The sequence below is a fragment of the Equus caballus genome, chromosome 27, assembly GCF_041296265.1.
Source record: "Equus caballus isolate H_3958 breed thoroughbred chromosome 27, TB-T2T, whole genome shotgun sequence".
Taxonomy (NCBI): Eukaryota; Metazoa; Chordata; class Mammalia; order Perissodactyla; family Equidae; genus Equus; species Equus caballus.
The window spans coordinates 51,852,771-52,141,128 of NC_091710.1; the positions used below are offsets into that span (position 1 = coordinate 51,852,771).

At 41.0% G+C, this 288,358-nt stretch overlaps 2 protein-coding genes across 18 annotated transcripts; one reads left to right on the plus strand and one right to left on the minus strand.

The window, feature by feature from the left end:
- Nucleotides 1-6,936: 6,936 nt before the first annotated feature.
- On the minus strand, nucleotides 6,937-240,963 carry MCPH1 (microcephalin 1). Of its 16 annotated transcripts, none has more exons than XM_070253454.1 (14): nucleotides 240,367-240,906; nucleotides 237,945-238,036; nucleotides 234,428-234,546; nucleotides 211,937-212,024; nucleotides 208,564-208,678; nucleotides 204,942-205,085; nucleotides 201,303-201,392; nucleotides 197,953-199,050; nucleotides 188,302-188,411; nucleotides 155,966-156,003; nucleotides 153,051-153,213; nucleotides 132,420-132,497; nucleotides 13,678-13,915; nucleotides 6,937-7,320 (listed from the first exon to the last, which is right to left on the minus strand). In XM_070253454.1, exons 2-14 carry the CDS (start codon nucleotides 237,954-237,956, stop codon nucleotides 7,265-7,267), a joined length of 2,349 nt encoding a protein of 782 aa, XP_070109555.1. In that variant the 5' UTR covers nucleotides 237,957-238,036; nucleotides 240,367-240,906; the 3' UTR covers nucleotides 6,937-7,264. The 16 variants fall into 16 exon arrangements, with proteins under 16 accessions (XP_070109555.1, XP_070109550.1, XP_023486253.2 ...); XM_070253449.1 differs by having other exon boundaries at nucleotides 197,854-199,050; XM_023630485.2 differs by having other exon boundaries at nucleotides 153,039-153,213; nucleotides 197,854-199,050.
- On the plus strand, nucleotides 75,855-130,327 carry ANGPT2 (angiopoietin 2). Of its 2 annotated transcripts, none has more exons than XM_001494120.7 (9): nucleotides 75,855-76,781; nucleotides 105,047-105,202; nucleotides 108,956-109,077; nucleotides 113,361-113,593; nucleotides 115,444-115,571; nucleotides 121,258-121,359; nucleotides 121,937-122,103; nucleotides 126,343-126,473; nucleotides 129,323-130,327. In XM_001494120.7, exons 1-9 carry the CDS (start codon nucleotides 76,494-76,496, stop codon nucleotides 129,481-129,483), a joined length of 1,488 nt encoding a protein of 495 aa, XP_001494170.2. In that variant the 5' UTR covers nucleotides 75,855-76,493; the 3' UTR covers nucleotides 129,484-130,327. The 2 variants fall into 2 exon arrangements, with proteins under 2 accessions (XP_001494170.2, XP_005606481.1); XM_005606424.4 differs by having other exon boundaries at nucleotides 75,875-76,781; nucleotides 115,441-115,571.
- Nucleotides 240,964-288,358: the final 47,395 nt, after the last annotated feature.

Genomic DNA, 288,358 nt, shown 5'->3' on the forward strand with positions numbered 1-288,358 from the left:
ACTCCATGACTTCTCTCTGGTCTGATAAACTCTGTGCCTAATGGCTTCACCCACGTTAGAGCTTGGATCCCAGTGTTCATCCTGCTCCAGGAAGCTTCCTAGGGGGAGGGGGAATGACAGACTGGGCTCTGCTCTCCCCACCCGCCCCGTCAACTCCTGATCTACTCTGCCATGCTGCTTAGACTCCTAAAGTATCCATCACAATACATCACCACACATCTTTCCTTCAAAGACCCAAAGGGCTTATTTAGTTGTCAATTCCCTTGGATTCACATACAGATTCAGCATTTAAATATCTACTTTATGCTACACACTTAAGGTTCTCCGGAGAAACAGAATCAATAGGGTATATTTACTATACGGAATTGGCTTATGTGATTATGGAGGCTGAGAAGTCTCAAGATCTACAGTTGGCAAGCTGTAGACCCAGGAGAGCTGATGATGTGAGTTCCAGTCTGAAAGCTGGTAGGCTCAAAACCCAAGAAGAGATAATGTTTCAGTTCAAGTCCAAAGGCAGGAAAAGACAGATGTTACAGGTCAAGGCCATCGGGCATGAGGAGGTCCCCCTTATTCCAGGAGGTTCTGCCCTTTTGTTCTGTTCAGGTCTTCAACTGATTGGATAAGGCCCACCCACATTGGGAAAGGCTATCTGTTTTACTCACTCTACCAAATCAAATATTAATCTCATCCAGAAATGCTCATAGGCACACCAAGAATAATGTTTGATCAAATATCTGGGCACCACATGACGCAGTCAAGTTGTCACACAAACATCACACTGGGCTAGGGCATTTCACATTTATCTTCACCCTATTCAAGGGGTTAGTGGTTAAACTGTGGCACATCCACACCATGGAATACTGCTCAACAATAAAAAGGAACCAGCCATCGATACATACAACATGGATGAGTTATCAGAGAATTATGATGAGTGACAAAAGCCAATGCCAAAAGGTTACATACTGTACTATTCCATTTACGTAACGTTCTTGAAATGACAAGGTTATAGAGACGGAAAACAGATTAATGGTTGCCAGGAGTTAAGGAAGGGAGGAAGCTGGTAGGGAAGCAGGTGTGGTTATAAAGGGCAACATGGGGGATCATTGCGATGGAAATGTTCTCTACCTTCACGGTGGTGATGCATACATGGACCTTACATGTGATCAAATTGCCTGGAACTAAATAGACAAACACATGCCCCTTCCCTGCCCCAATATATGGATGCCCAGACAAGTTACATCAGAATCCTGGGGTATTGTCTGGTGTTTGTATATTTTTAAACTCTCCAGGTGATTCTGACGTTCAGCAGGAGTTGAGAGTCATTGCCCTATGCACTTTTGAAGAAACACCTTGATAAGAATTCGACAACATATTTGCAACACGCTGCTAGAACATCAATTTCGTTTAACAAGACATTAAAATCCCCTACTCATTAATTCCTGTTTAGAATAAATGGTATGTAAACGTATAACATCCCTCTGAGTGTTCCAAATCCTTGCTACTCCAACAGCTTCCATGAGATCATCTGGGAGCTTGTTAGAAATGCAGCATTTCTGGCCCCACCCCAGATCCACTAAATCAGAATCGACCTTTTAATAATATCCCCAGATGATTCAAATTCACATTAAAGTTTGAGAAGCAGTCATATAAATCATTCCTGAAATGTGTATGCTCAGAATTTTCTCATACACTTTTCAAACACAATTCTAAGGGGGCATGATTGTAAATAACTATCTGGAAATTAAATCTTTTAAGCCCCTAAATGGCATTTCTAAAAACATGAGACAATAGCATGTAATAGGACACACGGTGGAAAATTTTCTATCCAAAACTGTGGCAATGTGTGCACAAAATAATGGGAGCGGCTTACGGAACACAAAGAAGCTTTAATTGCCTACGTCAAACGAAATCTCATTTGTGGTTCGTCTTTTCAGCGTGTTATGTGCGACTTTCAAAGCAGTTTTCTGAGTTTGAGCAACGTTATCCCGTGTGCGTAGACAATTTCGGCTGGTGCCATCTTGGGTGCCAAAAAGTGAAAGCATCGTGGGGAAGGAGTTCTGATACTTAGATTCTTTTCATAGAGTTACTGCTCGTTCATCGAATGACTTTGCAGGTGTCAGCTTCTTTGTCAGTCAAGCGAAGGATCGGACTAGCTGGGTGGTTGCGAGACCATCTCCTAAGTATCTACAGAGGCATTGTGGGAGTTATCCTTATCGGGAGAAGGAAGGGGTCCTTGGCGAAGATCTAGAACCCTCTCCTTTCCCCTCCCCAATTTTGGATCAGGGCAGTTCTCACGGGATCTGTTTTACCTATTTCAACTTTCATGCAACCTCATTGGAGCAAAGAGGTTTGCTGTTTAAAGGAGGCTGAAAAGAACTGTTAAGGTTTTGTGGAAATACTTTGATTCTAAGCTTGAGGACCATGTCGTTATATGAGGTCCACTGGACACAAACATACACAGTGCTTGGGATAGTGACCTGCACGTGGCGGGTATGCAGGAAACATTTGAAAATTACTACCAGTCCATCAGACATTCTCAGAGGTGCGTTGTTAAGCCTGAGCGAGCTTCCAGGGCTGTGAAGGGACTGGCTATGTCCAAACACCATTTCTGCCATCGACTGGTTTATGTGACTCTGTGCAAGTTACGTAATTTTCAAAAAGCAGAACATCTGTAGATAACAATATGAGTCCACAGTCGCTCATCTACAATTCCAAAATCCAGAAGCTTTGAAAAATAGGTTTTCGTAAGTGAATTTGGAGGCAAAATCTGACCTGAATATAGATGAGACTATTAATAGTTTTATGTATCCTACTTAATGTGCTATGTGTCACTGAAGACATATTAGGTTACAAGCTGCTGCCCCAGATTCCACCAGGGAATTCTCTGCATCACAGGACTTTCCGTCGCGTTGGTCGTCCGGGTAGCTGACGCTGATTGGAGTTAAGAGAGCAAGAGGTTTATTGGGGATAACTCCTGTGAGACATAAAAGTGGGAGGGAGCAGGATCCCATAAGGAAGGCCTTCAGGACCTCTTGCAGAGCTGACAGCTGCAAAAGGACAGGAGGAGGAAGCAGGAGTGGGCAGAGAGAGCCTTAGACCACACTGCAGAGCGGAATGGGGAGTTCCGGAGCCAAGATGCCTGTTAGAGGGGGCTCGTGTTAGCAGAATCAGCCTGTCCATGCACCCTGCTGGGCCCAGTCCTTGGCTGGGGACTGACTGCCCAGGAAGAGCGTGGCCTTGGCTTGAAAGCTGAAGTGGAGGCTGGAGGCTGTCAGCTAACTAGAGCTGAACAGAAGTTTCTTTCTTCAACTGAGATCTGAGCGGTACAGCTCCACAATGACCACATAGTTTTTTTTTTAAACAGCTTTATTAATATATAATTTATGCACCATAAAATTTACTCAAGTGTACAGTTCAATGATTTTACTAAATGTATACAGTTGTACAACCAAAATCACAACCCAGTTTTAGACTATTTCCACCCACCACCCCAAAAGTTTGCTGACAATACCCACTCCTATCCCCAGTGGCAGGAAACCATTGATCTGTTTTCTGCCCCTATGCTTTCTTGTCTAGAAACTTTATCTTTATCTAAATGGAATCATACACTATGCAGTCCTTTGAGTCTGGCTTCTTCCATTTATCATGATTTGGGGATGATCCAAGTTGTTGCATATATCAGTATTTTGTTCTTTTTTGTGACTGAGTAGCAATCCACAGTATGGATGTACCACATTTTGTTTATCCATTTATCAGTTGATGGATTGCATCTAGTTTTTGGCTGTTGTGAATAACGTTGCTATGAACATTTGTCTACAAGTCCTTGTGTAGACACATGTTTTCATTTCTCTTGGGTACATACCTAGGAGTGAAGTTGCTGGGTCATATAGTAAGTGTATGCTTAATTTTTAAAGGAAATTGCCCAATGGGTTTCAGGGTGGCTGCATCACTTTGCAGTCACCAGCAACGTGTGAGGGTTCTAGTTTCTCCACATGCTGGTCAACTCTTGGTATTGCCAAAAGTGTTGGTTATGGCCATTCCAGAGGGTGTGTAGTGGTATCTCCTTGTGCTTTTAATTTGCATGTCTCTAATGACCAACCCTGAACATCTTGTCACGTGCTTATTAATCTGCATGTTCTTGTGTGAAGTATCTTCTGCTCATTCTTTATCTTATTAATGAATAGAAGTTCTTTACATAGACTAGATACAATTCCTTTATCAGATACATGGTTTGCTAATATTTTCTCCTAGTCTGTGGCTTGTCTTTTCATTTTCTTAATGGTTTCTTTTGAAGAGCAAAAATTTAACTTGAATAAATTGAGGTACAATTTTTTTTTTTATTAATTGTGCTTTCAGTGTCATATCTAAGAAATCTTTGTCTAACCTAAGGTCAGAAAGATTTCCTGCTATGTTTTCTTCTAGAATTTTTATAATTTTAGTTCTCACGTTAGGTCTCAGCTGGGAACAGTTTTACTCTCCAGGGGACTTTGGGAATAGCTGGAGACACTGTGGATTGTCACAAGTGGGTGGGGTACGCTACTGGCGTCTAATAAATAGGTAAAGGCCAGTGATGGTGCTAATAAACATACTACAACGCACAGAGCAGCCCCCCACAGCAAGGATTACCCATCCAAAATGTCAACAGTGCTGAGGCTGAGAAACCCTGAGGTAGCTTTCTGGTCCATTTCGAGTTAACTTCCTATATGATGTGAGGTAAAGATCTATATGCATTTTCTTGTCTTTTTGCATGTGAGGTAAGGATATAAGTGCACTTTTGTCTTATTTTTTTCTTTTTCCAGGACCATTTGTTTTAAAGACTATCCTACTGCACTGAATTGCCTTGGCACCTTTGTTGAAAATCAACTGACCATAAATATGAGGATTCATATCCAGATGCTCTATTCCGTTCCCTCGACCTATATTCGATCTTTACGCCAACACCGCACTTTTTTTTTTTTTTAAAGATTTTATTTTTTTCCTTTTTCTCTTCAAAGCCCCCCAGTACATAGTTGTATATTTTTCGTTGTGGGTCCTCTAGTTGTGGCATGTGGGACGCTGCCTCAGCGTGGCTTGATGAGCAGTGCCATGTCCGCGCCCAGGATTCGAACCAACGAAACACTGGGCCGCCTGCAGCGGAGTGCGCGAACTTAACCACTCAGCCACGGGGCCAGCCCCAACACCGCACTTCTTGATCACTGTAGTTTTACAGCCAGTTTTGCAATCAGGTAAATCCTCCAAGTTTGTTCTTTTCCTAAAAAATTGTTTTGTCTACTAGGGTTTCTTTGTATTTTCATCTGAATTTGAGCATCAGTTTTTCAAATTCTATAAAAAAGCACCCTGGGATTTTGATTATTACATTGAATCCAAGGATCAATTTGAGGAGAAATGCCATCTTATCAGTACTGAGTCTTCTAATCCACGAACTTGGTTTATTTCTCCATTTACTTAATTTCTCTCAGCAACATTTTCTAAGTTTTGGTATTCAGGTCCTATACTTCTTTTGTTAAATTTATTCCTATTAAGTTTATTTTTAGATGCCATTGTAAGTGGAATTGTGTCTTTAATTTTCTTTTTTCATTATTTATCGATAGTACAGAGAAATACAAGTCAGTTAGTTTTGCATATTGATTTTGTATCCTGTAATCTTACTAAACTTGCTTGTTCTATTTTTCCTTTGACACCTTATAATTTTCTACATATAGTGTCAGGTGATCTGAGAATAGTGTTATGTCTTTATTCCCCATCTGTATGCCTTTAATTCCTTTTTCTTGCCTTCTCTGGGTAGAATCTTCAATACAATGCTCAATAGAAATGGTGACAGCCACAATACGTTTCAAACCTTTTTAAAATACCAGAATTCTGAGGCACTTTTAGCCCTCCCTGTTTTGGGTAGGGGATGGCAGGCCTGCAGTAACTGACTTTTACGATGGTAGGGAGGATTAAATGAGGCAACACATACAAAATGCTTAGTGGAATGCCTGGCACAAATCAGTGTCTTCATCGAGTGCTGGCTTTTAGAAGGAGAATCCCGACTGGCCGCTGGCAGGCCAGCATCAGGAGACAGAACTCGGCACTGAGGACGCAGGCCTGGGTGGACAGACGGCCCGGGTGGACAGACGGCCTGGGTGGCACTCTACGGCTGATGCGGTGGTGGTGGTGGGAAGTCCTTTGTGGCTTGTCCCCAGCAGGAGTCGCCGGTTTCTCTCGGCCTCCTCAGGAGTTTTTGGTTGTGGGAGCTCTGCCAAGTCCCTGAACTTGAAAGTAGCCAAGCCTGGGGCACTTGTGGATATAGCACAATGGGGTTTCTAACGAGAAGAAAGGGACTCGGGCCTGCCGAGCTGCTCTGAGACTCAACTGCTGTCGGGGCAGGAGTATTAAACTCTATTAAACTAAGAGAAAACCCTTCATTGTTTCCACGTGCATTGCCACCTCCTTTCTCTAAGGTTTGTTCTAGCAGTTGGCTCATGATATTTGTTGAGTAGGAGTAACAGCTGAGATAAGTAACAGAGGAACAAGGCGGAGAGGGGACAGTGTCATGAGGAGGCCTTCATGGCACCTTCAACCTTGATGGGATTTAGCGTTTCTCTCCTTCAGAATGTGACCGGTTGGCAGGTGTATGGTTCAGCCCCACTGCCAGTTTCCTCTTGGGGACAGCATCAGGGCGCCCGATGGAGGCTGTGGCCTGTTGCTGGCGATGCTCTCCTCACCATAAACTGAGCTTTGAGAAGCAGAGCTACTCTGATGGCACTAATTATCAGTGACTGTGACTCCCACCCCTTCCTCATTAATTACCTTCAGAAGAGTCTCAGATACATAAAAAGTAACCCCAATAACTGATCTATGTCCTTCACGTCTAGTATGACATGTTAATAAAGATCTTAGGTTCTAACCAAGATACTTAGGCGGGTTCTTCAATTGTTCTCAGTAATAAAACAATTTAAATTAATACCCACTCTTTATTTAACAGTATGGTGCTTCAATGACAAAGGTTCTGTGACCTTTGAATTATGATCGTTACCAAGATACAAAGACGGCCCCAATAGGGCTGGTCAGCACTTCTCTGTAACACATTCAGACATCAGAAAGTCACACAAAGGAGCTTCTTTATGTAAAAACCACAACACACACAGGACAAACATGTGATGACATAAAAAGGCACCCTTTCTATGTCAGTTCCTCCTCTTCACAGTTTTGTTTCTCACTTGAATGTCTACAGACGACTTCGCGAGCTGTCTGCCGCAGCCACGTGTTGAGCGGCGCCCCATCATTGCAGTAATAGGTAGTTTTCAGAGGCACAGACCTTGTGCTGAGTGATCGAATCTAGAGAGAGAGAGAAGCAATTTAGTGTTTATGATGGCCAGCCCCACAGGAAAGCAAGAACCTTTAATATATACACAAAACCATATTTAAAAATTCTAAATGGTCTAGAATGCCTTGTCCAGATGTCCATATGTCCATATAGCACATGTGGCTATTTAAAATAAAACAAAATAATATAAAATGAAATAAAACAAAGAATTCAGTTCCTCAGTCACACAAGCCACATTTCAAGTGCTCAATAGCCACATGTCCTATTAGATAGAGCACACATAGGCCATTCCCACTATGGCAGAACGTTCTAGTAGACAGGGTGAATAAAGTTTGCTTTGTACCAAAGGGTATTCGCTGTAGCTAACTGACACAGGTCTCCCACGTCATGGACTGGCAGAGTATAAGTAAATACGTAAGAAAGTTTTAGTTATGACACCAACAATACATCCTAGGCTGTGTCACCCAATCTGCTGAGCGGAGAATTCTCTATGGAGTACAAAGTTAGTAAGCATACTTTCTAAAACTCAGGTCTTCATATTTTGGTAGAATAAGTTGGACTAGTCAGCTCTGAAGGCCTGTCAGTTTGAAACTCTATTATTTTATGAAATCACAAGAAGTCACCTGATCCAGGACAACCCTGGGTGCAGGTGAACAGGCCAGCACAGGTGCACACTGCAGCCAGCTTGAAGCAGCCCCTTAAACTCTTTCCTTCACGCTGGAAAGTTCACGGCTCCCAACCCTTCTTCTACTGTTAGGATGAAAGAGGAATGTAATGGGCTGTCTGCAATGACTGAACTACAAATTAAGTTTAATTTAACTTATTTACCATTATTATCCAGAGGCATGGATAAATTACAATTGAAGGACCTATGAAGTCATGATGATGAGCAATACAAGATGGAAAACTATGAAGGCTGTGAGGTACAAAGCAGAAATAATGGGTTTATTCCATGACTATAGGAAAAAAAAAAAAGAAAGAAAAAGAAAGAAAAACTGGCTCATCTTAGTAGTATCTCAAGATAGTTCCCAGAATGTAAGGGTAGCCCTCCCAACACAAATGTGCTCCACAGGGGGTCTGGGCTGGACCCTTTCTCTTCTTTTCTTTTTCAATATTGCTAGGATTTTGACTGCAAGGTTTTTTCCCCCAAAGAACTCTTTTTTCTCTCAACTTTTTTTTCTTTGCTTCAATTTTGTTAATATTTGGCATTATCTTTATTCTTTCTTTCCTCCTACATTCTTCTGTACAATTTGGTGCTTGAAGATGAATGAATATATAGTAACAAAGTTTAAGAAAAATTGGTTAAAAAAATAATTTAACCCAAAAAGTTTTTTCTCTTCCCGCAAATTGAGAAAAAGTTTCTTTTATTTTACTTGATTCCCCACACTGACGATGACATTTCTAGTGATGGGTATAAAATGTTGCCTCTTTATAATATTTCTCATTCTGAGTTGGATCTGAGCTGACCTTTTTGTTTTCAGTGAGGCTTGAGGACCACGCGTGGCTGACTGGGGACAGAGAAGAGTCTTTTATTTTCCAGTTTGCGCGCTTGCCTGTCACATGCTTTCTAACCCTCACATCACCGACAGTGCTCACATCCGTGACTGGAGTCCGGCTGGTGTAAATTGAACAAAGGGGCGCCCAGGGAGGCCGGTTAGGAAATTTCAAAGATAACCATCTGGGACCACTAGTGGACCGCGGAACACAACTAAAGGGAGAGCTTAGAAACGCACTTTCTGGGCTCACTCTTTCCACATCTTTTCAAGGCTCTAGCAGGCTAGCAGTTAATTGAAAAAAAAAAACCACTAGCGATATACCTTTTAAAAAGCCTAAACACACGAGATGTTGAAAGTATAAAATTCCACGAGTCAGTTTTAGTTCTCATTCCTTTCTATTCTGGTAGATTTCATCCGCTTTGAGAACAACTCAAAAACAAAAAATTCATCTTATTGTCTGAAATGGCATCTTAAAGTTCCGCAGTGGCTGTCTGAATGGTTGCCGAGCTCCTGGGCAGGCGGCCTCAGGGAGGATGAGAGTGGGTGGTGTCCTCAGGAGGGAAGCAGGCCCGCCTCCTGTTCTCCTTTCTCCCTGTCTTTCCATCCTCAGCAACGGGCCTCACCTCTTGGTGAGGGGTTCCTCATCTACGCAATGAAAATCTGGCCTGAGACGATCTTGAGGAACCCTGACAGTGTCTATTTAATCAAGAAAGCCTAAGGTCCGAGGCCTCCAGAGTGGCCTTGCTTTAACCAAACGCTGCCTCCAAGAGCATGCGTTTTTCTGGGCGGAGTTCCTTGTCCACCATCAGGGGAAACAACATTAGCATGCACAGGGCCCACATGTTATCAGAGATCTTTTTCCTGCAAACAGCGACATGGGGAGACATTCAAATCAAATGCTTTTTATAAGCTATAAGGAAATCATGCCGAGGCTAAACTTTTTTTTTTTGGCAACGTTGTTGAGAATATTACATTATGTTCCCACAATAGCATAAAATGTATGTCTTATCACTTCAACATAACCCAGACAATAAAAAGGCGCCTGAGACTGGAAATACGTCTTATGAGAAAGGCCAAACTAACCTTAAATGATAACACCAATGGGGGATGAAAAGAGTGAAGAGAAACGATTAGGGCACCGAAAGTGGTGGACTGGCGATGAATGGGACACGGGTGCAGAGCCCCCAGCCCCTGGCAGCTTTCACTTCTGGCGCCAAGCCACGTCAGAGCCCAGGGTCTTAGTTTCCTGATATGTAAAATGGGAATTCTATTCTATGGGCCTGCGGGGGGAAATGAAATTCCTGGAAAATGCTTTCAAATAGAGTATGCATTACCAATACCAGGTAAAGCTACATTCTGCTTCCTAGTGCCGGGAACTTGATTTCTGTTTTCCTGTTTATTTTCATAAAATTCAAGCGCCCGCAAGTGTTTTCTCTCTCAAAAGTCCCCATTTCTCCTTCTGGTTGAATGACTCATCAAGAATCTTGGCCTAAGGATCCTGCTGTTTCAGGGAAAATGGGCTCTGGGGAACGGATCGGGAACATAATCACGACGGTTCAAACAGCCTCGTTATAAGGCAGCCCGGCATAGATGAGATGCTCCGTGGAGCAAATGAGTAAGACAGGGCTTAAGTTTCACGTGGGGAGTCCCGTTGAGAGGTTTCGTAAGTTCACACCATTCTATGCCAGCGACATGAGGCGTCAGCCAAGGGAGCAGGCTGGTTGAATGCTAAATGGACTCCCCAGAGCTGTGTCTCTCCCAGAGAAAGAGCCAGAGGCTGGAAGAAATTCTTAGAACTAGAATAAGCACTTAGGCAGTTCTTTTAATATTCATAAACGTTGGGTCACTCTTTTCAAGATACACATGGTGAAGGAGAAAAGGCTTATGCGATGGATTATGGTGCCAGGATGTCAGAGGTCCTGGGGACAGAGACCTCTTCTTTTGGTGGTGTCCACTTTTCCCTGTGCCAAAAAAAAAAGAAAAAGAAAAAGAAAAAGGAACTTCTCAGATGTTTCTAATGGCTAAAAAGAAAAAATCTCTTGCTTGTCCGTCCCTTGTGATTTTACTATGTCTGCAAAAACAAAGACCCGATAAAATATAGGACTAAATAGGAAAGTACTAAAAAACCCTGGAATCTTTACTTTGGAAGGTAAATTGCAAATCTGAAAGTGATACGAGCTACTTTTAAGACTGTCCCTATAAATGAAATATGTTCCAACTGGAAGATCAGCCGCTGTGTGAGGTAGAGTCCCTGAGACTTAAGAGTACATTAGGTCCAGAGAAAATAGATGATTTGCCTCTAGTCAGAGAATAGCTAGTGGCAGAGGCTCGATGGGGCGGAGAACGCAATGCTCTGGACTGTATGTTTTGCAGGTCCGTGCACGTGTACAGAGACATAAAAATGAAATCTTTATTTGTACAAAGCTGGAGCTAGGGTATTGTAACTCAATTCAGAAAGAGAAGAATATAAACTAACAAATGTTTGAAAAACACATGTTCTAACACCTGAGTGACCAGGCTGAGAGGACGCAGTGCAGACAGGGGCAGTGGCCAGAGTCAGGAGGCTCGTCTTTCTGGTGAGGATTTCACCACGCGGAGAGCCAGAGATTCCAGAACACACAATACCCGGATGCTGCCAAGGGCACTCACAGATGGTGTAATCAATGACAAATCAGAAACAGGACATGAATTATGGGAGAGGAAAGAAACAGAAACTTGGGTCCACGGCTCCAGCTCTGAAACTCAAAGAATTCCAAAGGGCCTTGTGAAAATTAATCCCTGGGGGCAAGCAGGTAGATAGACACTTGCCTCCTAGAAAACCACCAAGCAGGAGAGCTGAGTGGCAAAACAATTGGAGGAATCGGGCAGGGGGCAGGACTGTGCACGATCTGTGCACAGAAATGCACGAGCGACAGGAAGGGGCCGGCAGAGTTCCCCAACCTGGAAATAATAAGAGCGCAGATCCAGACTTTGGCCCTCTGCACAGTACACGACTGGCAAACTTTGAAAAGAGCGGTTGTTGATATGCGCTGTTGATATCAATCAGGTGCACAGTTCCGTTAGCTGAATGAGATGTTTTTTTTAAAAGCACAATTCTGGTCTCCAGTCGGTGTCATTTTGATACATGCGCTTTTTAAAAAACAAAACAAGAACCTCTGTTTCAGAACATAGGATGTTTTGAAGGTTATATTCTTGGCATTTAGAAAAGAGTAAACAGCCTCTTGGCTTTTGGACTGTAGCTAAAATCGCAGGGGTTTTTTTTTTGAAATTAGTTTCCAGGGAAAAGATAAATTACTCTGCACCAGATGGTAAAAAAAATTACTTTTGTTTGCCATACTTTTAAAATATATCAGAGGATGACCATCGTTCATTTAAACGACACTCATAAAATGTCTGTAGTTATGTATGAATGCAACTTGGACAAACACGGCATCTACTTATCTGTTGAAGGATAATGTCTAGGAAGCGGTGAGGAAAGCCAGAAGTTTGGGATTTAGAGACAAGGGGTGGCAAATAGGAGGAAGACTGAAAAAGAAACCTGGGGCGGAAAGAGGGAGAGAAAGAATGCACTTCTCCAGGCCCAAGAAGCCAGGTAAGGCTCGTGGCCAAAGGTGCTGAAACTGGAGTAATTCACTTTTATGGGTTGAATTATGCCCCCCATAATGCATATGTTGAAGCCCCACCCCCCAGGACCACCGACTATGACTGTCTTTGGAAATTGGGACTTTAAAAGGTAATTAAAATGAGGTCATTAGGGAAGGCCCCAGTCCACTATGACTGTTGTCCTTATAAGAAGAGGAGGTTAGGACACAGACACACACAGATGGATGGCCATCTACACGCCCGCTTGTCACCACAGCGTCAGCCTCCAGCCTCCTGGAGATCAGGGCTTATCTCTGCCACCGCTTGCCCTGCAGAATCCAGAGGAGCATTTGACACAATGTCCACTGAATTGATGCCCGATGTGTACATTACATTCACATTATGCTTACTTTTCTTTTCTTTTTTTTTCTGAGGAAGATTAGCCCTGAGCTAACATCTGCCGCCAATCCTCCTGTTTTTGCTGAGGAAGACTGGCCCTGAGCTAACATCCGTGCCTATCTTTGTCTACTTTATATGTGGGACACCTGCCACAGCATGGCTTGACAAGTGGTGTGTAGGTCCGCACTCAGGATCCAAACTGGCGAACCCCGGGCTGCCAAAACAGAACATGCAAACTTTACCACTGCGCCACTGGGCCGACCCCACAGTACGCTTACTTTTTGAAATAAAAGCTGGAGCTCCTAATGTACTAAAGGCAACCACTCTGAGCATGTGGACAAATGAGTTATCAGGAGAGCTGCATGTGAGGAAGGAGTGAGGGAGCCTGGGTGGCGGGTCTTGGCAGCTGGGCGCTCGCTGCCACCCCTGGAAGCAGAGTGAGGCAGGCCCTTGGGGAGAGACAGTGTACGAGCTGCAGATGGATGGCCTGTGCCGTGGCTTTAAGATTTGGGGCCCCTTTGGGTAGACTGGGTCTTTCACACACGCTAGTGGGGTAAAGTCTTATAGGAGCTCGTTTGTCGTCATTAACTACACTCCCACTGACAGTAAAAAGCAGGAATGTCTAGGTTGGCCTGTGACATGTAATAATTACAGGACTCTGGTAAAGCAGAGGTGTGGACACTCAGAGCTTGATCCAAAGGCCCCAGGCTGCATGGAAGGAGCGGTGGGCATGATGCTTCTCCCTGGGGAAACCTGTCCATGTGACTGGGACCCCAGAACAGTGGCTCTAAAGGGACCTTCAAGGGCTACTGCAATCAGAAGGCGCCTTCTCCATCCACCTCCACGTGTCCCCTGCAGGACCCACGGTTGTTCCTGGGCGGAGATTCCTACCTAAGATCCACGCTTCCGACAGATACTTGATTGTTGCCTTCCTCTTTCGTCGGGAGGGTCCGATGAAGATGCTGGCTTGGTGAGGGACACGCGTGATCCGGCCCCCACACAGGAGGACCAGTTCCCACAGCTTGGCTCTGGGGGGGTTGCTGGCCGGGGTGATGAACATCATCGGCTGATCGGCAAACAAGGTTCCCTGGTAGTGTCCTGCGGACAAGTGGCGCTCCAGGCGGCACAGCTGTCGGGCAAAGACAGCGGGAGGGTTAGCAGCAGTGCTGAACCGTTTATTTTATTCAGAAAAGGTTGACAGTGAAGCTCACTCCCTTTTGGGAAAAAGAGCAGAACCTAAGGTTGCCTAGTCTTGGATGAATTTTGAATTCTGAGGATCCAGGGGAGATAATGACATTTAACAATAATGACAGATAATGAGCAGCTAAAATGGACATTTCCTGAAGCAGCCTACAAGTGAAACTCCAAGCAAACAAATGTATCAGCAAAAATGTTTAGGCCTTTGAATTATTACAAATTCTAACCCCAAAATATTGAGAATTCATCAGCTGTTCCATGGAGCGCGGAGAGCCGCATCTGCGCTCTGCGAACCCTGTGGAGGTGACGCAGGAGCGCAAAGACGCCAGCCGACTGTGCTTGAGTAGGTGCTGTCGTGAATGGTGGTTCTATCCGTGGTGCTCCAGGGCTCCCGGCAGCAAACGACTTTCACAGGACCTCAGCAATGCTCCAAACCCAGCTGCACAGTTTCCCCAGGCAAAGAGAGGATGGGGCAGAACAAAGCAGAATTCCTACAGCTGTTCCCCAGGACAGCAGGTAGGGGCAGGGGGCGTCCAGAGGTCACTTCAGTGAGTCACTGTGGAAATGGTGATGGGGAGAATCTAGACAGTGGGAAACGCTGCAGAAACAGGGATGTTAAACTGCGCTTTTTTTCTGATACAGTTGTGGTCGTCTGGCTCACCCAAGGGACAGTGGGGAGGCCTGGTTATTCTAAACACACATTTCACTAATTATAAGGACTTCTTTTCAAGTTAAACACCCGCTGGGAGATGTTGAAGGTTAACTGCCATCCACATTTTGAGTATTTTAATCCGCTTATTTCCCTGAGGATTGAGTTGAGCGTTTGAGATCAGTGGCTCAGAGAAATTAGGGATTTTGAGGAAGTATGTGGGAAAAGAGATCAAGGTGCTTCTCAGAGGAGGGTGCCCTGGGGGAGGGGGTCGTGGAGGGAACCGCTCATCAGCAGAGGGTGGCAGACTGCCCGTCACGCAGAAGGGCTGACCGAGGAGATGGGAAGCAGGAAAGAATACATTCTTCAGTCCACATCTCTGGCGAAATCAGAGAAAGAATGAATTGTTCTTCTACTGGGTTTTCATACTACTTTTGTTTTTAAGAAAAGAAGATCCTACTACGAAAAAAATAGCTCCAACATTAATGGAATTAACCCAATAAACTTAAATATGGCCATGGAGTTAATTCTCTTTCCTCATTGCTGGTTTTGAATTTTGCAACGTAAGGCATCGCAGGTGAACGCTTTCACCTGATTGGGTGGGTGGCAGCGGGATCCTGAAGATGCACTAATGATTCTCCTCGCGTGGTGACTTTATTACTGTTTTTAGTTACTTCCGCTACCCGCCTGAGATAGGAGTGGAAAGGCTTTCACTTAATTTTGCAAATGAAGACAGTGAGGCAGAAGCCTGCCAAAAGATCTGCTTTGGCTAAATGATGAGTCAAGCTGGAAGGAAAAAACCCACAATCTACAAACTCAGTGAATTGCCAGACCATGTTGCAGTGAAACTGGAGATCAAGAAAGACTCTTACTAAGGTTGGATATAATCATATATTTAAAAAACGAGTTATAAAAGTGGTTGATAATTGAAACAATATAGAAGGACATAAAGTAAAAGGTGAATTTTCCTATGTTGGACACTGCTGTCTGTTACTCAAACCTGCTCTTGTCTTTCCCTCCTTGATGGCATGGCCTGTCTTTTTCTGTGGGCTAACCTCTGCAGGGCCACGTGTTCAAGGCAGGAGCCCCTTCCCAGCCCAAGGGGAAGACTCAGGATTGGTCCAAGCTAATCACAGGGATCTCATTTCCCTTGCAAAGGACTGGGGCAGACATGAGCTGCACCCGACCCTGGCCAATGGGACCTGAGACTAAGTCTGCTGGGGGGCGGCTCTTTCTCACTAATATAAACTAATGCAGAAGCAAAAACATGTCTCTGATTTGCTGGACTCTGTCATGCCAACACAGGATACACGGAGCCACCTGAGGCCCCAGGACACACTTAAAATGGCCAAGTGGGGCAATGGGAAGGCCCGGATACTAGATAACGTTTCTAAGTCACAGGAGTGATGGAACAAGGAATTGTCCTTCCTTTGTCCTTTTAATGTCAGAGGGGAAAAAAAAAAGTTAATTCTTTAAGCTACTTTTTTGTCGAGATTTTTGTTTCCAGAAGCCCAAAGCATCCAGATGCCTCAGTTCTCACGTCCCCCGCCACTTACCAGAGGTAACCCCTATGAAGAGTTTGTGTGTATTTTTCTAAACTCTGTGCAGTGGCCACACACACATATTTAGGATACAGTTTTTCTTAACAAGGAAAAGTGGGATCAAGGATATTTATTGGTATATGGATAAGCAGTAAATCAAATCTGTTTTTAATCCAGTAGAAAAGGACAAATGTAAACATTTCAAATGTTTCAAAAGTGACTTCAGTAGCTAATTTCTTTGATTCTTCATTTTTCTTCCTCCCACATTAATTGAATGCTTACTGTCTGCCAGGCACGTGCAAGGTGCTGGGGAAGCAAAGATGATTAAGAAACAGTCCCTGACCTCAGTTTAAAGCACGCAATACAAAAGTCAACAAATGAAAATGCTTCCTTTTATTTATTTATTCAGCTTGAAATCAGAGGAGGCAAAGAATTACAAAGATCTGATTCTTCACTTAAAATAATTGAGACTATGTGCATGTTGACTTTCCAGTCCTAAGTAAAATAATTTCTGGGAAAGCGTAACCAAGATTTAGGTTACTTAAAATTAAAAGCTAATTTGGGAATTTATCCTACAAATACACTCTATATAAGGGCATGCATGGATAGGAATGCGTTGTCATAGAAACAAAGACGATTGGCAGGTTTTATTCATATTATACATATAATAAGACACATGATTCTGCTTATTACTGAGCTTTAGTTAAACTCGTTCTAGTAAGCGGAAGGTCTTAAGGATACTCTCCCAATACTCCCCGAGGACAGCCCGTACTTATTGTTCATCTCAGGCCCCCCAGCACGTCCACGTCTCAGGGCCTTGTGCTGTTGATATCATCTGTAAACACAAGTACCAATGCAGCCTTACCCTTGGAGACCATACTCTGCCTCTGAAGGCACCGACTGCCCGACGTGCCTTAAGAATTCCGACCGTGGCTAGTCAACTTTCCTCTCTAGCAGAGCACCATTTTGTCCCCACTGGTACATTTTTAAAAATAAATTGAAATTATAAGGCTGCAAGCAGCACAAAAAGTTAGCAGAGTGTCTGAGAATGCTGAGCGTGCTGGATGGTGCCCTCTGACTGTACCACCAGCAGGCCTTATCTCAAAGGGATGCATTTTACTTCGAGATCGAGGAGAAAAACTTCAGAAGCATAACTTTTAAGGTCAACTTGCTGTTGATTATTTTCATTGTCTTCTCAATCCTTATTGTAACAGCAATTCTCAGCAATTTGCTCTAAATCCTAATTTCATTTCAAACTTTTCAAACACACGTACACACTGGTGCCAATTGCCAGAGAAAGGCACCTGGGTGGAGCACGTGGGCCTTATGACGGGGCGGTGGAGGGCCCAGGAGTAGACTGCAGGGGTGACGGTGGTGTGTTATTTCTCTTCTTTACTCAAAGACGACCTCAGAGATAACCAGCTTTACCCGTACCGACCTAGAAGTTTCTAGCTAAAAATAGCTAAAAGGTAATTTTAAAAAATCATAACTCTCAAAAAGGTATGAAATGAACACTTAAGATGTGTTCATTGTTTTTAACTCTGACAGATGCTGTAACAGGTTCAAAGGAGAATCAAAGAACACATTTATAGATAGGAATATTGAAATGAACTTGAAATGGACCAAACAAACATTGGCTTTTCTGTCGGGGAGGAGGCTATTCCCTCCACCAGACAGAATTCATTTCATGTCCACAGAGAAGAATCGTTTGCGTTGCCAGCAAGTCTTTACAACTCTCCGAGTTGTGAACTAGCTCAAAGGCAACGAAAGCTGGGATCAGATAGCCTGGGAGGGTGTGTGCGGTCTAAGAAATGGGAGTTTTCCAATGACGAACAACTTTTCCCTACAGAGCCCAGGAAGTCTGCTGTTTAAAAGAAAGCCTGGAAGAAAAGAGGATTAAGTGGAGTTTACTGACTGCTGGGCTTAATTCGCCTCCAGATTAAACAGGGCAGTCAGTAGTCAGGGTGAATGTTGGGTGGAGTCCAGAAGAGTTCCCGCTTTTCTCTGTGAATGGCGACAGAACGTGATCATTATATATATACACACACGTATGGATGGATGTGTAAGTATGCACATTTATGTACTTATATAAGACAAGGAGGCCACTGATGGAAGGCAGAAATCTTTCCCTGCCCTGAGTTCTTCATTTGAACCCTTGGTCGTAAAGGATTGGGACATTACTGAAGGGTCGAAGTTAGTTAAGGCCAAAGAGACATTAACTTTGCTTTATAAGGTGTTGCCTTTGCATTTGTGTCCTCATCAAGAAATCTACACTGATTTAACAGGTTGTAGCTCAGATCGTTCCAGTCTACTTACAAAGCCGTCAGTCAAGGGGGACCATGCTGTTCACAAAGCTGGGCAGAGCAGCATTCCCCGGAGTGCTTCTAGTCTCAGTGACTCCCAGTTATTTATCCCTGACCAGGAGCAAGCCCACAGGGGAGGGTGTGGACGGTTCACTTACCCCACCGCGGGTGTTAGATTTCAATGAGCGAACCTGCTTTTCCCTCCAGGAAGAGCTCACCTTGACTGTTCCTCTTTGGCTCACTGACAGTTTCCAGAGGTACTTATGAGCCGTACACCTCACTAGGAATTCTCAGAGCCAACTAGTCCACAATTGACAAGCCTGGAGCTCAGGGCGCCTGCTTCCTTTCAGTTCACCTGAGATCACACACCAGTAAACAGTAGTGTCAGATTCTGAATGGAGGGGAGTGCGCCCCCAAGTCCTGCCCTTTGCATAACTCACACGGTCTCTGCTCCTCACAGGCAACAGAGGGAGAGCAACACCCCTCCCCACATCGTACCCACCAAATGAGGTAATGCGGTGCCTTTTCAGTTCTAAGACGCCCTTCTCACATTCTAGCGATGATAATATAAGGATGGGTCTCAGTGCATGGCTGGTTGTAGTTTAATTGGCCAAAGAGACCACATACTTCCTTAATTTGTGCCTTGGTTTTTTTCAATTCCCCCTGTTTAGGAGGGAATTTTTTCAATTCCTCCCCAAGACGACACCTGACTGGAGTGATGGTCCATTTTATGTGTCAACTAGACGAGGCTAAGGGATGCCTAAGAGAGCCGGTAAAACATAATTTCTGGGTGTGTCAGTGAGGGGCTCTCGGGAACATCTAATCCTCTGAGGGCCCGAAGAGAACAGAAAGGTGAAGGAAGGTCAAATCCCCTCTGTCTGCTCAAGCTGGGACATCCATCTTCTCCCGCCCTCAGACATCAGAGCTCCTGCTTCTCTGGGCTTTGGATCAGCCCTGAACGGCACCACCGGTTTTCCTGGGTCTCCAGCTGACAGTCCACAGATCGTGGGGCTTCTCACCTCTAGAATCGCGTGAGTGGATTCCTATAATAAGTCTCCTCTTGTATATCTATGTACCCTATCAGTTCTGCTTCTCTGGAGAGCCCTGACTAGTACAACTGCGTCACGAGGGAGGAGTGGAGTGAGCCAGGCAGAAAAGGGACGGACAGCAGGTGACATAGTGGCATTCCTGCCAGACAAGACAATGAGTTCAGGTGGGGAGGGTGGTTCTATGATCCTTTTTAAAAAAATAAGTAGATGAAAGGTAAATATATAGCTAAAATAGCTGAAAATTCCTACCATGAGAAGAGGTGGTTCCTTCGCTCCCACCTGCCACCCACACTGTGAGGTCCCTTCTCAGGGTCCTCTGCAGGGGGCCGAGTCAGTTAAAGTGCTCCAGCAGGTGTGGGCAGCCAGGCAGGGAAGGGAACCGTACCCCTGTGTTCCCTTTGGCCTCGCACTCTGCTGCTGACCCCAGAGATGCAGCACAAGAGAGGACAGGAGGCGAGAAAGGGGCTTTAGTTCAACTATAACTTCCGGCTAATGGGGATTCTGTGGAAGACGGCACAGAACGTCGGACGGGGGAGGATCTTGGAGAGCATCTCAACCACGGCTCAAATTTTACAGACAAAACTGAGGCTCAGGAAGACGAAGTTCCTTATCTGGCATTACCTGGCACCACAGAGATCCTGGAAAAGCTTTCCTGTGCTTCCTAAGATGTGAAATCCTCTTACCATTGCCTGCCACCCTGCAGCTCAGGGCTGAGCTACAGAATCAGTGTTCTCGGTGCCCACAGCTCCCCTGGCAGGAGGAATACCTGTTCATTCTTTTGTCAGTTCATTATTTAATTCACTCACTCATTCGTCTGGGTATCAGGCTAAGCTCCGAAAAGACAAAAATGGGAGGACACAGAGATTGCTTTTCCAGGACTTTCTAGAAATTCCAGGATAACAAGACATGTCATTTCACGGGATGGGAAATGAGAGCCTGAGTAGACTTTGCAGCAGGGGCATCTGACTTGGAGAGTGAGGAGAAGGTTTGCTCAGTGAAAAGCACTGGAGGGCACCACAGGTAAAAGGTGTGCGTGCAATCACACACGCTTGCTCAAACAGTTCAGGATCACTGGGGGGTGACGTGTGAGGGAGGCAGGGCTTGGCAGGTGGTCCCAATAACAAGAGCTACTTTTTAAAAGCATTTTAAGTAGGTCCCAAGGTGATGAGGCTGACCAAGCAGGCCCCAGAGTAATCATGATCACATGGTATGTAGTTAACGAGGAGCCACCAAAACCTCGAACAGGAGATGAGGTCACGAAACCCACGCGTTAGGAAGAGCACGCTGCAGACAACAAGGAGGGGTTGAGATCAGAAACAGGAAGACCCGAAGGAATGGACTGCAATAAATTCAACAGGAAGTGAAGAAGGGCAGGGCACGGCGAGGGGAGAGGAAGTGGATCAGGATGGAACGAGAGGGCAAATTCACCAGGATCCCGGCGTGTGTAACGGGGGAGGTTAGCGCCGTTAACAGAGCCATGCACCGCCTTTATAGGAAAGCTCAGCCACTGAGGTTTTAGTTTCCAATAAATAATACCTCTCTTTTCTCTCAGATTCAACACTAACTGGGAGATAGATACAGGTATCAAAATCACTATTGTCATTCATCAAGCTGACCGGAGATGTGGGCCCTAGACCTATGGTCATGTGAGTTTGCTGACACCCCCATGATGATTTAGGAGGAGGAACCACAAAGTCACAGCAGGCACTGGACCAAGTGCCCCCTCCATGGCAGGGGCAAGCCCAGAGCAGATGAGCTGGAACACTTTCCTCAGGAAGGCGGGCAGATCTGAAACAGACGCAGAGGGGCTGAGTCAGGATGCCCAGCTCCTTCTGGCAAACTCTCCAGTTTACGAGCGGGTTTTCCTCTCTCGGGAGGTGTGAGTGAGGGGAGGACGCCCAAGACCAGGGGAACAGGAGGCGCCTCTCTAATGTCAACTTGAGAATGCAAGTACCTGAAGCACAGTGACTGGAAGTGGATCCTATCATAAGTCACTTGAGGGGCTCAGACTGGGGTGAAATCCTTAGCACTTGGGGCAACATCTCAGAAAACAGATCCTGGTGTGAACCCCTTCAACAGAGAAGACGGCAGACCTAGAGCAACTGTTTGGAAACACAAGATAGAACTAGAAGTTTCACCTTCGGAAAATGTCATTGCCTACCCTTGGCCACGTGGGATGGATTGAGTCTATCAAAGGTAGAATGAATTGGCTGTCATCAGAACTGAAGAGAAACATGAATGATGTCTAAGGTCCTGGGAAGTTAAAAAAAAAAGGAAATAGAAATAGAATACACTTTTAACTATTTTGACATTCACCTTATGCCCATAAAAATAAAAAAGACAAAGACTTCAAATGAGGGATACATAAAGACCCCCAAAACCCCTCAGTCTTACTGTCCTTCCTCTCATCTCCTGACCATTTTATTTCCGGGCTCACTGTCACTCTCCATCACCTCTCCTGTCCTCATGCTTGGAAATTTAAAAAGACACATAGGTGATCCTCCAAACACCTGTCCTCTCCATTCCTCAGACCCCTCTTTCCTGACGAGCTTGTTCTCTACCCGCCTAATGCTCAGCCCCCAGGGGTCGCAGAATTTCATACGTCCCAGGCCCACATCACCACCCCCCATCTTTCTAGCCCATTTTCTAGAAGTCTGCGGGAGCCTCTGTAAGTTGATACTACCACCTTCTCACTTCCACCCCCAGGGAGCCCTCTCTCCCCTCCAAAACCACTCCCAAGTCCATGGTCAATCTCTTGATGGCTGTTGACAGCTCTCTGGTCTCCAGCATTTCATTCCTCCTCACACCCAGCCAATGACGCCGTTTCACTTGACTGATTCCCCGCAGCAGAGCAGCTGTCACTGTAGATGGACCACCCCTGCTACAGTCGAACCCCCACTGTACACCAAGGGGCCCTCTCCCCTACTGAGGACTGGTTCCACCAATTCTCCCTCTCTCCTGATTGTTAAGCTGTGCTTACTGTATTCACACTGGCATACAAAACACCATTATTTCTCCTGTCGTTCCCCTGTTCTCCACTTCCCCTGGCAGGCACAGCCCCACATCTTTGTGTCCCTCTGTAGCATAACTCCTTGAAAGAGTGGTCCATGCTCCTGCCTCTCATCCTTCTCGCTTACATCCACTGTGATGGGCTTTTGCTCCCATCACGCCCATGGAACCGCCCCTGTCATGTCACTGAGGACCTCACACCGCTGATGCCAATGGGTGATTCTCAGACCTCACCTCATGGGAACCATCAAGACCTGGGACACAGATGACCCCTCCCCGTTCCTCAGTTGCTCAGCTCCTAGGACCCCACCCTCCCCTAATTTCTTCCACCTCCCTACCTGCTGCTGTTTTGGGTCTTTCTCTCCTTCCTGACTCTTGATGCCCAAGTGCCACAGGACTCAGTCTGTGGTCCTTCTCTTTCTACACTCACTCCTTGGTGACCTCATCCAGCATCAGGACCCCAAAGAGCCACTGTGCGCCGATGACTCCCACATTTTATCTCTAGTTCAGACCTCTTTCCAGAATCCCAGGTCCAGCTGCCTTCTTGACAGTCCCCTCAGATATCGATAGGCCTCTCAGACCCAATCCTGGCTTTCCTCCTCCTCTCTCAACTTGCACCACCCGCAGCCTTCTCCACCTCCAATTTTGGCCATTCCATCCTTCCAGGTGGCCAGCCCCCAAAAACGAGGTCAGTCTGATTTCCCACTTCCTCTCATTCCTCCCATCTCGCCTAGAAGGAAATCTGGTCAGCTCACCTTCAAAATACGTGGACGAGGACCACTCTCAGCGCTGGGCACCCCAGTCCAAGCCAAGCCAGCATTACCCCACACTCAACTGGACTCCCTACTTCTAAATTTGAACTGCTCACAGACTCTTCTCAACAGGGTGAGAATTTTAAAAACGTCAGTCGGATCATGTCACCTGTCTGTTCAAGACACTGGCAATCTCATTTCATTCAGAAAAAAAGCTGAAGCCCTTGCCATGGACAACATGGCAATGCCTCTCACTCCCCTCTTAGCATGTTCCTCCTTGCTCACTCCATTCCCCCTGGCCTCCCTGCTCTTCCTGACCACATGCCTCAGGGCCTTTGCACTAACTTTCCTCTCTGCCTGGGATGTCCTTTCTTCAGATGTCCATGCAGCTAGTTCTCTCACCTCCTTTATGTATTAACTCAGCTCTCACCATTTCAAGGAGGCCTGCCCTAACCAGCCTACTCAGAATCCCAATGCCCTCCTGACCATCAGCAACCTTGACACCCTTAACCTACTCTACTTCTTCTCTTACCACACATTTTACCACCTTCTATCATAGAATTTACTTCCTCACGGTTTATTTTCTGTTCCTCCTGCGAATCCAAGGGCAGGAATCCTTGTTTTGTTCAAGGCTATATCTCTGCACCTAGAACAGTGCCTGGCACACAGCAGGTGCTCAGTTATGTGTGTTGATCGATGAATTTATTGAGTGATGTGGAGTGTTGAGCTCAGGAGACTGAAGAGATTACATAGTCTGGTTTGAGGAAAGCTTCTACTCTAGTAAGAAGAGAAACTTACCCCCCGGGGGAATCAGGGCAGCAGTGACAAGACAAGAAGGATTTCAAAAACAGGGGGCAGAGATCAGGGTAGGTGGGAGCCTGGGAGAAAGCGCCACGGGGTGGCAGTGGCTTCAGCCACCTGAAGGAGGAGTGGGACGTGGAAAGGCACAGCGAGGTGATCTAGTGGATGGTGAGGCCATCAGGCCAAATGGAAGAAAGCACCCCCACTGGGAGCAATAGGGGAAAGAGAGGACCAGGCAGAGGCCAGGCCAGCCGAGGAAGGGCAGGGGGTGCTGGAGCAGGTCCTCAGCTGGGGTGAGGGTGGAGGGGGAGGGTCAGGGTTTCGGGAGACTAGAGCAGACACTGCAGAGGATGCATCAAATAGGGCAGGTTCTGATGCTGGAAGAGCCAAGAGTGGGTAAGGATCTAGACTGGCGGGGTCACAGAGGGGATGGAGAAAGGGTAGTAAGTCTAAGGCAGATCTTAAAAGACAAGATATGGATGACTGACGGCCAGCATGTAGAGGAGGAAGAGAAGGGAAACTTCAGAGTAATGCTCTCACCAAGGACATCAGAGGAGAGGTGATTTGCTGGGAGCACTGGGCTGGCTGAGGGGGAGCTGGTGTGGCAGGTGGGAGGATGCAGGCTCCATTCTGGAAATGAATCGGATGGAGACCCATGTCACCAAATCAAGCAGTGTGAGGTACCGTCCTAAAAGATGAATCCGGAAGTCACTTGAACAGAGGTGAAAACTAAAGCCAGGAGAAGATGGATTCCTTTCTCACTCAACATGCAGTTCAAAAGTTCCCAAGTTTGGGGGCCAGCCCGGTGGCATAGTGGTTAAGTTCGTGTGCTCTGCTTTGGTGGCCCAGGCTTTGCAGGTTTGGATCCTGGGGGCAGACATGTTCACTGCTCATCAAGCCATGCTGAGGTGGTGTCCCACATACAAAACAGAGGAAGACAGGCATAGATGTGAGCTCAGCGACAATCTTCCTCACCAAAAAAAAGTTCCAAGTTTGGATGTTGTATTTTGAAGCACTGTTAGTAAAACACTCTTTGAAAGAGCTCAAGAGGAGTTTTTGTAAGAAAAATCAACATCTCATCTTCTTAGATTTGAGGAAGTGGGCTAAAAGACACATCACCTTAGGAATGTATGAAATGGTTTTGTTTCATCAACTCCTGGCCTTGGAGACCCACGGGCTATGGGAAAGTTGAGTGATAACAAACTTCTAAATCCTTCCTTCTGTCGGCAGCGAGTTTAGAGGCCTGCACTTTCTAAGCAGAATGATATTATGGGTTTTCATCATGAGGAAAGGAAAAGTCTTTAACAAGGGAGCTGAAAAGAAAGAAGACGGATGCTTTCCTTTCTCTGGGCAATTTTGTCATCACTGAGAGAAAACAGATTTGAGAAGATGATGACTTTGACCAAATGCTGCACCGGAAAGTTTGCAAAGACCAGCTAACTGCCCCAAACTCTGGGATGGCTGGAGCACAGAGGGAAGACTTAGGGTAAGTTACGAAAGGGTATTCGAACCAGCAACCAAGACCACGGCTGGAAAAGGTCAAGAAAAAGTTAAAAATCATGAATAAAGACACCGAATTACAACACGGACTTTCTTTGTTTAAACAACCATAGCTGGTGTTCCCAAACTTTCTGACTCTCAGGGACTCTGAGGGCAGAGCCCACAGCAGCCCCTGTCAGAGCGAATTTCCTGTCAGTTCTCGCTTTGCCCTTCTGCTCTGTAATAGATCTGCGTGTTTTACTATTAACATGTTTTAAATTACTTATCAATAAGTAAACACATCACACAAGAAAGATCAGGGCACTCACAGCTCAGTTTAAGGAGTACAGTTGGAGTAACATCTAAAAATAGTACATTTTTAAAAGCTGCTTGCATTTAGAATGAAATACTCTCGCAATAAAAGGGATTATTTGGGTCCAACTTTTTCATTCTACTGATAAGCAAACCAAGCCAGAGAGAAGTTAGGTGCAGGAGGCCACACAGAGAGTAAAACAAAATGGGGCTGTATCAGAGGAAGCCAGGATCTCTGTTAAGAGTTTTGACTTCAAATTCCCACATACCTACTAGGGGCTGGGTGCTAGGGAGGAAGACGATGAGGATAAAACATGGAAGCCCCCTGTGGAGAAAAGAGAACCCTCGTGCACGGCTGGTGGGAATGTAAACTGGTGCAGCCATGATGCAAAACAGGATGGAGGTGCCTCAAAAAATTAAAAATAGAACTACCATATGATCCAGCTTGGCTACTTCTGGGTTATTTATCTGAAGGAAACAAAAACACTAACTTGAAAAGATATACGCACCTCCGCGTTCACTGCAGCATTATTTACAAGCCAAGATATGGAAATAAGCTAAGTGTCCGTCGACGAATGACTGGCTAACAAAGATGTGGTACATACACACAATGGAATATTACTCAGCTGTGAGAATGGAGGATATCCTGCCATTTACAACAGCATGGATGGACCTTGAAAGCACTGCTAAGTGAGCTCAGTCACACAAAGAGAGACAAATACCATATGATCTCACTTACATGTGGAACCTAAAAAAGTCAAACTTGTAAAAACAAAACTAGATAAAATGGCAGTTACCAGGGGCTGGGGGTGGAGGTATGGACAGACGTGGTTTTAGGGAACAAACTTACAGCAAGTAGTAAGTAAGCCCTAGAGATATAATGCATAGTACAGGGAGTACAGACAGCAAGACTGCAGTAGAATCGTCAAACTTACTAAGAGACTAGAACTTAATTATTCCAACTACTAAAAAGAAAAGATAATTATGGAAAATGATAGAGGTGCTAATTATTGTTACAATGGCAATCATATTACAATATATAAATGTATCAAATTAACATGTTGTTCACCTTAAATTTATACAATGCTATGTGTCAGATACACTTCAATTGAAAAAATAACAAAACCACAAACCATGGATGCTCCCTCCAGTCAACTCCCACGGCTGCCACCTACCGTGCCGCCCCGAGCTTCCGCTGGTTGGTGTGCAGCGTGGGTCAGTGCCAATGCTGTCCCGGTGTGGGGACAGGAGCACACGGCCATGGGGTTACGGGAGTGGGAACAGCGTCTGGAAGAAGACGCCTTCACCTGGACTGAATTCTCAGCAGCTTTTGACACTGTTGCTGACGTCACCTCCCCCCGTGAAATATCTTGTCCCCTTGGCCCTGGGACCTACCACCCCTGGTTTTCTCCCTCAGCCTCTCCCCTCTGCCTGGGCTCATCTTCCCACTGGGCCATGAGATGCCGAGACGCCTCACAGCCCTCTCCTCTTCACAGCGCAAGCTCACTCCCCAGGCAGTTAGGGTCCTCCCGCCAACAGACGACCCACGTGTGTCACTGCCGTCGTTAGTGCAGAGCAATCCTCTGAGCTCTGGGCCCATGACCAATGGCCAGCCTGACTCTTTGCTTTTTTTGAGGAAGATTGGCCCTGAGCTAACATCTGCCACCAATCCTCTTTTTGTTGAGGAAGATTGGCCCTGAGCTAACATCTGTGCCCGTCTTCCTCTGCTTTCTATGTGGGACGCCTGCCACAGCATGGCTTGACAAGTGGTGCATACGTCTGCACCCAGGATCCGAACCGGCGAACCCTGGGCCGCTGAAGCGGAACGTGCGAACTTAACCACTGCACCACCAGGCCAGGCCCCTGACTCTCTTTTTGGATGACTCACAGGCAGTCCACACTTAACACATCTAAAACTTACCTCATGCTCTTCATTCCCAAACCTGGTCCTGTTATATAACAGCTAACAGTTAGTAAGAGCCTACTGTGTACAGGCACTTCTAAGCACTTTATCTGAATGAGCTCGTTTAATCCTTGAAATAACTAATCAAAGAGCTACTGTCGCTGTTTCCAGTTCACAGATGAAAATACGGCGCAGAGGGTTAACTTGCACAACGTCACATAATTAGGAAGTGAAGGAACCCTGGATTCTAACCCAGGCTAGCTACGTTCTTAATAAATACATAATATTGCTGTCAGAATCTCAGTGAACAGAACCATCTACCCAGGAATCTTCTTTGACTTCTTTTTTTCCCTCACCTTCTTTATCCAATTCATCACCAAGTCCTGTGGGTTTTATCTCCTGAATATCATTCCAGGTCCATCTATCTTCAACCCTACCATCACCATTCTAGCCAAGCTTCAATAATTTCTTTTCTGTATTAATGAGGTAGCTTACAAACTGGGTCCCGGCATACACTCCTGTGTCGTCGCTCACATGTTTTTCTTTTTTTAAAAGAGGTATTAAATGCATACCTAGCCCTGGTGGTCTAGTGGTTAAGATAAGGCGCTCTCCTCCCCACAGCCCGGGTTCGTTTCCGGTCAGGGAACCACATCCCTGGTCTGTACTGTGGCGGTTGCGTGTTGCTGTGATGTTGAAAGCTATGCCACCAGTATTGCAAACACCAGAAGGGTCACCCATGGTGGACAGGTGTCAGCGGAGCTCCCAGACACAGACAGATTAGGAAGAAGGAGCTGGCCACCTACGTCTGAAAAAACTGGCTATGAAAATCCTAAGAACAGCAGTGGAGCATTGTCTGATACAGCACCAGAAGGTGAGAGGATGGTGCAAAAAGACTGCTCTCCTGTGCACAGGGTCATTAGGAGTTGGAATCGACTTGATGGCACCACCAAGAAATTACCTGCATACAGTAAAGCGCATAACGTGCACTGGTCTTAAGTTTACAGCCTATGTATACACTCGGGTAATCACGACCACCACTAAGATATGGAACATTCCCAGCACGGCAGAGGGCTGTCCTTGCCCCTCCACAGAGAATTCCCCCCTCAGCCCGGCAAAGATAACCATTATTCTGAGCTCTATCATCATGGATGAGTTCTGTCTATTACTGAACTTTATAAAAATGGAGGCATATGGTGTGTACCTTTTGCATCTGGCTTCTTTTACTCAACACATGCACAAATATATTCTTAAAGCCCTCCAATAGCTCCCCATTACTCAGAGCAAAAAACAAAACTTCTCAAATGGTCTACAGGACCTTCCACAAGCTGGCCCCTACTTTTACCTGTGGCCTAATCTAGCATCCTCCTCTCCCTCCCTCTGTCCTGCCATGCCAGTCTCCTTCGAGCCTCTGCTCCTTTCTGGCCACAGGGCCTTTACACATGCTGCCCCCTCTGCTTGGATGATGAGTCAGTCTCTTCTTACTCAGGTAACCGCCACTCATCATCTGGATTTGGGCTCAACTGTCATCTCTTCAGGGAAGCCCTTGCTATTCCCCAGCTAGATCATCTTTTCATCCTCTTATTTAATAAACACTAAGCACTTATTGGTGCTAGCCACTGTTCTAAACGTTTTATACATATTCGCTTATTTAATCCTCATAAAAATTCTGTGAGGCAGGTACTGTTACTATCTCCATTTTCCATATGAGCAACTGAAGACTCGGAGAGGAAGTAACTTGCCTAGGGTCACAGAGCTAAGGTGTGAGGAGCGGGGTCTGGAGCAGTCTGCTGGCTCTGGCGACCTGCCTGTCCCTTGGGGTTATACCATTCCTCCGTCTGCTCCCACAGAATGCTCCTCCTCCTCCAGTTACACCAGGCGCAGTTCCTGGCCCACAGGAGGCTCTTGATAAATAGTTGAACTAATGAATGGGTGTCAGCTATGAGTTTTAGATGATATATCTCAGGTACATTATAGCTAACCGGTGGCAATCTATGCGTATATGGATGTATCTGTACATGTATATATACGTGTATGGTAATGCTGCAGGGGCAATCTTTGATTTTTTGTGAGATAGTCACTTGGAAGCTGAATCTATAAAATCTATCAATCTACCTATCTATCTAGCAACACCTTTGTTACTCAGTTCTGTGTAACACATCCCTAACTTCTGCTGGGCACATCCAAGGATGTCTAACTTAGTGAACTACAACATAAATCATCTTCCTTCTTAACCTGGTTCCTGGTTCCTGTTTCTCTTATCGTCTCAATCACCCAGGCCTGAAACTTCAGGAACGTCTTTGATTTCTCCTCCTTGCCACTCTGTAGCCCCATTAGGCAAATTCTCCGCAGTTCCTGTCCTAGAGGCCGAGTGACACAGTGGAGCCAGCGCAGGCCTGGGCGCCAGGAAAAAGCTGGCTTTAAACCTCAGCTCTGATACTTGGTATCTGAGGGACCTTGCGTAAGTCCTCAGATCTCTTAAGTCAGCTTCTGCAGGTGTAAATGGTCATAACATCCACCTAGCAGAAGTGCTGGAAGGAGGAGTAGAAACATATGCCAAGCATGACACCTGACTCCTAGGGAGATGCTCAGTAAATGCCAGCTGTCACACTATCACCCTGGTTCAGGCACTTCCTCCTCCCACTGTGCCAACTCTATGTCTAGAGTCCAGAGAGCCAGACTCCTAGGGTTTTGGTATGCACAACTTGATAGCTAGTGGTTGCATTCATTAAGATTAGGAAGGCAGTAGCTGTTAAAATTAATAATTAATTAAGATATTAAATAATAATTGTTACTGAGCATTTGCACACAGCACTTTTGCTAAAATATTCCACGTATGTTCCATGAAATGTCTAATTTTAATTGCTACAAAAATCCTGGGAGGTAGAGACCATTATTACCCACGTTTTACAGGTGATAAAACTGAGGTTCGGGGTAATTTGGCTGAGGTAGCGTATTGGCACATGGAGGGACAGGCATTCAAATCAGACCTGTCTTATGTCTATAGAGACTATGCCCTTTACTGCACAACATACTGCCTTAAAATTCACAACCTGCAGAAGCCAGGAATGACTAACAACGCTAGTTTTACATTTCTCAGTTCCTATGAAAGTAACTATCTGGGGACATTCAGGTCTTCTATTCTAGAACCATCTTTGTCTTTCAGACAGGTCTGAATTCATTAAATTCCCCTAGTCCAACTTCAAGCTTGATTTCCTTGCTAATGTGGGATTTGAATTTACGAAGATCGCACATGGGGTCCTAGCTCCTCCATTCCGTAGCTATGTGACCTTGTGCTGTGTAAGCCTCGTTACATCTCAGTTCCCTTGGGGGCAAAATGTGGACGACAACCTCCCAGCATTGCTGTGGATGATGTCCTTCACCTTGCTCTTCTTGCCATCAAACACACACCTAACACTGGTGAATTCATGAGAGCGCACTGTAGCTGATGATCCCCAGACAATGTGACGGCTGAGCCAGGAACTGGGCAAGCGTGGTCAGGAAGGCAAGGACAATCAAGGCAGGGAGCCTGCACTAAAGGAGGATTGCACTGTCCCTGGAGAGTTACAGAAGACATACGTATCCTTAAAGAATCTTACATAATGCTCAATCCGATAAGCTGATAAAGGAGAACACAGGGGCTGGCCACATGGCACAGTGGTTAAGTGTGGCATGTTCCACTTCAGCAGCCCAGTTTGTGGGTTCAGATCCCAGGCATGCACCTATGCTACTTGTCAGCCACACTGTGGCAGTGACCCACAAATAAAGTAGAGGAAGATTGGCATAGATGTTAGCTGAGGGCTTATCTTCCTCAAGAAAAAAATAAAAGAATGGAGAATGTAGTCTAGATGGTAGACAACTGCCACCCCATGTCTATGCGATTGCCGAAGTCTGAGCTCTGAGGACAGAACAGAGAGGACCCCCCCCCCCCCCAGCTCCTACAGATGGGATGAGAGACTCAATGGCAACTCACCCCCACACATCTGCATCGATTTAGCAGAAGTGGAAGCATGCAACACTTAATAGTCAGACAAGGAGGAGACTCTAAAGACCAATAAAAATGGTGCAGATGATTTCAATAATCCTTATGGTTCCTGGCAGAAAAAGCCTCAGGCCAACACATGTGTTGTCGGGCATAGGAGTGCAGTTTCTATAATCAGCATTGGTCTTTAAATTTTTAAAAATCAATTTTTTTTCAGTCTTATTGAGATGTAATTGACATAATTAGCATTGGTTTTAACACGACAATGTTTCAGAAATAAAAGTTGAAATTCGAAAGAGTTTATGCAAAAAAAAAAAAAGAAGGGTGGATAAGGTAAGCCTCTGACTGGCTGCCATCGATATTGGTGCACCTGGCCAAACATGGGTGACATTTCTTCAGTAACGAAACTCCCAGGAAAGGAAAATCCATGATGTTGTCAAAAGGACGGGTGGAACGGCCTGTCCCATGTGAAGGGGTTCACTCTCCTAAGACATCTTCCTCAAATTCTCATTTTGTGCAAAAAGTGAAATAAAGTGCACAAGGAGAGTCACTCCCAGCTTAGCTTTCCCAAAAGTTACATACAAATGAGCCTGTCTTTCTGTTCTCCCTAATCAACTATAGTCTAAGCAAAGGGAGAATGCATTTTTCCCTTACTTTTGCTGAACGCTATTAGGACAACTGACGTTGAGCTCCATGTGTGCCAAACTTGGATTTTTTCAAAGCGTCATGTGAGTTTTAAAGGCTACACAAGTGATGGGAACATAATCGTCTTGGGAATCCACAAATAACTTTTTAAAAAGTCATAAATCTGGACTTCATGCCTCATAGTTTTCAACAACTGCAAGAAATAGGTCAAAGCTCGAACACGGTAGGTTCTTTTTCTCTTTAGCGGTCTCGGGGCTGGCTGCTCTGGGCCTTTTCCATTCGCTTTAGTGATAACTACGAAAGTGATCCAGCCACACTTGGTTCCGAATTGCTTTTAATGCTCGTTTTTCAAAAATCATAATAAAGTACATATGAAAATAACTTCTATAGAACTTTTTATTTGATTCTTTAAGAATTGTCTGGCAGGTGGTTAAGAAATTTTCAAGCCTATAAAAATACTAGAGCAAATCCATAGCATACTTGAAAGTTGGGAGTCTAAGCAAAATTTCGGAAAGAGCTGCAAACCAATGACCCGGGAGTGTTCTGCGCGTCTTCAGCCTTCAGAGCAGTACTTCTGACTGTGGCTGTACATCAGAATCCACTGGGAAGCTTTTAAAATAGTGTTGCAAGGGCCCAGCCCCACGGCAATTAAGTCAGAACGCCTTGGGGGCATGCTGGGCATTAGGATCCTTAAAGCTCCCTGGATGAATCTAGGGAACTCAGGCTGAGAAAGGATTACAACAGTGGTTCTCAAACCTGCATACTGCAGACACCTGGGGAGTTTTAAAGAATAGCGGTGCTGGGGTCCCAGTTCCAGACATTTTGATTTAATTAAAGGGGTGAGGGACTGTGGCCCAGGCGGGAGGAATTTAACAATGTTCCTAGGTGAGTCTAATGAGTGAGAACCACCAAATCACCAAATTAAAACCAAAGAGGCCTCCAACAGTAAGCAGTTTCACGTGGACAGGCCTGTTGACAGTTCTAAGGGCCATAAGCTTAGACGTCTGTAATGAGTATTTAACAAGTGGGTACTAGTTGCCTTGCATTGATCTGTCTAGCGAAGAAGGACAAAATATAGTGCCTGTCTTAAAAAGCTTGAATCGTGAAAGTAAATCAGTTTAGCTAATTCAATTTCAGTTCCAAGACAAATTAAGCCCCCACTAAAAGATGAGCTTTCTTTTTCGTAGCCAGAGTTCTCCAGATGTCTCTGGATTGTCTTTAGGCTGCCACCTGCCTTTCCTCTCCTAGGGGTCTGTAGGCTCTGCCTTTCCTCTCCTAGGGGTCTGTGGGCCCTGGTGCCTCCAACTCCGCTCAGGCCCTCTGCCACCAGGAGATATGCTCTGGGGCTGGTGATTCAGGGGCCTGTCCCACCCTGGCATTCAGGCCTGCGGTCTTGTCCTCCTGGCCTGCCCTCCAGTCCTGCTGATACTTGAGTCCCGCTTGGGCTCCAGCTTACCTTGCTGTGGGTGGGCGCTCTCCGCGGCCTCCTGGGTGCCGATCAGGACCAGTATTCCACCTGCTGGCCTTCCTCACCCAAAGCCCTGCCTTCCAGCCTCCACCAGCTTCGCGCGGGTGTACTGGTTGCTCTCCTGCCAAGCGCATCCTGGATGGGACCCAGCTTGACAACATGGGCCTCCTGGTTTCCCACGGTTGCCAATCTTTTGTTTTGTTTTGATCTGGTCTCCACATTTTCTCATGTGATCTTCCTCCCTCTGAGATATCTCCATTCCATGCTATTGCTCAGTGTGGAGGAGGGGAGAGGAGGAGGCATTTCCTCCTGTCCCCTCCCTTGGGTTGACAATCCCTGGCTGTTTGGCTGGGGGGAAGGCCCTCTAACGAGGGCATGGATCTTTAACAGCAAATGACTACGACACCTCACATAGGTTAAGTTTTTTAATGAAGCTTTTATTCAAAGCCACATTTGGGGTCAAGATGTACACAATGACCTATTGTGAATTTTATTTTTAGGTCACTTGAAAGTCCAACATTGTGAATTTTCAAATTTGAGTAGAGATGAATTATGTTTGATTTCTCAAAGGTTTTTTCCCTCCTTCTTTGAGGGTTGCGAGATGTTTCAGATATTTTATTCTATATACAAGTAAATGAAACAACTTTATCATTCCAGGGTTTCAAGGATTTGTTTTTCTGTATACTTACAATCAGGTATATCTTCAGAGTACGATGGAAAAGAAGCATTCTCTAGGATCTTGCGATACTCCTGGACTTCGCAATTTGTGGGCTACCTACAGGACCCACTGCACTTACCAAATGTTTAAAAACTTCTTTATGAATTTGTTCTATTAAAACAAAACCTACTGATCTGGATTTTTTTTTCTTATTTACATTTTTACTATTTACATTTTCTTATTTACATTCTTATTTACATTTTCTTATTTACAAAAAGAAATTTCAATTATTTTTTTGATTTAATTCCCAGTGCTTAAAAATGAAACAATTTCTCTACATCCTTTGAATGAAGCCACAGGCCATTGGCTGCTGACCCTGGTGCCTTCCCACAGACTCAACCTGGAGGGCAATGCTCCCTTCAGAGTCCAGCGTGTGCAGTCTGGCCACTCAAACATAACGATTATTTTAGAAGATACTGGCGCTTTGCAGTGTCGCATCTTGGTTTAAGGACATATCATTGTTCACATCTATGATTTATATTCTGCTGAGTCTTTAGTCAGAAATGCAACCCTGGCCACAACGTTTTCCCAATGACTGGCCTTATAGTGTGGTTTCCGGAAACAAATCGCAGCGAAAGGCCAGGGACTCCCTGCTTTTAAGTTTCAAAATCCTTACCCCAGGGTGAAATAAGTTCTTTTTCAATGAATCTGAAGTCCCAAGGGAGGAGGGGCACAGAAAGGAGGAGAAAAAGAGCAACTGCCAAACTCGTAGAAAGGAAAGAGCACATTTGGATGTCAACGCTTGGAAAAAGGGATAAAAATGTCCCAAACATGAGTGACGGTTCTGGAGTTCAGGAGCCCAGGAAGAACAGGGGCTGGGCGCCAGGAGGCCCAGTTCCTTTGTTTCTCCACTCACAGCTGGCTGTGGGGTCACCAGCGGGGAGACTTCACCCCTCAAAGCCTCACAGGGGAGACATAAGGATGAGAAGGAGTAATCAATTCTCCGTGAAATAACAGAAGGCATCGTTGTTGGTGTAACGACTTTTCTAGGCCTCAGTTCTCAGCCAATAGTACTGGATATCCAATATCCAATGGTACTGGATAATGTCCTCATTTTCTTTCTGTGTGGACATTTTTGATTCGATGGTTCCTTCTGGTCAACTTCTTTGCTCTTATTCCTTTGTACTTAGCAACTCAATTTCCCCCAGGTAATTTCAAAAGCTTCTATGGTACTTAACTTTACAATTCTAAGAAATTTTGTCCATATTACCAAAATATACCGGGGAATTCCAACATTCACTGGAACATTCCATTGTATTCCAATCTACCTAAACAAATAGTCCTGGAGGTTTATTGGGGAATTTGTTTAAGAAATTCGTCTTTCAGGTACTGGAGTCCAACACAATCCAGATTTGAATGGCCCAGGGCCTACTTCTCTTTCAAAGTCTTTTCCATTGGCTAAAACACTGTAGGCCAGTGGGTGAACAGATCCGCTGGCCTTGTGGAAGGGCTTCCCTGGGAAAGCAGAGCACAGGAGCCATGTGATGCTTGGAAAGACATTTGACTTGGTGCTCAAGCAGCAAGCAGTGAGGACCGCTGAGATGAGGGGGTCCAAGGACCAGGCTCTCCCAGTTCTTCTCGTCAGTGAGACAAGTGAAGTGCACATCAAGCATATAAAAAGCTCATTTATTTTCATGGAGATTGAATACTTTGTAATGTAGTGTAGAATCACCACATACAGAAGAGTATTGACTTACTAGAAGTTCAGAGAATGAGAGTGACTAGTGACGGTTTCCGAGTTAGTTACTGACTCAGCCTCAGTCTGGATTCTTCTTAGAAACTTACACAGCCTACCTTCCACTTATTTGTTTGAAACCAAGTTTAGCCTTATCAATAAGTAGTGCCCATGTAACTTACTGAAGATGGGAACAGTGCTTCCACACCCAAACTCCTATCCCAGACCCCCTGCTGATGCCTGTAACATCAGCTATATCTTAAAACATAAACGTCCCTGGGGGAGGAAACCCACTGGCTTAAATTCACATAAATGCATAAACAACTGATAGTCTCATTTTCTAGCAATGTGCATGTGCTTATTTTTTGTGTTCAACTTTTAAAATTGACTTTATTGAGGTATAATTTACAAATAATAAAATGTGCCCATTTTAAATGTACAAAGTTTGATGATTTTGAAAAAAAAATATATACATATAATCATACCTCAATCAAGAGTAGAATATCTCCATCATCCCAGAAAGTTCACTCCAGTCCCTTTCCATTCAATTACCTCTCCCACCCAGGGACAGCCACTGATCTGCTTTCTGTGACTTTCCGTAGATTGGTTTAGCCTGTCCTTGAAGTTCACGTAAAGGGAATGACACAGCAAGCACTCTTCCAGGCCTGGCCTCTTGTGCTCAGCACGATGTGTGTGAGATTTAGCTATGTTTATGTGTGTATGAATAGCCTGTTCCTTTTTACTGTTGTGTATATTGTTGTATTATTGCATGAATATACCACAATTTTCATCATTCGCCTGTTGATGGACATTCGGGTTTTTCCATGTATTAGATATCATGAATAAGGCTGCTGTGAACCGTGGTATTTCAGTGTTCTCTTGGGTGAATACCTAGAAGTGGAATTGTTGGGTTATTTAGTAAGTATATGTTAAGCCTCCAAAGAAATTTCCAAATAGTGATCTAAAGTGTTTGTGCCATTTTATACTCCCGCCAGCAGAGCAGGAGTTCTAGTTGCTCATGCACTGGTCACGATGTGGTGTTTTAACTTTGGCCTTAATTTGGCCATAGTGGGCACGTAGCTGTATTTACTGTGGTTTTAATTTGCATTTCTCTGATGACTAATGATGTTCAGCATCTTTTTATGTGCTTCTCTGCCATTCACATAACTTCTTTTGTGGAGTTCTATTCTTAACATCTTGCTTGTTTTTTAAAGAACTTGGACTGCATTGTAAGACTTCTTTGTGTATTCTGAATACAAGTTCCTTTTCGAATATACAGAATATGCCTATTTTCTCCCCGTCCGGGGCTTGCCTTTTCATTTTCTTAAAGGTGTCTTTCAAAAAACATCGCTGTTCATTTTCATGAAGTCCAACTTGTCAATTTTCTTTTATGGTCAGAGCTTATACCTGGATTTGTGTCCTAAGAAATGTTTGCCCATCCCAAGGTCATGAAGATTTTCTCCTATGTTTTCTTCTAGAAGTGTTATCAACTAGTATGTTGTGACAAAGGGTAAGGTGAGAGCAGCTCACTAGAGAACAGGTGGGAAGAGGAGGGCAACATGCAAAAGAAAAAGAAAGAGAAAATAGAAGACAAAATGGAGCTGGCCTCTTTGATAACTACACATATGAATGGGACCATGAAAATGAGTACATCCCCCTAACCCCAAGACCTCACACAGATGGACGAGGACTTAGGGAGAATCAGGCAGTAGGTGTTGGTCACTTTCTGATTTTGCATCCCTTTTTAAAAAACATTTAGAATGGATTCATTTCTGGGGAAACTGGGAGAATCCAGGCTGCAGACTAATGCATGGGGCGCAGAACACCAAGTGAAAGCAGTGGTATCAGGGGACTGATGCCTCAGGTTCATAACACACTTACTCCACACACACACACACACACACACACACACTATTATACATGTGTGTAAATATATCTAATTTATTTTTTCTACTTCAAGACCATACTTGCCAGGCCATATTTAGTTGATTGCATCTCTTAAAATAATCAAAATGGAATAAAATCCAAAGACACAAAACAAATATCCTTCAGAGAGTGGCCAGAGGTCAGACCCAGGAGCAGAGTTTAAAAGAATAAAATATGCAGAGTGGGGCCAAGAGGTGACTAAGGGGGAAGGAGATAAGATCTGTCCACAAATACCTGGAGGCTGTAAACAACAAGGAAAGGACAAACCAGCAGCCCACAACAAAGGCTGACCAGGAATGTGCTACGTATTTAGGAGAGGAAGCCGACAGGCAAGGAAGCCTCCCCACTGGCAGCTCGCTGTGAGTGGAAGAGCACAGCTCAGGCCTCCTCCTCCTGCAGCCTCCCCCTAGGCTAGCCCTCGGGCCCTTGGTTCTCCCACTGTTTCAGTCTGGTTCTTCCTCTCATTTCCACAACCATGATTCTCGTTCAGGGTTTCCCGTCCACACATGCGGCTGCCCAGTGACCTCCCATCAGGACTCCCAGATCTCACTTCACCTGCCTTCACTTCATTGCCTGGAAATCATCATGCAGCTCAGAGACCATGCCCCTCTCTGGCTCCAAACCCTGCCGGATAAGGGATAATGACCTCAGTTTGGTGTTAAGGCCTCTACAATCTGGTCCCTAATGACCTTCCACCCTTCCCAACGAGTACCCTTCTCGAATCTTTCTGCTCAAGGAATTCAGCTTTCCTAACGTTTATCCGTACAGCATTTAGAATCTTGTTAGCTCCTTCCAATCAGATTCAGTTTTAACTCAAGATAGTTATTGAGTGTCTTCAATGGGTGATGCAGGGGATTAAAAAAAAATGAGGACAAAAATGTGGACCTTGCCTTCAAGCAGCTCATAATCTAGCAGAAGAGACATACATAAACAACTAACTAAACTATACGATATTATTTCTCCTTTTTGTACTATAGTATTTATACTGGTGATATAAAAACAATACTGTAAAACCATAAAAAAGGGTGCAATTAATTTTTCCTGGAAGGTCTAGGGAATGCTTCTCAGAAAAGCTTGTCCTTAGGATGATTAGGAAAAGGATGTGTGTGTGTGTGTGTGTGTGTGTGTGTGTGTGTGTGTGTCTTGGGTGTGATGGGCAGGCAGGGTGAATCAGTGATCCTGACAGTGAGGCTGGCAGAGGAGAGACTGACATAAACAGCTTGGTTGCAGGTACAAAAGGTAGTCCTGTGCAGCCAGCTGGCATTTGGAGGCAGGGAAGCAACGGGGCTGGCAGGAAGGTGGGTTGAGAATAAGCTTTGTGAAAGGTATTGAATGCCTTGCTGAAAAGTTTGAAGTTGATCTTGCAGGCAAAAGGAAATCACTAGAAATTTAAACATGATGAGATCCATGTTTTCCAAAGATGCATTTACAAAGATAACTGAAAGCAGTGACAGTGGAAGTGGAGGGAAGGAACATCTGGAAACGCAGCTGACATGCATTGCAATCCACAACAGTGAGGGTCAGAGACGACACTCGGGGTTCCAGTTTGTGTGGCTGCAAGGCCAGTGATGCCATTTCAAGGAGCCTGTGTTGGAAGTACAGAATGAAGACAAAGTTTAACTCTCTCCTTCCTGGGGGCTCAAGTCCGTATTTCTTCCTTTTTACCTCTTGATGGCCGTTTTATCTGCCTCCATGTGCGCGCATTGAGCAATTACGACCTGACTCCTTGCTTTTTTCCTCACCTCGAACTGTGTTAATAGGAACCGTGTTATGTTTTTTCCAGTAGATATGTCTGTTCAGTAGCGTTAGCTAATGTGGATTAGCACTCATCAATAATGTGGAAGTATCTGTAGCCATAAAGGGACCAAAAGACATCTGGAGGCCTTCCAGACCTTCTATGTGTTGCCTTGAAGTATTTTTGGAATTACCTGCTGGATCTCTTGCATTGTTTATCTATCGAAACAATGTTAAAAAAACCCCCTGTATTTATACAAACTTACGGAGGTTTAATTTTTTCATTTCAGAGTAACGTTGTTTTGTTCAGTCTTAGTCAGTCAATGAAAAAGAAAACCTAGCTAAAATAAATCTTTTGCTACACAGCCACAAAGTTTTTGCCTTGTCACATTTACAGTCTCAGGTCAGTCTAAAAATTGGAGACTGATCCTGCAAGCCTAGGCCTTCCTTCTGGATGAGGCATGCTCGAGGTCCAGCTCAGCATGGGAGCTGAAGGCAAGTGCTGACGGAACCCCTGGGGAGACAGCGCTGCACGGCAGACGGCTGTGACTGTCAAGCTGACGTCCACAGTGATGGGCAAGCATTAACGTGCCTAAAGTGTCAGGCTTCTAAACTTCAAAACAAGGTACTGCTCCGATTACAAAATGGGCCAAAGACATAACCAACCCCTCAACAAAGAAGACTGACAGATGGCAAATAAGCACATGAAAAGATGCTCCACATCATATATCATCAGGGAAATGCAACTTGAAACAACGAGATACCCCTACACCTATTAGCATGGCCGCAATCCAGAACACTGACAACGCCAAATGCTGATGAGGATGAGGAGCAACAGAAACTCTCCTTCACTGCTGGTGGGAACGCGAAACGGTGCAGCCACTTTGGAAGGCAGTTTGGTAGTTTCTTACAAAACTAAACATACTCTCACCATACAACTGAGTAATTGCCCTACTTGGTATTTGTCCAAAAGACTTGAAAACTAGTGTCCACACAAAATTCTGCAAACAGATGTTTACAGCATCTCTATTCATAATTACCAAAGCTTAGAGGCAATCAAGGTGTCCTTCATTACGTGAATGGATAAACTGTGGAACATCTGGACAATGAAATATTATTCAGCACTAAAAAGAAATGAGCTATCAAGCCAAGAAAAGACATGGAGGAAGGTTAAATGCATATTATTAAATGAAAGAAGCCAATCTAAAAGGCCACATACTGTATGCTTCCAACTATATGACATTCTGGAAGAGGTAAAACTATGGAGACGGTAAAAAGATCAGTGGTTGCCAGGGGTAGGGTGGGGAAAGTTGAATAGGTGGAGCACAGCTGATTTTTAGGGCAGTGAAATTACTCTGTATGATACTATAAAGATGGATACACGTCATTATGCATTTTTCCCAACCCATAGAATGCACAACACCCAGAGTGAGCCCTAATTAAACTATGGACTCTGGGTGATCATGAAATGTCCACATCGGTTCATTGATTACAAGAAAGGGACCATCTGGTGGGGGATACTGATAATGCGGGAGGCTCTGCACGTGTAGGGGCAGGAGGTACATAGGAACTCTCTGTACCTTCTGCTCAATTTTGCTCTGAACCTAAAACTGCTCTAAAAAAAAGTCAAGAAAAAAAAGAGGTACAATTGCCCTGGTGAGAATACCAGTTATCCCGTGCACTTGGCTAGCACTCGCTCCGTCTGCAAAGCCTTCCTTCATGTGGCATTGGGGCATCTTCCTGACATGTCTTTGAATGGACAGGGCAGGGTAACCATCCTGATTGAGCAGACGGGTGAGACTGCCAGGCCAGGTCACAGAAGCTAGAGAAGGACTGAGGACCACTGCAGGCACCCTCATCCTCACGCACTCTCCCTGGGCCCCGCTCTGGGCTCCTGACTAAGTTCCATTAGGAGCAGCACCTCACTTGTCAGTGCACTAGTGAGCTTTCCAAAGACTGAACTCTTGCCAGGGTGGCTGTGGTTTTTGCATATTCTGAGGCAGCATCCTAGCCCAACCTCTCAGAAAAGGATGGGAAATTCAAATCTAAGATTTCTGTGTCTGTACCCACTCAGCTCAAGCCATTACTGTAAATTTGTAACACTATGAATCAAACTGTTACCTAGCTTCTGCTGTTAAATGTTTACTTTATTAACTGCTTAATAGCAAATAGAACATAAAGAAATCAATCCACAGTGCTTTTCATCTTTATTAATCTCAAATTCATTCCCCTGACTCATGGTTACTTGTGCAATAGCATTGAGGTAAACGATTATTTCACTATGATTTCACTTATTTTATACAAACGTTATTACAAAAATGCCTGTCTGTATGTATAAGGGGAAACTTCTCCCTGCTTTATTTATTTAATCTTGATAGGTGATATTTTTTAGTGTACACAATCTCCAGTTGAATCTCTATGTAATTTCCTACCCCCCATCCACTGCCACTACTTTAGAAAAAAACCCCAAAAATGAAGATAAAAAGTAAATCCAGGGGAAAACTACCAGGAGACTATTTCCAACAACAGATGACTCAACTAGCACCTGAGAATTTGTTGTACTTGTGTGTGCCGAGGCTCTGAACTTCCTGTTTCAATAAAATACCAAACAAGTTGTGTTTCCTTTACAAATAGGCTATTACATCAAGCCCTGTTCCTATCATTTCAGGTTTTTGTCTCCATTCCAACATTTTCTTTGGCAAATGTAGAAACATTCTAATTAAAGTGGAGAGGAAAACAAGCATCATTCATCACGATAAGAATAACGCACAAAAGAACATCCTCGGGTTTTCATTCTCTCGCTAAGTTACGCTCCACTTTAAACAGTTTGGGGACTGGCGTCACACTGTCCCTGACGAATTCCCAGGTAATGGCTTAAAGCGCGCCTGAGTCACTTGAGAAAAAAATTCCAAAGGTATCAATAATTCCTGTCACAAGTTTAACATTCTCTTAAAAATATCCTTCCGGGCCGGAGAGGAAGGCATTCCTTTGGGCAATCACGTAACAACATCAAGGTTTCTTTTTAAGATTCTGAGATTACAGGAGTCCTTCCTATTTATGACCATGCAAGCCCGAGATGAAAGGAATAGTCTTACTTCCCAGGAGCTCTTTAAATGGTCACTTCTATCAAAACTTTTAACAGCCATATATTTGCTCCGAGAAGTGCCATCGGAATAGGTTTAATGCTTTTTGTTGTACATGGTTTAATCAGAAGGGATCAGGTCTTCTTGCTGCTTTCTCTCTCCTCCCAGTTAAGTCGGGGGTGTGTATACATCTGTGTCTATATGCAAGGCGTGCATGCACATATTTTAGCACGGTGTTCATGCCCAAGCCAAAGCTCCTTTTGTTTGGATTTTAAAAGCACTGTATTTTGGAAAGTCAAAATCTGAAATGCATCCAGTGGGGAAGCTGCAGTTCTAGCAAGGCTGCAGCAAGAAATGATCATTTCTGGTCTGAGACTTCTCCAGTCCTGTCTGTGTCAGCTCTTTTCAGGGTCCGGCTAGCTTTCAGCTACAGCAGGCAGGAGAAAGCCCACCACAGGAGCACAGGCTGCGCACGCGCCTTCTCTTAGGGAAGCATCGCAGCAGCAAAATATAAGAGCATGTCCCTCTAACTTCTGTTCTGAAGCCACCTGCAGACCCACCGCTTAAACATGGGTGCAGATCTGTGTGCTTCAGCTGAGAACGGTAAACAGCACCATTTACCTTTTCAAAAGGCTTCCTGTTGAGGATAAAGCCCTGCTTTAAACCAGTGAGAGAACCGACCTCTGAAGGCAGTCTTTACCCTCCAGCCCACTGCTTTCTGTGCTTGCAGACCCTCTCGATGAGCTTGGTCCACAGTGCTCACTGCTGAGCCACGGGCATCTCGAGGTGAGGAACCGGGCCTGCTTTCCTCTCTCTTTGGTATTTGAGGCTGGGATCTGAGCTTTGTCTCTGGTTTCAGGGGCATCTGCTTGGCCTCCCACTTTCTGACCCCTCCATTCCCTGCTGGAGCTCTGGGTCTGCCTGGGATTCCAAAAGGCTCACTCCTGTGCCGGTCCTAGACTTGAGTAGCCACGTTCTCCTAACCCTGACCCCCATCCAGTATGGGAACCGACCATCTTTCAGAGGCGCAGGCCGCATCTCCAAGGAGGCGCTCTGATCCCTGCGTTTGTGTCCCCTCCTTCCTGCCCCACTGCAAATTCTGTGCACTGGGGACATTCTCATTTCATTGTGGGGGATGCAGTTGCAATTATACACTTGCACACGTGCTAAGCTAATGTTGTCTGGAAAACGGCAGACTCACCTGGGAATGTGACCGTTCATTCAGCCTGCACTCACCAGCATCTACTCCGTGTAAGGCTCTCTGCAAGGTGCCAGAGCAAGAAAGACCAAAAGCATATGGCTTTGCCTTGAGGAGCTCACATTTCTTCCAAAGAGACAGAAGAGGGCAGGGTGAGCCCTCAGAGTGGTGGTTATGTGGGCTCACTAAGGGGAGATACAGCATATGCAGGGAAGCAGTGAGTTCAGAACAGGAGAGTTGGAGGCTGAGAAAAGCAGGACCGTCTTGAAGGATATGTTGCCAGAAACAGACAAGTTAGGAAAGAGAAAGGGACTCCTCCTTGGCTCCCTCCCCGTTGCAGGCACCAGCTCTCGGCCTGCGGGGCTCTCCTGTCTGCAGCAACAGCTCCCAGACAGCGGGGGCAGGATCCTGGCTGGGCGAGTGAACCTTCGGGCTGAGAGTGAGCTCTGGGCCCAGGGCTGCTTGTTATTTATCTCTGCACTGTCTCTGGTGTCTGCAGCGCCAAGTGGCAGTGGCACAGGCACATAAAGTCCAGCTTCCACGTCAGATTTGTCACCTGTGAACCAAGTAACCAGTCCTTGCTCTAGAGTCTGTATCCCAGCCTTGACTTAAGGAATCCCTTCTTGACATCTAAAGTCCACCTGAAGCACAGGAAGACAACCATAGGAGATGCTGTGTCCTGCCTCTGCTCCCTTTCTTCCATATTTTCTCCCTATTGACAGGGATGATGGTAAAGATAACCTTTACGGAACCTTTATGAGCACCGGGCACGCTGCCTGGGATTAGTGCTAACACAGCTGCCCACTTAATTCTTACAGCACTGCCATCACTGCCCTCATTGAGACGCTGGGCAGGGACAGAAAGTGCCCAGAGTCACACCCGGGAACTAAGAGGACAGTGTCTGGTGTTGCCCGACTCAACTCTGTGCTTGGACTCAACCCCATGCTCTTGACTGCTGTGCACCATCGCTCCTTTCCTACCCTCCAGAGTGGCCTAGAGAATCAGTTTAGATTCTTTACTGATTTAATTTACCAGTCCCAACTGGTTGCTAAAATCTTACCATATTATCTATACCGAGGTCCTCACATTCATTCTTTATTTTTGTTCCCCCAGGAATAAATGACCAATAAAAACTGTATATATTTAGGTTATACAATGTGATGTCTTGATATACTACACACTGTGAGATGATCCCCACAATCAAGCTAATCAACATACCCATCACCTCTCAGTTACCTTTCTTTGGTGGTAAGAACACTTAAGATCTACCTTTCACTCTTTGCTTTTTTGTTCTTCTCCATTGTCTCATTTGGGCCTTGGCCATTTAATGTTGATAATTAATAAACTCCACTGTAATGTATTACCCTTTTAGAAGACTATGGATTCCAGCACAAAAGGGAATTATTTTGGCCTTGATCTGGTTGGGTCATTTCAGTCCTAGTTTGTTGGCATCTACCGTGGCCCAGGCTCTGTGCTGGTTGCTGGGGATATGACGTGAAATGCCACAATCCTGTTTCCTGGGAATCCTTCTGTTCGCCCCTATCCATAGCCAGATGCTCGTGTGCTCCTCCTACCCTCCACACTGCCTCCAAAGTTCGGGCTTCCTTACTGCCCATCCCAAGTCACCAGGTCATCTACTGTTCTAGTGTCTAGACTTTCTTGGCTGTCATGTGTGCAGGTACATAAAATACCTAAATTAGAAGTGATGGAGCCATCATCCTGAATGAAGGAGTTACTTTCCTCAACAGATACCTTCGGTTCCTCTATTGCTGATAACCTGTGACGATGCAGTAAGATGGCCACCTGTGAAAGCATTCTGAAGCTGGTTGAGCTACAAGAACATTTGAGCTCATTTATTTCGTCCTCTGCCCTACAGGTGAGTAAAAGCTACCCACAGTGGTGGAGGCCTTGGTAAAAGGCACAGTTCCAGGTAGACGCAAAGCCAAGATCTGAGCCCAATATGATTATCAAAATATCGTCCAATATCCTTTAAATTTAGATGAAAAGCGTGTCGCTCATGGCTTATGCTCTTCAGCATGACTAACACATGGAGAAGCAGCACTCCATGAATGTATGCTAAATGCGTGTGAAAAACTGTGTCTCAGAGGACATAGAAATGTATTTTTTTGTACAAAGGGGAAAAAAAAGAAAAAAGGAAGAAGAAACTTACACATGTGATCATTATTATTTATTGCTTATAGTGTTCATCTGACTTTCAAAGGCTCCTTTTCGGGGATTGATCTTTTTCCCTTTTGTGAAATGAAGATAAATACTCAATCACGCCTACCTCTTTTCTGGTGCCTTGTCATCTGTACAGTGCCCTTACCTACACGACTGTCTCTGACTCTCCTGACAACTCTGTTACGATCACTGTCATCCACTGTCACCCTGTGAGAGTCTCCTCCCTACACAGCAGCCAGAATGGTTCTTTTAAGACCTGAGCCAGATCATGCCACTCCTGATGCACACTTGCAGCGTCCCCACATCTCACGCAGAGTAAGAGCCCGATTAACCTGCCTCACCTCACTGCCTACTCCAGCTCCCTCCAGGTCAGGCCCCTGATCACACCAGGCGGGCATCCTCTCTAGCACGTTGGCTCCACCTGGAACACTCTTCCCCTGCTGTCTACTTGGCAACTTCCTCACCTCTTTCAGCTCCTTCTCCTTCTCGGTGAGATGGTGTAATGCTGCACACCCTGATAACCTCTCCTTTCTCCTTTGGGGTTTCCTCCCTTGTTCTCTTCCATGGCACTTATATTACTTGCTTATTCTGTTCATTCGTGGTGTCTGTCTCCTCCGTTAGAAGGAAATCTCCATGAAGGCAGTGCTGTGGTCTGATTATGTGTCCCCCCAAATTCATACGTCGAAACCTAGTCCCCAAGGTGACAGTGTTAGGAGGTGGGGCCTTTGTGAGGTGGAGCCCCCATGAATGGAATCAGTGCCCTTAGGAAAGACACCCCAGAGAGCGCCCTGGCCCCTCCTTCCACATGAGGACACAGTGAGAAGACGGCTATCTGAGAACCAAGAAGTGGGTGCTCACCAGACACACAATCTGCTGGCCTTGACCTTGGACTCCAGAACTGTGAGGGAGAAGTGTTTGGTGTTTATGAGGCACCCAGCCTGTGGTGTTTTGCTATAGGAGCCTGAGCAGACTGGGATGGGTGGGGTTCCATGCCCCTTTTGTTCTCTGCAGCATCCCCAAGTACTCAGAGCAGTGCTCAACAAAGGCTGCGAATCAGTTAGTCATCGGTATTTACTGAGGGACTAAGGACCCGAAAGGTAAAGCGATTTGTCTGAAGTCACTAAGTCAGTTAGCAATAAACTCGATCTCAACTCATCTATTCTTGACAGTTATACTGTCTAAGATTTACAAAAGGTTATTAGTTAATATACCAGTCAAAAATAGTTTAAAAAACTTTGAAAATAAAGAAAAGTCTAAAACCATCACAGAGCCACTGAGAAGAGGGAGCTAAAATGGTCTTTCTTCTGCCCCTTAAATCAGGCCCTTCTCCAGGTTCATTCCATCACCCAGAGAAGAAGGTTACAATTAGACCTCTGATGTATTTATGCCTTTCCTTCTCTCTCTATACAATCTTAGAAATGAGCGACGGCAGCTGGAGGCCACTGCCATCTTCCCCTGCAGTCCTCTGCCAGGGGACATTGAGCTGTTCAGTCTTACTCCTTTCTTCTACAGAAAAATGCTTCATCACGTGCTCCCATCATGTGCCCCCGACAGCCTCCTCCAGGGAACCAGCCTGACAGCAGCAGGCTCCTCAGCCATGTGGGTGGATGAGATCCTACACTCACTTACTGTTTCACAATCAACTGGACAGGATCAATGGCCCATATTTCTTGGTAATGCCCTAGTTGTTCCATGGAGGGCCCATGAGTGACTCTTTTGGAAGGATTTTCATGATGCACAAGAGTGGTGTCCTATCTCTGGGCTGGACCACAATGAAAAGAGGCCACATCCCATAACGGTGACTCCCATCATAAGGACGTGTTCTGTGCACATCCCTCGCCCACGTGCCATCACCTGGCTCACAGCACTCCGCTGATTTGCTTCAGTGAATTTCGTAAAAATAAACAATCCTTTACGATAAACCCTCTCCAGGATCCTGCATGAGGATCCACCTGACAGGTCTGCCTAGAACACACGGGAGAGAGGCCGCGGGGGCAGGCGCGGCACTGTGGCCCCTCCCTGCGTGGCCGCCACCCTCCCACTCTCCTTGCATCTCCTGCTGGAGCACCGCAGCCACCCCTGCCTGAATAGCCACCTGTCGCAGCGCTGCCTACAAGCAAACGTGGATCTGCGAGAGAGGTGGCAGTGAGACCGTCTGTGGGACATCACCTCTTTTCTCTCCAAAGCTTCTATTTGCTTGAGGATTGACTGCGGTGCCAGCTAGGATGCTTCCCACCAGGGACAGCCACATTCGCAGAGGAAGAAAGCAACAAACAGACTCTGCTCCGATAGAACGATTTCAATCTCAGCAGGAGAAACACCTTCACAGCGAAAGGGCATCTTCTCTGCTTGAGAAGTCTTATGCCATGATGTCAGGGCATTACCCAGGCTCCACGAAAATATACTGATGGTGCCCCAAATCATAGATTTATAAAGGGGCCTGAGACCTCTTCTCAATCCAAGCAAAGTGAGAAATCCCTCAGTAAAACCTGGAATCTTAACAAAGCCTTGAGGCAGCAATTCAAGACAAAAATAAAGCTCTCTATTTGAAAAAAAAAAAATAGAGAAAAACAAGGGCCTAGATCACTTTAAAAATAAATAAGTACAGCCTAAACATTAGAGTGACTTTGATTTAAAAAGAGCAAAGAGAGAAACTGACGACTGAAGGAAGACCATTGTGTGTTTGGACTAAAACCAAATGGGATGGCAACAAGTCTTTACACCCCACGTCTGGAGCCCACTGCACACTAGAAGCAGAAGTGACTAGAAGGGTCTTCTCAGCAGATGTCTTCTTACATGACTGGGGGCGGGGGAGGGGAGTGGCACCGTCTTGAGGTTCAGAGCCCTGAAAAGGAGTCACTGCCCCATCCCAGTGGTCCACCAACCAAGGTCTGAGAGAGACGGAGCCCCTTAACCTCTCCTGGGACTCAGTTTCCTGAACTGCAAACCGAGAGGCCAACATCCCCGAGGCACTCTGAGGTTCTCACGGCTCAAGGCCTGTGACGGAGATGGGTCTCTTGAGATTTGTATGTGCCAGGACTCACATTGCCATGCTATTCCTTTTGAAATGACTTTGATTATCTAGGCTCTGACTGTCACCTCTTAGCAGGTGCTCATGGCCCACATGCTTTTGAATGCCTCATTTAACCCTCACACCAACCCTGTTAGGCAGGTTATTATTCCCATTTAAGACGGAGAAACGGAGGCTCAGAAGGACCTTACCAATTTTCTAGAAAGCTCCAACATCTGCATTTCTTTCTTTTTTTTTTTTTTTTTTTTAAGATTTTTATTTTTTCCTTTTTCTCCCCAAAGCCCCCCGGTACATAGTTGTGTATTCTTCGTTGTGGGTTCTTCTAGTTGTGGCATGTAGGACGCTGCCTCAGCGTGGTCTGATGAGCAGTGCCATGTCCGCGCCCAGGATTCGAACCAACGAAACACTGGGCCGCCTGCAGCGGAGCGCGCGAAGCCAACCACTCGGCCACGGGGCCAGCCCCCCAACATCTGCATTTCTACCCAGCTATATTTGACTCCAAAACCAATGCCCTTCGCCCTTCTGCTTGAACCTCCCCATTTGAAAAACCACATAAAAATTATGCGATAATAGGCAAATGTCAGGATCACTGTTACCTCTGGAGAAGGAGGAAGGAGAAGGGAATCAGGTAGGGAGGGATACAAAGGGAGCTGTAACCTTGTAAAATTTGCGCTATTTTATTTATGAAAAGCAAACAAAAAGTGGAAGCCACAGTAATAAAATATGAAGATGTGATTGGCGCTGAGTGGCGGGCCCATTAGTATGACGCTATTTTCTGTTCTCTATACGCTTGAGATGCTTTATCAAATATCTGTATAAAGGAAAGGGACTGATTAACAATGACACTCCAGCAGAGCTTTCCACAGCTTTCTTGTCCCAGTTTGCCTCACAGAATTCTTCCCCACTTCTGCCCCATAGGTTTCCCTGGCATTTTATGTAAACACAGAGCAAAGTTGAAAGAATTCTACAGCGAACACAATATACTGACTGCTACCTAGAGACACACATAAAATCATGTCCCTCTCTTTCTTTGGCCTTTCAATAAATGTAGAGTTTGCCGTGGATCAAAATGAAGAATTCTATGGGTTGTAGACTGCGCGTCCCCAGCAGTATTTGAATGCTCTTCTATTCAACACAATGCAGAAACTATGAGTCTCCTGGTGCTGCTTCTAAAAAATTCAGCCCTCAAACTTCACCAATAAAGCTGAAGCAAGAGGTACCCAAATTATCTGTTCTCTAAGGGCCAAACGTCCTGGAAGATGGTGGGTACCTAGAGTTTATCATCCAATGGACAGAGCGTGCTGGAGGGAAGCCTGCAAAGATATTTCTAGAGGGCTCTTAAAATGCTGTTGCATTTAAGGAAATTCAGGTTTTTTAAAACCTAGTGGACAGAAGAGAAAAATTCCTGTTAATCTAACCACGCATTCCACACATGGGTGATTTCAATAGGGGAAATTTCCATTATTTATGCATATACTGACTTCGTGGGCCAGCAATGTAGAATCATTTTTGCCAGGGTTTATCACTCAACACTTGATAATCTATAAACACCATGTGAGATCAAGACCTTAATAAAAAGCAGCCCCAGAGTTCAACTCTGATGTAGCCTCCAAAACAGTAAGCACAGAGAGCATAAAAAGTAGGCATGTAGCTAAGGAGAATGATTTTAATCAATCATTGTGCCTAGTGAGGTGGCCTTGGGTCAGAGGGCCCTAAGCCAGTCTTCACTGGCCCATGAGGAGGTCAAAGTCACCTCACTCAGCCTTAGTGTCCTCCTCTGCCAAGCAGAGATCATCCTAATACCGCCTCGCAGAATTACTGTAGGCGCCGAGTCAGGTAACCTATGGGAACGAACTTCGGAAACTCTAAGCTGCTCTTCAATGTTTACAATTTTAAAATTATAAATTTTTAAATCTTTTTTTCTTCAAAAGTTATTTACTTATCGGAAGAAGAACAGGCTGCCTTTTGCAGAAGATACATTAATGCGACCTTTTCTGTTGGTAACTTTAAGAGATTATGAACTACTAGCAGGAGCACCACAATTCTTAGACATCAAATCCTCTCCTTCTGCTCCTGGAGTTCGCTTTGTCATGTTCCCATGATAAGTTATTGCTTGTGACAAGGTCTTGGGACAGATTGGCATCCAATATGCCACACAAGAAAAAATGGTTTTAGAGCCACATTCCAGATCAAGCCGCTTGTCAGTGTGAACCCAGAAACCAAAAGATTGTCCGGTGGCTGAGAGCCAGTTTGACTTGAGTTTGAGAAAGTGCCAACGTCTTCTGCTTACCACCCAGGATGTCTTGCTTTTTGTGTTTGTTGCTTAGTCTTAGGTGAAATTACCTTATGACACACTTTAGAAAACATAAACCAAATGTTTTTTGCTCTCCATGCGTGAAATGATTACAGGCTGATATTTAAGACACAGTGTTCTTCCACTCCCCTCCTTCCTCTACTTCATTCTAGCTTCATTTCTCATCGTTATTTCTATGTATAATTATTACGCATTTGGAACCTTATTTTTCTCACTTAATGATATCACACTCAGATGTTATTGAAAACTCTCTGTGAAAACAATTTTTCAACTCTACATAATTTACTCAATCGTTCTTCTGGTACTGAATGTTTATTCCTTACTTCCCTACTTTTTGCTATTATTAAGAACTTTCTAATGCAAAAAGTTTTAAAATGAGGATAGCATTTGAAATGCAACAGAAAAAGATAATATGGGGACAATACATGTCTCCTTTATGCGTGTCTTTCAGGTATTTTAAAGTTAACATAATTATTTATGAATCGAGACTTCTCTTTTGAATTATTTTCATTTCAATAAGCATAGATATATAGAATTATCCAATATATTTCTGCTGCATCTTCACATCTCAGTTTTACAATAAATAAGATAGAAAAGCATTCAAATGCTGTACACTGACTTAAAAATTAATAAGACCCTGAGACTCTATACATAATTCATTTAGTTGCAACAAATACCACAGCAACACTTGAAGAACACTGTAAGTTGTGACTGACAGGGCTTTTACTTGCTCTTCTGGTACAGCTGAGGAAAGCACGACAATGACACGAGAGGTGGAAGTGCCTGGCACACAGTAGGTGTTCACTGAAGCCTCATTTCCTTTCCCGTCCCCTCTAGCTTGTCTTCCTGAAAACAAAACCTTGTTGTTCAGGATTTCATCATTTCCAGATGCCTGCTCTTCAAATGACATCCAGAGCAGTACACACTGATGTCACAAAGCCTGGAATTTCTGGTGGGAAATCGGCAGTGGATGAACTCATTGGACACGAAGATCCTGTTTTCATGTCAATATCCTTAGTAATAAAATATGAGGAAAGAGGAAGTATGGCATATAAATAAGTGTTCCTCACTCACTATTGGAGCCTCAATTTATACCGAAAAAGGTCCCCATAAATTGAGGTATCAGTTGTTTGTTCTTCAAGAAGAAAAAAAAAACACAAATCCTTAATAGGTGAAAAAACATATTGCTAAAGTGTGAGTTCTGTAAAATGATTTTATTCCTGTCACTAAATTTCTCTAACATCTATCACTACAGGAAGGAGATCTCCTGGGAAAATTCTTGTTATGGATTTACCATCTAGGTATTCTGCTGAGTTTTGTACTCCAATTTTCATATATTGATTATTTAAGAAAAATCTATTTGTAAAAGCAAAAGTATATTTTCAATGATTACTATCTCATCCTCTCCATGTTGTCATTTCTGCCCCTCTACCCTTTTGATCATTTTTTCTGATGCTCTATAAGTAACAACTAGAGTAAAAACTATTCAAAGTCCGCATTCGAGTCTTTTCCCTTAGAAGTGGGATTCCAACCCATCTATCATGGTGCTAGCGGACGCTGCAGTGCACAAGCCCCCTGGACTGAAGGCAGTTGAGGCGAGATGGGCAGTTATGGTAAAGAAGAGCTTGCCCGGGACTTAGAAGTGTCCCGGATAGGCCAATGACATCGGAACATTTGAAACGGAGTGGACTACTGATTTTGTTCAACATCTATTTGAAGGAGAGTAAGAGCTGCAGGGTTCTGTTTCTATTGTCCTAAGCAATTCAGGGCTGGCCCAGACTGCCATACCCCACTCTGTAGACCCACGAGACCGCCCTCCTTAGGAAGGGGTTTGCTCCTTCCTTCTAATTCTAGCATACCTCTCTGGTGCTGGGGCGGGGGTCCTCATCCTTCCCAAATTGCTTATCAAACTATTTCTTCCAACCACAAAGTTCGTTTTCCAAGGGACGTTTCTCATGAACACAATTTTCTTTCTGGAGCTTTCTTGTTTTATACTATTCCCCCCCACCTTTTTTTCTTTTAAATTAACATTTTAAGTGAATTTCTAGTTCTTTCTCCAGTAAAGGTTAGCACTCTTCAGAGACTGACAGCTGCCTGATTGGCCCAAAACTTCTCCTGGCTCTGAAATACAAAGTTGACCTGAGAGCGGCAGCCACAGCCTCCTCCTCATGGACGACGACCGGGGTGGAGGTGAAGGCGGGGTACCCATGTGCCAACCTTGATAGCGGTCGGTCTGCCTCAGGACCCAGCCCTGTCGCTGTTGTTAGCAGCCCCTGCATCTCCACCATAAACGAGTCCTCACCCTCAGACCCCTCTACATCCTCTGCTGGCAAAGTGAAAATTCCTTCACCTCTGTTTTCCCCAAATGACCAGACTTTGGAGAGCTTAAGACAAAATGGTTCAGAGATATCTCAAAATTGAAGGAAGCTTGAATGCTATGGAACTCGGTCCCTGGGAGAGATTTTCAAGTGGGCTGTCCCCTAACACATCAGTCAGAGGACACTGACACACAGCACAAAGTACATCATCAGTTTAGGTGAGAAAGAGTAGTGTCCCCTGCCATGTGCTTCCGGGGATTACGCTTCACGGCCCTTTGACTTTGTCTGGGCTCTCTGGACAGGGTCTCCACAAGCCTTTGCTTTTTCTCCCATTTACCAAAGCTCCTTTGCATTCTTATAAAGGAGCACTGGCTGAAACCTTATTATCGCAAACCTTTCAAGACCACAGTAAACCTTCCAGGCCCCAAGTCTGCTATTCTCCTGAAGAATCACCAAGTGACATGTGACTATACACGAATGTCTGCCAAAAATCATAATCAGATCCGTAACAATCAAAAACTGGAAACAACTCAAATGTCCACCAGTCACCAAACGAGAAACACATAGTGTTCTGTGTTTTGAGTGTAGTGGTCATCACACGCCGCAGGGTTGCCAAAAGTCGCCCAACTATACGCTGAAAGTGGTGAATTTTATTGTACGGAAATTATACCTCAATAAAGCTGGAAGAAAAAAAAATCATGAGCCGAAACAAACAACTAACAAAATCTAAACCAGAAGTAGATGTTGTGATAGCAAAGTCTGAGGACATCCAGTTGGAACCCAACGTGGCCGAGTTAGAAGTCAGTTCGGAGGGCTCTATATCTGCCAGACTTCAGTGAGTCATTTTTCCTGTCAAATTATTTTCATAAAAGAAAGAGGCACTGTACAGACTCCTGGTCTATATAATCCAGACCACCACCAGAGACGTTCGAGCCTGCTCACACCAAATCAATACACAGCACTGACAACAAAAATAAGGGACTTTTACCAACACTGAGAATCTGAAACAGATGTCCTTCGCTCTGGGTTGAACAAACAGTGCTGAGAGTGCAAGACGAGGGCATCGCTGGTCCCAGGGCTCCTCACTAAGACAGCCCAACTTCCAGAGTCCTCATTTTCTTAATGGGAGTATTTCTGTCACACAGGAATCATCTTAAGTGGTTTCAGGTCAGGATGCCCGCATTATGGGAGGTTGTGTGACACCTCCCATAATGACACCACAACAGGTACGCTACTGTAGGCCAAAGCCAGTTATGGGATTCAGAAGGCCTGTTTCTAAATCTCTTAGCCCTTCAGCACATCCTAAACAGCACTGCCAGATTAATCTCACTCAAACTTGTTCATGAGTTTTCGACGGCCCCTCCTCCCACAGACATGAACGGCCCTAAGGCTAGGCATTCAATCTTCCTCTTCCAGCTTTTTCTCTGTCCCTCCAGCCAGACCGAGGCTCATGGTTTCTTACGGATACCCTGAACTTTTCTTCCTGTTTGCGTTTATTTTGTGTTCTCTTTGTCAGAACTCAATAAATTATATGTGTACTCCTAAACCCCACGAAGGGCATATGCCAGATGCTCACTAACTGTTCAGAGAATGGTGTCACAGAAACTCTTTTTTTGAAAAATTTGCCTTACAGTCCTATGGTATAATTGGTCATAAAGAACAAAATATAGAGGCTGGCCCAGTGGCACAGTGGTTAAGTTCGTGTGCTCTTCTTTGGCAGCCTGGGGTTCGCCAGTTTGGATCCCGGGTGTGGACCTACGTACGTGCTGCTTGTCAGACCATGCTGTGGCAGGTGTCTCACATATAAAGTAGAGGAAGATGGGCACAGATGTTAGCTCAGGGTCAATCTTCCTCGGCAAAAAGAGGAGCATTGGTGGTGGATGTTAGCTCAGGCCTAATCTTCCTCAAAAGAAAAAAAAAAAACAATAAAATATAGACGAAGGTGTTCAGCCACCAGGCATTATTTTGAGAAAACAGCAGTTAAATGTAATTTCTCTCTCTTTTTATGGACAATACAGAAGGAGGGATATTTAAGTGTGCATGAAAATCCAGTCAAAATGAGTGAAATGAAAGTGATGCCTAATGTTGCAAATAAATTTCCATGAAAGAAAAGAATACGTACAGTATTCTCTTGTTTTGTGACATTTAGAAAGGCAAACCTGGGAAAACCTAAAGTTCCAGAACTTTGGGATTAAGACATCCTAATCACGTGTCTGATTTGCTAAAAGAAAGACTGAGGTGGAAAACATGGGGGACAGAGGCTGCAGGTGCCACGTCGCACTTCTGGTGAGCCGGTGTCCATGGGAAGGGCTCGCAGACAGCTGTGGCTGTGCCAGGTCATACTTCCAGCTGTGGTGACCACGGTCAGATTCGACTTCCCTGTAGCGTTCACCCAAACTGTCTCCTTTAAACAGGAAGCTCACGGGACAATTGCAGGACACACTGCTGAGGGTGGACAGAGCCCTCTCTCCACATGTCACTCACATTGTATCTTACACTGGACGTGTGCTGGCTAAACCCACACTCCTTCCCTATGGGGTCCCAGCCAGGGAGAAGGCCTTTCTTTAACTTGCTAAGTCACTTATTTGCCACAGGAAAATTCAGAACACAGAGATATGGTGTACTAGCCTGAAAATATTAGAAAAATACACTTTTACACCCAATACTCAAAACTGAACTGCTGGAGGGTAGTTTATACTTATAAAATATTACTCCTATAGTGCTGCCAAGAATGCTGGAAGGGGGGTGGGGTGAGGAGGGGTTATCTACTGATCCATATGGCCCTGTTAATAAAATCTGCCAATTAGACTCCACAGGAAGTGTCCTATATTTTATTTGGGCACTTCTGAGATTATCTCCGCTTTGCTATCAGTTAATCAAATGTGGGACAGTTGTATAACTGGGGGACATGGTGTGACCCAACCTCTTCAGCAGAAGAGGTGTGTCTGCAAGCAAGGGCTTCCCAAAATAGCTGCATCTTGTCAGAATATGACTGTACTTGGAAAACACGAGCTGGACAGGCCCCTTTCACTGTAAAGTCACTTTAATAAGTCACTATAAACTGCTTTGTGTACCGCCAAATTTTGGAAAAGATTAAGTGAAGCTGTAGCCAACACTGAGAAATACTTTATAAGATAACCTTTTAAAAAAATTTCCTCCTGCAGTTAAAATGGTCTGAAACAGTTCAGGCTGGAATAGACTGTGTTCTGGTAACAAGTTTATTGCAGATTTGGAGTGTATCAGCACATGGGAGCAAAAAAGGCTTGGGATAAGCAGAGATTAAAATAAAAGAGAATCAGTCTAGTAAGAGTTCTTTTAACAATAGTCTCCATTTGCTGTGCTCCCTCTAAATCAGTTGACTTATTTTTGTGGGTGACTTTTGTTTGCATTAACTTCTAACTTTTCATGGTTCACTAAACCCTAGATGATATGAACACAAACATTTAGGAAAAGGAGGAATTCACATTTCGGATGAACTTAAAGTTCTTTCCTCCCTGAGGTTCCAATTCTGTAGTATTATTTTTAAAGTGTGTACTGATTCTGAATTCAACTTGTAATTTTTGATTATAAATTCAGCTCACAAACCTGAGGGTTTCCATTACAGACAAGCCTGGGAATTGGCAAGAGTTTGGCTGGAACTTCAGAAGCGTTTGAGGTTGATCAGCGATGGTGTAGACAGCAAGTCTTGCTGAATAACCAATGCGTTCATCGGACTGGAGAGAATTTCAAAGTACGTATAATCAAGTTTACATAACGAACCTCGAGAGAGAGCCACCAAAACAGAGTCCAGCCACCCGAAGTAGTAAAAACTCATAATTTAGGAAGAAAGTGCCAAAGAAGATAATACTAAAAACCAACCAACCAACCAACCAACCACAATAACAACCTAGAGAAAAAAGGACTCTAAGACAATGATGTTGCACACAACCGCCTCTTTGGGGTCAAGTTAGCTTATGGGCCTTTTCCACAGAATAACCTGCCCAAGATAACTCTAAGACTACTCATAAAATGTAGGAATGATCACTGCACCCAAGGCCCTTGTTTCTTACCGTCTCACTCATTCCTAGCTTTCCGCCAGCCAGCGTCCTGCTCCTCCCACAGGACTTACAGGTCCTTTTCTGAGAACTCCCCACGTGCCTACTACCCTCCTGTCCTTCATTCAGGTGTCTCACCTGAGAGACTTGTGGTGATCTCACTATAGAAACCAGCTCCTACCGCCATCATTCTCTACTCCTTTAGCCAGCTTCACTCTGTTGTAAGGACTTATCATTCCCGACATTACGCACACATATATGTCTATCTCCTCCACTGCAGCAACGTAACATACATGCCTGTGACAGCAGGGATTTTGTAAGTTTTACTCACCACTATGGAACCAGTGCCTTGTGGGCACATGCAACGTGTTCGATAAATATCTGTGCGTGTTCGTGTATATTCATAACATCTGAGGAATCTTTCACAGGGACTCAGTCAGCTATTATTTGTCTCAATCCTTTCTCCTTGAATTGTGCTCAACAAATTTCTGGGCACCTAATATCCAGCGAGGTGCCATGCTAGGCAAGGCGGGGCATGCCGAGATGTAAAGTAACATTTTTCACCCAAGGGGTTTTAGTTACTGCAGAACATGACCACGCAGGCCCAGAGCTCAATTTCAATTTGACAGATACGAATGCCCACCGCTACTTGCCAAGAGAGGAAGAGCAGAGCTTCGGAAGAGAGAGATTGCTCTCCAAGGGTCGTGGCCCTTGGAGGAGACTCCATGGAAAAAAAGTAGAACTTAAGGGGTGGGGAAGACTTTGGAAGAAGAGAACCCCACCTGGGCAAAAGACTCTAAGAAAGACCAGTAGGAGCGAATGCCACAGAGATGGGAAGCCCCCATATCTTCTTGGAGACACAATGTTTGATAAGGAAGGAACAGAGAAGAAAAAGGCTGGAGAGAACCACACTGTAGGAGGCCTGAATGACAAGGATCCTGACAGTGGTGTCCTTGGAATGGGGAAGGCACGGCTGTGGGCACACAGAACACAGGAATAGAGACGACACCAGGGCTCTGGGTCCGCTGTTAAGTTCATAGGACTTATCACGTTATTAAAAACAAACACACACACTAGTCCTCCCTTAGCCAATGCCAACCAGTTCAGAAAATTCCAATATAGTTAAAAATTTCCCCAGAACTATGGCAAGTCACTAAACATTTAACCACATGTAGTTTGGGATGTTTTTTTCACATAACTTCCTAATTTTCCTGTAAGGATATCTAGTAAGAACTGTCAGAATATATTGTTCTGTTTACACATGAGATCCTGATGTTTAAGTTACACGCTAATGATCAAAAAGAAAACCAAGAGGACAGGGAGTGACTGTTTCATCCCTAATCTTGTGCTCTTCTTGGTTATACTCATGTGTACAGTTCAACCGCTTTTCTTCATTCCACAGCTACAAGTAACACAGGGGCAATGGATTCCAGGAGGGCAAGTCTACACAAGTAGCAAATCCATCCCCTATTTAAAAAGCAGTATAGTTACTGACTGTGAGGCAGTAACACTCCAAGTACAAAAGTATTACATGCACAGTTATCTATAGGAACAGGCATCAGAATTCTGTGTTCACGGGACGCACTGAAGAGCATCACAACCCCTGGAGAAGTGACCTTGTCTTCTTGCATCTTTGTGGGCTCACCTGTAAAGGAGGGCTCTTTCCGAGTTTCTCTCCAACTCTGAGATTTTTTCAGTTTAATGTGATAAAGGGCTACAAGTTGAATCAAGAAAGCGCTCACACTCGACTTAAAAACCTGTTAATGTTTGAATGATAGTGCAACTTATGAAGTATTGGAGACGTCACATAACTTCAGTAGGATAGGGGAGACCTTGTTCTGTGGTTGGCTGGCATCTGAGTGCCACTGTACGCTGGGACAATCGCCACCTCATGGGTCTTGGTCAGATGCAGAACTGCCTTCCCACCCTGGAGTCTGAAAATGTACGATTCTCACCTCCCCAGCTCCCTTGGCTGCTAGGGCACAGGTAGCTACCTAGACTTCACCAATTAGACCCACCCACCAAGAGGCTGGAATCTGATGCTAGGGACCATGAGAAGCAGGAATGGGCCAATGCCCCTTAGCAGGGGCAGAAACATGCCAGTGTTGGCAGCAGTTTCCCAGCTCAGTGCTGGTGGTGCTGGCTGCAAATCTGTGGCTCCTGCTTGCTTAGGGGGAAGTAACACCTCAATAGGCCAGTTCTCTGTGGGCAGTGTGGCTGTGGCTTCTGCGATATAGCCTCATTATTATGCTTATTATGTTCTGAACCACCCAATATCTTTTCAATAAATTCCATTTCTACATAAACTAGAAAGCATCAGTTTCCCTTGCTTTCAACTAAGAACCCTTTCTGTGATGGCTGGTGACATCTGCTTTGGGGACACGGAGAGAAGTGTGGTGTCCTTTGCTTATTCATGTTATTTTTCTAAAATCATCTCATTGTCTTATTTCTCAGTCAGGATAATATGCAAACCACTTGGCGTACCCATTAGCATTGAATTAATGGGTTAATTTCATGCCCACCATAACAAAAAGAAGTATGAACAAAATGCCCCAAACTCTACTCGTCAATTATATGCATAGCAAGCACTTTGTATAAACAAGCCCAAGAACACTTTACTTACTGATGGACATGTCAATCAGCGGGTGACAGACAGTTCAGCTCTGCCAATGTTAGGGCAGATGGTTTTTAACATCTAAAGTTAGACCCAGTGGAGAGCTGACTGCCATCACTTCTCAAGGGAATGGATCTACAATGTCTCGCTCATTAAGGCGATCTTTCTAAGATAACTAGTCAAATGGAGAATGGGATCGAGGAAGGGCATTAACCTGTGCACCAGACACTGTGCCTAGTACTTTGCCAACATCACTGAATTCTCCAGATAACCCTTAATTATTCTCCTGTAACAGATGGAGAGGGTAGAGGCTGCAGGTAGGTGAGGCTGAGGTGGAAGAGGCAGATGTCCAGTGGGTTTTGAAGGAAACAGAAGAGCTTCTCCGACCCCTGGAGGCAGCTCCATTCGGGCCTAGTCTTTGAGGCATCCTCGGTCTAGAGCTTGGTATTGCGTCTCGGTTTGAAACATCCCAGACCTGACTACCCAGCTCCCAGGTTTGCTCTGGGAGGGCGGGTCTGCTGCTAGGATTTCTGGGCTACTTCTGCACAAAACCCATGGACTCTGTGAAGCAGCTCTAGGAATAATCGAGTCCCTGGGCCAGAGAAGCCGAGCTGCACTCCCAACGTCCAACGGATCTCAAATGAGTTAGCAGGGGCTCTGTTGAGACCAGCGTCTGAGGTGGAGTCACAAAAGGGCCATCCAACTTTCACAGTGATGTGCCCCACTTCCCCTGAGAAGCGGTATAACTGCTCAGGCCCTGAACGAGCTTGTGTGTCATCAAGAAGCTATCAGCCGGGTCTGCTTACCCTGTGGACGACAGAGCATTTGAAACTGGCAGACAACATCGCTGGGTTACAGATGTCCAAAGTACACAGCTTGCAAAGTATACATACTTGCTAACTTACATTTGATTCTATTCTTTCTATTTTCTCCAAACTACTGGCATTTTGGTAGTAATGAATTAGTCTATTCTGAAAAAGAAACGGAAAAAATCCAATTACATAGTGAGATTTAGAAAACGATCAGGAAATATTTTTCTCTTTTAATCGCTAAAACATCTAAAATGTATCCTAAAAAAAAAAAAAGGCCTAGAAAAGTCGGATATTAGCACTCATGTTCTGAAAACAGGCATATTTTTAAGTCCTAAATAAGCACATTATGGATAGGGGTTTCCCAAAGTTTTAGGCTTCGAGCCTTATTGTCTTCTCACTTTTCTTTTGCCAACTAAAATGTTGTTTAGAAATGATATTGGATACCGAACAGCTGCAGGTTCTGGCTGAGTGTTTTCCTAGAAATACCAGTTTGAGAAAGAATTTCCACCCCTTCCCCTCTCCCATGAGCCTTCATCGTGGCTCAAACTTACTCTTCTCAAAGATTATGGTCCAAATGTTTTCCAGGACAGTTGGGTGTCTGGGAAACCATGCCAGGGTGGTATTTTTAGCTGCTGGTGAAAGGAAAGCCCACTTCTGACCTCCCCAGTGGTGAGTGAGGCTCTCCCAGACATGGCAGGAAAAGCCCCCATTCCCAATTTGCTGAATATAGGGGATTTTCTGCTGTCTCGTGGGAGTGCACACACGTGAAGGAGAGCTTGCTCTCCACGACACCCAGGCTTGGACTTTTTTAGAGCGACTTTGGAGGCAGGTGGAAGACACAGATTCTGGATTCATTAGGCTCTGGATCACTTAGATCCTGTGGGGGAAATTAACGAGAATCATCTAGAGCTCTTTCTAGACCATAGGATTATTGGGAATTTCATAATTTGCATTTCTTTTATAACTAGCGCAATGTCACATCTGTTGGATTGAATAAAAGGAAACCACACTGAAAACTGACGGGATTGTTTAGTCATCTTTTAGACGCAACACAGCACTGCAGTTGGGGCGCATTAAAAATTATTCTGCCCTTAAAGAGTGAAAATGTAGCATCATGAAGGATATTCAAATGCAGGCCCTTTGGCTTAGAGCCATCATGCAAAAGAAGTTCTAAAAATGTGTGGAATAGGGGCAGCAGAGTGTCTATAGTCTCAAAAAAGTATCTTGGAAGACAACAGTTTCTTTTAGATGTAAGTCCTAGTACGTTTATTAGACACAGCGCGCTTTGTGCATTCAGAATCTGTGAGTGTTTATCTGAGGACAATCTATTCTGTTCCAGGCGCTGCACATTTGATAATTCAATTTGGAGCTATTTACCTATATTAGTGGCTTTATTCAAATGCAACAGGCTCCAGAGCAAATGAGGCGATAAGAAGATAGAGGCCCAAGGAGAACTCTATCAGTACCCTGGTTTGAAGAACAGAAGCCCCTAAATAAGATGACTATGGTACAAGCACTCCAGACAGTCTCAGGAAAAGGCATCCAACTGCTTAGAAAAGATGTAATTAGCCCAAGGGCTTGCAACCACCTCACAGAATCTGTCACCTCCACTACAACAGGAAACCAAGATGGCTGGATGGAAAGGGGTATCTTGCAACTCATCAAGAGCGTGATCCAATGGCAGGACTCTCAGCTCAATGCGGAAGGGAGCCTTGTCACAGCAGGCAGCTGAGATAAATGGCTCTGCAGAATGGGAGCCCTGTGCTGGCATTTCTCAGATTTATCTCATTTTTATAAGCCATTGTATTTGTCTGAGCTGGTGCTGCTGAGATGAATGCATAGATGTCATTTTAAAACAGACAGTAGCAGCAATCTGGTAAAGCACGGATTCAGGTTTAAGTGAGTTCACAGTTGAGTGGAGATAATGAGCCATTATGGAAGAACCTCACAGCCACACCCTCATGGAGGTATGGACAGATGCAGGGCCTTCCTTGAGGGTGGCATGCTCCGTTCTTCCTGCAGAGACACACGGAGGCTTCCTAGAGGAAGTGACATTTGAGCTGGGCCTTCATGAAGAAGGACAGTCTTACACAAGCACGGCTGCAATTCAAGAGCCTTACGATTTCTAAGAAATGATTTTAGTGTTGCAAAGGAAGTTTTGCATGGTTATCATTAAAATACCTGAGCTGCCTGGATTCTTTTCCCCGTTAGGTAAAATAGGAAGCACAACAACCAGATGGTTACAGTGGTTGGTGGAGGCTGCAAAGCACCAGCACCTTCATTCCCTTTCTACTACTACTTTTTGGAGGCTGTATTAGTTTGCTAGGGCTGCTGTAACAAAGAACCACAAACTGAGTGGCTTGAACAACTGAAACTGTTTCTGCCACAGTTCTGGAGGCCAGAGGCCCAAGATCAAGGTGTCAGCAGGGTTGCCTCCTTCTGAGGCTGTAAGGAAGAATCTGTTCCAGGGCTCTCTCCTGGCTTCTGGTGGTTTCTGGCAATCTTCGGCATCCCTGGGCTTATAGATGCATCACCTTGATCTCTGCCGTCCTGTTCACATGGCGTTCTCTCTGTGCATGTGTCTGTGTCCAAATTTCCCTTTTTTATAAGGACACCAGTCAGATTACATTGGGGGCTCACCCTACTCAGTATGACCTCATCCTCACTAACTATATCGGCAATGACTCTCTTTCCAAATAAGGCCAGATTCTGAGTTACTGGGAGTTCGGACATCAATGTATGGATTTTTAGGGGACACAATTCAGCCATAACAAAGGCTCTCAAAGAAATGACAAATTTATAAAAAGTTACCACGCTAATAATATCTTGCAGATTTTGTTTCCAATCACTTGCAACATCTCATAGATACTAAGAAGTACCTTTTTACTGACCAGATTGGATCCTCTTTACTTACTATTATTATCTATCTCTTTTAGAGCAGAAGTCTGGAGAATAGGACAACACGTCAGAATCCACAGAGGCTGCACCAGTGAAACTGTGGTCAAGGGTCAGAGTGGATGGAGGCACTCTGTGATTTAACTTTATCTAGAAAACCTAGATTGTTAAGATTTATGCAACTTACGTAGCTGTTCATTTTCATCATTTTCATCTACTATTTAATATTAGTTAAGATTATTTAACAAAGCTGGCACTGATATTGATCATGAAAATAGGTCTTGGTACTTCCAGCCCAGATCACTCTCTTGAGCTTCTGACCCACATGTTCGATAGGAAAACTCTATCTGGATGTTTCATAACCAGTTAAAACTGAACTTGTACAAAAGTGCATCCATTTCCTGCCTGCCTGGCTTTCCTCTCCTCCTGAGCTCTCCTGAGTCACCATCCAGCCAGCTGCCAGGCCAGGAGCTGGAGGATCATTCATTCTTGACTCTCCCGCTTACCCATTTATCCAGTCTTCTTATTATCCTGTTGGTCATTCATTGGGCTTTTTGAATCTGTAGCTTGGTGTCTTTCATCATTTTGGTGAACTCTTCAGCCATTATCTCTCTAAATGCCATCTGTCCTGTTCACTCTCTCTCCTCCTTCTGGAATTCCATTTAGACCGTCATCCTCCATCCATAGGTGTCTTACCTTCTTTCCTGGTCTCCATCTCCTTGTCTATCCTTTTAACTTATCCTTCAGCTCAGTGACTCTCTCTTCAGATCTTCAGATGTGTCTAAGCTTTACTGAAACACAATCTTTAAATTATAAATTTCAATGATTGCATTTTTTATTTCTGTAAGTTTTCTTTTCAAATCCACAAGGCTTTTTTCTTCTGTAGTTTTCTGTCCTCTTTAGGTGTTTTCTAAATTTTATTTTATATCCTTAAGCATGGTAAGTGTTATGGGTTGAATTGTGCCCTCCAAAAAGATGTAAGTCGTAACCTCCAGTACCCCAGAATGTGACCTTATCTGGAAATAGGGCTGTTGCAGATGTAACTAGTTAAGATGAGGTCACAATGGAGTAGGGTGGGCCCCTAACCCAATATGACTAGTGTCCTTATAGGAAGAGGGACATGTAAAGACACAGGGACACACACAGGAGAATGCCACGTGATGAAAAAGGCAGAGAATGGAGTGATGCAGCTGCAAGCTAAAGAATACCGAAGATTGCCAGCAAACCACCAGAAGCTAGGAAGGGGCAAGAAAGGATTCCCCTACAGGTTTCAGGGGAGCGTGGCCCTGCCAACACCTTCATTTTGGGCTTTTAGCTTCCTGTACTGTGAGACAAGAAATTTCCGTGGTTTCAGGTTGCCCAGTTTGTGGTACTTTGTTACGGCAGCCCAAGAAAACTAATACAGTAAGGACGGCTATTTTATAAAATGTGGCTGACAGCTCCCACATATAAAGTTCTTGCCAGTCTGTTTTTGCCATTTTTCCTTTCTGCTGACTTTTGCTAACGGTACTATGTATTCTTAAATGCTCATCTATTTTTGTCTGTGATTTGTTCATTTTCCCTGGGAAATTATCTGTAAGAATTTTTTGAGCTCTATGATGAAGGTGCATTTCTTTGGAAAGGTTTCACATTTGCCACAAAACTGGGGTGTGCGGAGGGGTGAAGAGCACCAGCCTAGAACCGCTTTAAAAATTCACCATGGCTTGAGGTTTTTTCCAACCAGCTAATTTGCACTGTAAAACTGAAAAGGGTGAGCTTGTGGTTACAATCCTCAGGCACGGGTTCCCCCTTTCTGATGTGCTTAACATCAGGCACATTTTCTTCGTCCTTCTGAAGAGGCTGGGGATGGAACAGCTTTACTTCTGCCTCACCTGGACACACTGGGCGGAATCCTCTGGGGCTCACGTTCCTGGAAGGCGGCGTCTCAGACTCTCCACCATGTAGGTGGGGCCTCGTCTCCTCTCTGCACCCTCTCGGGCCCCAAAAAGGTTCAGGTTTTCCAGATTTGCCAAATGCCTTGTTGGCAAGGCTGTTTAATATTCCACTTGATTCACTTGGTTCCTGCCTCCACTTAAATTTGGGCCTGCCATTTTCCTATCGTCATTTTGTGGATGATTTTAAAACAATTTTTAAATTATTTTACCCAGCATTTTAGTTGTTTTAAGTAGAATAGTCAATCCCAATACCAAACCCATCCCATTACGGGAATCCTCATACCCAGTGGACATACTCTGGAGCCCTGTGTTGATATTCTAGCTCAGGCCGCCCTAACACCTGATGTGTTTGTCCTCAGGTCTCTGTCTAATCTGACTTTCTTCCAACCTCTCCCTGACACAGCCCTCCAGGGGCCTTTCACGATCAGATCAGGCCACTCCCTGTGGAAAGCACTCCATGGCTTCAAAATCCCTCAGGTCAAGTCCAAATGCCTAAACGGGACTCTCGAGGAGCAGATTCCCCTTGGGGTCTTCAGGTTTACCGCCTGCCCTGCACTCTGCTCAATTACACAGTGAATTTCCCTTCAGTTCCACGGTCTCGTGTTTATTGCACTTTTTCTCTGCCTGGAATGTATCTTCCTTCACTTCCGGTCTCTATTTTGAGGAAGCGATCAGAAGGTTCTTCTTAATAAGTGGAAGATTTGGATCTCGTCAATCGTTGGAAAGTATTCCTGCTGTTCACTCAGATCTACCTCCATCCAGGAGCTGTCCCTGTACAGAGCTCCTGCTCGGTAGCAGCCAGGATCACCAGGGAGGTCGTCACAGCACTGTCCCTGCGTGTTGGAACATGGATCTGCCTCTCTAGACCGTAGTGAACTTGCTGTAGCAGTAAGTTTGTAAGCAGGATCAGGTGTCTAAACTCACCCCTTATGGAGACAGACAGCACAGGCGTCTAATTTTTCTACTATAGCCATAGTAAAGCTTAACTCATCAGGTAGTAACCTGATCACCAGAGGACAGGTGGCTTTGTGTGTACTAAACAAATGCTTAAATGTGTATATATATATATATATATATATATATATATATATATATATATATTTTTTTTTTTTTTTTTGGTGAGAAAGATTAGCTCTGAGCTAACACCTGTGCCAACCTTCCTCTGCTTTGTATGTGGGATGCCTCCAGTGCATGGCTGATGAGTGGAGTAGGTCCACCCCTAGGATCCGAACCCGTGAACCCAGCCCACAGAAGCAGAGAGTGTGGAAATTTACTGACTCAGCCACCGGGCCAGCCCTCTGCTTAAAAATATTTTTTATTCTGTGTGTGTGTGCGTGCACGTGCACACCTAAGTAGGCGTTTAACTTCTGCATATGGTGTGGTGTTCTTTTGCATTTAAACTATAATGGAAACATTCCAAGTTGTATATTAGTTGCTATTGATTTATGTCCTCAATCGCATATCATTTCTACTACTGATTAATAAAAACGGATAGTTTTGCCTGTTACCTGGTATGAAACCAGTAGAGGGAGCAGGTGAGTATTACAAGTGGATGTGATATTTGCATTCTCAGAGAGGTACCAGCTCTAGCAGTTTTTTGTTTTGTTTTGTTTTAATTTATACTGTAACGAGGCGAGACTTTTGGACTTGCAAATAAAAAAGGTCACCAAAATATGCATCAGGGTTTTGGGGAAAAGTAAATAATATGTTTTTCCTCTAAATATTCTACCAGAATAGTTTTAGGACTTTCAAAAACCACTGTCAAAATTTTTTTCTTAAGGGAAACAGATGCCAGGAACTAGGTACCTTAATACCACTATAAATGTCCTCTCTTTACAGGCTTTGTACAATTTACTTCCTTTCATTTTTTCTTTTGTATTAGTCTTTGAATTTAGACCCTTTCCTTAAAATGGAACATTTTGGGCAAGCACAGTTTATTATTAACGGAGTGACAAAGAAATTGCCTGAGATACAGTCTAGGAGAATAGTGGAACATTGACACATTAGATTACTAGGAAAGGTTTGAATCAGCAGACAAACATACTTAGACTCATGAAGGAGCAAGAATGGCAGTGAGTATTTTTATACACTTGAATGCAAACATCACTTCTTTTCATGCATAACTATTTATTATACTTCTAATATAATTCTTCAAAAACTATGTATCATTCTTCAGGAATGACTTTTTATACATGTAACTCCATAATCAAGTCTAATTTCCCACAGGAAGATTTTTTTATATCAAGTCAGTTGATGGATGGGAACACCAAAAGAGGGCCATGTGCTTTTACTTTTTTACTTCTTTGACCTAAGCAATTTTATTTATGTTAACCTATAAGCAAGAGAGATAATATATCTTAATGTAAATAGCACACATGACATTTTTATCTTATTTTAAAAGGTTCTCAATAATTAAGATAAAAATTTTATAAATTTAGATTAAACAAAGATTAATCTAGATGGCATTAAGCCACTTTCAAAATAAAATTCATTTGTAGAGAAATTCAGATAAATGATTATGACGAGACTAGACATTTTTCAGAAGCAATAGAATTTGAATTCTTTACAATCTTGTTGAAATGAATTTAGGAACATCTAATTAAAACTATAACTCATCAGCCCACCTCAAAATCTCTAATGAAATATTGTCTTAGCCAAAGGAAAGATTTTATTGACTTTACATTGGTTGTGCGTAAAACAGTAAACATTGACATCAATCCACTGAAAGAAAATGTTTAGCATTTTTTCTACAGGGGAAAAAACAGGACACAGAATTACTGGCAAAAATATTATCAGGCTAATGCACTCATCTATTGTTTTAGAATTTCATCCTCTGCCTTTTTAAAGTTATGACTTGTATCTCGACCTTTTAGGCATTTTTTTGATGGGAAGATAAACTATTCCATAAAAAATTAGAGAACAAAAATATTTAAAAATCAAACAGCATTTGAGATAACTTTTTGTAACAGGAGAATTGTATAAACTAAAATATTCCTAAAAATTCAGGGAATTCATGACGAAATATTAAAAAAAATAGTCACTTGGATATTTCCCAAGTTTCTAGTAAACAAAAAGTCTTTTCTTCTCAAAGTCTTTAAGGTTACATATTATATACAGTGTGGCTTTGAAAAACAAACATTCTTTAGCAGATGCTGTGCCGGTTTGTGGGAGTGCCAACTGTAAAGAAGTCGTCTCTAACTGTCCTCGGACATCACTTCACAGGAAATACTCAGATAAGTTAGAATGACGAGGATTTGGTACTTTTTTAATTGAAGTAACCTAAATAAGAATGGCGACCATCTGAGAAGCCACATGAATATTATCAACTCTGATTCTTCCATCAGTACTAACTCTAACACACAGTTCCTATGGTTTGCTGTCAGACAGAAGTTACACAGCTGCAAGAAGAAAGATAATTGTCACAGATAAGGCTGATGCTATCGGGGCCTCTGTCCTTTAATGCGCTGCACTTACTCTGTCTGCTCCACGAATGAAAACACCGCTGGTAATGCAGGGGAAATGGCTGTTTCCCAGGAAAGGAAATTGACTGAAAACACATCTGGCAAAGGGCTTTTTCTCCTCCTTTGGCAGGCAGATACTGATTTTAACAAAATATACATTTCCTCACCTTCTACAAAGGTGAATTCTATGGGGCCAATGGCCCACGCTAAGCGGACTGCCTCAAATTTGTACTCTAAAGATAATGGGCCAGCTATTTTATGTCAAATGCTGGATACATTTAATTGCAACTAGGGCAGGAAATGTGCTAAACTAGGCATCATACTTCATTTCAGAAACTGTTTCTAATTTAAAAGGTACATCATACTCTTCTAGCTATCCACATAGATGAAATTAAAGAGGCAAAGAGAGCAGGGAAAAATATGTTAAAGCCGGAAAATTGACAATGTAACTAGAATGTATACACAAAGCTTAACTGACGCAAACAGACCACACGGTGGATTCCTAGAGAATCATCCTAACCCAGTAGGTAATTTTAAGTCTTCATTGCTGAATGAATTTGTGCACTTCTGATGGGACCTTCTCCATGCACAGATGCCATAGGTCTAGAATACTGAAGCAGGAACGTGGTAGCCACGTTTGTGACCCGGCTGCTCTAGCTTAGGGGGACCAGAGGCCACACAAAGTCTTTGGCAGCAAAATGGATTCTGTTGCTGGGTTTGTGCTGCAAAGATGTGATAGCCAGTACGAAACCGTGGTTCTTGATCCTCTCCAAAGAAGGTTGTGTTTTGCCATGTTAAAATTGGGGTAAAAAATTATGGATTTAAATTCTCCTTAAATTCATCACCCTTAAGGTTAAAAAAAAAAAAAAAACAGCACAGACATGGAACAGGCTGACAGAATTCTTGTCATCTCACCTCACTGAGCTTTGATTTCCTTATCCATTATAGGGGTGAAACCTACCTTCCACGATTATGTGTATGTGTGTCTTTATATTTATACTGATTTTCTTCTGTCTTTATGTAAACTTGAAAGGGCTTTTCCCTTTGGTACTTTTTTCAAAGCCCAGGGCTGAGAATTATCTTTCACGGCATTACAGATTCAGGGTTTGATATTACTTTCACATGATTAGTAACTCCAGAGAGAGGTAACACCAAAGTTTTTACAAAAGGACTCCATTTGTGTTTCTTCAGGTTCAGTTCAGCATATAGTAAAACGAAGTGGAAAGAGAGAAATGGAGCTCTTCCCTGAAGCTTATAAAGGAGTCACCAGGGAGGGAGCCTGCTTAGGAAAGCTGAAATTATTATTATTATTATTATTAGTTGCCAGTTGCAGCTTCTTCTTTAGCTCTCATTAACTACTGCACACAATTTGGAAGAAAAGTAGTAAAATAACTTTCTTGAACAACAATTTTACATCCAGTGAACTTTGTAATGGTTTTTCCTGTACACAGAACATTAAGTTGGACATAAACATGTGGACTGATTTTACTTGGCCAATTTTAAAAAGGCTGGGGATAGGGAGGGAGGAGAGATGGACAAGATGTCTCCAGAGCCCCTTCTGTCTCCAGCATGCCAGGCGCCCAAGAGTCCTGAGTGTGCCCGTCTGTCTGCAAACGGCCAAAAGTCTAAACAGAGTGTCCCCAGCTTCATTTCTTGGGGTATTTCAGTACTGAGAGTTCCTCTTACACCAACACAGAGCTTTCCAAAAATTAAGGCCACGCTGGCCAAATAAGCCTGCCCCAGTCACTGTCTCCAAGGCCTGCAAGCAGCAGTGACATGATGAGAGTGGACCGCGCTGGGTGATGGTGACTAGGGCAGGCATGAGACGGACTCCAAAGGACCCGCCCAGAAATGATGGAAAACAACTCTGGCACAAGGCATGCAACGGATGCAGGCGGTCAGTGTGCCTCTAAGCATGTCTCAGTCCTTCCTATGTGTTTTCCAATTAGATATGGGTTTTCAAAGCATCTATTTGTGATGTACACTTATTGGGATTTTAACAGTTCGTAAAGCAATATCCCCCTTCCCCCTGGGCCAGGTGGTCCAACTTCTATCCCATGATTTCTCCAACAATAGAACTCTCCAGTTAAATACTGAATATTGAACTGGCTCACTGGACAACAACAGAGGTCATCTGGGCCTACTTAAAAATTTTATTTGGCAATCCACGGCTCGGGGGCTGCCCTGCTTTGCACTGACTTAAAGTTGGCATCCTCCTTTGGTTTCTGGCTTCCCAGGACACCATTCAAACAGAGTCAAGTGTCTCTTGGGAGCCTCACAGATTGCTCTGGATGACCTGGGGCCTCTAGAAGCTTGTGGTCACTCGGATTCCACGATCCAGACAGAAGCAGATCTATGTCCACACGACCTACATTTCTAGAGAGGCCAGGGAGGCCACAACCAACGGGAGGTCCTCTGGCTTTTCCCACGCCTTAGGGCTTTGGTTCCACAGGGCAAACTGAAGGCAAAGTTCTTTGTCATGCTGGCCTCTTTCAGGGAATAGGTGGTCTTTTCGGTACCATCAAACAGGATTTACCTCTTTATGGCAAGGTACAAGGAGAACCTGAGACAGCTCTACAGAGAATAAACGGGAGCCTCCGAAATGTCAACTGATGACATACAGTACGAGGGAGAAAACAAACATTATTAATAAAATAAACAGTACCATGCACAGCTGTTCGGCAGAACTGTTAGAAAAAAAAAATTGGTTGGGCAGGCAGGCAACTTTGGGGAAGGCTGTCATAATATTTCTCATTTTATGGCTTCATCTGCCTTTAGCTATCCTGTCAGCAAGTCATTGAAGAAAACTCAAGATTCTCTTGGAAAATGAACAGCTCTGAGAACCCCAGTGAAGCCCCGTTCAGGAGCCAAGGATCTGGGCTGCGTTTGGCCTCGAAGCCCAGGCTGGGGTGGAGGTTGTCACTCAGCAGCCAGTGGCGTGGTGCAAACTAGATGACTACAGCAGGCCTGTCGGTAAGCGAGGGCAGGAGGGTTGACTGTTGGCCCTTTCAGTCAGCTGGCCACAGGCGCAATCCTAGCCTGTCCTCCTTCATGGGACTCCTCGCCGAGATCTGCCTCTTTCTAGGGTCTCCTACAGGCTCTTCCTCGCTGGCTGCAGTGGACCTGCAGAACTTCGCTGCATTTCCTCAGGGACGGGTCACTGCAGCAGCGTGTGCTGCTCCCATTACAGCAAACGCGCTGCCTTCTGCAGCTGCCGGTGTGCTGCCTGAGGCCGGCCCAGTGCACAGCGACGTCGCTCTACACTGGGGTCAGCTCTCCTGGTGCATCTCCTTGTCTTGCATTTTAGATCCAGCTTCAAAGTGGCACTTTCTCTGTGGGTACACGTTCCTGCCCCTTTCCTAAGTCCCTTTTCCCCAGCCTGTCTCATGCTTCTCAATTCTTTAAGAAGCCGTGCTGTGATCCGAGGCATGGAAGAGTTCCCTGTTTACATTGGCCATGCGTTGAGAGTGGCCTCACTGACCATGTCACATCCCTCCTTGGCCGACTCTCCTAGTTCTAACTCAGGGGTCAGCAGACTACACTCCATGATGTGTTTTGAACGGCTAAGAATGGTTTTTACATTTCTAAATGGCTGGAAAAAACCCAGAGACCAATATTTCCTGATGTGTGAAAATTACAAGAAATTCAAATTTCAGTGCCCATGAATAAAGCTTTGTTGGAACATAGCCATACTCCTTGCTTGTAGATTGTCTATGGCTGCTTTTCTGCCACAACAGCAGAGTTGGGTAGCTGCGACAGAGACAGTATGGACTGCAAAGCTGGTAATATGTACTATCCGACCCTTGAAAGAAGAAGTTTGCCTACCCCTGGTCTACCCAGAGCTTCCCCAGACTCTCTGGTAATAACATCTATTTAGGAACCTACGAAGAGTTGCTTGCTGTATGTTCCGACCTTGAGTGGACGGATGGATAAGGAAGCATCCATGCCAACTGTCTATAGGACCAGTGCCCTGGAAGCAACATTGTCTTCCTTCTGTATGCTCTCACAATTCCTCCTCTTACCACATCCTATCGGTTGGTGGGTCTCTCTCCCTCACTCCATTAGCTTCCTTAAGTCTGAAGTCCCCTTGTGTTACTCTCTGTTCTCAGTGCCCCGCAGAGTGCCTGAGACAACAGTAGCAGACAAGTACTTGTGGTACATCCGCTTCCTGCGGCTTCTTCTTAAACCACCCTACTTCCCTGGAAGGCAGATGAATGATTTTTAAAACCACAAATGCAATGTTAATACCTTATAATATGCCTTTTCAAATGGGGAGTAACTTAGAAGAAAAAATTTGCACCCTATGCTACTGCTTCACATTCAATCAGAGAATAACTCAGTTGTAATATCTGATAGTGGAAGAACTCATTTCCACTTAAAGGAAAGTGCTGAAAAAGGAAGGAATCTAATATTCCTAAGTAACATTTACTATTCTGTATCATTTTAATCCTAAAGGCACTACAAAGAAAGAATCATCTCATTGCACAAGTAGGGAAACTGAGGCTTGGAGAAGTTAAGCATTTGCTTCGGGTCTCACTGAAGCAGGGTCCTAACACAGGTCTGATCATCAAGCCTATATGCTTTCCTCTACAGCTCCTAGTCTCAATGGCTATATTTTCTTTAATTTGTTCCTTTAGCAGAAACCACACACCAGAATCACAGTGGAATCAAAGACCCTCTTCTACGTGACCCTTCTGAAGCAGGAGTTCTAGCTTCTTTGTGCGACAGAACCCTTAGTAGTCTAGTAAAGTCTATGAACCCCTTCTCAGAAAACGACATGTGCTATTTTATTCTGATATTAAATCACAGGATCTAGAGATGGATCTGACAACATTGTAGTGCTGAGTGCAAGTGATAGCCTGAGCTATCATAACAAAACATCTATGATTTCCATTGATGAGAAAGCCACAGATATTGACCACTGTTGTTCGCGACCTAGCCAAAGTTAAAGAAAAAGCTATGTTTCACTGAGAGCTTGGTGAAAAATAAAGACATATATTTTCCCATCCAAGTTCATGGACCCCATGAATTCTGTCTGTGGACCTCTGGTTAAGAATCCTGGCTTTAGAGGTAACCTGGGAGACAGCCCAAGTTAGGAGAGACGTTTTTAAAGGTCTAATCAGGTCTCTTGAAAACACATTCCAGGAAAACAGAATTCACTATACGAGTTCCACATCCACCCGGGAATTAAAATTACAATTCTGTAATCCTCTGAAAGCTGATCTTACATGACAGAGACTGACACTGGGTTTCATGGGTAGATGTGGTCCAACGTGCCAGAAATGCTACCACTGACTGGGAAGAACAAATCCTGGGCAGGAGATATAAACAGACCACGGCGGACTCCCAAGTGTTTTCCTTGTGTACGCTATGGCTGATGAGTTAGCATCTTGTTAGTCTCTGAAGTGTTAAGTTTTAGTTTTATTAAAGGAAGTAACTTGGAGCATATACAGAGCCATAGAACTGAAGGAGAAAAATCTTGGGAATTAATGCAATCCCTAAATTTTACAGATGAGGACACAAGAGCTTAATTAAAAAGAAGTGATTTGCCTGAGTCCAACACCCGGTGGGACAGATTTAATTGATGCTGGATAATATGTTGCAAAATGATGGGATTTGAGCAAATTCTGATCCAATAAAGGAGAATTTACGAGTTCCTCTCTCAACATCTTCTTATTTAAGTTTTAATTCTCTATTTATTGCAATTTAACAGACCATTATTCAGTCTAGTCTATTTTAAGCTTATTTTGAATACTGCCGTGGCTATTTTGTTTAAAATATTAGAGCTCAGAAATGGACCTCCTAAACTGATTTAATCAAGGAAGATCTAACTGCTTTAAAATGAAAATTTTGTATACTTAGCTAATAGTTCAAAAACCAAGTAATACTGATGAAACTATTTTCCCTATGAAAAAGCAAAGAGTTTACAAGAGCAAGACGACTTCTCCTTTGTTTGTAATAACAAAAATAAACCAAAGTCCTGACATATTTGTAGTATTTTTATTCCTAAAGGGAAAAAACAGGAACTTTCATTGTACTTTAAAGTTAAAGTTATTACCCCAGATATTTCACCAGCTTAGCACTGTGAAATCAGTTTCAGACACAAGAGACCCACTGCTCTCTCTAGGAAATGCTCAATTAGGGTGGTGCCTCTGAAATACCCAGGGGTCCTGTAACTGATCGGATTTTCCCAGAGGGTTTCTGCAGCATATAGTCCTGGTTGGACAGCAGCATCATGCTCAGATTTTTCCTGTTGCCTGGCTAGTGACCCCCCTACAGGAAGATAACGGACAAGCCAGGAGGGCGGAGCAGCTCACTACACATGTCTGGCTGCTCTTATCAACTTATCATATAAGGAAAGGAAAGTGATTGATTCGGATCCTAACACCACAGAATCTGGAGGAAGAGAAACAAAGAAGCATTAACGCTGATCTGTACAGCGAATACGGCCCTCTCAAGTAAGCAGGCTTACTCGTCCTGCTGCAATCTGACAGCTCACTGCAGGACCGGAGAGAAGACAGCATCAAAAACCACGTTTGCTGCTAGAAAAGGAGGAAAGAGAAGATTTTCATTGATGGACCTTAAGCCATGGCAGCAGAGCACTGCATCTGAGAGGACAGCTTAGGACTCGGGAGTCTTATGTGCCCTGAAGTTTGCTAAGCTGGTGGTTTATTACCAAAAGAAAAGAAAGAATGTGGCAGATTGTTTTCTTTACTTTGAGCTGTGATCTTGTCTTAGCCGCAGCCTATAACAACTTTCGGAAAAGCATGGACAGCATAGGGAAGAGACAGTATCAGGTTCAGCACGGCTCTTGCAGCTACACTTTCCTCCTGCCCGAGACAGACAACTGCCGCTCTTCTTCCAGCTCCTACGTCCCGAATGCCGTGCAGAGGGATGCGCCGCCAGACTATGACGACTCTGTGCAGAGACTGCAAGTGCTGGAGAACATCATGGAGAACAACACGCAGTGGCTAATGAAGGTAGGAAAAGGAATCAGTTCTACCTGGTGAACAGTTGAAGCTATTAAGATAGGCTCTGTTGTAACAACCAAAATAAAGGGGCTGGGGGATTAGAGCAAGAAAGAGATGCTTGCTGATGCCTTTGAATGAATTATCACTTCTTTTATTCTATCCCAGGGTGTAAAGTAGTCGTGGGTGAAAAGTGCAAAGGGTCATTTGAAAAGAATGCCAGAATCAATACAGGAAAATCTCTAAGGTTAGGAATCTTTGTGAATAAAACAGAGGAAGCGCATTTCTCTGCAAAGCGTGTAGCTGTTTTGTTTGTTTAAATAGTTTACACTCAGTAACACCCATTACCAGGGATGTTATAAACTGGTCGCAGGCATGTGAGGGAAGCTGTAAGCAACAGCAGCCCCCGGAGCCAGGAAAAACGTGACAATCATGTTAATTACTGATACATAACGGATGGAGTAAAGTGCTTTACCAATTTCCTGAATTTATTTACTAAAATAGATTGTGACTCTGGGTAAATGAGAGGAAATTAAATAAAGCGGACCTTATGCTTCTCAGATTCCGAGGGCTTCACCCCGGAGGGTTTGTCATTTGTAAATGGGGGCAGGTTTTCCAAGTGTGAGAGGGCGCTGGGCACTGCAGCCCCCATCGGGGCCAGCAGCCGGCTGTGGAGGTCACCCCACGTGGGATGAGTGTGCACGGCCAGTTTTGCTGCAGTTATGTCGTGACCAGACGGTCATGTTCTCGGGGCTACGATGATTCCCCTGCTTCACAAACTTTCTATAGAAAGTTTAACCAAAATAGGATATTGAAAGCTCAGTTTTTCTTTCACATGTAACCTGGGAGCTGTTTATGCAAAACCCAAAATCACCCTGGAATTTTTCTTGATACGGGCTACATATATTCTAAGGGAGTTTTAAACAAATTGTGTAAATAGTAGACTAATTATTAAATATTATAAGGATATTACATCACAATGCTGGTATGGTAGAGAATGTGGCTATTTAAAGTCATATAGGAACTTTAGCAAGCTGGTTTGCCTCATTCAAGACTCTGTCCCAGAAAAGCATAATTATGTCCTCAGTCTTTCATTTCACCCTAAACTTTCCGTTAGGACATTTTATCGTAATCTCAGAATAGATCTTGGCTCCTAATCTGTGTTTCTCATTAGCTCTCCTACCTTTAGAGAGGAAACAGCTAACTCTAGTTATTACTTGAGTCCTGAGCTTAAATGAATGAATGCTCTCAGCCTGCATTCAATGCCACAAGAGGGGTTGCTTCAAATCAAAGAACAGAAAACAACAAAAATGTATCAGAAAGACCTGCTGCATAATATAAAACTTATTAGCAGTATTTTTAAAGGCACTACCCCTTCTGGGCAAATTCTCCAGTAACTGTCCTTTTTCCTAAGAAAGTCCATGGGGTATCGTCTTTTTAAATCTTCCAAAATTCATAGATGTGAAAATAATAACGTTAAACTTAAAAAGTAGGCAGCAACACACATTCAAATATTTGGAAGACAAACTGTGTCTCAAGTATCTGCTTGCTCCGACTTCCCAGCTCTTTCTAAATCATCATGCTCATGTTGAATACCCTCCCGACATCTCACTGTGGTGTGCTTAATGCCAGGGCTACAGCCACGGAGAGAGAGGAAAGACACACTGTGCGTAGTAAACATTCTAATCTGCCCGCCTGGTAAATCACCTCTTAAAATAAACAGGCAAGAAATATAAAAGAATGTTTTGACAAATGCAAGATTGCCAAACTGTATTTCCTTATTGAAGTACACATTGGGGATACCTGAAACTCCATAAGCAAAGCTCACATTTCTTTCTTAGATTAACAATCCCCTTCTCTTCGATCTTTGAGACGCTGTTTAAAGAATGAAAAGAACAAGGAATTCTACATGAGGTGGCCAACATTTTTTCCCTTCCAGGTTCAATTAGTAAATATTTGAACAGTAGCACAATGGTATTTCTGAACTCTTTCTTTAGCTCTCTGGCTAAATATCGCCAACAACCATCTAATGTTTATCTTCACATGGGCTCAGCACCTGTTCTCCTGGCCCATCTCGGCCACGTGCATGAGAGAGTCAGTCTGTCCTCTCCCTCCCTCGGTTTACAGGCTTCGCGCTTGGGAATGAACGCAAAAAAAAAAAAAGCAAACATGCAACCCGCTTAAAGTGATTAAATGTAACCTCTCTGCTTGTTTTTTACTTCTGTGTTTTGCCACCTGTGATAATAAACACTGCTTTTCTCATAAGGGAGAAAATAATATATAATGGGGTGATAGATAAGCCACAGGATTAAAGGATCACCATCACAACCTAACACCTACTGAAAGATTATCACAGAAAGAAAAAGCACAATTCTGTGCTTTTCATTGTTTTACATATTTCCTTTTCTTTAGTACTGTTTATTTTTTTGTTTCCATATTTCCTTTCTCTCCCTGATCAACACTAAAAATAAGAGAGAGAGAGAGAGAGAGAAAAAAAAAAAGTTTATGCTTTTAAGAGAACTTGTCAAGAAGGAAAAGAAAACCAGGTTTCTGGTTAATTCCAGGGCAGATGAACAGCATTTCAACTTCTGAGTGGTTAGCATCGTCCAAGGAACGTGGACTGAGGGGCTATTTTGCACATCATCAAAAGATACCACACTGCCCCTTTAATCTTCCAGGCAAAGGAAGTGTCAGACTTCTGAATGAGTGCAGAGGAACATGAATGGAACAATACCGGGAAGGCTCACTTTCTGCTCAGCGGTTAAACAAGGATAAGATAAATCCATGATAGTTAGCGCACCAAACACACCCCATGACCTACAAAAGCACCGTATGTCACACTGCCTCGCTAATCCTGCATCTGGTCTAAACTTCTGCCCCGGTGACAGTAAACACACTTCATAAAAACTGACAAATAACTTAGCAAAATGGATTGTGTCTTGCTAGGAGACTGAGTGTATTTTTTTTTCCAATAAGAGGAAATGGGGAAAGGAAATAATTATTTCACACTGATGAATACCTTAAATTTATAAACAACTGCAGAGTCTATTGTGCTTTAAAACAGAGTGTTTTGAAAAATAAAGCTAATGCCTATTAAACTGATGTAAACATTTCCTCTGTCATCTTTCTTTTTTTTTGAATGACAGAAATACAGGCTGGGAACTGTGAATCTGAACTGAGATCCTTTTCTTCCTTTAAAACTATGAATAATATATCCTTTTAACAAGATAGAACTACTATTCATCAGTTGATGTACAGGGAACAATGCAGTTTTGCTCCTAAAACAAAATCGCTGTCAACAGGAAAAACTGATGTTGAGGCTCAGATGAACTCAGCCCACCAGCCCCTCCCCCATCCCCGTCAGAGATCATGTCTGGTTGCAAAACACTCCTTAGCTGTATGTCCTAATGAACAAAGCAACCAACCAGAGCTTGGTTCCTTAAAAGAAAGAAAAAAAAAAATCCCACCATACCCATAGCCAACGGTCTACCACAACACTGGAGCAGAACCACCATTCCTCTACTGAAACTGTTGTATCTTGAATCATGAAACATGATTTTCTTCAGTATCAGATGTAAATTTTGTGCACTCAGATAAGGTGATTAAAACCTCTATTTAAGAATGCAGGAAAATGATTGCCCTTATTATTTAATTATATATTAATATCATAGTGGGATGAAGAGATGATTAAAGTTTCACCACAGTAGGGGAAGAACAATGTGTTTAAGTTTGGAAAATGCAAGCATAATATGTTTACTAAACATATTACACAAGACACGTAGTACAATATGTGCTTACTATATATATTATATAAAATACGATAAATGTTTACTATGTATACTATATATAGTATATATTATAGTATACATATAATATTTGCTTTCCGTGGTCGAGTGTCCTCTGCTTATTAAGCAGGGCTGTCTGACACACTGGATTAGCTATGTAGTATCATACTGTGGGGAGATGATCATTTGCCTGCAGAGGCTAGAACTAGGAAATGGACTTGTGCATGTAACTTCTATAACATCTTACTTCCCGTTTAGACACTAGATAATCCATATACCCTTCATACTGAAGTTTGAAAATTGGTTGACTTTAATCAACATGGCTCTTCATGGCTTAAAAATAGGTTGTAATCCAAAAGTTTGTCTGTAAGCCAGTTACTGTATATGAAACTTGAAAAGGATAATGACCTTATAAATGGTGATCAGATGCTCAGGCTGGCCCACAGTGCTTATTTTAACCCATAAAGTAATGGAGATTTTGTATATTTGTAATTGAAAAACAACTGTTCCAATCAAACTACCACCACATGGATAACTTAAAAAAATATATTATGAAAGTATTAAATGGGCAATGGATAAAAAAAGTCAAACCATTAAAGCAGTAGAAAATAGGAATAAATTCTCCTTCCTTCTAATCTTCAGTCCCTTTCTTTGAGATGAGCACTTAGAGATTTATACTAGCCCTTTATTGTGACAAATTTAATATCAAAATGAATGAATTTCCTTCTCTTAAAATATGTAGAGTGGCGTTACACCGTGATCAGAATCTTGTTTTGGCTCACAAACAATATGAAAAGAGGTTAGAACAAAGATATTTTATTTAGAGAAGAAGAGCATAATTTGGAAGACTGAGGTAAAGGAGCACATGGATTGAAGAGGTGAGAGAGAGAGAGAGAGAAGAGGAGAGACACAGGGAGAGGAAGGAAGGGAGCAGGGAGCGGAGAGAGCGAGCGGAGACCACCTGTGACGGAATCAAGATAAGGAGAAGGAGCAGCACGTGGCATGACTATTTTGACAGAAAGGAGGTGGTCTATATTATTCCACATTCTGGCCGCCAAACGACACCAGGGCCTGGACAGCTTTGTGGATTTCCGGAGTTGAGATCAAGATGGTACATGCAATGAATCAGGAACAGGTACAGACTGTTTCCAAATCAGATGCTCATAATTTGCAGAATGTCTATTACTTAATGATAATGACAACTTAGCAAGCCAGTCTCTCTCTCACAATAAATATTTAAGTATTTATACCTATAAAATATAATTTATATTTCTTATTAAAAATAAAAAGAGAGTCATATATACATATATGTTATTTTCTCACTACATCCTTCTTTGACTTGAAGGAAGCTAACAATAAGATTTTCCTCCTAGATTATTCTAGAATTCTGATACAAAGAGAGCCACTCAACTTTCCAGTCACATGTTCAGCACTGAGCACTCATAGTAATATAACGGGGGACAGGAGTCCAGCAGCACTGAGCAACTTTAGAGCACTTTCCACACCTTAGCTCATTTGTCCTCAAAATATCTCTAGAACACAGGCATGGCAGATACAATCCCATCTATTTTTTAATCACATAAACATGGTCAGGATAAAAATATCAATGTGCTTTTCAGTTTAGAAGTCTTGTCTGGATTACATAGAGAAGAAAACAAACATGGAAATGCACGCATATCCCCTCCTCTGAAAAAAAGCAGAATTTTCCACGGGGCTGGAAAGACTGCAGAAAATTGTTGGGAGAAGTGAGGATGAACACGAATACAGTGTTATTTCTTAGTGTGTTAACGTAAATGAGTGACTACCACTCTACCCCTCCCACCCCTTTTGGGGATTTTCCGGTTCAGGGCAGGCGTCATTCAAGTTCATTTATTTGTTCAACAAATATTTATGGAAGGTCCACGTGGGTCCAGGCAGTGCTCTAGGTGCCTGGGGTAAGTCAGCGAGGCGAGGACAGTGACTAAGGGTCTAGCCCTGGTGGGGACACACTACATTATACCACCACATTCTCATCAGACATGTGTCAGGAGGCGGTGAGTGCTGCACAAAACAATGAGTGAACAAGGGGAGAAAGAAAAACCAGGAAAGGAGCTCAGGATGTAGGTCAGCGGGGGCGGAGGGAGCCACGCTAAACTGTTAAGCCTCTTTTATAAAAGGAAAATCAAGTGAAACTACCCCTGAACGGTCATTTTTCTTGATTACCAAAATAACACGTGGTTATTGTAGGAAATAGGGCATATAAAGAATGCACAAAAAATAAATATTATATATAATGCTATCATTCGGAAATAACCATCCTTAGAATTTAGTGCATATATATGCCTATATATGTGTGACTATTTTTAAAGCACGTATATGCTGTAATATTATATACTCTATACCTATCTGATAACTTGTATTTTTTATTAAAAATTAAAAAGGAGGTGGGTCTGAGAGGTTAAGTAACTTGGTTGACATCCCAAGTCAGTAACGGAAACAATTCCCACCACCTGTGAGTCCTGTTTTAAGAAAAGTACAGGACGTTCCAGGGCATTCCTGGGCACTGCAATAGCAGAACACCTCAGCAGCGCTGCGCACGATGGCTATTGCGTGGTCAACTTTGTCATCAAATTCTTACAGGGAAGATATGCAGCCCTTTCTAGGTGGGGATGGTGCGAAGCTGCTAAGAAAAAACGTGCAGCTTTTGGGGGGAACTATCTTGTGTGCAAAGTAATTACATGAAATTCCACTTTGTAGCTCAGCAGAGTAAAAAATTATATGCTAACTAAGAGAAAGCACATATGCAGCTTCTAACAAACCGTATATATAGTAACCCTTTTCTGGAAGTTGACTGAGGGTGACATCCTGAGTTTCACAGTTCCACCCGAAAGTCCAGGCAAATAAAATTCAGTCCCGGGAAAGTATTGTGTGACCTGCCCTGTCCTCTGTGCGATTTTTAAAAGGACTAGAGTGTGTCTCCCATCCAGTATCCTACACATGGGGATAACCAAAACTGCCTTGATGTCAGCATGACATGAATGTTTAACGTGAGAAAAACATGTAAAATTCAATCATTTGACGTAATCAAAAGCAGTAAAAGAATTTGTCATAATGTTTTTGAACAAAAGTTTCAACAATAAATTGGAATTAAAATAACTGTTTTACATAAAGTTTGAACATGAAGGGATGACCTCTCCTCCACCACCTGAACTGTGAGTCAGCTGTGCCAGCTGTCTGTCTGTAAATTAACATTTGATTAGATATTCTTCCATGAAATTGCCTTTCTTTCTTATCCTAAGCTTGGCATGCACCAGCTAACTAAAGATGTGAAACCTATTAAAACTCTCCCATGAAGTGGGCCTAATCCTTTTACCATCAGCACTGCTTCAACCAGCTAAAACCATTACCGTTGCAATTCAACTAGAACCTAATTAAACTGGCTGTGGGACCTGCCCCTGGGGGCGCCGGGGCCAGTCATTACTCCAAAATCAGCCTCAGTCCTCCCCTGGTGCAACCTTTCACAGGGCTGTGAATTGCTTTCGGAACACTTACGCTAACCTGACAACTTAACACTACAAAGTATCCAATATTTAATATCTAAAAAACCAACAATCAACCAAACTAAGTATATATGTTAAGAATAGAACCTGTCATTTTTTAGTAAGTAATTTTATATTTTTCATGGACAATGATGATCTTTAAGGGAAGAAATATTGAGATACAGAGGTCTTGGGAAATACATTATTTCATTGTGTCAGCACAGTTTCCTAGAGAATTCATTGTTTTATACGTGCTGAATATTCATAAATTATTAATCTTTTAGGTAGAGAATATTAATAAAAGTCTTAAAAGGAGGCAAGCATTCAACCTCTCCATTTCTCAATTGGGTCACCTTCCGTCTAGACCACACCAACACTCGCTCACGTATTAGCAGTCTTCTTGGTATGAGGGGGCCTATTCCACCAGGGTGACTTAATCTGGTGATCAGCCTGGGACAAAACCTACGACCTAAATGTCCTTGTCTTAACATAAGGACTCAGTATTCTAGGATGTACTTTAGCACCTTCCTTGACGTTCCAGCAAATTCCAGGGATCAGAGTTAAACCTGGACTGTAGGTTACCTCTGCATGTCGCTAACCAACATTTAGTGCTGGGCTGAACGTGCTCCCCACTGGAGATTTCTACTTTGGTTACCAAAAGTACATCTTGGTAGTTAGGCTCAACAGCAAAAGGGAAAAAACGTGTTATGAGATTTTGTCTAATTTCCTGAATCCACAGCAAGGAGGCCATACTTTTTGGTATAACCTGTTGAATCATGTGGGACTTTACAAGGAGAGTTGGTCTGACAGTCTTTCTGTTCCAAGGTGGGGTGAGAGAGAACTGGGAGCTGCCCATTTCCCTCTGTCGAGCAGCCTTTAAGGCCCTCAAGACTTACATCCTGAAGGAAAAAGGAAGAGGTGAAAAAAAACTGAGACAAATTCAGGGATTTCATTTCTGGCCCAAGCCAGCCCCAGAAATTTAGCCAAACTAGAGCAAAGAGAACGATGTGTTCACATTCTCTTGAATTTGGAATAAAGTCATTCTATACCAAAAGAAGTATCTTGGACACAACTGATGAGATTCAAAGAAATATAAATATAAAATAGACCGTATTTGCACATGAAGTCCATGCTAATATCATTAGACAAGAGTGCCTTTGAAGTTATTTTCCGGGGTTTCAGTGTCTGCTTGTTTAACTATATAACCAGTGAGAGCTAGCTAGGTTAACTGGTGCAATCTGAGACTACAGAATAAAAGTTTTTTTGTTATTTCATTCATTCCTCCTTATATGTAGTAAATGACTTTTTTTTTAAAAAAGGTAATTTTTTTAGAGCAGTTTTATGTTCACAGTAAAATCGAGTGAAAGGTAGAGAGATTTCCAATATACCTCCCCACCCCACCCCATGCACAGCCTCCCCCATTATCAATGACCCCCCCAGATTGGTACTTTTGTTACAACTGATGAACCCACACTGACACATCATGATCACCCAGAGTCCTTAGTTTACAGTAGGGTTCACTCTGGGTGTTGTACGCTCTATGGGTTTGTTTGGACAAATGTACGACATATCCACCACTACAGCATCACGCAGAGTAGTTTCACTGGCTGAAAATCCACTGTGCTCTGCCTATTCACCCCTCCCTTTACTGTGTCCATAGTTTTATCTTTTCCGGAATGTCATATAGTTGGAATCATACCGTATGTAGACTTTTCAAACTGCCTTCTTTCACCTAGTGACTTTTTTTTTTAGCATGGTTGACTGTACATTTGTTTAGTGATCCTTGCCTTATTCAACTAAGTTAACGGCTAAAACCCCCACTGTGTACCTTCAGAAACTTAAGGTTTTCTTACCTACCTTTCTTACCTGCGGTGGGGACCTCAGGGGAGTATTATGTGTTTCAAATAGGATGATGAATGCAAAAGTGCGTCGGAAACTGTAAGACGTTATATCATTGCAGGGACTAACATTATAATTAATCTTAGTAACAGTACCAGAAACACACTTAGCAAGATCTGTACTATATCTCACATTAAAGATTATAATTCCACTTACTCTTATCAGGTTAAGTGATCTGACGTTAGACCTCTGAGTTATATACCCTAAAGCACATCTTTGTAAGATAATGAACCTCCTTTCAACATGGAAAAGGACAATTGTAAGTGCATATATAAAATGTCTTCATTTATAGCACATGGCTGAGTGCCTCGTTGCAGAAACACCTGCTCTAAAATTGGCCACAGCATCTTCTCCTAAACTACCCTACCTGTGCTCCATCATGCACACAGTTGATGCTGTGAGCCAATTAAGAGTCAGACTTTACTGTTAAATGTACTTTTTATCACTTCAGCTTTCAGTAAGTTATAAGCAATGCTACGCTTCTGTATGTTCTGTTTTTATAGAAGGCAGGAACTAAATGAATATTAAAGGAAAGCCCCAAAACTACCTTCTGAGCAGGCATTCTGGGGTTAACTAGTCAACCCGTACATCTCGGTAGAAAAGATTCAAAATTCCTAAGAGGTATCATTTCCTCCGGGCGCCTGAAAGCATTTTCTCTGCCATTAGATTTGTCGAACCAACAGATATTATCAACTCTTGGTTATTTGCGGATAATTGTAAACACTAGTCTGAAGATAACTGAAGTATTCCTTTGAGTTTTATTAAACACTATCTAGTCTTTGGAATCTTAAAAAATTATTACATACAGATGTAGCTTAAAACTTTCCTAAGAAAGCTGTTCTTAATGGGAAATTTTGTTGTGAAAATGCTGCTAGAGAGAAGACATTTTGCTGAATAATATAAAATCATCAAATTCTGACCACAAGCTAATTATCTATGCTTAATATTTGGTGTATGTGTATGGAATTCCTTATTATTTTTAGCTACTAATGAACAGATTCTTAAATTTCCTAAAAAAATAAATTTATCCTGTTTTAACTTTTCAGTGTTAATAACAGGAATTCCTGACCATAATTGGTTTTTACTTAACTGTAACAGTGAAATACTCTTAAAAGCAGTGATGGTTGGGATAATTATGTTACAAGTTAAAGAACTGAGATGAATCAGAACACCATCTCCTCAAATAACAATTGGTCATTTTTGTGATGTGTAATTAATTGCCCATATTTTCAAGTATGGTTCCCTTCTGGATTATAACAAACACAATAAATCCACATGTGCTTTCTTCCTCTAGTTGGACAATGTTTAATACATATAATTTATTTCTTACATGATTAGCCTGCCCCATGCCATGAAGCCTTTACGGCTGCGATATATAGAATGAATTGATAGTGTGCCCCTTTCCTTTCCCCTTTGTCACCCCAAAATACTACTACTATTAAAATAAATGGTCTCTGGGCTGGCCCGGTGGCACAGTGGTTAAGTTTGCATGTTCTGTTTTGGTGGCCCAGGGTTCACGGGTTCGGATCCCAGGTGCAGACCTAATATGCACTGCTCATCAAGTCATGCTGTGGAGGCATCCCACATACAAAACAGAGGAAGACGGGCACAGATGTTAGCTCAGGGCCAATCTTCCTCACTAAATAAATAAATAAATAAATAAATAAATAAATAGTCTCTGGATGAGAAAGAAAAAAAAGGATGAAAATATTTGATGAATGAATAACTCTCTCTTCTAAATGGGGACCCTTTCTCTATCCACTTCAGTTTTAAATGATCCAGAATCCTAAGTCAGCAACACAGGTCAGCCACAGCAGCCATGGAGATAACCAGCAGCCTCACTCACCTCTTCAAAAACAAAGGCGCTTTCAGTTCATTCCTAGGATGCCAGCATCCTTCACTTGTTTGTTTAAAAAGTCTGCAGAGTTCTTGCAAAAAGGATACTGTTCATATGACAGCAGTCCCTAGAGGTCAAAACAGAGAAAGCCACTTTCTCCTCTTTGACGCTATGTAGTTGTTACTGTAAAATGACAGAGGTGACAATGCTGCTGATCATCATCATGATAGCAGCTGGCATTTACCAGGTGCACATGACGTGGTGACATCGTCACATTTAAATTCATGGCAGCCCATTTAAGGCAGATACTCTCTTCTTCCCTTACAGATGAAGAAACTCAAGCTCACAGTGGTATCAGATGGTACAGAGTTGGCAAAACTATGATCAAGTTTCTTTATTTCAGAGCTTCTTACATTAACACAGACTTTCAAAAGAGTTAAATAAAAATCCACAGGTCTTTTTGTGTGGGTCAGGAGAGCTAACAGGCTTGACTGCAGTCCCCCAACACCTGCCATTCTGACACTACACACAATGGTCACACCCAAAGCACGCCCACCACCATGAGTAAGAACAAATAGGGAAATACGGAACCAGTGGGATGACCAGTTTGGGTAGATGCTACTGTTCCCATTTTACCGCTGGGGGAATGTTGACAAGCAGTGCGATAGTAAGTGACTTGCTGGGTTCCAGAGCATCAGGCTGCAGAGCAGACATTTAAACCTAAGGACGTCTTATTTCAAAGCCCTGGCAGTGTTCCACCTCCTCCCAAGCTTTGCTTTTTCCCTCTCAGACTGGAACCTAGACAGAGCAGCAGAACACTAAAACCCAAATGATTTGAACCTCCATACGATGTCAACATTGGTTAAGAGTAAAGGGCAGCTGCCGTCCTTTGGTATCACGAGACACACGTGCACCATCACAGCTATACGGCAGCCCATGATGCTTGGAGAAAATGGCACATACGTGGCTATGTTTTCAGAGGTAGGGAAGGTGGTACAAAAGAAATGCAACTCTTCCAAATATGGCACTGTAGGAATAAGCGATGGGCAAAAGAAGCCTTGAAGAGCAGGAACTTCTTCCATTCACACATACACCTCAGCTCCCCAAATATCGGCTGGACCAGGTCAGCCCTGGTCTGTTCATTTCTTCAGACCACTGCCTTAGACACGTCTCAGACTCTGTGCTGCACTGTCTCTGTTTCACGAAATCTAGCGCTTTTTTTTTTTTTGAGGTATAATTCAGAGTAAAATTAACAAATCTTCAGTGTATAACTTGAATTTTTATACACGTATACATCTGTGTAATGACCACCCAGCTCACGATTGAGATTTCCAGCACAGCAGGTGGCTCACTCGTGCCCCCTCTCACTCAGCACCCCCTCGTCTCAAGACCAGCCTCTATTCCACCATAGGTTAACTCTAACAAGTTTTGTATTTCGTATAATTGCAACAATACAGTACATATTCTTGTTGGGTCTGTTTTATTATTTCTGTGATTCATCCACATTGTCGTGTGTGCTAAAATGTGTCCTTTTCTATTACTCTGTAGTATCTTATTGTATGAGTATGACATGATTTATGTCCCCATGGTACCACTGTAGAAGGATATTTGTGTTCTTTTATGGAAGTCAATGCTTCTTAATTGGACAAATACATGTACTGTTTTTCTTGTACTGTTATCTTTGGAATCTATACAGTTGGATTGACTTAAAGCTGCCCTGAGTGATTTCCAAGACTAAATCTGCCTTCTAATGAAATCCAATCTTCAGAAAATATGTCGAAAAGTGGTCTTAGTGCTTATTCCTGAGGTGCCCAGAAAGAACTTTTGAGGAATGCTTTAAGTCCTGGTCAAATATAATATAATCCCACTAAGGTAACAACCAAAGTTCACAAGGAGGTACTGAAAAAAGTACAACAGACGCCTAAGGAAAGAAGGAGCAGTATACACATTCAATGGAAAAGAAAGGGTGGGGATGAAACACAGGCCTGACCCATTCACAAGTTGTACCCATGCACCACTCCCTCTGGCCTTTCCAATCTTCACCTCTCCCCAGACAACACCTTCATTTTTCCAGCATAATCAAGAGACGGTTACTATGGGCAACAATTCTCCAGATTAGAGCCTGCTTCTGGGAGCACCAGGAGTTTTCCTTTTTCAAATCTTCCTACTATGCTTCAACTTGTATGACTTAGGGTCACCATTATGAAAATGCTTTAGGTGTACTCCCTGTACCATGGCTCGTATCAGCTCCTCTCTCACTGGGGGCTGGCCTGATCTTGCTTCTGGAGCAGGTACTGGGACCACTGAGATGCACAGCAGACGGACCATGAAAAACCAAGAGCTGCTTCTCTGAGGTCGGCCAGAGGAAAGCTCATGGCCACTGGGGATAAGGCTTAAGATGAGGATTCACTTCTCATTTCTGAGTTTATCACTGTAATTTTCAGGAAATTTCCTAGGCTAGCATAGACTTCCCGCCCAAAGACATCAACACTTTGGGAGACTAATGGTTCAGGGGTTCAGGAACAGTTAGCACTGTCAGGTCTACACACACCACCTGAAAAATGCTGGGACGCAGGACCGCCGTTTTGGACAAAACCTTTGCTTATGTCCTAATTTTGGCCTCCTTAAGCCAAAGTACTCCTAAAGGCACCCAGAAGAGGGCCAAGATTCCAGTGGAACCAACCACTCATAATTTGAATCCCAAAGAGCAGCCAAAACTCCAACGTAGGTCTTTGCACTGAGAGGATTCGACAAAGACGCTAAGCCACAAAGTTTAAGCTGGCATTCAGATCACTTTAATTTGAAACCAGATTTCCATAACTGAGGGAAGCTTTCAAGAATTCACTACCACTGATAAAATTAAACTGGCTTGTAGGAGTCAAGACCAAATCACAGCACCGACCACAGTGATTTTTGGTTAAAAAATGGGGGTAAGATGACTCATGTTTTGATTGAAACAAACAAACAAATCCTAACAATAGGAAAACCTCTGCTACTGCTCCCTTCTTCCTGTATGTGCCCTCATTCCCACTTCCTGTGCATACCCTCACTCCTCATTCCCACTTCCTGTGCATACCCTCACTCCTCATGCCCACTTCCTGTGCATACCCTCACCTCTCATGCCCACTTCCTGTGCATACCCTCACCTCTCATGCCCACTTCCTGTGGGCACCCTCACCCCTCATGCCCACTTCCTGTGGGCACCCTCACCCCTCATGCCCACTTCCTGTGGGCACCCTCACCCCTCATGCCCACTTCCTGTGTTTGCCTTCACCCCTCATTCTCACTTCCTACATGCACCTTCACCCCTCACTCCTACTTCCTGTGCACACCCTCACCCCTCATTCCCACTTCCTGTTTTCACCCTCACCCCATTTCCTGCATGCACCTTCACCCCTCATCCCACTTTCTGTATGTACCCTCATCCCACATCCCACTTCCTGCATGCACCTTCACCCCTCATCACACTTCCTGTGTGCACCTTCACCCCTCATCCCACTTCCTGTGTGCACCTTCACCCCTCATCTCACTTCCTGTGTGCACCCTCACCCTTCATTCCCACTTCCTGTTTGCGTCCTCACCCCTCATTCCCACTTCCTATGTGCACGCTCACCTCTCATTCTCACTTGCATGTGAGCTTTAGTCCCTACTGAATGAATCAGTTAAGATGTGAAGCTTAAGCGACTTCCGTGAATGAGGGTCACTGTGGTTCTGAAAAAGAGGTGGTAGTATGCTGCAATGTCACATGCTATCACTCAAAAAGCACTCGTTGATATAAATGTTTGACCCCCTAAAGATGAAGCAAACTCAGCTAATCCATAGTGGCCCATGGTGATGGATACTATGGCCCCTCACCCCAGTGATAGAGAAATATCTTTTGAAATAATTTTTTTCCCCTTCAAGTTATGAGTAAAAATTCAAGCATGCAGAAGAAAAAATCAGTTCTGAATGACATGCTTTTTATAACTCATGGCACTGAAGTGAAAGCGGATAGGAATTTTCCACTAGCTTCCATTGGAATAGACATGCATGCAAGGCAGTAGGGTTAGGGAGGGGAGGCAGACCTCCAGAACTGCAACTAATTATGGGAAAATGATTCAAGTCCCTTGTACTTTTACCACAAGCATTTGGAGAATCACACTGAAAATTTACTTCCCAAATTGCTTTGGTGTTCAAGTAAATTTGGCTTTTCTGTATGTTATAAAATGAGTTCAGCTTAGTACAGGTGAGGATGGCAAGCATGCAAACTATAAATTCCACGCAGAAATGGACCACATTATTTTGGTACAAATGGGCACACATTCTGTACTGCCAGTACACCACCCAAACCATATTGGCCTGAGGCGGCCATGCCATTCCACAGAACACAGGCACGTTGCTCTGAGGACATTTCTCCTGAAGCACACTACACTTATAAAAGGTGTTAGCCTGCAAGGAGACCCAGAAAACTACCTTGCAAAAAACATGGTTGTTTTTCTTAACAGTTTCAGAAGTTAGGAAAGTATTCAAGAATACATCTCAATGAAGGTCTTGCACAATTTACTAGTTCATTTTGATTTACTGGTTTTCCAATAAAGGCATCAAATCATCGAGATTGCAATTAAAGACAGTATGTGGATTGGGGGAACGGAAGGAGGAGAGTGGATTGAGTTTATATCCTACTAACAGCAAGGTTCTATGCAAAACCTGCTGAAACCTCTCAGCTCATGGCACCTTTAGTGTCTCAGCAATTATTTCTTTATGGCATCCCCAGGCCAAAAGGAGCACCTAACAGTTACATTTACTAAGTGGTTATGTTCAACAACGTAAATATTTACGTCCTGACAATTTAGCAGCCAGTTGAAAATACAAATACACATAAATTGAAAGTAAAAATTGATACTTTAATTTTAAGCAATTCCAATTATTTACGAGTGGAATATACTTGCCAGTTAGGTACTGCTCAGCTTCTCAAACTTTGGCATCAGATCGGACACCATGACCCTCATTTCAAGTTCTATTCTGACTTTCATGCAGTACTTGGCATTTTGCAACAGCAGCCACCAAAAACCCAGTTTTGCACAGTAGCACTATCTAACAGCATTGAAACCATGAGAGCTACTTTGAGTCGCTAATTCTTGCAGTGGCTGACAGACGCTAAGTACTGTCAGGTCTCCCTTGAACATTTAAACTATCTCCCAGTGCTCCTGAGTTTGCCGCAGGGACCCAGGGTGCCTCGGCATACAGTTTGGGAACTCTGCTATTCTATTCCATTTAATTTTCACCTAACATAGCAGAGGAGACATTTATATACCCATTTTACCAATGAGAAATATGAGGTTAAAAAAAATTGACCTGGTAGCTAGTATGTATCTGAGCTAGGATTCATACCCAGGGGTGTTTGAGTCCCCAGACCTGTGCTGTAAAGATGACTCTATAACAGCTTCCAAAATCACAAACAGAACTCCTTCCCCACCTTCGTCTGACAGACATAAAGCTTCTTTATTCAGGCTTTTATAATGTTGCTCAAAAGTAGGAAATATTTAAATTGGAGTAACTCAAAATATGATTAAATTCAGTAGACTAATTCACTTATTTCACTTTTCTCAGAGTAATTCTGTAGTCATTCCAGTGGGCAAATGGGTAGCACAACTATTCAGAGAATAAATCATTTTCTTCCTACACTCGAAGCCACTGAACTCCAACAAAATGCAACCCATGACTCAGACATTTATTTATTTATTACTTATTTTTAGACTAATGGGAACTGCTTGAATTCTTTCTTGGTCTTCCAAGAGCAAATGCCTTTTATGCTTGATCCGGAAAGAATTGAGTTTCGGAATGTTAAATTACTAGTTTACCTAACTGAATACTTTTAACCCCTTTGGGAAGCTGGAATGGTTTAATCTATAGCTCTTTGCAGACAGTCACTTTAAAAATCACTTTTCCAAAATTCATTTCTTTAGGCAGTATGCAGGTACAACCAGATGAAAACTGCAGACAGAGACAAATAAAACCTCCCATAGCAACTAGGATCATAGTGTCACAGCAAAATTTGTCAAACACTTCATTTTTAACATCTTTTCCTTTTAAAAATCTTTTTATTGTGGTCTAAAACACAGAAAGTATATAAAGTGTACTAACCTTAAATTGACAGCTTCGTGAACTTTTAAAATATTAATTTACTCAAGTAGCTAGAACCGAGATCAAGATATAAAACATCTCCAGCGCCCCAGAAGGTTCCCTCATGCCCTTCCCAGTTAATAATCTTCCTTGCACCCCTCTAAACACCTCCCGCCCAGAAATCATTATTCTGACTTCTGTCTTATCAGTAAGTTTGCTCTGTTCTTGAACTTGATATACATGGGATCAAACGGTAAGCATTCTTTTGGGTGTGGCTTCTTTTGCTCAAAATGATGCCTGTGACAGCATTTAATTTTAATAGCAATCTGTTATGTTATTTTTAAAAATTGAGTTGCAGTACATTAATATATCAAATAGTCCCCATGGAGTAATATTTGCAAATCCAAATAACAATTCTATTGTGAGTAGGAAGCTAGCAAAAAGTCCTCACCAAAGAAGGTTATTTAGCAGTTTCAATTTGGTATCATACAATTGGATGCAAAACATATTTCAGGTCCTCATGATTTGGACAGTTCAACAGATTTTATATATAGCAAGTTAGTATGTAAGAAAGGTTCTTTTATGTCAAAGTGTAACTCTATACGCTATATCTGTCTTTATTTAAATGAACTCCTTCTTAGAGTGAAATGTTATGTAAAAATTACTTTAGGATAAGTAACTAATCCTATAGAAATAAAATGATGTGTGTTTAAACTCCATTTAGAGCAATGACACCTTCATTTTCTGACCAAATTTTCATAAGTATTCCTACTCAATCACTGGAGAGAAAGTGACTCCCTTAGTATATGAATGACACACCCCTGAAATAAAAGATCAAAATAAGCTCCCTCTAAAAACGAGTCAGAAACAACATCATCTCTAGAACTGGTATTTTGTAAAGAGAAGTTTGACACAACATATATTTTGTAGCAAGATACTCTCTTATTTCGGGTCAGGAGGCCTTGGAAGACATAATTAGAAGCTCACTGATTTGTCCAAAGTCATAATCATTGTTTGCAGTTCCCAGTTGGGGCTCTCTTCTCGTGGAGTCAAACTGCAGCCATTCACAGAGCATGGTGCGTGTGGTTTTCAGTGCGGTGTCGCTGGACTGTGACCCACAGACAGAAGTGGGACGTGGTTAAGGCTCTTCTATGGCCTTCCAGCGTGAACAGCAGTCCCAGCTTGCCTATCGACATCTCAACAGTGAGCACTAAATACTGTGATATACATTAAATACACTTCTTATCAAATTTAAGATCAAGAAATAAAGATTAAAAAGAAGTCATAATTAGCAAAAAAAAACCCACCAAAATCTATACTATTCTGTGTTGCCACATAATTTGAGTGTTGAATATTGCTTTGCTGCACTGTTTGATTAGAAAAAAATTCTGCTGTGGATCAGGTTTAAAATGAGTTGTCAACATGCTTAAAAATGCACCACAGCTTTAAAAATTAACATGCAAAACATAGCCTAATCAAACAAATAGTTTGTATTTCTAACATGCATTAAAAAAGGATCGATCACTTTTAGATAGCTTTGCTTCTGCAAAGCACAGGCAAGTATACAATTCCTTAAGGTATGTGTACCCAGGCCACTGAATTATGTAAATAAATACCAAAATAAGAACATTTTGTGGCTTAAAACACTTGCGAGGACGAGGACTGTTTGAACTAGAAGTCAAATTAGAGATAGTCTAATACAGTAGAAGAGAGAGACTTTCCCTCCCAAACGGTTCAGCAAAGCGTGAACTTCAAGTGTTATAAAATCATAAAACTAAAAAAAGCTGCAGCATTAGCTTATGAACGTGAAAATCAAAATGAAAAGACCACACTTGCCTAGATGTTTCCCAGCCTTATTACGGCATCAACTGTCGTTTGTGGTTTGGGCGGCTGTACCCATCGACCCAGAGCGTGATGCTCAGTGAAGCTCACAGCTCTCCCCCACCACACACGGGCACTGTCACACAGGGCTCCCAGAAATGTCAAATCGGTGGAGAGAGTAGACAAACATGTGTTGTATCCATTTATTTTAACCCACGGTAAAGCAGACAGAAGGGTGTTCAGGCAAGAGAATATGAACAGTTCAGAAGAGAGCCATCAGCTATTCTGAGAAAATACCACAAAAACACATTTCGCTGATGGTGCGTCAGCAGTACATCACCATATACAAAAGACGGAACACTTGATCGCTAAGTTTCCATGCAAACTAATCCGATGTACTCTGAGCATCTTCCAACATTATCCCTCCAATTCTCCCGGTTGGAATTCTTTCCACCTTTCGGTCTTGCACAGGGCTTGGCTGGAGGTCTGTCCTGATGTGCAGTGGTCAGCAGGGCACGCAAGGCCCACTGCTGAGACTTCTCCAGCATTCCCATCTGCATTCCCAAGTCCCCCTCCCTCCCTTTCTTTGAAAGAAACAACACAAGCTTCCTGCCTTCCTTATAAAGGAACGGGTTTGTCTTGAAAGTATCTTCAAGACAAAAACCACTTAAGTTTCTTTAGTCTTTTCCCTTTCCTGGTCATCTAGTACAGTAATGGTGACAGTGTAAATTTATTTCATGCAACGGAGGAAAAAAAGGGCTGCTCCAAAGACAATCCTAGAAATCTATGTGGATTTTAGCAAACCCACATAATACAGACAGTGATAGCAGAAACAGGAAGGATAAAAGACATAAATAACCTTTGGGATCTGAACACTTCATCTTAGAAGTGAAAAAGTAAAACTGTTAACCTTGGAGGCACATTTTTTTAGCTACGAGCAGCTATATCAGTGTGGTGGAGAGAGGGTTTGACCAGGAGCTGTGTGACCAGGATTTTAATTTTCCTCTGCTATGGGCTAGCACTGTGACCCAGGTCCTAGTGATCTCATTCATAAAATGAGAGTTCAACAATATTTTTTACTTCTAAAGCCTTTTCCCCCCAAGCTTTTGCAGGACTATCATCTCACAGGGAAGTGAAAATGGATGGATCTCTCTCCATCTATACATATCTCCACACAGGAAGACATATGTCTATGAATATAGACATACATTTCAAAGATTCTGTCTGCCATAGAAAGACACTGAAATATTTACTCACATTATTTTTTTCTCTTAGTACACCTTAATTTCAGAGAGGCAAGAACAACTTTAGTTCCATTAGAAAAGAAATCCCCAGTAAATTGTAGCCTAAATTCTTCAGTCTGATTCTCAGATCCGAAGTTCAGATGCTCCCATTTGTAATAATTGATAACGCAGTTCAAGTTATAAAGGAGAGAACAGTTTCTATTCCCTTCCTACCTCTGTAGGAGACGTGCCTAGTGTCTCCAAAGCTGAGAACTTGACAGAACACCCCAGGACCCAGACCAGTGGCCGAGGTCTGCAGAATGTCTGATGTGAATGAGGATTTGCTCAGGTTAAAAGTGAAGCTCTTCTCAATTCTGCTGCTATAGCCTGTCCAGCTCATGTCCTATCTTCCTCACAGAGCGTTCATGGCCTCGTTTCTCGTCTCCAGCCTTCCCCTCTCTCCAATCTGTAAGAAACCCTGTCATTTTCAGAGGGGCTGCTTTTACGACTGACTGCTCTCCTCTGCAGCACATGCACCAGGGCTGGGTTTCCAACTGCACCAAACTGCTGCCGTGAGCTTTTACCCACAGGTTTCAGGCGACGCGGTCCCCGCGCCACTCCATCTGAGCCTCGTTTTTTGTTGCCGCAGACTCAGGTTCGGGGCCCGTGGTGAGGCGTGCAAGTGCTCTGACCCTCAGTTTTCTCCTCTGTAAAAGACGCTTGAGAGCAGCAGCCTGCTGTCTCAGGGAACACCTCTTGTGGCGATTCCAATCCCTGCGGCCCCACCTCATCTTTCAGCTATTCCCACAGGGACCAGTCCTTGCGGGGCAGCCCCACAAACCCCTGCTCCCTGCCCAGCAACGTCTCCAACTCCAAGCTGGCTGGAGACGCCAGTAGAAACCCGGTCAGTGCTCCCGCGAGTACAACCCCAAGTGTGGGAGAGTTGATGCCCACAGGGCTATCCTTGCACAGCAGGGATGGCAGTGTCCTTTTTCTTGCCCCTGCTGGACAGTTCTGAGACACATTTCCCAGGGCTCCTGAGAAGGTCTTGCGGGATTTTTTGCCCATGGCCTCGGTGGTGGCTAACCGAGTCCACATGTTTGAACTGGCCTTCTCCTCCCGGCTCCCCTCGCCCGTCCTCCACGGCTGCTCCCTGGGACCACTTCCTAAATAAACTTCCTGCATGCATGCCTTTGTTTCAGGATCTGCTTTGGGGGAAACCCAAGCTAAGGCAGTGTGAGAATCAAGTGAGATAAAAATACACACACATACACACATATAGGCATTTGCAATTGTAAATTGCTATAACGACTCTTACTGTATGTAAACTTATACATGACCTTACAATATCTGCTGCATTTTATCTGCTCCTTGACTTACAAGTATCTGTAAGGTGCTGTGAGCCAGAGCTCTATCTGGGTAGATATTGAGTAGATATTGGATAAATATACATATACCTTAAGAGCCCTCTAAAAAGCCTCACATGGGTGTTACATGACACCTTCTGCCATATGAAATGCTCAAATTTATAGTAGGTTACTGTGCCAGCCTCATTAAGCCTGCTTATATTTAAAATGGCTGCTACTGACGAAAAATAGCCATTTTATCAGTAGGAAATGACTGGAACATTTGGAGGGGAAGAAATACATTTTCTCCTTAGATTTTGGAGTGATAGTAAAGGTAACATACAAAAAAGCAAAGAAATGTAAGTGTATGTGATAACCCTCTTTCAATTAACAAAAAAGAATATGTAGTTACACTCACAAATACAAGCAAAGAAATATGACTTGATGGAGCACAGATATACTGGTATGCTCAAATTATTTTAAATTTTATCTGTCCCAGGAGGAGGAGGACAGACTATTAGATTTAGTACGGCACCAACCGGTGCCTGTAACTCTATTCCGTATCACGTGTTCAGCTTTACAGTCATCAACAAGCACACTTTTAGTCTCTTTCTACTAGTGACAATAGGAAAGAGGTTATCTAGACACAGTGTCAGAGTGCAGAAAGTCACTCATGAATTATTCACAGAAAAGAGGGAAAAGAAGAGATGAGAACAAACTAGTTATAGAAAGTGCTTTAAAGATCCTCTGCAGGTGGGGTCCACGGAGTTATGGTGGATGGAAGCAGGTTTGCTCAAGGACCACCTGGAAACCTCTGCTGGAGGCCCATGCTTCCTGTGATTTCAAGTGTAAGGCCAGGCCTTACACTAATGTGGGCAGAAAGGCCAAAATAATACAGTCAACGGAAGGCACATGGCTTTGACATGGACTTTCCTAGACTATGTAGATTCAAGTATGGCATCGATACACAGAGGAAACAGAGAAAAACTTACTTCCCAGCCCATGGGGGATTTGAACCTGGTCTCCAACACATGGATGGTCCATCTGCTCCCGGTCTCCTTGCATGTGTTTAATAGGACAAAAGCCTGCCCAAGTCATGTATCTCCTGGCCATTCCCCTTTAATCTCAGCATCTCTCATTAAATACTGCTGAGTACACATCTGTTTGGGCAGGAAAATCTCTAGGTTAAAAAAAAAACATTATAAGGAGGGGGAGGAAAATCCAGTTTGCTACTTTTCTGTCTGAAGATCTCAAAAGATGTTTCAGTTTACTCATGACAGGGAACCAAGAACATTAGGTCAAAAGCCTTCCAAACAGAATATCCCTGGATTTAATAATCTTGCATTCAAGTTTTCAAACTAATTATAAGAGGAAATGTTTTCCTTTTGTTACTAGGCTATATGGCTATAGCATTTCAGTACCCCAAGCAAAGAAGAATACAAACCTATAGTATTAGGAGATTTAAAAATCAATGAAACAAATACAAAATGTTTTTTGGTAACAAAAGGCAGCACACAACATGGTGGGGATCTTTGAGGAAGGTGGAGCAGTGGGACAGGGTGTAATCGCAGAAGGAAGGGGGAAGGACTCCAAGCAAAGGCAGCCGCAGACAAAGAGCAGAGGTGTGAAGCAGCCTAAGTGGTGTGGTACAGCCAGGAGGCAAGTGCACACAGAAATGAGGCTTGGAGATTACAGAGGACCATCAGAAAGGGCGTGTGCTGCCAAGCCAGGGAATCTGCACTTCCTCTTACAGGCGAAGGTGCAGGGAGGGATCTGAATGGCACTGATCATCGAGTCTGCACTGAGCACCCTCACTCTCCGGGCAGGATGGTGGGAGGGCAGTTAGGGGCTGCATGACAACCCAGGAGAGAGAGGATGGTAGACGTTGGGCAGGAAGAACAGATCAAGTCAGGAGGGATTGCTGAGGTCAGAAAAAACATCCTTTTTTGGGGGGGAGGTATGTGTAAGAGAGAATAGTTACTTCATTTCTAAATTGAAATGCTAGAGAGTAAAATGTTTCCAGTGAAACCTCAAGTTATTTGTTAATTTCCTAGGGAAATTCCGTCATTCAAATGGACAAAAAACCTCAACAATTAAGAGGCATTGGGCACGGAGCTTTATTTAAGTAGAAATGATCTCTCAACCAGGATCCATATAAAAGGGACCAACATCAAAATCTCGAAGTTGGGGACAGTTTTCACACACTATCAATGTTTTCCTTTCCCCATCCAATTTCAAGATTACTTTCTTTTTGGTACAAAAAATAATGATGATAATCTTGGTGAGAAGGAAGATCGTGAGCAGAACATTTTAATGTGCAATCAATCTGCCATAGTTGCCTTGCAAATGGACCTATTTTCCCTGTCAAATGTGATCGTTCCAAATGTTGGCAAGTAGTGAAAAACTTCAGGACATATTTTAAAGTAAAAAAATACGTATGTCTATGATGTGTTAAAATATTATATTCTAGTTGCTGGAGCTTCAACGTGTTGCCAACTTTTAAAGGCTGCATTCAGGGTGTAATTCTTTTCTGGCAAATCAAAATAATACTCAGTAACAATCTATGCAACTATAATGACAGTGATAGCCTTAAAATGTTAATTAAACTTGGAGAATTCATTTGAATGCTAAGGAAAGAGAAACAGTTCAAGGACCCACACTTGAAGAGTGCTCAGGCCATTCACTAAGAAGGGGACAGAAGGAATGTCCACACAGATCTTCCAAACTTACAGTGGGGACCTTTTCAGAGACATGTGGACTCACAAAGCAGAATGACTGCCTAATCGTCTTCAGATATGAAGGCAGTGTCAAACATTCCTGCAAAACATGAGGATGCGAAGTCACACATGTGAAATGAGATGGAACCCTGCCCCCTCCCTCGGGAGGTTCAAGTGTCTTGGAACTGTTTTGATAAGAGCAGCTAAGTGCAAATAGCGAGGACGGGAAATTTTGCCAAAGCAGAGCGGAGTATCAGGCTGCCAATGGGAAGAGAGATCTTATTTGCCTCATCTATTTTCTTGTACTAAGACTTCCATATACCAGGATGGAATTTCATTGGTCAGATTTCTATATTTCCGGGTTTCAGTCACACACATTAAAAATAAGGGAGATGCTAAACAGGAAGACATTTATTCTAGGGCAATAAACTAGAAAAGAACTAATTCACCAAGATCAAGAGCCAGGCAAATTTCAAGGTGCATCTATCCGGGTGGGTCAGTCACAGAGGCTTCATTTCTAGATTTGGTCTTATGCTCTGACTTGTAACGATTTAGGGAGACTCCATTAAATAGGAGAACTTCCTTTGGAAATGTTCATTTTTACCCTACGTTATGAACGTCAGAACTCTTTCTTTTTAAAAATTACTACTAGTCTTTGGAGGGAAAGACAGATTCTTCTGTCATGACGTTCCCAGGAAATAAAATCAGCATTGGTGATCTTCGATTCTAGGCTTTTCTGTTAGTAAAAACGATGCCCTCCCCTTCCTTAACCGCGTGGTAGGTGGTCTATCTGCTTTTTAAGGCACTGTGAATTTTCGAAATTGGAAGGCACACTCAGGCCAGTTTTGGGATATACACTTTTGGCTGTTGAAAGGCAGGAAAAGTGTGGCGTGGCCCCTGAGTTAAACTACCAGTTTGCTTACAGGCGTGCCAGTCCTCAGAAGCACCCATGCCCACACAATACCAGGCACCTGGAGGCCACAGAATGAGATGGAGACAGAAGCTGAGACAGTGGAAGGAACCGACAAACGTTAACTATAGTTACCGTATTGCTACTGCTGCTGTTGCTTCTGGGACTAAACATATTCTTTGTTCTTAAAGAGTCCATGACTGTCACATCACCCATTTCTCTTAAAATCTTAATTTATTTTCACTGCTTCAAGTGTAAGAGCACAAATCTTTTTAAGAATCAACACAAAATCTGTAACACACGATATTTCTGTTTTTGTTCCACTTTTCTCCTAAAGACTTCAATTAGTTAGCAATTGGGTCAGTATTATATAGAATTTTCCTTTATTTAGTTGTATATAGACACTATACACATATATACTATATAGAATATCCATATACACACTCATCACGTGTATACATAGATCTGTAACTTGCTTCAATGTAAGGTTAACCACACACACTCACACATACCTACCACATACACATACTCTGTCATCCTGAAAAGCAGAAAAAACAGCAACTTAAAAAGTATTTTGCATTCTATCGTTTCCAAGTTTAGAAAATAATATGGCAATAAAGTTAAGAAATTTTATTTTTAAAAATTAGGTCTTTTATGTCTGTTAAAGTTCCTAAGTCTAATTTTAAATGAGAATTTGACTTTAAAATGTCAAATTATAAACAATCTCCTCATGTCTCTTGATGGTTGTGACCACATTTACCAAGTAGGTCTAGAAATGGGAGTGGGGGAGGATTAAAGGATTCATTTTCCCCCTCTAGTTACATGATTTACAGAGAGAAAGACAGAATTATTTTTATTTAGCTTTTAAGTACTGCAATCAATAAGAAGGTTAAGACTTTTATTTATACTATTTTGTAAATTATTACTTCTGAGTATGGACTTAAACCAAACTCCAGCTTGAGCGTATCTTTAATGGTTCCAAAGTTCCCAGAATAAGTCTTTCTAAATATTATCTTTGCTGGGTGTTAAGAGGAACTAAAACAACCCCTCTGGATGACTTATACAGCTTTAACCCTAACCTCAGAAATTCCATCACCCCGGGTGATGAGAGCGAGAGAGAGAGTGGGAGAGGGAAAAAGGAGAAATTATAAACTTCTATCTACAAGTTCTTTTAAATTCGTATTTAAATCATAAAAGCTATAACTTTAAAAAGGCAGGGGGAAGGGAAGAATGAATTAAGAAAGAAAGAACACAGCCACTAAAAAGTCTGAGCCAGTTAGCACCAACTAGTTAATATAGGGTTAACAAGGGTACCACTCTTGAGAGTTTATGGAGTCTCTATCAGAGATGTTGGACTGCTGAGGAATAGGACTTCATTTTTTTTTTTTTATAATGGTCTAATCTATTGTGATTTATGTTGAGAAGTAAAGGCTTCAACTACAAGATTTTGCACATGATCAGAGCCTTAGTAATTGTCAGATTTCATGCTACTTGCTCTGCCCAACAACCAAGAGAGAACCAGGGAGTGGCCATTAACCATCAAGATTACCAGCCCGGAGGGAGTGGGAGCAAGGACAGAGTCAATGGCGAGCAAGCAACGGAAACAGCAACCTTTCGCTTCTAAGACTGGCCCTGAGGCCCTAGAATAGCACTCAAGACGATTCATCAGTTGCACCTACAAAGGAGCCCTTGAACTCTCTGGGAGAAACTTTGCCTCTCCCGTTCCATTTTTCTCACTCTTACAGGGAGAAGGACAGAATTATTTAGTGGCTAACATTTTAGGAGAAATTATGTTTGATGACTGGCTCTACAAATGGTTTTTCTGCAGAGAACTACCAGTTTTAAAGAAAGGCACTTGAGGCAGTTTTATAATCTACTTCCAATTATTCAATTTAATAAAAAATGTTTGAGTTGTAACTATGTGAAAAAGAAATAAAAATAGGGTTTCTGTCCTCATGAGCCTATAGTTTGAATCAATGTATGGACTCATGGCTCCCATCATTGGATCATTGTGAAAACAAAGAAGAAAGGAAATTATATTTTAAGCATCCGAAGTTATACATGGACAATGACTTTAAAAGCATAGCTTAAGTAATCCTTAAAACACTGCTCTGACCAATGAGAAACTTTATTGTATATATGAGGACACTGGGGCCCCCAAAAGTTAAGCAACTTAACTAGAGTCAAAGGCTTGAAACAGGGGAGAAGGCATCCATGGCCTGAGGCCCACATGCTCTTTCCCACGCTGTCCTGAATTTATATACCATTATGTAATTTTATTGAGAAAGATATAGGTATCAATACCTTGAGCAGTGAAATTAGCTTCTTCACTCTCTCATGCTTAAGCTAACGTTACAATGAGTCAGCATGCCCATCATCCACAGTAACTCACGGAGGACGAACCAGTCTCGACTGGCACATGAGATGATGAATGGACTAGTGTAGGATTAAAAGTTTGCCTGATATATTAAATGATGAAATCGTGAAAAATGCATACCTGGTAGGAAAAACTTAATGGGTAGGATGCATGATGAACTCAATATGAGGGAAGTAGGGGCCACTGCAGAATATGGAACTGAGGGGTGATTCTTAGTTATGGGGAAAACCCAAAGGTGTGCCTTTCCTCATATTCTTGCCTTAGAGAGCCTACTAACATCTATATTTTGAGAAACCATAAGTCTAGAAAGTGGTAGAAACAAGTGATGCTTTTTAGTATCAAATCTTCATTTCCTGCGTCACATGGACAGAGCCTCAGCTTGGCAGAGTGGATGTAACACAGTGAAATCCCCATGGTCCTTCCTGCCGGCTGGCACGCATCTGCCCAGGCCTGAGCTGTGGCTTCATACATCCCTCACCACAGATCCCTGTGGACTTCTGGAGGGATCTGAACATTCGTCTCCTACACGGGATGTTACTAAGCTGCCTGATTTTGACTTAACAAAATCACACTGTATTTTACTACTAGTGATAAAAAAAAAAAAAAAAAAAAAGCAAGATTTCAGAATGAAAGCAAGGCACAAGTCTTCCAATAGATATTTTAAAGGAAAGAGAAAATATTTAGGATTAAGTCTTCTGGTCATCTGATAATGACTGTCTTCCTGACATGTGTTCTTTCCTAGCTTGAGAATTATATCCAGGACAATATGAAGAAAGAAATGGTCGAGATGCAACAGAATGCAGTACAGAACCAGACGGCTGTGATGATAGAAATAGGAACCAACCTACTAAACCAAACCGCAGAGCAAACAAGAAAGTTAACTGATGTTGAAGCCCAAGTAAGTAAGGAAACAGAACACACACGATGGTCCAGCCAGATAAATACCAGCATGAAATCATGCTGCATGGTCACTTAATGAAATAATGGAAAAGTAAAGACAGCTCGACTATAGCAGGAAAATAAAAAAAGTAATTGATTAGAAATTAAGAATTTGTGGCTAGATAGGAATTTAAAATTAGCAAATACATTTGCATTTTCAATACTGAGGTTAAATTACATTTATTCTACTAAGGACATTCAAATCATTTTCATCTTACTCACCCTTGACAACTACAAGATAAATGCTCCTCTGCCTCACTGGTATTTTCCAGACTCTAGATAAACTTCATTCCAAAGTCCTTAACTTTCTTTGTGCATTTGAGAAATGAAAAGCACTGAGGCAGCGTGCTAGAAACTTCATTATTTTTTTTTTTTGGTGAGGAAGATTGGCCCTGAGCTAACATCTGTTGTCAATCTTCCTGTGTTTGCTTGAGGAAGATTGTCTCTGAGTTAACATCTGTGCCAATCTCCCTCTATTTCGTATGTGAGATGCTGCCACAGCATGGCTTGAGAGTGGTGCATAGGTCCGCACTTGGAATCCGAGCCCGTGAACCCTCGGCCACCGAAGCAGAGCACATGAACTAATGACTACACCACACGGCCAGCCCCTAGAAACTTTGTTCTTAAATCTAACTCTTGAGTTAAGATAAAAGCTACATCTGAAAGAACTGTTAACACAATTTGTGGCATGAGTTTATACAATTTGTGGCAGGAGTCTGGAGAGAAAGAAGCAAACAGCATAGTAAGAGGCAGCATCTGGAGCACAGAGGGTGCCCAACCGTTAGCCAGGAGCCTGAGCCTGTGATGTTCTAGTCCCACCATCATCTGGATGAACAAATCTGGTGAGGCATTCCACCTTTCAGGCTCAGGGGTTTCACTATGAACTGAGAGGCGGGGTCAGATGACTGACTGCTGAGTTCCCTCTAACCTGCAGAGGCCATGAGCTACTGATGAACACAGTGGGAAAGAAGAACATGAAGTACTAAAATCATAGAAGAATGACAGCAAAACGTTAAAACAAAATTCATCCAGAGTCATACGAAACAACACAAAACATGTGGCTCGATAAGAATAGTCCAGGTGGAGGGGCCGGCCCGTGGCACAGCGGTTAAGTGCGCACGTTCTGCTTCGGCAGCCCGGGGTTCGCTGGTTCGGGATCCCGGGTGCAGACATGGCACCGCTTGGCACGCCATGCTGCGGCAGGCGTCCCACATAGAAAGTAGAGGAAGATGGGCATGGATGTTAGCTCAGGGCCAGTCTTCCTCAGCGAAAAGAGGAGGATTGACAGCAGTTAGCTCAGGGCTAATCTTCCTCAAAAAAAAAAAAAAAAAAGAATAGTCCAGGTGGAAAAAGTGCTGTTGAAAGAATTCATGGAGATGCTTCAAGTTCAGGCCTCTTTATTGGTGAATCAACTTTCTGGTTCCTAATGCTGGCTTCTTTATAGGCTTGTGAAGTTAGTATCTTCCTACTCTGATTTATAAAGCATGCACATACACAAAGCAGATTTAATTATCAATGATTCCCAGGACATGTTATTCCTATATGCTCCTCCAGCTGAATGGACTAAGAAATGCCAGCCACCAGCCAGCAGAAGATGTGAGATCTTCCACTTGTGCTAAGACCAGGTCTGGAAGGGCAGAGGTATTCTTTCATCGCTCTCTGAAAACTGCGGGATAAGGCGGAGCAAACAGTCGGGAGCTGCAGAAGAGTAAAAGATGTTTGAGGATAGAATAAGAACTTATTTGCTGACCAAATCTTTCCACAGTATTAGAACAGTTTTAGGAAAAACAGAAATTGTCCACACAAGGGACCAGAAGGTACCGAAAACTGTAATCCCAAGAGGTAATAAAAGCTAAAAATGCAAAGATACAAAAGTTTAAAAGTAAATGTATCGATATATCCATGGTCAAGTAGTAAAATAAATTAGTATTGTTTAAGTCACATTTCCCACCTTTTGATAGTAAAACTGGTAGGAAATCCAGCTCATCCAAAACAGGTTCTGGAAGTGTAACATTTCTCATGTTTCAGAGAAGAGAGATAAACTGTAGACACGGAGCAATGACGTAAACCTGCTGCATCCTGTGTAAGTCAGCCTACCAGCGGCCAGAGTGCTTTCCTTGGGTCACGTGATTTAAAAAAAGTCTGTTGTGAAACTAGATATCATATGATCCAGGATAAACAGGAAAATCGGAAAATGGCTGGAAAGAAAACAGCCTGGAATGTCCAACTAAACACATTCGAACGGCTGAGCCTGAGGGAGATCAAGGGTCTGGATCATGTACCCAGCCCACCTGAGGGAATTTGCTGAGCAGTTCCTGTGTGAAACAGGTTTAAACCCAAATGTGGACATTTCTGATTAGAAGCAAGATTCTTCCAGCTGGTCAGAGTGAGAGACTATTAAATTGGACAATGATGGATGGTCGGAGATCTGAGATCTTAGAGAAACAGACAAGCACCTGACCTGGATATTTAGACAGTCACCTGCAGCTGGAGGGCCTCAGAGAAGTGATGGAAGGACATCGCAATTGATCCTGGTCAGTCAGGACACACACACCATCCTCCCCATCTTTCCCCCGTGGTACTCATTTATAGCCCTTATGAGTTAAATAAGACTTCAGTTTCCTTTTAGTAGTAACCAGCATAGAATGTTGGGACCCAAAGAAGATGTAGGCCAAATCTATATTCCAGGTGTTAATATTAAAACCCATCCCTTTTAATATTAAAACCTATCCCTTACATCAGCCAATGCCTTTATTCATTCACAGAAAAGTGTTCATGGTACGAAGGCATCCAGCGTTGACTAAGGACTGGACTGTCCCTAAACCTGCACAGTGGGGCCAGGCCAACCCTTTTATGAATGACACAGACCCCGAACAAACAATGCTTCTTTCAAGGACCCTAATTCCTGGGCAACAATTCTGCCTTACACTTACACGTGATATCACATCCTGAATAAGCATGACACAGAGGATATGAGTAATAGATTCTTCCTGCTAAAAGGCAGCCAAATGCTAAAGAATTCGGCCTTAAAGTTGTTCGAACACAATGGGAACAGCGATACTGCACATGGTATATGTCAGAAAGACCCACAAAGCAAAACTGAGCGCCCACTTATATTGATATGCTATTGTTTCTGAATTGGTTGACAAGATTTTTAAAATAGGAAGAAGAAATGGAAAAGGAAAAAAGCATAAAGGGCTAAACAAGTGAATACAAACTAGGAATTGCTGGGCCGAAAATGAACTGTATTATTAGAGAATGGAAGCTTGTGACTTCTAGATACTTTGTCTACTGACAAACAAATACGAGAAGAGCATTTTGTTTTGAGCAGAGGCAAAACCTTTTTTCATTTATCAACAATTTCTGATATATTAAATATGACCATTTTACACTCCCACTTCTCTCACTGTGTGAAAAGAAATGACAAACCATGCAGAACAAGAAAAATAAGATTATATTATTTGACACAAACATTATTGTCCAGAACTATTAAACACTTTCCAAAATAAAGACGTGGTGAAAAAATGTTTAATGCACTCTCATGTAATCCAGGACATCAAGCCTTTTCTGAAAATGAAAAATATGCCAAAATAAGATGCTTGGTTAAATAATGTTTCATTTATGTTTTCCTATAATTTAGATAACTTAATTAAAAGGAAGTTATACCTAATTTTAAAAATGATAAATAGGAATTTTGTTTTGTTATATTTAGGTATTAAATCAGACAACAAGACTTGAACTTCAGCTTCTGGAACATTCCCTTTCTACAAACAAATTGGAAAAACAGATTTTGGATCAGACCAGTGAAATAAACAAATTGCAAGATAAGAACAGGTAATAAAAGTACAAAAACATTTATAATCCAGAATCACACACTTTCTAGATATGAAAGCCTATTTCATATTCAAGCATGGATTCCAAAATACGGAATTTCTTAACGTGTAGTGTGAGGATCAGAAACCTTGTGAGGGAAAGGTAGGGATAGAGTTTGGAAAAAATATTGAAATGGCATGCACCTTCTCACACAGTCCTCAATTTTGTTTTTCATTCCTGGGCCCTTAAAGATTCTCTTACAGAAATCCTCTGAACTGCCTCAATATTATTCATGTTAACCTATAAAAAAATACAGCCAGTATTATGAAACAAAAGTAACACTAGCCTAGGCATTTTAATATTAACGTTACCAAGCTTCTTTGCCTTAGGGCACTCAGTTATTTCCAATGCAAAATAATCTACAGCAGAAAAACTACACTTATATTATAAACCAATGCACATTGCATGATGCAATCCTTACTCTTAAAACATATAAGGCAAAAGCAAAAGTTAATATTAAACATGATTGTATTAATGTTTAAATAAAATATAGAAAAATCCCAAGAAAAGCAACACAAAAGCAGAAATGATGGGTGATGCGTGGGAATTGTTTTCATAGCTCTGTTCCAGTCAGGGACATATGAGGATAATTGTATTCACACACCTACTGTGCTTATTTCCTTGTTTCTGATCAAGGCATGGAAATATCACATGGAGAACAGTCAAGCAACAATATACTCTTTTTATCTTACAATTTAAGTAATTCTTTATTCTTAGCCAAAATTGACGATAAACACTGTGTTATAATCCTTCTTTCCCGTTAATCAGGAACTAAGCTAAACTAATTCTTTCTGTTGTTTAGGTAACAGGTTTAACTTATTATTGATTTAGGGTTTTGAAAAGCAAATAGATTTTTTTTATCCAATTATTTTTCTTTAATGTTTCAATTTTTCCTTCTGCCAAGTGATAAATAAAAGTTTGAGATCAATAATTGAGATATTTCACTTTGTTAAAATGGTCTTATTTAATGAGGTTTTCTTCAATATGTTGCAGTAATGTTGGGAAGACATGGGGGCTGGGTAATTACTTCTGTCACTTGCCAGAACAATAATGTCTTTGAGTCCAGTTTGCTGAACCCACCCTAGTACTGAACATTGTTACTGCCTTACGTTTCTAGTTTAGTATCCTACAACATTCAAATCGTCAGTAAAAATGATCCTTCACACTTTTTTCACTTCAGTCCTTCATAGTATTTCCCAGTTTAATTCATATTGACCAATAATGTGCTTTTCCAATAATTCAAATCTAGTTTTGTATGAAATTCAATTTAAACATCACAACATTTCCTCCACCAAACCACCTTGTCAAACATATCTAACAAACTAAAATTTTATGTGACTTGCAACAGCAGTGTTCCACAACTTGGATTGTAAAAGTCTAACTCAGACTAGAGTTGCATAAGAACTGTTTCTGAGTGACCGGCCCTAGTACAGATACTAAAAGGTACAGCTTTTATCAGCTGATACATCACAAAAGTCATATGTAACAAATCTACACCTGCAGGAAGAATAATCTTTTTAGCAGCTGCAGAAATTATACTCTCTTTTGTCATAAATATGAAATGAAATGACAATAGTAAGGTTTCTTCATCAACTGCTATTAATAAATAAAAATAAGAAAATTGTGCCAAAGATTTTACATCTTTCAATGAGTTTGGCATGCTGTGTTTTTAGGTGCCTTAAATTTTGACTAGTCTAAGATTTCATTTGCAAGATCATCATTACAAAAATATGCCAATGTTTTGCACATTTGACAAAGCATACTTTAAATAATCTTCAATAATTCCCCCAAAGCACAATTGCTTTCTTCATAGAACAGGTTCAAATGAAGTCAGAGTACTTAGTAGGGCCAACATTTTGCTGAAGATTGCCACTATAACACATTTAGAGTCACCAGCTGAAGTTCAAAGTACTATGCATCTTTTCATCTTATCATTCTTTTTTTCTTCCAACAATAAATGATGGATTTAGGGGCTATTTGTGCCAGTTCAATTGAATTGTGATTATTGTCATGGAAAAGTTCTACCATTGACACTGTCCCCTTCTGAAGAGAGGCAATAAAAACTCTCAAAAGAAACACGATTCAGCCTTGATATTTTTGCCAGCACAGGATATTTCCCCACACTTATCAACTGACCACGAACTATGTTATTACAAGGCAGTACCTGAGTCAAACTTTTATAGTGATGATCAAATTGATCCTCCTGTATCAGAAAATCAACAAGATGCAAATGAGCAAAATTCAAACAATGCACGCATACCTCATGCTGCTCCACTTCCTGTCTTCTACCACCTGACAGTATTGACCATGGTATTTGTTGCAATGTGCAAAGTTCTTGCTATGAGTTTGCACTCGATTCTCATCTGTTTTATCCATTTAATTTCCTCTCATTAAAAAAATGTTGATTGTGACTCACTAAACTGATTTCACAAGCCACTAATAGGTCCTAATCTTCATTTTGCAAAATGTTGCTCCAGTTATGATCTCCGAGACTCCTTAGAGCTTTAAGATTCAATGATCTGTGTTTCTGTACTCACTATGTGACTAGAGCTGCTCTCAGAGCCAGCCTGGTCTGGGGTGACCTGATGCTGGGCTTAACTCTTCAATACACGCTTGTATTTAATCTTAAGATTAAATCTTTTAGATCAGGATGTGACTGGTATAGGTTTGGGAGAAAGAGACTAAAGTTTTTTGCTTGTTTGTTTATTTTTTAATATCCATCCCAGAGCATTTAACTCTCATTCACACTCTGGACCATGTGATTGTCACATCTTTCTGCCTCCTCATAGAATATTAAAAACAACAAAAATGGTTGATAACAAATTTCAGCATCATCATTTTGAAGGCAGCATAGATTAATGATTTAAAAATGCCCCATTGGGGCTGGCCCTGTGGCAGAATGGTTAAAGTTCCGTGTGCTCCACTTTGGTGGCCCGAGGTTCACAGGTTCAGATCCTGGGTGTGGACCTACTCCACTCATCCACCATGCTGTGGAAGCATCCCACATACAAAATAGAGAGAGACTGGCACAAATGTTAGCTCAAGGACAATCTTCCTCAAGCCAAAAAAAAGGAAGATTGGCAACGGATGTTAGCTCAGGGTGAGAGTCTTCCTTACCAAAAAAAAAAGCCCCATATATTTTATGTTAATTGTCTAGGTCAAAGCGTTGTAGGATACTTGTTTCCCAAAGCATATTGCCTATACACCTATACTAGAAATGATTTTAGATAGGAAACAGAAAAACCTTATGTATTTATTTTTAGGTTATCTTCTGCTTATGGTAAGTCATTCTGGTTTTTAAATCAATGAAAGTGATATACAAATTAAAAAAATAAGTTAACTGATATCAAGAAGAATATCAAGCAATAATAGTTGAAAAGTGCATATGGTGAAACTGATGAAAGTCAAACGCAAAAGACTGCATTAAGGTAACATTATTTACTGACCTGTTCTGTTGACGGTATATTTACTGTCACATATTGATGTACAGTGACCACTGGGCTGCGATAAATTTAAGGGCTGCAGTTGAATTCTAATAATAATGATTAAGACTGATTGTTACTGCTTATAGGCAAGACCTACAATAGGGAGTCAGTTCCTTAGATGAGTAACACTGTTTGCAGAGCTGAAGACTCAGAAAATGTTACTGCCCATGACACAAAGGCATGATAGACTTACAGATTATTTGAACTAGGAGCAGCATCAGAGATTATCATCTAATCTGATGCCTTCATTTTACATAGAGATTTATTTCTATAGGTGGATATTCACTTAGGTGGATATCCGCCTGAGACCCAGAGAGAGGATGGCCTGCCCGGGTGACTCAGATAGTCCTGTACGGAGCTGAGGTTCTCAGCTCGGGCTCTTTCCACTTGCCCACATGTGTCCCTAACACCGAGGATGCCTTCTCAATGTCCACATCCCTCTTCACTGAAACTAGTCTTCAAATGCACTCCATGTGATAACTTCGAATCATGGACCTTACGTTCTCACCAGAGTATTTTCTCCTCAATGGAGACACAGAAGCTTTGTCACATCCATGAATGTCATCTCAGCAAGCTTGAGCTTCTTCAGAGTTCTTGCTACTTTATAACTCCTTTAACATCTAAACAGAGTGCCCTTGAGAAGTAGAAATTCAATAAATATAAACAACTGTATATGAAACTGATTAGATGTCTATAAAGCACTTGGCTTTGATGGTCATCAGAACACCCTTCACTAACTACAATTATTCTCTTTACAAGTTTCCTGGAAAAGAAAGTACTAGATATGGAAGACAAGCACATAGTTCAACTTCGGTCAATAAAAGAAGAGAAAGACCAGCTCCAGGTGTTAGTATCCAAGCAAAATTCCATCATTGAGGAACTAGAGAAACAATTAGTGACTGCGACTGTGAATAATTCAGTCCTCCAAAAGCAGCAACATGATCTGATGGAGACAGTTCATAATTTATTGACTATGATATCGACACCCAACTGTAAGTAACATTTACATATCATTTTTCTTCAGTTTTAATTGCTGTTAGTGAAACTCTCAAAATTTAAAAAAAAATTTTCATCTTTCAGAAAAGGCACTATTTCTCTTACAAATTTCGTATGAAAGCTTTATAGGGTCTCAGTATAAAAGCAATTGAAAAGAAGGAGGAAGACGAGGGGCGGGGGAATGCATATTTATACCAATTAATTATTATGAAGCAAAAGACCCCAAACATAGTTTTGATTCATGGGCCCAAAGAGCCTACTTTGAGTTAGTTCCATCATTAACTGGATGTATGAAGCTGGGCAAGTTAATTTTTTAAGTGGGAAAAATAATACTAGACAATAGGATTACTGTGAAGGTTAAATGAGATATTATTATAGTAACCAGAATAAGATTGGGACTCAAGAAACGCTAGTTCCCTTCTCTCGCCACATCCTTAAGTATGTTTTTCCTTCATTAGTACTGTTTTACCTTTCAACTTCTCTTAGTTATTAGAGGAAGAAGGGATGCATCTTAGGTTATTAACAGAGATGTGATATATAATCTTTGTGGTACTTTTTAGTTTTTTTCTTAAAGAAATTGGGTTTGGTTCTTACCATGGTTTCTTCATAATGTCTTTTTGACGTGTATTCTTTTGACATAGATAAACTTCACATGTGAAACATGCAGAGATAGTCTTCACTTTCATAAGAAACACGTTCTCACATTTTCCTTGAGTCAGGCAGTTATCACAATTTTAATGTGATAACAAACAAGGAAACAAACAAACAAAAACTGTGGCACGATCTTGATGCTGAGTGGTAGGTCTCACCCTGGGCTGCCAGTTTGCAATATGTGCCCTCCAACTAGAGTTTCACTGTCCTATAATTTAGAAAAATTGTATTTTTTTCACATTCATCAAAAAGGAAAAGCCAATCATCTGACATTGTCTGGTGGGATCAAGAGCGTGAGGTGTTACCTCTGATGACCCCACACAGAGAAAATCACATAGCTCAAATCCTGGCAGAAAACACGAGCTGGGGAGAAAGAGCCCCAGAAGGGGCTTTGGTCTCCGCACTGTGCCTCTAGCTGACAAGCAGGTGTGACCCTGTCCACACCACCCCATCCCGAGACTCCTGCTCTGCAAGTCTCTACAATGAAATATAAACAAATGCGTCCAAGAGCACACATAGACATACACACACATTTTTTTGACCGGGCCAAAAAGGATTGGGAAGTCTAAATGCTGAAAGCAGAGAAAAATCTGAAGGAATTTCATAGCCCTAGAATTTTCACAGGAAGAAGTTCCAAGACAAAGAAATGTTAGGTTCCTCTTTAAGACAACAATTATGGGGCAGCTGCTAAAAATCCAAAGACAACTAAATGTCTTCACCCAATAGTCTAAAGAGATGTATAAAGACATGGCCTCAGATATATAAAAAGGAAAAAAGTACATACTACGGCCTGGACAGGCTAATGACCACTGGGCTGTGAGGTGGCCACTGTGGAGCTCACACTGCTTTTAGGTATGTTCTTTCTTTATTCTTCTGTAATAAGTTTATCGGATTCCACTCAAGATGAAAGATTTTTAAAAAGTAATAGTTTATTGTAGCTGATCGTGAAGTATTTGCATTCCATGTAGTTGATGATAAAAAAGGAAGTATGGATTTTGGTAACAATCTTAGAGAATTAATACAAAACATGCTGAAAGGGTAACTTTTTTGGAAAGGCTAAAAAACTGGCATATCCTTTTTACTTATTGTGAGAATTCAAACGTAAGAAAACTTAGCAACTGAGTGCATCTCGAAATAATAGACTTTGATCTTCTCATGAATGCCATTTCAATGCTTTCCTCTTTTTTAAAAGCAGCTAAGAACTCCTTTGCTGCTAAGGAGGAACAGATCATCTTCAGAGACTGTGCGGAAGCATTCAAATCAGGACTAACGACCAATGGCATCTACACGCTAACGTTCCCTAATTCCACGGAGGAGATAAAGGTAAGGGATTCGTCTCCGGTTTTTGACTCCCTGGCTGTAGGCAGGTCATTCTAGAAGTGGGGGAACTGCAGAGTATAGTTCACACACCCCACATGCTTCCCCAACTCCACTCAAAGCAAAGCAACAGACATTTACTGTCTACCTCACAAAAAGTACTTGCCAAGGGCTCTAAGTCCAATCACTGTGCACGGAACAGCCACATGGTATTAATGATGAAGAAATACATATCTTACTACATACATCTATCTTCTACGTAAGACGTATCTATCTTATAGTCTCCTTGCATTTGGTTTCATCGTGCAGACTGTCAGTTGCTTTCCTTGAAGCGTCAGACCCATTTCATTAATTTTATTTTATTTATTTATTATTTAGCGAGGAAGATTCGCCCTGAGCCAGCATCCGTTGCCAATCTTCCTCTTTTTTTTTTTCCTGAGGAAGATTAGCCCTGAGCTAACATCTGCCAATCTTCCTCCATTATGTATACGGGATGCCTCCACAGCATGGGTGACCAGTGGAGGAGGTCCATGCCTGGGATCCAAACCCGCAAACCCTGGGCTGCCGAAGTGGAGTGTATGGAACTTTAACCACTCGGCCATGGGGCTGGCCCCTCATTTCATTAATTTTAAAGAAAATATCTTCCAAATACCAATGTTCGAATAACCATAGTTTGTCTTTCAATTGTTATTTCAAGTAACAAGAGTATTCTATCCAAATAAAAAAGGCCTCATTCAGCTCACAACTAAGGCAATCACACAGAAGTTGTTCTTTGGGACAACGGTGGTACTTTCGTGTGCAGAAGTGACTTATACACATTTCCCATTTCATCACAGAGAATATAAAAAGTTATGCACTCAGCAGTAGAAGTTTAATAAAATTAATTTTTACTGCTTTGTTCCCCCCAAGTGCGAGCATGTGACTGAAGAGTACAGTGACTCTAGCTCGGTTTGTACTATTCCCTTGATCCACGCTAGGGCGCCAGCAGTGTCACCCACTAGTGCCTTTGTACCATCCAGGAAAATGCCACCCCAGTGTCAAAGGCCAAGAACGTCGTAGTTATTATGGAAACAGTTCCAACCTTGTGGACTTGCCGCAAGGCTCTCAGGGACCCCCAGGAGTCTGCAGGCCACACCGTGAGGACCGCTGGGGCAGGCCATTCTTATGCCATCTAATGTAGGCTGGAAGACTTTCATTTTCTTCCCAAGTGCATGGAGTTTACTTGAAGGTGTAAGCTCCATACTGTGTGGACAGTGAACTAACAACCAGAACTTAGCATCAGGAGAAGCTAGTGTATAGCTTAACTCAATTTCTCCTTAGTTATTCTGGATTACTCACTGAGTATGGTTCCCGAAGTTGCTTTGGGAGACATTGAGATTTAGATAAGAAAAGAAAAAAATCATTTCCCCAGGGAATATTTCAATGTGGCTTCTCTTAGAAGTTTGATTAGGTAAAATAATATCACATGAGCATCAGTGTAAAGTGTTATGTAAAGAGTGGATGACTGCATATATTAAATGTCTATAAGTCTGCATCTCACTGTAACAGCAGCTACACAGTGAACTGAAGTAAACACTTACAGAAAAGACACTAGAGACTGCATCGAGTGGAAATTTTAGAGGCCCCTGGAAGAGTGTTATCTCTTTGAACTCAGTATTATCCTCTGTACTTAAGATGGTAATAAAGAAAAACACTTTAAAAATGCAGGCATTAAGGGTTTAAAGATATGAAATTTGAAATAGTAACATATACCTTGACTATGAATTTAAAGGATAAATATTGTACTATTCAAGATAATACTTTCCAAAGCAATCTTTCTAATTCATTCATGCTGCCTTAAATCAACCTTGAAATCAGTTAATGTCCCTAGCACCCTAGAAGCAGTGCATTGGGAGAGGAAAAAACCCAAGTAGTCCGTGCGGATGAAAAAGTAATGAACAGACCCTTCATAAGCCTTTCAATCCCCTTTGCAATCTGGTTTTCCTGACAATTCTTTGCATGCTATTGTCAGTCACCAGATGTTAGTCTCTTCCTGGCCCAGAGATAACAGGGACAGGAGTGACAAGAGGAGGATAGAGGATACGAATAAAATGTGAATGCTACCAATGCAAATCCAGAAGGACCATCACCACTTGGACAGTACTATCCTACTGCTGGATAAGTGCTTTTCTCACTTAGAGCAATGTTCCCACCCCAGTGCACTATACCAACCCATTGACCTCACAGAAGATGAAAATATACAGCACTCTGGGATGACGTGAGTCTCAGGTCGTGGTTGGAAATATTAGGATTTATATTCCTTTTAAACACGTGCAGTAAAAATAACTCATTTACCACAGCAGGGAATAACAATCTTTCAAAACCTCAGTTTTCTCATTTCTAAAATAAATGGTCCAGATTAAGTTACCTTTAGATTCCCTTCCAGACTCCCTAACTCACAATCTGATCCAGGAAGAGAAAGCTGGACAGACTTGGGTTTAAATTCCGGCTCTGCGAATTCGTGCCTCTGAGCAAGTCGTTTAACCTGTGTGAGCCCTCAGTTTCCTAATCTGTAGCATGACATAATACCCCCAGTCGTAAAGAGCGGTTTTGAGGTGATGATGGAGGTACCCAGGACAGCACCGGCTACTTAGCACGCATTCAATAAGCAGGAAGTGTTCTCATTCTACTGCCCCCAAGACTATGGCAGGGGACCAAATTTTGCCCTGTTTCATCTAACTCAAGAAAACAAGGTTCAAAAGATCTTTGGGCAGATCTTTGCTAAAAGGGCCTACATATTTCATTTTTGAAAAATTCATTAAGTTTTTGTACAAGATAGACACTGCAAGAAGGCATTTATTAGAAACATTAGAGCACGTTTTTTTCCTAGTTAGGACACAATAGTTTCTTTCCCTAAATTTCATAGGATACCTGTCTCCTAATGTTTATCTATGTGTTTGCTGTCTAATCAGTCATTCACCATGGCCTCAGAGCTGAAGCGTAACATTTCAATCAGGCATTATTTGCTGAAAGACATCAAGATTTAGAGCAAGATATCAGCTCCCTGAACCATGCAATAGTGCGCTAACCAAAAGTATGCACTGCCCCAGGTTTGCTGTAATTGGAGCGGTGAAGTCTTGGGCATCACTGAGGACTTCTGCTTCTCTGCTCCTGATAGAATCAACTTCATCATTTTCACTCAGGACCTCTGGCGACGTGGATAACTCTATTTGAACACGATCTTTCCCTCAAAGTTTCATGATGCAATTAACCATAATACTTCAGTTTTTATAAACTCTCTCATTTTTTTTTTTAAAGATTTTATTTTTCCTTTTTCTCCCAAAGCCCCCTGGGACACAGTTGTGTATTTTTAGTTGTGGGTCCTTCCAGTTGTGGCATGTGGGACGCGGCCTCAGCATGGCTTGATCAGCGGTGCCATGTCCGCGCCCAGGATTCAAACTGGCGAAACCCTGGGCCACCAAAGCAGAGCGCGCGAACTTAACCACTCGGCCATGGGGCCGGCCCCTCTTGTATTTTTTTTTAATCTGGACAAAGTAATATTAAGAATGTTCTAATAATCTTATCATTGTCCCTGATGGAGTTAGAGAACAGCATGGCTCAAATCATTTATGCTCTGGTAGTGAGTCCCAGCCATTCGAGTACTGACTCTGATTTCCATAACAAGATGGACTTGTTCTCTGATTTAAAAATCAGTAACTTCATAATGGTGATTTTGACACCAAAGAATCAAATACGCTTGGAACAAGGATACGATCACTAAGAACCATATTAATTCTTTCCACCCACTAGCACGTCACTTAGGATAGAGGGGAATTAACTTCTCTGTACACACATGACTCCTCAAACTAATGTAGCTTATTCAGCTGGTTTACTAAATGGATTTTTTTTAAAAAGATATAGTGATAGAAGTGAGCAATACTGACCATTTTGTGGACCACAGGCAAATAAGCAGCAATATTACTCATGAACCGATTTCAACTTGGAGCTGTCTTGAGGGACTTTTGGCCTAGTAACAAAAGGGTCAAGTTTCTCTGTTTCTGGCAGCATAGTACAGTAGAAAAAACATTACAGAATTAGGAATTAAAGAGACCTTATTCAAATCCTGTATTCCACCTAACAACTGAATGTCTCTGATCAAATTAATCTAGCTTTACCAAATTTTTTCTCTTTTCAAAAATGGAGAATTATCATATCCCAGCAACTCTGATTACAGATGATATAGGCAAAGTACCTAAGACAGTGCTTGGAAGAGAGTGGTGCATAGCTATGATAATAATGAAAATTAATAATAATAATATCAATACAGCGTGGTAATAAGGGATTACCTTAAGCAGATCAATTTTACATGCCTGATTAATTTAAAATGGGGAAATCATTTTATTCTTAATAAATGTAATTTTCTTTAATGCAAAATATGTCTCCAAACATGAGGATCATCAGGAAAGTGGTGTGGGCCAAGTGACCTTCATGGAGAGAGACTAGAATAGTGGTGGAGCAAAACCTGCTGGAGGACAGGGCGCTGGGTTCCAATTGCAACTCTCTATTCCATTAGCAATGAGACATCAGGCAAGCTGCTTAAAATAAAAGAGCAGGCCTTGGTTCTCCTCTAGCCCTCATTCTCTAGGATTTTAAGTCCCAAATGCAGAATAGTTCACATTTAAACTTACTCTGCCATAATTATCTCCATTATTCCCTCAAAGACCATGGAAAACAACAAAGGAAGAATATTTCTAATTGGTTTTGAACCTTAACTTTCATATTTACTGCCTTGAATGCTGTAGGGAAATTTAACTTTCTGGAAAACTTTTTCGTTCTACTATAATCTCATTATTTAAAACTATTTATGTAATCTTATTTTCAGAGGTTTTTAATTTCATAATAAAACTCTGGCTCAGTTGAAATTGAGCATGCATGCTCCTAGCCCAAGAAAGAATTTTGTGTTCTGAACAAAGTTTATACCCACGAAGCCAGTTTAAAAGCAGGAATAAAAAGAGCTGGGAAGAGAAATGCCATGGGCAGTGAGTAAAGTGCAAGGAAGCCTGAGGTCATGATCTGTGGACTAGAGCTGCCAGGCCATGCTCAGGTCACATCCACCATATTCAGTCCCTGGACGACTTAGGTCCCTTGTACTGAGGGATGAACTGAGCAACCCAACTTTTATCCTACATGGAGGAAGCCTAATAGCCCCACAGAATAACATAACTGGAGTCTTGAAAACCCTACGATACGAGAGGATCCCTTTTCCATAACTCTCTGAAGAGCTGATAGGGACTGGCAACTATCCTATAGATTTTCAGGGCTCTGGACTCCAACTGACAGGTTTCTACTGGTTGGAGAGGAGAGGTTTGGAGCCAGTCTGTCCCATTCAAAATGAATCTCTAGGGAACAACGATCTTTGGGTCAGCCATTGGGTGGGTCTTTAGCCTAGAAGAGATGATGACAAGACAGTGATATTTTCATCAACACGTCGTGTTATATTACTGTTTATTTTTCACCATCATTTTAAATTCCTAGTTTTCCATTTATTTAAAACCATCTGTTTCTTGGAAGACCACAAAGATTTACCCCAGAGAACCCTATCAGCACAAATGTTGTTCTAGGTATCTGCATTCATCTCGTTTCTGTTATTTAAGATGAAGACATGAGTCACGACGTTTCTCACACAGTATAACGGTGCGCTTCCCCTTGGCAGGCTTACTGTGACATGGAAACTGGTGGAGGCGGGTGGACCATTATCCAGCGACGTGAAGATGGCAGTGTTGATTTTCAGAGGACGTGGAAAGAATATAAAGCGGTATGAATACTCTTTAAAACATCTGAAAATAATTTTCTTTGGGAAAGCTAACTCTCAAGATCTGCAGAAACTTCACCACAAATCCACAACTAACCAATGACTTTTGACAATTTTATTTTATTTTTTTTTACCAATGGGTTCTTTTTAACTGCTGTTTCAGTCTCCCCATTAAAGAATGGCCCTGTCACTGTAACGTAAACTCTATGTAAAAACAAAGGCATGCGGGTGCTAGGCTTATTTTTAATGGCAGGCTCAGCACTTCGGGGTAAGCCAACTGTTTCACAGTTCTTCCCATGTCGACGGACTTCGCTGCTTCTGCTTATGTTGCTATTGGTGGCTCCCCAAGTGGTTCTAATTTTTCTAATACTAATTTTCTTCCAGTAACAGCTTTGTTTCTTAAAATTGACCCTTAAAAAAATCTACTTTCTTCTACGGAAGAACCCAGATTTTCACAGTCCAGGAAGGAATTTCTGCTGAATATTTGATAGTTATATCATGCCACATTGATGGACTATTGATTTCAAATACGTGACGAAAAAATACATGCGGTAATTTAATTTTATGACTTGGATTCCAGGGATTTGGGAACCCTTCGGGCGAATACTGGCTGGGAAATGAGTTTGTTTCACAAGTGACTAATCAGCAACGCTACGTGCTTAAAATACACCTTAAAGACTGGGAAGGGAACGAGGCTTATTCACTGTACGAACACTTCTATCTCTCAAGTGAAGAATTCAATTACAGGTAGGTCCATTATAGGTAACTGAAGGAAGTTAAAGGATTTACTGGGGGATTACTCCAGAAAATGAGAACCCCGTTGTATTAACCAGGATCTAAACTACTCTTATTAGACTATCCTAAATGGAAAAACACCTTGTTTCTTAGAGTTCTTTGCTGCCTTTAGGTAAATTTCTCTCATTTTAAAATTCTAACTTTAGTTTTAACAGTCGAAGGGAAACTTCATGAGGGCACTATTTTGTCCATGGCGTGTGCTGCGTATCCTCAAAGTATAGATGAGCCCTGTCCTGAAGATAATGGGCATTCAATCACTGTTTGTAGGATACCTGCATTTAGTGTCTCTATAATAAAATGTCATGCCAATATCATAACAGATGCATACCTATGACTGTATTGTTTTCTTCCAAGAGGTTTTAAAAGTTAAATATACCTTTTTGTAGTTTAAGCACATTCCATCGTTATGTTCCATCCCAAAGTCAGGATGAGTTGCAAGTTTAAAGGTGGTAGGATTAGGCAGGATGTCAGTCAGTCAGCTCCTCTGCTCTCTGCTGTAGAAAGCACTGCTGATTCTCAGCACTCCCACAGAATTTGCCTTGTGCCACCAATTTGGCGGCCCTAATCTCAAATGTTCCAAGAAAAGCATGGGCAACCTTGACTCGGAATTTACTTTCTGGCTCTAAAATGCCATGAGAGTAGAGACAGAGAGCCATGAGAGGATTGAAAGGCTAGCACCTTGTAAGGCAAGTGTACACACGTGTGTACGCTGTTATACAGAACTTCCAGAGATGCATGTGCAGTGATAGAGACAGAAGTGAGATTGCGCATCAGGTGGCATCAAAGGAACTGATCTGAGGAGGCACAACAGAACAGTTTAGTCACCAACGGAGCCCTGAAGGAGCCTAAAGAACACAGACGGTGGTGTTAGGTGATCGTGAAGCACATATTCTGAAACACCTTCTCTTAAGGTCAGAAATAAACAAACGAGGTTCAATAGGAACATCAGAGAAAATAGTCATCATCTGGCCTACAGCCCCATCTAAATCTCATTAATGCCCAACTCAGACCCTCTGCTCAACAGAAATTCCAAGATCTGAATAGTTTGGAAAATAAACATGACTTCAAAGTCCTTGAGCTGGCTTCCCGGGGAGAGTCACAATGGACAGCATGGGAAAATGGACCGAAAGTCAGCTTGCCCAAACAACTACCTGAAAACTGTAGAATGTCCAGTAAGTCCTGCTTCATCAACAGTGGATCAAAGTTCAGAAGCGTGTTTTGAACACAGACAACGGACAACAAGCATTGACCTGACTTTTAAAAAGTCAGTGAAACACAGTCCATCAACTCTCATTATAGAAAGAGCAGGGCTCTCTCAGAGAGGCAATGACCCAGATGAATGAAAAGAGAGGTGGTGGGCCTCGTTACAGCTCCAAGTGGACTCCAAAGAGATCAGCACTTCAGTGAATTTTTAGATGCGAGTGGTTGGTCATTGTTTTACCTCCAAGCTAAATATTTTTTCAACTGGCAACAGTTAGGAATCTACAACAGAAGAATTAAAAAAAAAAAAAAAAGAAAGAAACACAAAAATTAAGGATTAAACTGTTTACATAAGAAGATTTTACAGAATGGGTCATTACCCTTGTACACTGACATTATAAAACTATTTTAAAGTAAAATGGTTCTTAACAGATATTTCCTTTGGAAATCCAATCAGTTTTTGGATATGCCATTTAAAAAAGCACACATTTGTTTAAAGCTCAGTTTAAAATACTTGGCAGCGTAAGACAGATATTACATCAAGAAAATTATTAGCCTAATAAAACATGTCAATGTGATAAGAAACTGTGATAAGGCTAAAACTTATAATAACTACAAATGTTTCATAATGCCAACTGTATGTAGCAGCTGAGTTGTTTTTTACTAAAGAAATGTTCCCCAAATGTTGGAAAACTGAAAAACACATGTTACAAGGAATGGATAAATGCACCAATAGAAAATGATTCTTTTTATCAAAATTAAAAACTATTTGTACATTAAACCTTAAAAACTGGTCACTTTTCAGAAGCATTCTGGCAGTTATATACAAATGCTGAGATTTCATTATTAAATGCTGCGTTCCCTTTTCCTTCACTTCATTGTAATATAAAAGCAACTGATACCAATTTAAAGCAATTTCAAAAATGTGGCTATTCTTAATAACCAAACTTTTAAAGAAAGCAACTTCAAACCAACGGGCCACATAATAGGATCTAAAAGTATACAATCTTTATAAGAGAGGCTAACAAAAAATAGTATCCTCCCTTATTTTGCCCACCTTAGAGGAAATTTAATGAGTTCCACAAGAACTGAAATTGTTCTAAGGAGACAGGGAGTCAAAAGGAGGAAAAGTGAGGGAACAGTTTGTCTCAGTCATATCTATAATTAATGAGAAGGGCCTGGAAAGAAATGGAAGTGTTTTGAAATCCTGACGATCTGTAGAACTTACATGAACTCAAAATCCTAATGACATGGGGCCGGCCCGGTGGCGCAGCGGTTAAGTGTGCATGTTCCGCTTTGGCGGCCTGGGGTTCACTGGTTCGAATCCCGGGTGCGGACATGGCACCGCTCATCAAGCCATGCTGTGGCAGGCATCCCACATATAAAGTAGAGGAAAATGGGCACAAATGTTAGCTCAGGGCCAGTCTTCCTCAGCAAAAAGAGGAGGATTGTCGACAGATGTTAGCTCAGGGCTGATCTTCCTCGGGAAAAAAAAAACCCTAATGATGAGTAGAACTTATACAAATGCTTTGTAGCAGGTATTTAGAGGCTGTGCCAGGGGCCAGGGCCATTTTTGAAACATGAGGATAATAGTGAAATTCAGAAATTCAGTCAATGCCTTATGATCAAATTTCTAGAGTTACAATATTAAAAACAATTTTAAATCTAAGTCATTAACACAAAAGTTACCTAGAACTAACGCTTTATGGAACCTCATTTGATATGCTCCCTGCTGCCATCTTTTTCACAACTACCTCCTCAATAAACAAACATCCCTGTTAAGGTGTGCACCAAGGAGGAACCACACAGAGGAGTCAGATGCATGCGGTGCAAATACTAGCTCTACTGTGTACAAGATGTGACTTTGGACGAGTTCCTATCTCTGAACCTCGATGATTTTATATACAAAATCAAGAGTAATGCCTGCTTCTTGGTGTTGGTATGGGCATTTGGTGCACATGCCCCTGAAAGTACCTGGCATAGCCTGGTTAGAGTGAATCCCTGGTGAACCTTTCCTCTCTTCTCCACCCTCTGTTCTAACATGAATTCTTGGAAATTATATCCCTTTCAAGGTGGTGGTTGGCAAATGTGAGCAGGTATTACAAAGACGAGCATCATTTGGAGGCTTAAAGAACCATTCTCCCTCTGACACTGCAGCATCCGCAGGACAAGAAGACTCAACTGGAGGCCAGGCTCCCACAGCCCCTGTTCCAACACAGTCACACACTGCCACGTGGAGCCCTGTTCTGAGCTGTACCCAGCCAATCAGCCATGGGCTTTCCTGCAGCCGTTTACATACCTCCTCCTTCCCTTCCATTCTCCTCACTGGCACACAGATCACTGTGCAAGCCAGATTTCTGCCATCTTCTGAAAGTGTGGGCTGTTATCTAGTGTCTAGCTTAATATTATGTTTATTCCTTTCTCAATGCCTAGCGGGCTTATGACAATACTATAAAGAAAAGAGGGAAAGCAGCCATAAGGATTTATTTTCCACACAGTTCTGTAGATTTCTACTCCAAATGTAATGATCATTCCTTGTTGTCTGCTGCCCTCCTCACCCCCACCACTCTACTGAAAATAATGATGTTTGAAGCTGTCCAGTCAGCTCAGGACTCTCACTTCTCTAAGGATATTGCCTGGAGGTCTGGAAAGAGGGTCCCCTTACGCTGTATTTTCCCCTCTTCTGTTTATCTAAAAGCAGCAGGAAAATAAATTACAGGGCCCTGAAGTCCCTGCTGATGCTTGTGCAAGTGATATGCATTGAAGGTTTCACGAAAACATTCCTCTTTGCCTAAGGATTTGATGATAAGTTGGTTCCTGTTTATACCAGTGTGAAAATATTTTGTCCAGAGTATGCATTAGTGCACTAACCAGCACAGAACGCATTTCTGTAGAACGGAATTCTTCATTATAAAAAATTTTCCACTATGGTAAATCAACAACCCAAGCCAATTACGTTCTTTTTTTTTTTTTTTCTTTGCCTGCTTACAGGATTCACCTTAAAGGACTTACAGGGACAGCCGGCAAAATAAGCAGCATAAGCCAACCAGGAAATGATTTTAGCACAAAGGACGCAGACAACGACAAATGTATTTGCAAATGTTCACAAATGCTCACAGGAGGTAGGATGGCTTTTCTCTCTTCCTATTTGTGTTGGCAAGGAAGAATTTCATAGAATGAAAGGTCGGCTATTTGGACTTCAACCTGTGACTGGTGACAATGTCCACATTTCATAAATAGACACACTCACTCGATGCAGGGACATTTGTTTTTCACTTTTTCAGACTGTTGAGTTTAAGCAAGAATGTGATATTGAGCTAGAATTGTCAGCAGGCCAACAGTGTCTCTTCAGGACCTAGCCCTGGGGAGGAGCGGAGACACGTGACATTCAGCAAGCTCTCCTGAGTTTGTGCTCGCTGAGCATCAGATGTTGGAGAGATGCTTTAATTTCATGTTGCTTTATTAAAAAGGTTGAAAATTCAAAACGGCAACCCAAACAGTGATATAGATCCATTACTATAGAAATGCTTCCAACCAACAACTTATTGTTCAAACAAGGAATTTTCAGTTTTCAGGTTTTTTTCCTCAAGGATTTCATTAATATATAGCAAATACTTATAAACACAAAGAAACTAATTAACCAACCTGCTTTTTTAGTGCACCAAATTAAAATGAATGATTGTCCACTTTAAATTAAGGCTTTTATTTTCAGGTTCTTCTTGTTTTCAACCTTCCATGTCAGACTTCTTTTAAAAAAATGGAAAACACACCCATAAGCAAATAACTGTTGTAACAGTCACTTAAAATGGCTAAATTAGTATTCAGAAACACGTAAGAGTTCAATGACAGGAACCAACTGCTAGAAAATTTATTCTTCTGATTTCTAAAAGTTTAAAAATTGAATAGCCAGAACCAGTTAATAGTGACTGACAAGTCTCTCAGTCACTGTCGAGTTAGTTTTTAAAAACATCGAAAGATTTAAAACAGCAACAAAAACTCTGCCAAAAGCACAAACCGAATGCAATGCAGACAGGAAATCAGCAGGTTTAATACGTGGAGACCATAAACTGTGTTCCCAAAAATCCACCCATTACTCACCCAGGGAAACCAAAGGTAAGAGCTATGGTCAAAATAGTTTATAATTATAAGGTTTTACATAAGCAAGGAAGAGATCTAAGCTTATTGTATGTTCCCACTTCAGTTAAGAATTTTTTACAGTCCAAGAAAGAAGTTATTTATGAAAATAATTTAAAATTCAGTAATTTTCATGTCTTTAAAATAATACTGAAAGAATTAGGCTCCACTACAGAAATCAGTCCTACAGTTCCTTAGATAATATATTTATATATATATATAATATAATTGGCAACACAGGTCTTCCCTATTAGCCATAATTATATCAAGAATAACTTCTATGAGAGAAAGCTATTATATAGATTATGTAAAACCTGCCTGTCTCCCACATTCTACCATAATAATCCTTTTTAAAGCCAATGGGAAGGGGAAAAGGCATGGGGTGAGGGGACCAAAGACACCCGGTCCTTTTCTCCGTCTGCATTCCCGCACTGAGCCAGCCGTCCACTCGAGAGGGCGGCGGTCTTCAGACCACCCATATGCCATGAGCCTCTCAAGAGAGTAGGGGAAGTGCATTAATAACCAAGGAAACAACATATTTATTTACTCAAATCAAGATTTAGGGCTGAGAGTGGAAGTGGAAAAGAGACTGGGGAGAAGAAACGCAGCCCAAGAGAGAAAGTGGGGAGGTCCCAATGATAAAGAGGTTAGATTCCAGCCCATGGTCAGCTAGAGTTTTGCATGGACAGTAAATTCTATAGTTCAGCCAAATAACAGGCTCCAGAATGCACAGACCTAGAAATCTGTAATATTCTTTAATATTTTTAAGGATTCCGAGTAACACACAGAATTGTCTTATCAAACTGACCAAATCAACTCCAGCCATGCAGCTGCTAAAGAATTTAGGCACCTGGAGGAAATTATTGGTGATCACAGTCCAATGTATAAATATTAATATAATAATTGCATCAGAATATTTTTTAAAGAAATAACACTTCACAGATACAACTAAAGCTGCCCTACCAACCCCTGCCCCTCAGGTGACCACTGAATTGAGGTTCATTCACATTATTTATTTATTTTACTATGAATGGAAATATCAATAATAGTTATTTTGTTCTGTATTTTAAAATTTTACATAAATGGCATCATCCTGTAAGTGTCTTTCTAACACAGTGTTTTTAAGATTTATTCAGATTAACGCAGGTAGATTGAGGTCATTCCCTCCCCTCACAAACCCAGGGCCTCCAGGCTGCTCCTGTTCTAGGTAACAGCATTCAAACCCCAAGCCTAGCATTCAGGTGTAGATGTGGACGCACCTCCTCAGCTGTGGTGCCAAGCACCACCTCTGCCCCTGGCTTTACCTTAGTGAGTGTGCCACTGTAGCTTTAAATTTCCTTTTTGTCTATGAAACTTAGATATCCTTTTTATCTAGTTCCGCTGAGTACTTAAAATTTGTTATATTTTAAACAAAAAGAATTTCTTTGGTAGGGGGAGTGGAGCGTGAATCTGTCCAGTCCACTGTGTGGCTGGAACTGGAAAGTAATCCTGTTGAGTCACCCAAAAATTCTTCAGTTTTTGACTTAGCCATTCTTTCACCTGTACCGTGTGCTTACCAGATCAGGACTGTGGATGACTGGCCTTTCCACACAGCACAAGAAAAAAGGAGTAAGACAGCTCGTAAAAACATGAGCCATAATGGAACTGTGCTTTAACCAGTGTAAAGGTGGGAAACCGTACTCCTCAGCTGTCAATACAGCACATTGTACACTCAACAGTATCTGCCTCCTTCAAATGCATGGAATGTGATTAGTGGACTAGCCGAGAATTTCCAAATCCCTGGTGAGACAGTTGGGGTTACCTAGTTCCTAATTCCTTCCATGTTTGACTTTCACAGGCTGGTGGTTTGATGCATGTGGTCCCTCCAACTTGAACGGAATGTACTACCCACAGAGGCAGAACACAAATAAATTCAACGGGATTAAGTGGTACTATTGGAAAGGATCGGGCTACTCGCTCAAGGCCACAACCATGATGATCCGACCAGCAGATTTCTAAATGCCACACACACCTGAGGAACGCTGTATTGTACTGTTTTCAAAGACTTAACCCCAAAGCTCTGAAAGACACAGCTGCGTACTGTCTCCTCGTCCACCTCAGACAGACAGCATGCTCTCGGGTGCGGAAGGAATCCGTGGGCTCCAAGTTAGAGCCCGTGAATTTCATCACTTGAACCTGTACCACTCAGTGAACCAAAGCTCAACCCAGAACAAGCAACAACCTGGCGCTGTGACCTGGTGGAATGCCTGGGCGAAGACACAGCTGAGCTTCCGGATAACACTGACGATTCACAGACTGTTGTCACAACCAAGAATGTTATGTGCGAGCTCATCAGTAAATAACTGGAAAACAGAACACTTACACTATATAGTAGAGATAATCTTGGAACTGCATTCTTGTAAGCACTGTTTATAGATTGTGTAAATAGCCATATGTGCTGAATTCATAATCAGAATTCACTATCACAATTAAAGGGAGGAAAAAAATTCTCTAAGCCATAAATATATATTATATATTCAGGGATTTTCTGAGAAGTGGTTATCAGCAGTTTAATATTTGGAGAAGCAAAAACATAGTTAACGCATTTTTACTCCTCCTCTTAGGTGCTTTAAATTTTCATTTTGAAAACAGCATTATTTACATATGTGTCAACAGCTTAGTTTTAAGGGAACGCTCAAATATATATTTCAAGTTTATATGGTGAAAACGTCCAGGATCTCTGAAATTATTAATAGAGATGTATGCTCTTGTAGTTTATATGAAGATTGTACTATTTTTTTTTTCCTGCCTGGCTGTTAAATATGAAGGTATTTTTAGTAATTAAATATAACTTATTAGGTGAGATGACTGCATTTAACTATTATGATAATATTTACAATTTTGTAATTTGATTCCCAAAAACTGATTGTGCCTCATGACAAGGAAAATTTTGATTTTTAATGATGAAGAAAATTGCACATTTAATATCATGACAAAGAGGCTTTACTGTCTTTCAGTCACTGTTCTAAGATAGAGGTCTTTTTTCTCTTCTAGTAAGATGTATTTTGGAGAACAAGGCTATAATTGGTGGTTGAGAAAGCCCTTCCATTTAAGACACTTACAAAGCTGTACTTCTCAAGCTAGATTCAGCTCTAAAGTTATTTAAGGAAAAAAATAATTTGCATTAGTAAGATTTTTTTTTTAATGTCCACCAGCAAACTTAAAAAAAAAAAGTGTTCTGGAGTGCAAAAACAAAATCTGATGTTTATCGTATATTCGAATGTTTACAGAAAATTTTGAGAGCACGGATTTAAGCTCAGGACTGCAAAAACTTATACTCCTAGAGGGTTAACTCTGAAGCTTCACAGTACAATTAATGCTAATGAACATTTGTGTAATGCTTTGTAATTCTGAAGCAGTTTCTCATATATTTGATTTTGAGTCAGCTGCTAGGAAGCTTCCAGCCAGATGTGCAACCAGCATTTACCTCGTGTCTATCATCACCTTAGACTGTTCTGCTGCTATTTTTTCCTTTATTCCAATTTTCTCACCTAATTTACTTTAGCCTTACATGCTCCCCCACCTCGACTTGGTTTTACAACACTCACTTGTTGCTACGTGTTTTGAGTCAGTTTATGGACTCTGGAAGAGTCAGGTGCTCTGCTTTTCCCATCATGTTATAATATCCTTATATAATATCCTTCCCAGTATATTAAGTGAGTAAAGAACCTCTCCATCCTAGAACAGTTCCTCTTATCACATTTAAGAAGGCTTTATAAATTCAACAGAGGTATCCCAGCTTTGGGTCAAGGTAAAAAACATCCAATAATAAGAAAATATCACCGCTTCACAAGAAACAGTAAATTTCTATGATATCTCAATGATTGCATGACAGATACTGAGGCGGGGGGAGACAATACAGGAAAAACTGGCAACAATGTAACTTATATCACTTGCCCACATAGGCAGGTAAAGTGAATTTCAAAGGCAAACCTCACTGTGCTCTTCAGACTTCTATCTACTCTCTTATGACAGAAACTGGGGGGATTTTGTGTTTTTATTTTACACTTCAATTCCTTACATGCATTTCAAATGAACAAAAAGTCTTAATGAGAGGAATTTTGTCTCTTCTCAAGAAAATATTTATAAAGTTGAAAGGAAATCAAAATAGTAATATTAAAAATGAAAACAAAAACAACCCAACAACTTAGCTATCTACAGTGGTGAGAGGTCAGACTCCAACTTCTTGTTATGGTAAAGTCACACAGCATAAACAGCTAAAAAACATGAAGACTGGTCACAGACAAAAATCACTATTGATCTTTCAGGTATTAATCTTTTCAAAGAATAAGCTGTCACAAACCAGTTAACATTTTTAAAAATGAAGCCAACTTCTGTCCAATCCCACTTCCAACTAAACCTTAAATTACCTACTTGATTATTGCTTAATCTTTTAAAAAATCAGAACCTGGAACTTTTCCATTAAGCATTTGAAATACTTAAAAGTAAAAGAAAGTGGAGTTAAAGCTGAGTTTAGGAAAAACACCAAAATATAAAGACCACATCATAATGCTAGCAGGCCACAATTCTTATACCTATCAGCTGTATCTCTATTAACAGTCAAAGTATTATCTTTTAAAGCAGTAAGTGAGACATAATACTACCTTCTCAATAAGCTATTCTTTCTTTTTTTTTTATTTTTGTCTTTCTCAATCTTTCTGAGGACTTTTATAATTAAAATTTTTTGAGACTGCATTCCTCATAACTTTTTGCAGAATATTCTCACATTTGTTCTCACAAATAGATAAAAAGTGTTAAGTTCTATAAATATATCTCTTTAATTATGGGCATAATTGCTCTTGATATAATAAAAACCTTAGTCTATATCTATGCTTATAGTAATTTCCTGAGAATATCAAATTATATTTAATATCATAAAATAACATCTGACTTACAGGAGCTGCAGGGAAGTAGTTAGAAAGTTCGAAGGGGTCCTCAGAAATCCAATGACCCATTTCCAAAGACCACAGTACCTACAAGTGACACAACAAACAGGACATTTATTATACATTTATTGGGCTCTTAGTGAACAATAAGTCACTTTGAAGATAGAACAAAGACAAACAAAAACCCAGTATTGACCACACACTCCCTAGATCTGAAGCAGATGTGCTGGAACACCAGAGTGACATCAGACTCTTCAGGTTGCATAAATGTTATGAGTATGAATAAATGCTTGGTTAAGAAAAAGTCTCACGATGACTAGAAATCTGGGTTATTATCCTAGTGAGATCAAATACTAAACACCACCCCATTTCTAAACATATGAAATGCTGTATTAAGAAACAATTCCAAACTTCCAATTTGAGTCATTATAATCCTCAGTAAATATCTCAGGATTTTATTAATTTAAAAAAATGTAAATTAGGAGAACATAGATTATAAGTCTAAATTTAAAAAGCATTTATTTTGGTGTATGACCTTGTTTTTAATATTAGCTAATATTTTCAGAAGTTGTTCTCCATAAGACATTTGAAAATACTTCCTAGACTTTGGAAGCATAAAATGTCTCCTAAAAAAGCTTTCATTGTTACTATTATTATTGCTATTATTTGAACTCACACATTTTTAAATAACCAAAACAATGTTTTTATTTTTAATTCAATGATGTCTGAGATTCTGCAGTCATTGATATATGACCAAACTGCCTGAAAATTTGTGTTTCTATGCAACAGCATAATTTTACAACTAAAATAATCACATTGAATTACATAACTCATGTTTATCTTTTTATCTGCAATTTCATTTCTTACATTCAGTGAATTCATTCTTTTTTCCCAGAGTTGCTACATAAAGCTTAAGCTCTTTTTGCTGAATTACTGGGAATGAGGCCCATGTCTTCCTTTTTGTTAGTTTCTAAGGCTCAGAACCATCTACGGGATATCAGTCTTAAATATTTCCTTTTTTATGTGTTAAAGTTAGTACTTATCCAACATGAGACACAATGTTTTTTCTAAGAAAAAGTGAAAATGATAGTGGAATAAAGACAAGAACAGGATATAGAATCTGAATGACAATTCTCAGCACTGGGATGGGTCTTACTTTAAACAGACGCATTTATTTATTCAACAACTGTTTCTTTCGGCTCACTATCCGTTCATCTGTGAACAACTCATTGAAACCCCATCATGAATGAGAACCCACACTAGGTCCTGGAAACAAACACAGACCTGAGGAGTTCACCCCTGGGGAGGCAGGAAGGCAAACCACAAGTGGTGGTTTCTCCAGAACAGTGCTGTGGGAACCTACAGGAGGAAGCAGACTCAGCCAGCCTAGGAGAACCAAGAAAGGGTCCACAGAAGAGCTGACATTTCAAGCTGAGTCCTAAAGGACGAGTAAGAGTTCATCAGGCAGAGAGAGATGGGGCAAGGGCAGAGGGCACTCCAGCACAGAGAGAATACCATGTACCAAGACGGGATTAAAGTAGGTTCTTTTTTTTGGCTGGAGTAGAGGGTGCTTTGGAAGGAGTAGTAAGAAAATAGGGTTGGTTGCCCTGTTGGTCAGGTATAATAATATACTGTTTCTATCCGTGGGCTCAGGGTATGAGCATGTGGTAAAAGAACTGTTTGGGGGAGAATCAAGAGACAAGCCAGGAAAGACAGGAGAAAGAGCTCTGGGGACTTTGGGCCTAAGATGATGTAATGGGAGCGGAGTATAACACGAGAAACTCTGTCTCCACTAGAGAGAAAGTAATGTGCCGTGTTCTCAGGGACCCTGTTCAAACTCCACTTAGAGCTGTGTGTGCACAGGAGCATTGTACATGAAACCTATTTTTGTTTTCCCCTGATTTGTATTGCCTAAACAACATTCCAAAAAAAAAAAAAAAAAAGACATCTTAAGTTCAATGAACGAAGGTATTAGAAAATTGGTAATTTTACACTGAAATCCTGTTTCTACCCAGCACTTTCTGGCTGGTTAAAAACATTTAAGTAAACAGTGTTTTCCTTACTTTTATCAGCCAATACATGTTATCATTTACAGAGACACACTAACAACGTGTGGTTCCCTACAAACTCATGATTACCCCAGGAAACAAAATGTAAAAACTTTCAAAATCAGGTTCATTTCAGACATGAGGCAATATGAAAGAACAGTGTAGTGAGAAACACAACGTACCAGTGAGAGAATCCAGGGAACCAGCCTTAAAAATGTGTGTGGCATTTGAGTCCAAATGGAACCCACGTTAAAATGACAACTGAATTTAAACAACCCTTTTGGAGAAAATTTATGTTCTCTGAATTTGTCCCTTTCTAAATGTTTTGAAAATAAAACCATAAGGCATCTACAGCAGAATTTTGGTAAGTGAGTTAATAAATTTAATTTATATAGATATCCTAGGAATGGACATTATATAGAGACAGCAGAAAACACTAACGTGATTGTAACGAAATCCTCAAATCAGAAATATAGTGTAAACTTTTTTGCTTTAGTATACTTTAACTAGCTAAACTCATCTTTACCTTAGTAGAGTGTTCAAAATTGGGAAAATCTACTCTGCAAGATGACTGTTAAGGCTGTAAATGAACTAAAAAAGTTAACCCAACATATTTCTTGTAACATGTGATAGAACAAAAATAATTGAGAAGCTAAAATAAAGCAAGGGATGGGTTGCATGAACACAGAAGATCAAATCCCATGTTTATAGCCCCTAAAATGAAGGCCGAGTTATTTCAGCATCCACTGCAAATGAATATATTTTTGACATTTTAAAATTGTCACTCATAAAACCTGAACCTTGTCAATGAATTTAAATAGGAAACATTTCCTTGACTCATTACTACATTAATAGCTACTGATGAGACAAGTGTCCATCATGTAGGATTGACTATGCAGTTAATTCCATACCAGGCTAAACACAAATGGTCTCCTCTCATTTTATATACACCTAATCATTTGACTTTAACAATGTGAGGCAGTGCAGCCACAGGGAACCCAAGCCAGGAAAGGGTGCTCTTGTGAAATGCAAGTCAACAATAGGGTCATATACAAGGAAGAAAATGAAGTCGACTATGGTTAAACATAGCAAAATGAGCTTACATTTATCTTCACCATCTCCCAATACTCAACTAAGATGATGGCATTAAGAGGAATGGAAAAGAGTCCACAATAGATAAAATATGATGATACTTTGGAAGTTGCAAAGCAGACGGATAAATCGTAACTGACTTAGAAGGGCACAGAAAGCTTGAACTTAAGTGTCTAGAGAAGGAGTCAATAGGAAGCATCCAGTTCCCTCCACAGATTCTCAGAAAGGCAGAGCAATTGGTGGTACTAGATATCTCTGAAAACTGGGTGTAGAAAGGGGTAAAAAGGAGAAATTTCCTACCCTCCTCTGTAATTAAGATAAGATGAGCTTTTCTGAGAGCAATGGGGAGACGTCCTCGCTTGTGAAAACCTCTCCAGCAGAGCCCTCACCCTGGGACACTAGCACAGAACCCACGGGCAGGACACGGGCTGTTTGTTTGGGTACACTGATCAGCCCAGGAAAAAAAGACATGCAAATACCAACACTCGAACCTCCCTCAACCAAACACCTCCATCCACCACTCAGGTTATCCATTCGCCGCTCAGGCAAACAGAGTTTCAATCAGCACCTCATTACTGAACATGACTTCAAACCCATTTGAAAAAAGCCTCTGGCATGAAAACACAGACCAAACCAAACAAAAAGAGGATTCCTGGGATCACAGTGACGGGAAGTCCCAGGATAACAGCTGTTCTGTAGACCCAGAAAGAACCAGTCTGGAGGGGCAAGAACAACAAAGGGATCATGTGCAGTGCCTCCAAAAAAAAAAAAAAAAATAACAGAGATTTGAAGATTATCTGATGTATAGACAGTTTTGAGAGAAGAATTGTAATGCTTTTGGAAATTTTTGCAGTGAATCAGTGATAGGCACATAGAAAACTAAGCAATCAGAATAAGTGTCAATGATCAGCTCAGGAAAAACAAAGATGAATTACCAGAAAGGAAACAGAATCACAGTACATTATATGGTTCAGCTCAGACAGTATTCACATAGTCATCCATGAGTGTGTGTGTATGTGTGTCTATACACATATATAACATGTTAAACAAAAATTAGAACCACTTTGGATAGCTTGGGGAGGAGAAGTGTGTGCAGCAGTGAAAGCTGTACAGCCATATTTTAATATTCCCCAGAAGGAAGTCTATAGATACTGTCTTAAAGTGAAAAACAAAAAAATGACCAAAAAAGCATTTTATTTAGAAATATGTAGATAAAATATCAGAAGAATATTTTAGGAGTGAGAATCCAGGCCGGGAAACAACACAGCAGGGAGTGCCATTTTTTATTATAAGACTCGTCAATTATGCTTGCTTTTTTAAACATTTTATTTTGGATAATTTCAGACTCACAAAAGAGTTGCCAAAATAGTAGAGAGAGTCCTCCTTCACCATCACCTAGACTCCTCTGTTGTTTGAGTTTGAATTTCCAACTCTGCTTTTCTCTTTCAAAGGTGCTTTGCAACTGCAACCAGTGTGCCAATATCCACAAAAACATTTTGATTGGCTTATAATTGGAACTGAGTTGAATCTATAGATCAAAATGGGGAGAATCGACAGCTTAAAAAATATCAAATTTCCCAACTTATGAACATAGTATCTCTCTCCTTTTATTTAGGGCTTCTTTGATTTCTTTCATAAGAGGTCTGTAGTTTTCAGTATACAGATCCTGCAAATATTTTGTCAGATTTAAACTTAAATATTTCAATTTCTGGGAATGCTAATATACATGGCATTTTTAAAAAGTTAGCATTTCAGGTGTTTATTGCTAGTACACAGAAATACCACTAAATTTTGTATATTGACCTTATATCCTGTAACCTTGTTGAACTCAAGGTTGTAGGAGATTTTTGGAGGTTTGTTGACATTTTATCTGAACACAATCATGTCTTATGTGAATAGACAGTTTTATTTCTTCCTTTCCCAATCTGTATGCATATTTTTTCTTGCCTTACTGCACTGGCTAGGAATTCTAATGCAATGCAGAAGAGAAATAATGAGAGCATTAAAGCTGCTTGAACTACTTTGTGAGGCAGGTGAATTTGTTTTATTATAACGGCATAAACCCAAAGCGTTCTTGTGTATAAATTAATGTAGCTATGGAAAGCACAAGGTTTCTTTGTTTCACTTTGTTTTTAAGTAACAAAGTATTGTCATCTAGCACTGGTGCTGGCTAGTGGTCACGAGCTTTTATTAGCTGCTTCAACTTCCTATTCCCCAAAGAATAATTAGAAAATTCTGAGTGATCAAAAGGACTATAGCTCAGGATCAGTACATGCCACTTTCTGAACCAGAAGTGATCAAATTAATTTTTCTTAACATTCACCTTAATTTCTTAATATTTTATTAATTGCCTAAGAAATTTTCCTCAGCTGTCTTTAAAAAACTAATTTACTCACAAATTATTTAATAAGCAAAAACACTAAACAAGGTACCCTTAATTTTTGACTTCTCAAAAAAAAAATTTCAGAGTGAGGGAAAATAATACAGAATTATTTCAATGTACAACTGATGAAAGAGGTTGGGATGAGAGAAAAAATGACCTATAAGAGGGATTTTAGATAACACTTGAAAAAATAAATGACCCCAGATGATACAGATTTGCTACCCATATGAAAATTACAACTGTACTATGTAGCTGATTTCACTCTCTTGAGAGCACTACTGATAGTGTTGAAAACATTTATTAACATTCACAATTTCTTATTGTAATTGTAATATTAAGTCTATTCCAAGTTTCTAAATAGCCAGCCGAATCAATCATTGCTTTTGGACCCGTCTCCAGAGCATATCACCTACCATACATAATTGTTAAATTCCATGCAGTTGTGGTACCAAGAATACTTGGGAGAACACAGCAGATAAGGAAAAAAGAGGCCCTCGTTGTGGGAAACGTCAACAATATTCTTTGCATACAAAAGACTTTATATTGTGCGGAACAGCTGATTTATTAAAACTCAAATCTGACAGAAACTTGCACCACAGATTTAACCCATGGGAATCTCGTTAATTTCAAATAGTTCCACACTATCCTTTATCCTCTACTTTCATCACTGAAAAGAGAGTGGGCCTGTCTGCACCAGTCTGCACACTACTTGTCCTTCCTCCACCCACTGTGGTAAGAAATTTGGTTGTTACAGTTTACAGGAGTAGGGAAATATATATTCAACATTTGCAAATCTCTTCTTTCCTATACAGGAGTAAAAAAAAAGAGTAATTATTAATTTTCGGCTATTTTAAGCTAACAACAAAATTATAAAACTCAAGTTACAAATATTTTTCTCATCAGATTACACAGATTCTTTGCCTCAGTTATGAGACAATGGATTTTCTCAAACAACAACACCTTAAGAGAATCTACTACTGTGTACATCGTTTTGATTTTTTTCTAGAGGGAGAATAATAGCATTTGTGTTTCTCGCACAACTAGACAGTATTATGTGCTGGTTAAGAACACAGAACCCAGGCAACTGAATTAAACCAATCTCCATCTCTTCATACTTTTGCGACAAGAGGCAAGTTAGTTAAACTTTCAGTCACATGAAAACATTAAACATCATTATAAATTACAGAAGTATCCATGTAGTTAAAAAAAATAGTTGTTGCAATGAAGTTATTTCTAGGTTAAACTTCCAGAGAAAAAATTGGGGCTATCAATGGTATAATTTTTAATAACAAAATAATAGGGTGCTTATGTTCTGAACACTTTGGAGCCAGAAAACAGAGGAGGTCTAGTCTTCCGAAAAGACCAACTTGAACTGGCAAAATTTCAAGGCAATAATATTTGTTCCAAAATAAGCCGTTCCTCTGTATTTCCAACACATCTCAGAACATCGAGAAATGCTTTCTATAATTCCATAAAGTTATTTTAAAAGTACAAACCTATTCAGTAGATGTAATGACTGCCTCAGTGAGGCAATTTCCCATCTATGATTTTTTAAAATTGAGGTGAAATTCACATAATATACAATTAACCATTTTAAAGTGTACAGTTCAGCGGCATCTAGTATATTCACAATGTTGTGAAACCATCACCTCTTTCTAGTTTCAAAACTTTTTAATCACCCCAGGAACACACCCCCTACCCATTAAGCAATTCTTCTTCATGTTCCCTTCCACTCCACCCTCTGCTAACTACTATCAGCCTCCTGTCTGCAAATTTGCCTATTTCGGATATATCATATGAAAGGAACCCTAAAATGTGTGACCTTTTGAATTGGCTTCTTTCACTTGGCATAATGTTTTCAAGGTTCATTCAAGATATGATTTGAATGAAGATGGGTGATAGACGTCAAAAAATGCTTGTTCCATAACCACAGTAATTAACATTTATTGAGTGCTTACTGGGCACTTTATTTAGAGGATCTTTCCGTCTTTTTACAGATAAGGAAACTGAGGCTTAAACAGTTTAACAGCTTCACTTGTCACAGAGCTAGTAAGGGGCAAGGTTAGCATTAAAATTCACTCTCGTATCCATTAACCTTTTAAAAATGAATTAAGGTGGTATGCAAACACGAAATGAATATATCAAAGTTTACTGCAGTAGAAGATAAAAGCATTCTCTAGGTTGTCTCTGGAAGTAGACACTGGAAAGTATAAATATGGGCTACAAGTGGAGGAAAAGCTGAATTCAACTTAAAAACTCACCATTTTCAAGCACTGTGACTAAACCATTCAAGTCTCAGTTTCCACCAAGGATTATTGTCCTGACTAGCTGAGGGAGCATATGCAAATCTCTTCACAAGGCAGCTCCCTATCTTTAATCTTCTATGTGACTAACACCATCTGGCAGCAGCCCCATCTCCACCTCCACATATGGCTGGCTGGTCTCTAGCACCTTCCTATTCAGCACGTGATGGTCGGGCCAGCAGCCTGCACATCACCTGGGAGCTGCAACAAAGGGAGCAGCTTGGGACCCAGACGTTCTGCATCAGAATCTGCATTTTAATAAGATCCCCAGGGGATCCACACGTTATTAAGGTCGAGAAAGCTCTGCTCCAACTGTCTCAAAAAAGAAAGTGGCTGGAAACCAAAACCTTAACACACCTATTTAACCAAGACAGAGAGGATAAGCAATAAAGTACTAAAAATAAGTAGTTAAGAACTCTTTTCCCTCATATTAACTGACAGAGACTAAATACTGATAGTAAGACGAAAAAGAAGCTGCATGTTGATATATGTTTGAATATTCTTAAAAAAAGTTTAGCTGTATAGTACACAGGCATTTACGTTAGATTTATACTGTCCGTATTTTACCCAATATTTTCCAGCATACAAAAATGAAAGCGGATTTTTCTTGGATTTTAGAGCTTCACTGCTCACTATTAGCCTCTTTTTACACATTGCTAAGCAGAGAGGAGGGTGAGCCAGCATTTCACCACACACTTAAATGTGAAGCCCAAACATCTTTATAAATAACACGAGCTCGTACTTCTCTTATCATAATGAAAACAAAGAAATAAATATGACACATTCCAATGTAACTAAAATAAATAGCAGAAACATCACATCGCTGTATGAAAACAAAGCAGAAATTATTATTATCATCACAGACAATAAACCAAATATTATGGCTACTATGAGCAATCACTGTTTTTTCTTCTTTCCGTGAATTTGAGTTATAAAGATTTTTTTCTTAAATGAGCATCAGGTCATTTTACTTTAATGAATTTTAACAAGAAACACATGAACTACATGGATACTTTTGCAATTTACAATCATGTACAGTGTTTTTATATGACATTTCTAGCTTATCAGCGGCAAGAAGACATTCTGAGATTTTTAAAAGAAATAAAATGTATGTGTAGTCATCCAGCTACTTATTTATTCATTCAACAAGTAACTGCTGTGCTCTGCGTTCCATCCTGGGTCCTGGGCCAAGGATGTACGGACAGGAGGAGTCTCTGTGCTCAAAGAACCTGTAAGCACTGAATAACCAGTGTCTGCTAAAAAGGTACTACTCTAATGTTTGAAACATTCTTTGTTTCGCCCCGTCCCTTGTGGCAAGGAGGGTTGGCTATCTCTAAGTTTTACTACCAAAAATACTGTTTACAATTTAACAACTGAAATAAACGTTCCACTTCAATAAGGGGTACACGGAATATTAGGAACACATACAAAGAAAAAAAAAACCCGTGTGAAACATTAAATGCTTGTGTACTATTCTTTCTTGTTTTGTTGTTATCCAACAAAACCAAAAACAGAAAAAGTTACATGAAACAAAGTTTGGTGGAGATGTGTTTCTTGACTCACCAAAGGATACTCTCCGAATGTGAGTGACAGGGCAAAGGGTGGGCAGCCTGCTGCGGAAGGGCAGGAAGGATCATGGCAAGGACGAGAGCACTTCATCCTGCCCCAGCCTCATGATAGCCAACAACCAGAGGTCACACAACCGCATATGTGTCAAGGCTAATGTCTGTATGTTTGTGTGCTACCTGAGAACCATCAGTGTTTGATCAATTATTAGGACGCAGAACTTTAATGTTCAAGCAGGGGAACTTTCTTTCAAAAGAAAAAAGAACAATAAAAAAGAACTAAGAAAGATATGTATCACACACCTAAGGCAAGCTGTTATCATCAGTTGACAAAATCACTTTTAGTTATGCATTTCTCATTTTCGAGTAAAGAAAAGCCCAAAACCTTTTCTGTTGAGAACGTTCAGGGCAACGAATTTTAGGAGAAATGTCCTCTGTGGATCATACAGAGAAAGTATCAGACAGCAAAATGTACACTATTATCAATTACAGTTTTAAAAAATGTTCAACAGTTTTCTAAAGTCCAGTATTTCTTATATCAGTTCTCTCCAAAATCTAATATTATCACTGAAGCCTGATTCACAGAGGATACTTACACAGGCACTAATAGAGTTCAAGTATGATGTTTCTTGGCAATTTATTTTGACTCAGGAAGAGAGCTTAGAAACCTAAAAGAATGGATAGTTAACACTGTCCCCAACATGCCCAATGGCTATCTAAAGGATGGATAGCTGAAGACAATTTTCAAAAAGTTCTGGAGAATCAAATCATGGTTGAATTTTCTGATGAGAACCTACAATTAAAATATTCTGTTATTTAAAGTGAGAACTGCTTCACTGGGATGTCAGAAACCAAAGTGAAAACTCAGGAACTCAACAGAAAGTTGCAGAGGTTACATAATATAGATGTACCTTTAGGCACAGCTGAAGTTTTTTTCTAAAAATGAGCTTTGAATTTGTGATACAATTCAGCACGGATTAAGTTGAGGTCCTAGAGTTCTCAACCATGAGGCGAGGAAGAGATAACTGGAAGTTTAAAAAAACTAAGAACTCGCGTTATTTCTCAGTTGTCCCAAGTTAAACCAAACAAAATGAAAAGCAGTGTGGCCCCTGGAGTCTATATTTTGAAAAGGACAAGCAGCAACAAGTACGGAACAAGGGCGAATCACGTGATTTGCTCATTTTCAGCCGTATCCATTTAAACAGTTTGCCAGACATAGCAACTTTTGTTTTAATATACATAACCATAACCTTAATCCAGCTTTTTTCCCCCCACTAAACCACTAGCTTTAGGTGCTTCACAAGACCACTCCCAACTCATTATAATAAAGCCAAATAGTCACCAGAAATGCTGTCTTTCCACTGGCCATGCTACAAGGTTTGAATCACGTTTCACATTGCCCCAGCTAGCCGTCAAGACCAGTATCTCTGCTCTAGTCACAGCAAGAGGTCTAGAAACAGTTCTGCACACTCACTGCTTCACTTCTTTACCGACGCTCACTCTTCAACCGTCCTCATCATTAAACTTGCTGTTTCCAAGGTCTGACAACATCCACCTAGTCAAATCCAACCCCCATTTCTCTGTCTTCACCTTATTAGCCTTTCAGCAGCATCCAACCTACATGCTCTCCTTCCTGAGACAGTTCCTCTTCCCGCTGAGCATCGCATTCTCCTAGTGTTCTGCCTATGCCACCGCCTCCTCCTCCTTGGTGCCCTTGCTCCTCCTCCACCTCCCTGACTTCTCAATGTTGGCACGGCCCAGGCTTAGTCCTAACCTCACTCCTCTCCTCGTTGTGCACTCACTGCCTAGGTACTATGGCTTGAAAGACCATCCATGCACTAATGGTTCCCAAATGAATATTTACAGTCCCAATATTTGCCCTAAAAACATATCTATTTAATGTGATATGTGATGTCTCTTCTTGAATGTCTAATAGGGATCTCACACTCAATATACATATATCAGAATTTTTTTGTTGTACCCCAAACCTGCAAACATTTTTCTCCCCTAGTATTCCCCACCTCAGTAAGTGACACCACTATCTACCCTCAGTTGTTCAAGTAAAAAATTTAGGTAGGAGCATCTTGACTTCTCTATCCCCACATACCACATTTATCACATCCTCTTAGATCTTCCTAAAAAGTACACCAGTCTGATCTCTTCTCTCCACCTATCCACCACCCCAGCCACAACCATTATAATGTCTCACCTAGACGACCACAGTTGCCTCCGTCGGTCACGCTGCTTCTGCTCTTACCTCCCTGCAATCCATTCGCGACACAGAAGCCAGAGATAAAAGCCTGTCACTCTCTAGTTAAAATACTCCAGTGGTTTCCCAAACTCACGATCGTGACCTACAGAGCCAAGCTTTGGTCCCTTATGTCCTCTCCAAAGGCCCATCCTTCTTCTTCTCGTTCTAAGTGCTTCAGAGATTTCTCTTCCATGCAAAGTTTCAGCCTGAGGACCCATGCACTAGCTTTTCTATGCCAAGTGTATTAAGTAGATTCTGTCTAACACCTTTACAAAATTAAAGAACAAATTACTAACGTAAAGATACGAATTCCAAAAATGATGATGGACCCTCATTCATAATTCAGTCAATTGGTGTGTTCCCGAGTGCCTCTGCAGCCTTCTTGCTCTAAAAAACAATTTTCACTCCTTCAAACTCCATTGCTAGTCATTCCTAGATGACAATCACAGTCCTGTTCATGCATCTTTTCAAATGTCTTCATGAAGGGCAACACCAAAGCCCTCAATTTTCCAGGTCAATCACTTTTTCCTATCTGTCTTCAATCATAGATTATGTAACTGGGAAAGCACAGGGCCTCCATGGAAAAAGCACACCCTGGGGACTTGCCAGGATGAACAAAAGGATGGCAGTGGGAGGGTGGAGGGACTAAATAGGACCACCTGCTTCCTGTGGTCCCAAGGGTCAGTTCTCCTGCAGCTTGCATGAGGTTCTGCAGAGAAAGACCTTGGGCAGTTTTCAGTAACTACCTCAAATGAAAGGAGCAAAGTACTACAGGTTAAATGTCTGTCCACAAACAGAATCCATTATTTTAATAATGAAAGTTTATAAATTAGGTGTACTATTTATAGTCACTTCCTTAGGACAATGCCTTTTATCAAGACTTCCAAAGATCCACATTCAAGTCAGACAAGCTATTTTTCCTAGTGTCTCCATCACTAGACACAAACAGGGTCCTTCTCTACTGCAAAAATGTTCCATAAGGATCCAATGAGACCGTGGGTATGAAAATGCTTTTTGAAGGATAAGTACTTTATCAAGGTATAATCTTTAGCAGAGGAAAAAGAACTGTGGAATCCAGCCAATGAAGGTTCAAAAACCCAAGATGGGGATCCTAGTCAGCTTGGTGTCATCAATGCATAGCATATGGTTGCAGCCAATAAATGTTTGCTAGAGAGAACTTAAGAAAACAGCTCAAAAACGCTGGTGTCAAATATGGTATACCAGGTACTTCGCGTCTGCAAATTATTCTTAGAATGTGTTCAGAAGTTAATCTGCCAACGTAAGGTAAAAAAAGAGAATGGTTTTCAAGATGATTCTTCTGAAGAGTCTTAGGCAGGCAGTGTGATATACTAGAACACCAGTGAAAAACCCAGACTCCAGCCTGGTTCTACCACTGGTTATAATTCAGGAGAGTGAGCACTCTTCAGGGTGAAACAAGAGGCATGGGAGGCATGAGCTACGTGTTTCATTCTAACTCTAACATAGATTCCGTGTTCCTGCCAATAAAATCAGACTCACCGCTTACTGAATTCAATGTGAGAAAGCCAAAACTGAATCACATTATATCAAGAAAACTGACTCATTATGACATCACTTTTTGATTTATGAAACACTTGATTATAAAGTGGCTTTTTGTCCTTTTGTTAATAGTTAACTGTCTTGAAATTTGGCTGTAGGACTGACTTAGCTTCTAAACTCTTTATCTGCATTTAAACTGATTGAGCTTTAAAACCCTGAATCAAGCCTTGTTCATAAGCTGTTTGGAATCAACGTTTTTCAATAATGTGAATATAGGCTGAGTCACTCCTCACTTCTCTGCTGTATCTTAGAAGGGTGGACAGAGTCATATGCAAGGGAAGGTCACAGGCACTCCACTGCCTTTCACCGAACACGAGTAGTGTAAAACTAAAGGGGAACTGTAGATAAGTCAGAGGAGAATGTGGGAAACACCAAATAAGTGAGGGTCAAAAGACAGGAGTATCTAAAGAATTCAAAGAGCACTATGCTAGAACACAATACAACAAAAAGCTTCAGTCTAAAGGGACACTTTGGTCAAGTCGATTTCTTTATTTTTCTGTTGTGTTACTTCCTGTCTCCCACGAATAGGAAATAGAGCAACTCCTGACACGGTTTTCTATTTCTATGTATCTGCCAGACAATTCAGTCACGAAGCAGGAAAAGCACAAGTTATTCTCTTTGCTGAAAACAGCAGCGCTAACAATGGAGGTAGGAACTGCTGTAAACACATAGAAATTGCCGACACAGTTAAAAAAAAAGAAAAAAGATTAAGTGAAAATTCAAACTGAATTTTGTTATACAATCACCATAATCTTTTTGATATGCCTAACTGGGCCACATACAACCATCCAATTCTGAAGAACTACTAGAACTCTCCTTTACAAGAAATTTCCAGAGAATACCACACAAACCCTGAAATAAAAACATTCTCAGTAATGTTTTTCTTGGAGGCAAATTTACACTGCTAGCCAAAGAGAATATTTTAAGAATCCCCCAAATTGCATTGGGGACAAGGAAAAAGGAGGAGGCCCAGAGAGAGAGAATCATTCCTTTATACAAAGACAAAGGGATCCTTAAAGTATACAGCATGGACACTTTGAATCTTGACCCCAAAAGAAAGCGCAACCTGTGAAGTTCATATCTAAAGTTATACACAAGTTGCATTAAATCGTGCATTGAGCTTTAGAAATTATGTAGAGTGACTTTATAAATGGCAGGGGCAACTGTTCTCTCTCAAAAGTTTCCCAAGTTTGTCTGATTGAATTTCTTTAGACAATTAATGGAAGAGGCCATGTGAGAAGAAGCAATTATCTGTCTTATTTAAGACTGAAGATAAACAGGGAAAGAGATTCAGTCCATTTCTAAACTTCTTTTTTCTTAGGTCAGCAATAATCTATTATCAACAACAAACATGTAACACCTGCTGGAAACATTTGACAGTCATCACAACTACAGGAACAGATATTTCACTTAGTGAAGTGTTTAGGCATCATCATAAAGCAATGTCTGTAGCTGTTCTCACAGAAAGATACACAACTCAAAATCTGAGAGTGACCACTTGCAGTGATAGTCTGATGGTTTTGGAGAAAGTTAAAATAGACGAAAATCAGTACTACGGTGGCTTTAAGAGAAGTGGTGTTTCAAATAACACTGAATATCTCCAGAGAAGGAAGGGTACTCTTCTGAGTTCCCTTAAAGGACAAATGCAGGCACATTCCGATCGTCTACCAAGACCATACCAAGTTCCCAGCCTCATCTCATGTTCCCCTCCCCAGTGAAGGCCCCCCATCATTCAGACTCCACAGACCCTATTTTCCTGCAAGTGCCAGCAGCATTCATGAGCTTTCATGGATACCCCTCAGTGTTAGGATGGACTGGACTAGTCCATGGCAAAGTTATCAATGGTCCAGAGCAAAAGTATCTTTAATTTTAGGGTTAATGCATTCTTTCTGTTTATAAAACTATGGTTACAGCACATGGTAATTGATTCTTATAGCTCTTTGGGGGGAAGTTAATACATTGTTGTTTCTGGTGTAACGCTAACATTTATTAAGTTCTTACTTTCCGCCAGTCACCATTATGAGCACGGTGCATGTTTAACTCTTAGCTTGCACACAATCCCATGAAGGACACACTGTCATCGGCTCCATTTCACAAACGAGGGACTGCAGGTTGGTGAGATGGAGCACCTTACTTAAGGCCACCTGGCTAGGAAGTCCCCAGCACTCAGGCAATTCAACTGAATCTAATCCCTTTTTATGTGAGGATGGAGGTTAACTTCCGGTCCATGAAATCTCTAACCCTGGGAGCAGCGTGGCATTTATTCTGTACTGGATTATTTTCTTATTGGTTTCAGGTTATCACCTTACTAACTGGTAAAAGATCAGAGGCCTGGATCTTGTGTTACAGTTTTGAGGGTCTTCTACTTCAAAATAACTTCAATGTATATGTACTGCCAATTTGGACATTATAAATGATGATAATAAATAGGAATATATGGGACTTAGAGCACACATGTATGTATGTATTTTCATATGTGTATGGATGTGTGTTTTCAGTGTAATTATGTAAACAGTAATCGCCTTTTCACTCCATTCTTTCTCTCTGAACAGCTATTTGTCGATTTCTGTCTTCCTAGTAGAAGGTATTGGACATATGAGATATTAGGTAATTAAAATATACAAACCTCTCAGAAGTCATATCTTACAGAAGAACCTGTGGCTTAATTAGTGGGTTAGTACGGGGAAAATAATATTAAATTTTGAGACAGCTGCTTTACCACTACTTAAAATCACTATACTGGTATATAAAATACATTAGCGTTGTCTTGCTAGAGCTAAAACCCCGAGGGCGGCTTTCAGGCCTCAGCTCCCTCAGTCTCGCCTCCTCTCTCGTCCTGGAGGTCCGCACAGCTGGTCCTCCCCCTGCAGGTTGGCTGAGCTCCCGGCCAGCATGGCCCAGGGAGCCCCACGCCACGAAAGAACATGAACAGCTTCGGGATGGTTGGAGAACTGAGGCAATCTATTTTATTCTTTTTGTAAGCATTTCTTCTTTAATTTTTTCTTAATGTCTGTTTCTCAACTGTCTTTCTTTTTGTTTACAATCAACATGCCAGCTCTGCAGCCCAGCAGTTCTGAAACACGTTGTTGGCAGGGCTGGTTCCTTTGGAGGCACGGAGGGAGAATCTGGCCCGGCCTCTCTCCAGCTTCTGGTGGCTGCCGGCAATCCTTTGTGCTCCTTGGCTTGTCACAGCACTGGTGTCTCTTACAGGCTTCATGACATCTGTCTTTGTGGGTAGGAGGAAAGGGAACCCTGCTGTAGAGTATCACTCTGAAATCATTACGGGTCTTTGACAAATCATCATCTTCTTACCAACTACTATGCAGTTGTTCAAGTCAATAAACTCAGAATTATCCCTAACTCTGTTTCCCCTCACAACCTCCAGCCCATCTATGAGAAAATCTTTGAACTCGACCCTCACAATGTTATCCAAATTGGAGAGCGTCCTGCCACCTCCACTCCTCCTGCCACCTCCTCCCCTCCTGACACCTCCACTCCTCTTGACACCTCCCCCCTCCTGGCACCTGCCCCCCCTCCTGCCACCTCTCCCCCTGCCACCTCTACTCCTCCTGACACCTCCACTCCTCCTCCCCTCCTGCCACTTCCAGTCCTCCTGCCATCTCCACTCCACCTGCCACCTCCCCCCCTGCCACCTCCACTCCTTCTGCCACCTCCACTCCTCCTGCTACCTCCTCCCCTCCTGCTAGCTCCTCCCCCTCCTGCCACCTTCTCTCCTGCCACCTCCACTCCTTCTGCCACCTCCTCCCCTCCTGTCAACTCCACTCTTCCTGCCACTTGCTCCCCACTTGCCACCTCCACTCCTCCTGCCACCAATCCAAGCTGCCGTTTTCTCCCACTTGAATGCTGACCTCAACAGCCTGAGAACAGGTCCCTGATGCCATTCCTGCCTCCCCATAGTGAGCCACCGTCCTTTGAAAATCACAAGTCAGATCATCCTGCTCCCCTGATAGAAAGCTTCCCACGGTTTATCGCGACACAAAGAATAGAATCCAAACACTTGACACGGCCACAGCTCCCTTCGCCATCTGGCTCTCTAGTCTCATCTACTTCTTTTTCTCTTGGCTTCCTCCATCAGCTTTCTTGCTGTTCCTCAAACACACTGTTTCTGCCTTAGGGATTTTCCCTTATTGTGGCAGTCTGGCGCCTCACAGTCTGCACCTGGAGTGCTGACTTTATAGGAACTGCCTGGGAAGGCCAACAGCCCAACACCTGGAGGCCTGGGGTCCTGTGGGGAGAAGGTGGCGCATCTGGAGGAAGTGGAGCTTGGGGCAGTCCTCCTAAGGGAGCCGAGGACAGTCCTACCCTGAGGCCAGCTGGCTCACGGGCAGTCAGCCCACAGTGCAAGAGGGATTCATCCACGTTCATCCACGTTGTGGCACGTCTCCTCATTGCTCTTCACCACTGAGCAGTGCTCCATTGGAGGAGTGGACCTGTTTGTTTATCCATTCACCCACTGAGGGACATTCGTGTTTCCAGGTTTGGGCGATTACAAGCAAAGCTGCTACGACATTGCTGTACAGATTTTTGTGTGAGCATAAGCTTTCATCTCTCCAAACAAATGACTGAGGACCGGGGTTGCTGGGTGAGATGGCAAGTGTACATTTAACTTCATGTGAAACTGCCAAGCCGTTTCTCAGGGTGGTTGGACCGTCTCCATTCCCACCAGCAGTGTGTGAGAATCCAGATGCTCTGCATCCCTGCTAGAGGACTGTCAACGTATTTCATAGTTTAGCCGTTCTGCTAGCTACGCAGTGGTGTCTCATTATGGTTTTAAGTGACGTTGAGCAGGTTTTCATGTACTTATTTGCCATCTGTATATCTTTGATAAAGTGTTCAAAATTTTTTTTTTTTGCCAATTTTTGTTTGGGTTGTTTGTTTTCTTATTTTTGGATGTAAGTTCTTTGTCAGATGAGATTTGCAAATATTTTCTCCTGGTCTCTTTATAATGTTCTTCACAGAGTAAAAATTCTCAATTTTGATAATGTCTAATTTATTAATTTTTTTCTCTTACACATCATGCTTTTGGTGTTGTATCTAAGAACTCTACCTAAACCAAGGCATGAAGACTCTTCTCCTATGTTTACCTTTAAGAGTTTTGTCATTGTGCCTGTTAGTCTCTGATCCGTTTTGAGGTAGTTTCTGTATGCAGGGTGAGGTAGGTTCATTTTTTTTGCACATAGATGTCCAATTGCTCCAGCACCGTTTGTTGGAAAGACTGACCTTTCTCTGCTGAATTGCCTCTGCAGCTTTGTGAAAACCAGTGGGCCATATCTGTGCGGCTCTATTTCTGGACTGTCCGTTCCGTTCCATTACGTCTGTCCTTCCACTGATACCACGTTGTCTTGATTACCGCAGCTTCAAAGGACGCCTTAAAATCAGGCAGTGTTAGTCCTCCAACCTTGCGCTTCTTTTTCAAAATGGTTTTAGTTATGCTAGTTCCTTTTTCCCTATACATACATTTTAGAATCAGCTTGCCCATATCTTCAAAGAATCATCCTGAGATTTTGATTGGTGATGTGTGAAATCTACAGGTCATTTTGGGGAGGAGTGACATTTTAACCACATGGAGTCTTCCAACTCATGAACACAGTATGTCTCTCCATTTATTTAGTTCTTCGATTTTTTTAAATCAGTGTTTTGTAGTTTTCAGCCTACAGATCCTGCACCTATTTTTATGCTAGATTTATACTTAAATATTTCCATGTTGTATCCTTGTAGGCTGACAATTTGCCGAACTCACTTATTAGTTCTAGGAGCTTTTTGTAGATTTCTTGTGATTACCTGCATGGACAATCATGTCTACGAACAGAGATAGTTTCATTTCTTCCTCTCCAACCTAAATGCCTTGTATGTCGTTTTCTTGCCTTATTGCACTTGTACATCATTCATTCACTTATGTGACTGAATGGCCCAGGTTCCTCCCTCCAGGCAGAAGGCCCAGGTGGGCAGTGCTGTCTGAGCACCAGAAGGTTGTTAAATGACAGGTTTTACTTCCTGCCTTTCTCACAGATCATGGTGACTCCCACATACAGTGACTATGAGCTAGATTTGCCTCCGGTTCTGTTTCTACACACGATTAGTGGGAGAATACTGGCAGTACACTGAGCAAACACATGGAGGCATCCAGGGAGTCGGTCCTTACAAAGGGCGGCAGCGAATGCTGAGTCTCATGTCTGACCTCTCTGGTCTGCTCAAAGTCCCAGAAGAATAGGTTGGATACAGAATCAAGTACAGATGTGTATCTTCGTGACAGATAAAGAACATTTTTTCCTCTGAGGCACGAGGGAAGGAAGAGCTGACTGATGAAGATACAGAGACATTGTACATTGGACGGAAAGAAAACAGGGTAGTCATTCGTGGAAGCTAGAGTTATAAGTGATATTTCATACAAATCAATGTGGATTAGTACCAATAGATAATTAGGTAAAGTACTCCCCAACTGCCACCAATGCAAATACTACTTTGTTAGGGAATTTCTACCTTTTCCACTTCATGACTTTAAGCACTAATGTCTTAAATCTCTTGTATCAGGGAGCTTCAGGGCTAAATTATGACACGGGAAAGACCACAGTGGTTCTTAAAAACACATCTGTAGTTTGCTTGCAAATTATAATTCCACTGGTTTAAATTAACACGGTATTAATATAATACATTCTTAGTGGGAGGAGGAAGGAAGGTGGATACTTAGCAGACACAAACTAACACAAGTAACAAATGACGCCACTCTCATCAGACAGCAATGTTTCAGGGTGAACACCGGTTGACGATTGAAGTAAAAATAGAAAGAACAAGAAACAAATTAAATTTTTATGAATAATGAAAATGATGTTTTTTTCCCCCAAAAAACTACCTTTAATGCACAGAAATAAGGGCAAGTAATGTTACAGATAGATATGGGTAAGATAAAACATATCCAAATGGGATTAAATGAACATGTTTCATCCTAAGTAAATCCATCTGTAAAAACAATCGCTGAATTCTTTTGGCTTTTTAAACCATCGCTAACATAGGTCACACTATTTCTTGGTCAAACACAGAAGAAAGTGCACTGGACTGTGAGAACATGCATTCTGTGTTTTCATTCCAAGTCTGCTCTGACCCTGCTTCTGCCAGGGGCCGAGAGGTCTTTATCTGGAAGGCGGCTCCTTCTCCTGCTCTCCGTCCTCACCACGGGACTCCTGTGCCTGAGGGATCAGCAGTGGCTGAAGGCTGATGAGCCAGAGGGAGAAGAGTTCGAGGACAGAACAGCATTCACGGCTCACAGGAAAGTGTGCAAACTGACAAGGATGTGCATCGGCATGAATCTAGGGTCCCCACCTCGGAGGACCAAATCTATCAAAATGCCTTCTGTCTTAGAATACGTAACTGAGACACACATTGTGCTTACATCACTGCTCACCCATTCGTAAGAGAGAATCCAGCAGCCGCGTGCGATTCCCAGCAGCACATTCAGCGTGCGCACAGGCTTCCCCACGAGCACGTGAGTGGTCGTTTCACACACTTCCGGGGCAAAGGAAAAGCCCTTCAATTTGTTCAGAACCTGGATGATGATGTTCTGCTTTCTATTAAATAGGAAGAAAAAAATCAACAAAATGAATATGTTTTCTGCACATGAATATCGAGCTGATTACATTGAATAAAAAACTCAAAAACTAGAAAGCTAAAATTCTACGCTGATTTCAGCTATGGTGTTTATGTCTTAATTTCTTTACAGTCAATGACTTGAAATTTGGGGAAGTAAAAAAACTTTAGCTGTAAACTCCAACTGTCAATTTTAATGGCCGAGAGAACTGTGGTCTCAAGGCTGTAAATGGCTTCCCCAGACCCTGTGGGTAGGACTGCAGTCAGCACTAGAAACAAGACCTCCTGAGACCAGCTTAGTGCTCTGCCCACCACAGCAACTATTTACTTTTTTTTTGGTGAAGAAGATTGGCCCTGAGCTAACATCTGTTGACAATCTTCCTCTTTTTGCTTGAGGAAGTTTGTCACTGAGCTAACATCTGTGCCAATATTCCTCTGTTTTGCATGTGGGATGCTGCCACAGCATAGCTTGATGAGTAGTGTTTAGGTCTACGCCCCAGATCCAAACCCGTGAACCCTGGGCCACTCAAGCAGAGCTTGTGAACTAAACCACTACGCCACTGGACCAGCCCCAATTATTTGCTTCTTATGTTTATTTTAACCAATTTGTACATGGTGAGTACAAAGCTTCTCATTCACTTATTTTATTTTGAAAATAAAACATTTATTGGGAGTCAAACACAGTTTTTCTACTAAGCTGGGAAAAAAGTCCTTTTTAATTAAACCGTCAGATCAAATCTTAGAGCAGAGGCTCCTTATTTTCACATAGCTCATCATGGCTTATCTTCTGGTCTGTCATTTCATTAATGCCTTAAGTACCTTTCTTTTTTGTTAAAATATTCTTCCTATCCAACTTCCTCACCAAATAACTCTCCATCCTTCCTCTCTTCCTTTTAAGATCACCTTTCTAAGCCCTTTAGTTCTGTACCTTGCTTTTCCCTCTCTCCCAGCAAATTTTGGAACTCCCCAGTGAAATACAAAGGGTATGTAGGGCTTTCTAAGCTACAATACACAGCGTGTTAAGAAATAAAATTCTTGGGGCTAGTCTGGTGGCATAGTAGTTAAATTTGTGCACTCTGCTTCAGCAGCCCCAGATTTGAGGGTTCGGATCCCGGGCGCAGACGTACACACTGCTCATTAAGCCACGCTGTGGTAGCATCCCACATGCAGAAGAGAGGAAGATTGGCACAGATGTTAGCTCAGGGCCAATCTTCCTCACTAAAAAAAAAAGAAAGACAGAAAGAAAGAAAATTCTCTCCTCTCCAGAAATTGCATTACAAAGGGAAAAAGGCCGCTCTTGTCCATGCTTACACAGACTGCCTCCAATAATCTCCCTTCCACTTTATGCCACATGGATCTCCAGTGAACTTGGGTTTGTCAGTCACAAGCCTCATAAAACGAAAGGCTTGAACTACATCACAATTTTAAATTCCTAGAGACACCTAGGGTAGAGAAGACGAATGGGTCAAGACCTGGGCCCCATCCCATTACCACTTCAACTAGAGGATCTGTGCTTATTGGAATTGTGGGAAAATATTAAAGTTGGGAGGGGAAAGGCAAAGAAAACAAAAGCAAAAAGAAGTGAAAAGCTCTAAGCCAAATGCTCTCCAGAACCCTTCATTTCGCTGTATTTATGATTTTCCTCATTACAAGTCTGGCAGCTGCCAGCTATTTGTTGGATTTGCTAATAAACAACAAGTGTCTTTTCAGGACATGGCTAATCAACACAGCATCAGAAAGTCTAGGTCTTAGTAACTTCAGACAAGAAGTATATGTGCGGAAAAAGAATAAAAAGAGAATGTGGCCTAAATGAAAAGTTTGATTTTCAAATCTTTGAGTGAGAAAATAATAGTTATTCATGTTTTTTTATTTGGAGCAAAAATATAGACTTTTAAAAATGTTATATGCCTATCGACTATTCATTTCTGTATTAAGAGTATTTCGAATGTCCAATATATTTCATAGGACATTAACGCAAATCGTGAGTGTGCTTTTTTTCACTAGTTAATGATGGTGTTTGAATTATCAGTCCTTTTAACTTCATGCCATGGGTAGGAAAAGGATCCTGCTACAGAAAGTGTTCTAAACGTGCACTCTTTTAGGGGCCTATTTTTCACTGAAATATCCCAATGGTTTGATGAACGTCTTAAATCCTTAAAACCTATGATTGATAGAAAAAAGACGGTTTTCCCCTCTAAACAGGAATTCAAAAATCTGTTACAAAAAATATAGTGCTGTGTTTTTGTTGGATGTACTTTATTGTGTTAAATGTTTAAGGAAGATGATAAGAGCATGCCAGCAAGCTATTAACTCTTCCACCAAATGTGTAGACGCTTGGTTTAATACAGTTGTAGACAGCTTTCCACCCGTGTTTCTTTGAGACCTTTGAGGGGAATGTTTCAGCCAGCGACGCTCCACTTAGTGAACACTCAGGCAGTGGGGGTGGTGGACACACGGAGCCATCAGGTATGAAGCAAGCAAGAGGACCAGAAAATCCCTAAGCCCTCTTAATGCTGTCTACACAACACAGAAAGCCTGCAGGGCTAACCTGTTCAGTCTTTTAACCATCTTTTTTTATTTCCAATGATCTTCTAACTCCAATATTAATTATATAGAGTAACAGCGATACAGTACAAATCTATGAGCTGCCCAAAAGCACAGCATCACAGTACACGAAAGAAAAGCCTAAAATTTTATATTGAGCAGAAAGTTATCAAAACAAGGAGTACTTACTCAGATGGCATGCTTGTCATGACTAATGTTCTTGTTGGCTAGAGATTTCAAAAGAGAAGGAACAAAAAACAGTCAAAAATATAAAAAATATTTTTTTCCCACAGAAATAAACTTTAATACTTTTTTTGAAAAGTTACATCACTTAAAAGTAAACACGTAAGCATATATCAAAGAAAAAAAACTTTGTATTTCTGGAAAAAAAACAGCCCAAGAGATAGAAACTCAGATACTATCCCTAAACGAGTCCAAAATAATACAGGACATGAAGCAGAAGAGCAAAACAGTGTTTCCCTCCAGAAGTCTGTTCCACTAGTTAAGCTGGCGGAACTCCAAACGTGCCAACCTGTTTATGGACTTCCGAGGAAGGAAAGGGTAAGAAAGGCATCTTTTTGAAGGCTTAAGAACCATTTTTCCCAAGGCTTCTAGGCAACTATGTTCTTGTCTCAGACATATGTACGTGATAACGCTTGTGCCTCTGTTGTATGGGTCAAGCAAATTCTTTAATCCCTTGCACAGGGAAGCACAGATAATGGGACTGCTTATGTATGTGTTGGCATCTCCTTTTAACCGGAATTGTAAATTTTTTTAAATAAAAGTTTTAAAATTTTTTTACTTATATAACAAATGCACACTGATGGCAAAAAAACTTAAATGCTTTGGACATACATAATTAGAAATATAAACTCCCCTGTAATTCCACCAGCCAAAAATAACTATTGCTTAATAATTTGTTATATATTCAGCCAAATGTTGTTTCTATGGGAGTGTATTTATAATTTTTTCAAAAACAAAAGCAAATGCACATTATTCACATACTTTTGCAACTCTTACGATATGCTTCAAATGCAACCAATTGCTTAGTATAACCATGAACTAAGCACGCCACACTTACTCGTGTCTTGAATGGTCCTCATGGACAAATGAGAAGGAGGAAAAAAAGGCATCCCAAGGACCCCAGGTGGACACACAGGATGGAGCTGAAGGGACTTGTGTACCATATGGGTGTACTTGGGGAAAGCAGAGGAAGGAGAATGAAGAGATAATATAAACCAAAAAGATGTTCAAAAGAAGAACTCAGGAGGCTGGCCCTGTGGCTGAGTGCTTAAGTTTGCGTCCTGTGTTTTGGTGGCCTGGGCTTCAACAGTTTGGAAGCTGGGCGCAGACCTACACACCGCTCATCAAGCCATGCTGTGGTGGTGTTCCACATAGAAGAACTGGCATGACCTACAACTAGGATATACAGCTGAGTACTGGGGCTTTGGGGAGAAAAAAAAAAGACGAAAATTGGCAACAGATGTTAGCTCAGGGCCAATATTCCTCACCAAAAAGCATATTAAACACCCCCCAAAAAACAAAACAAAGGGGCCGGCCCAGTGGCGCAGCAGTTAAGTGCACGTGTTCCGCTCTGGCAGCCTGGGGTTCACCCGTTTGGATCCAAGGTGCGGACATGGCACTGCTTGGCAAGCTATGCTATGGTAGACATCCCACATATAAAGTAGAAGAAGATGGGCACGGATGTTAGCTCAGGGCCAGTCTTCCTCAGCAAGAAGAGGAAGATTCACAGCAGATGTTAGCTCAGGGCTAATCTTCCTCAAAAAAAAAAAACTGAAGAACTCAGAGGGTGGCAGGGGAGCCACTAACAGATGACCTCTGCCCTGACTTTTATCCTTCAGGAACATTCTTTATTAGCTGTCATCTGTTTTGGACACAAGTGGAACAATTGCAGCACAGCAACCTGGGTTGGATCTGGAGACAAGGCCTTTATGTAGGAGTCTCTAAGCATCGGGTAAGATTCTGGCTGAAACCTAATCCTCCTCTTCAGTGTCATCCTTGAATGACAGGCCCAGTGACGTGGCCAGCCCCCAGTAAAATCCAACAGAAGCCCATTCCATGGCATCCACTTTCTTCGGTGGAACCATCCAAAAGAAGCCGGTAGGGTTTCATCTACGGGAAGTGCCCGAAGTCTAGGACCAAGGGATGAAGTGGAACGGGAAAAGGAAATTCTCTTGACTTCTACAATGCTGGGTTCTTTTCCATGACGTCACCCTCAGACAATCTCTCTTCCTTACCTATACGCACTTTCGAGGTGGTCTCTCACATGGCCTTGTGGTTTACATACCAGCCACATGCTGACAATTCCCAATTTCGTATCTCTAGCGTAAACCTACTTCCTGACATCCAGACTCAAATATTCGACTGCTTACTTGATATCTCCATTTGGAAGTCTAAAAGGATCTCAAATTTGACATGTCCAAAGCTAAAATACTGTTCTAGTCAGGCAATTAGGCAAGAAAAGAAACAAAAGACATCCAAATTGGAAGGGAAGAAGTAAACCTATCTCTATTCACAAATGAGATGAGCTCATGAGCAGAACGCCCAAAGGAACCCAGAAAAACTGTCAGAACTAATAAACGAATTCAGCAAAGTTGCGGGATACAAAATCAGTGCATAAGAATCAGTTGTATTTCTATACATTAACAATGAACAATCAGAAAAGGAAATTAAGAAAATTTCATTTATAATAGTATCAAAAACAATACAATACTTAGGAATAAAATTAACAAAGGAGACACAAGACTTGTACACTGAAAATTTTGAAAACATTGGTGAAAGAAATTAAAGAAGACCTAAAGAAGCGGGAAGGCACGCAGTGCCCCCGCTCTGGAGGGCTTGATGGTGTGAAGGCGACAGCACTGTTCAAAGCAGACTCAAGGCACTCCCTATCAAGTCCCATGCGCTTTCTGCAGAAACAGAAAAACCTATCTTAAAATTCACATGGAATTCCAAGGGAACCCTAATAGCCAAAACACTCTTGAAACAGAACCATAAAGTTGGAGGTCTCCCACTTCCTGATCTTAAAACTTACTACAAAACTACTATAATCAAAACAGTATGGCCCTGGCATAAGGATAAATCTAAATAGAGAGCTGAAAGCCCAGAAATAAACCCTGTCATCTGTGGTCGATCTAATTTTTACAAGGCGCCAAGACCATTCGTGCTGGGAGGACTAGATATCCACACCAAAAAGAATGAAGTTGTATCTTTACATTATAGCATATGCAAAAATTAACTAAAAATGCATCAAAGACCTAAATTTAACAGCTAAAGCTGTAAAACTCTTAGAAGAAAACACAGGGGAAAATCTTCATGACACTGGATTTGCTAATGGTTCCTTAAATATGGCACCAAAAGTGCAGGCAAGAAATAAAAAACAAATAAATTGGACTTCATCAAAAGCAAAAACTTTTATGCATCAAAGAACACTATCAAGAGAGTGAAAAGATAACTCATAGAATGGGAGAAAATATTTGCCATCATACATCTGATAAGGGTTTTATACCCAAAATATATAAAGAACTCCTACAGCTCAACAAAAAAAGAAGAAACAACCCACTTTAAAAGTGGGCAAATAACTTGAATAGACATTTCTCCAAAGAAGATAAGCAAATGGCTAATAAGCACATGAAAAGCTCTATATAACTAGACATTAGAGAAATTCGAAACAAAGCCTCAGTGAGATACCACTTCATATGTAGTAGGTTAGCTATAATCAAAAACATGAAAAATAATAAATGTTGATGAGGATATGGAGAAGTTGGAAGGCTCGTACACTGCTGGCTGGAATATAGAATGGTGCAGCCATTGTGGAAAACAGTTTGGTGGTTCCTCAAAAAGTTAAACACAGAATTACCATATAATCAGTAAATTTATTCCTAGTTATATACCAAAAAGAATTGAAAACAGGGGCTAAGATACTTGTATGAGAATTTTCATAACATCATTATTCACAATAGCCAAAAAGCGGAAACAACCTGAGCATCCATCAATAGGTAAATGGATAGAAAAAACTTGGTCTACACATACAATGGAATATTATTATTCAGCCATAAAAAGTATTGAAGTTGTCACATACTACAACATGGATGACACTTGAAAACATTATGCTAAGTAAAATAAGCCACATGCGAAAGGACAAATATTGCATGGTTCCACTTATATGAAATACCTAGAAGAGGTAAATTCATAGAAAAAGAAAGTAGATTAGAGGTTACCAGGTGTTAGGGGTGGGCTGGGGAATGGGGAGTTACTGCCTAATGGGTACAGAGTTTTAGTTGGAAGTGGAAATAGATAGTGGTGATGGATATACAACACTGGGTGCTGCCACTGAATTATACCCTAAAAAATAGTCAAAATGGCAAATTTTATGTTATATATATTTTATCAAAATGAAAGAAAACAATTAAACTATTGATCTTCTCTCCAAAACCTACTCCTTCCACAGCTTCACTTGTGAATGGCAATTCCATTCTTGCTCAGGTCAAAAGCATTTTCATCATTTTGGACTCTACTTTTTTCTCATACCCCATGTCTAATCCATCAACACCCCTATCAACTCAACCTTCCAGATGTACCTAGAACCTGACCGCTCTCATCAACTTCACTCCCAGCATCCCACCATCTCACATGAATTTCTGTCAAAGTCCCTTCAATGGTTTCCCTGCTAAAATCCTCGAGACTTCAATCAACACTCAACACAGAGCCAGAGCCAAACCATTAAAACACAAGTTAGACTATGTCACTCCTACTCTCCAAGGCTCCAACGGCTCCACATCTCACTCTGAGTGAAAGGCCTTGTACAAGATGCCCCTTTCCTTTCCTGACCTCCCCTCCTACTGGTCTCCCTTTCACCCACACTGCTTCAGCCACACTTTTCCTTGAACACGGCAAGCATACTCTCAGCCCAGGGTCTCTGCATTTGCCGCTTCTTCTCCCCAGAATGTTCCTTCCTCAGAATTCCACAGGCTCACTCTCTTACCTCCTTTAGGTCTTTACTCAAGAGTCACCTTCAGGGCGGCTGTCTCCAGGCCACACGGCTAACACTGCAGCCCTACCCCAACACAGCCTATCACTAGTCCCTTCTCTTAGGTTTTTTCTTAGCATTCACCACACCGTCTACTTTATTTATTTTTCTTATTTATTGTCTATCTCTGTCCCTCATTTACAAATTGAATATAGACTCCATGAGGGCAGGAACTTCTGTTTGCTTTTCTACTTTTCCCACAATACCCAGAACAGTCCCTGGCAGACAATAAGCAATCAACACAATATTTGTTAAACATTTATTATAATTGGATAAATGCAAAACGGGAAACAAGTATACACACACATATACTTCATATATATATATATTTTTTTTTTCATATAATCTATTAACCTATTCTATCAATATCTTATCTGTTCATATCACTGAAGAAAAGAGAGCCATGGACAGGATCCTTCTCAGATCTGAGTGAAGGAAGGCTTGGCCAGTTAAGTCAACCAGAGGCTTGATAGTAACTCTCATCGCAGGCTGAGGAAGAGGAACTGTTTTTATAAGGAAACTCAAAACCCAAAATGCAAGTCTAAATAAAAAGGAAAAGTATACCGAAAGCAAGAAAACAATCCAAAAAAAAAGACTATCACACTTCCATATCCCTCTGACATGCAGATGTCAGATGACAAATCTAGAAGACTAAAGGTTCATTTACACGGTCCAGCTATGGAAACTAAGAGAGACAAGCTTCCCCTAGAGTATGGTGTTAATGAGTGCCAAGATAGATAGGCCATGTTCAGGCTGGTGTGACAAAGGATCCTAGCCTGAAATACAGTGATGAAAAGAGCAATCTTATTATTATTATTTTGAGAAAGATTAGCCCTGAGCTAACATCCGTGCCCATCTTCCTCCACTTTATATGTGGGACACCTACCACAGCATGGCTTGCCAAGGGGTGCCATGTCCGCACCCAGGATCTGAACCAGTGAACCCTAGGCCACCGAAGCGGAACGTGCCAACTTAACCACTGCACCACCAGGCCAGCCCCAAGAGCAACCTTATTATTAAGAGTAAGCATATCTACTTATCTGATCTTATAAATTGGGAATTGGAAAATATATCTAATATAATTCTCTTGATTAATCAGGACAGCTCCTTAAAATAGGACATGCATTGATATCTGCAACTAATTTAGTAATGAATAACAAAATAAGAAGGTTGATGGATGGAGAAATGGATAGATATATGATAAAGCAAATATAAGAAAGAGTTACTCGTAGAATCAAGGCTAGAGGGCAAAATTGTGAAATAGTTTTAAATAGAACAAAAGATTACTGGGTGCCTTCAAGGGAAACCTATGCATTGTTCAGCACACATACCCTTCAGAGTCATCTGCTTCTATGGGGTTTATGTTTTGCATTGTCCTTGAGCTATTTTACAACTCTCTTAGTTATAGAAAATTGACAGTAATGCAAATAATTCTTGTCTATAGAAATGCAAAATCTGTCCAGTGGAGGTTCAATTGACTTCTTTCTCCCACTGGGGAAAAAGCCAGCTTTGTATGTATTAGCAAAGCCATTTCGGCACTCCCAACGCTCCATCGATGGGTCTGCTCTGTGGATTCTCCTTTGAACAGGCCAAAGCAGCATTCTGGTCTTATCATTAATTAATGAGTTAAATAAAATCTTTAAGGCATATTCATTTTCTATTAGTAAAAGAGTTATAAAAAAGGCATCTTTTAACACTTTTGGAAGTCTTCCATTGAGATGCCAATAGATTCGTCTGACAGAGGTAGGTAATCTTCGTCACCTGAGGAGTATACTCCACAGGCACACCTTGTACTGGCTCCCGGAGATGAATGCCAAGTGGCAACAGAACTTTGCTGACTCTTTGTTTCTCTAATTTTAATATTCCTCCCTATTAGTTTACGTTTTGTTTTGTTTCATTAATGGATAAATTATTCTCCATTAGTGGAAGAAGCGCTTGGGAATTTGGTTTTGTGATCTGATCACTTGCTGTTCTATATAAATTAACTAAGGGATAATAGAGATCAATTCTCCTTTGGGTAAGAGACAACAGAGGACCTGGTTGATTAGTCTTTTTTTCTTGCTTGCTTATTTGACCATTTTGAGCAAAAATCAATTAAGATTTTCACACCCACCAGGAAGGAGAACAGCTCTTTGAAATCTAGATTGATTTTGGTATTTCTGCATTTATTCTTGTCCAGTGGCTGAAATTATAACCAATTCAGAAAGGTTGTAAGAATTTAAATTCACATAGTTAATATGTTTGGAAATTAAGACTACTTTAATAATTTTGGTTTAATGAAAACAACTATGTCGTATCTTAATTATACATGCTAAGTATAATACAAACATACATTTTATTCTACTTGGGTTTATTTTTCCTAAACTTAAATAAGTTTGCTGATCCAATAAAATAAGATTACTCCTATATAATGTTTAAGATTATAAAAAATGTAAATTGTGACAAATCAAACAGAATCATTTCTCTAACAAACTTTTTGTATTGATACTAACTGTGTTTTACAGTACACCAGTGTGAAGACAGTTTCTAGGATCTTTAGTGTTAAACCAATTAAACAAGGAGGCCACCAGACTGAGGTGACTCTAAACCCTTAGCAGCCTACATAGCAGACCAAATCTTGAGCCTGTAAATACCTCAAGGTCAAGAAATCAAAACCTAAGGACAATCAACCACAAACAGCCAACGAGGCTTTCCCAAATAAGGCAACTGCTCAAGCTATAGCCACTCAAATAATTCCCTTCTTTGCCTCCACATCTCTATACAAGTCTTTCCCCAGCTCCTGTCAGTAGGATGCTGCTAACCATTTCTGGTTTGGTGCTGCCAGATTCAAGTCAATTTTTGATCAAATAAACTTTTCAAAATTTTAATATGCTTCAGATTCTCTTTTAACATTAAGTAATATAAACTTTGGTCCTATATTAAATTTAGTTAATTAAAAATTTTGGGGTAATTCTAATTTATAAGATAGAATACTGAAACACTGATTACCATACTAAGTATAATTCTAATTTTATGTATTTTTGCTTATTTTTATATGTTATAGAGAAGCTATGCCTTTGGATCATGTCAATGAATGTGTTTTATTTTTGCAACTTTAAAAGGGAGTAAAAGAGACACAGGGGTAGAAAGATGTAATGTTAAGCCTTTCTGGTCTGCTAAAATGCCTGCCTGTGAAGGACATCTCTCAATTATCCTCCCCAGTTTTCTGTGAAATAGAATTTCGTAACTTTGGCTAAAATATATAATTAATATGAATGGTTTAGACTACACTTAAGAGAAATAATGACAAAGGAATACAACTGTGCATATGCCTTTGTCTATCAAAAAAAAAGAATAATTTTGTCTTAAAGCAGTGATTTTCACTTTTACGGTCTCTAGACTGCTTCACACTATTGCAACTTATTGAAGAACCCAAGGAGCTTTTGTTTAAGTGGATTACGGCTATCAATATTTACCATCAAGGAAACTGATGCACTTGAAGACAGCAATGAAGAACACATTTCATGTTAACCGAAATAACATCTGAGTGTTACTATTAAATTTGTTGTGACCACATGGCCACTCCAGGCTCCATCCTTAAGGAAAGTGTTAGTCTGTCCCAGCATAAGAAAAGGCATACTAAGAGCGAAACTTGGAAAGTTGACTTAATTTACTTTAGTTTTTAATACTTGAGTTTTAAAGAAAGCCACGAAAGGTGTTAAAATTTTAGCCAAGGTGTGCTCAACACTGATGGGCTTGTTTTTATGGTTTACCGATAATGCCTTTGCCTACAATATGTAAGGTTAGCCTTAACTTTGTGTATGATCTGCTTAGACAGCAAAGACTGTGTAAAACAGAACAAGTGTCTCTCTTTATGTTGCCTACACCATGCCTCGATTGTTTAAGGAAACAGAGGTCGCTCACTTAGGTTACAGTGTATGCTTATGTTTAAATGTTTCATCGTCACCTTGATTAAATAAGTTACCTGGCACTGTTGCTCAGTGCATGTGATCCTGTCTTAATGAACGGTACAAATCTCCCCTGATAACTTTTTTGATTTTTGCCTTCTCCAAACTGGATCTTAAATACAAAAAAAATAAAACTTTAAGGATATTGTTTACATCTAAAACTATCTTTGAGATTTCCTAAAGGACCCCTGGAAATCACAATGATACTTTTATTTTTCACTTATAAAAGAAAGGTGCTAGGATAATTAGGTTAGATATGTCACTACTGTAAAGTTCCGCGGGAAGAAGTGTGAAATCAGAAGGGCCACTCAGCCTGTCTCGTTGCAAATCTAATAGGTAAAATGTTATAAATATTTCAGAAATCATACGCTTTATGGAAAATCCTTGAGGTTGGTTATTGCCTGTGTTGTCCATAACATGTTTTTGCTTTCAGGGAGAACACTGGTCAAAACGCTTCTCTAACATTCTCTTGAGAGTTCTTCTGCTTAGTGTGTTCCAGTCGTACCGTGCTGCTATTAGACAACAAGACAGTGTTATAATTTCAGTTATTATTTAAAATGGTAACTTGGTAAGGATCTTGCTTCTATCATTTAAATCCAGCATCTGCTAGGTCAATGGCTTTCAACTGGGGATGCTCATCACACTTATCTATGGATTTTTATTAAAATATAGATGTCCAGGACCTAATCCAGTCTTACGAATCATTTTATAGACATTCTGACATGTTCTTAGTTTATTTACTGTGTCTCAGGAATATTATGCTATATCTCAAGATTTGTCTACAAAAATTATGTTGATCTTTTATAAATAAATCTTTTTATTTTTATAAATAAGAAGTAATGTTTACTGACTTATTTGAAAATAGGTTTAATTGTCAACCTTAAAGAAATTTTGCATTTTTTTTTTGGTAATCATTTTATTATTTTGTTTTGCTTGCCACAAAAACAACCAGATCTCTTTGTCAGTTGCATTACTCTCGTCATGAACTCACATCAGCCCTTTCACATTTGAAAATTATGAGTAATTAATCAACCACAGATACTTATGTTTTCCTCTGAAGCTTGCTGAGTGGCTTTGCAATCAGCTACAGGTGTTTGTGACCTCAACACAGCACTTCTCAGAACCCATGGAAAAGGAAGGTACCGAGTAATCCAAACTACTGAGGCTTCAAAGAATAAATTATTAAGTACAGGCTTCTAATGGCATCATTTAGACAACTTTCAGACTGGAGCCTCAGGGCGAGTCAGGATGCCCAGCCCTCTGTGTGGTTGACAAGCAGACAGCTTTGAGACTGCTACCTCAAGCTCCTGCAGAACAAGAACTAACTACACACGACTAAATGAATGAATGAGGGCTATTGGGAGTGCTTGTGAACTTGGAATATGGTCGATATGGTTTAATGTTCTATTTTATGAATGTATACATAAGCCCTTTCTCCTTAAGTTATCTGTAATTCAGAAGAATATAGTAAATACTGCTTTTGTAAATTGAAATAAAACATTTTAAAATGATATCTGATTCTCAATGATTGCCTCAAAATTCAGAAACTTTCACTAAGTGCATTTACTTTTCATGGCAATATAGTTATTTCTATAGTTTTAGAATGTGTTCTCTGTCTTACCAAGATAAAATCGGAAAAATCAGTCATGCAACCAGGCCTTGCTTAGAATGTCTTATTTGAGAATGATGTTCATTTAATCAAGTACAACCAGCTTCTTTGCTAACGCCTACAAAGTCTCTCAGAAATCTGGCCTGGTACCTGGTTTAGAGTCCCAGCCTCACAGATGCTGTGGAAGGTCACTTCCTGAAAGACTAAGACACTTAGGATATTTTGAGGACCTCAAGAAGAAAAATCCACCCAAATTTATGCGTACTGCAGGTGAAATTTGGAGGACAGCTGTTGGGCTTGGTTTCTTAGCCTTAAGATAGCAAGTAATGGAGTGTTCCAAAAGTCCAACCTGAAATCACTCATGAAGACATTCAGACAGAAGCTAATTTTGTAACTATTCAATACCACATGGCTTTAGATTTTACAAAGCATCCTTCAGAAGCCTACAAACACTCTTGCTGCCCCTATATAAATACTCAGGTAATAACTAGTAAGATAGCTTTATTTTGTAACCAAGAATAATCTTTCTTTGAGATTATTTTGATCATAAGGGAGGGACATTGTAGGGAAACACTGAGAAACATACTTTTAAATGGAACAAAAGATTACTGGGTGACTTTAACAGGAAACTATGAATTGTTTAACGACTCACCCCTTCAGGGTTATGGGCGTTGTGCTTTTCACCCTCTTTGAGCTATTTACAACTCTGTCAATTGTAGAAGACGATAATATAAGTAACTCTTGTCCATAGACACGCTCCATCTGCCTAGTGGACATTCAGCTGACTTTCCTCCTAGTGTCAAAGAGGCCAGTTCTGTGCTACAAAGCAAAGGCATTCCAGCCTTCCCAATGGTCTGGCAGTGGATATACTCCTTGGGTTCTCCTTCTGTTTCCTTCACTAATTAATGAGTTAAATAATACTCATTTTATATTAGTAAGAAAGTCATGATCGAAGTCTTCTAAAAAATGTATCTTTAATGAGATACGAGTATATGGGTGTTCAGTGTACAATTTTTTTCACTTTTTTCTGTTTGAAAATTTTTACCATAAAATTTTAAAAACATTATTCAGGTACATATTTTTTTAATTGGCAAGGCATATGACAACTAATTCAAAACAACTCAAGTTGTTACCACTAACATGACCCTAGACTAATAACTTTATTCCTTATAGCACTTCAAGTGTAGTTAGCATTTAGCATGTTCTGTTGAGTTGAATATATTTCTCTGTACAAATGTCAGCATGCTCTTCATCCTCTGAGGATGCTGTCACTATTTTTGATCCACAAATTATCTCATAACAATCAGTTATATAAAAAGAATATATGAAGTACAAGAAATACACTCAGCTGCTGGTAGACCCAGAACAAGCCTGTAACTCAGGAAATCTCTTTGCAGCTCATTTGTTAGTGAGTTCATGTTTGACAGGCCACTTGGCCTTTCTTTATCTCCTGTGTCTCATCTAAGAAATGAGAGAATGAATTACTCCCAGAGTGCTACACCATTAATATTTCTGTTGAAAGTAAATATTAATGCTAGTACTTTTGTAACCTTCACGGTATGTAATTTCACAAGAATACAAGCCATTTCTTAACTTAGTCGTTTATCTATGTAACCTTTGCTATGGGTCACATTTCACTGATGGTAATAAAAATGGGGAGAAAGTTTTGTGACTTTATTCCCTTTAATCATGGTAACTTTACTCCTCTTGCCCCACAAAATCTATGGGTTAGGTGATATTCACAGTATACACATGTAAGGAGAATCAGTAAACCTTGCTTACCACTGTTGGACAAGACAAAAAAGACTAGCTAACCTTTATTAGAATCAGCCACATTCAGTGTTGAAAATTAAACAGTCCTTTACAAGCAAGACCTGGATTTACCTGTCCTATAAGATGAATTCACATTCTACTAAAAGTTGATTCTTCATGACAAAGTTGAACTCTAGCTGAGCCCTGTGCTCCAGAACATAGAGCACTGGCTAAGAAATCTCCCCACCCTTTTACATTTGAGAAAAGCATAATCAAAGGGACCGTGCTGCTCTCTCATGTTCCAAGGTAAGACCCACTACCACTCTTCTCAGTGACTCAGAGAAGACCATCTCCATCCTCGTCATGATTCCCACAAGACTTGCTAATGGTTCCCTTGTTTACCTGCCTCTGTAAAACCCCAGGTACCTTCCTCTTCTTGGAGACATTCCTCATTCATGAACATCCTCCCTATTACAACAGACTGAACAGAATGATCTTAATCATCTTGCGCATTTTGGTTTTCACAGTTTTAACGCCCTGACTCAGATGGAATTGGCCCTGTTTCTTCACCAGGTAACCAGGGCTCTAGGAGCCCTTTCAGCACCATCCCTGAGTGGTGATCCAGGGGCCCAGTAGAGTCCAGCTCCTGAGCTGTGCTCCACTCTTGTCCATTGATACCAGGGTAAGAATCTGATTTTGATTCCTTTTGTGTATTCACTTGATTTCTGGAGCCAGTTTCTTTTGGTTTCATGGTCTGACCACTGGGTGATCTTGGTAAACGGGTTGATGGTTTATAGAGATCCTACCTTTATTGGGTAAAAGACGACAGAATCTGGCTTATCAGCTTTTTCTGATTATTTTTCTACTTTGAGCTCGAAATTATTAAGAATCTCATGCCATCAAGAAGTAGATACCTGGACTGAATTTTGTATTTTGTCATTATGCTTGAGCCATGAGTGAAATTTCAAAATTGAAATTATAAGCTCAGTGTTATCTGGTTGTATGTTTATCTGCCTGTAATTCAAAAAGGCCGTTACTGCCCATCCTGAGCTAAGCATCATGAGATGGTGTTACCAAATGACATTATAAAATCTCTTAAAGAAGCTCTACTGTCATTGGCTTAGAAATAAGTACTTTGAAAGTGAATATTTCTAAAATTCTCAGAAATTAAGAAAATTGAATGCCCAATAATATTTTAACAGTGCTAAAAAAAAGTATTCTTATAGAAACTCAACTGTTTTAAAAATTCAATTCACATATTTAGGTAAATCTTTGGCAAATGAGACTAGCTGAAGATTTTTGGTTTATTAAAAAAAGCTCTCTCTTCTCTGAGTTATCAGCTTTAAGTATAATAAAAATATATATTTTTATTCTTCTTGCACATGACCTTTCTAAACTTATACAAGTTTACTGATTGAATAAGTGAGCATTACTTCCACTTAATGTTTAAGATTATGAAAAATGTAAATTTGTGTTTAACCATATTGAATCATTATTCTGACAAATTTTAATGGCAATTGTGTTTTATATTATGAGATCTTGAAGATAATTTCCAAAATATTTTAAGAATTTAAAACTTTGACCTAATGCTAAATTGAGTTAATTAATGGATATTCACTTGATACCTAGATCATTGCTAAGTTAGACAGAATACAGAAATTCTGATTACTGGGCGTAATTTTAAGTTTATATGCTTTTGCTTTTTATTGTTGCATGCTACAGGGACAATGACATATGTATAAATGCTGGTATGTGACACCGCAGATTTATCCACCCCCTAGTTTTCTCTATGAATCAGAAGTTAGTTACCCTAGTTAAAAGTTAAGATTAATATGGGGTTTATAACTAAAGAGAAATACTTTCACAGAAATACAACTGTATAAATACTTACATTTTTTCAATAACAACAATGGTTCTATCCTGAAGGGGTAGGTTTTTGGTTTCGGAACCCCCTGCACACTTCCAGCTTATTGAGGACCCCAGACAGCTTTCTTTATGGGTTTTAACTATCCATATAGATTCATTTGGAGATAGCAACCATAAAGAATTGCATGTTAACAACATCTTCTTAATGCTACAAAATTAGATCTGACCTTGTGGAGCTCCTGAGATCAGTCTTAAAGTCAAGTGTTGGTTTGTTCCAGAACATGAAAGGGGCCCAGGAAAAGACAAAATATGTAATGAACTTTACTTGTCTTGATTTATAACATCTGAGTTTGAAAATCTACGAAATATGCAAAAATCTTATCAAAGTCTACTCCATATAATGGGCGTGTTTCCTTGGTTTACTGTTCACAGCCTTCATCTAAAAGGTAAAGAGTTACTCTTTTATTTATTTATTTTTGTGTAACTGGCTTAGATAACAAAGATTCTGTGTTTTACCAGAATAACCTTCTATGGTTTATGTTGTCCTTATTACATCTTTGAGTATTTAAGAAATCTAATCATTTATGAAAAAGCTGACAAGACGCTTTGTGTGTGTGTGTGTGTGTGTGTGTGTGTGTGAGGAAAATTGGCCCTGAGCTAACATCTGTGCCAATCTTCCTCCCTTATTTTTTTGTATGTGGGATACCACCACAGCATGGCTTGATGAGCGGTGTGTGGGTTCACACCCGGGATCCAAATCTGTGAACCTGGGCCACCAAAGCAGAGCCCAAAAACCGAACCACTACACCACCATGCAGGCCCTAGTGAGATGCTTTAAAATCTCCATGTTTATTTGAAAAATATTTTATTGGGGCCAGTCCAGTGGCACAGCAGTTAAGTGTGCATGCTCCCCTTCTGAGCGGCCCAGGATTTGCTGGTTCGGATCCCAGGTGCAGACATGGCACCACTTGGCAAAAGCCATGCTGTGGTAGGCGTCCCATGTACAAAGCAGAGGAAGATGGGCATGGATGTTAGCTCAGGGCCAGTCTTCCTCAGCAAAAAGAGGAGGATTGGCAGTAGTTAGCTCAGAGCTAATCTTCCTCAAAAAAAAAGAGGTGCTAGAAATAATCAGGTCTGTGTGATATGTTACTACTGTTGAGTTGTACAGGAAGAGCTGTCAAATGGGAAATGATGCTTAGCTTTCCTTAGGTCAAATCTCTGTGAACAGAACGTTACTAATATACATAAGTTTAGGTTCTACTCTAGACGAACTGAACCTCTTTCCTTGATATTCTTCATTTATTCTTCGTCTATTCTAATTACATGATTAATATATCCATGGTACATTACATCTTGAGATTACATTGTTATATCTGAAGATTTTTTTTTCTGCAAAGGTTACATTCTGCCACTTTTTTTCCTCAGATGGGATTGCTGTTTTGTTTTGTTTTGTTTTTTGCTGGGAAAGATTCACCCTGAGCTAACATCTGTTGCCAAACTTCCTCTCTCTTTTTTTCTCCCCAAAGCCCCAGTACATAGTTGTATATTCTAGTCGTAAGTGCTTCTAGTTCTTCTATGTGAGCCGACACCACAGCATGGCTACGGACAGGCTAGTGGTGTGGTCCACACCCAGGAACCGAACCTGGCCCGCCAAAGTAGAGTGTGCTGAACTTCTACCACAGGACCACCAGGGCCGGTTCTCATTCTGCCATTTTTATAATTAGATGTAATGTCCACTTTTCTTTGAAAATAGGGTTAATCGTCATCTTAACAGATGTTCTGTCTAAAGAATCCCATGGCCAAGTGGTTGAGTTCGTGTGCTCCACTTTGGTGGCCCAGGGTTTCACTGGTTTGGATCCTGGGTGTGGACCTACACACTGCTCATCAAGCCATGCTGAGGAAGCATCTCACATAGGACCAGAATGATCTACAACTAGGATATACAACTGTGTGCTGTGGCTTTGGGGAGGGAAAAAAAAGAGGAAGATAGGCAACAGACGCTAGCTCAGTGCCAATCTTCCTCACACACAAAAAAATTTCTTTTTGGATTGCCTTTATCTTGCATACTACAACCACCTTTCCTTGTCAGTTGCATTATTTTTGTATTGAACTCTCATCAGACATTTTACTTTTGAAAACTACAATTAGTAAGTTAACCACAGTCACTTAAAATTTTTCTTCATTACAGATCCTTGTTTTGCTCTGATGCTTCCTGATCAGCACTTGCAATCACCTATAGGCCAGAGTTGATTTGTCTTCAACAAAGCAAGACCCTTTTAGAGACCCATGGAAAGGGACTATGTCAAATACTTGGGCACAATCCTCTGATGGCATCATTTAAACACTGTTGAGACCCCAACAGGGGATTGACTCAGGATTTCCAGACCTCTAGTCAAGCAGCAGGAGGGTTCCTGAGATTTCTATCCCAAGATCGAGCAGAACAAGAGTTAACTACGTAGGCCTAAATGAACTACTGAGGGACGACTGTGGCTTTTGTCTGGAATACTGTTGATGTTTGGATGTTCTATTTCCTGGATATAAGGAAGCCCTTGCTCTTATGCTGCTTAGATCTTACAACAATTTAGTAGACTAAGCTTTTGTGAACAGAAAGGCAACATTTAGAAATGATATGTTATTCTCCCTGCCTGCCCCCTCCAGAATTTGGAAACTCTTAGTGAGTGTTCTTATTTTCAGGGCAAAATGATTACTTGCATAGGTTCAAAAAGAATCTGCCTTTCTTGTTACTAGGACATAATTGAACACATTGATTATGCAACCACGGCCCTGCCTGGAAGGTCATATTTGAGAACGATGCTTATTTAGTCAGAAATGACCAGACACTTTTAAGGAACTAAGGTTGACTTTATGGCACGAGTGCTTGCAAAGGCCTCTTGGGAAAACGAGCCTGCTACCTGGCTTACACGGTTCCCAGATTTACAGATGAGTAAGGACGGTCACTTTGCAGCAGGCCCAAGAAGTGTAGGATATGCTAGGGACCTCAGAAGAAAGGAATTCACCCAAATTTGTAGGTACTGCAGGTGAAATCTGACAGCAAGCTTTGGCTCGGCTTCTTAGCCTCAAGAGGCTTTTAAATGTGCAATGTAAGATTCCTTACGAAAACTTCTCACAAATCAAAGTTAAGGCCTACATGGCAGATTAACATTCTTGCTGCACCTAAGTAAATACATCTAATAAGACCAGCCTTATTTTGTGACCATAAATAATCTTTCTTTGATTACTGGGGGAGGGATTATAGAAAAAAATGTGTGTTTCTATGGGAAACTATGCATTGTTTATAATACACCATTCCAGGATATCAGATTCTAGCCATGTTCACTGTCTGACTTATTTTGCACCTCTGTGTACATTACAGGGAACTGACAGATGTAAAAACTCCATCAGATTTACTTGACTTCCTTTTCCCCTTTGGAAAACCAGTTTCAATCCCTGCATGCATATTGGCCCAAGTCCTGTTACCTTGCTCAAATTGTCAGTCCTTACCAAATTTTAAATACTTCTGGTTTCCTTTAACATCTGCCTACAATCCTCCAAACTAATTTCTCCAATTTTCCCCACTTGACTGGGCATCACCAAGAACCAGCACCTGACTGTCCAGATCCCTATCTGGACTCCAGTTACCTTGAAGTTGGTCCTTCTCCCCAAGATCTGAAGGAGCCCTGAGCACTGAAGCACGACAATGTGACCATGCATAGGCAGGATTCTGTCTGGACAGGCTGCTGTCTAGACCACGAGAAGGTCTGGCACAATGGTCACGCATGCCTTTGTACAAGAGGTAACCACACCTACCGACAACCTAGCTCAAGAGCCTCAAGACACTCGATGAGCTGTGCTGCATAACTGAGAAATGCTCTTCCACCAAGCTCTGGGGTCCACTGGACTGGTCCCCCTCAGGGTTCAACTTCTGACTCTTTACTATAATACAACATCTATATTAATTTATATTGCTCCTTTTCACTTTAGGAATCCTTCTTGTAAGGTGTCTGATTTCCAGGACCCTAAAACAACTGACCTTAGCCATCACTTCTCAATAGATGGAACCAAGGCCAGCAGGAGTCCTCAAGATACTATTTCTTAGACTCTGTTTCATCTCCCTCAAAAGGTTTATGTTGCCTCTGAGTTGTTCAGTGAGGAATTATATTCAATTTGAACAAAAGGTGGCACTGACAACATGGAACCTGAGCCTTGTGCTCCTGGAAAATAGCGCTGGTTAGAAATCCCCCATCCTTTGTGTTTGAAGAAAAGGCTAACCCCAAAGGACCACCTTGCTCTCCGATATTCCAAGAAAAGACCCATCACCATCTTTCTGCCTCGAATGACTTGGATAAGACTATCTTCATCTTCACTCTTGGTTCCCAAAGACTCCCTAATGACACCTTGTTTACCTGACTCTATGAAACCCCAGGCCTTCTCCTTTCCTTTGAGCACTCCTCAGTAAGGAGTGATCTCTACCTTAGAACAGTCTGAGTAAAATCATCTCCTTAATCACCCAGTACATTTTGTCTTTCATATCAACTACACATTTGTTTTAAACGCCTAGGAACAGAGTTTTGATAAAGGCTGTAAATACCCAAGAAGCAATGGTCTCATCAGAACTTTTCCTGAAGTGTTTTAATTCCAAATTTTGAGAGTATCCTCTTTGGTCAGTTTTGAATAAAAAGTGATGAAAAGATGAGGAAATCCTTAAATGAGTAACAGAAATAGGATCATCCAATCCCTAAGAAAGAATATTGTCAGACACTAAATCTTCATTTAGTCATTAAACACTAAGTAAGCCAGAACAATATGTCAACCACAAAACCAGACACCAGGTATTCCTGCCTTCAAAAGAGCGATAAGCATTTTGATAAAAAATTACAATCCAATCACATTATAGCGACCATCAGATATGCACATAGTTGAAAATACAAAGGAATGAAAACTATCTGCCTGAAGAGGGGGAAGTGGTCAGGAGGACCTTAAAGAAAAAAGTGACCAAGCTAAGGCTTCAAGGAGAAAAGAAGTTTGGCACATAGAGTAGGATGGGCTATCCCAGATGGGGTGAATAAATACACCAGGAAATATACATGAAAGAAAGCGACTCCTTTGGGAATCTGAGAGTAGTTTGTACGGATTCACCAAGCTATCACTTAGTAGACTGTTCCAAAAACTTCCTTTAAAGGATAAGTTTTGGGAAGAACTGTGGCAAGACTGGAGGTAAGGTGAAAGATAAAATGATAAACTATTGCAAAAAAACAGCCTGGATAAGACAGGAGGTCAGCACCAAAGCCACGGCAAGGAAGATGAAAAGAAGGCACTGGATTGAAGACAGTGAGGAGGGGGATAAATAAACCTGGACGTGGCGGGTGAGGGAGCCTTCAAGGCGGCTCCTAGGTTTCTACCTTGATGGATAATGGGACCACAGGAGGGTGACAGCGTGTGAGTGGAAAGAGAGAGAATGAACATGAATATCTGGGAAGCAAGAGAAAAGTTCAAGCTTTTGAACATGTTGAGTCTCCAAGAGCTGTTTATTTTGGTAACATATGGAGGATTACGCAATTAGCAATGTATATCTTTTGTTTCTCTTTAACACAAGAAGTCCAGAAATTGGCAGCACAGTTTAAAAAAGAGCTGTGATCTCACACTGTAGCAGTCTCCTTTGTAAAGAGACTTTAGAGAAAGAATAAGACAAATCACTTGGGAATGGTGTGAGTTTACAGAGGGAAAAAGGGCTTTTCCTAATACTTTTTCTTTTTGGCCAAGGAAGATTCACCCTGAGCTAATATCTATGCCAATCTTCCTCCACTTTGCAGGTGGGTTGCCACCACAGCATGGCTTATGAGTGGTGTCGGTCCCTGCCCAGGATCCAAACCTGCAAACCCTGGTCATTGAAGTGGAGTGTGCCAAACTCATTTCCAAAGATCTCAGAAATGAAAAAAGTATAATAAAATTGTATAATATGGACAGTCTCAAGAAAAGTAGAAACCTTTATCTTATTATCTGCAATGCACTAATATAAAATCTAACTGTCCCACTCTTATTCTGCTCACATCTTCTCATATATTTACGCATTTCGAGGTATCTATTATAGGAAGAAGAAAAATAACTCTTTTATGTTTTTAACATTGTTGTTCAGTGTAGGGCTCTGTTCCTTAAAAGGGAAAGCCCTTGTCCAAATACAGCTCTGCGGCACCAAGACGTGATCAAAGCAAACGCTGAAAGGTAATCAAGTGAAACAATCCACTAACCAGTGAGAAACAATTCACAAATATGAAACACTGCATTTAATTGAAGCAAAAGCATTTTCTGGAAGTTCTAAAGTAGTGAGGGGAAAGGGGGAGACAGAGAGAAAATACGAATATCTGGGAAATAGTCTAGTTGATATTGTTTTAGTAAGATCAAAGGTAAGTCAAATTAAACAAATGTACTTGTTTTATTAGTGATAAAAAAGAAACATTTTAAAAATAAAACATTCTTTGAAATGTTTTGGGTTTAGGTACCATTTCATAGGTAAACAGTGAAACCACTTTTCCATAAAAGGAATGGAAATAAGGCGATAAACCATACATTTGCCAAGATTATTGATTTTGTCCACTACTGATATAAGCCCACCTAGTACATGGACACTACTGGAATCATATATTTATATGCATTTTGACCATAGTGAAAATTAAAAAAGAGCAAATCAAACATGAGAAAAGATAAAACTCTGGAAATGTCTTCAAATCACTTTCTGAGGATATTCTATTTTCTAGATCCCTGGCAGCTAAATCATTTAAAATGTCTCCAGAAAAACTCATATATAGACCTCAGTTTTTTTAAGTAAAAAGCTCACTATATGTATCCTTTATATTGCTGATACCTCCTTTTTAATTTGATGATAAATTCTGTGCTCTAAAGCTGGGTTCACTGCTGAAAATTGAGGCTAAAATCTTTAACTTTCTTATATTAACCTTTTTGTAACTTAATTGTCCTTCCTTATACTTTTTTTCCTTATGTAAAATTTATTTAAATTCATTAGGAGAATTGCAGAGGCTGTAAATATACAGGTTGCTTTTTCTGAAAAATATAATACCTTTCTAAATGTTGTCAAGTAACACAATAATAGTGATCAGTAAAGCATCAGTATCAGTTTTGAATACTCATATATTGGATAAAGATTAATTTTTGTAGTAAAAAAATCAAGCATAGAGAAAACATACATCCAAGTTATTCATCATTAATATACAAATTGTTTAAAAAAGTACACATATATCGCCTCACTTATTAAGCTGTTTTATCTAGCAAACTTAATATCTAAAACTAAAACTTGCACTGGCTCTGAATGTGGAAAGGGACTGGATGCAATGAAGCTGTAAGAGCAACAAGGACACTGCTATACACTGAACATCTGTGTCCCCCAAAATTCATATACTGAAACCTAAACCCCAAGGTCATGGTATTAGGAGGTGGGGTCTTTGGGAGGTAATTAGGTCATGAGAGTGAAGCCTTCATTAACAGGATAAGTGCCCTTATAAATAAGAGCCTGGAGAGGTCCCTCCAGCCTTCCACCAGGCGAGGACACAGTGAGAAGACAGCTGTCTATGAACCAGGAAGTAGGCCCTCACCAGACACCGGATCTGCCAGGCCTTCCTTGATCTGGGACTTCCAGCCACCAGGACTGTGAGCAACAAAAGTCTGTGTTTATAAGCCACTCAGTCTACGGAATTCTGTTACAGCAGCTCAAACAGACTATGACAGACACTGAGTGCCAGATCTTGTTTTTATATGACCCATTCTCCACTGACAGAACAAGGTTCCATAGAGAAATGGGACCCGGAGAGAAAAGTAAATAGGAGTCCAGAACATCTCAGTATTCTAGAAAAGAAAGAAGTACTTTTTAAAAATGAATAGAGTGTGTCAAAAGGGCAGCTTAAAGGCTGGCTAAATCTGGAAAATCTGAGCACCCTCCTCCCAAACAAATGATAGCAATGAGTTATAACCCACTGAATAACATAAGAATCTGTGAGTCCACACAGCGTGCGGTGGAAGAAGAGGGTCCACAGAGTATGAGGACAGAGGGGGAGCTGACAGCTGGCCTGAGCCGCGCACTTCCACCACCTGCAGGACAGAGATGGTCACTGGGCAGCCAAAGACCGGCTTCCAAGCTCAAACCCTTCAGTGTGGCCTTTCAAAGAAATTTGCTGAAATTGCACAAGTTCCAGGACAGGGCAGAGGTTTCTTTCACTATCCACTCTAAATATAACTCTAAACTCACCAGCTCTGGCCATTAGGAAACAAATGGTAGAATTTGGGGAAAATGTACAAATTCATAGGATTTCTAGGCCAGAACTACGATTTAGAGAAACAGACAAAAACCTCTACCCTCCAACCCCTCAGGGGTCACACCACAAATTGCAACCCTCCTCAAGCATTTCTGATTCCTAGTTTCTGATCCACTGTGCCCCCTTTTTGTTAAAACTTCACCTGTGGAAGTGGAAAGACATAGTAAAAGACACGAAAGACAACAGACGAGAAAAGCCAAAACCTGATTGATGCTGAGAAAGAGTTCTGTGCCTTTTTTAATAAACACAATTAGATTATAATTAGTGATTTTATTTAAAAGCAAAAAGCAGAAGACATTTCTGCAGAGAATTAAAACAGTCTAACTTCAGGAAGAAAAGTTTTCAAAACTGAAAACCCCTGATAATGAAGACCAGAGCAAGAACTGCTCCAGACCAAGCCGCTCCGGTTTGACAGCCATTGTACATTACATTATTTTCTTATGTAAACTCACCATTGACATATTAACTAAATCTTAACTCCTATCCAAAAGCCACAAAAGTATATGCCAAAATCTATTTGAAATGCCTCCTATTTTATTTTCTTAACCGTCTATAATAATGCCTCATTGATTTTGAGTTGTGGTTTTTATCTGTCACTCTTCTGTTTAACCCCCTTCTTCTGAATAATACTGTTTTTATTTCTTTTTTTTTTTTAAAAAAGTTACTAAAGTATCTTGGATTAATATCCAGTAATTTATATTTCTAAATTTATTATTTGGAAAGCAATCACCTTAAAAACTAGAGAAGAGAGCTGAACAGACTTAAGGAAAGGAGAAGCAATAAATATCTCAGGATTGGAGAGGAAATTAGTGCTCCTCCAGAGAAGACATGGTAAACCTGCTGGGAACCTGCTTGGGAGAAGCGCCCACGTTTAAAGTGAAATCCGGCCTTCTGGACAAATGTATGCAGCTATGCATTTCTACATGTGTACGTCCCACCATATCTCAGGAACACAAGAAACGGGACAACTTGTCCCTGTTCACACAGCTCTCTGAGGTCAGTGGAAAGCAGCCGTGAGAGCTGCAGGCCTCCCCTCTTTGGCTTCATCCTCAGGTTGCAGCAGTTCCAGGAGATACATCCAGCCACGACAAAGCTCTGAGGAGCAGGAGAGCATTTCTTCCCAGGACTATCTGCAGTGAGAGAACACTTTTTCCAGAAACCTCCCAGTAAGACTTCCCTTCGCATCTTATTGGGCAGAAGTGAGTCATATTCCCAAACTAATTACTGGTAAGGGGAACAGAATGATCATGATTAGCTTGGACTAATTGTCTGAGGAGAGAGTGGATGCCTGGGGGAGGTGGGGGCAGTGGTGGGAGGGGAGGGGTTAACACTTACGCATGGACAGTTCCCTGGCACACTGGTTGCTCAGTAAAAAATCACTGTTTATATTAGGGAGGCACTGGAGGGACTGCGCATCTTTTACGTGTCTATAGTTCCTTTATTCCCAAAGAATCGTTTAGTTACTTTTTTTTTTAACATAAAGATTCAGTTTTGCTACTTAAGCAAGTCATTATTTTGTTTGAGTTCTTGCATATCTGAAATAGATTAAATTGATATTTTTATACCAGATGACCATGGTTTGCTATCATTTGGCTAACACCCCCTAAATGGTATATTTAGCAAGCTAGACCTCAGAAACTGGCAGCTTGATTTACATTTGTAATGCACATCTCTCTTTGGCCCAGTGCATAAAATCCCCACTAGCAAACTGTAACCAAATTTCTTCAAATTTCCTCTCCCTGTGCCTCGTGGACCTCTCCCGGTGGGGAAGACACTCCGACCTCGGCCTCTACCTTTACGTGGCCAAAGACACCCACTGAAGACACACGAGACTGTGATTCAGAGCCATCCTCACTGGCCCCCATTTCCACCACCTCCAGTCCAAAACACATTCGATGATTTCTGAAGTACGTATTTTATATCGCACGCAAAAAGCAGCATTCTGATTTTTTGTATTGAACACAAAAAACACATTAAAGAAAAGGTGGCACTCTTTGAAGATTCTTTTTTAATGTTTTCTATATAAATATTTTTTCTCTTACCCAACAGGAAAAAAATAACGCACTAATTGAGCCGAAAGCAACTGTTACGCCATCCAGAGGCAGCGAGTTTTCAGCTGGCTTCACAAAGTCGCATCTGCCAGAGGACACAACACCTGTCATAACGAGCACATGCCCACCACTGCCAACTCTGGGGACACTGTGCCAGAAGTAATCTATCAAAGCAATCACAGATCCTGTAAACACCTGTGTTAGAAACCAGGGCACTTTTGATCTTTGTAAGCTCATCCATCAAATTATTTGCACTCAAAGGACCTACACAAGGAGATATGTCCCATCTTACTATGTACAGTGGGTCTGGACAACGGGAAATTATTTACGTGGATTTTTAGGAAGGGTGTCATCCTCCAGGAAGTGTGGCAATTCCCCTAAGCGAGTAACAACAACACACTCACACTGAATTTTCAAGAAGCAAAATAAATATCACCTGTCATTTGGATGAGTCACTGCTCTTTCAACTTCAAAGTTAAACTTAAAAACAAAACTACCCACAAGATTGTATGCTCCCAGCCAAGCACACTGTCTAATGGCAAACAGCCAAAGTCCTGGAATTACTGCAAATGGTGAAAGCACATTCATAAAATATTAGAGTCGCCAATTCAGGGACCTTTTAGAGGAGAGGAGATACTAGGGAAAATAATCCGTTTTAAATGAAAAGTGGCTCCAAAACTCTATTTTCTTTATTCAAGAAGGCTTCTATCTCCCTCCAGCTCTCTTCTTCTCTGCCCCTGGAGAGCCCATCCAAACTGCGCATGGATTAGACCTCTCAAGGCCTCTCTTCCTGCCCAGGATTTCTTCTTTGCACCACTGGTACCCTTCTATCTTCTCTCCACTGAAGTTTCCTTCTTTGGAGAAACCAGACCCAAAATAATCTGTCATTCCAAATCTACTGCCTCTGCAATAAAGGCATCAATAAGCAGAGCTCTCTGAAATATACTTTCCTTCAGCACCTCCATGTGACAGCAAAACAGGAAACTCAATCTGAAAAGAAGTCATAGTACTCAAGGAATGGCTGCTATTAGTAGTCACAATCAGCACCTTATGTACAGCTTGCATAAGTCTACTGACGGATTTCGGTTATTTTCAGATGGTTCAAATGATATTAGAGAAGAAGAAAGTATTTGTCAGGAACTCTGAGGATGCAAATCACCAAAGCAGGAATCACTGACTACAAAAACCATGACTCCTGCCTCCTGGGTGAGGTGACAGGGAATAATTCCATGCTAATGGCTTAAAGAGCTGTGGCTCCATCTAACTCCTATAACGGAGGCTGTCACTGGTAGGATGACTATCATTTCAGAGCCATGTGGGAGCTTTTCAAAGATACCCTCCTAGGCAAAGAGATCCTGCTTTGGCCCAGGCATGAACATGATCAATAAATCCAGTAAGAGACCTAGTTTGGACCATTCTGGAACTCTGAGGGGCCATTTTCATTAAAGACACATGGCAGTCTCTGGAGGGCAGGAAAGCGGGGAGCGACTGAGACCCAGCCTACCATGATTTATAGCTACAGAACAAAGGACAGTCAATATGTAGACATAATTTTCACCCACATTTGTGCTGGAAAAAATAGCTAACATTTATTGAGTGGCTCTAGATATCAGGTATCATCTTCAACTGTTTGCAATGTTTCAACTCATTTAATTTGCACAAACCCTTTGAAGTTGGCACTGTTGTTCTGCCCGTCTTAAATCTGAGGAAGCAGAAACACAGAAATATTAAGGAACTTGTTTGACCTGATAGAACAGGATGTAGTGGAGGTAGGATTTGAACCCAGGGAATCTGGCTCAGGAGCCAAGGCTTTTAGCAGCAATGCATTGCAATGTAAAACGTTCCTTCTTTCACTGACCCAAGACCACTTCCCAAGTTTAGGAAGAGTATTCAAAAATAAATTGGGTATATTATGATGACTATGACATTATTGTGTGATGGCTAAAAGCAACAGAAATGTATAACATATTCACTCAAAAAGCAGAATGGAAATTAATGCATATCTCTTATTCATTCAGCAAATATTTACTGAACACCTATTCTGTGTGTGGTACTGTGTTATGCTGAGTTCTAAAAGATGAATAGGACACAGTCTGTGTCCTAAAGCGCTCACATCCTAGTAAAAATGTGAGAACCAACAATTATTAGAATATATGTAAGCTATTATTCATCATTCGTTTTCTATTCATTTAAGAAACTTGTAGAAATTTAAGCATTTGATTTGGTGTGTGGTGTCTTTTCTTTCTCTTTTTAACCACTGTCAAAATAAGTATACTGTCCAATACGAAGTATTTGGTCCTTCATTTCTTTCTCAGCTTCCGAGCTTATGAAAACCAGCTGTAAACTTTTCTGTGCTCTGACCCACAGTTTTCCCTCTCGTGGGACAATCTTGCTTGGCAGAGAGAGCTCCAGAATGAGATTTGAAAACACAGCCACTTATGAAAAGCTGTCCAGTTGATGACTTACCTTAAGAGAAAAATTTTGCTGAGGATAATAATCAGCATTTTGAACAATAACAAAAATAACAGAAGTAGAAGAAACAAAAAAACTTTGGAGAAAAAAACATTTTCATACACATTTACCATCGTACTGGCATTAATCTTATATTTAGCTTTTTCAGACTCTATGTCTGACAGTATTAAACAAGCAACAAAGAAAATAGGTTAAGATTTGTCATAATATTTCTCCCTCTGAAAATATGGGAGAAATATCTTTCCTTGTCAATGACCTAGATACTATAAGCTAAGATTACAGAGGTAATGAAACTGCTTAACTGGATTCCCAATATAAAAAAGATTCAACAAACTTATAAAGATATATTTAAAGTAATGTCTAAAAAAGATAGTTTCGCACTGATTTGCAAAGTGACTTTTCCCACTAAAAGTGGGTATTAAGCCAAAAAACCTCTAATAGAAGTTGTAGCTCTGAGATTCTATAATTCTTTACTGAATTATATTTGTTTTCACTCTTTAAGAGCTGTTGAATGCATCTTTTGCAACCAGTGACTTGAATGTTCATCTTAAAAATCCTTCCTGTGGACTTGGTCTCTCATTGCTCTTTTCTCAGAAAAGGATTTATCCTGTCTCTACTTAGAGAAGTTTTGTTTTTTAAAGGCCATTAAAATTCACCCATCATTTCCAGGAATGGTAGACTGAGTAGTTCAGAAAAATCCCCCACTGTGAATAATTAGCAAAGCCAGACAAGATACAAACAAGCAAAACCCAGCTATTTGCAGACACTGCCAAGCTGATAAGATGGCGGACTGTGGGAGGAGGAGAAGGCCAGCATCTGAGGCCCATTTTCCCCTGGGGATAGCTGGCTTCACAGAGACAGAAGACCAACTTCAAATCGTCTCCATTCCTGGAAGGAAGATACATCAAAAATAACCAGGCATATTAGAGGAACATATGACTGAAAACTAAGAGAAATAACAGATAATAAGGACAGAAACTAAGGGGAACCATAAAATGGAGTTATCAGACATAGACTTCAAAATTAATATGCTAATTATCCTCAAAGAAATAAAGACAAGATTAATAATTTTGGCAGAGAACTAGAAATGACTAAAAATCATCCAAATAGAATTACGGAACTGAGAAATATAATAAATGAAATTTTAAAGCTCAATATTCAGGTTTATCATCAGAATAGACACATACAGAGGGAAAGGTGAAATGGAAAAGAAATCAATAGAAAATATGCAGAATGAAATAAGGAGACACAAAAGGATGGACATATAACAAGTCATGAGGCATGGGGCAGAGAAGGCGAAGGTGACACTTGTAATTGAAGTCCCAGGAGTGGAGGAAAGAGAAGAGAGAATTCTCCACAGCAGATCAAAGGCACGAAGTCCTGCCACCCTACAGGAGACCAAAACAACAAAAACAAGAATTGGGCATAACGATCGCAGCAACGCTACAGAAAACCAAGAGGAGGAAAATCAGCAGAGAACCTGCCGGGGCTGACGTCAGCATCTCTTTCTGCATGCACCAGCATCCACTCCCAGGCCACACCTTCCATCAAGACTGTGATCCCTATCCAGAGGCTCCACGCTTTCCCATCTCTCTGACCATCACACCTTCATATCACACAGAATTCAGGATTAACAGCTCTCATCAGGCCTGCTCTGCAGGGCTTCCCAGATAGCACATTACCTGTATATGCTACTTCAAGTTTGAGATTTAAAAAAACAAAGATCACCAGGGTCACGAGACACAATGGAGTTTCAAATCACTTTCATTACTACAGAAACAGCATGGAAGCTAGCTCCCACATGAAAACACAAAAACGCTGACCCTATAACTCCAGACATCAGCATTCTCCATTTCAGTGGAGGCAGGCGCTTTAATAATTAGCGGATGAAAGATATTTCCTGCAAACTTCCCTTTTTTCAACATTCAAATTCAATTACAAGATACTCTTTAGGAAATGGCAACAATTTTTGTGCTTGATAGAATCTAATCCTCTCATGTATGCTTTTACATAAAAACATGACTATGCTAAAAAAGTCTCAAATTTCAGTTTAACGTGGGTCATCTTGAAATCTAATAAGGAACAAAAATAAGCAGGTAAGATCTTAGTTTCAGTGGGAAAAAAGGGAACAATAGAGATACTGTCATATCTCTCTGGAGTACCATTCTATTTGTAAGTTACAGATCAGAAACTTCTCTTTAATTCATCAATACAACCCTTCTACAACTCCGGAGTAGACTTTCAATACCAGGACACTAAATTTCATGCCTTTGTGACTTACTACAACATAAGATATCAATGTAAACTCCTCTCCCCACACCCACATGCAAGGATCTTAAAGTGCGGGGAAGCTGTTTCTTCAAAACCTAAAATGCATTTTAAGAAATTTCTATCATTTTTCATTTCAACCTGTACAATAATAAACCATGACCATTCATCTCTCTATATTGCTATCTAAATTTGCACTTCTAAATCACTTGATCCGTAAGCAAGCAAATCAGGATTTTAAGCTTTTGCCATTGTTTTAAAAGAGTCTAAACAGTGAAATTAGTTTATATGAAGAGTGTTTAGGAACAAAACTTTTTTTTTTTTTTTAAGATTTTATTTTTTCCTTTTTCTCCCCAAAGCCCCCCGGTACATAGTTGTGTATTCTTCATTGTGGGTTCCTCTAGTTGTGGCATGTGGGACGCTGCCTCAGCGTGGTCTGACGAGCAGTGCCATGTCCGCGCCCAGGATTCGAACCGACGAAACACTGGGCCGCCTGCAGCGGAGCGCGCAAACTTAACCACTCGGCCACGGGGCCAGCCCCTAGGAACAAAACTTTTTCCAGGATAAATTATTTGTTTAAACTACACTAGACAAAGTCCCTAAGGCACAAAAGTGGTTTCCAAACTTTGCTTCACATTAGAATCACCTCAGGAGCTCGTAAAAACCCTGTGCCCAGGGTGCACCTCATATTAATGACATCAGATGTCTGGGAGTGTGACCCAGGCATCTGTATCGGATACAGAGCCCCAGGTGATTGCAACGTGCAACAGTCGGGAACCACTGTCCTAAGGCGTCACAAGCTCTTGATTCATTAGAGAAAAGGCTGTGTGGGGAACAGGGACAAGAAATGGATTAGGAAGACTGCCATGTGGAAGACAGGAGATCTGGGTTCTCACCCCATCTGCTATGAGCAAGGTAGGATGCCTAGGCGAATTATGTCCCCTCTCTCAGTGCTGGTGTCCTTCCTGTAAAGAAGGGGGTTGTACAGGATCGGTGGCTTTCAGAAGCTGGTCAGCAGCCCATTGCTATGACATACACATGGTCTGAGAATGCTGACCCGGCAGGTCTCAAGTAGGACTGAGAATCTGCACATTTAAAAAATCCTCCAGGTGATTCTCTCATACAGAACGAGAAGTGATGGATCCCTTTTAGTAATAATAGTCTATCATTTTAAATTGTGATGGCAGAAAGTTGACTAATAGATTTAAAAGGCTTTCAAAACAAGAGTTAAATCAAATCTGAGCAAGTTCCACAATTAAACTTGTTACACTATTTTTGTTTCTGAGCATGTCTGTTGAAGGCAGATATGCATACACGTGTGTACATATTGTTTTGCATGTTGTTTTCCTTTTTGGACACTTCTTTCTTGGTATTCATGACAGTGATATCACCTTATACTCCACATTTGTTCAGCACTTATTGCTTGAGCCATAGAATAACGCTGGGAGGTAACAGGTATTTTTCTCCATTTCAGATGCCCGTTAAGGCCATACGCTCTGTAAGAAAGACGGGACAGTGTTCCCCACCCAGACTGCATGTCTCTAACCCAGCATTCTAGAAACTCAGCTCATCAGATAAAGGGTATCATCACGTAGAGACCAGGCAAGGTCAAATGTCTGAAATACTAACTTCCAAAGTGAGCAAATGAGAAATCTGAACGTCATGCTGTGATCACAGGGTGGAGTCTGTTCACGGTAACAAGAAACCAACAATATTTGCTGGGCACTTTTTTCGAACGCAGGCATAATACCAAGTACTGAAAAAACAGAGATGAGTAGGTACAAGTGCTTCTCTAAGAAGATATCCACGGGAGGGCAGAAAGTAGGAAACAATATCATAAAGTGCAGAGATCTAAAGCAGAGGTGTGTGCAGACTGCCATGGAATGCATCCAAAGGGCAGGACATAAATAGTGTGCATGTTTAATAAGTATCAGTTCAATGAATGTCAAAAAGGATTTTTTCCTTTATTTTTTCCAATGGAAAAAGGTTAAGTGGCTGTGCAGCAATTAGGAAGAATACTGGGACACAGGGAAACAAAATACAAAAGCAACCACGGGGTCCCTGGCTTTCTACAAAACCACAATCACTGGGATGTGATGGGGCAGGTACAGACAGTTGAACAGACTCAGGGACAGCTGCTACAGTCAGAACACAGGACGCCAGAGCCTCAGTGTCACACGGCCACACGTGCGGGACCTTGACAATTCTTCTCCCTGCAAATCTGTTGCTGTACCTGAAATATGGTTCCTTTCCATTTTTCTGCTCCATTTTGTTCTGAGACAAACCAGAAAGCATCAGTAGAGAAATCTAAGTTTCTACAAGTTATAACAGACATTCCTGGAATCTGTGTATTTTAAACTTCTTGTAACCATTGCCAGCATAAGGAAGGAGTCGTGTTTCTCTTCCTCAGGTGGATGCAGCTGCTCACCTGCGTGGGCCTGATGTCAGGAGCTCGATGCCCAGTGTGGATTCTATTTGCCATCACTGTTCTCCTTTTCCATTTGTTAACTGCTTATCAGTACAGTTTCCCTATCATTTGAAATTGAGGTTTCACTATAGTTTACTTCCTTGGTCTCATGAAAATGAGACACAAGACAATGAGGGGCAAATTTTAAATTTAGGCAATGAGAGCAGACATTGAAGAACCAAAAAAATGTAAATCCTCCCTGCATTATTCACACAAGCCTACGGTGTGATGAGAGAGTTGTACGGTTTTGGAGGAAGAGCGAGGTTCTAAAGTTGAAGCACGGAGAAGCGGGTATTCCCGAGAGTCAGTATCAAAACCTTTCACTCTGATGGCTTGAGGTCAAACCTAGATTAGCTCACAAATGAAAGATGTTTGGGTTCTTCACCTCCTACCTAGTGAATGTTTATTCAGTTTATAAAACAACAACAATTGCTGGCACTACCAGCATTCTCTGCTCCAGCCGAGCTGCTGGCATTTTTACAAGCAAGAAAGGCACTGGCAAAAGCAGTGAGACAAAGGTTGTTCCATCAAAAGTAACTCTCTGTCCCGAACGTGACCCAGCACTCTCAGTTTTATGGTCAGAGTTTTCCAACATCCACCCATAATTAATTTTTTAAGTAAAATACAAGTTGGACGGATGAGTTTATGTTTCACTAACCCAGAGTAGGACATTATGATGTAGCAGCACTGGAAAATTTAAACTAATATTTTCATACACCAACCTTTCGGCCTTTCCCTCTTTTCTTTGATTCCTCCTGAGATCTGATGAGGTCCTTTAAGGCTTCACGTGGGCCATCTAAAACATCACAGCTTGTTGGTCCATTTTTAACACCTAAAATCCAAGTGGAATGAAGACTAGTTAGAACTTGACATGGACTGAATACGGATGCAACTTAAGCCAAACAAAGATTTTAAAACTACATTTATTTATGCATACTAATTTAACACGAAAGCGTAGTCCTTCTAAACAAATATTGCATACTTCGTGCTCCATGAGATCTATTTACAACTTCCAGTTTACTCCACTCCAATATCCCAAGCAATTCAGTCAACTCGATGGTCAGAAACAATTTCGCCTGAGGTCACAAGGTACTCGTTCTACAGCATCCCGTTTGTCCACTGATGATGCAGGAAAACGTATGCCTATACCTTAAGCACTATTCAAACTTCAATTCTTAGATTTTTACATACTGACAAAAACCAGCTCCTCAGAGAAGGCAGTTCTGTATTAGAAGAAATAAGTAATCTCAGCTTTGGGGTCAGTATGAGTTTTTCTAGAAAAGAGTCTCCAGCACAAAGCTTCAGGTTTCCATCCACAAATGATATAGATGATGATTCTACTCCTCACAAATTTCCCCCTTAGACCAGCATCTCACCATGAAGACACACAAACCAAAAAGATGATACTCATTAAGTGAAATGAGGCTTCCTTGGATGGTAAATGGTGTAGAAATCCTAAGTAACCCACCATGAAGTGTGGAACGTGTACTTGGAACTGACTCACCTACTGCTACTGCCTTATATAGTTCTCCTCCTCTCTCTCTTTCCTCCCTACAAATATGTAATGATCAGGGGCTACCTCGTGGAGATGCAAAGATGCACAAAGATTGCCTCCATTGTCAGGGAGCTCACAAACCAATAGACAAGGTAGACATAGATAAATGAGTATAATGCAAGGCACAAATAATTTAAGTGCGATCAAAAATTTAAAATCATAAAACATGAGAATGACTGTTTTGCAGATATTTCAAATAAAATAGGATGCTATGAGAAAACCAGATATAACCAAGTTTGGAGGGTCTGATTTGAAATTTTTAACTCTTCTTTCAAAAATTGGGTTCTATCTAAGTGAAAAAAATACAGAACAATGGTTCAATGTTTTCTTGAATTCAAATTAGCTGTTATTTGCAACTTGTGCTCTAGAAATGTTTTAAGGTCAAGTTCTAAACCAAGAACCAACACTCTTTACCTACAAATCCTAATACTGGATCCCTTTGGAGACTCAAACCAATCATTTGCTGATCCCACTATCTCCTCAGCAACAGTATATACTTGACTTGTATTTCACTTCTCTCTCAGTCCTATTTCACTCCCAGATGAATGCCCAGACCCACTGACAGTCCCAGTGAGAGCTAAATAAAGACCTTAATCGGAGCAGATGGGTTAGTAGGCCATGTGAAAGGGTATTCTGTGGCTGACAGTTTTTCTAGGATAAAAACCTTTGTTATGCTAAGTTTCTTACTTTTACTCACTTTGAAGGTAAGATTATCTATCTATCCATCTATCTATCATCTACACATTACATTCCAGTACATGTAAGGGCTACTTTTTGAAAATGCTGAGAATTCCTAACCCCTAGGCAGGACATAGGTGCAACCTGTTTCTTCACCCTTAAGATCTAAGACTAAAGTGGTTAAAAGATTAGAATATTAATTGTACCAAGTATAGATTTAATTTCCGTTTTAAATAAATGTTCACTTAAAGCAAGAGTGTATCAAAACAAGAAAAACAGTGGACTAAAGATATAACTTGGGATACATTGCTCCCTGTTAGTGAACTACGAATAAATTTGCAGCTTCCTAGTGTATCATGCCAAAAAAGGTTCTATAACAGCCACTTGCCTCAGTTCTTTGTAGGGCATTTTGTAAACATAAAGCTCTAGAAAATACATCATAAGCTTTTAAAACTTAACACAGACTGATATTGTTAATGACACGTCTTCACAAATTTACAAATCATGCAGTCACAAAATGATGTAAGTAAATGATTTCTTATATGGTTATGTTAAAACAGCATTTTACAAACTCAGCTACAGTAATGTACCATGTTTTAAGGATGTTATCAGTAAACCAAAAGCAGCTGAAAGCACAAGGTAATTCTGATAGCACTTGGTAGAGAGCAGCCAGACTTCATGCCTTGCCGTAGCTCAGTAACAAACGTGTACTGCCCACCTTCCTGGTTTTCCCACCTCTCCATGACTCTTCCTGTGCGCACTCCTGAAGTGCTGCAGTTTCCCAGGGTCATCATCAGCTCTCTTCTCACTCCCCAAGGGTGATTTCATCACATCCCATGAAGTCATCTGTTACTGAAGAGTCCTCATTCGATGTTTCTTGCCAAGACCTCCCTCCTAGCTGAGGTACGGCTTGACAGATCCAACTACCTAACAGACAGCTACTTTGACTGTCTCAGGAATTTCAACTGCCACGCCCTTGGCCTACCCTGTAGCTGTTCGTCCTTCAACATATCCCAGCTTGATGAATTTTACCAACCATCTACTCATCAGTCATAAATACTGGACTCCTCTCTCACCCTTCATTTTCATCATAGAAGTGATTCATTGTCTACAAAAAGTGATCAGATACAGAGAGAAAACAACCTCACAGCCCCAGAATTTTTATCCTTGTTATACTGCCTGAAATTTCGCCAGTTATTTGAGAAATCTGTTTGAGTTAACAATATCATCAAAATGCAAACACATCAAGGAAGGTTAGAAAGTTGACTCATTCACCTCTCACTCCCTTTAATCACTCAACGGACATAAGCAGGAGTAAGAAAATGCTTTGATACTGAGGGAAGGCCACTTTGGAAGCAGAACCAGCAAAGACACGTAAGTTAAATGCTAGGAAAGGGAGAGAGAGGACTGGATGCTGAGAAAACCATTAAATTTCTCAATAGAAGCTTGGTCCACATTAAAGTTTCATCTAGGCCAGAGGGCTAAGAAATTAAACTTGTTTCCAACATCCATCCTCCTGCACATCTCTGACTTTCCTACTTCCAAGACACAGAATTAAGGCTAATAACAATAGTACAAATAATATATTTAAGCAATTAATGTTTATTAGTACAAGGCATTCTGCAAGATCGGCTACATCAAAGATGAAAAAGGCTTCTGGAGGTTGACTTAAGAATCTATACTTCTAACATATAAAAGCATATGCAAAATTTTAACATTATCCCAATGGGAAAATTCTTCTGAGCCCCTAAAATCTGAATAATGAATTATTTAAGAATAATGTAGAGTGCAGAATCTTAAGACTGTGGAGCACCTTAAAAGACACCTGGAAAAACAACTTTCCATATATACTTTTGGGATGTGGGGATGTGTGCAAGTTCTATACAAACAAAATTCAGTCAACAAAAAATTATATATGTATTTTTTTAATCATCTGATAAAATATCAAGTTTACTTTGTTAACTACGAACAAAAATAAAATCTAATCACGATCTTCGATAAATGTAGAACTTTTTCCTTTGCAATCCTTGTAGAGAAGTAAAATATGGGTTTTAAATATGTCAACTAGTTGTAATACTATGTAGCCTTTCTCACTGGGGTCCTCGCTCCGTCTTTCGAATTTCCTGATACTTCCATATGGATTATCTTGACTCTATCTTCCCTACTTGTCTAAGCTCCTTAAGGGAAAGGGACAAGAGTTTTATGTCAACCTTATCGCCCTTGTGTTTATCCCAATACCTTGGACATAGTAGGTGCAGAGTAATCAAATGATTAATGAAAAATGAATGAACAAATGAAAGAACAAATCAACCAATCAAATAATCAATAGTTTGTAACATCTTCCTTGTAGCCAGCCTCCCTGTTAAGCTACGTTGAGCTGTCAAGGTTGCTCACCTCGAGTGAATAATGGACTGGAAGGTTCTGGGGAAAAGGGTAGCAACACTCTTCTGAAAACACTTGTGTATATTACTTGAATTAACAAAAAAGGAATAATTACTCTTCAATTTAAAGTATTTAGGAATACAGATACATGTATATCTATTTGCTACAATAGTAATTTATACTTTCTCTTGAATGAAGAAACACTCAGACTATACAAAATATCCAGATAGAATATCTAAATGCCTATGAATGGATGGGTTTAGTTCTTATAAAATATATATAAAATATTTTTAATTAATTCAATTTTTAAAACAGTATACCTCCTGATGATTTCAATGAGATTTATCAAATACATCAATAAGATTATCAAACTCTCTCATATGGCTACAAAACACATGGGAAATTATGAAAGCAATTCTCTGCCTTGGGATTATGAATCATGAATATACAAAAATGCACCCTTTAGACAACTATAATATTTTTGTCTATAATTCTTCATTAACTAAATAAAAACACGATCCAAATAAATCCCATCTTGAACCGTATCATTTCTTTAAGCAGACACTACTATTCGCCATGTCACTTTTTCCTTCAAAGCCAGGATGAAGCCTCCTAATCCTCCCCAACCCAGGGTGGCAAGCCACCAACCAACCGAAGTCGGCACAGACATCATGTGTCCTTTCCCTCAAAGGGATTAATGCACTAGGACAGAAAAACGTTGTGTATGAAGGCTGTCAAGTAGTTTAAATACTTCAGCATAGACTGCATGATGAGGCCTGTGTGCCAGTTCATCCCCATCAAAAGCAGCCACTCCAGGAGAGGTCAGCCAACAAGTGAACAAAAAAAGCCACACAGTCCAGAGACAACTCCTATGAATCCTCCGGCACAGTATTAGATGCTTCCCAAACTGGCAAATTAGATGAAAGAAATGAGCTATAATTGGTGACATCACCAGCTTGTTAATCAGCATCATGGATGTCAGAAATAGTTTCTCATTGGTTAAATTCATGGATTCCAGAAAATGAGATGGGTTAAAATATTACAGGGCCATCCCTTACTCGGGCATGAATAAGGCATAAAAGTCTACACAAGCCATAGCTGGTGTGCCTGGGGGTGAGATCCAAGGCCCGAGCCCTAAATGGTCCTATGAGAAACCACAGGGTCAAGGTATCTGGTGGCTTGAAGCTGACACTAAGTTTACAGAAATTTAGCCCTAGAATATTGTCTGCCTCCAGGAAACCTTTCAGATAAGGTACGGACAGTCAACCTAAAGAACGGAGGCCTGGGCCTCCACATGTAGGTCTCTTTGGGGGACCATTTCCCATCTGCTTGCCAATGTAAATGTTTGTTCAATAAATGTCTGCGTGTCTGAGACTTGCTTGCAGCAAGATCTGGTACACAGAGCTGGCAGAAGAGTGCTAACCTTCATCACCTCTAATAATTGGTAACTGTTATCTATGAAAAAGAACCTAACTGTTGGACACAGCCAAATTGTTTAGATAAGGCACACGTCTGTGCTGACGTGTAAAATTTCATCATCCACAGCAGAGAAAATCTCGACTAAACCACGGACAAGAGTGAGGGTGTGGGTGTGGAAACGATCGGCTACTGCTTTTGCCAACGGCCATGTGGCACCGGTGGAACCACTCAGCTCCCTTCATCACTGAGGGGCCAGGCTGTGCACTAGTGCAGGACAACCAGCCAGCTTTGTGTGTTGGCAATTAAAGCTGACTTGAGGTGGTGGGCAGAAGGGCTGCAGTCAGCAGTGCCAGGGGAGGTGGGAAGATATTTCGACAAATAAGTAACATCAGGCAGCTTTGTACACTTCCTGTCCTGTGTGTCACAAGTTAAAACAAGATGTTGAGATCTCCATCCCTACGCAAATTTAACGTGGACGTTTTTCCTGTGCTCAAGCTGCAGTTTCAGCAACGTTTTTCAGACCTTGATGCAAGAGCAAAGGTAACTTATTTTAAAATCCACTTAACCGCACAATTGAAGAGTGTCTACCTAACCTTGATTGGAAGTGCTTAATCTGTTAAGAAAGGGCGTCTAAAAGGCACCTGTCAAGAGAAGAATCTAATAGAATTCCCTAAGTGCCTTCTAAGCAATCAATGTGCTAGATGAAAACCATCTGCTTATGGACTGACAACAGTATTTAGCAATAACTGTGTGTGTGAAAAGGCATTTTCAAAGGTGAATCACACAAAATTTTATTACATGGCAGCCTTAATAAACATTTGCAATCCATTTTGATGATGGCAATACTCTATTTGAATCTCAATTAAGTGAAAAGTCACTCCCCCCCCCCAAATTCTATTCTTCTCATTAGACTTGTGTTACAAAAAATTGTACTCAACTTTATCTTGAGTTTCATCAATAAAAACTTTGTGAAAATGTCTTTTTTCTCACTAAATACCTACCTACCTTGATTTTGCCTCCTGGCCCACTAACCCTAAAATATTTACTATCTGACCCATTACAGAAAAATTGCACTGACTCAACAGACTATACTAAAAAAAAAAATAAGTTGATCTGTCGATACCAATATGGAAATATCTGTCATTTTTTTAAAAAGAAAATTTTAAGGCAACAGGATAATTCTACATACACACAAAAATCCCCTTAACGCATCTACTTGCACCTGTATATTTGTGTACGTTCCCTCCCCCCCCCCACACACACACGTCTGGAAGGAAACGCACTGAGCTGTTGACGGTAACCACACTGTCTTCACACCGTCTTCTCCATAAAGCATCCAGGCTTATGTTTAACACATAATCGCATCTGACCACTCTCTAGCTCAAAACCCGCCAACGGCTCCACTTCAAAAGGGAACAACTCAAAGTCTTGTCAGGGATCTGGCTCCTGGCTGCCTTTCTGACCCTGTTCCCTCCCAGTCTTCCTTCAGCCCAATGAGCTGCTGCCGCGCTGGCCTCCATGTGGTTCCTGCAAACATCTTCCACCTCAGGACACTTGCAACTGCTGTTTCCTCAAGCTGAAACATGATGCCAGCAGTCACAAGGCCACCTCCGCCGAGAAGCCTTCCCTGGCCACCTCATCTAACCACCTGCACCTCTCTGGTTCTTTATAGCACACATTGCTCACTCCCTGACATCATGCTAATATATTCACTTACTGTCTGTCTTCCTGACCACAGCATAACCTCGCCAAGGGGTGCACGTTGGTTCCTTCTCTGCCATCCCCTAGGAAACTGGAAGAGTGTCTGGGACACAGAGGTGCACAACAAACAGTTCTTAAAGGAAGGAACAAAAGGAAGTAAGTGGGAGAGTGGGACAGGGAAATTTGACTCCTTTTAGCAATTTTTGCAGCAATGAGCATGTATTTGTGTACTGTTTATACTCAGAATAAAAGTTTAAAAAGAAAAAATTATTGGCTAATATGATTTCAAAGATTATTATTAAAAAAAAACAAAATTAAAAGTTTCTCCCTAGGGGCCAGCCAGGTGGCACAGTGGTTAAGTTCACACGCTCCACTTCGGTGGCCTGGGGTTTGCCAGTTCGGATCTCAGGTGTGGACCTATGCACGACTTATCAAGTCATGCCATGGCAGGCATCCCACATATAAAATAGAGGAAGATAGGCAGGGATATTAGCTCAGGGCCAATCTTCCTCAGCAAAAAGAGGAGGATTGGTAGTAGATGTTACCTCAGGACTAATCTTCCTCAAAGAAAAAAAAAAAAGTTTCTCCCTCCACTCTTGTTCTATTAACATCTACCACTGAGTCTCTTTGTAACGTGATCTTGCAACCTTTACTGCACACTATCTATCTTAGATATCAACAATGGCAACAAGTAAAAGTAAACTGAAAACAGAAATTGAAAATAGACCTTTATTTCAATATAAAAGATTTGGAGAGGTACAGCTTGATACACAGAATAGTTTTTACTGCTCCACAACTTCAGCATATATGGAAAGTCCAAGGTAAATGCAGGCTGTATGTTTTTATCTGTGGTAGATTCCCAGGGAGCAGTGGGATGCCAGCTGGGCTGACGGGGGAGAATTTAAAACAGCAGTGGGTCTTGATTTTATCAATATAAAACAAAGGGGTTAGCTTTAGGCTAGATAATAGGCAAGTCTCTTCCTGTCCGAAAATGCAATGATTTCTCTCTTCGGAATGACAGAAAATAAGGCAGGCAACTCGAGAAGACAGCCTTAGATTAGGGCACTGAGAATGTCTGTTTCCACCTCTGAGTGACATTCAGTACCAGGGCCCTGCCTGCACCACACTGAGTGACAGCCCCCACCACGTGGAGCCCAGACCCTGGGGGCCATGGACACTGGCCGTGGACACTAGAACAGGCCGTACACCTGCTTCCGAGGACGACCACTCTTTCTCGATCGACAACACTGGCATTACAGCGTGCACCACACTGTCTGAAATCAACTTTTCCACTTAATTCATATGTGCGTGCATTAAATATTATTAAAAGCTTAAAAAGTACCTAAGATAAAAACTGAGAAGAATGAGAATATAAGCTTTAAGAACAGGATATTCTTAACTGCCAAAACAATTCTATACATCTACTGTTTTATATTAACTTAAGAGTGGACATGATTTTAAAATAAATATTTTGAAAACATATACTAAGTCTAAAGAAACATAAAATATAATTCCTTATCGAACTTTACATATTTTCAGAAAGCTCAAATGTAAAAAAAATTATACAAAATTAATTCCTTTTGTGAGACAGTTTTGGGAAGTTTATACCCAAGGAAAAGAAAAGCAATATATCTGTGATTATTTCAACCCCCTTAACTTCTCCATCCTGAAAAAGGTGGTTAAAACTATGCAAAGAGAGGAGAAATGATGAAGAATAAACTTGTAGTTATTGAAACTTTAACCCACTCTTTAGGTAAAGATGGTTAAATTTCAAGATTTCTTCACTTTTGTTTGCTGAAACCTGCTTGTGCTTATAATCAGAAAGCAAAAAATGTTTCTATTGTTGCTACTTTTGCTACAATTACACAGCTCATTACTATGGTTACAAAAACACAGATGGAAATACATCTATTTAAATGAGACGCTTAAAGCAAAACAAACAGAAGTCAAACAAGGCTTGCAATAATGAACTTCTTACTTGAGCAAAAATGTTAAAAAATATTTCTTTACATATAACATTGCTCAAAGTTTCTTCAAAAGTAAAATATTGGTAACATATTTCCACATTTACTTTTTCATACCTCCTCTTTTCTTGATAGAATCAACGGCTTACACAACCTTAATTTCTCTTCTAAAATAAACAGCCTCACTGTTATGACCTGAGAATTTTCAAAAACCCTTTTACTATGCCTTGTTGCACAATAATCATGTCATAGTGAGAGGCTATATTGAAACAAGGAAAAGCATCCACTCGAGCCGATTACACAAGGTATCACTTACTCTTTCACCTCTAAGGAAAAGGCTTGGAGAAATGCATTCATAACAATAGGTTTGACAAAATGAGCCTAGAAATTCTATACGGCAGTAAGCCATCCATTCCTAAACAATTCATCATTGGAAAATATCAAACACATTCTTTAAAGGAAAAAGAAAGGGGGGAAGAGATATCTTAATGATGCAAGTTGTGATAAACTTGAAAGATGGAAGCACTATTACATACTCCTATAACACAGATACTTGGAAAAGGAGATTCACATACTTTCACTACATCCTCTGGGTAAGTTTTCACTTTCTTCTGTAGATTTTTCCACATTACAATCACCTACAAAATTTAGCTTATAATTACTCTGTGTTTCACCTTCAGAGGAATTCAACATTTTAGAAGCAGTATCTTCTTTCTGCCTGGTTTGTATGTCAATCAATTCTTGCATTTCTTTATTGCAGCCTTTCCAATGAGTTGAATCCCCATGATCTTCCTTTGCTACACGTGCTTTCTGAAGAGCGAGTTCGCTGATGGTACAGGAGGAGATACTTTTTCCATCTTCACTCATGTCTTCTCTTGTCTGAGGGACAGCCTGTCCACAAAATCCTGGAGTTTCTCCAGCAGCAGATGCTCCCTCAGAAGCCATGAAACCCAACGTTGTATTTCTTTCATCATTTGTAGGTCTCTGAAGACTGGAGCTGGTTTTTGCTATTAAATTGGTAATGCCAATTGATCCAGGGTTTTTACCAATGCAGGAAAAATCTGACATTTCTAAGACGGTTGTTCTCTCCCTCTTAGAAAGATTTCTTCTGCAGTAGAACTGGGCAGGCCTTGATGATGACTGACACCCGGGAAGGAGGTTCTCTGAATTCCTTTCCTTAAGATTATCAGGTGAAAAATAATCATCATATGAGGACTCCCCACAGTCAGGAGTCTTGGTAGCAGATCTGGTCCTGAATTGCAGGCTGCTTTCTGACTTAAACAGCTGCAATTTTGGCATGGTGGATTTCCCGTTATACCTCTTTCTCTTAAGTTTTTCTTTTGGAGATGAAGCTAAGTTCTCTGATGTCATTCTTCTCTTTGCTGAGGAACTCTTGGGTCGTGATTGTCCCAGAGAGTGGCCTTTTGTTGCAGATAACGTAGGAGACAAACTACATTTCTTATCAAATGCCTCCTTAGTTATTCCTTCTGAATGCTTCGTGTCCGGGGCGACTATTTCACCCACAGGATCTCTCTGCCAATGTATTTCTTCCTTTGAAAGGTTACTCATGAATTTCTGAGGAGTTAATTGACTGACGTACCCAGGAGATGCTGATACATGAATACTACTTGTTTTCAATACAGGTGACGAAACACATCTATCACTTTTAATTTCATCAACAAATCCTCCCACTTTCCTTTCCTGATTCCCACATCCTGAGTTTCCACAAAGATCCTCAAAAGATGAGTGTAGACCACCAGCAAAGGATTCATCTGGAAAATATTAACAAAGAATTAACTTTTTAACATGTTTTAAATTATTATAAAAGTAATTTTCAGTTGACCAATAAAGTAATATTTTTTAAGCCGAGTTAAGAAGAGTTTTAACCACATCCTGGTTCTTCTCGTTTCCCCTTCAGGACACCTTTAAGGCCAGCATTTTTAACTAGGGAACCTGGGCTTCAACGTGTGCATCAGATGGGATGTGGGTTGCAGGGAGGGAGGTAACAAACCTCTAAAAGTGTTACGTACACTTTCTGGATGTTCATATGCATGTGCCCTTTTTTCCATGAAGAGCATTCACAACTTGTCATGAAATTCTCAAGGAGGTCAACAATTCTAAAAGTTAAGAACTACTGCTTTCAGGTCTATGCCAAGTTGGAGTCTTCCATGAAGCCTTCCACAATTTAATGCAGCCCACCGTGACTCCTCTGCCTTCCACTGAAGTCTCCACATTATCTTTATATTCAAAAGTGAAGCACCTGGTAGATCTTAATGCTCTGACTTCCCATACAGTTTATATATTTCTTAAGAGTAATGCTAAGCTGCCACCTACCTCCTGAAAACTGTATACGCATTTACACCTCCAGGCCTTACCCTTCCTCCACACTTTAATACAGATAAATCCCACTCTTCCTTCAAAACACACCTCGGATGTCAAGATCTCTGAATCCTCCCACTGACTTCACCAGGTCTAATCACACAGAATTCCACCTAAATTTATAAAACTAGGTGTCACATCACACCGTGATTACATGCCTGTCTGTCCTCTCACTAGACTCGAAGCTCCAGAAACACCACTTTCTGGAATCTGAAGCCTCTAACCTGGCCCTGGCTCCCCCAGTAGGGCCTCGGCATCTGCTGACTGGACGGAGGACCTCACTTTATGGAAACTACACAACGGTGGAGGCAATGGAAGCGTCCTAACTTACTGACCGAAACCACTAAAGCTCTGCTTCTAAGAGGCAGAAAAGAGCCCACCACCAGAGAGCGGAGGGAAGCCCACCGGCTAGGGTGAGGCCACGCCACTGCCAAGTCAGTAGCTGGAAATACAGGACACTTTTTTAATTTTAGCAGCTGAATAAGCTAAGCATACTTTTCAAAAAGCTGACAAGCAGCGTGGCATGTCATGGAGTAAATTCTCAAGTTGGACTGTCTGGGTTCGCATCCCAGGCTGGGCTCTCACAAACTGTGTGTGACCTGTACGAGCTGTTTGATCTCTCTCTGACCTGGTTTTCTCAGGGAGAAAACGGGGACAACAACGGCACCTATTTCATAGGGCGAACGGGAGAACTGAATGAGACCCAGCGCAGAAGACACCCGCCTACGGCACAGAAAAATGAAAGCCAAGTTACTTATTATTATCGCTCGTTTCCAACTTATAGGAAACAGATGCAAGTATGAAATAAAAAGACGGAGATTATTTAAGATAAATGGGTAAATAATTACGACACATGCCAAAAAGATTACCAGAATAAACCACACATCAAAAGGAAGCTTTAGTGTAAACTCCCAATGCCTTGATCCTGTTTTGTGACTGGTCACTGTCGTGGCTTTCATAGTAAGACCTTCCACAACACTTCAAGCACTTTTGAACACAGTTCTTTTAGGGTCACTGCTACTTATCTGGGTCCTATTGTGGGCTGGGTGAGAAAAGTATAAGAAATGTGATACAACCAAAGGAAAGCTACAACCATGAAAAATTATCATTCAAAGCGAAACCAGGGCTTCCACATTAAAAAATATATATATGTATAATATATAATTCTAATTTCATTGTTACCAACATTCTTTTTGCTTCTAATCAGAAATCATCTGTCTCCTAAATTCTTTGATGATCTATACATACTTCACTGACCGAATTCAGAAACTTGTTCCATACATTCATTATACATGGTGTGAAACAATTTTTCCTTGTCTCTTTTACTGTTCTCAGTAATATGGAGATTAAACTGCACGCAATTCACATAAGATCAAAAGTTTCTTAAAAAATAAGCAATGGATTCTGTGCCAACAAAGCAAATACCTAGGAGAAAAACTATAGGAATCAAAAAGGAGGTTTAACTCACATGATTTCTCATGCCTTAATTTTATTACTATACTTATTTTTTACTATAGGACCTAATTCAGGGTGAAATTCATGAATTCTAGTTTTTAACTGTTCTTCTCATCATAAGAAATTCCAAATATAAAAACTATAATATTCTTAGAGCTTAAATATATCACAGAAAAGAAAATCATTTTACCTGAACATAAAGTATCATGTGAAATGTTCAAAGACACTTCGCACGTGGAGTTGACTGGGTTCTCCTGAGACTTCTCAGGCATCTGGGAAGCTGAAACGTCACCAAACATTTCATCAGACACAACTTTCACGTGTCTTAGTGGATGAAGCCAATGCAACTTACCCATTCGACTCTTATGTATCACACACACATCAACTGGTGCCTTGTACTTCATATTACAGACTTACTGCAAAACAGTAAGCCCAAAAAACTCCCAAATCTATTATAGATGATAAGAATCACAAAAAATAATTGACATAAAGCATATTATAAAAAAGGATTAATCATAGGGTAATTAAAGTTAGAAGGGATCTTGAAAAGTCAGCTTGCCTGGATCTAAGCAGAAGCTCAACAATGGTAAACAAATATTTCCAGTTAGATGTTAGTAATCAAGGCTTCTTCTCTTCAGGGATGCTGGTAACAGTTGCCTCTGTAACTAGAGCAGTGGTTCTCAATCAGGGGCAATTTTGGCTCCTGCAGATACTTGGTAATGTCTGCAGACACTGCTGGATGTCACATGTTGGGGAGTGGGGTGAAGAGTGAGCTATGTTGCTGGCATCTAGTGCATGGAGGCCAGGGATGCTGTGAAAGATTCTGCCATGCACAGGACAGCCCCCCAGCAAAAAACTATCCAGCCCAAGATGTCAATAGTGCTGAGGTTGAGAAATCCTAGTGGTTTCATAGAAAACATCAAGGATATCAATGATTTAACAAATAAGCTCATAAGTGTTATCTTCAAAGGCTGTGCACTCAACAAAAAAGAAACAAAAGAGATACCCAAAGATACTTTTTAAAGAGACTCGAAAGGACGCTTTTCTGAGAAAACTTAAGCAAACAATCATAAAATGAGAATAAACCAAAATAAGAAAGGTAAGCACAGAGATAAAATTTTCAATTGTTGAATTTTAAATTGTACTGGATGCAGTTAAGTGGCAGAATTAACACTGCAAAGTAATGAAATAAAGTTTAAGGCATATATAGGTATATACATAATTATATGTTGAAATAATTTGGATATTCATCTGAAACACTGCTAGTTACCTACCTCAATATCCATTCTCACCCTTCTCTTAACAACAGAACCCTGAATTTACTAGTGCAGCAACACACCCTGTGGAAGACTACATTTCAGTCTTGCTCGCAGTCTCCTGCAGGTGACTTATATTTTGTTTTCTCCTTCCTAGGCTAAAAATACTGCAGTCCTCTATAGCTCTGTCATCCTGTATGCCACTGGTCATCAGGTCAATTAAAGTAGGTATATGAACACAAATGCAAAAAACTGTACTATAATTCTCGGCTTCTCTCGAGTAGTTTTTTGCTTTTGTAGCTCTTGGCCATAAATGGTTGTATTTAGCTTACAACCAGGAATAGCCAGAGGACCGAGTCCTGATCAACGGAATTGGGCAGCAATATTGGATAGGACTTTTGGTAAGGCTGCTCACAGCGAGCTGGCTCAGCTGAGAGGCAAATGCATTTTAAAACAGAAGCCAGGCACCAAGGAAGGCAAAGCAGAAAGATGGGCGCCTAGATTCTCAAAGACACCACAGAATGACCACACTATGACTGCCTACTTCTGACCTCTTTGATGTGACAGAGAAATGCACCTAATTTAAGCTACTGGTTTTGTATTTCTGTTATATGCAGCCCAAACTAACCTTAACTGGTACAGGTGTTCACTACATATCATATACAAATAAAAACTCAAGATAGATTAAATATCTAAGCTTAAAAAATAAACTGTAAAAGTAATGGAAGAAAACATAGAACAATTTTAAAATCTTATGGTGGAGGAGTTCCAGGCATCACAGGAATCCTAGATGCCGTACGGAAAAGACAATCAGATTTGTCTACATTAAATGTAATATTTCTGTTTCACAAAAGTCACTGCATATTAAATGACAAACAATAGACTTTGTGTATTTTATTCAACAATATATTTACTGAGTGCCTACTATATAAGCACACTGTGCTCTACACTGGGAAGCTGGGAGAAAATGTTTGCAACATATAACAAGGAATTAACATACACGATATAGAAAAAGCTCTTACAAATGAGAAAGAAAAGAAAAATCTATATTCACATCTCACTTAACGACGGGGACACATCCTGAGAAATGTGACGTTAGGCCATTTCATCATTGTGTGAACATCAGAGTGTACTTACACCAAACCAAGATGGTAGAGCCTACTACACACTAGACTATATGGTACTAATCTTATGGGACCACCATCATATATGCAGTCCATCATTAACCAAAACATCGTTATGCAGAGCACAACTGTAATACGTATTTGGACAAAGACATATAATTGACAGAGATAATACATAGAGTATAACATTAAAAGTTATAGTCAGTAATAGTCGTTAATAACATGAAAAGACGTTTAACCTCATTAGCAAATTCACTAGCAACCTCAAAAGCAAATTAAACAAAGAAATCCAATTTTTCAATCTCAGATTGAAAAAGATGTAAAGACTAACGTGATCCAGTTTTCCAAGCATGGAGAAACTGTCATTCTTATAAAAACAACTGGCAGAGTGTAAAATGGTACAGACTTTTTGAAGACCAATCTGATAATATCTATCAAAAATGCTAAATTCTGCCTTTATGAATATTATTGAAAGACATGAAATACACAGGAATGTAAAGATTTATATAAAAGTGTGTCCACTAGTGTACAGATTATAACAGTAAAAAGTGAGAGGAAAGCCTTATGTCCACAGGTAGGAAAATGGTTAAATAAAAAACAAGAACAACATACCACGCAGTTTAAAAAGAATAAAAACTGTAGCACTATTTCTAAAAGAGAAAAATTGGAAATATATCCATCAACAGATAGATGATTTAATGCCAAATCTCTAGACTACTTTGCAGCATCTTAAAAAAAAAAAAAGAAAAAAGAAAAAAGAGGTAGGTCCACATCTACTGACCTGAAAAAACCTCCAAGACACTTTCAAGTAAAAAAAAAAAAGCTGAAAATAATAGGTATGCCACGATGCAATTTAGGTAAAGAAAAATTACACCTCCACACAGAAGATACAGAAGCCTTCATCTTTTTCATGTATACATAGATATGTGATGCACTGAAAAAGATCTGGAAAAACACATCACCTTAAGATGCAGGTTACCCACGGGCAGCAGAGAATTAGGTGGGAATCAAGATGGATTTTTACTATGAGCCATACACTGGTAAATATTTTATGAAAATGTGCTTATATATTACTTAATTAAAACTTCTACAGATAAAAGAAATGAAAACATAAACTGATGCATTAGATACTAAATCTAAAGCAAATTCCTTCAAAAGATGGGCCTGATCAATTTAATTTAAAAAATTCCCCAAAATATTAAAAATTACAAAGGAGCTGCAGCAAATAGGATTTTGAACCTGGAGACTACTATACACTCAATAAATGCTTAATGAAGCATTAGATTTCCAGGGAGAAAATATTAACAAAGCCCACTCTGAAATAGGTCAAGTCTATTTAGAATCAGGAAACATTAACTGAAATATCTGGGTAAAGAAGAAAAGAAACTTCCCACCACAATTTATTCACCTATTCGCATAATTTTCATTTTATAACATGTAAGCACTTACAGACAGGGGAAAGGTTTTCCCTTTTCTCCTTCATCTCCTGTAATCTCTTCTCCATTCCGATGTGGTGACCACTGTACATTTTAATTGTGGGACTATACATCAATGAACCGTTAGACTCAAACAAGAGAACAGGTACACCATTATCTGAAAATAAACAAAAATCCAATTTTAAGCTCAAAAGAATGCCTTCCTACTTCAACAGTATGATTCCTCTTAAAGAACACCCCACCCCCCACCCCAGAGTTTTCCTCTTCCCCTTCAACACCATTACCCGCTACCCATATTCTGTCACCACCACCTCCACCATCAGTAACACCACACTCCAACTGCTAGCATTTGCTGAGCAATGTCCACTGCAGGCACTGTGCTAAGTGCAACACGCACATCATCTCATTCAACCTTCCCCCAAACCCAAGGTATCCCCATTGAAAGATGAGGAAACTGACAGGCAGAAGTTAAGTAACGTATCTACTCAGGATCACCCAACTAGTGAGAAGGTGAAACCACAATGAAATCTGGTTCCTAAATGTGGTGAGAGGTGGTAGACTATGACACCCTAAAAGATGCCACTTTGGCATAACGTTTATTTTGAGCTAAAGGCACTTAAATAACAGCACGCGCAAGAAGGGCATTCTGACCCTCCCTTTCCTTCTTGAAGGCAGGAGATAAAACTCCCCTGTGAAAGACGCCCTCCTTCCACCAGGAGGAAAGAAACATTTTTATCACCAGAGACAGGGAGTCAAGGCTGAGAGAATTCTGTCCAAATAGACCTTTTAAAGTCTTCCTCTGGTGCCCCTTATATTTTAGTTATTTTTCCATAATTGCCTTTCTTCATTGAACCTAGTACATCAGCACTTAGGTTTTGCCACTTCTTTGGGTCTTCATTTCCTTCTGAGAGCTCTTGTGTCAGAAAAACTGGTATAAATTTGAACGCTCTGCTCTTGTTTCTCTGTCTCTTATTACAGAGCCCAGCCGAGGACGTAAGATGGGTAGAGAAGTTTGCCTCTCCTACAGTGGTTTTTACCCCAGGTTTCAGAAAGTGCCACCACTAACCCCTCTACCTCACCCTCTCACCCCCCAGAGACACTCATAGACCCACACTTGAACTCTGGGGTCAGGGGGGTCCTGGAGCCGTGAAATAATGGGCTAATTCACTGTGTGGGTGCACAGTTGTGCGTTTTTCTAGAATCCATAACCTGCATATGCTCAAAGAGAACTTTAAGACACTGACCACTTGCCTCCCTACAATAAAAAAAACCCAGAATCATTCAATATCCTCCCTTTTGCAACTCTTATGCTTGAAAAACTCTTACTGCACTTCTGACCATAAGCAGATCACAGAGGATGTGGCAGATTATAAAAAACATTAAGTATAGCATTTTATCCTAAATACTTTTTCCTTAGGATGACAATGAGGAATTTTAAGCCCACTTGACATCCAATTTACACTGTTCTGACTCAAGTATGGGAGACTGATGGATGGTAAGGACACAGTGCCTAGAGGGCCAGTTAAGGAACCGCTACATTGACTCAAGTGGGGGTGATGCAGGCTCGGAAGGAGAGAGCCAAGAAGGGGTCAAGCAATCATTTCAGAAGCAGGGTCTAAGAATCTGGATGGGTAGTCAGTGTCAGGCAGAAAGAGACGTCAAGGAGAACTCCATGTTTCTGTCTGGAGCATCCTGGCAGTCCAGATGGTTAGTGTGGGCTTGGTAGGGAGGGGCCAGCAGGGCACAAGAAGAGAAAAGACTCTCAGGCAACGGGATGACTGAGCACAAAAACAAATGATAAAGACAATGTTTTTGGAAAATTAACTGGCAGCACTGTGCAGGCAAACTGTTCTAGTCAATTATCTTGCATTATTATGACAGATTTAAAATAAAGCTGGAGGGGTCAGCCCAGTGGCGTAATATTAAGTTCATATGCTCTGCTTCAAAGGCCCGGGTTTCATAGGTCCAGATCCTGGGTGCGGACCTACACACTGTTCATCAAGCCATGCTGTGGCAGTGTCCTACATGCAAAATAGAGGAAGATAGGCACAGACGTTAGCTCAGTGACAATCTTCCTCAAGCAAAAAGAGGAAGATTAGCAACAGATGTTAGCTGAGGGCCAATCTCTTTGCAAAACAAACTAATAAAGCTTCATAATTCTACATGAATAATTTCAAAATACAGAGCAGATAATTTGCAACACAGTAACAGTGAATAAAACAAACAAACAAATAGAGGAATGAATGCTTCCTATTTCTATACTATTCATTATATAGTTATCAAAATTGCTTATTTCTATCAGTGATGTGTCAGGATTGGTTTGAAATACTGCATTTAGAGGACAGTGAAAAAGGCAAAAAAAGAGAAATATCAGAAACACATAAAGTACTCTAGAGTTTCACGATGTTATTTTTCTAAATCATTAAAAGAATATACCTAGTAAAAAGCCAAACAATCCAATCAAAAAATGGGTGGAGGATCTGAATAGACATTTTACCAAAGAAGATATCCAGACAGCCAACAGGTACGTGAAAAGATACTCAACATCACTCATCTTCAGGGGAATGCAAATCTAAACCACAAAGAGATATCATCTCACACCTCTCAGAGTGGCTATTATCAAAAAGACAAGAAACGACAAGAGTCGGGAAGGATGTGGAGAAAAGGGAACCATCGCATATGGTTGGTGGGAATGTAAATTGGTGCAGTCACTGTGGAAAACAGTATGGAGGTTTCTTAAAAAATGAAAAGTAGAACTACCATATAATCCCACAATCCCACTTCTGGGTATTTATCCAAAGAAAAAAAAACACTGTTTGAAAAGATATATGCACCCCCACGTTCATCACAGCACTGTTTACAATAGCCAAGACATGGAAACCACCTAAGGGCCCAGTAATGAATGAATGGATAGAGAAAATGTCATTCAGCCATAAAAAAGGAAGGAAATCTTGCCATTTGCCACAACATGGATGGACCTGGAGGGCATTATGTTAAGTGAAAAGAGTCAGACAAAGAAAGACAAATACCATATGACCTCACTTATAATGGAATCTTAAAGAAAATAAAAACCACCTAAATTCATAGATGCAGAGAACAGACTTGGTTGGAGGATGGGGGAGAACTGGGCGAAAGGAGTCAAAAGGTGCAAACTTCTAGTTATAAAATAAGCAAGGCACGGGGACGGGGATGTAACGCACAGCACGGTGCCTGTAGTTAACAATACCGTATTAAATATTCCAAAGTTGCTAAGAGTACCTCTGAAAAGTCCTCATCACAAGAAAAACAAAGGAAAAAAGTTTCTAACTATGTATGGTGACAGACATTAACTAGACTTCTTGTGGTGATCATTTCACAATGTATACAAATATCAATTCACTATGTTGTACATCTGAAACTAATATGATGTTATATGTCAATTATATCTCAATTAAAAAAAAGACCGGGACCAGTTAGCCCAACTATATGGCCCTATAACGGCTGTAGTCAAGTTTTCCGCAGGCGACTTACATTTCATTTTCTCCTTCCTAGGCCAGAACTACTGCCGTCCCCCTTAGCTCTGTCAACCTGGATGCCGCTGGTTGTCTGGCAAATGAAAGTAGATGTACAAACACAAACATGGAGGGCTTGCTTACCTAGAGTTGTTTTTTGCTTTTGTAGCTCTTTAGCCATTTTCTCAAATTTCTTTTGCAGTCTCTTATCATTTTCTGGTGTTCTAGGAATAAAATCTTTGGGCTGCATACACTTATGCTGTGCAAAAAGGACATAAAAATTACGAATACAGTGATGCAATTGTGTAAGACAGGAAAAGAACCCTTTCACGTACATTTCTGACATCCTTTTTAACATCAATAATAAAACTTTCTTAAAGAGGTATTTTTTGTACTATATGTGAATTGGAAATATTTATTTTTTGTGCAATTGTAAAAATATGGACAGAATTTTAAAACTGAATAAAGGGCTACACATTAAGTAGCTATGTTTTCTGTGGCGTTTTCCAGATCCCTGCATTCTTAGTTTCCATGAAGGTTCTTAAAACAAAATTACTCTCTTTTTCCTCATTTCTGCTACTCTCATCTTATCTCTTCTCCCCTCAAAAAATCATGATATAGTAATAAAGCACAAAAGCAACTATTTTATAACTACCAAAGAAAAGAACCTTCATTTAATCTTGCCTTATTGCATTTAAATCACAGTAACTCCATTCAGCCAGTAAAAATCAAAAACTATGACTACACAAACAAAGTGTGACAAAATAAGGAAACCTCCAACACGTGAACCCAGGGCTGATATCCACAAGGAAGTCTGAGGTTAACTTTGTAATCTCCCCATCCTCTGATTAAAAGGGGGACATGTCTCTTTCAAACCAGCCTTCCCCACTTTCTCATTTTCAGAACTCCTCATTTGACCCAGCCACTCCCACAAATACAAAAACTGAATGTTACGTCCTCTTTACCTACTACCATTTCTACACCTGAGCGCTCTCTTAAGGACCTAAGAAAGATATGTCTTCTCTCTAGGCCTCATTTGGTTTTCAGTTTGAAGCCACCAGCCCAAACATGTTTACATGGGTACCCTGTCTAACTTCTTTTGTTCCAGTCTTAATGAAAGGACTTCTTCTAGCCATTCAAGGCTAATGCCTACACTTGTGTTCTTGATTTAGCATCCTGCCCTCTCAGTGAGTTATTCATTCATTTGTCATTTAACAAAGATGTTACCATGTGTCAGGCACTGCTCTGGAAACAAAGAGAGATCCTTGCTATTATGGGGCTTATACTCTATTAAGGAATGACAGAAAGAAATATAATAAATAAGTAAATGACACTGTATATGTATCAGGAGGGTTAATTCGAGCAGGCCTGGAATTGGCCTGAACCGTTTTTGCCAAAGCATGCAACGTACTAATTAACAGTATTTCTTTATAACTATGGGTCCATGGAGTTTGGGGCATTTGTACCCTCAAAGCACATCAACCTTGTCTGTTACTAGAGGGAGGGCTCTGTCATTGCGGGGGTGGAGGGTAACGTAGCGAGAACATGGGCACGTGACTAGCAGATTGTAAGAGGCTCCCCCAGGCACACCCTGGTCTCTAGATTATGAAGCACTGCTATTTGAGGTCCTGTGAATCTTCGTTAGTGACTGAACCCTATCTAACTGCTAACGTTGTTATAATATGTTAGAAAGGGGTAAGTACTATAGATGAAAAGGAGAAAGCAGGTGAGGGGAATCCAGACAGCTGGCATACTGGGAAGGAACTGCTAATGCAAATACACTAGTCAGGGGAGGTCTCACTGAGAAAGTAACCTGACACAAAGCCCTATGGAAGTTAGGAAACTAGTCATGTGGATTTTGGGGGGAAGCGTGTTACAGACAGAGGGAACAGATAATGCAATGGCTCTAAAATACAAATACGCTTGGTACGTCTAAAGAACAGCAAGCAAGAGGGTCAGGTTGGCAGCAGAAAGAGTGAGGGAGAGCGAAGCAGAGAACCTCTTCCAAGAACCCCAAATAATAAGGTCTGGAGTCATGTTTAATTTGCAGTTGCATTTCCAGGAGGAAAAGAAAGGGAATGTTTTTAGGCGTGAGTAAAAATTTAAATGGCAAAGTGTATGAGCAGTTATTATTTATGCTTCAGATTAGGAAAAATCAAAAAGATTAATAATATTCAGCATTGGTCAGAGTGTCGAGAAATAGGTACTCTTGCACTCTATTGGTGGAACTGGTAAAAATCAAAATGCATATCCATTTGACCCAGTAATTTCGTTTTTAGATAGTCCATTTGGAGAAATACACTCAAATATGTCACATAAACTACGTGCTTAGTAAAAACTGACAATGATCTAAGCACAAATCCAAGAACAATACATTCATATTACATATAATACAATGTGGAACAATGAAGCAGAGTTGTACGTACTAACATGAAATGGTCAAAGACACACCATTAAGTGAAGAAGAAAAAGCAACCTACCACACAACTCATGTAATTTAGTAGAACCTCATTCACGTAAAATGTGTGTGCATACACGTGTTGACGTATGTGTACGGAGACCATGGATTCACAGGGACCCAAGTCAAACTGCAAAGTGCTTATTTTGAGGGAAGGGAAATCAAGAGATGTTTGCTTTATTATTGATGTGTTTTTAAAATACTTTATTTTTAAAATGACAGACACAGCTCTCTCAGCGTATCACAGAGAGCCAAGAGACTGTTAAATGCTTTCTTTCACCTATAATCAGATGAGAAGATCTGGATGGAGACTGAATTAAGTTATCCATCACAGCACTGGCAAATTCTGGCTTGTCTGAGACGAAATATAATGGAGACACGTGGTTCACTATTTGCAGAAAATTTGGAGACATCCACAGGAATTTCTTCTTTAATCTATAGGAAATGTACAGTTTCTAGTCTGTCTAATTGAGTCCGGAGAAAGTCTGCAAATCTTCTCTCCAACAGGGATTCTCATGTGAAAATAAAGTGACCTGGACACGTCATAGTGAACTAGTTTACCCTCAGATAAAGAATCACAATGAAAACTCCTAAATAAATAAAAGCTGAAAAGGTTGTTCACATGTGAATTAGACCTCAAACGAAAGCAGTGTCTTTATAATTGTACAGCACATTTTCTGTACTAAGTAACTTTACAAACTTGGATATCTCTGATTCAGACTCTCAGATTTTCCAGCTAAAGAGAACAAATGCATTGTACCACAGACATAAAAAACTGAACTCTGAGGTAATTACCAGAGCACCTGAATGTTTGCTGGTCTCTTGGCAACTTTTAGTTTTCTCTTGGCCAACCATAGTCTCTTCCATTTCTTACAAATTACATCAAAGCATTCATAGAAAAAATAATCTCTATAACTTGTTAAAAATGCTATGTGAAAAAAAAATATCAATAGCAATACTTAAGACAACTCGAATATATTTCTAAAAGTTTTATTTTCTAGGAATCAAAAATAAATGAAATCATAACTGCCACTGTCTATACTGAAATCGTATACTTACTTTTTTTTTAATTAGGCTTGGTAAGTCTTCATTAGTATTAGCTGCAGGGAACAGGGATTCATCAATGTGTACTCCAGCTGTCCTGCATCTGTATAATTAAATTGAAGTAGTCTAATGAGTGTTTGTTTCTGTTGTAGTCACAAAGCATTAAATCTGCCCATGTGTCAGTAATTTAAGAAATCCATGCATAGGTCATTTTAATAGACATATCTTTTAAAATAAGCACATTTATTAACAAACGCAAAAGTCAATATAACTTCAACTTTCCAAAATCTTCTCTATATGGTCTTTTTAAAATACAAGAGTAGACGTGAGAGGAGGTAAAGGAAGTATCCTCTTTTACAACAATTTTAGATTTGCAATACACTTGAAAATGAGCAGTGCCTGGCACTTGTATGCCATTAAATGCATAATTTAAGGCTAAACAGGCCATAAAATGAGTAATTTAGACCTGGAAGGGTCCTAAAGAAATTAAAGCCAGAAAGCTTATCTTTCCACCAAAACTAGGTTCTCCTTTCTGTGTGTTTCTGTCAGAACACCACTACCACCCCCCGACCCTGCCCCAGGACTGTCTGCAATCGCAGCCACTCTTCACTGTGCCTTGTCCTTCCATAATCAGCTTGTTGTCACACCCTGCCATTTCTCCTCTTGCAATACCATTCACCTCCCTTCCTATCTTGGGAATCCTGCAACCATTACCTACTTCCAAGCATTCATTCATTCAAATCTAAACAATTACGATGGGGCGAGCCCGGTGGCGCAGTGGTTATTTGCGGTTAAGTTCGCAGGTTCCGCTTCTTGGCAGCCTGCGGTTCGCCGGTTCTGCTCCCGGGTTCGGACATGGCACCACTTGGCAAAAGCCATGCTGTGGTAGGCGGCCCATGTATAAAGTAGAGGAAGATGGGCACGGTTGTTAGCCCAGGGCCAGTCTTCCTCAGCAAAAAGAGGAGGATTGGCAGTAGTTAGCTCAGGGCTAATCTTCCTCAAAAAAATAAATAAATAAAATTTTAAAAAAATAAACAATTACAATGATTTTCTATATGATCTCCTTCTCTACAGTTTCTCCTCTTCTAATTCATTCACATAGTATCGAAATATTAATCTTAAAATATTCTACTCATCTCTCCCCAACCCAGATCAAAAATCTTCCATCACTGCTGTGCTTACAGAATAATCTCATTAATCTGTTGAGCATTTTTAAAATATGGCCCATAACCACATCTCTGACTATATTTCATAAGACTATCACTGTTCAACATCCACTTTACAACTGATAGTTAAAAATATAATTAGAGTGCCAAAAAATGGGGCAAACATATCCATATTGACATAGAAAGCTCTCTAAAATATATTAACAGTGAGAAGGAAATTTCAGGAACATGTGTGTATGGTATTCTATGGTGTTGTGGTAAAGTACCTCTCATTTTAAAACAAGTTTGGAAGATTACACACCAAACTGACAACAGTACTTATCACTAGGCCAGTCAATCTACAAGTATGGTCAGAGCCCCCTGGGGTCCCTGAAACTCTTTTGAGGGCATGGGAAGTCAAAGCCATTTTTATCATAATACGAAGACATTATTTGCCTTTTTCATTTCTCATTCTCTCATGAGAACATACGGGAGTTAAAGATAAAAGACATGCTATCCCAACACACAGAAGGCAGAGGCAAATGTGAGAATGTGACTGTCTTCTATGAAACCAGGCATGACACAGCATTATTCACAAGAGCCAAGATATGGAAACAAGCTAAGTGTCCAGCAATGGATGAATGGATAAAGAAAATGTGGTATATATACACAATGGAATATTATTCAGCCATAAAAAAGAATGAAATCTTGCCATTTGCGACAATATGGATGGAACTTGAGGGCATTATGCTAAGTGAAATAAGTTAGAGAAAGACAAATTCCATATGATGTCACTTACATACGAAATCTAATATATACATATACACACATGAGAAAAATAAGCCCATAGAGGAAGACAACAGATTGGTGGTTGCCACAGGCAGGAAGTGGAAGATGGGAGAAACGGGTGAATTGTTTCTGTGGGGTTTTTTTTTTTTTAGTTTAAAAAAATTGAATTAAAAAAAAAAAACCCATAATACTTCCACTATCCAAAATGAAAAAGTCAGCGTTAGAAAGAATACAGAAAAACTAAAACTCTCATACACTACTCATAGGACAATAAATTCATACAACCACTCTGGATAAATGACTTGGAAGAATATGAAAGGAGAACATGCACAAGCCCTAAGATCCAGCACTGAAGGCTTAGGCATGTACAAGAGAAATGCGTGCACACGTGTACCAAGAGACATTCACAAGAATATCTGGAGCTGCTGTATTTGGAATAGCCTAAAGCTGAAAACACCTCCAATGTCCATCAACAGAGGAAGGGATAAATTAATTGGGGTACATTCAAACAGCAACGAAAGTGAACTAACTTATAACTGCAAAAACAGGAATGAATCTCACCAATATAACACTGAGCTAAAGAAAGCAGTGGCAAAAAAAGTGCATGCTGTGTGACTCCATTTATACAAGGCTCAAGAACAGACAAAATCAATCTATGATTTCAGGAGTCAGATTAGGGGTTTCCTGGGGGAAACTGACCAGGAGGGGAGCTTCTGCAGTGCTAATAATGCTCTCCTTCTTGATTTGAGTGGTGGGTACGGGGTATGGCTTTGTGTCAATTTGTCATGCTCTACGCTTGGAAATTTTGCTTTATTTGCCTGTGTATTTCAGTAAGAGTTTTCATATAAAGTAAAAATGAAATCGGAAGCTGAGACTGCCCTGGCCATTTGGGTTCTTTGCGCCACTAAACAAAAAGGAGAGAATAAGCTGTGGTGACTGATCCTGATTACCAGGTGGACACTGGGCTGCTGCTACCCACTGGGAGTAAGCAGTACTCTGGCCAAGCCCCAGTCCACTCACTGGGTGTTTCCTAGTACTCACTCCCTAGCCCATAGGTAAGGGGAAAAAAAGGCATGAAAGAAATTTGCAAAAATGTAAAAATAAAAAATAAAATAAATTAAAAAAAACAATGTAACACAGTAATTGTAACAAGAGAACAACAACAAGGCAGAGCAGAAGCCAGAGCACAGTGATACTAGGAGTTAGGAAGAGCTTTCAGTCAGAGGCCACCACCAGACTAAATTCTGGTGCGGAAACAGGTTTGGAGGATGGAGAGCTTCCGTCTGGAAAAGAGCATGGACAAAAGCACAGCGAGTGAACGGCATGACAGCTTTGGGAAAACACACTCCACTTGGTGTGACTGAAGAGAATCAATGAGAGTTAGGAGGCTGGTGACAGAGAGATTGCGCAGGTCAACCAAGGGCTGTATTGGCCAAGCTCATGCACTTGGACGGCCCTCATCCTGTGGGCCCCAGGAAAGGTGAGGAGGGGCCCTGGACAGCTCACTCTGAGGGATGAGTTCCAGGACAGGGACACTGAGGGCAAGGAGACCAGGTTGGGCTGAAGATTTCAGCAAAGGCAGTGGGACTGGGTTGAGGATCCTGATGTGCAATATTCAGGGATAAAGATGGAAAGTTCTTAGTCTCTGTTAAAGGACTGAGCACATGCATTTTTCTCTATGTTCCCCAAAACTCTAATCAAATGACAGGAAAAGAAAACCACATAGAAGATCAACAGAAGTAAAGAGTAGGTAAGAGATGTCTGGGAAAGTGAAAAGCAAACTGTATTTCGAAAAAGAAGAAAACCTGACCCAGCACTTGGGGTGGGGGAGGAGTCATCCACAAGAAGCGGCATTCTCTCCTCAAACCTGGAGGCGACTCTGGCATATGGGGCCTGCGCGAGGCAAGCGTGGGTCTGAAAAGCAGCAGCTATGCTCCAACTGCCCAGACTCAGAGACGCTGTACCCCATTTGCTCCTGCCACCAAAGTGGAGGTGCCGGGTTAAGTTTTCAGGCGACCTGGACCAGACGTGCACCAGACTCAAGGACACCAGGCTGGGCTCAGATGGACAAGAAGTCTCACATGAAGGGAAATGTATTCGTGGTGCATTTTCAGATTCAGCTAAAAACAACTTTCACAGTCATAATGATGTAAACAAAAACCAGTGAAGTAATTTATCACTGAGATAAAGAGAGGAGAAGAATTGTGGGGGTGTACAAACAGCAGATGCACCTCATGGGGTGGGGTCCCCCAGAAGGTGATACTGGAAAGCTACAGTCTCACTTCCACACTAGAAAGTCACTAGGCAATGTGGAACGCTGGATACATACGGAGGTAAGTACAGGCTAGAGAGATGGCTGCCTGAGTGGGAAGGCGTCACCTCTGAGGAGCAGGGCTTAGGGCAAAGGGCTAAGGAGGAACTACTGTTTTCACTACAACTACCAGTTGATTTTCTCTTTGCTGTGTGCATGTTGGGGAGAGGAGGGGTTCTCTTCAGGACACCACAGGATTAGGAAATAAGCATTCTGACTCAAAAGGTTCTGGTGTGCACAACGGGGAAAATAATGGCCCCATAAACCAAGACAGAAAATGAAGTTTAGAAGCAGTTAGAAAAGACAGCAAGTCCAGTTTTGGACCCACTGAAACCTACCTGCTGCGACTCATCTAGCAGGCAATTCCATGTGTAGGTCTGATGCTTAGAGGACATAGATAAAGAGATAGAGGATAAAGAGAGACAGATACACAAAATTCAAACCCCTCACCACGGCCCTGCAGGAGCAAGTCTCTGCCCATCTCAAAGCTCCCTCTCCTCACTAGGTTCCAGCCACTGACACTGAGATCTTCAAACACAATGGCATTCCCCTGTCTCAGGCCATGACCGTCTGTGCCTCAGAACACGTGTTCGCCAACTCACTCAATGACTAGCTCCTTTCTGCCTTTCTCTCCTCAGCTCAAGCGTTACTGACACCTCAGCTCCTTCCTTGTTCCCTTCAGAGGACTTATTGTAAGTTGCACTTTTAAAATTTTTCTTCACTAAAAAGTAAGTTCCATGAAGGCTGGGAATATGCCTGTCTGGTTACAACTGTAAGCTCAATGCCTGGCAGACAGTAAGCACTCAAAAGATATTTTCAGAATGAGTAAATGTCATCATTGTAGAAAGAAAAACACTTGACCTCTTTATCTTATACTGTGCGCACACACACACACACACACACCACACACTCCTACGCAAAATAACTCAACATTAGATCACAGAACTAAACATAAAAGCTGAAACTATAAAACTCCTAGAAGAAAATGGAAGAAAGAAATTCAAGATTTTGAAGTAGGCAAAGATATTCAGATAAGATATCAAAAACATAAAGCATAAAAGAAAAAATGAAAAACTGATCAAAATCAAAAATTTGTGTGCTTCAAAAACAATAAAGAAAATGAAAGTTAAGCCACAGAAAAAATATTTACAATAAGTATATCTGACCAAAAAAACTGGTATTCAGAATACACAAAAATCACTTACAACTCAATATTACGAAGTCAAAAACTCAATTTTTTAAAGTGGGCAAAAGAGTTAAACCAAAGACAATGCACAGTCTTATGCATATTACCTAATGCTCAGCACTAGTCATCAGGGAAATACAAATTAAAACCAGATGAGATTCTCACATTTATGGTTGATTTTTGATAAGGTTGCCAAGAAAATTCACTGGGGAAAGAATAGTCTTTCAAACAAACGGTGCTGGGACAACTGGGTATCAACATGAAAAAGAATGAAATTAGAGCCCTGCCTCACACCATACACAAAAACTAAATCAAAATGGATCAAAGACCTAAATGTACGAGATGAAAACGTAAAATTCTTAGAATATAGGAGAGAGAATCTTTGTGATCTTGGATTTGGCAATGGTTTCTTAACACCAAAAGCACAAGAAAAAATAAACAAAAATTAAACTGAACATCACCAAAACTAGAATCTTTTTGCTTGGACGCTTTTGCTTCTAACTGTTAAGGAATTGTAAAGAAATCCATAGAATGGGAGAAATATTGGCAAATCGTATATAGGATATGGATATATGTGATATATCCATTCAATGGACCATTATTTGATCATAAAAAGGAATGAAATTCTGATACATGCTCCAACATCAACAGATCTTGAAAACATTATGTTAAGTGAAGGAAGCCAGGCACAAAGACCACATGTTGTATGATTCCATTTATATGAAACGTCCAGAACAGGCAAATGCAGAGACAGAAAGCAGATCAGGGGTTGCCTTGGACTGGGGGGAGGAGAGGGTGATGTAAAGGTTTCATCCTGAGGTGATGAAACTGTTTTAAATGGATTGTGGTGATGGCTGCACAACTCTGTGAATATATTAAAAACCACAGGATTGTACACTTTAAGTGGGTGAGTTGTACGGTGTGTGAATTATATCCCAAAAAACTATTACTAAAACAATACCTGAGAGACCAGTACATATCCACTACAATAGCTAATATTAAAAAGACTGACAATTCCAAGTGTTAGTGAAGACATGGAGCAAACGGAACACTCATACACTACAGGTTTCCAGGAAGGTAAAATGATACAACCACCTTGAAAAGTAGTTTGGGTAATGACCAAACAGAAATGAAAATATACAAAGACACAAATGTGATTGTTCATAGCAACTTTACTCATAAAAACAAAAAACTGAAAACTACCCAAATGTTCATCAACAAGTGAATGGATAAACTGTGGTGCATCCACAGAATGAATACTACTCAGCTACAAAAAGAAATGAAATGATTGATATCTATATGACAACATGGATTAAGCTCAAAATCATGTTGAACAAAACAAGCCAGGCACAAAATAGCACATACTGTATGATTCTGTTTATGAGATCCCAGATTAGGCAAAGCTAATCTATAGCGACAGAAACCAGATAAGCAGTTGCCTTGTGATGGGGGTTGGGGGCAGGAAGCTGACTGTAAAAGGACACAAGGAAACTTTCAGGGTGATGAAAATTGCTCCAATTTTGATTGTGGTGGTGGTGATGGTGGTAACATGGGTATGTAAATTTGCCAAAAAATTAGTGCACTGTACACTTAAAATGGGTACATTTTATGTAAATTACATTTTTATAAAGTTGATTAAAAAACAACCACCCAAGCCTGCAGAAAGCCGCACAATTAAGGGATGGGCAGAATAATGGATCTAATGAAAGAGATGAACAGCAGGAAGGATGAAGAGAAAAAGGGGAGAAATGCTTCTTAGGAATGTATCTTTTTTAAAAAGGTCCTTAATTACCAATTTTTACCTTGAGCATCACTTAGTAGCTTCTCTTTATTCAAGCAAAACATCACCTATTTCCCACTGTCACAAGCAATAAAATAGCAAAAGGCAGGTGGCTGAGAAGCAGCCAGATAAAGATGTAGATGAACAGAACCGGGAGAATCCTATCATCATAAACATGAGATTAAATTTATAACCATCAGTGTAATAAAGTTCAGGCAGCTCCTGAGAAGCCTCACGCCAACCCAAGTGGGTAAAGTACTCTTGCTTCTATTTCACAAACGAGGAAATTGAAGCTCACAGAAGATGATTTGCCAAAGTTACAAAACTAGTAAGTATCCTCTACTAGTTAGTAGCTTAGGGAAAGACTTGAGTAAAATGGGTGTCTGACCCAGGTGATGTAGTTGTGGAAGATAAGTGCTGTCTCCTTCGAGACTAAGCATCCCAACAAGTTGTCTCTGAAGGGTAAGACAGAAAGCTGCATAGAGACACGCTCCCTGAATCCAATCCACTTGGGTCTAACTATGACTTTTCACGACAAAGAAATAGGTGGCCCTTGATGCTGGTAGTGTCATCCCATGCCTGCCAAGAACTTGTGCATTAGCATGCCTCGTAAAATACTGAAGCCACTACATTAAAACCCATGTTTACCAGGCACTCAATCAAAATCTACTGGATAAACAAAAAAGCTCACCAGCTGGATTTCTACTTTTCTTCAGAAATGTAAAATGATAACATTATTCCCCCATCTAGTGGTTAAGAAGAAAAGTGTTTCAAGAGATGCCCCTAAAAACAGAACCAACTTTCTGCCGTTCACTGTCTCACTGCTGCTGCTTAAGTGCCAACGGAAACAAGCAGCATGTGACATCCTTTCCTCTGGGGAACCCTGCCCGGGATGAGCTTTCTCCCTTGAGAGCCAAGGATACAGCACTTTCCCCCGAAGGTCTGCTGGGGACCACCTTCTCCCGTTCCAGGCTCAGGACTAGCCCTGGCTATCCCTGGACCAACTCGCCTGCTTATGTTAAACCCACTCAAGGTCACCACCTTATCTCCTAAACCCAGTAAGCCAATTCAGCCACAATGTATTAATCTATGGAAGGCACTAATGAGAGATAACGAACGAATGACATCTTTGTGAAGCTCCAGCCCTCAGGCACAAGATCCAGAGAGAAGAGTCCAAGTCACATACCTGCCCATAGCACAGGGAGGAACACGGGGGTCCTAGAGGTTCAGGTAACACACTCCATGAGCAGAGAGAAAAAGCAAGGAAGAATTTAAGCTGGGCTTGAGAGGGAGCCCCAACTGCGCTTGCAAATCAGATCGACGTGTTACAGGAGGAAACCAGGGCCCAGCAGTTGAGCAGCTAGTCCAGGGCTGCGCGCTACATTCCACAGCCTGGATCCGTGCTCCCATCCATCTGACTCCAGAGCTGCAACTTTTCAATAAACCATGCTTCTTCCTTGGCAAGCGTGCAGAAAAGAGGAAGTATTTGAACAAGGCCGTAAGGAAAGAAGTTTAATACATACATGAGGGAAGGGCGTTTGAGGGAAATACAACAGTAAACAACAAAGAACCACATGGGAGGCCCAGGAGTGACTTGTCTGTTGCTACTAAATCATTCTGCAGGTCACCATACCTCCCTTTTTCCTCACACACAAAGGAGAAGCAAATCGCTCTCTCACTTTCTTCATGCCTAATGCACTAAGGCCCAGCCCACAGGGCAGTTCCCTCATTTTTCCCAGGGGGAACCACATTACTATGTTCAGCCCTGTTCATTGATCTTCAAACTAGGTGTATGTGCCGGGGAGATGTAAACTTTCCAAACAACCAGCAGGGAGTTTTAAGGCAATAACGTTCCTGATCAGCACCTTCCTGTAGGTATTCCTTTTGAAACCGATCTGAGACTGCGGGTTCCTGCAGGCCCTCTTTCTCGCTACAGCCTCCTCACTCCCTCAAATTCCCAGTGTCTCCTCTACCAGGAGCCCTGCTCCTGCCACAGGGCCTTTGGACTTGCTATTAAAAGGATGACCAACTCCATCCTGAATTGTATCAGAGTACATGCCCAGGGTATAAAAACCTCTGGGACAATAAAAATAGGGACAACTTATGTTACTGGTGTGTGATGAGCTTCCTTAATAACTTGTCAAATCCTAATACACTTGCCCTGGTCTAACAAATATTTCTGTCGAGAGTGAAATAAGGCTTTAGACCCACAGTATTCTAGCCAGTGTCGAAGTTCAGATATATGTAGAGAGGGATGGGGATGACTGCGCCTTTTCCATGTCTCAGCTACTGTCCAATGCTGCACAGCCCTTGAAAGGAGACCCATCAGGGCAAAGCAAATGTCTGACAATGAAATGGTATTTTCCTCACATATGTAAAATAGCAAACTGCTTGGCAGTCTCAACACCTCATAGGACATGTCATGAGCTGGCAGGGAAGGCACCTTTGAAAGTGGAATTTATTCGGATCTTAGCCATTCCATGAAACCAGTCCCATGCTGTTCTAATCTAAGAGGCCCAGGCCAACCCAAAACGCCTTCACCCACTACCTCTGCAAAAGCTGGGGCAATGGAAAGGTGCCCGACCTGCTGCGGGAGAAGGACCCCTTTCAACAATAAGACAGAACAAGGTAATTTGGAGACCCTCCCTAATGTGACGAGTGAGAAGAAATGTCTATGTGCACATGGATTCACCTGGCACAGAGCAAGACCCACAGTCACAGTGGGAAATCGTGTAAATGGAAACTACTGACACACACTGAACTGGAGAGTAGTAGTTCTCAAACTTTTTGGACTCAATAATCCCTTTCATGCTTAAAAAGTTTTGAGGACCTCAGGGGCCAGCCCAGTGACATAGTGGTTGGGTTCTACCTGCTCCACTTCGGCAGCAGGGCTTTGCCAGTTCAGATCCTGCATGTGGACCTTTGCACCACTGATCAAGCCATGCTGTGGCAGGCATCCCACATATAAAGTAGAGGAAGATGGGCACGGATGTTGGCTCAGTGCCAGTCTTCCTCAGCAGGAGGAGGATTGGTGGCAGACGTTAGCTCAGGGCTAAATCTTCTTCAAGGGAAAAAAATTTTTGAGGATATCAAAAAGCTTTTTTACGTGAGTTATGTTTATGGATATTTATTGCAACAGAAACTAAAACTGAGCAGTTCTTAAAATATATATTTGTTAATTTAAAAATAATAAACTCATGTTAGCACAAATAACAAGTGCTATGAAAAATAACCATAATGTTATGAAAAATAACTGTATTTTCCAAAACAGAAAAAAAAATAAGGGACAAAAGTCGCATGGCGACACATTTTTGCAAAGGGAATAAATAAGTGGATTCTCACATCTGCTTCAGCATTCCATGTGCTGCATATCTCATAGGGCCCCAGAACTACACTGTACCCTCCTGGGAGAATGAGGGGAAAAAAGGCAGATAACAACCTACTAGTATAGTATGAAAAGAGTTTCACAAACTTGCTGGCCCCCTGAGAGGCTCTCGGGGACCCAAAGGTCCCCGGACCATCATGTGAAAACTGCTGTTCTAAAGCCACAAGAAACCCATTACTCTGATAGTATTTACTATGCGATTCATGAATATTAGGTCTGTCTTCTCAAGAAACCTATGCCATCTAAGACAGGGAATAAGTCTTTTACCTTGAGGCTGATGTCCTAATTGGTAAGAGTAGATATTTTCTGTGTTGCTTTGCTTTGCTTTTAATCAACACAGGAACACTGAAAGTTTGCTACAAGCAGAAAAATCTAACTGGCAGGTTTTAAAAAACACTTGTTCGGGGCTGGCCCCGTGGCCAAGTGGTTAAGTTCGTGCGCTCCGCTGTAGGCGGCCCAGTGTTTCGTTGGTTCGAATCCTGGGCGCGGACATGATACTGCTCATCAAAACCACGCTGAGGCAGCATCCCACATACCACAACTAGAAGGACCCACAACGAAGAATATACAACTATGTACTGGGGGCTTTGGGGAGAAAAAAGGAAATAAAATCTTTAAAAAAAAAAAAAAAAACACTTGTTCTTTTAACACAGCTTTTAAACACAGGAATAGGCTTGACAAAATTTCAAAGTTTAAGAAGAATTTTGAACTTTGTGATCTCAATTGCTACCACTCTGGCAATCCCTCTGAATGTGCCCTCCATGTCAGGAGTAGGTAATAAAAGTAAATGCCACCCCTTCCACCTTCCCTTCCAACAACTCAGTCCTAGAGCCACTCATGAGGGGCAAAGAGTGGAGCCGCGAGGAGTGTATGGATGGGTGGGGATACAGTGCTGGAGGTACAAAGCAAAGTGTCACTGGCCAAGGCAGGTGAGAAGCACTTTCCAGAGCCCGAGAAGGGGGTATCCTGCAGGGGGTGATGGAGCCCAGGCAGGGTGAGGAATGAGTCTGTGCCGGAGTAAGGGCATGGAACAACACAAGGTGTTGGAATTCCAGCAGGTGTGGAGAGCGCCACGTGTGGGGACAACACGGGCTAAGGGGAACATCTGTACAGAGAGGAGGTCCTGTGTGGAGGGGGGATTCGAGCCTGAGCAGGCGAGAAGGGCTCTGTGCAGGGAAGGGCACAGCCCTGGAGAGGAGACTGGTCAGCCAGTCTCCTCTGATTAACAGGATGTAAGGAAGAATAACAGGAGGCAGGTTTCTCACCGTCTGAGCAGGGAATCACAAACACAGAGGGGATGAGGACTAGAATGAACCCCCTGGATTTGGGCTGGAATCACAGGCATTAGTGGGAACGCACTGATTCATCACAGACAGAAGGCTGTAGAAACAAACTCACGGGCATAGATACACACATATATCACTAACTGTCCACCAGAGGGCATGGGAGCAGCAACACCCCCATGGCAATGAGCATGCCAGCACCCAGACTGTGTGTGTGTTCAAAATACCACTTTTCACTGAAAGGAAGCAGAGCTCCTTGGAAAAATGGCTGAATCCGGGGCTGAGAAAAAGAAAGTACAAGCTGAACCTGGATGAAATTGTGCTAGAGAGAAAAGTCTTCAGAGAATGAAGAGGAAAAGGTAAAACAACACAGAAGTCAGCCTGAAGGAGCCATCACTGGCCAACAGAGGAGAACGTAAACATGAAAAGAAACAATGACAGTATGGATCATAACCCACTGAATAACGCACAGAGCCTCGCACACACACCCCATACACGGAAAGTGTGATGGGCAACAGTTATTTACCTAGTTTGAAAGTTTCTCTCCTCAGAAGCTACATTAACCGCCAGGGGGCAAGAGGGCACATGCACTTTCCAGTGGGCAGGCCTGGCAGGCACTACCGGGACCAAGTGACCAGGGGACCACCACCAGCACCACCACACACTGAGAGGGTGCAGGAAGAACCCATCATCACTCTCAGGACAAACCTGCAAAAGACATAGAGCACGGATGATCTTAAGAGGAAACATCAGACTACGCCACACCGAGGGACACCACACATCACTATTTCTAACCTCCAATAGTATCACAGGCACGAAAGCCACAGAAAAACTGGGGAACGGCTCCGAGTGAGAAAGACTGAGGAGACACATCAACTAAATGCAACATGCATTTCCGAAGTGGAGGCGTTGGCCTTAAAACACATGACGGGAACAGCTGATGAGACTAGAATGGACTCTGAGGATGCGATGGTAGGGAGGTTTCAGTGTTAATTTCCTAACATGGATCGCTGTGTTGTGGTTATGCAAGAAAATGCGCCTGTTTGTAGGAAATGCTAAATGCAGAGGTGATGGAGCATCTGGGCAGCAACGTAGTCTCAAATGGGCAGGACAAACGCCTGTGAATTGTATTTCCAACTTATCTATTACTTTACGATTATTTTAAAAATGTGCATTTATGATCAACCTCCTTCAACAGAACTTCATTAGCTTCACCTTTATTTCTTCTTTCTTCAGGATAAAAATGTTGAGCGTGCAAAGGAAATGTCAGAACTTTATCAGCTGCTGTTTCACAGTTGTCTGCTCTTAGAAAGAACATGTCCAGAAATAACCCCACAAAACGGGATTCTAGTGACACCTAGTGACCTTATGTATTTAATGTTCAGTGGTGAACATGAGCAACCGCCAGGATGGGCAGTCAACAGAAGGAGAACAGACACACAACGGGTAAAATAAAGGTCACTGTGCCTGCTACCTCCTACCTCCACGTTCTGCTGAAATAAGATCAAGTTCACTAAAAAATCAAAGAAATGCAAATGAAATCAACTTTATTTTTTCACCTACAAAGTAGGAAAGATTAAAGAGTGGTAGCTCACAGTATGAGTATCAGGTGTGGGAAAAGTGTTCTTTCACACTGCCAGAAAGAATGGAAATTGGCACACTCTCTCCAGAAGGTTATTTGACAGCATCTATCACAAAGCTCAACATGCAAGCCCTCTGAACTCAGAAGTCTACATTTGGAATTTAAACCTATTGAGACTTCTATCTGCAAGAAGCGACACACACAAAGGCTCAATGTCATACCATTTCTGACTGGAAAGAAAAATAAGAAAGAAATAAAAAACTTCATACATGTTAACAGGAGATCAGTTACATAAATTACTGGATATCTATCACAAAAGATTTTATATATATATTTAAAACAAGAGGACATAGCTCTAGGTACAAACATGGAAAAATGTTCTCCAATATACTGTTAACTGAAAAAGTACATGTGCATTCCATTAAAAAACTAAAACCTACTTATTTACATGGATGTATATATAAATAGGAATGTATAAATGTACATTTCTTATATGCTTAGTAGAAAGTCTGAAAGTACATACACCAAATTTTCAATGGTAAGTTCCTCCCAACTAAGAGGAGGGAAGATAAGGCAAGAGGTGGATTCGGTGGGAATTTTTCACTTTAAAAAAGCAGACACATATTTAAATATAAATACATTTAACTCAAAAGAAAGTTTGTTTTCAGGATAGCAAAAGGAAAATATAAAAATCAGTAATTAATTGTGTATAATAAACATCTGATTGCATTTCAACATTACAGTTTATTTCTTGCAATAAACAAGAAAGAAATAATTTGTATTAAAAATGTGATTAAGTTCACTTTAAAGTGACCTTAAGAGATTGCCTTTGGGTAAATTACAAGTATTTTGGAGTTTCCGGGAGCCCTTGAGAAACAAGGGCTAAGTGAGGGCAGAAAGAGAGAAAGAGGAAGGCAATTAGGGACAGATCAGCAAATGGAGGCAGGAGGGCAGGACTCTCAGGAAAGAAACTGTGCTGAGAGGCCCCACCCACGTCTCATCAGCCGAGAGGCCTCATTTCAGGACAGGAACACCTGTCAGTTTACATTTTTGTCCAAGCTTCTCTATTAACTTGAAGCTGTCAGCAAAGGTCTATCTTTCTGTACCCTCCTCTCCCAAATTTCTACACACCCTTTTCATGTAGCTTATGTCACTTCCCCCAAGGCATGTTCTCTGCTATCTCTAGGCCAACGCAAGTAAAAGCCTGTCTGCTTGTTAGTTGTTGGGACAGTCATTTACTGAGCAACTGCTATGAGCCAGGAACACGTTAGACATTTACTGGAAACACAACCATAAAATAAGACAAACTTCATAGTTGTACTTACAGAATTCTCGTTATAATCAAAAGACCAAAATGCACAGTTAGGTAGCTAGGTAGGTAGACAGACAGACAGATAAAACCGACAAATGAACAAATGTTTTAACAGCACAAAAAGGAAATAAAAGTTGAGCTAGAAAGTAACAAAGAGGACTCTACTATCAATTGGGAGACAGAGAAAGCTCTTCTGGGAAGGTGACCCTTGAAATGTGACAAATAAGAAGGAGCTGAATACAAAAATACAAACTAGGCTGAAGAACCAGGAAAAGGAGGCAGAATTCTAGGTGGCATGTGTCCACAACACAGGCCTGCCTGAGGACACCCAGAGCCCAGGGTATCTGGAAGATACAAATGAGGAAAGTGGTGCAGCTGAGGTTGAAATATGACAGAATCATGGAGAGCTTTGAACCAGGGGTCAGCCAACTTCTTCTGTAAAATGGTGAATATTTTAGGCTTTGTGGGCCATGTGGTCTCTGTCACAACTATTAATACAGATTGGAAGAGAAGAAGTGAAACTATCTCTGTATACAGACTACACAACATTGTATACAGAAAATCCTAAAGAAATCACGGAAACACTTAGAGCCAATAAACAGGTTCAGCGAACTTGCAGGATACAGGATCAATATACAAAAATCAGTTGTGTTTCTACACATTAACAACTGAAAAATCTAAAAATGAAATTAAGAAAACAATTCCATTTACAACGCATCACAAAACCCCCAAAAATTTAGAAATAAATTTAACCCAGGAGGTGTAAGACATGTACACTGAAAACTACAAAACATCACTGAAAGAAATTCAAGACCTAAAAAAATGAAAACATCCAATGGTCATGGATCGGAACATTAAATATTGTTAAGATGGCAACACTTCCCTAATTAGAGACTCAACACAATTGCCATCAAAGCTCAGCAGCCTTTCTTTTTTTTTTTTTTCTATTTTTGAAGAAACTGACAAGCTAATTCTAAAATTCATACAGAAATGCAGGGAAGCCAGAATAGCCAAACAATCTTGAAAAAGAAAAACAAATTTGAGGGCTCACACTTCACAATTTCAAAACTTACTATAAAGCTATAGTAATCAAGATTGTATGGTGCTGGCATAAAGATAACAGAGAACAATGAAATATAACTGAGAATCCAGAAATAAACCCATATGTCCATGGTCAAGTGATTTTCAACAAGAGTACCAAGACAATTTAATGGAAAAATAAGAGTCTCTTTAATTAGTGGTGCTGGGACAACTGGACAGTCACATGCAAAAGAGTGAAGGCGAAACCCTACCTCACACCATGTATAAAAATTAACTCAAAGTAAACCACAGACCTGAATGTAAGGATAAAACTATAAAATTCTTAGAAGAAAGCATAGGTGTAAATCTTCATGCCCTGGGATTAGGCAATGATTTCCTGGCTGTGACATTTAAAGAACAAGAAACAAAAGAAAAAACAGATACCAAACAATCAAAATTAAAAACGCTTGTGCTCAAATGATACTACCAAGAAAGCGAGATGACAACCCACAGAGAGGGGGAAAATGTGTGCAAATAAGATATCTGATAAGGGTCTTATATCCAGAATATATAAAGAACTCTTACAACTCAACAATAAAAAGAAAAATAACCCAATTTGTTAAACTAAGCAAAGTACTTGAATAGACATTTCTCCAAAAAAGATACACAAATAGCTAATAAAATCATGAAAAGCTGCTCAACATCATCAGTCGAGAGAAATACAAACACATAGTGAGATGCCACTTCACATTCACTATGGTGGCTATAATCATGAAGACAGATGATAACCCTCGTACACTGCTGGGTGGAACGTAACACCAGTACAGTCAATTTCAAAAATAGTCTGACAGTTTTTCAAAAAGCTAAACATATAGTTTCTCTATGACTCACCAATTCTACCTTTAGGTTTATAAATAACTCAAGAGAATTGGAAATAGATATTCACACAAACACCTGTACACAAATGTTCATAGCAGCATTATTTATATTAGCAAAAAAGTGTAAATAACCCATCTGTCCATCAACTGATGAAGAGATAAACAAAATGTGGTATATACAACTGAGCCCTCAAAGGAGTGAAGTACTGATACATACTACAACATGAATGAACCTTCAAAACATTATGCTAAGTGAAAGAAGCCCAACATAAAAGACCACATATTGTAAAATCCCATTTATGTGAAATGTCCAGAGTAGGCGAATTCATAGCAAAAAGCAGATTAGTGATTGCCAAGGGCCTGGGGAGAGGGGCAACAGGCAGTGACTGCTAACGGCTAGAAAGGTTTTGGGGGTGATAACAATGTTCTTCAACTAGATAGTGGTGATGGTTACAAATCTCCGTTAATAGAATATATTAAAAATTACTTAATTGCACACTTAAAAACTCACAAAGGGTGAGTTTTATGGTATGTGAATTTCATCTTAAAAAAAAAGAAATGTCAAATGTAATTATTCACGTTGAAAGGACATAATACCAGAGGAAAATCAGATCTTCAGGAACAAACGAAGAGCAACAGAAAGGAAAAATACATAGATAAATATGACACACTATTTTTTCTCTTAATTTATGTAAAATACAGACAACTGTTTAAAGCAAAAATTATAACACTGCCTTGTAGATTATAAGGCATTTGATGTAACATATGACAATCCTAACAAAGGATGGTAGGCAGAATCAATGGACACACACAATTACCAGGTTTCTATATTTTATGTGAAGTAGTACAATGTTAAGTCAAGACAGACTCAGAAAAATTAAGGATCTATATCTTAACCCCTAAAGCAATCACTAAAAGTAAATAAATAAAAATAATGGCAAGCGTTTTAGTTAAAAAACCAACAGATCAAATCATTCAAAATAGCAAAGGAAAAGGGAGGAAAGGAAGAAAACGTATTTCCTACCTTTGCTCAAATGGCCAAGAAGCAGTGAAGCTCCATAGCCGTGAGCCCACCAGCACCCACACCTTCATCTCTAATACTATTCCGCACTCAAAGGAATCACAGGTCTTTGCAGAAATGGCTGGTGCCAGGGCTGGGGTAGAGCACGCACAAGGTGCCAGCCAGTAAAGAAGTGCTCAAATGAAAAGGATGGACATGTCACCATGACAGAAAAGCCAGCTTGAAGGGACTGCCACCATCCAATCTGAACAATCCCAGCACCAGACAGACAGTAATGGATTACAAACCATTGAGAAATACAGGAATCCATGAATTGATACTAACGAGTCAGTCAGTCAGTGTGGGAGAAGGGAAGGCTCTTCATTACAGAGCACAGCGTGGCACTGCCAGGGACACGGGAGAAAGCGTGGGACTTGGAAAGTAACCATGTTGGAAGAAGCAGAGTTGAGGGTGGTTCAGGCAAGAATCATGACTGGACGCTGCTCCTGCCAGGCAGGGGAGCCGGGGAGACTAGACGAGGAGCAGGAAGTCTGCATGACCCTAAACTGTCTCCCCACAGGTGGCTTACTGGTTTCAAGGGAAACAAACAGTAACTGTACAGCGGAAAAATCAACAAAGAGGTAATCGAAATGAGCATCACCAATAAGAGGCAGATGAACACTGGGGGCCTCTGGGTAGGACACACATACTCATGGAGCATTCTGGGCCAGAAACCAAAAACGGAATCTAATCACAGGAAAACATCAGACAAACCAAGAGCATCTTATTCTAAACAAAAGCGTGGAGAGCGAGACTGGAGTCTTCAAAAATTGCCAAGACATAAAAGATAAAGAAATGGTCCAGCCTAAAGAGACTACAGAGACAAGGCAATTATGAACAATACTGCATCCTAGACTGGATCTTGTACTGAGGGAAAAAAACATGCTCAAGGATGTTGTTAGGGTCATTCAACAAACTTACACATTTAAGACAGATTTCCTAAAAACATTTTAAGACAAAAATTTCAAAAAAAGGAAAAAATAAAATTTCATCTTCAGATGAAATAGTTCTCCCTTCTTTCTTTAGTTGTAATTTAGCTTCCTTGACTGCTTTTCCCTAGACTAATCATATGAAGGCCACACCCACTAAAGACCCACCCCCTAAAGCCACTCAGTAATAACACTGTATTTATAGACATACACGCATAGTAATAAAAGGCTTAAATCTCTTTTTACATTCTCACTAAAATACACTCACTTATATTTCCTAATAATTAGAACTCCTTTGGTATTGTGCCTGCCCTGTCCCCTTGTCTGACTATCCAGGGTAGGAAATCCCATACTGGCCACTTGAGAACTGTCTTGGGCTAAAATAGGATAAATGCCTCTGGAGAATGGAATGTCCCCTGAAAACCAGGTGAAAATCCAGGTGTCACACTGTTGCTTTTTCAGAAAACTAGAATAAATTTATATGAAAGCAGCAAAGTAAAATATAAGGCACAGACTTTGGCTGATGATGTGCAAAACTGCTCTAAAAAATAAAGTCTATAATTAAAAAAAAATTTAACAATAAGGCACCGCCACTCAACCCTATGTGAGGAACTCTGACCTTGTAAAGTAAATTTCTCCAGGGTGACACTGCGCAGTGTAGCGGGGCCCCCTGGAGTTGTGGTCACAGTGGCCCTGATGGCTCCACCATGACATTTTATTTGCTCACTTCAGCTAGGTTACAAATTCTTTGAAGTGCTGTGTCACAGCCATTCTGGTTTCTCCAGAGCACCTAGTATGCACTTGTTTCTTACTGTTGAATCAAGAACTACTTCAAGGCTAACTGGCCCTATAATGGAAGGGGGTCCTACAAAGAGAGTAGGTACCATAGATTTTATTCCATTTTCTGTGTGCCCTCCATAATCTACATTTCAAGCATCATACTCTCCAACTACATCCTCCTATCTTTCCAATTTTTTTTTTTGAGAAAGATTAGCCCTAAGCTAACATCTGCCACCAAGCCTCCTCTTTTTTTTTTTTTGCTGAGGAAGATTGGCCCTGTGCTAACATCCATGCCCATCTTCCTCTACTTTATACGTAGGATGCCTGCCACAGCATAGCTTGATAAGCAGTGCCTACGTCTGCACCTGGGATCCAAACTGGCGAACCCCAGGGCACCGAAGCAAAGCATGCTAACTTAACCACTGCACCACCAGGCCAGGCCCCTCCTATCTTTCCAAACACAGCCTCTTGTCCAACCCCAACAATACTTCAAGCCAACTAAGACCTATGATCTGTTAATAGAACAACCTTCCCACCTTCCTTTCCTTCACGAACCCCCACATCAAGTTTGGAGTCCATGATCCATCATCATCACCACTGCTTTGCATATCCCTTGATGGTGGCTGCCTGGCAAAAATCCAACCGTGGTTAAATCCAACACTCTGCCTCCTTCCCCCTAGAGGATAAACAATGGGCCTGTTCCTCTGGCCTCATGTTCACTTACAACCACCATCCCCAAGTGAGCCCTTAGTCCCGCCCCTTAGTAATTCTAGGACACCTCCCTGATCTATCCACTCTTCCAGGTTCCTAGACAACTGTTCCACGTGTTCTCTTCAAAGCTCGAAAACCTCTTTCCCATTCTCATTCTGAGAAAGCAATCTTGCTTCCTCTCACTAATAAAGCAGAAACAATCAGAAAAGAATTTCCACAAGTCCTGATACCACATCCCCTCTTAGCAGCAACTGTCCCCACACACTCTGCATTCCCTCCTGTCCATACAGAAAAATCCATCCTTGATTCTACACAACCCATAGGATACAACCTATATATCCTACAGAACCCACTGACTTGTCTGCTAGAGTCTAGCCCCACAGCCCCCTTGAGCCATCTGCACAAGCAACGCACTTGCATGGGCAAATGTCTCCACTTGCCTCTGCATCATCAAAATTTCCCTCTCCTGGATCAGTTCCGTTAGCAGATGGAGATGCTGTCATTTCTCCCATCTTGAACAACCATTTCTACAACATCCCCCTCCACATATTGCCCCAGATCTCTGTTCCCCATCGGAGTTGTCCTCATGCACTGTTTCCAACCCCAACTTCTACTCAAATATCTCTTGCTCCCACTAATCTGTCAAAACTGCTTGTCAAGATTCCAGAGACTCCACGTTGCTAACTCCAGTGGAACCTCTTAGACCAGCCTTTACTCAACCTCCTTGCCACAGTTGATCATTATCCCCTCCCTGAAAGCTTTCTTCACCTGACTTCTAGAACCCCATCCTCACTGGTTCTCTTCCCCAACCTCTAACACTGGAGAACCCAATCCTGGGGGCTCTTCCCTGCCCCCTCTAGACTCGCTAAGAGATCACATGGAGATCCGTGGCTTTAATAACACCTGTGCTCTGAGCACTCTCACGTTTTTACCTCCAACCTCTCCCAGGAGCTCCCCCGTCATACATCCAACCGCCTACCTGCCACCTCCACATGGGTGCCTAATAAACACCCCAAATTCAGCACATCCAAACACAACTCCTGATCGCCACCCCCAAACCTAGTCCTTCTGAAGCCTTCCCGATCTCAGTAAATGACAAGCCCATCTTTCTGGTTCCTCAGGCCAAAAACCTCCGTCATCCTTGACTCCTCTCCTTCTCCACAAATTCGTATCCAAATCTCATGAAATCTAGTGTGTCACTACCTTTAAAAGTGTATCCTGAGAGGCCAGCCCAGTGGCACAGCGGTTAGGTTCGCATGTTCTGCTTCGGCAGCCTGGGGTTTGCCAGTTTGGATCCCAGTGTGGACATGGCACTGCTTGGCAAGCCATGCTGTGGTAGGTGTCCCACATATAAAGCAGAGGAAGATGGGCACGGATGTTAGCTCAGGGCCAGTCTTCCTCAGCAAAAAGAGGGGGACTGGCAGCAGATGTTAGCTCAGGATTAATCTTCCTCCAAACAAAAAAGTATATCCTGAATCTACCACTCTTCACAAGTGCACTTCTGCTACCCCGGTGCAAGCAACATCTCTAGCCTGCATCATCGAACAGTCTCCCTTCACTCTCCCTGCTCCTGCCCTTTGCCCTTGTTCTCACACTTCTCTTCTGCATCACACCACACGAGAACCTGCATCCTGTGACGCCCTACTACCTCTCTGACCTCAATCTCCTCCTAAGCTTCCCCTTGATCATTCCTGTTTTGGGCTTATTTGTGTCCCCCCCAAACTCCCATGACGTCCTAACCCCCAGTACCTCAGAATGTGACTGAACTTGGAGACAGGGCCTTTACAGAGGTAATCACGCTACATGAGGTCATTAGGGTAGGCCCTAATCCAAGATGACTGGTGTCGTTATAAGAAGAGATTAGGACAGAGACCCTCAGAGAAACCAGGAAAAGGCACAGAGAGAAGACAGGCATCTGCAAGCCAAGCAGAGAGGCCTCAGAAGAAATTAACCCTACCAACAACCCGATCTTGGACTTCCAGACTTCCGGCCTCCAGAACTGTGAGAAATAAATTTCTGTGGTTTAGATGGCCAAGTCTGCGGTACTTTGTTAGGGCAGCCCCAGCAGATTAGTACAATCTGCTGCATCACATTCACCTCCTTACTGTTCCCCGAATACACCTAGCACAACCCTGTCTCCAGGGCCTGCCAGCTTGTCTCCCCACCAGGCAGGGTTAGGACCACACTATATCCATTCCTCAGTTGTGCAGATTGAGGCCGGAGGATGTTCAATGACTTGCTCTAGTACAAGGTAGAAAAAAAGATGGAAGTCACACTTTATCTGATCCACACAAAACATCTTCACACTTTCCCAACACTAGATATTTAAGGAAAAAAATGAGGGAAACTGCTTACTTTTCAACCCAGAGTACTGAAACGAGCTTCACGCCTCTCTTCAGTGCTTTGTCCCAAGTGCTCTGGTATCCGTCTTTGAACACAACGTGAGTTACTTGTTTGTTAAAAGTTTTTGAAACCTATAGATAAAGTGTAGAAAACAAAATGTAAATTATTACTATTTGCACACAGTTTCATAAGTACAAAGCCACTGTTACTCCTGGGGACACTTGCAAAACAAGCAACAAAATATTAGCAAACTGCATCAACCAATATACAAAGAGGATAACACATCCCCACCACATGAGTTTATTCCAGGACTGCAAAGCTGGTTAACATTAAAAAATCAATCATTAGTATTCACTACATTAAGAAAGCAAACGAGAAAAATAATATGATCATCTCAACACATACAGAAAACCCATTTGCTGCAATTAAAAAATTTACTCATGAGGAAAATTCTTAGTAAATTAGGATCTGAAAGTTGGTACAAAACTGCACCAGGCAAAATGCTAAAAGTTTTCCCTTGAGAAGAGGGACCAGGCAAGGATGGCTGACATCTGCATTCTATGCAACTGGCCCTAGCCAGCAGGGTATGTCAGGCAAAGAAACAAAAGGTGTAGGGTTAGAAAAAATAGAAATAAAACTGTCCTGTGTGCAGAGGATTTGATTGTGTACAGTTTTAAAATCTCAAAAATGCCACAGAATTCATAAGTGACTTTGGTAAGTTTTCTGGACACAAGGTGTATGTGCAAAACTTATTTCCAAATACCAACAGGAGTTAGAAAGAGGAATTTAAAAAATACCATTTATAATAGCATCAAATATGACCAAGAAAACTATAAAACATTATTGAAAGAAGTTAAAGAAATCTAAATCAACAAAAGCATATGGGTTCATGGGTTGGGAATATTCGATTTCATAAAAACGTCAGTTCTCTCCATACTGATCTATTGTGATCAATCCAATCCCAATCAAAATGCCCAAAGAGATTACGGTGTAAATTGACAACCTGATTCTGAAATGTATTTGGAAAGACTGACAGCTAAGAATAGCCAGGACACGTTGACAAACAAAGGGGGAGCCTGATGAAGATTTATTACAGCAATTAAGACAGCATGCTTTGTCACGACAACAGAATACAGTCATGCATCCCTTACTGAGAAACGCTCCATTAAGTCATTTCATCGTAAGAACATCATAGAGTGTACTTACACAAACCCAGATGGTATAGCCTACGAGACACCTAGGCCATATGGAACTAATCTTAAGGGACCACTGACATATATGTGGTCGGTCACCGACCGAATCATAGTTACGTGGTGCATGACTGTCTATGGATTCTGAAATATATCGTTACCTGACTAAAGACAAAGGTATTACTGTGGAGCTTGGTTAAAGGACAGTCTTTTCAATAAATGGTATTGAGACAAATGAATATTCATATGGGAAAAAAATGAAACTACTTCACACTATATACAAACATCAATTCCAGATGTATTGAAAGTCTAAATGTGAAAGGCAAAATGATAAAGCTTTCGAAAAATAACATAGGAGAAAATCCACATAACCTTGGTGTAGGAACAGATTTTTTTAAACAGGACACACAAAAAGGCTTACCATAAAGAAATGAACTATTATAATTATCATCAAAAGATACCATTAAGAAGGTAAAAAGACAAGGAACAGAGTGACAGAAAATACCGCAATTCATCTGACCAACAAAGGGGTCAACTGAAAAATACAGAGAATGCTTACAAATCAAGAAGAAAAAGAAAAACCCAATGGAAATGAGCTGGAGACTTGAACAGCCTCTTCAAAACAAATATATGAAAATGTGCGGGAAAACGCAAATTCAAAATACAGTGATAAAAACACTGGAAAGTAAAGATTGAGAAAACCAGCATATAGAGCAATGCAGCTTTCATATATTGGCAGAAGTATGAATGCACTCAACTGCTGCAAAAAAACTTAGGAAATCATTGTTAATTTTCTCAGATGTGACAATGGTCTTTTTGTTATACAGGGAAATGTCCTTGTTTTCAAAGGATAGATACTAAATATATTTAGGGGCAAATTATGATATCTGCAACTTACTTTCAAATAGTTCAGGAAAACACACACACACACATAAATATACTCTATGGAGAAAAGGAGACAAAGCAAGTATGTTAAGGGATTAAAAACTGCTGGATCTATGTTCACTGTACTACTCTTCCAACTTTTCTATTTGAAAATTTTTGAAAAAGGCAAAACACGAAAAGATTCAAGAGATCTAAGATCTTAATACATACTACCCTCAAAAGCCATTTTGTCAACTCATGTATTCCATGGCTTTTTCTCAGCCACAAGAACATGTCAGTAGCCCAAGTATGTAAAAGGTAAACAAGACGGAAACTCCCTCGGCTTCCTACCTTCCAATGTATCAGAAAAAAGGTGTCTTCTCAGGCCCAAAAGCCAGCCCTACCCCTACATTCTGATTGCTCTCCACCCCAGTCTGCTCTGGGCCTTTGATCTCTCCACCAGGATACCCAGCAGGGTGAGCCAAACAAAATTCAGAGCATTCACTCCTTGCCTGAGGGTGACTGCCTTCCCAGGCTTCATGCCCTGGGAGCTCTCTCCTCACCCTACTCGCGGCCCACCATCAACGTCCTCTCACTCGCTCTCATCGCCCCTTCACGCAGCCTAGCAGCCGTCCCCCCCAAATCCTCACTCACAGACACACACACGCTTTGTTCACCGGTGAAGTGCCTCTGAGAGCAGTCGACTTTCACCATCTCTGTCCCCATAGCTCAGTGACTCCTGGACCAATTTCCATCGCCTTTTCCAGTGTGCTGGAAACTGAACTACTTTCTTCAACAACGACCTTCTGAGTTTTCAAACCTAAAGAACACTTCTCAGTCTTAACTGTTCCGAAGAGTCTGCAGTGTCTTAAAATTCCATCACTGAAGTTTGTCTCTCTTCCGACTTCCAGACTTGTTTTCTGGATTCTCCTGGCATTCTTCTCTATCTTTGTCCCTTAGTCCACAGCTCCAGTCACTTGCCTTTGAAATACTAAATAGGATTTAGCATTTCAGCATTTTTCATTCTAACCACCTGGAACCTTACCCACACCGGCAGCCTCACCTGATCCCTAGGGTCTCTAGCCTTGACTATCTCAAGTCCCAGATTTGTATATCCACGTCTATCAGATATTTTCAATATGCCCAAATTCACAAGCTTCTCTTAAAAACCTGTTCCTTTTCCTGTATTCCTCACTTTGATTAACAGCACCATGCATCCAAGCAACCAATAGCAGAATCCATATTTTCATCATAGAGTTCTCCTCTCACACCACCCACAAGACCAACTCTTCTATAAATCCTACTGGTCTAAACTCTTCAGATCATGGTTCTTTTCTTTTTTCTCCTGCCACTTACCCTTGTCTTCTTTGTCCTTAATGTTCTAAGTACTAACTCTCAAAATAAGAAAATGCAACTATATCTCATTATGTATCAGAAGACTGCCATACGTAGCAATGGCAAAATGAATTTCTTACCTTTGCCCCCATATCCACAAGTTGGTTTGTAAATGTCTTTGAATAATTTTCTGTTCCATTGGCCGACCACACTTCCACATATGCCACTACATCTGGAAACAAACAGGATATTAGCACAAAATATATCTGAAATTCCAGCATCCCTCACCCAAGGATTTTAATAGACTTTTTTCTTATTCCATTTACACTAAAAAGTAAATTCAAAATTTCTTCTAAAACTTCTATTAGAAGCCTATTCAAAATAGCATGAGTGCTATTATGGTTCTTAAAATTTCAACCAAAGAACAACTTGACTCACACACATTACAGTTTACATTCTTAACACTCAATACTCTCTCCAAATTCTTAAACCAGGCTTAACTTTTCCAGTGCAAGAGTCTGTTTTCTGTAAAGGACCAGATAGCAAATATTTTAGGCTTTACGGGCCATACAACTACTTAATTTCATGGCTGTAGCACAAGCAACCAAAGACAATACATTAATGAGCAAGCGAAGCTGTGTTCCAATAAAACCTTACAGACATTGAAGTATGAATCTGATATAATTTTCATGTGTCATTATTCTTCTTTTTTTTTTCTCTAACTATTTAATAAAGTAAAAAATATTTTTAGTTAGCAGGCCCTATAAAAATAGGCAGCAGGAAGGATTTGGGAATCATGGAGCAGTTTGTGGACCCCTGTGCCAGCAGGTATCTTTTTCTCAAAAGCTGATGTTTTAAAAGAATTTCCAAGTGTGCCATTCTAAACAATTCTGAGTGAAGTCAAAGAAAAGTCAGGTTAAGTTAACAAAACGCTAACATTAGAAAAATAGCCACATCTGATTAGAGTTTATGTAATGCCTCCAGTCTTGTCTTTCCACTGGAAGGTGTTTACACTACTCCAGGCCCCTCAATACAGATCCTTACTACCCACACCCCTTCTCTCCAACACCTAACCCTACATGCCCATGGCTCCAATCCTCCTCAGCAATCCCAGCTGCCCCCTGACTTCACCTGGGATGGCACAGAACACAGCGATTACAGGGCCAGCTCAGGTGCTCAAATCGCACCTGCACTGACTAGCTGGGTGAGTGGGGAGAAGTACCCGAGCCTCCACGCCTTACTTTGCCCACCTGTAAAATGAGGTCAAATGGAGCTGCTGGGATGGTTACAATTAAGGCCCTATCAACCAAGGGGTGAGCACAGGGCCCTGACACTGTCATTCCTCAGCGAGAGGTCGCTCCTAGTATCATAACAACAAACGCTGACACAAACAGGGAGAGGAGCTGCTATTTTCCTAGTTTCACAATTGCCCCACACCCCTAAATTCACCGGACCCTGCAAAGGCAAAGACCTGGGAGAAAGCTGGAAATCAACCCATTTCTCTCTGCCCTAGACCCACCCCTGACCCCTCCCAATCCCGTCATGCCTGCACCAGCAGCCTCACCCAGCCCAGGTGGGACAGTTAAAGTACTGGACTCGGGGACAGCCCCCACTCCACCCCACAGCACGGGGACGGTCACTGGCCCGGGGTACGCCCCACTCGCGACCCCACAGCACAGGGACAGTCACTGGACTCGGGGACACCCCACCACAGCCCACAGCACGGGGACGGTCACTGGACTCGGGGACAACCCCCCCCCCCGACCCCATAGCACGGGGAGGGTCACTGGACTCAGGGACACCCCCACCACACCCCACAGCACAGGAACGGTCACTGGACTGGGGGACGCCCCACTCGCGACCCCACAGCACAGGGACGGTCACTGGACTCGGGGACGGCCACACACAGCACGGGGACGGTCACTGGACTCGGGCACAGCACTCCCTCCCACAGCACAACGACGGTCACTAGACTCAGGGGCGCCCCACCCGCGACCCCACAGGCGGCGGCCGACTTCCGGGAGGGCCGACGTGGCCTCCCCGCGGGCCCCCCAGCCCAGTCAACGCTCGCCGTGACCCGGCCCGTCCTCCAGCCCACCGGCTGCCGCCGCCATCTCGACCCCTCCCCACTCCACGGAACAGGAGGTCCCCTCACCTTTCAGGACCGAGCTCCCCGCGGTCCCGGGGGCCGCCATGAGGGCCTACGGGATCCACACCGGCGCGCGGGACTGGCGGAGCTAGACGGAGCGGGCGGCACTGAGCATGCGCACAGCAGACCCGCGCCGCTCCCGTCCGGCTCCGCGGAAATCCACTCGTCCGCATTTTCCAAACAGCCGGGGTGGGCGGGGACTAAGGCCCCGCCCCCGCGGAAAATGAAGAAATGGGCTTTTGCGGTCCCACATTTGACCGTTCCCCCGCCCAGACTTCGGGCTCGCGTCCTCCGTGAGGCGCTCTCTCTGTCCTCTCGGAAGTTACGGGGATGATGTCCCATAAAATCCGCTTTAAACCTTTCTGTGTCCGTAAGGTGGCTGAGAAGCTTCCCGGCGCCTCACCTGGACTCACCTGGAGGGGGTGGCGACGGCAGGGATGGGGCACAGTCCCGCTCGCAGTCTTCGGGGCCCTGAGGATAACGGCTCGGAGTCTCCGACGCCGTAAAGTCACCCGCATCTCGTGTGCATCGGGCTCCCGGGCGCCGCTCTGTCCTCAGCGCGCGGAAGGACGCCTAGAGGGCCGGACCCACGACCCCTCTTCGCCCCGGCGAGCGCGCGCGAGGCCAGGGCCCGCGCCCCTGGGGACCCCGGCCTCCCGTTCCACGGGGAGAACCCGGGCCTCCGATGTCCACGACGAACCCCGGTCCACAGGTCCCCGCGGGGAGAACCCAGGCCTCCGATGTCCGCTGGGGAGGGGTGGGGTCCCAGGACCTCCTATCCCGCGGGGGAACCAGGGACCTCAAACCCCGCGGAGGGGACCCGGGACCTCAAATCCCAAGAGGCATCCCCCTCGCCTAGCGGTCGTCCTTGAGTTCTGCCGCTCCCAAATCCCGGAGCGGATGGATCGGGGCGGGAGCGGCCGAGCCCGGCGCTCAGTTCCAGCCGTGCGGCCCCGCAGCTCCGCCTCCCGGCTTCAAACCTCCCGCCCGCGGAGCCCCGCCCACGCCCTGCAGGGACGCGGGGCAGGTTCCACCCCGAGGGCTGCGCGCACGTGTCCCGCTGGGGCCAATCAGCCAGAGCTGGCCAGGGGATGACACTCCGGGCAGCGAAGGTCTTGCCTGTCTGTTGATAAAAATTTCTTGTGTAATCTCCTTGAACCAGTGATTCGGTGGAAGGATCCATGCCATCTGTATCAAAGAACATGCTACCAAATATATAAAAACGTCCATTTCCAATGATTTCAGTACCATCTTGGTGTTCCATCATGCAGAACGAATTCTACTTCCAAACTTAATGAACAACACAATTTTCAAGTTAAAGGGATGCCCTCGTAGCTTAGTCGTTAGAAGTAAATGCACCGTTTTGGAATCAGACTGGACCTGGTTTGGAGTCTTGTGTCAGCCACTAACTAGCTAGATACTGATGAGTTACTAAAATTCTCCAAGCTTCATTTTCTTGTAAAAAGGCATTAATAATAGTAGAAATAATAACTTAAATTTACTGAGCACTTATCATGATGTATTGTCAAAATTAATCCCACCAAGAGGTGAGTGTTCTTATTACAATTTACAAAGCACTCAAATATATTTTTTTCTTCTAGATTCTCACTAAAATTCTATTATTTTACAGGTATTTCTTATGGTAATCTGGAGACTAACAGTGAACTCTTCCTCTGCCGGTCACAACTCCTTTACAATTAAAAATGCTTTTTCTTCTTTTATACTTTGTATCCTTTGATGCTCACAACAGCCCTGTTAGACAGAGTAAGCATATTATCCCATTTATAAACATAAGTAATCAGGTTCAAGGGAGGTTACCTAACTAGTGCAAGGCAACACAGCTGGGAACCAGTGGTGTTGGTTGTGTCAGGGTGGAGAACATCTCCTTTCTTCCCTTCTTGTGTTCTTATAGCTGGACTAATAAACTGACACAAAACAAATTAACAGACCAAAAACCCAGTGTAATACGTCCTTGTTGGAGATCACAGAGAAACGATGCTCGGAAAGGGAACAAGGCAGGCAGTATATATATCTTTTACACAAAGAAACAATAAATTTGTGAAGAACTGACAGGATAAAGAAGCTTAGGTTTGGGGTCTGTAAATGGTGAGGAATTTGAGCAGAGTTTAGGCTTGAGGTAGTAAATTAACAAGGTTCGCCCCTAGTTCTGGGGATAAGGATTCAGAGAAAGCATCTTTCACAGGGGAGATTCATTTCCTGCTTTCAGGGAGAACAGAGACAGGAGGGTCAGAAAGCTCTTTTTGCTTCTGAAGTAACTTTAATTAAAAAAATAACCACTATGCTATTGTGGGATATTTGGGAGTGGCCTGCTCTGGGCCTCAACAGTTCGAACTGGGATCCATACAAGTTTAGTTCATTTTACTAAATCCAGTGGCAGGGTGTGTACGAGAATATTGACTACCATCTACTCGAGTCTTTCTTACATCCATTTATTCATTCATCCCCAGGAGTTATATCAGCTGTTAAGAGGATCCAGTGAGCCCGCTCTGGTTCTGAAGAATCACTTTGAGTATATGCAGCCCCCAAACCCCACTTTCTAGACGCAAATCTCTGCTCAATAACTATATCATTCTTACAAATTATTGACCTAATAAACTCTATTCTGAGGAAATGGCGACAAGTTTACTTGGGGGCTTGAGCTCAGCTCGTCATTGAAGATAAAGCTACTTGCCTAAGTGACTTTGAACTCTTAAGAATATTTAGAATTAAAAAGTGACTTAATGAAGTAGATCGAAACAGTCACCCTTGGGCAAGGTGGTACAAAAAGTTCAGTATTTGGTAGATTCTTCAGTTTCAAGGTCACAAATATTTTCTCCTATGACTTCTTGTAGACATATAGTTTTAGGTTTTATATTTAAGTTTAGGATCTATTTTGAGTTAATTTTTGTATATGGTATGAGATAGGGACCAAAGTTCATTTTTTTCCGTATAGATAGCTGAATGTTCAGCACTATTTGTTGGAAAGCAATTTTTTCTGCACTGCATTCATTGCCTCTGCCCTTTGTCAAAATCAGTTGTTCATATATGCATGAGCTCATTTTTGGACTTCCTGTTCTGTTCCGTTGAGCTATTTGTCTATCTTTATGCCATTACCATTCTGTTTTGATTACTGTAGCTTTATAAATAAGCTATAAAATCAGATAGTATAAGTCCTACAGTTTTGTTCTTTTTCAAAGTTGTTTTATATATTCTAGATCCTTTGCATTTCCCTGTGAATGTTAAAATCAGATTGCTATTTTCTACAAAATTGTGTTGAATCTCAGATATATTTAGGGGAGAATTGACTTCTTAACAATATTGAATCTGGGGCTGGCCCCGTGGCCTAGTGATTAAGTGTGGCGGGCTCCACTTTGGCAACTCATGTTTGGTTCCTGGGCATGGACCTACACTGCTTGTCAAAAGCCATGCTATGGCAACAACCCACATACAAAATGGAGGAAGATTGGCACAGCTGTTAGCTCAGGGTGAATCTTCCCCAAACAAAAAAAGACAAAGATTGGGAAACAGATGTTAGCTCAGGACAAATCTTCCTCAGCAAAAAAAAAAAAAAAAATATTGAATCTTCTGATCCACTAGTATTTATTTAGATCTTCTTTAATTTCTCTCAGTGATGTTTTATGGTTTTCAGAGGATGGGTCTTTTACAACTTTTGTCAAATTTTGACCTAAGAATTTCTATTTTTTAATGATATTGTAAATTATTTTTTAAAATTTTAATTTCTGATTGTTGCTAATGTATGGAAATACAATTGGTGTTTGAAAGTTTATCTCATGTTCTGCAACCTAGCTAAATTTAATTACTAGTTCTAATATTAATATCTAATAGCTTTTTTGTACATTTGATATGATGTTCTACAGGCAATTGCATTGTCTGTGTTGGGAGGAAAACTTTTCTTCTTCCAATATGGGTCCAGTTATTGGAGACCTCTAAGTTAACGACAGACAAATTAACAGGAAAAAAGATAAGGTTTACTTACATGTGCTTGTGTGTACATGTGGGAGTACTGAGGGATAAGTAACACATTGAATAGTCAGAGATAAAAGGTTTATATACCAAACAACAAAGGGAAGAGATGGTTTTAGGGCTTCAATGGGAAATTATAGAAGGTTCTATGGGCCTTTTTGATGCTTATGGATATTGGCCGTCTGTCTCCCTGGCAACTCCCTTGGAGGGGTGCAAATGGCCACTATATTTTCTGGAGGCTCTGCTTTCATCAGATAAAAGAAGTTCAGATAAGATTTATTTCTGCATCTTCTTTAGCTCAAATGCTTTCACTTTAAAATAATATTTGTACCAACTCTGGGGACTGAGTGGGTCCCCATATATGAAAAAGAGACAGCATTGCTTCCTCCTTTCTAGTCTGGATGTCTTTTATTTCTTTTTTTTTCGCCTGGTTACACTGGCCAGAAACTCTAGTCCAGTAGTTCTCAACAGAGGGGCTATTTTGTCCCAGGGGACATTTGGTAATGTCTGGAGACATTTTTGGTTGTCACAATTGAGGGTAGGGAATTGCCACTGGCATCTAGTGGATAGAGGCCAGGGATGCTGCTGAACACCCTACCCAGGACAGGCCCCCAAACAAAGAATTATCCAGCCTAAATTGTCAATAGGGCTAAGGCTGAGAAACCTTAGTCCAGTACGATGTTGAACGGAAGTGGTGAGAGTGGTCGTCCTTGTCTGGTTCCTGATCTTAAGGAGAAAGCATTTGGTCCTCCAACAGTAAGTGTAATATTAGCTGTGAGTCTTGTGCAATGCCTTTCAGCAGGTTGAGGAACTTCCTTCCTCTTCCTATTTTGCTGAGAGTTTTTTCGTTTTTTAAATCAGGAAGTTTTGAAATTAGAATGTTTGGTTTTGTCAAATGCCTTTTTTAAATCTATTGAGATGATCATATGGTTTTTCTTTTTCCAGCTTGTGAATAATGAGTTACACTAACTGATTGTAAATATTGAAATAACCCTGCACTTAGTCATGATGTACCAACACTTTAATATATTGTCAGATTTGTTTTGCTAAAATTTGTTTAGCATTTTTGCATTGATGCTCTTGATAGATTTGGGTCTGTAGTTTTCTTCTCTTGTAATGGAAACTTGGAGATACAAGAAGGAATAAAAAATAAGAAGCGTTAAAACATGGGTAAATCTAAATGGTATTGATGGTACAAATAAAAAATAACATAAATATTGATGGTATAAAACAATGATAATAGTCTTAGGGGGTTAAAATGCAGTGTATCTATAGCAATAATGCATGATAGGGATGGTGTAGCCATGAGGGAGCTGATGTGGTTAAAGTCCCCTAGGTCCTTTCATTCACAGGGAGTAGTGAAAGCGCTCATTTTTGTTAGAGTCTTATAAGGCAAGAGTGTATTTTGCAATCTCTGGAGAAATCAATAGAGAAATTGAATATTGTATAACTATCAAAATAATAAAAGAGGAAATGAAATAATACAACATAATCCATTCAAAAAAAGGAAAGGAGAAAAAATATTTAACAAGTAGGAGAATTCACATAATAGAGGGTAGATTTAAATCCAAATTAATCAATAATTATATTAAATAAAAACACTCAATCCTGATGGAAACACTCAAGAGAATAAGAATTTGTTATTTCTTAGGATAAATACATACATATATTTATACATATGTACCTAAAGCCAAGATCTTACTCAATGGAGAAATAGTAGAGGCATTTCTGCTAAGACCCAGAACAAGGCAAAGATGGCCACTATGTACACAGCTATTCAACATTATACAGTGGAGATATTAGCCACTGCAATTAGACAAGAGAAATCAATCAGTGGCATAAGAATTAAAAAGTAAGTAAAACTATTTCTATTGCAAATGATATGACAGTACACTTGGAAAACCCTGGGGAATCATTGATAAAATATTGATAAAATCATTGATAAAGCTATAAATCATTGATAAAAATAATAAACAAATTCAGTAAGGATACAGAAATAAAATTAACATGCAATCAGAAGATACATGGATAGAGAAAACTCTATTTACAATGACAACAATAAAGAAGAAACTTAAGAAGAAATGTGCAAAACCTATTTGAGAAAACCTTTAAAACACTCCTGAAAGTCACAAATGTAGAATTGAACAAATGGAAAGACATCCTTGTTCTTGGATTGAGTACTTAACATCATAATGCTCTGTCCTTCCCAATTCAACTTAATGCACTCCCAATAAAAAATACCAACAAGTCTTTTGATAGAGCTAGACAAGTTGCTGCTAAATCTCATCCGGAAAAACAAACTAGGAAATCACTGAAAAGGAAAAGCTACAAGGGATTAACCCTACCCACTATAAAACATACTAGAAAGCCTCTCTCACTGAAACAGTGTGGTACAGTGCATGACTAGACAGACGGACCGGTGGGAGAGTGGGAGGGTCCCCTCTCACTAAAAACAAGTATACATGGACATTTCGTATATCATAAAGGTGGTATCACAAATCACTGGATCAAAGATGAGTTTTTAAATAAGTGGCTCTAGGAGAGTTGGTGTCATTGGGAAAAAATATAAAATTAAATCAATATCTCATCCCATACATAAGAATAAACTTAAAATGGATCGAGGATCGAAATGTTAAAAAAAAGGTAAACATACTAGTTCTAGAAGAAAACATGGGCAAATTCCTACAGAATGTGGGTGTAGGGGAAAGGCTTTCTAACTAGAACTCAAAACTAAATGGAATAAAGGATGATAAACACACACATACATGAACAAAGGCAAAGGGCAACTGACAGAGATCAGAGTCAGAGATTTGAAGACACTGGCGGCTTTGAAGATGGAAGAAAAGGCCAAGGAACGCAGCGGCTCTAGGAGCTGGAAAAGGAGGGGAAATAGATTCTCCCCCAGGACCTCCAGAAGGAACACAGCCCTGCAGACAGCTTGACTTTAGCCCAGTGAGACTCATTGCAGACTTCTGATCTCCAGAAGTGTAAGATAGTAAATTTGTGATGTTTAAAAAAAAAAAAAAAAAGGTGGGGGGGGTAGCAACTGACAAACTGGAAAAAAAATTACAATAGCCTAATATATTTTTCTAACAACTTTTAAAAACTGAGGAGCAAAGACTAAAAGTTTATGTAGAAAAATTAGCAGAAGACAGGAAAAAAACTGTTCACAAAAAAAGATGCAAAAACTTTCCTTACATTTATGAAAAAATTTCCAACCTCGCTCGTAATTAGAGAAATGCAATCTAAAGTTACACTGGGATACCATTTTCCTGTCAAATTGTCAAAAATGAAAAAGCTGGACAAAACATTCTGTTGGAAATACTGTGGGTAAATAGTGTTTCAGTGCTGATGGAAATAAAAATTTTACCACCTCTTGCAGGGGAATTTGGTGATACATAACAAAAGTACACATGCGTTTACTTTCTGAGCCACCCATCCCACTTCTAGGAATTCACCCTAAGATACTCTTCCAGCAATATAAAAATACATACACACAATTTTTTTCATTGCAGATTGCTTGTAATTGCAAAATATTTGAAACAGTTTAGATGCTCTATATAGAAGAATAGTTGAATAAACTATATCTATACAATACAGCACTTTGCAGTTGTGAAAAAAATGAGGAAGATTCTTATACACTGATACGGAATGATTTGCAGGATATATCGTTAAGTGAAAGAAAAGTAAAGTACAAAAGCACATTCATAGTATGTGTTGTGGTTTGAATTGTGTCCCCCCAAATTCATATGTTGAAGTCCTAATACTTCAGAATGTGACTTTATTTGGAAGTAGGGTCATTGCAGATGTGTTTAGCTAAGATGAAGTCATACTGGAGCCGAGTGGGCCCCTAATCCAACAAGACCATGTCCTTGGAAAGGGGGGAAATTCGGACACAGATAGGCACACAGAGAGAATGCCGTGTGAAGATGGGAGTTACACTGTCCTGAGTCAAGAAACTACGGCAAGCTGGGAGAGACCTGCATCAGATCCTCCCCCACAAGGGGAGGAAGGCCCTGCCAACACCTTGACCTTGAACTTCTAACCTCAGGAACTGTGAGACAATACATTTCTCTTGTTTAAGTGCTCAGTTTGTGGTATTTCATTTTGACAGCCTTAGGAAACTAATACTGTATGCTACATTTTGTGTAAGAAACAAAGGGGAAAAAGGCAAATAGTATCTGCCAGTATGTACAAAAAAAAAAAATCAGACAAGAAATGTAAATCAAAAGGTAATGTGATTTGGGGCCGGCCTGGTGGCTGAGTGGTTAAGTTCTCATGTTCTGCTTCGGCGGCCCGGGGTTCACAGGTTCGGATCCTGGGGGCGGACATGGCAACGCGTGGCAAGCCATGCTGTGGCAGGCGTCCCACATATAAAGTAGAGGAAGATGGGCACGGATGTTAGCTCAGGGCCAGTCTTCCTCAGAAAAAAAGAGGAGGATTGGCAGATGTTAGCTCAGGGCTAATCTTCCTTGGGAAAAAAAAAAAGTTTATGGGATTTGATACCTCCAGGAGTGGGTGGGAATGAGGGGGAGAGGAGGAGTGGGAACAAGGTAGAAAGGATGAGGAAGGGAGACTATAAAAAGTATGCCCTGTTAGAGTTCAGGTTTTCAGAACCATGTTCGTGTGCTATATGTTCAAAACATAAATTAAAAAGTCCACAAGGATGGGGTTAAAAGTTCAAAATACTCATCTGTATTTAATTAATTAATTAGTTAATTAATTAACTAATCTGCAGGGAAAGATTCACTCTGAGCTAACATCTGTTGCCAATCTTCCTCTTTTTTTTGCTCCCCAAAGGCCCAGTGCGTGGCTGTATGTTCTAGTTGTAAGTCCTTCTAGCTCTTCCACGCCAGCGGCCATGGCTACACAGCGTGGCTACGGACAGACAGTTGGTGTGGTGCTGTGACGGCAAAGCGAACACCAGCCGCCGAAGTGGAGAGAGCACCGAACTTTAACCACTAGGCCATCAGGGCTGGCTCTGTATTTTGAATAAATAACATAACCACACTAAAGGGGAGGAAAAAAATAGTTTAAGTGGCTTTAGACACAGCAGTAAAACTAATAAGAACTCTAAATAAACATCAAGCTCCTGTTAATCATTTTGTCTTTCACAGGGGTAAAGGTTAGCAGTTTCGAAACTATATTTTACGTGTACTTTAGGATTGTGCAAATCAGTAAATACTCTGTGGATACTGAGAGGCAGGCTACTTAGTGTTAGGGGAGGGAGCTACAAAAGTGGAAAAGGGAATAAATTGGGGGTGTTGGGTTGGAATTGGTTTATGGTTCTTAATAGGTACATAGAAACAGAAATAGGTGGTATAGTACAGGTATAGGTATAAATATAGTTGTGGATTTGTGTGAATGTATATTATCATCTAGCTCTGTCCCCTGAGGGTGCCTGTGATGTCCCATAACAGATAGCACAGCTGTGGTCTAGACGTTGGTTTCCAAATACCATTTTCCACTAACAAAATAAAGGTTCTTTGAAGAAATGGCTAAATCTATGGCCGAGGCAGGAAAATTACAACATGGGTCTGGAACATCTTTTTGTGCTGGAAAGAATAATGGAGACATGTCAGAAGAACAGGGGAGCCAGCCTGGAGAGCTCCCATTGACAAAATACAGAACAATTTTAGGATCCAAATAAATAAGGACATTAACAAATTATAACCCATACAATAAAAGATGAAACCATGAGTCTGTATTAATACGAATGAACGAATGGAGATGGGAACCTTTTCATGACAGCAGTATTCTAACAAATTGGAAAGAATGATGGAATTAAAATATGACCAGTTGGCATCCATAATAATTGTTTCAGACAACGATCATCAGTTGATGAAAGTATAAAGGGAAACAGGATATTTTCATACTGTCAAAGATCTCCCCACAAGATTTGTATGAATTACAAAGGATACAGCAGTAACTTTACAGTGGAGAAACACAGCAAGCATCACCTGTAGAAGTGATCAAACATCCCCAGCAAAGGACAAATAGACCCCCGTGCCACGTGATATGCTGCATTGAGAAGGACACAATATCACTCCTGGGGGTTCCCGCCAATAATGCGTAACTTGAATCGAATTCTGAGAAAACATCAGACACATCCAAACTGAGGGGTATTCTCCAAAATAGCTGGCCTATATACTTCAAAAATGTCAAGGTCATGAAAAACAAAGAAATATGAGTAACTGCACCAGACTGAAGGAAACTGAAGAGACATTCAGCAGCTAAATGCAGTGTGTGATTATGGAGTGAATCATGGACTGGAAAAAAACTTAAACGTTTTTTTCTACGAAGAATGTTAATAGAACAATTGGTAAAATTTGAAGAAGGTCCTTAGATTAGACTAGAGTATTATATAAATGTTAATTTCTTGCTTCTGGTCATTGTACTCGGGGTTATTTAAGAAAATGTCTTATTTTAAGAAAATATACAGTCAAGTGTTTAGGGGTAAAGGAATATCATGTCTGCAACTTCCTCTCAAATATTTCAGGGAAAAAACACACACATACATATCCATTCACACAGGTAGAGAGAGCATCCTAAAGCAAATGTAAATGTTCATGTTGGGGAATCTGGGTGAATGGCTTGTGGGAACTCTTTGTATTTTTGTACTTTTTCCAAAAGCCCAAAATTCTTTCAAAATAAAGAGGTAAAAAAATATATATGGCAGGAAATAGTTGACTGGGCTGGATTCTGTTTACTCCTGCTGGTCCTAATCTCTCAGGGCAGAAGACAGAAACTAATGGCTAGTGAGTCAAGGCCTGGCCATGCCCAGCGCACTTCCAACCAGCTGGACTCTTCTTGCTTATGCCCCTGGTGGTAGCAAATAAGGGCTCCCAGAGTATGCCAGCAAGAAATCAGTGTCATCACTTAATACGTCTGACCTTATCAACAGAAAAGCAGTTTCTGCTATACAATTTAAAATCATTTCTGTTAAGGAAGGGATGATTTGAGTATAGAATTCTAACGACTAGGAAAACACTGATGTAAAAAATTATGTTAAAGAAAAATCATATTTCTCATATAAACTGGAAAGATATTTACTCTGTCCAGAATGGAGTCTCAAGGGTGAAGGCATCCAGATTCCATGCTCTGTCAAGGGCAGTCTCAGGGCTGTATCAAAACGTGTTGTTAAAACAAAAAAAATTTAAAAGAAAAAAGTCTTGACTGAGCAACAGCATGTTGAAAAAGACTCATCTCTGATACAAGAAAATATTAAACGATGTTATCAACTGATCCAACATATTTGTTTTATGGATTAGAGAAATAAGGCAAACAGCTCAAAATCATGTGGCCACTTAAATTAGTATCAGTCCTGGAACTCAGGTCTCTTGACATCAGGTCCAGTGTGTTTGCTGTGTTCATTCTACATTCCTTCCACAGACATTTATCGAGTACTTTCTGTGTACCAGGAACTGCATAAGGCTTCAGATATATGGTAATGAACCCCTGCCACTTTGATTCAATACCTCTTCACATCAGAAGGACAGTCTGTCATCTAAGCTAAGGACTGTACATCTCATTATTAAGAACAAAGGCAATTAAAATTAATGAATTCAAAGAAACACCTTTGTACTCTACGTTCCAGTTTTATTTTTGGTCATTGTATTTCTATTCAGGGTTTTTAATAAAATAATTTAATCTAAAGAAAAGATCTAGTAAATTCTAAAATAACTTATCTTTGATTCTACAGTTTTACTCTCCGCAAAAGGATGAAAGATGAAAGCCATTTTTCTCCACCAATGCTCACCTGCTTTAAAAGGGATGTATGCCAGAGAGCCCTTTTATACACACTCAGGACAAAGGAAAAGCTGGAAATATTGACTTCTGTGAGACGCACACTTCAGCTCAGCAGGTGGCGAGCTTTTCACAGGATTCTTCCTGACAAGCTGACAGTGCCTGGACAGGAATCGAGATGTGCACATCTCTGAGAAGTCCTGGCCGACAAGTCAGATGAAAGACCCAGTGCTTCAGAAGGAAACCTTGCTGCCCCAGAGTCTGATGTTCCCTCTGGAATCTTCCATTCTCAACAGCACAGCGTAAACATTTAGGGCAGAAGTGGATCTGGGTTTCCTAGGAGTTATGAATTTCAAAGGTGAAGACTGAGTTGCATTTTCCTTTATAGCGTTTCTACAAAACCAAAAAGAAATAGTGGAGAGAAACTTGACTAATGCACATTAAATCTAAAAGAAAACTTTATAATTTTCAAGCGACAAATATAACTCTCTATTAATATCGGAAGTAAACATGGCATTTCTCTTGAATAATAATAGCAAAATACACTTCTCTCAAACTTAAAATTTAAAAGAATAAAGGTTTTATGTGTTTTACAATGAGAATATTATTTGATGGTATAGAATAACTAACATGCTTATTCTCACAAACTGAAAAAAATGTAAAAACCATAAATATGTGAACTGAAATAAACGAATGCCAGGAAAGGGAAGAAAAAGCAGAGGGCAAGATAACTGAAGAAGTGAAATTATTTGAGAGAACAATAATGAATTATTTTAGTTTTGTATCTTGGTAATGTTTTACAGAAATGAAAATGAAATTTTATAGCTGCTGGAAGAAGTAATGTTCTTATCCTAATGAACTCAAATATGAGTTCAAATAAGATAAGGATTAGGGGTCCGCCCCATGGCCTAGTGGTTGGGTTCTCATGCTCTGCTTTGGCAGCCCGGGGTTTGCTGGTTCGGATCCTGGGCGTGGATCTATACCCCGCTCATTAAGCCATGCTGTGGCAGCATCCCACACAGAAGAACTAGCATGACCCACACCTAGGATATACAACTATGTACTGGGGCTTTGGGGAGAAAAAAAAAGGAAGATTGACAACAGGTGTTAGCTCAGGGCCAATCTTCCTCACCAAAAAGCATTAAAAAAAAAGATAAGGATTAACTAGGAGGGAAGTTTTTACTTTGATTAGTCGTTTCACTTCAGTGCCAAGAAATACATGGCCCCTTATCTTTAATCCTACTAGGATCTACATAAAACTCAATCAGAGAACCAGAGGCTTCTGCCCTTTCCTGTATTAAACAGACAAAAAATTCTAAGACAGATCACCCGGGAATCGCTTCTATGCAAGTGCTACTTTTTTATGTTGTTGTTTTCAGTTACCCAATGAATTGTAATTAAAAACTGTAAGTTAGCTTCTCTCCCCATCCCTTGTTATTTTGACCGCATTTATCTCTCTCTTCCTTCATTTATTCAACCCATGCTTATTTACCACGTCCAATGAGACAGGCACAGTGGAGGGGTCTAGAGATACAGCAGTGAACCAAATAGACTTACAAAAGGGAGAGAAGTACACTATTAGGAAGCAGATTTTTCAAAAGAATTTTCTGAGGGCTCAAGCAATTGTCTCTTTAACACTCTTATTCTGATTCAAAACTGAATTGCCTCAAATCCTTTCTGGAAGCACAGAGATAAACAGAGAAGGGCCCACCCTGGGAAAAGGCTCACAATATACCTTTAAACCGAAAAAAGTAGGGTACTAAATTGTATATATTGCAGGATCTCACATTGGTTAAAAATTCTCTATTGAGGGGCTATATTCAAGCTAGGACACATTGGTGCTGTGACAGTGGTTCTTGAAATATTGGAATACTTCTGGGTCATTTGAAAAATAGCTGCTGTTTTGAACCAACCTAGGATTTGCTGCCCATCTCTGCCCACTGTCTCTACCCCTTTCCGTCTAGCTTCCTTATGACCCAGCAACTAAAGGGTTAACACCAGGGCGCCCACCCCCATCCCCCAAACCTCAGCTGATGCCCATTCTCATAGGTTGATGTCTGTGCCACACCAGCTGTTAAACATTTTTCCTGTATTATGCCTGTTTATTTACAGAAATAATTTTCTTTGAATGCTGCAACTGACTGCGATTACTCTTTCCTCTTAAGACAGATTTTAGTTTTTCTCCTGAGTAAAAACGTTTTTGTTTACTCACTCACTCTCTCTCCCTCCTTCTCCCTCCCTCATTTTCTCCCCTCCTTTCCTCCCTCCCTCACTTCCTCACCCCCTTCCTCCCTCACTGTAACTCACTTTCGCACTCTCTCCATCCCTCATGCCAGAAAAGCTGGGATAATGCTCCTGGAAGAGCTATAACTTGTGAAAGGCTCTGTCAGAGCCAACACATAGCCTGCAGAGTCACAACCTTAAGAAGGCCAGCGTGGGGGAGAGTGGTGCAGGTAGCGCAGGAAGAGCTGGGCAGGGCCAGGTCAGCAGGCTCATGGTACGGCAGGGCGAGGAGTTTGGACTTCTCTAAGGACAATGGGAGTCCAGTGGAAGGTTTCGATCCGAGTGCCCAGGTTACATTCAGGGCAATAGGTCATTCTGGAGGCTGTATGAAGATTGGAAGGAGATAAAGGTGGAATAGGGAGATGACTTAGATGTTACTTCCACGACTCAGACAAGAGTTGGAGTTTGAGAAGAAGATGCTGTGACGAGAGAATGTAGTAGCTACCTTGGTGTTTGCTCAGAGCCCTGTTCACTGGTTGCTGTGCCTGTTTCCTGATACTACAGGTGCTGTGGCTAAAGGCTACATCGGCTCCAGGGGATTGTTCTTGTGCTGCTGAGGCCCTTGCTGGGAGTTGTACCACCTTCCATACCCATCCCTCGGCCAATGACTGTCTCTTGGGTGGGGGAGATTGAGTTCAAAAGCCCTGCTCCCTTGCTTCGAGGCAGCACAGAGAATCAAGGACAGTTTTCACTCAAGAGCTCCCTGTGGAGTTAGGCTGAAGCCAGACTTCACTTGCCCACTCATGCTTAGCTCCTCTCCTGATCGTGACTTCTTCATTCCCTGCTCCTGTTATCTATGGCTGTGTAACTACCTACCCCCGACTCCAAGACTTAAAACAACGTGTGATGGCTTTGTGAGTTGACTGGGCTCAGCTGCATGGTTCTCATTTGGGTTCTCTAATGCACTTACACTCAGGTGGCAGCTGGGCTGGAGTCACTGGAACCATCTGAAGGATTCTCCACTCACGTGTCTGGCATCTGAGCTAGGATGACTGAAATCACTGGCCTCTGGGCTAGCATCGCTTTCCCTTCTCAGCCACTCCATGTGGCTAGCTTGGGGCTTCCTCAAAGCCTGGTGATTCAACTTCTTAAAGGATAGATAGCTGGCTTCCCCCAGATTAAGTGTGCTGAGAAACCCAGGCAGAAGCTATCAGGTTTCTTATGACCCAGTCTCAGAAGACACACAGTGTCACTTCCACCACATTTTATTGGTCAACAATGACTCATAGGGCCAGCCCAGTTTCAAGAGGAGAGGACTATACAGGGGTATAATTACCTGACAGGGAAGGAGTGAGATCTGAAACTTGAGATGGCAATGTTTGAGATGAACCCTCTCTGCCTGTGTCAAGAACCGTGTGCAGTCTGAAATTTTATGTTTTTACAAGCTAACAAGTTAGTCCACACTGTCTCATGGATGAAGGCAGAAGACACAAGGCTCTGGGACTTTATCACTCACTGAGAAAGCACTAGCCAAAGCTTCGCGTTGGTTGGCATCAGTTCCTCATGTCCTTTGATTCCCACTGGGAGGATGCAAAGGGTCCGTGATAAATGTCTACACACGCAGTGGGTTGAGTTATAAAAGGAACACTGAGTAATTGTGATAGTTCTAGAATCTTATGCTCTGCTTTTTCTATCAGGTTCTGAGACAGAAGTGTGCAAATTTCCAACTATGGTTGTTCATTTATTTCTCCTTTATAATTTTGTGAGTTGTTGCTTTGAGTATTTTGAAGCATATATACTCATGGAAAATTATCTATTTTAAGTTTTCAGTTGGTTATCCTTTATTGCCTTCCATCCTGTGCTTATTTTTCTTATCAATAGCCTGTTGTGCTTTTGGTACAAGTTGTCCAAAATGACCAGGTGGCAGCCACAGTTTAAAGTTCAGTGTGACTCTCACTGTGTCCCTGGTTGGAAACATCTTCCCTCTGGGAGCCAGGACCTCTAGACCCACAGAGCCTAGAACTGTGGCAGATGGGACACACAAATTCCCTAAGTGAGTCATTGGAGTGATGTGAGCAAGGCCACTGCTGCTTTTACCCCTTGGTTCTGAAATCCATGTATTCTCTCAAAAGATAGACTAGGAGGGGACAGCACCGTACAACATCCATTGGGTCATGGTATAAACTGCATCATGAAAATGGTGCCTATGAATGGTGCACAGGAACGCACTACACAAGCCTCAAACCACGTGGAGCAGAGTTGACCAAGGGCCCCAGCCACTGAGATCTGAAGTTTATGGCCATATCTACACCAGGCCATGCTAGTGGTCAATGGCTAGAGTGGACAGGGTAACAAGGAAGGCCCATTCCTTGAAGATATGAGGATTCCATATCTTTACCTACTGGTGCTTGGCAGAGGCTCCACATGGCAACAAAAAACCCCATACACTAAGCTAAGCATTAGTGAAGGAGAAAATCACAAAGCTACAAAGATATTCTTGTAAGCGTATTTTTTGTACACAAGTTGGAAATTTCTTTCATAGAATATGTGTCTCAAAGTGAATTTGCTGATTTCTAATTTAATTGCAAGGGTCAAGAAATAGGAAAATAACTGGAAACAATCTAGATGACCGTAAATGGGAGATGTGCTAAATTAACTGTAGTTTTTACAGAAGAGAACACTATACAGTGGTGAAAAATGAACAAGACGACATGTGAAACATCATTTTAATATGGAGTGATAAAAGGCAGTAGTACAATGTTCTGCCTCCATAAAACAATATTAATGGTGTTTTTAGAGACTTTCTTAGATATTCCACTAATACCATAAAATAAAATACATTCTCTATTAAATTAAGGGTTGATTATGTTAGTTAAAGTAAAAAAATACTCATCGCTTTTTGGTCTGCTTAAACTCTTCATTTCTGAGTAGATAAGTTAAATTTCCCCACTCTGATTTCTCTTAATAATTCCATCCGTTTTTGCTTCATGTATTTCACTAATTCATTCTTTGAGTATAGTCTGGAATCTATATATCATCAATTTTATTTTAATTTCAATGATTATATTTTTCATTCTGAAGATTTCTGTGTTTTTATATACAATATGGGGTTTCTTTGGAATAAAGATTTATGGGAAAATTTCAAAGGTAGTACTAGAGAGTTCACAAATATGCTTCACCCAGTTTCCCCTAATGCAACATCTTATAGAACCATGTTAAATTTGTCAAAACTAAGAAATTAATATTGATCCATTACTATTAATTAAACTCAAGACTTTATTTGGATTTCACTACTTTTCCCACTAATGTCCTTTTTCTGTCCCAGGATCCCATCCAGGATACCATAGTGCATTTAGCCACCAGCTCTCCTTACACATTGCCTGACAGTTTCTTGGTCTTTTCTAGTCTTTCATGATCTTGACAATTTTGAGGCATACTGGCCAGGTATTTGTAGAACGTTCCTCAATTTGGGGTTGTCTGAAGTTTTTCTCTTGATTGGACTTGTGTTATGAGTTTTGGGGAAGAATATCACAGAATTTGTTTGCTCCTGTTTATTACAGTTTCTTCTGATTCTTCCTTTTATGGAGCTTGTTTCTGCCTATGTGTCAATGCCTATTGATTTTTTTTAGCAATGAACTACTCTCTTGCCTCGGAAACTTATTTGTCAAAATTCTTTGATGCCTATAATAAAGTATGTGTTCCAGAGTCTGTGTTTACTTCTGCCAAGTGCCTGGATGTACCATCAGCCTCAGATTACTCCAAATAAATGCATAGGTTGCTGTGTTTTGCAGCACCCAGGTAATGTGAATTTTGCACAGAAATCTGTATGATTACAGCTTCTCAGAGACAGATTTCCATTTCCCAAACTGGTCTATTCTGAGCCAAGGTAACATTCCTTGGAGAGTCCTAGAGGGTGAGGTGGGGTGGGTTTAGTTCTGGTGGAGCCTTGTGAAGTACCGATTTTATGGGACAGAGTCTGTGATTAGACTCCCTACCTTGGATCAGTCCAAGAACACTGATGCTCAATAACCTCAATGACTGATGCGCTAAATTATGTCAGGGCAGAAGCTACGTACACAGATTTCTGTCAGATTGGTTCTCACCGCTTTCCAGCTCCTTAAAGCTTTGTTTTAATATTTTGTACTCCATTTTTAGCTTCTTTTCAATAGGATGATACCTAGTCCACCATATTCATTGGAAACAGAATAAGTTATTGTAACTATTCAATTGTTCACAAAAAGCGAGAAACTGATGACGATGATTATTCTAGCTTATAACTATGTCCAGGTATTTTGTTTTAGCTCAAAAACACATCCAGGTGTCTAATTCAATTGGAAACAGGACAAGACTAAGGAATACTAGTCCAAGAAATTCTGACTTATTTTAGGATCCAGACTAAACACAATGCTGCATCTAGCAAAGAACATGCTGCTTCCAAAAAATATTCAACATGATTTAAATCTTTGCCTCACCCTCCCAGAGGTCAGGGTGTGGGGCTGAAAGTTTCAACCCTCAAATCCCATGTTTGGCTCCCTGGCAAGCAGCACCCATCATTAGGTCCAATACTTACCCTATTAACATAACCAAAGACACTTTAATTGCTCTCATCCCAGGAAGTTCCTAGAGTTTTAGGAGCTCTGTGCCATTTCTTCAAAATGGGGAAGAAGATCAAATACATAGTATGTTTTATTATAAATCACGCTATCGCTAGTATAAAGTTTAGTGGTGCTAAGTATTCACATTCTTGTGCTACAGACCCTGTGGTTGTGCAAGATACAGTGTTAAATATGTTCATTTTTCGTCTTGCAACACTGAAACTCTGTGTCCACCAAACACTAACTTCCCAGCCCTTCCTCTCCCCAGCCCCAGGCAACGATCATTCTACTTTCTGTCTCTGAATCTGATTACTTCAGGTACCTCATAGAAGCAGAATCATACAGTATTTGTCCTTTTGCGTCTGGCTTATTTCACTCAGCATAATGTCCTCAGGGTTCACCCATGTTGTAGCGGGTGTCAGAATTTCCTTCCTCTTTAAGGCTGAGTAATATTTCATTGTATGGATGGACCACATTTTATTTGTCCATTCACCCATTGATGGACACTTGGGTCACTTCTACCATTTGGCTCTTACCACTATGGACAAATATCTCTTCAAAATCTTTCTTTCAATTCTTTTGGTTATATACCCAGAAGTGGAATTTCTGGATCCTATGGCAATGTGTCACCTAATCTTTTAAAAATATCTTTTTTAAGGTATTTTTAAAATGCATGTTTCAATTGCTGATAAAGAAAGGATTAACAGGGTAAAACAAAGAGACCTGGACATTATTATTTCATGTAAATACAAACACCATTAGTGTATTCAACATTCTTCTTTTCTTTTTCCTGTCACTTTCCCTTAACCTCTACTCCTTAACAACTCAGTAGTAAAGAGGAGACATGATAAGTCAGCCAGGTAAGAGGGCTATAAATATGACACCTCTGAGAGCAGTACTCAATTTCACAGCCCTGAAGAACTGAAAAGGACCAAATAAAAAGTGAGCGTAAAATGGAAAGATTTGAAAGAAAAAAAATTGAGAGAAAATGAAAAGACTACTTTTAAATTGTGGAGGAAAGTGTTATCTATATTCCCATTTAAATTTTTAGGCGACTTTTCATATAAAATCTAGGTTAAAAAGTTATATAAAAGGGGTTTTACAAAGCACCTTAGATAGAGCTCTTCTCTGAAGCACTGTTGGAAGTGCCTGTGCGATCAATGACGGTCTTTATTTTCTCTTTTAGGGCAGAAGCACCCAACAGTTTTACTTATGTTTTATAGCAATATAATTTTTTAATTCTTTTCTTTAATTTCAATTTTTAATTAGTATTTTTATTTATATTTTCTAGAAGAGAAATTACTTAGATGATTCATAATTCAATATCAATCATTTAAAAAAATTCTAATTGGAGCATTAGGCCAGCAAAAATTTCATTGGTTTTAATAAGTAGATATTCAAAACATTGTTTATTGATTATAAAATTAATGAAAAGCATCAGAATGGAGACTTTGGAAATTCAAGCTAATTAGCTTCTGTGAGTATCAGACATGTGGCTAACTCCACTGGACCATCTGGGACCCTGGTTTCTGCAATTCAATGCCTGCCTGGGGTGGGGTATGGGATTGCAGACAGAAAATGCATAATTTGAGCACTGATCAAAGTAATCTTATTAGAGCTATGGACACCTCTCTCAGTTGTGCTGAATACTGTCTGGAAGTGAAAGCTGAGGTTCCTGCATTTTGGCATCCCAGGACTACTTGTTACGACAGAACCCTTCTCTCAGCCTGTGAAGTTACACAGTTCAAGAATGGAGCAACATTGTTTGTAGGATCAGCTGAACTCAGCAGAATTGTTGATGTGGGACTTAAGGGATGTGCTTGGTAGAAAAGTGAGTCGAGTTTTTAATACCCAACTGGTTGCCAACAACCTGTCACCCCAAGTCAGTTTTTTGTGCTAAGGTAAAGTGAAGGCTGGTAGCAGCTGAACATTTCACCTCCTAGTCTTGTGATACAGAAGGAGAAATATGGACTCCAACGGCATGGACTAAAAGAAAGTAGTAGTGGACAGGTGTTACGGCCTGAATTTTGTCCCCTTAAAATTCATCTGTTCAAGTCCCAACTACCAGTGGGACTAGTTTTGGTCTTTAAGGAGGTAATTGAGGCTCACAAGGTCATAACAGTGGGGCCCTAATCCGATAGGACTGGTATCCTTATAAGAAGAGACACCAGAAATCTGTCTTCTGCATGTGTACGGAGAAAAGGCCATATGAGGACACAGCGAGAAGATAGCTGTCTGCAAGCCAGGAAGAGAGATCTCACTGGAAACGGAATCTGCTGGCCCCTCGAACTGGGACTTCCAGCCTCCAGAGCTGTGAGGCAATACATTTCTGTCATTTAAGCCCCCTGTCTGTGGTATTTTGTTATGGCAGCCTGAATAGACTAATACAGCTGGTTACCTGATCAATACTATTTCCTTTCACAATATCCACAATATATTTGAAGCAGGAGGTTCTTTAAATACTTGGGACCCCAAAACAAGAAATTACTGTGAGAGTTCCCGTAAGAGTCCACCAGCACAGCTACAACTGTCCTTAGTAATAATGGGTTTATATTGACAACAACATTGTCGTATGGAAATAGGTGGTCCAAAACGTCTTGAAAATGGTATGTGCATTTTTGTACCCCCACATGGAAGCGTACAGAAAAGGATCTAGATCAATTCTCGCTTCTGGGGAGAGGAATGGCTTTGTCATGGAGAGTCAAGGTAGATGCTCACCTTTTATTCCACGTGCTTAAAATTGTTTTTACAATGAGCATTCATTCCTGTATTACTCTTGAATTTAAAAAAATGCAATAAAAATATTGAAGGGGATAAAAAGATCATGTTGGCAGCTGCACTGGAGAAGAGCAATCATGTACGTGAAGAAAATATGTTGAAGACTATAGAAGTAAGCCAGACCCAAAATGACGGTGCCTTTTGCCACGCCCATCCCCAAACTATTCTTACAGTTGCAGCCAGAGTGGTTTTGTCGAAACACAAATAACATCGTGTCACTCTCCTGCTTAAAGTCCTTCAATGACTCTGCAATCCTTGGGGAACATGCAGAATCCTTACTGTAGTCTATAGAGTGCTGTACGATTATTCCCTCACCTATTTTCCAGCCTCTGCTCCTGGTTCTGCCCTTTCCTGAGCTCCTCAGAAATTCCTGACTCTTACAGCTCATGGCCTTCTCGTCAGCTGTTTTCGTTGCCAGAACAATTCTTTCTGTTCCACTAGGTAACTCTCCCTCACCCTTCAAATGTCAACTTAAATGTTACTTCCTCAGGAAAATTTCCCTAGAGCAGCACCTCCACCTCACCTCAGTCCAAGGTTGTGTCCACTTTCTCTGCTACATCTCCTGGTTGCACCCCCCTACTGCTGCTTTTAGAGTACTTTCCCAATTGTAATGAAGTACGGTCATGGGTCACTTAACTACAGGAATACATTCTGACAAATGCGTCATTAAGCAATTTTGTTGTTGTTCCAACATCATAGAGTGCACTTACACGCACCTAGATGGTATAGCCTACTACACACCTGGGCTGTATGGTACTAATATTATGGGACCACCCTGGTATATGAGGTCAGTCCTTGACTGAGATGTTGTTATGTGGCTCATGGATGTACTTTATCATGTCACAATCCCCTTAATTCTTGCCTCTCTTGCTCACTGTGGATCCCCCTGCCTTGTAAACGCTTGTACATCATACAGGTTTAAAAACTATTTATGGAATGAATGAACAGATGAATGAAGGAAAGATAAGACAAAGCAGCTTACAACAAAGCTCTCAAGAGCTCCACCATTCGTGAGTGAGGTGGAGGAGGTACAGCAGACACAGACTGAGAAGGGGTGGCCAAGTGGGTGAGAAGCAACCAGAAGAGTGTTGCTGCTGAGGAAGGCAAGAGAAGGAGCTATTTTAAAGTGAGGGAGCAGTCAACAATGCGAAATGTTGAAGGGCCAGTTAAGACAAGGACAAAAATTCTATTGTAAACTTAGTGACAGAAAGACCATTGGGGACTCCATTGAGAGCAGTTTCAGGGACATGAGAGATATAGAAGGCAAGTTTCAGGGTCAAATCCTCTTATTTTGGCAGTGCAGTAAATGAGAATGTGTGTAGGCTTGAGGTGCAGCTTCAGATCTCAGCCCTGTCATTTACTGAGCATGGGCTTCAGCAATTTACTTAATCTCTATGTTAGTCATTGATGACATGGGAATAATAATGATACACACCTGCTGGGATGTTGGAGAATTAGAAATAACAAATGTCACAGATCTGGCTCAAGGAGATTCTCAATAAATGGTAGCAATTGTTATGATCTAGCTTCTGTATTTAAATTTACTCCTCTGTGAAAATAGAGCCAACTAAATCAATAGAAGCTGGGGCATTTTTTAAAATGATATAATGTAGTTACATTACAATGAAATTACATTGTAATCAAGTCAAGTTACTGTCAACTCAATTGCTTATCTGTTAGGTAGAAGGTGATAGAAAATAACATGGACTGTGTGTGTTTGTGTTTTATACAAGAAATATAGAACAATTCTAACTATTTTAGTATATGTAACTCATAAGGAATTCCTAGAATTGCATCAGATCATAAGTCAAACATACAAAAAACTTTTGGTGAAATTATGGCACTGAAACATAATCAACAAAGAAACATTCTGATTTGGATTCTAGGCAAAAACTCTTGGACCAGATTAGCACATTGCCATAATTGTTTTCTCTACTTGGAATTTTTATGAAAGTCATTGGTGGGTCAACTTTTAAATTTCTTCTTCTATGATTGAAATAATTTTAAGATGCATGTCATAGTCTTTGAAAGAAACAATTATATGAATATGGCAATATCTTTTGTCCAATATCAAAATTGAAGTATATTCAATGCATATTAGAACACTTTTAGGTTTTACAAAAAGTTTCCCCCAAATTTTTACACATATTGCTACACGTGAATAAAGGCTTAAGCTAACAGCAAATGTGTTGGTAATTTCTTGTTCATTTGTGAAGGAATAGTTTTGCTGGATATAAAATTTTGGTTGACGTTTATTTTCCTTCAGGACTTTGAATACGTCATACCACTGCCTTCTGGTCTCCAAGGTTTCATATGATAAATCAGATTTTAACCTTATTGAGGATTCCTTGTACATGATGAGTTGTTTCTCTCTTGTTGCTGTCAAGATTGTTTGCCATTTGACAATTTGATTATGATGTGTCTAGTTATGGACCTCTTTGAGTTTATGCTACTTGGAATTTGTTGAGCTTATTGGATATGTAGACGAATGCATTTAGTCAAATTTGCCGTTTTCAGCCATTATTTCTTCAGATATTCTTTTGGTCTCTTTTTCTGTCTCCACTCCTTCTGATAGTCCCATTATGCATATGTTGGTATACTTTATTATGTCCTACAGGTCTCTTGAGGCTCTGTTCATTTTTATTCATTTCTTTTTACTTCTGTTCCTCAGGCTGGAGAACCTTAATTGGTCTATCTTTAAGTTTGCTGGTTCTTTCTTATGTCTGTTCAAATCTGTTGTCGAGCTCCTTCAGTGAATTTTTCATTTCCATTACCGTATTTTTCAACTCCAGAATTTCTGTTTGGTTCCTTTTTGTAATATCTATCCTTTTATTGATATTCTTTATTTGGTGAGGTAACATTCTCATATTTTGCTTTAGTTCTTTAGACGTGGGTTCCTTGAGTTCTTCAAACATATTTAAAATAGTTGGTTGAGTCTAATGTTTGGGCTTACTCAAGGACAAATCCTACTAAGGGCTTTTTCCCTGTGTATGGGCTATATTTTCTTTTTTCTTTGCATGTCTTGTAATTTTTTTGCTGAAAACTGGGTATTTGAAATTATATAATGTGGTAAGTATGGAAACCAAACAACACAGACAATATATGTGTGTATGTTTGTATGTTTTATACAAGAAATATAGAACAATTCTAACTATATTAGTATTTTTAACTCATAAGGAATTCCTAGAATTGTGTCAGTATATAAATTAAATACACAAACCAATCTTTGGTGAAATTATAGCATTGAAATGCAACAAACAAAAAACATGTGCTACCAATCACATAATTAGATAAATATCCTGAGCTACGGGGCACATGGCAGTGTATGTAGGGGCAAGGCTTGGTAGCAATAGCAGCATATGGGGTGGAACAGAGGAGAAAGAAAACTGTGAATGATAGTCGGCCCCATCAATCAACTTAAAGATTGATCCATTCATTTATTCATTTTTTTTTTAAAGATTGGCACCTGAGCTAACAACTGTTGCCAATCTTCTTTTTTTTTCTTCTCCCCAAAGCTCCCCCAGTACGTGGTTGTATATTCTAGTTGCAAGTGCCTCTGGTTGTGCTATGTGGGATGCCGTCTCAGCATGGCGTGGTGAGCGGTGCCATGTCCGCACCCAGGATCCGAACCGCTGAAACCCTAGGCTGCCAAAGCGGAGCGTGCAAACTTAACCACTTGGCCATGAGGCTGGCCCCCATTTATTCTATAAATACTTTCTGTGCACCTAATATGTGATAAGCAGTTTCTGGGCACTCTGGTAATACATTAGTTAACAAAACAAATAATCATTCTTATCCTTGTGGAACTTTTACTTTAACTGAGAGAGACATGCAATAATCAAAATACACAGGAAAAATATAATATGCTAGATAGTGATAAACCCTATGGAAAACATTTAAGAAGAGAAGGGGGATAGGAAATATTTGTGGTGGGAGGTGGGGGGAAGGGGTCTGCAATTTAACAACGGCAGTAAGGCCTCCCTGGGAAGGGGACCCTTGCACGAAAACTTGAAGGAGGTGAAGAAATTAACCATGATGGAGGGAGGGGTGCTAACCACAATAGGGGTGGTCATGTGGGGAACAGAGGCTGAGGTTGAGCAGCAGAGCCTGTGAGGTCCCTACGGCAGGGGCAAACCTGGGGTGCTCAGGAATCAGCAGAGTGGCAGACAGCTGGAGTGGAGGTGTCGGTGAATTACAGAACTGGGCAGAGGGGAAATGAAGCCTTAATTCTGAGGGAAACAGAGAGTCATTGCAGGGCTTGGAACAGAGAAGTGGCGAGATCTGACTTAAGTTTTCACAGGATTAATCTGGCTGCTATTTTGAGACTAGACTGCAAGGTGTAAGGGTGGAAGCACTAAAGCCATAGCATTATAATGTGATTGCAGCCATCCACACAAGACTAATGGTGCCTCAGACTGTGGTGGTAGCGATGGATGGAAGACTGGTTCAGATTTCAGCGATACTAAAAATAAATACATCTTTATGTGTATTTACTATCTGCCAGGAATTCTGGCAGGCATGTTGCATACGTCATCTCATTTAACTTCTCCACAAACTCACAGGGTAGGCATCATCTAGGTGATGAAACTGGAGCCAAAGAGGTGAAACAGACCAGGATTGCATGCTAGATAGTCAGGGTTTGATTTAATCTGTTAGACCCCCAAGCTTTTGCCGACACAACGTGGTATACTAAATTCCATGAAATTAAAGAAAATTTGTAGAATGTACTGAGAGATGTGACAGTTTTGCAAAGGTAAGAAGCCAGCAATTAACTGCTAAATATAATTTGTTAAATTACCCCATACATGTAGGCCCTAGATTGTTTTGGCATTTTCAGACTATAGTCCCTATGACAGTAAGACACTTCACTATTATTCTTTCATAAAATGTTTTCTGCACGCATTTTTTTAGTGTTTTGGGGTAGGGACTCCGCAAAGAGGCCCATTTCCTAATTCCTGGAACATACAAACATGTTACCTTACATGGCAAAAGGGCCCTTGCAGATTTGATTAAGTTAAGGATCCTGAGACGGGGAGATTATGCTGGGTTACCCAGGTGGAACCAAGTAATCATAAAGGTCTTCATAAGACAGAGGCAGAAAGGTCAGAGTCAGAGATGGAGATGTGACGATGGAAGCAGAGGTTGGAGTGGTGTGGGGCCATGAGCCAAGGAACGTGGTGGCCTCTAGAAGCTGGAAAAGGCAAGGGACGGATTCTCGCCTAAAGCCTGCAGGAGGAACGCAGCCCCCTGATGGCTTGATTTCAGAATCTGCCCCCCAGAACTGTCCGATAATAAATTCGTGTTTTTTAAGCTACTAAATTTGTGACCATTTGTTACAGTAGCAGTAGGATACTGATGTGGAGACATAAAAACAGACTAATAAATCCTGGCTAAAGGAGCAATGCCCCGACTCCCTACCCCGCCGGCATATAGTGTTTATATACACGTTTATTCACAAATGGGGAGCTACAATGCTCCCTGTTTTTGCATTTGCAGCCCTGGGCCTGATGGTGAGAACTGGAGTCCTGCATTCATAAGCATTCATTTGAACATCCATCCATACATCACATACGGAGTTAAGCAAAGATGCATATAATCACAGTTCAAATGGCTAAAGTATAGTTTTCAAAAGGGAAAATCATGCAAACATAAAATTTGAACACACATCAGAGATTTTACTCAATTTATTGATTAACAAGGGAATCAGGAAGATATTGAGATCAATTCAAAGACCATTTGAGGAACTATATATTTATAGACAATTTACTAGAGGAAGGTTAGGATAAGATTATTGGGTATGATACAAAACTGGTTAATGTTCTATAGGGCATCAAACCGTAACATTTTGGGATTACCTTTTTTACTGGGCAGAAATTACTTTCATCTCTATTAGAAAAAAATCTTTGTTTCTATGTATCTTCACCAAGTCTGGGAAAATTAATAGTAAACAGTTAAAATAATCCTTGTGGGTCGTCTCTCCTGTATCAGTAGAAAGCATTGACACTCATCTTTTGCCTTATATCCCAATTTTGAATGATTTCTCTTAACACTGCCCTTAGACTAGTGACTTCCAGATCATAATCGAGAGGGAAATATGGAGAAAAAGTAATTCTAGTCCAATGTGGCAAGTGAACAGAGAAGTGGGGCACCCTGCTGGTGTAGGACACATCCACGAATGTCAGTGTCATCAGACTCTGGAAATAACAGTCAAGAGTGAGTTGAGCAAACAGAATTCAGGATGGAACCTATCATCTTATTGCTGCTATTTGCTGGGAAAACAGGATGAAAAATAATAAAAGAGTATAAAATTATGGCTAAGAATCCAAAAGAATCGGGACACTGAACATCAAAATAAAGCCAGTATTCTTGGCTATTAGCATAACTTCACAAATAGTAGCTTACCATCCCATGGAATTGGTTATCTGTCACATTTTACAAACTATTCCAGAAATGTCACTTGTTACACTACCAGAAAATGTCATCTCAACAAGGGACCAATGGAAAACATTTTGTTCATACAGTCTATCCAGCTAGGAATTTCCAAAATTTCGTTAAGGGAAAAGTAATAAGAGGACAATCAATATAGTGATAGGCTTTGCATGTATCAGTAATATGTAAAATAATTTACTACGAACAAGAGAATTATGGACTAGGAGTCACTCTGTGGCGTAATTCTGTCAAAGAAACAATCCTGTCATCATTACAGAGCGCTTATCTTTAGGCAAAATATGTCTGATTTTGCCAACATAGTCCAACAATTTGTAAAAAGTTTTGAAAAGTTACTGTAAATTTTTACAAGAAATACTGTGTATGTGCAAACATTACTTAGGAAGAGTTTTGAGGTTTTGACATTTTGATGATCGTTTATAAGACTTGTATCAGTAAAAATAATATAGATTTGACTATATAATTATTCTGTACAAAACAGACAGGACTGAGGACCACCGCTGGCATTGCCGAGACCGACGCTGAGAAGGAAAAAGAGAGTCAGCAGTTCTGGTTTGTACAACTAGATGGCGTTGCTCGGCTTTGAAAATTTTACGAGCTGCGAAGCACGAAAGCATGAGCTCATCAGGAACCAGCCGAACAACCGGCGCCTTTCACCTGTGAAACACGTACTTGACTTTCTTTTGCTTGGCAACAGTGTGCATGCTACAATAAGGTGATCATTGTGGAGAAGTGTCTCACAAGGACATATTTCAGCCTCCAGCGTTCTGTGCACAGATGCTCCCAGCTCTCGTGCTGTATATATACATACATGCATATGTGTATATATACACACACTATACATCCACGTTAGGACATATACGAGAACTAGTAAAATTGAGGCGAAACAAGAAAACATTGAATCACACAATATTGCTTTAAAAATATTACGCAAATAATCTAGGTTCAATTTAGGAAAACTGGAAAATGCAGAGAGTGGTAATAAGAATAAAATAACCTACAATCTTTTAACACAGCTATTACAGAAGCAAGGCTGGCTAGCTTTTGTGATAGGAAATCTAGGAAACCGAGAGGCATCAACACTGTATGTTTTCAACCCCGTTAGTCGTTCCTCTTGTCCTGTGGCAGCAGTAGTCGTCCTAAATTTCCCCCCACCTCTGTTGTAAATACTGGATTTCTTCCATTCTGTGATGCACAAGTTTCACATTCTGTGTTTCTGAAATTGAGATATAGCCTGCTATTGACGTTGCCTTACCAACCCTGAGGGCCAGAGGGCAGTGGTGGTGTGGCTATTGTTCCAGCACGGGTGGGCTCCAGCAACAACCTTTGCTGGAAAGAAAATCTCAGAGCCACGTGCTCCACCTGTAACTTCCAGAAAACAGACGGTTGCGGGAGAAGGTGGGAAAAGTGGTGAAGCAGGTGTATTTTCCAACATTCCTGAGGCAGGATGAAAAGTAGACCAGAACTCCATAATTGCAAAGCAAGCTTAAAAGCCCAGAAATAATAGTTTTTAGTAGAATTATGGATTCTTGTAAGAAGTGCTGCATCACCAACACTTGAAGTGATACAAAGGATGATTTGGGGCAAAAAAATGTGGACATTGATATCTCTGAGACAAAAGTGTTTCAGAAAAGTTGGACTCAAACATGAAAAAGTTTTAAAAATCTTAATGATATATTTTGCTTATATTTTCCCTTTTTGTAAGTATAAAATTAATATATAAAACAAATCTTGGTCTAATTAAGTCTAAATGAGTTCTTTCAAGAACTATATATAAAAATTTCCAGCAAAAATTTTGTCATAGTTTAATTGGCAGGAACTTTTTCTTTCTTAGTGGGACATAAAACAAAGGTGCATCTTATGATCAGTGACATTTTACATTAGACAGAATACAGGTAGCAATGTCAACTGCTTATTCTTACACTGACAGTAGCACAGTGTAGTGGTTAAATTTCACCAATGTTGGTGTTATAAGACTCAGAAGTGACACTAACTGCTTGGGCACATTACTTAACCTCTCTGGTGCACAACTTTCTTACATGTAAAAAGGGGCTAATGATAATATCTATCTCCTTAGGAGTTAATATGTAATTCACTTACCATTGTTTCAGGCATGTTGTATACAACCAATAAGTACTAACAATTCATTGATAGTTAGACATTATAGTAAGTAGACATAATGAGAAATGAATGTTGGCAGCCATAATTTATTCTAAAATATTTGAACTTTACTCCGTAACACACCCATAGTTGTCTTATATAAAAATCTTGTTTCTCTTCCCCAAATCTTCACATGAAAAGATGGATTCTCTATCAACATTCTCATCTTAGGTGGCTTTATCCACTCCCATGGCCTCAAGTACCATCTATTAGCAGATACCCTCAAGTTTACATCTCTATGCTGGGCCTTCCCCTGAGTTCCAATGTTACATATCCACCTGCTGACTCAGAATCTATGTTTAAACATCTCTTAACTATCTTAAACTCAATATAGTCCAAACAGAACTGATTTGTTTTCATTTCCCTTTCCCAAATCCAATTCCACTTAAAGAAGCCCTTCTCAACAAATGCCAGCACCACCCACACACTTACGAGTCATCCCTAACACCTCTCTTTCCTTTTTCCCAATGTTCCACCTGGCAGTACTCTTGATGGCTCTATCTTCTAAACGTATATTGACCCTGAGCACTTCTCAACATCTGCACTGGTAAAAATTTATCTACACTATCGCCATCTCTCACAGCCTGCTCCAGTAGTGTCCTATGTGGTCCTCCTGCTTCCTCATACTTCTTTGTCTTGATTCACGCCCCACAGAGCAGCCAGAAGTGATCTTCCCAAAGTATAAATCAGATCATCTTTACCCTGAGTGAAATCCTCCAGTGGCTTCTCATTCCTCTCAGAAGAAAGTTCAAAGACTGAGGCATAGCCTACGAGAATCAGCATACCTCTCCAACATCTGCTCCGTTTTCCCTTGTTTGCAGCATCATCCTGACCCTCTTCTATGTCTTCAACATGCTGCTCAGAGTTCCAATCTCAGGACCTTTGCTTCTGTGTTCCCCTGGATCTTTTCTTGCTCTTCTTTATCATTCTGGTCTCAATTGAAATGTTGCCTTTTCATAAGGAGGTGATGGCTCTTATCCGGTCATTCTTCTACCATTCACCTTTTATATTTTCAGAGACTCGTCAGTGCCTGAAATTTTTATCTATCTCTATTTTTTCTAGCTCTCCATCTACCTATCCATTGTGTTTATTTTCTGCCTCCTTCTGCTAGAAAATATTCTCCTTAAGGATGAAGGTCTCCCTCTGCTTTCCTTGCTGTTCTATCTTCCGCCCCTTGAATAATGCTGGAACATGACAGGGACTTAATGAATCTTTATTCACAAACTGGGCATGGAGTGTCATATTCTGTGTAGCATGCAGTCTAAGAAAAAGGAAAAAAGCACTGAACTTGAAATTAAAAGCCTGGTTTGAATCTTAGCTCTACTTACTAGTTGTTGGCTATTATGCTGTAAGGATTTTGGTAAGCTACTTCAAAACTTCCAGAAGATTGGGAATATAAATAAAGAAGTAAAAGAAATATAGTGTGACTCAGGGTAAGTCATTTTATTTCCAACTGGTTTCTTTGTTGTCAAGAAGAAAATACCAATGACTTTTCAACAAAGTGCCCAAGATAATGCGATGGGGGAAAGGATAGTCTTAAAAGACAAAGGTTCTGGAACAATTGGATATCCATTTGGAAAAATGAACTCCAACCCTTACCTCACATCATACACAAAAAAGAACTCAAAATAGATCATAGACCTACATGTAAACATTAAACTATAAAACATTTAGAAGAAAAACATAGCAGAAAATCTTAGCAATCCTAGGGAAGGCAAAAGTTCCCTTGATAGGACAAAAACTACATAAACAATGACAATTCTATTTCATCAAAATTTAAAACTGCTCTTCAAAAGATGCAATTTAGAAAACAAAAAGGCAAGCCACAGGCTAAGAGAAAACATTCACAATACACATGTCTGACAAAGGATTTGTATAAAAAGATTTAAATAACTTACAATTCTTTAACGAGAAGACAATCCAATAAAGAGAAATGAGCAACAGATCTGAATACAAGACAAATAAATGGCCAATGAAAAGATGCTTAACATCATTAGTCATCAAGGACGTGAGAACCAGAACCACAATGTGATGCTGTTTCACACCTGCAATCATGGCTAAAGTGAAAGACTGACAATACGAAATGTTGATGAGGAGGCAGAGCAATTAGAACTCTTGTCCACTTCTGATAGGAGCACAAAATGACAGCTACCTTGGAAAACAGTTTCTCATAAAATTAAACATACACATACCATACAATCCAGTAATTTCACTCTTAGGTATTTACTCAAGAGATATCAAAACGTGTGTTAATCCAAAGACTTGTTCATAAATGTTTAGAGTATGTTAATTTGCAACAGCCTCAAACAGGAAAGAACCCAAATGTCCATCAACAGGTGAATGTGTAAATAAACTATAGCATATCCATACAATGCATGCAGTGAAATACAACTCAGCAATGAAAAGAAATGAACTACTAATACATACAACAACATGGGTGACCCTTGAAAACATTATGCTGAGTGAAAGACACTAGATGCAGACATGTATGTACTGTATCGTTTCATTTATACAAAAGTTTAGAGAAGGTTAAAACCAATTTATAGAGATTTATAGAAACAGAAAGCATATCAGTGGTCACCTGTGGATAGGCTGGGGGCAACTTTATAGATTGATGGAAATATTCTGTATCTTGCTGTGTTGATGGTTATGTTTGTCAAAGGACATGAAACTGGACACTTAAAATGAATGTATGGTGTTGTATACAAATTACACCTCAATATAGATGATTTTAAAAAAATAGGGAGTACTAATTATTCAGAATTGGTATCAGAGCATCTGTAAGAATCTGGCTTTTAAAAGTGCTTAATAAATATGGTGGATTCTGAATCTATTTGGGCTAATATTTTCTCCCCTCTTGGAGAGAGCAGTCACCTCCATTGACGTTCTCTTTCATGAGGTATCAGGAGGGGGCTTGGGTTCTGGAAGATGGACATTCACTGGGCACAGAGCTGGCATACCTCATTATTCTGATCCAGGGATTCAACTTGGCTTCTCAAGCTCAGGAAGGAAGTACGAGAATGGGGGGCTCCCTGACGTCTCACTACAATGGACCCCTTATTCGCCCACTATTTTTCCTTTCGATAGAATAGAATTGTAGGTTGCTGAGCGGGAAGAAACCCGGGAAATTATCTAGTTCAACCTTTAATTGCTTCATCATTGCCATAATCTCTGACTTCCTCTCTCATTATCACCTCCCTGGGATCTAAAGAACTCTTTGTTCTTTCTTTTTTTGTATCTTCCAGGAGTCTGGCCAGGGCTTATTTCTTGGTTTCCTCCTTTTCATTTCTCACGCTTTTCTCTGCTGCTTTGACTTTTGTATCTACATTTCATGTTCCCAAAGTTGAAGGTTAAAATTCATTATGTAAAGTCAAGTGAAACTCATTTTAAAGATACAGATGCAAATCAGGCTTGTTTACTGCCATTTCCATAAACACGTACATTAGGTGTTGTGTAAAGTGTCTATTTCTCTGCAGTAGCCTTGATGATGTTCCTAGACTAATTTACTTCTCAGGACTTTTAGCTTACAGGTTCTTGGAGAAGGGCAAAAACTTATGATGCCTTTGTTCACAGTGGGGACAACGAGTGGATAAGTAGCCGCTTTGGGTCAAATTCTTTCTGACCTTTACTAGTAGGGGGATTGTGGTGGTCTTGGCCAAGCTACTCACATTTTCTGTGTCTCCAAAACCTTCGAATGGCAGAGATATTATCAATGTAGAAGCCTTTTTAGAAAAATTTTTATCGAGAATTAGAGAACATAGAGTTTGGCTCATAGTAAACACTCAACAAGTGTTCGTTTCTTCCTCTCTCCTGCGCCTCCCCCAGGTTCACTTGGCTTCCCAGGGAATCAGACTCTAGTAGAAGAGTTGTACAAAGCAGAAAATGTCTTGGGTGTTCTGGACAGGGTGGATGTAAAATTTGTAATCATTTTTGTAAGTGTTGTAAAATATTTGTAAGATCTCTAGCTTGGCTTGACTGAACATTGACCTAGCCTCTGGTTACTAAATAATAACTTCTTTTCCTGCTTTTGTATCACAGGTTCACAGGTAAAGAAGATACAATGTAAAGTATCTTTCTCTCTTTAGTCAAAGCTGTTGACAGAGGCAAATTCCATTTTTCCTCCTGGACACAACAGGTGAGTCCTTCTAGCTTATGCCTGCTCATTTATCACCTTTGTATAACTAGAAGGATTTGTGTTGACTGTACCTGTTAACCTTAAATGACTGAGTTTCCAGCCTTCGTAAAGGGAATTAAAGTTATTTGTAACTTCACTTAAATTGTGAATATATATATATATATATAGGACAAGCTATCTCATATGTACAGTTGCTACTTTTTTCTAGCTAGCATTTCAATTTCTTCAATATTTTGTATATAATGTGGTGGGTAACTCATTTCCATCACAAGGAAGGAAAAGCAAGCAGAACCTATGGTGTGAAGGCATGAGCTACGGTCTCTCCTCCATAAGGCAGAGTAGTTAAAACCTAATTATGAGAAATTCTTTTGGGATTTGCAGGATGAGCAGAAGTTTTCAGTCAAAAAAGCAGAGCCTTTCATGGAGAAGGATAAACCATGGGACAAGGGAATTGGCATTGTTGGCTAGAGAGTGGTTGAAGTGATAGACTCCATGCAAACTAAGCCACAAAGTGAGTTAAGTGATGAAAGAGTGGATGATGGAGGAAGTGGAAGGGTGGGTGGGTTGGAGTCTCAATGAGGTTGAAGAGCTGCCTCTGTGGGAACCAATGAGAATGTGAGCTGGGGATGGGTGTCTCAGAGTGAGATTTCTGAAACTGTCCCTTCAGAGGTGGATAAGTATCTAGTGATGACAAGTTAGTGTGTGGTTTCAGGAGTGGATGGCAGAGTCTTAAATACTAGAAATAATTGTGTGGCAGAAGTGAATGGGGGCCATGGGTACCAGAGGTGGGCATAGCTATGTCTCGCCACGTTAGTCTGCAGTTGTGAAGTCTGAGTACAGACAAATGACATCTCAGAACCAGAAGAAAAGCTGTTTTCAGGTTGAGAACAAGTGGACCCAGAGCAAGGCATGTGGGTTTTGGGGTCACAATGTGCTACAGGTTGAAGCAAAATGCCCTTAATAAATGTTTCCCGAAATCAGGATGTTGGCAGATTAAGACTGAGGGCAGATAGAAGCTTCTCCTCCTCTGCTATCAATCAATAAGTGGCCCTTCCAGAGTTCAAACAGAGGCAACATATGTATTTATTTTAAAATTTGTATATTAATGAGAGTGCACTATAATAATTATTATTATTGTTCAATCTGTATTGTTTATCGTGAATGAAAGAATAAAACTAATTTTCTCGGTATTATAAACTCTGTTTTCAAAATTTCAGCCAGAATGAATCCCTCAGAAATCACTACTTTTTCTTAAAAATATTATTTGGAATGATACACAAGAACCAGTTGGCGTCACTTTTTAAAAAAAGATTTTATGAACAATATTTTACTCATGCTATAATTTTATTGCATTTGATTTACATATAATAATTTTTTTCTTGCAACCCAAGCCATCTCATTTTATTTTGTTTTTCTCTATACCACAATGGACTTTTAGCTTTTCTCTCTTCTTCTTGTGCTCCCCAAGGTCTTTCTCTTCTGAGCAGAAAGTAGCAGGACTAGGAAACATTTCAGAGAGAAGAATGAAGTATGAAATTATGAATACTTTGCCCAGAGAGAAGTGTTTATAAAGTTTTCATCTTTCATAAAGTTTCTATCTTTCAGCTTCACCCCAGGCAACAGGCTTCCATTTCACGCTGGGCTCTGTCCTCAGGACTTTGCAGCATCCCTGTTCGTGCGCCCCTAACTCCTGCAGTCCTCGTTCTCAGACTTGCTCAGTTCTGACCCAGACACTCAGCAAAGAGCTGTCTCATTGCTTTGTCTCTTTTGTTGTTTCTTCCCTCAGCTTTAATGGGGTGTAATTGGTACACAAAAAACCCACACATAATTAGTGTATATAATTTGGTAAGTTTGCACACATATATACTCTTGCATTACCATCACCGCAATCAAAATAATAAACATATCCATCACCTCCAAAAGTTTCCTTGTGTCCTTTTGTGTGTGTATTGTGTGTTTTTGTTTTTGGTAAGAACACAACATGAGATCTACCCTCTTAACAAATTAAGTGCACAGTACCTTCTTGTTAACCATATCTCTTGAACTTACTCATCTTGCATATCTGTAACTTTATGTAACAACTCCCCATAGCTCCTCTCCCATGCCCTGGTAATCACCATTCTATTGTCTACTTCTGTCCCTTGCAGGGGATACTAGTATCTCTTTGCTCCTGCACAGGCCAAGTGAGGACAGTGTTGATAAATTCCTTTGCATAAATGCAGCCTGGGTGAGAGCAACATGTGTATTTTGGAGTCTGACTCTCCTGGGTTTGGATTTCAGCCCCAGTGCTGTGGTAAGAAAACCTCAGTTGATTTTTTTTAAACATAAAATGGGGATAACAGTACACCCACATTCATAGCAGCATTATTCACAATAGCCGAGAGGTGGAATCAACCCAATTGTCCATAGATGGATGACTGGATAAGCTAAATGTGTTATCTCTATACGATGGAATTTTATTCAGCATTAAAAAGCAAGGACGTTCCAACACATGCTACCACGTGGATGAACCTTGAGGACACTATGCCAAGTGAAATAAAGAACTCATGAAAGAACAAATATTGTAGGATTCTGCTTATATGAGGTACCTAGAGAAGTCAAATTCATAGAGACGAAAGGTAGAATGGTGGTTGTCAGAGGCTTGGGGAGGGAGAATGGGGATTTGTTGCTTAATGGGGACAGAGTTTCAGGTTGGAATGTGAAAAGCTCTAGAGATGGATGGTGGTGAAATTTCCCCAACAATGTGAATGCACTTAATGCCACTGCACTGTACACTGAAAGATGGTTAAAATGATAAATCTCATGTTATGGGTATTTTACCTCAATAAAATAGGTTAAAAATGGGAATAATAATATCTACTATTAAGATTGCTAAAAAGATTAAATGGGATATTTACTCAAAGGGCCTCTCAGGTGCTCAAGAAACATGAACTACCACAGTTTGGAGTTTGAACCTCTACTCTACAACCTGCTGTAGGACAGGAACTCTCTTCCCAAAATACCTCTATTTTTCTTCTGTTTTACCGCATCATAAGAATGTGTGTACGTGGCGTGGTTTCAGCTCCTTCGTGCATGGAAGTAATATAAGACATCAGAGCACGTTTTGCATGGAAGGGAGAGGATTCTGGAGAAGGGTGGATTTGGGGGCAGGGAGGGAGGGCATTGTGGAACAAAGGAGCCTGAGCACACAGTTCCAGGGTCAAATTTTACTCATTTTTATTCTCCCCACTTAGCATGGTACCTGACACAGAGCAAATGCTTCATATATATTTGTGACAAAATGGATTCGGGCAAACGTGGACGAAGGAAGGTGAGCCCACAAATGGCATGTTGCGGGAACTGGCAATCAATGGGTTGGCCTGCCTACTGCCTAGGCTTCATGTGGATCAGGCATGTAGGGAGTGAGCCAGCATTAGGAAAGGCAGCAAATAATAAGAAAAGGCGTTGGGATTTAATCTGCAAGCAAATCAGAAGCCATTATAGATTTTCTTGTTTATTTGCTATTTTTAGTGAGAGGGTGGGAGTAGAAGCCTTTCATTTTTGGGCAGTCTTCTCAAAGCTATGAAACTCAAAATTAGACACATTGCTCTTGTTAAGAAATAGAAAGACCTCTTCTGAGTGGTCTGCTTGTTTCTCTCTTGCTGGCATCTGCCTGCCTGCAGTGACTCACATTCATTTCACTTCTTACTTTGTACTCATGGATGTTTTTAAGTGATATGGAAAGGCAGGAAAAAGGCTGGGGGCCTCCAGGAACAAACAGGTTCTCAAGGCTTGAGCTATTATATTAACAAAATATAGTAACAAAGAAAGATGGCATAATTCAGGAGCTTATGGAAAATAAACTAGAATAGGCAATTATCAGGGGTCATATAGAAGAGTCGAAACCTGAAGACACTGAAGAAAAAAGAGTAAATCAAAGTTTTCTGTTCAGCTTCTGCTTTTTAAATGTGTCCATCCATGAGACTGTTTTGTTTATTGTTCTTTGCAACGATTTAGCATTGACTTCTACTGCAAAGATGGACTTTTCAGCAATATATCTGAATTTGCTTTAATTCGTCACAACCACTATTTGATGTCTTTAAAAAGACATTGATGCTCCAGTAGACTTTGGTAATAACCGCTTTTCTGTTTTCACTGCCTGCTGACAAGCGAGTGCGCTTTTTAGCCAGCTGATGCCGCATTCATTCTGGTAAGTCAGTGGCTGTTGCAAAATTAAACTTTGTGGGTTGAAAGGAGATTAAAAGTGTAAAGATACACATGTATCGTAAAGAAGATCATTTCTAAGGTTATTTTCAAAATGAAACATCAGTGGTGGGAAATGATTACTTTGGCAGTGATATTACTTAAAAAAAATGCTTGGATTTGCAAATTGAAGAGCATCAACAGGATAATTCATAAATGTGCTCATTTCCTCCTCGCTGGTTATTAGCCAGGAATACAGCACAGCATATGGCTTATTATTCTGGTAGTTGGAGAGAACAGAATTAAATGCTGAGATGAATGACTGTTTTCTCATCCAATTCCCAGCCTTTCCACCTTTCCAGGAACTGGGCAGTTATGGTTTGTGGGTTGGCTGTGAGACTGAGAGCCAAGATGGGGGTAGGGAAGGAAGGACCCATCATGTGGTCTCCACAGCAGGTGAGGTTTAAACTCGACACAACCTTCAACCCTGGCCAAGCAGAACCCCCAAAGGCAGACTGTCCTTTGGATTGACACGTGGTGTAGAGGAGATGGAGCAGAAGTTTCTACTTGATAAGTCTTTCTCTCTCTATTCCTCTATTCTTCTTGATAAGTCAACTAAAAACACTGGGCATCATCTATAAAAAAAACAAGAAGATTCTGAAAGGTGGGGAGAAAGCAGACTGGCTAGAACCTTGCGATTGAGGGACATCATGGCGCCAGTGGTATCAGGGAAGGCCCAGTGTGGTCACTAGACCTCCTCTTCCCACCCAGCAGTAATGAGGGGTCCCTGCCACCTTGGGCATCCACAGAGACTGAGTAGGAAGCCCAAACTTTTACCTCTACCTGGCAGTAACAGAGTGGTGTCCTCCTTCCCTTGATGTGGGGTTTTACGTTTGCTCCCTGTGACAACCCTAGGTTAGGTTAGGACTATCGACTGGATGTCCATATATTCTGTTCTACAGCAAAACTGATCTCCTTGGATTTCTTCAGATGATTTTTGATTTTGTGATGAGAAGTTGTGAGTTCCTAAAATAGACTGTGGTTTCCATAAGGGCAGAGATTCACTGTAATTCATCTTTGATTTAGAGTCTAAGTAGCCTTTTGCATCTAGTATAGTGTCCTGGCACATAGGAACTTGAAAAATATTAGCTGAATTCTTGATGGAGCTGTTGAAAATGTAGCCTAAACATCAGAGGGATCTGACTTTGTGCTAATTAACTAGACTTTTCTTGTAGAGACTGACCTAGACAAATATGTAGGAATTGCTCTATTATAAGAACCTAAATCTGCTGAGAGCAATGAGAGAGCTGCCACAGAGGAGCTCTCACAGACCCAGAGACTCCATTTTCTGTGGGAACTCACAGAGTCAGGAGAATGACTCTTGGTGATCAAGCTAGCAAGAAGGTGATGGATAAACCAGAATGACCATTTACTAATTAACCATGTGAGCAAAAGTGCTAAGGGGATTAACATCTTCTCCTTTGGAAAATGCAGATGAGGGCACCATGTTAAGGCAGAAGTTTGCTTAATGCTCAGGGAATCTGAGCAATTGATGATCCCACTGGCTAATGATGTCCAACCTATGATAGCTTGAAAACTCCAATTTGCTATAGAGAATTCCCTTCTGTGGGAACCAGAACCCACTACTGAGAAGATACTTTTCTCTAGACAGTTTTGGAGACATTCGAATTCTTACTTTTCTGTTGAAATATTATGGAATTTGAAGTCAGAGGTTGATTCAAATTTCAGCTCTGTCCTCTTGGGCAAATCATATAGCTTTTTCGAATTTCAATTTTCTCACCTATGAAGTAGAGCTCTTCCCAAATTGTTGTGGAAAGTCAATGAAAAGGGAAGTGTGAAAATTCTTTCTTGGTGGCTGGTACTTAAATTAACCTGACTCTTCATCTAACACTACACTATTCTCCTAACCAGGTAAAATGAGCTGTAGGCTTTCTGAAATAATAAGCATAATAATAACATCTTCCAGTGGTTACAAATGATCACTTGGGGCAGGTAATTCCTTCTACACATGGCTGAGTTTATTTACAAGCTCTTCCCTTGAATTTTATTAGGGAAAATGGCTTTGATCCTCAAGTTCACATTTGAGGTACCTTGCTGTTGACCACATAACCCGTCTGCAGATATATATATATATATTTGAAATAAATAAATAATGATAATGTGAACATGTTCAACATTGACCTGCTTTTATTTCGATTAATGTGCAAAACCAAAAATAGATAGAAAAGCCCTATTTGGAAGATAACGTACCTTCTAACAAGCAGAAGAGTTCTTCCTTTTCACATCATGCTCATATCACTTTTATTAAGATGCTGGGCTTCATGTGAGGTCAGCCAATTCTTGTCCTCATGTATTTATCTCTGTTGCTAGAGTATTTCTTGTCTTGTGTCCAACTTCTTATTGCAAAGGCCTGGAGTTAAGATAGATGACTTGGTGAGCTATAAGTAACCACCCTTAAGAGAAAAACAGGCAGCTGATAAATTAAGTGAATATGGGAGCTGACGACCACCATCTGTTAGCCAACTTGTATGCGACAGGAAAGGCAACTAGGAAAGCTGTTCAGTGATCAGAAGACAGGGGTCAAGTTTCCTAACCTCAGCCGGTGATACGCTGGAAAGAAGAGTGGCTTTTGTCTCGGACCTGACCTTGAATCTCTGCTTTGACACGTAAGCTCTGCTACCTTGGGCAAGTTACTTGTTCTCTAGGAGCCTCAGTTTCCTTGTGAAAATTTTAAAAAGTGGCTAAGATTTGTTGACTCTTATTGTACAAGGGGAGCTGTGCTTTATAATTTATAGATAGTATTGCCATCAGTTCCCGCAAAGTCCATACAAGCCTGTGATTAGTACAATCCATTTTTCAGATGAGAAGACTCAGACCCAGCTTAAGCAACTCTCCCAAAGTCTCATAACTAGCAACTTACAGACTCTATAATGGAGCCCAGGTCTGTCTGGCTCTGAAAACTGTGCTCTTAACACTGCACTTTGCTGCTTCATTTGCGACACTGATAAAAACAAGATCAACCTTGAAGGGGTTTAAATAATGAGATGACATATAAAATTTCCAGAGTGGTATCTATCCCAAGAGTCTACGCTCAATAAAGGTAATTATTCCTATATTATTCAGAAGAATCATGGGGAAGAGTGGCACATCATATTTAAGAAAGTGATCATTGCTGTTTATTAAGCACAATACACGCCAAGATTTCTGTTAAGTGACCATGTGCACTGTCACAATTACTGTTCACAAAAACTCTGTTATTTAGATTAAAAAAATTATCTTCCTTTTTTAAATGGAAAAATTGCGGCTTAGGGAGATCAGGTGTTTTGTACAAAGTCACATCACACAGGAGTGAGAACCAGAACCAGGACCGCTGATTCCAAAGCCAGTATTTTGGTTGTTGTTAGTTTTCACTTTTAATCACTTTGCAAGAATTATGTATAAATTTGTGCTACAGGGCCCATTTCTGGTAAAGATCCGTGGTAACAGCAGACGAAGAATGAAAAACAAAATTTCAGAGATCAGAAAGCTGAGGAGGGAAGGAAATATTTTAAACCAGAAGATGATGAATTATTTCATCTGGGGGAAAAATAACCTCAGACATATAGTTGATGAAAAACAAAAGGTTGGAAACAGCACAGTGAATCTTGTTAGAAAGATTGATTTTGGCTTCCTCCTGTTCTGTTCATTACACCTCAATAATCGCTATACTCTAATCTATAAATGGTAAAATTCCTAAATCAGATGGGACCTAAATCTCCATTTTGTAAACTCTGAATTAATTCCGTAAGACATTTTAGTGCCATGCAAAGTTATTCCCGTTGTATCTAATTCTATTTGGTCTCTCCATCAACCATAGCATTCTTCTTGCTTCTAGATATAAACGCCATTGTAAAATATTCAACATTCTATAATATTTCACTTGGAGTTTTAGTTGAAGTCTATTGCCTCACAACTCACCTTATGCCGTGCTCTGAGGTGTCCTAACATCTTTTCTAGTCATTGTCCACCTCCTCTGGCCTTTCTTGGGGAGGTTCCTGAAATGCCCCCACATCTTCCTGCCTCTGCTCAGTCATTGGAAGTTTCCTGTGTTACCTGCTCTCATGGCAAAGCCCACAACATAATTGCATAGTGTATAGTGTAACAATGTGCGATGTCGATTTTCCCTTCCATAAGGGCAAGCTCTATGTCTGCTTTGCTCTCTGCTGTATCCTCTAGATAGCTTTATTTAGCTTGCAACATGTGAAATTGCCAATAACTGACTGGTCTTAACTCACAAAAGTGGCGACTTCATATGGTTCAACCAAATCCATACAATAGGTACTTTATGCATATGTTATTGATGTTGAAATGTCCGCTGCAACTCTTAAAATTAAAGCCTACCTGCTTTTCGTCCTACCTCCTGTCTTTTAAGGAGGATGGCGGGTGAGGGTAAGTTAGACTTTAGAGGACATTAGTCTTCCTCCTAAAGCTACCTTCCAAAGTAATTTCCAGTTCTTGGAAGTAAACAGCTAGGGATAAGGGATTTTGGCAAGTCCCAGGGCAATCAGTCAAATTGACCTGATGCGGAAGCCAGTGAAAGTGCCTCATTAAAGCACAAAAAGATTAAGTGACTGTGGGTTAAACTTTTAACTGCTGCGGACTAACTGGAACAGTAAGTAACTGATCCCATGTCTGCCTTTTCTTCAAGATGTTGGAAAGGAAAAGAAATTGCTAATTATTCACCCTTTCTCTTGAAATTTCACTGATCAATAGAAACTTGACCAGTACCCAAATTGACTCATTTGCTGTAGCCAGTCTCAACAAAAAGCATTCGACAAAAACTCCACAGTAATGCTTCAAGAAAGGAAAACAGGTCCCAAATTAGAAATTATTGAAGGTCGCAACCAGATTACAGGTACAAGAGAAGGGAGATCTAATCATGATTTTAAGGAGGGGCCTGGGACTTAATCAATTCTGGGTATTGCAAAGCTAGGTTTGCCTGATGATTTCTGGAAAAGAAAGAAAGGGAGGAAGGAAGGAAGGAAGGAAGGAAGGAAGGAAGAAGAAAGAAAGGAAGGAAGAAAGGAAGGAAGGAAGGAAGGAAGAAAGAAAGAAAAGAAAGAAAGAAACTTAATCCCCAAAGTGTCTGGATATTCTGAAAGCAAAATTGCCAAAGTCAAGCAAATAAAACCCAGAAGGCTTCATTTATAAGAAAAAAAGATAGCAAATGAGGAAAGAATTTTAGAGAAGTAAGCCCCCCTAACTTAGGTAACTGTGCCATATAATGGAGAGTAGACACATTTCAAAAGAAATATATTTCGTTAAGCTTCCATGGCACAGCAGCCTGAAATCTTCCACATCTTGACATTTTATGTGTGAGTTGAAAGCATCACTATTTAACTTTTGAATATAGATGACTACGTTGGTTATTATGACTATATTGGTTTTTATGACTATGTTAGTTATTATAGTTTCATTCAGGGAAACAATCAGCATAAATATATTACCCTTCCTGCTTTCTTTCTATGTAAAATGCTCCAAATAAATAATAACCTTGAGTGTCGCATTTATTTATTCGTTTGTTTGCTGTTGTTCGGCATTTTCCCCCTGCTCAACCATACTCAAATTCCCTTTGGGGTAATAATCATCCCACATTTTGTGGAGTCATGGGAGGATAGTTAAGTCTGGGTGCGTTTCTCCCACTCTTGACTGGGCCAGTTCCTTTCTCTCCCCACCGTGGACTGGAGTGGAGCAGTTGGTTGGCCAATTGGATCATCTCTCAGGACTTTGACTCTTGAAAGAGTGGCTCAAAGGGGAAAGAAGCCACTGCAATGCTCTTACCCCACTTTGGGTGTCATCTTAGGTCTATATTTGCTGTGAGATGCTGGCTGTGGCTCCTGCATCCTAGCTTCCCTTGGTGGAATGCCTATTTCTTCAGCCTGTGCTAGATTTTATGAAGCCTCAACATGCTTATAATAAATGCTGTTTGTTTGAGTTAGCCTGAATCAGTTTATGTTGCTTATAACCAAGGAGCCCTCGCTGAAACACTGCTTTATGCCGCTCAGGCACAAGGTGGGAGGATGGTTTTATAGCACAAATGCCGTCACTGAAGGAAAAACTATGACCCCATATTCACTAAGGCTGGACTCAATTCCACATTTGCCAATTAATAACTGGCATCCTTGGGTAAGTCTCGTAATGTTTCTAAACTTCATTTTCGGAGTTATATTAGCTCCTAAAGGAGTAACAGTACTTCCTTCGTCTAGAGTTGTTATAGAAACTAAATGGATTCATGTGTATGAAAGAGTCTTTTAGACTCTAAACTGCTCTCAACAGCTACCTGTCATTGTAGAGTGGGAGCGTTGACCACATCTTAAGCTTTCTTCTACAGCACAGGGCTCCAGAAAGCTGCTGATGATATTCAACTTTTCATTTACTCAATCAGCAGGTACTCGTCGAGGGTCTCTTATGTGCCAGAAACTGTTCTAGGCAATTGTGAGACAAAGAGAAGAGACAGAGGCTTGTCCTCAGAAAGGTCAAATCCTAATAGAGGAGACAGAAATGTAAGCAGATGACTGCAATTTGCTATGATGAGCACAAACCGAAGATATGTAGCAGGAGCATCAGCAGTTGCAAGAAAGAAGGAATCATTTATTTGCCTTAAGAGGGTCAAGGAGCCCCTGTTCTAGTTCTTGGAAGAAAACTAGATCTTCCTCAGATGGATGGAAGGAATGGATCTCCTAGGCAGAGCGAACAGCCTGGCATGCTGCATTTTGAGATGCATGGTGGTTTGATATGGCAGAATTGCAAAGCGCATTGAGGCACTGGCAGGAGACGGGGGTTCCCAGGACTGTTGGACACTGCAGATAACATGTAGGTCCAGGTCTCCACGGATGAGACAGTAGGGGCCCTGCGTAAATCCAATGAAGTGGTTCTACAGCTCCACCCTATTCTGCCCTCATTCTTGGTAGCTCTGTCCTGTGGAAACGTTTAGGCACTGTGAACAGCTCCAAAGGGAGGGTAGATGTCTTGCCCATCATTTACTTCCAGCGCCCATCTATTCATGGAGGCTGCTTATATCACTGTCTAGAAGGAAGACACACTTTTACACACAATTTTGCTTTCAGCAAGGATTGTTTTCATGCTGAGAATTCAATAAAAGCAAATTCCACTGTAACAGCCTAAGCAAATCAACAAAGAAGCCTGAGATTAGAAATGATTGGGGTACACAATGTAGAGAAGGCAGCGTGTCTCTGGAAAGGGAGAAGAAAATCACCACAGCATAGAAATACCGGCTCCCCGTCTGCTTTTCCCCATTTGCTTTTCTTTCTGTTCTTATCATTTCCTTTCTTTGGGTTATTTCTATTTCCCATTGAAGTTATTAGGAAAGAAGAGTCCTGGGCACAAGGATCTCTTTCCCTTCTTCTGAACTGTGGACATTGAATTGTGCGGGAGAAGGATGGTCTCTCCAGGAGGCCCAGCCTCTTCTGGAAGGAGCTGCATCTTACTTAAGTCAGAGTTTAGATCAGAAGTTCCCAAACCTGTTAGATTCATGGATCCTTAGTGTCTCAACAACTTTTTCACAGCATCTTAGTCTAAAAAATATATCTATCAAAAACTAAACATGCTCTTACTATATGCCCCAGCAATCACGCTCTTTGGTATTTACCCAAAGGATCTGAAAACCTGTGTGCCTGTAAAACCCTAAAGCTGTTATAGCAGCTTTATTCACAACAATTGCCAAATCTGGGAAGCAATCAAGATGTTCTTCAGCAGGTGAATGGTTAAATAAACCGTGGTCCATGCAGACAATGTATATTATTCAGCACAGAAAATAAATGAGCTATCAAGCCATGAAGACATGGAGGAACCTCATGTGCACATGATTAAGTGAAAGAAAAGTGCATGTGATTAAGTGAAAGAAGCCAATCTGAAAAGGCTACCTATTGTATTATTCCAACTATGTGACATTCTGGAAAAGGCAAAACTATGGAGACAGCAGAAAGATCAGTGGTTCCAGGCTTTGGCAGGGGGTGGGGAGGATGAATAGGAGAGAACAGAGGATTTTTAGGGCAGTGAAAGTACTCTGTATGACACTGTAATGATATATATATGTCATTACACATTTGTCCAAACCCACACAATGTACAACACTAGGAGTGAATCTTCATGGAAACTATGGACTTTGGGTGATAACAATGAGTCATTGTAGTTTCATCCTTGGTGAAAAATCTACTATTCTAGTGAGTGATTGTTGAGAGTTTAGCTAAGCTACTCCATGGTATTGCTGCCTCAGCATCCATTTTGTTTGGCCAAGTGGCCTGCAGAGACCTTAAACTGACAAGAGCCCCTCATGCATGCTCATGCCCCAGATAGCAGCCCACAGAGTCACAAGCAAATGTAAGTCCTTATATGACTTCCCCCTCCGGCCCTTGTGATCAATGGTCTCTCCTGCCTTCCATCACCAATGTGTCTTAAGCACCCTTTAGATAAGACTCCTGTGGGGCTTACCAAAGCTCTGCTCTTTTGGTTTGAATTGACCAATCTGGTCTTATCCAGAGAACCCCAAAGCACTTCACCCATGGACCCTAAGAGAGGCATGCACCCCAGGTCTTGTCTCTCTCTGTCTTCACTCTGCCTTGAGCTGCCTGTGTGGCCCCTTGAGGAGTGCTGGGTACTTCCTCCAGGACTTGTGAATAATAAAATTCTTTATTTCAATTTCTCTTGTGGTCTGTTGTTGAACTGGGGCACACCAACAGCACCCTGTGGTCCACTTAACAAATGGTAATCTAACAAAGTCATAACAGAGTATGTGGGAAATCTTTGTACCTTCCTCTCAATTTTGTTGTAAACTTGAAACTGCTCTAAAAAGAATAAAGTTTTTAAATATATATGATGACTCTATTAAGTAGAGAAGTTCAGATAAGTGAATAAATAGTTGTGGCCTAGTAATTTAGCAGCCATTTGAAAAAACACAAAAATTGAAAAATAAAATGATGTATTTCATTCTGAAATAACCACAATGACTTACTAATGGGATGTGTGTGTCTACTGGGCACCACCACTGCTCAATATCTCAAACGTTGGAATCAGATTAGACACCACCACCCTCAGTTCCTATTCCATATAGATTCTTGTGTAGTGCTGGCTTTTTATCAGAGCAACTGTTAAAAACTCACTTAAGTAAAGATGTAATGTTGCTAGATGTTACGTCCTTTTAACCTTCGCTCGCTCTTTGTTTTAACACAGGGATCAACAAATTACAGCCTGTGGACCAAACCCACCTTACTACTGTTTTTCTATAGCCTATAGCTAGGAATAGTTTTTATATTATAAAAGAGTGGAGACAATCTTAAAGAAGAATATTATTTTGGGACACATGAAAATTATGTGAACTTCTAATTTCAGCATCCTTATATAAAGTTGTATTGGAGCATAGCCATGCCTATCGATTTACGTTCTGTCCATGGTCACTTTTGGGCTACAATGACAGAGTATAAATATGTGAACCTCTCATTACTTGGAGCTGTTGCTCAGTGTACCGCAGATCACAGTGAACTCACAACTTTCAACCAAGTGCGTTTCAACCATGCCATTTTATTTTATTTATTTCTTATCATCCAAAGCATTCTGTTAATATCAAAACAAAAATAAAAAAAAGAAGGAAAAAGTGGACTTTGAATGTCACAATTTTAAGGCAAAGTGGAGTGTCAATTAATTTGTTATTTATTTAGATGTTAAATGATTGTATTTATTATAGGATGATTATAATAAATAGCTGCACTAAAAAATACATTATGCATCATCATTATCAGATGAGGCTCTTATCACAATGTTCCTAACTCACTGGAAAGCAAAGATTGAAAAAGTTTGGAAAATTTAAAACAGAATAGCTCATCACAGCAGAACTTCTTCACAAAAATTAGCAACGAAAGTGAGGCTGCAAGAGAGGTAACTTTCCAAGTGGCTCATTTGTTGGCCAAGCAAGGAAAGCTGTTTCTCAATGGTGAGTTAATTAACTACATCAAGTTTGACTGTCAGTCAAAGGAATATATCCAGAGAAAATAAACTTGTTTAAGACGATCAGCCTTTCAGCAAGAATAGTTGCACGAAGAGTTGAGGAATTTGGGAATAATAGTCAAACCACAAAGCAAA

Excerpts from the sequence above, each read along its gene's own strand:
- ANGPT2 (XM_005606424.4), top strand. The coding sequence starts at position 76,494 with ATGTGGCAGATTGTTTTCTTTACTTTGAGCTGTGATCTTGTCTTAGCC. Across the intron at positions 76,782-105,046 it reads ACACGCAGTGGCTAATGAAG|CTTGAGAATTATATCCAGGA; the intron begins GTAGGAAAAGGA and ends GTTCTTTCCTAG. Across the intron at positions 115,572-121,257 it reads ATTCCACGGAGGAGATAAAG|GCTTACTGTGACATGGAAAC; the intron begins GTAAGGGATTCG and ends TCCCCTTGGCAG.
- MCPH1 (XM_014736654.3), bottom strand. The coding sequence starts at position 239,999 with ATGGCGGCCCCCGGGACCGCGGGGAGCTCGGTCCTGAAAG. Across the intron at positions 205,086-208,563 it reads AAAGCAAAAAACAACTCTAG|ATAATGGTGTACCTGTTCTC; the intron begins GTAAGCAAGCCC and ends GTTTATTTTCAG. Across the intron at positions 7,321-13,677 it reads GTCGGAAGCGTGGATCTTAG|ATTCGATCACTCAGCACAAG; the intron begins GTAGGAATCTCC and ends CTCTCTCTCTAG.